Source organism: Anser brachyrhynchus, assembly GCF_964034855.1.
Source record: "Anser brachyrhynchus genome assembly, chromosome: 9".
In the NCBI taxonomy this organism is placed as follows: Eukaryota; Metazoa; Chordata; class Aves; order Anseriformes; family Anatidae; genus Anser; species Anser brachyrhynchus.
The window spans coordinates 22,070,045-22,357,652 of record NC_137703.1 but is presented as its reverse complement, the minus strand read 5'-3'; the positions used below and the strand labels follow the sequence as shown (position 1 = coordinate 22,357,652).

General features: G+C 44.1%; 4 protein-coding genes and 2 long non-coding RNA genes across 21 annotated transcripts; 5 read left to right on the top strand and 1 right to left on the bottom strand.

Annotated features, from left to right (window-relative positions):
* Positions 1-15,155: 15,155 nt before the first annotated feature.
* Positions 15,156-31,455, top strand: LOC308200031. Its single transcript, XR_013955180.1, has 6 exons — positions 15,156-15,515; positions 15,772-16,067; positions 17,369-18,270; positions 19,499-21,204; positions 24,857-29,372; positions 29,477-31,455. It is a non-coding gene; the product is annotated as an uncharacterized lncRNA (long non-coding RNA).
* Positions 31,456-50,440: 18,985 nt separating this feature from the next.
* Positions 50,441-74,248, top strand: SERPINE2 (serpin family E member 2). 7 transcript variants are annotated; one of them, XM_080605037.1, is made up of 11 exons: positions 50,441-50,596; positions 63,790-64,065; positions 64,782-64,802; positions 65,268-65,384; positions 66,565-66,792; positions 67,890-68,084; positions 70,563-70,761; positions 70,907-71,007; positions 71,981-72,067; positions 72,617-72,700; positions 73,566-74,248. In XM_080605037.1, exons 2-11 carry the CDS (start codon positions 63,810-63,812, stop codon positions 73,601-73,603), a joined length of 1,326 nt encoding a protein of 441 aa, XP_080461163.1. In that variant the 5' UTR covers positions 50,441-50,596; positions 63,790-63,809; the 3' UTR covers positions 73,604-74,248. The 7 variants fall into 7 exon arrangements, with proteins under 7 accessions (XP_080461163.1, XP_080461166.1, XP_080461165.1 ...); XM_080605036.1 differs by lacking the exon at positions 64,782-64,802 and adding an exon at positions 51,683-51,780 and having other exon boundaries at positions 50,531-50,596; XM_080605038.1 differs by lacking the exon at positions 50,441-50,596 and adding an exon at positions 50,892-51,069.
* A 7,289-nt stretch (positions 74,249-81,537) lies between these two features.
* Positions 81,538-107,614, top strand: WDFY1 (WD repeat and FYVE domain containing 1). Its single transcript, XM_080605042.1, has 12 exons — positions 81,538-81,737; positions 89,192-89,259; positions 90,267-90,340; positions 91,521-91,575; positions 92,951-93,101; positions 95,678-95,790; positions 97,947-98,073; positions 99,600-99,705; positions 102,059-102,160; positions 102,736-102,866; positions 103,874-103,982; positions 104,688-107,614. Exons 1-12 carry the CDS (start codon positions 81,601-81,603, stop codon positions 104,745-104,747), a joined length of 1,233 nt encoding a protein of 410 aa, XP_080461168.1. The 5' UTR covers positions 81,538-81,600; the 3' UTR covers positions 104,748-107,614.
* A 7,114-nt stretch (positions 107,615-114,728) lies between these two features.
* Positions 114,729-133,130, top strand: AP1S3 (adaptor related protein complex 1 subunit sigma 3). Of its 2 annotated transcripts, XM_080605043.1 has the most exons (6): positions 114,729-114,762; positions 114,869-115,080; positions 129,160-129,338; positions 130,476-130,584; positions 131,535-131,672; positions 132,644-133,130. In XM_080605043.1, exons 1-6 carry the CDS (start codon positions 114,744-114,746, stop codon positions 132,677-132,679), a joined length of 693 nt encoding a protein of 230 aa, XP_080461169.1. In that variant the 5' UTR covers positions 114,729-114,743; the 3' UTR covers positions 132,680-133,130. The 2 variants fall into 2 exon arrangements, with proteins under 2 accessions (XP_080461169.1, XP_080461170.1); XM_080605044.1 differs by lacking the exons at positions 114,729-114,762; positions 114,869-115,080 and adding an exon at positions 115,462-115,594.
* Positions 115,489-174,278, top strand: SCG2 (secretogranin II). Of its 4 annotated transcripts, none has more exons than XM_080605031.1 (3): positions 115,489-115,594; positions 158,004-158,123; positions 171,911-174,278. In XM_080605031.1, exons 1-3 carry the CDS (start codon positions 115,504-115,506, stop codon positions 173,806-173,808), a joined length of 2,109 nt encoding a protein of 702 aa, XP_080461157.1. In that variant the 5' UTR covers positions 115,489-115,503; the 3' UTR covers positions 173,809-174,278. The 4 variants fall into 4 exon arrangements, with proteins under 4 accessions (XP_080461157.1, XP_080461159.1, XP_080461158.1 ...); XM_080605033.1 differs by lacking the exon at positions 115,489-115,594 and adding an exon at positions 159,946-160,043 and having other exon boundaries at positions 158,032-158,123; XM_080605032.1 differs by lacking the exons at positions 115,489-115,594; positions 158,004-158,123 and adding an exon at positions 168,262-168,388.
* A 7,189-nt stretch (positions 174,279-181,467) lies between these two features.
* Positions 181,468-282,786, bottom strand: LOC308200030. 6 transcript variants are annotated; one of them, XR_013955177.1, is made up of 5 exons: positions 282,219-282,587; positions 234,074-234,218; positions 216,801-216,983; positions 195,359-195,514; positions 181,468-182,108 (listed from the first exon to the last, which is right to left on the bottom strand). It is a non-coding gene; the product is annotated as an uncharacterized lncRNA (long non-coding RNA). The 6 variants fall into 6 exon arrangements; XR_013955174.1 differs by lacking the exon at positions 181,468-182,108 and adding an exon at positions 255,335-255,709 and having other exon boundaries at positions 193,638-195,514; positions 282,219-282,786; XR_013955175.1 differs by lacking the exon at positions 181,468-182,108 and adding an exon at positions 234,308-234,411 and having other exon boundaries at positions 193,638-195,514; positions 282,219-282,613.
* Positions 282,787-287,608: the final 4,822 nt, after the last annotated feature.

The window sequence follows — 287,608 nt, the reverse complement described above, 5'->3', positions numbered from 1 at the left end:
TCTTCACCATGATTGTGTCTAGTGGTCAGTCAACTAATGATTGTTGATGCTGCCTTTCAGAAGTCGTAAAACCGCACGAGGCTCCCCTCTTTCTTCAGAGGCCCTGGCACTGAGGAAGTCCCACATCTCCCTGTGGGCACTGTCCTTGGTGTGCATGCGGGGTCCTGGGCTCCTGCCTGCCCCTGGGGGAAGACACGGTGGGGATCCAGCAGCGCTGGGTGTTGGGAGCACTGGGGCCCTCCCCACTTACTGCTGCCCTGTGGAGTTGTGTCACACTGCTGGTTCTGTGAGAAGCCTTGTTGTGACTGAATTTGTTTGTTGTTTGCAATAATTTTCTCTCGGGGTCATAGATTAGGCAGTTCTGGTTTGCTTTCTTTCGGTTTGGTTTTAATTACCAATTGACCGCCTCGCTGCTAGTTCTCTCTTGCACTTGCTGTATTGTAGTCATTTTGCTCTGGGCTGTATTCTGAGAAAAACTAGGACATGTTCGGTGCCTGTGGTAGATGTTATGCCTGGAAGATGGCCCAGTGCTGTAAGAAATGCTCCTGACTGAGTAGGAGTAGCCAAGAAATGAAAAGTTACGATAGTGTTCCAGTTAAAACATGGGAGTACCTCATGCAGTTTCAAAGTGGCTTAGCCTGTGTCATCGCAGCACCAAAGGAGAGGTGGGCCTAGAGTACTGCTGTTCCCGGGGGGGCTGAGGGTTGTACAAATAACCACTTGAATTAGGAGTTTTCAGTGATAGCCTGGATCCACAACTTCTGCCTGCCTAGCTGGTCCTAGAGAGGAGGGACAGCCCTGCTGCCAGCTCCACTAGCGAGAGGCACCACTGCAGACCCGGTGTGGGAAGTGCTCCACAATTTTATTGTCTAGTCCTGGACAGGCACAAACTTGTGATTTTTGTCGTCCCTGCTGAATTTGTTGTCCCTACTGTGTTATTCTTAGAGTGTTGTTGAATAAAAGATGAGCTTGTCAGCACAATTTCATTTTTATTGTATTTGTGTATTGAATCTAACCTACGGACAATGGTGAACTTCGTACAGTGTTGTGGAAATGCTCCTAATTCTTTGTCTCGTGCCTTTTTAAACAAAGCAATCTGTGTTTATCTAGAGGCATAAAAGCCCCTAAAAATCAATGCATAGTCCCAAGTTTATAAGACTAGGATATTAAACTGCTTCTTTTCCGTCTGAACAAAAGGTCTCAGGAACCCACGGACCCAGTCAGGATTCTCCTGATCTGATTTGCTACACTGTTTTGCTTAACTGCACAGATGCTTTCTGTGAGTTTGGCAAAAGAGGGATCAAAGCCTGTATCTGGCCCACTATTTCTGTCAAAAAATTCAATGTCTTTAATCCTTTTTGAACATAAATCTTCTGAGAGCTTCTTTTGATTTATTAACCTAAGTATTTGAATGCAGAGAGACAATGTGGAGCTCTGACTTTCATTCAGAAAAGTGCACGTCCAAGTATTTCTGTTCTGCATACTTCAAAGCTGAATGCAAAGCTTGTGAAGAACCCTGGTGTGCACAACACGGCTACTCAGGGATGCAGGTAAGCCTGAGCATCTCTTTGAAAGACCTGGTTGTGGTTGACTCTTGTGGTCTGCACAAGGGAGTGGGGCCTGCACCTGGTGGTAATGTGAACAAGGCCTGGTGGAGGGGTCTGGTTGCTTCTCTCCATGGCCGTGAAGACCCAGCCTGGCCGCCATCTTGTGGAGCTCTGCACTGGAGCCACGTTGGTGTCAGCTGAGTTCACCTGAAGATCACAAGAGGGCATTGTGCTGCATGTATGGACTGCTCATTGGCAGCGTTGCTTAATGAGAGAGAACAGCTGGGTTTCAGGGGAGGTTACTCCTTGTAGTTTCACTAAAAAGTCCTCTCCATCTCTCCCAAGACCTGGAGATCACCTCTGTGTGGTGACAAAGCATCAGTATAACCCCCATTCCCAACTTGTCTGGTGGGGGTATCCGAGTGCCCAAGTGTGTATGAACTGGGTGCTGTATGGATGTGAGACAGACGGACACCATCCCCCAGAGAAGTGTATTTCCTCCGTGGATGGCGGTGTTGCAGGATGAGTAATGCTGTTAGCATTTTCTACGGAGCTTACAGCCTGTGTGACGGGGCTGTAGTCTGGGCCACTATACCTCCCTTCCTATTACTCACAGATAAACTGACTAATTCACACATTTTTGGCCAACATTTTTAAAGCTTGGCTGCCTAAAAGAAGGCATCTCTGACAAGAGTGGCTGCCTTTCAGAAGGTGCTGAGGAGCCACCATTGCCAAGCAGGGTCAAATTTGCAAATGTCAACCCTACTTTTCTTTACAACTGCACACCCTGCAGGCATTATCGTTGTAACCGGGATTAAAAAATTACCTGTTTCCTGGGGATCCTGCCTTGAATGCATTGTGGCAGTGGCAGCAAGGTGCAGGATGGATGCATGGTGGGACGTTCCTGGCCCACCACGGGGCGGTGCGGCTGCCGTTGCCCGTGCAGTGGGTGCCTGGGAAGGTGTCTGTCTGCTGGGGGGGCAAGAGCTGCTTTTGCAAGCTGGGTGATGGAAAAGGAAACCGATGGAAACAATAACTAAAGCCAATAAACAGCCTTGTACGCAACAAACTTTTTAAGTTCTCTATTTCGTAAGAAATAGCAATTGTTCAGGGCCAATATCATAAACGCCCATCTCGGAGCGCTTCTCTTGACTCTGACGATGACCAGATGTTTAGTCAAATCCTGTTAACCTCGGTTTCACAAGTTCAGGCTTTTCCTGTGCTCGGGGCCAAACCCAAAGCTTTCTGGTGTGATGGAGGGCCTCTTTGGGACACAGGGGCTCTGGGTCAGGACTTGAGATGTTTGCAAACCTCTGAGATGGTTCTTATAAATATTGGAAAGCAGTTCTCAAACAGCTCTCACTGTGTTTTCAGTACTGTTCACTTCTGGGCTTTGAAAATGCGTCAGTGTAGACATCTGTGAAAATCAGATGCTGTGAATGACACTGAAGCGAAACCTGGGAATGGTGAAGGACAAGTTTCAAAAGGCTTGTGAAAAGCTAAGCTCACGCAACTTGCGTTATGTCTTGGATATGTTTTTCTCCCTCTCTTCTCCATAGAAATCTCAATGGGCATGGCAGAGGAGGCTGTATTACAGACATTAGCCAATGATTTTATGTGCTGCTTTAATATTAAATATTAGCCCTTCATGCTCTTTCTCAAAGCACATTCTGTAACTATATTTTTCAATCAATCTGAACACCTCCATTCAGCCAGATGACAGACCTACAGGGGGATTGGAGGTGTGTGGGAAGACAATATGATGCAAAAGAAGTCTGGATGTTTCAAAACATACTGTTTTTCATTCTACATGTATTGCACGAGCCAAGTAGCAGATATCCAGAAGGCAGGTAATGCGAGTGGCAGGGTCAGAGCTCTTGTATGCAGGGCAGTCTTGTCTCATTTTATTCACCTATCCTGATGTGACTTTGTTAACTCAAGAAATCCCTTTTTGTCATGAAGGCAGTCTCCCCCTTCGTGGGCCTGCAGGTGAAGTTCAGTGAGGCAGCGGGTCTTGTGGTCTTTCCTTCCCATTTCTGTTCGAGAAGAGTGGAGTCAGTGGGAGAGAGGCACAGGGATGATCGCTGTCTTTGGCTCCCAGTGACCATCAGTTATCACAGGGGTACAGTTATCACACAAGTAGGTGCTTCCAAAAATCCTTTTTTCCCCTCAGCAATGTTGGTTAGGTGTTGGATGGCTAATCTGCCTGGAAGAGGCTCTGAAGAAGGACCTGTACTGACACTGGGACTCATCTCTGTTACAGTCTGATCTTCCTAGCAGGCAGGACTGAGAAACCTTTAGCTGGATTGAGACTGAAAAGGGTTAGAACTGGGACAGACGTTGCATTTCATGCCTCAGTTGCCTCCTAGTCAGCATACAGCAGCACAGTGAAATTGGCTTGTAGCTCAGAGCCTGTCAGGGAAATTTTTCTTTTAATCCATAAATGTAGGGCATCTGTCAGGTTTATTCTGTTTTCACTTATCCCGTGGTGCTTACTGTGGCCTTTTTGAAGTGACAGCGTGGCTCGATGTCCCTTTGACAACTGTCCAGTGCATAGGTGCTTCATGGGCTTGCACAGTGAAAAACCAGGTTATTCAGTGCAAAAATTCAATGCATAAATTTCTCTTCTAATAAGTCCCCTAATTCGCATACTTCTCCATAAAATCCTTAAATATTTCCACTTTAGTCTACCTCCCCTCCTGCCCACCACTCTTGCATCTTCCTACTGTAACAACACTCAGAAAAATCAGTGGAAGGCTTTTCTGTAGCCTCTGCAAGGTCTGGGTCATCATCATCTGTCTAGGGGGTCCTTTAGCTCTTAAATATCATAAATACACATGAAATATCACCTTAGATTACTTCTTTTTCTATCAATCTCTGATAGAGACAATTTTGGGGATGGTATGCATGTGCTTTTTTGACCCTCTGTGTGTTTTCCAGAATTGACACCTTCATGGCTACATCTCATTTCTGGACCTGGAGAGCTGCAACCAGGAGCTCAAACTGTGAAGTGCTGAGCAAAACCCTCAACTATCCCATGTGTTTCTTCGTATAGATGAAGATTGACACAAAGCAGCTGGACGGTGTCTCTAGGTAAGCTAAGAAAAGGCTTAGCAGGTAGATAAATAGCTGTCTGTTAGAGTAACTTGGGGTGGAGATCTTCACCGTAGAGGATGAATCACAGTCTTGTGGACTACCCGATGTTCTTGTCTAAGAAAACAAACAATTTGTTGCCAACCTGGACAAAGAGCAGCTTTCTGAGCGGGCCTTGTTCCAAGCCAGTGATGACAGCATGTCTCATCCAAGTTTATTATAAGAAATCCTACATTCAATTCAACTCTCTTAATAGACTGCCTACTCATCCGTGAAGAACAGAAATTATAGTAAAGCTTTGTACCTTTTTTCCCCGGTATTTCATATAACAATACCAGCACTGATGGCTTGCACCAGTGCATCCTAAATCCACACCACAGAAGCAATGTGCTGTTGTTGACAGTGATGCCAGCAGGATTTAAAAAGCAGGCTGTTGCTTGCTTGGCAGGCTCTTTTGCTTCCCTTGGTCTTCCTGTACCACCCTGTCCCCAAAAGGCCACATGGTGCCTCTGGGACACGCTGGGCTGTACTCGGCAGTGGGGACCCAATGTCCCCAGAGCTGTGCCAGCTGCACGCCAGGCAGGGGAAAACCAGCCTTGGTAGCACCAAGGGCCACATGTGTTCACAGGTGGTGATTTGAGACAGACTGAACACCTGTACTGCACAATACCAGTGCTTGCAGGCAGCACGAGTGAAAAATAGTCTCAACGTAATGGGCCTGTTGGTTGATCAGTTTTCCTCAGGGCTGGATAAAGCTGTCTTGTAGGTCTGGCCTGACTTCTGAGGGAAATGGATCCATCGTATCTGTTTGGTTTCCACAGCAGGTCTGGGGAGTGCTTTCCCTCCTCAGGCCCACGTGTTGGATGTGCACGTGCTCCATCACCCCGTGGCAGGGCAACATATGGGCTGCTGCCACACACAGCTCTCCATTTTGATCTCTGTGTCTTCCCTAAAAAGAAGGATCTCTGTCTTTGGCACCAACTATAAAAGCGAGGTAACATTGGTGTTTTATAGCTCGGCATGGCATGGGAGCTGGGTCTCGACCGCTGCGCTGTGAGGGGACAGCATGTCCTCCCTTTTCGTTGTTTAAAACAGGTTGACTGGAATGCTACAGCAGATCATGGCACTGTGGGTGTTCGGAGTTTCAGGATGATTGATCACCTCTCGTAGAGAGGCAGATGGTACTGTGATGAGTTCCATATCCTCTCAGCTGAGCATCTCCAGGGACAGCTTTATGGACCAGGCCTGGGGGAGGGTGCTCTTAATTTAATTTAAAAAAAAACCCACAATGTAGGATTTCAAATTAAACCCTCTTGGCTCATAAACAGTAACACTAAAAATTGACTCTGCTTAAAATAAACTGCCTGAGACTCCTTCGGATGCAGGCCAGGCTGAAGGGCCCAGGTCACACATGGCTGAAGTCTTTGGGAAGACGCGGAGTGGGTCGGGATCTGTGGTGTGGTCTGAGCCAAGTGCTTCTGCCTGGACCCTGAAGGGAGCCCAGGTCTTCTCCTGGCCTTGCAGCCTCGGGTGGTGACCACCACCAGCTCCCAGGCTCTGTCAAAGGTGCTGCACTAATGGCCCTGGTTGGATTAGTCTGCTTACGGGCTTTTGATCCCGGGAGCGGGAGCTGGAGCTGGACGGTGCTTTCTGACCTACTCAGAATCTGCCTGCGGTTGTTCTGGACCCGTTATCCCAGTAACCACACATCAGCCCTGTTATCATTGCTCTTTGTCAGTGAAAAGCCATGAGCAAAGATCAGCAGCTTTGCGAACACATCCAACGTTAACGTCTGTTGTCCGGGCAGGGTGAGAACCGCTTAGAGCTGCTTAGAGAAAGTCATTTGCTGCCTTCTTGGCATGGTTTTAATGCTTCCCCGCGAGTTGGCAGTGCTGGTGCCAGCCTCCCCTCTGTCTCAGGCAGGTTCCTGGTGAGCACCGGCCGTGTCGGAGCAGAAGCATGTGTCTGTGCCTGGCGATGGGCCTGCTGCCTGCAGGGGAGGTGAGGGGATCGCTGCCCCTTCACTCGTGGGCTTCGATCCCTAATTCCCTAACTGCGTGTGCAGACGGAGCTGGTTGGCTTCCCAAAGGCAGTTTCTGGGCTTTACGGTGACGTAAAGGTTATCCCTAAGCCAGCTGGCACCGGCATCCCTGAAAGCCCGTGCTGTGTCACTCTTCCTTGCGAGCACTCCCTGCCTCTCCTAGCACCAGCACTGCTCCTTTCTCCGCTGTCCTGCCTGACTTCTGCAATTAGTTAAAGGTTACTGGAGGTTTAAAACGTTGCCTGCTTTGGCAGCGTCTGCAGTCCCTTAAGGCGAAGATGCCTGTTTATTGTTATACTACAGACTAAGCACAACAGAGAAAAGTCCCTGCAGAAAAGAGTATTTCAGTGAAGCATATTTTTTTTGTTTTGTTTTTTAAAAAAGAAGTGTTGGCTGGCCTCTAAAACTTAAATACCACTGGAAACTAATACTAAGCTGTGTGTTGTGTTTTTTTTTTTTTTTTTTTTTTTTTTTAATCCTCATAAATCATGTCTTGGAGTTTTTGTTATTCTGCTCTCATCCTGTGGTATCTTTCTAGTGCTGATAATGAGCACTCAGCCCTTGTCCTCTCTTCCCTGGAGGGCTGAGGGCTGCTGGCAGCTCTCCCGGCGGCTGGGCCAGCCCCGCTCCCTCCCCAGACCATGAGCTCTGTGCTGTGGGGATGGGGCTGGAGCCAGCTTGCGTCCCTGCAGCATCCCAGCCCCGGTGCCCTGCCTGGTGGTTGCTTCTCTGCTGGCAGGCCTGTGGCTTTCCACAGGGCAACCATGCTGCATCCTAACGTGAACCTCATCCCCAAAAGCTGTGGGGATGGAGGCAGCGCGTGGTTCCAGCGTGCACCCCCCCCGCTCACTGCAATGCGGGGAGGAAGCTCCCAGCGCTCTGTGGGTTGCTTGGTCCCATGGTGGTGTTTGTAGCTGCTGACGGCCACATCGCTGTGAGTGCCTTTGCTCTGCAACAGCCTTATCCTGGCCTTTGTTCCCATTAGCAAGCTGCAGGGCAGCCAGGATGAGCCACCGCATCCCATGGCTTCCGGAGCGGCTCCTCTGGCCACATACCCACCGTCAGACCAGCCAGCTCCGTACATAGCACATCCCATCATGGGATGGGCCTGTGTATTATTGAAATAAGTGCCCTAAAATCTATTTTGGGCTTATCTTCAGGGAAACTGGAGTAGCCACTTCAGCATGAAATCTCTGCATACCTCAGTGTGGAGCCAGGGATGGCTGGGAAGCAGAAGCCTGTCTGTTGGGCTGCTTCAGGGCCTTCAGTGCTCGTGCAGTTTGACATGTCAGAGCCCAACCAAGGGGACTGTTTGGGGCAGAGGTGGCTGGGGCTGAATCATCACACTGAGGACCCTTTCCTGCCTGCTCTGACCAGAGGTTCCACACCTGAGCCAAGAAACCTTCCTGACCGTGCTCTTGGCCCGGTGGACATGTTGTCCACCAGGGCTTTGGTTTGCATCTTCTGCCGTTTTCCTCCACAGGGGCAGGGGAAGAAAGCTAAATCTATAAAAAATGTATACGCTTATTCTCCAGCACCCATCTCTGAAGATTTCATCACACTTTATTTGGGCTGTGCAGAGGAGGAGACAGCCCAGTATGCCTTTGTTTCACACATGTTGGCGTGAGATGCTAGATTTCAGGAGAGTTCAGCCCTCTTCTTGCTTGCACCCATAATCCTGGATCACTGCAATAACGTGGGATAAATGCTGAAATCTTTTGAATTCTCCATCTTGCAGTGGAGAAGCTGCTGAGGCACTCTGGGGAGCCTGTCTGACCCTGTTGGCCACGCAAACCCCGGAGCGGTCACCATGCAGCACTGTCCGGGTGCCCTGACAGCCCCAGGTGTCTGCGGATTTCCCAGTGATCTGGCACAAAACCAACTGCAATGATCTCTGATGCCGCTCCTGACCCCTCTCCTCACACACGTGTAATCTAGCAGGAATAACGAGCCAGACTGCCCTGTCTGCTACGATACGACAGCTGATAAAATGGCCCGTCCTCTTTGCAGCCAGTGCTGCGTCATGCTGCGAGCAGTGCTTTGCATGTCTTGGTTTTTACTGAGAGCATTGAAACTTCTGATCAGATTTTTTTTCCCTCTTTTCTCCTCGCATTTGATGTGAATTTCATGCTAATGCACTGCAGCTCTCTTATGTTCCTGTCAATATTCCAGCTTTCACATCTTTGCCAGTGAGGAGCAAATCAATTAGGTTCCTAAAACTTCACAGGAGCGATGGTTTCAAAGCAATTGCTTGTAAACACATTACTCAAGGAAGATGATTAGAGGAATATTCATGGTGTAGGCTTGTCTTCCAGTAGCAAAAAATGCAGGTTTAAATACCTCTGCTTTATCTGCCATGCTTTCCCTTTTGGGATCTGTAGCTGCTATGTGAGATTTTAATGTTATATAAAATGAGTCTTTTTGAGGAAAGATTATATATGAAATACCTGCCTAAATATTGAATTGCACTCTTTTTTTATATTTTTTTCTGCTTTGATAAATAGCAACTGTGGTGACAATCTTTTATGACGTTTTAATAGCAGTGTGTATTATACTAATGTTTTCTAAAAGCACAAAGGGGCATTTACACTTAAATTATCATTTGATTAAAAGTGGGATGATGTGACCTTACTGTAACAATCTTTTGGAAGTCAGACAGGACAGTTTCTCTCAGGTAAGAAAGGTTTCTCTCATCTGTCTGAGGGTAAGCTGGGAGGACACCTCCTTGGACAAGCAGAATCACAGCTCCCATCATTTTGAGAGGAACTTGGGACATGCATTTGAAAATTCAGTGCCGATGCACGTCTGTAAAGCTACAGTGCATCTGTTGCTCTTCCTTGTGCTGGGCTGCCCAAATTCTTTTAGATCTCCCCCTGGGGCTGGGAGCAGGGGACTGTTCTGCTCTGCAAAGTGCCACCACTCCACCCTTTTCTCCCTGCCTTCTTGGGAACGCCCTGCATCTTTTTGCCCCTTCGGGCATTCAGTTCACCAGCACTGTGCTGCAACCTGGAGTCTGGGGTATGTTGATGTGTTGCTGCTGGGCTGGTGTGTGTAGAAACGCCGTGCTACTGGAAAGCTGGGGCTGCATTTGGGAACATCTGAGGTCTCTGGCTGGCACGATGTGAATCCACCTCCATCAGGAGCAGGCAGCATTTTCTGGGCAACAGGGGTGAAGCCCCTCGCCCCCCGTCATTCAGAGCCTGCTTGTTGTGCTCGGGATGTAGCTTGTTGCAAATGTAGAAACTCTGCTGCAGAAAGTTATGCAGATTATATCCTCTGAGAATTATGGCTGTGCTATGGGCTTTGTAGGAAATTAAACGTACTGTGCTACAAATATTGTTTTATGATGTTCGATGGGAGAACTGAACAGAATGTTTTCTGGGTCATCATGTCAGCGTTAAGCTGCTTTCCCATATTAATACCCCATAAATGCAAAAGCCCCCTATTCTTTGTTCAGAACCGTACCAGGAGTGTTGCACAACCTCCTGGCTTGCTGCAGACGAGCTTTGCGTTCAGCATTTTGGATGTGCTGTGGTTGGCACACGGACAGCCCGGCGTGGGGCTGTGCAGAGGGGAAGGAGGAAGCAGTGGGGCCAGGGCAGGATGGCAGTGGCTCTGCCCAGGGTCACCACTCTGTGCAGGAGCAGGTCTTGGTGTAACGGAGCTCCCTCATGCCTGCTGAGGCTGGTGGTGCACGGTGAGAAGTCCGGCATGGTGGCCCCGCTCCAGCCCTAAGCATAGCAGCTCTGCTGGCTGCCCAGTACATCAGTGTGCAGGAGGAAGGGCTTGGCTGCTGCCGTGTTCAGATGTACAAGAGGCATCTAGTCTTCACAGATCCCAAACCAGCAGCAGTCGGTGAAGGGCTGCAACATGGGATCACTGCCAGAAGACTTCAAGCTCTTGTGAGCCTCCTTGTCCTGACACTTCGGGACTGGTGACTCCCAGGCTTATACCAGGCTGTCCGCAGGATTAAATCATGTGCACAGAGCTGATTTTGCAGGCAGGCAGCAGACTGCTCATAGTAGAGCTCCTTTAAGCTCCTTATTCAAATAATTGCTCAGCATAAAAGCACTCTCAGAAGTCACACCAGTGCTCGGAGGTGACTCTGGGACATTGTTCAGACTGTGACCTTGGGTGCCACTGGAGTTTTCAGGTCATTCCTTGGGCTTTGGCAAACATCAGACTAGTTGAGGGGCAGGGACAAAGCACAGGAGGATGTCAAAATGAGCTACAGCTGCCTGCGGGGCTAAGCCTTACACAGGCAAGCTGTGCCCTGTGCTTGCAAGAGAGCACAGCCCCTGCAAAGGGCTGCTTGCCTGCAGGTTTTCAGCATCCTTCAGTAAAAGTGGAAAAGAACCTAACAGCTTGTCAGCAGCATGCTGCTGCTGGTGGGAACTGGTGAAGAGGAGCATTTGCAGGTCTCATGGCACTGTGGATGGAGGAAGCTCCTGGAAAAGGCGGCAACAGCAGCAGGAGCTCACAGTGTTTTTCCCATAGGCAGCAGGTCAGGAAGGATGGAGATGCGTGCTTCTCCCAGGAATGTCACAGGAATCTTTCTGCAGAGGTGTGCAACGTGCTTAGATTAATGCAGATACTCGTGGTATGCTGAGAGCATCCCTGCCACGGTGTCCAGGTGCTGCTCTGCATCCAGATAAGCGGCTGTGAGGTTTAACAGAAACAAGGCATTTCTTTTCCCTTCCCCTTTCTGGTAGCAATATTTCCAATAAAACTTCCTTGGAAAGTAGAGCCTCAGGCAGATACCTGGCTTGGAGAAAATAAATAAATAAATAAATCTCAACATGATTGACTGAAGTTGTGCAGTTTTATAAGCCCCTGCAAACAGATAATGTTATCAGGAACTAGATAAAAATAAAATCCTATTGAGATTTCCATTTCTAATTGTTGCTTTTGGGGACTGGGGGCAGAAACAAATCAGCATTTAGTGTATAGTGTATGGAGCATTTAGTGCCTTTTGAAAGATTTCTTTAATGTTGAGCCTGACTGGAAGTAGGTCAACTGAAAAAGGAGTAAATTACACTTGCAAAAATGCATTAGGAGCTTCAGTGTGCATAAATCTAACTGCCATTGAGCAGAAGTCCTAAAAATAAAATAAATCAGGCACTGGAGTTTTAGAAGGAAAAGTTTTGCCCAGTGCTGTCAATGAAGCATCCTCTTGGCTCCTCACCTGCTCTGGCATTGCTTTTCCAAGTGGCTCAGAGAGGTGTGTGAGGAGTGGGTGGCATTTGTGTTGTGTCTCATTGTCTTCTCTTTTAAGGTTGGGTCATTCCAAATGGACTTGCACATACTGCTGTTAATGAACTCTTTATGATTAACACTGCCATGACTGGCAAAGCCCTGTTTGGGGACAGCAAGTGCAAGGCATCCTTCTGGAAATTGAAACCTGTTGCTGACGATGCTAATGGCATTTGTAAAAGTCATTACCATGGTTTTAAGGTTAAAAACCTTCAAAATCTTTCTGGCTTGGGTCACTAAAAAGCCAAACTCACAAACTTGCAACTCTTGCTGTTTTTCTTAATAATAGGGGTATTAAAGGTCTTGGTGAAATACAGTTTCACCAATGAAAACTGAAGTTGCGTTTTGTATTGTTTTTTCTTTTTTAATTAAAGATTAAATGTGACTTTCCATCTCCTCAATGGCTGCAGACTAGCCCAACTTTGCTGGCTGTTGTGGACCTCTGATGTGACGCCTCTGTGTGCTGCTTTGCCAAGGATGAGGAGGGAGAGCGCCGGGTCCTCTGCCACAGGCTGGCTCTGCTCCCCGCTGCACAGGCTGCTCCTTGGGGGCTCTGCTGGGAATGCTCATTAGTTCCCCTTCAAACAGGGATCAGGGCACGACGGCTTGGTGCTGGTCACAGTTTGGGCAAGGACCGATCTCTGTTTTCTTCTGTGTTTTTTAACAGTCACCACTCAAAGTCCATTCGCAGTTTCAAAGACTGAACAGACACTCAAAACAGATGGAAATGGCTTTTCTCTGTGTTTAATTGCTTATTATTATTATAATATACTGTGTCACTTGGATTATATATAGCAGAAATAAGAGCCAAGCAAAATCAAAATGATAAACATTTTACCGCAAGCAAAATATACAGCATATTTCTTTGTGCTCTTCCAGTTAGCCATTTTGCACAAGGTATTTCAGCAGTGCAATTTATTCTCCGCGGTCACTTGGTATGACAGTGTTAGCAGAGGATGAAGTAATGATTGCCAGTGGTGGGTAAATTAATTTCCAAGCTGGTGAATCCCAGATGTTTGTGTTGCCTATTAGAATTTGTCAGCTGAGTGTTTCTGCACGCGGGACTAACGTGACCTGGCCGCTCAGGCCCAGGTGACCAACCAGCTTGTCTCTATTATCAGCAGAGGTTGCGCTCTATTTAAAACCTAACTTATTCCAAATGTCACTTCCAAACGATCCAAAGAAAAGTGCTTACAGATGCCTGAGCTGAGGAGAACGGCAAGGGAAAGGAGAAAGGGCATTAAACGAGTCCATCTCATCAAGAAGTCCTGTCACGTTGCCAAAACCCCAACACACGGACTTGCCAAACTCCGTTTCTCTCACCCTCTAAATCAGTTCAGCATGCGGTGCTGAGGAGCCGTCGGTGTCCTTGAGCAGCTAGCGGGGCTCGCTCGCTGCTAATAGAGACTAACGAACCAGATGTGTGGGCTCCCTGGGGAACTCGAAGCGCCTACCTACTGCTGTGGAGCCGGCCCTGCGGCCTGTCGGAGCAGTGCCACGGAGGGCTGAGGACACTTGCCTCTCCCCAGAGCTGTTTGTGCCCCGCCGTGCTGCCCCCAGCCCCGCAGCAGAGCTGGCTGTTTGCTCCCCGAAACCTCCCCTGCCCCGTCCGGCCTTGCCTCCTGGCCGAGGCGGTGAGTGCAAGGCCGAGGCGGTGACTCAGTGCCACGGGGCAGCTCTGCGGTGTCACCGTGTCCTGCTGCCCGACCTCCAACACGCCTGGATGTGCCTTGCAGTCTGCTTTACGCTTATTTGTCGTCAGAAAAAAAGCAGAAGGGGAAAAATAGCTGCTGTGGCAGGTTACCTGCCCTGTCCCCAGCAGCGCGGCCTGGCTGCAGCCCAGCTTGCTGGGGCAGCGCTCAGCAGTCCCCAGACTGGTGCTGGCAGCTGGGAGGCTTTTCGTTGGGGTGAAAGCCAGCCTTCTGCAGCAAGGAAGGGGTGTTTATGGGATGTGTTTGCGTGCTCAACCGCTCTCAGTCTGAGCATTGCAGAATGCAAAACACCCTGGAAAATCTGCTGGCCTTTGGTACTTAACTCTTTGGTGATCACGCCACAAGCAACTAATAACTCCAATCCCTTGTTTCTGTTTAAAAGGACATCTATTTCCTCTTTCCCTGCTGCTTAAGAGGGAAGGTAGATCTGACTTCCCAGTCTTGGTTAGAAAATTTTTGTAGACTTCTTTTCTTGTCTGTGTAAGAAACTTTGCTACTTACTTCTCTCTTTAAAAGTCTATTTCTGGTTTAATATCCTAGAATTTATTAACTTACTATCTGAGTCATTGGAAGTTTACCGATGTTCAGGTCCTCGCAAGCTGTTATAGCCAGACACTGTTTCACAGACATGCTTCCAGCGAGACTTGCTGAATGAACCTGTTGAATCAGGTGTTGTGTATCATTTATAGTGAGATTTATCTCAGCTGGTGGCATCTCCTGCCTGCAATGTGTAAGTCGACCACCTTGTGCACCCAAGGAAGAGTGGCTGAAAAGCTGAACAGTGGCCCTAACGTCTCTCCTGCTAACCTCTGGCAACAAACTAGGTGATGGCAATGGTGGTGGTGGGACATGGGATAGGGAGGTATGTGCAGTGCCAGCCCTTCCCTTCTATGTCAGAACTAAAGCACTCATGTGAATTTCAAGGCCTGAACTTAGCACATCGTTTTTATGCACATGTGCACACAATAGTAATTTATATTGTAAAAATCATTTATAAATCCCTATGTGCATACAAGACATACGTACCGTTAAAACCATAGCCCTAGTCCTCTGTGTGAAAATGCACAAGCTGCCTTGTGTACTTTAGCTGATCTCTGGTCCTCCCTCTAGTGATCAAATGTATTGTTTAACTCTTTTGGACAGTACCTACATCACTGACAGGCACTCCGTAAATACAGCTAAATCCATCCTGGCAGACTTCATATCTTATTTTACATGGTTTTCTGTGTCAGACAACAACGTTTTTCTCCTAACCTAACAAAATCATCCAGCATCATTCAGGTTTATTCTCTTAGTGGTCGTACACGTTGTGCATTCAAACTAACCGCCTCCGCTGTCTGCGGGCCTGTACAGAGCTCCTGGAGCAGCAGGTGAGGTGCTGTAATCTGAGGTTCCCGTTAGGGAGCTGCTGCAATCGGTCCGTCTGACATCTTCAGACCTATGCCTGCATTTTTCTCCCCTGACTACGGCTGACTCACTGACTGCAGCTTCCCCGAAGTGCGTTGGAGAAGCAGCCTGCTTACGGGTGACACTTGCTGCCCCCTCTTTCCCCTGGCAGGGTGACTGACGGGCAGATCTCTGAGCCTGGTGAGGGGCGGTGAGCTCCCCAGGGACCGCGCTGTGCCATGCTCAGCAATAAAGAGCTGCTGTGAGCACAGCGCTGGAGATGTTTTGCTGTTTCGGTCGGTCTCATGGTGGCCATGGAGCCAGCCCGTAGCTGTACTTTGCTTTCTGTGTGCTTTCTTTCACAAGCTCTGAAAGTAGAAACTTGCAGAAACAGCTGGAGCTGCTGGGTGAGAAGAAAGCCATATCAGGAACTGATTTGAATGGGAGTAACAGAAAGTTGCTGACCGGGAGGTCAGGGCTAAGGTACGTCATGTTTAACTAGTCTGTTTACCTTCTGTACTACTTTCAGAATGTTTCTTCGTATATATATTTTTTTAAGTGGAAAATCTGGGGGTGGTTCTTTCCTTTCTCCTTGTAATCTCTGGGTTTAGTTAAGCCCACAAAAATGCGGGGAGAAATTGCTTAATCCCACTGAAGTCTGTCATCATTTTCCAGCTCTAGCTCGATACAAATTTTTGTTTGATTTTTTGAGGAAACCGTCATTTGAAATGTTTTTTAGGCCACGAAAGAAGATGATAAGCTGTACATGCTGTGGAAGACTTTTTAATAAAAAACATATTGCAAAAGCAGCACTCTGTACCTCCACTTCTCAGGGAAGGTAGAGGCAGAGTGCCGGAGCGTGTGGCGGAGCGGGCTCAGTGCGCTGCCCTGGCTGCCCCAGTGCGGCTCTCACCGTATATAGCCAGCAGCTCGTGCTTTCTGCCATGCTACCCTTTGAGACTTCAAAGATCTCGCTCCTGATGTAAAGCTGAACTTCCAGTCTTCGTGGTGTTGCTGCAGCATGCTCCAAAGGAGGTACTTATTACGTTGTTTCATTTAACTTTATCTGAAATCACCTTTCTTTGAAAATACACATTGTGTTCTGGGTGACTGTCCATGCACTTGGTGGGGCAGGGCTGGTAGTGGAACAAAATAGATTGATAGGTGTCCACAGGCCCTGGCTTTCCTGAGAAGTTACTGGGGAGAACCCTTTTGTGGCCAAAATATCCAGGACTCAGCATCCATCCTTGATCTCTGGAAGCCGTCTACATAATTCTCAAATGCTGAGGTTTGTTTCCAGCTCACAAGTTTCCTAAACTGCTGTTGTTTAAGCAGCCTCTTAACCAGGTCTTTCTTACAAAGATGATAGTATATTAAAAGGGCCATCTGTACTACCTGAATAAGCACCATGCTTATTCTTCCATCCTTCCCTTTGCTTTCCATCCTTCTGAAAGATCTGCTTGCAAATGTGGTAGGTGTTTCTGCTTAAGTCACCACTTAACCTAGAGAAATGAGATCTTTTATAGCACTTTTGCTTTCATTTCAGGCTAATAGCTGACACTGAACTCTCTGTTTTGTAGCCTGAAAGCACCCAGTATCACGTGGCTGATCCGAATATACAGAAGTCAGTATTTTTTGCTAACAAATTCTAGCACAAATTCTGAAAATGTGTATGTTTCATGTCCCAGATGTGATCATGAACCTTCCTTGGTTACAGCAAAGTACCCATGTGCTTGTATAACATTTCCCTGCTTTTTCTCAGTTAAAGCTTGACTTTAGTCAAGCCTGAGCAGTAAGGCAACACGGTACAGTTTATCAGGCTGGGAAGGTTGGTATTTCTTGGTGGCAGAAACTGCACAGAAAAGTTGCTTAAGTAGAGCTTGTTGGGTGTTCACCCTCACTATTTCCTCAGACAAAGATGTGATTTCAGCAAAAAATAGTATTTCTTTAAAAAAAAAAAATCTTGACTTGGAGGAGAAAGGAAATTCAATTCTCCATCAAGGAAATCAGAACGAGGCGTTTCCTCTGGGAAATGTCGATGAAATGCTGATACTTGTCTGCTGTTACAACAGTGGCCTGGTGCCAGTGCTCTGGCTAAACCGCAGTAGCTCAGCGTTATCGTGTGATTACAGCCTGCTGCGGGGTAGGTACTGGGCTTAGGGGCTTGTCACACATGCAGTGAGAGGCAGGAGGCCGCCAAGCTTGGTTTCACAAGGGCCCATCTGAGCGGGTTCCTGTCAGTGATTCCCCAGGAGAAATATTTGAGCCAGGAATACTCTGAACTCTCATGCTTCAAGAAATGTTGTGATAACATGACCTTTTGTGTTCCGGTTTAGAACAAAGCCAGATGGAGCTTCGAATGGGAGAAAAGAGTGATTCCTGAACTGTCACCCGTGGCCCACCTTAAGGTCTGGTAAGGCCAGCTTGATCAAATAGATGCACGGGGACCCTAGAGACATTCAAAGGTTGAGCCAAAATATTCTGTGAGGACTGTGATAGAAATGGCTGGGGCAGATTGTTCCTCTGTCATCAGCTCTGCCTTAAAGAAAGCACTGCTGTTTTAAATGAAGAGTAAGTGCCTTTGAAGGATATAGCAGGTCAGTGCATTGGCTGAGGACCACAGCAACAGCTCCAGCTTCGCCCTGTGCAGTGTGTTTCCACCTTGCAGAGTACAACAGCAACAAGCTGTATTTAACCAGCACCTCCGTGCACCCCACGAAAACGGTCTCTGCTGGCTGCAGCCCCGAGGCTGGAAGCATCACCGTGGTGCTGCGTGGTCAGGAGAAAGGGGCACGTGGGACGTGAGAGGCAGGTGGAAAACCTCATGCTGGAAGTGTGGGATACGCAACTTTGCTGACTTGCTTGGAAGGCGTCCCACCTCGTTCTCCATGTCACAGGTCTGCTGCTGGGTGGTAGGTAAAGACTGAGCTTTTCTGTCCAATGCTGGGAGTGCAAGCTGACACGTCATCGCTTTCCTTTCCTTCTTCTTGGCTCTGTTTCTGCTGGCTGGGGGTGTTGCGAGGATTCTCTCGGCATGCAGTGCTGAGGTATTCCAAACTGACTGTGGAGGATGTTCCCCGTGGCTCAGCGGAGCTGTATAACAGGATAAAGTTGGATTATTTTGCCTTAGCAGGAATCACACACCTGGGTCATAACAGATAAAGCAGACTTGGTCCAGTGGGCACACAGAAGGCTCCAAGCATCGCCCCACTCCAGCCCCACTTGGAGGCTTGAATAGGTACCAAGTGCTGAGTTCAAATACCCATCGGTATGGCAAATAAAAGAAGTTTCTGTACAGAGGATTAACACAAAGCTGAAGCCCTACTGGTTTCTTTTGAAACTTCCTTAGGAGGAGTAGTCGCAGCCAGCTCTTAAAGCTCATTTTACTCAGAACATCTTATAAAATTATGTGGTAGATGAGGAACATATGTCCCTTTTGCCTGTTTCATTTTGCCCTACTTTAGCTCCTTTCTTTCACAAAGCCTGCCTTTTGCAGTAAGTCTTAGCCTGATGTAAGGGATCCTTCTCAAATCTACATTGTTTCCACCCTAGTTAAGTGTGGAGAAAATATTGCTCAACATGACCTTAAAAAGTGAGCATAAGAAAAGACTCATCTGGATCATTTGTGATAAATTGCCTTTTCCTTTTTTCTTTGTTAATTAACTGGGTTGAAGTAATCCCAACTTGTACAATCAGCTGTGAAAAAAAGCAGCCAGCATTAAATGTGATAGCTGGAAAATGCACACTATGAGGCTGCCGGTGGTGATGGCAAAAGCCGGGCAGATGCCCACACCGACTTAGTTTTGCTGTTTGTGGGGGGAGAGCACGAAGCTCGGCTGGGATGGGCTCTGTTATGGGAGGTATCACGTGAAGGTGGAGCAGCTCCGTGCTGCAGAGAGACAGCAGACAGGGCAGGGACATGCTTGGCAGAGTGAAACACGTGGCGTGTGGAAGCAGAAATACCAGGTTAGGGCTAGGATTCACTTGGGGGTTGGGGAAAAAGCAAAGGACAGGGAGAAGCTTGGGAGGTGAAGAGGCTGAGAGAGGTGGTGAGACCAGCCTCCTTCAGAGGCCATGGCAATTGGGCAGCACCCCTTCCCAGCCTGCATTAATTGTCAAACGCACAGCTGGCAGACGTGCATGCAGCTGGCCACGCACTTTCTGTTCCTTTCCCAGTGTCAAACGACGGCTCTGCCCTCTGCAGAAAGTGATGTGAGGATTTCCTGCTGGCTTCAGGCTGCTCCGCAGCCTTACCTGCCTGGGCTACAAGCAAGCCTGAGCTCTGGAAACTCTCAGGTGTGTTAAGCTGAGAAGCATGAAGCTCATCCCAGAGCCATGCTCACTGCGAGCCATACGAGCAAGCGCCGTCCCCAGCTCTGGCAGAGACACCACGGGGCACGAGGGCAAGCAAGGCACACGCTGTCTGGACATGAAGGACATCGTCCACCTGCCCCTGTTTCTTCCAGGTGCAGAAAGCTCGTGTTTGCAGAAAGCCCCCTCTACCAGGTCCATTACTGGCTTCCTCATCGGCGAGGGACCTTTGGCACAGCCACCTGGCATGCCAGGCGTGGGCTCGTTAACTTCATCTGCCACCCGGGGTAAGGCTGTTAATCGTGTTTCTTTGTGGTGATGCAGGGATTGCTTTTTGGCTTCTTGCTCTGCTGTAAGCATTAGCTCCCCCGCTCCTTCCCGGCTGCATTCATCCCCACCAGCAGGAAACCCCAGATGCTGTGCGGTGAAAGGTGCTTTTGGGGACCCTGGTGTCCGCAGCTGAGAAAAACCGCTTACAGAACGACTGCACTGAGTCAGCTGCCCCGGGAGCAGCCTGTGTCGGCTTCTGGAAATAGTTACAGCTCTTAATTTCCCAGGGCAATCCCTCCAAGCAGTTCATCTCCTAAGAGGAAGCATTTGCTGTACGTTTAGGCAGGAGATGAATTGCTCGTGTTTCTAATCGGGGGATGCAGCGGGCCGGGGGGTGCCCAGGCGGTGGCCCCAGGGCTGGCAGCGTGGTGGAGCTTGGGGTCTGGGTGCCGTAGCAGGGACAGAGACGAGCCTGCCGTTGCGGATGGGTGCTGCAGCATGGCGAGGTGCTCGGTACATCTGTCCCCGAGCATCTGTCCCCGTCCTCGAGGCGAGAGCAGCCGGTTCCCGAGGGGGCTCGCCCAGCGCTGCGCTCCTGCGGAGGGAGCACCAACAAGGCTTTGTGCGACACCGAGGGCTTCAGCAGGAAGGAAGCGAAGGGGAAAATAAGTCTTTCAGAGCAGATGAAAAGTCCTACTGAGGTGCAGCAGGCAGGGAAGGCCACGCTTACACGCTGAATAGGAGGAAGGAGGAATCATTTCCTCGGGCCTCCTTTTGTGCCTGTTAAATAATTGATGCCTTTCTAGATCTATAGGCTCGTTTAAGCCTGAGCACCTGGAAAGCTCTCGGCTGCATGTAGGCCAAAGAAAACACGTTTTTGCTGTTAAAATAACTCTTCTTTTATCCCATCAGCCTCTGCATTTCTTGCAGACCCTGCTAATGTTAGCAAAAGTAAATTTGGGCTCTTTTCTCTGTTCTCCTCACGTGCAACTGTTTAGCTGGCCGAAGGTTATAGAAAGCTTCTGGAGAACACCAGACCTCAGCAGAGAGACGTGTCCTGTCCTGGGGCTGGGAGGTAAAATCTCGCTCAGTCTCTTGTGGATCACGGCACCCTCTGGAGCGGGAGCACCCCGGGGGGGCCCCCACGCAGGGCTGGGGGGCTGCAGGTGGCACCGCCAGGGCTGGCTGCTGGCATCGCTCGGAGCTGCTGCTGGGACTCAGCAGCCAAGTCCCCGCGCTGGCAGGGAGCAGGAGAGCGAGCTGCAGAGGGAGCCGCTCTGTTACGAGGCGACAGGAACGAGGCCTCAAGCCACGGCCAGTAACGCGCAGGCAAAAATATACTTCTCATTATGAACCAAAATAAGGGTGGGACCGAGAGTGGCTCTTTCCTCCTTTTTCCAGTATTACTTCATAGAGCACTTGTAGAAGACATCCCCTTCCATGGAATTTGTGCTTGGCTGACGAATTTGTGACGTCTTCGCACAAGGGCTCATTGAAAGATGCCCCCGATCCAAGGTGCCACCAGTTCCTGGGAGAGCGTCCCGTCCGTGCTGCTCTCTGTGAAGCCACCCTCAGGACACCGCGGCATGAGGTGGGTGGGGACAGCTGGGTGCTGGAGGCTGCGCGGCTGCCAGCGCCCGGCCTCGAGACATCCCACACCCGTCATCCACGAGGCGCTGGTAACGGAGCTGGGCTCCACGGGCAGAGTCCGCACCCCAGCGAACGCGTTGGCCTCTTGTGCAAGATGAATCATTGCCCTTGCTTTTGGCATTATTATTATTATTTTTTTAATATCCCGTTTAGTGAACTGGTGAATCAGCAGTCAAATAAGGAAATAATAACATGGTGAATTAACCCTTTCAAACTCAGGCGCATGAAATTAGACATACAGAGCAGTGACTTGATTTCCACGTGCTTTGCAATAAATGTCAGCCCCGATTCTGGCCTTCCTGCATGCACCCAGCCCCTGGCACCCAGCTCCAGGCTGCCAGCAGAGATGGGGTGAGGCAGGCTGTGCTTTCCAGCCCTCAGCTCCTCGCCTGGATTAATGGCAGAGGAGAAGGGAGGTGTTAAGGAGGGATTCGGCCTCCAAAAGGACCTCTCCAGGTCCCGTACTCCCATGCCTCTGATGGGAATATTTGCCAGGCTTGTCAGGGGTACAGCAGTACTCTTGGTAGCTCATCCTTGCTACCCTAGCTGTTGGCATAGTGAGTTGTGTGGGGTTGCTCATTTTTCTTAGGCTCTGGAAAGCTGCATGGAAGGATCCCACTGCGAGGCTGAGCAGCTTTTCTTTCGTGATTGCTGTTTTCTCCTGCAATACATGAGCAGACCCGTCCCGCTGTCCTAAACAGAGAGGATCTGTGCTTTTCCTGCCTAGCTGCTGGAAAGCAAAATGTGCATGGCACAGCATCCCTGTGGGGCTGGGGACAGCTGTGGCAGTTGTCAGAGCCGTCACGAAGGGAAGCCTGGATTTCCCCACCTACTCCAAAACCAGCGTTAACTACAGGAAAGGGCAAGGTGTGGGCGGGAAGCGTGCTGCACTGCTGCGAGCATGGCTTTGTAGGAATGAGCCCGGTGCTGCCCTCAGCCCTGCTCCCCAGCTGAGCACTGACAGCTTCTGAGCAGCCACCTGGGGTAGCCTGGGCGAGACCCGACGGGGTCTCATCCTGCACGGCCCCGCTGGCACCTCCTGCCTGCAGCTGCAGGGGTGCAGAGCTACGTGGTGCTGGCCACGGCTCATGTTCCCCGACGTGCCTCATGCTGCCAAACAGCAACACAAAGATTCGGTTCCTTTCCCCATACAGGGAACCTTTATAATTATTATTTTTAAAGTGATTAATGGAGCTGTTCCTATGTTTACTGCTACAAGGTCAAACCATTTGTTTGCATGGGGTATGCTCATGTAATCTCTTCTTTCTCGGCTAGCCTCCTTAAAAAAATTCTTAGAGGTTTCTTTGGGAAAGTGTTGCAGACACACTTGTGCATGACATATTTATGCATAGTGACTGATCTGCATTCAGCCCTGCACTGTAGTAACAACTGATAGGTTGTAATGTTTATAAATGTTGCTCTGAGGTTTAAATTTATGAGACAAGCCTAGGAAATAGATCTTATTACAGCACACTGTAACCAAATATTTCCCAATAAAGAGAAATAAAGAGAACCAATTTTATATCTGGCTGTTAACGTTCTCCCAGATGTTGCGTACCATATGCCAGCATTTTTCAGCTCTAAAGCAAGCTGCATTTGTAACATCTACAAACCCACTGATTTCTTCCCCTCCTTTCCCACCGCCCGTGCTTTTGACAGATAATGGCAGACATGGCAGCAACTGCTGACAGTGCTCGTGGGGAGCATGGCACAGCCATGAGATGCCAGTAGAGATGCTGGAGGTATTGATCCCTACGTTACTGCTACATGCTTGCTACTTCAGCAGTACATTTAGATTCCCTAGAACTCAAGTTTTTACTGGGAAAAAAAAAAAAGTATTTACTGAAATATTGAAATGTCTTATCTGGTTTTGTTTTCAGTCTGAATCTCAGTGATTCACACAGAGATGAGATTTATTGGAGGCCTGGATGCCCAGTTCTATGTGCGTTATTTCCATTGGCTTGAGAGCAGATTGAAAACTGAAGAACTGGACATTTGCATAGTCCAAGAAATGAACTAGCATTGGATTATTTTTTTTTCCCCTCCGAGTTATGCTGACAGCAGCCATAACATTAAGGCTGAAAAGTTTATTTACTATGTAAAGACCATATTTTCCCTTCTTATCCCAGCTTTTCTTGGCTTGAATTGCTTGGCGGTATCCACTTAACCACTAACACCCAGAGGCGTGGTATTAAGCTGGGATGAAAAATGAACCTGCAGAAGAATATTGGAGATTTAAGTGGGTATGGTTCTAAGAAAACCAGTGGAAAATATGTTTACTCCAAGCATCTGTAGCACCTAATTGAAGCAATGATATTTTCTGTAGCACCTAATTGAAGCAGTGATATTTTCTGTAAGAACATAGGGAATGCTTTTCTGCTTTCTTTCTGGATTTGAGTTTTGCTTTGAATCGATATGACATAATCCATGGAATTGTTTTTTTACAGCTGCATTGGAAACTTTCTGCCAATAGTCAAGGATGTGTTAATCAGGGTGAAAAAGCTTACATTCATTCAAGCTTTGCTGATTTTTTGACTCTTTGTTAGGAACTGTTGCTTCCTCCTAATTTACTGAAATCTCGTATTCAGTAAACACTATTATTTTTGAGCTATTAATGTTGCTATAAATTTGAATGGCTAGAAGAAGGTGGCAGGATGTGATTAAAAGGGAGCTGATCTACATCTGTACGTGAAATCATTGCCGACACTAAATGTGACAGCGAACGAAACGCATATTTATGCGCCCATGAAGGATGATCCAGTGCTACTCGGTCTGCTGTATTGGCATCACCGAGGGGATTTCTGTGAAACTAACTTAGAAGAACGTACAGGATCCTGTATCGCCTCTAGGGCATCTGCAAGTGTTGCCGGTTGGTAGTTGGCTTGCTAGTATCACTTCTCTTGGGCATCTCTGATCTGAAGGCCGAGTTACCCCCGTTGTCCCCTTCAGAGCCCACGGCGTGAGCTGATGTGCACGTGCTGCGGTTTTAATTAAACGCTCCATCATCCCCAGGCATTTCAGCTGGCAGCTCCTTCGCTCCTCTCCCTCCCTGGCCAAGGAGGCAACAGCACTCGGGGTCACAGCCAAAACAGTGGGGCCTTTTGGGGTCTGTGCTCACCATACCGCTGCGGCTCTGCCGGCTCGTGCTGGTTTGTGCTGCCAGACCTCCTTGCCAAAGTTTGGGAAAATGCGTTTCCACACCTCAATGGGGAACCCGGCCCTCCATTTCCCTGCCTTTTGTCACATGTGCTTAGACAGGAGCTGCTTCAGAAGTGACCTTTTCGTTTTTCTCCAAAACACAGATTTACATTTCTCACAGACCTTTGAGGATGCAAATCGAACGAGATACATTTTAAAGATCATCTGCTCGGCATCACAGCCCTGGTCTGTGCCATCTGGAGGAGAGGAGCAGCCTGGAGCTGGGCGGGGTGGGGAGCAGCGCTGGGGCTACACGCACTGGTGGGGATGAGCTGCAGTGGAGGGGGACTTAAAGGGCACCGTGGTCACATCCATCACAACAGTCTGATAGTGCCACCAGGGTGACTGGGAAAAAAGCTGGATTTTATCATTTAATCAACCGTGTCGTTTTACAGATGGATTTTGGAGATGGACAGAAGTAGCTGCTGATGCAAGTGGCTGAGAGGAGCAGGCATTTTATTCTGCAGAGCAGTGACCAGAGCCCAGCTGAAAGCAGCGTGGCCATGTTCAGGCTGCACAAGCAGGGCAGCACTGGCTTTAACAAGAGGCAGCATCGTGAGCATGCTGAAACCAGCGCTGCCGGCACCGCTGCACCAAGCAGTGCCCGGCTTTCACAAGCCTCTGCAAAACAAGAGAAATGTAATACCCACCTCGTTACCAGCACCAGTTCCCAAACTTCTCAGTGAAGAGCTGAAAAACTCACATCCCCCCCTGGACAAAGCTTTGCTGCTCTTCTTCTGTCTGGCTGTGAGTTCGAGAGGTGCACCCCGCTCGGGGATAGCTCCCCATGCCCACAAGGAGGTGGCTTCACACCACACCTGAGGGACCTGCTGAGGCTGCCAGGCCCCCACCGGGCTGTTCTGGAACATGTGGTGACGGCAGTTGGTGGCCAGATGAGAGGGGGTCTGCAGATTGCCAGTGCCAACAGGTATTTCTAAAATTGGTCTGGAAAATGTGTTGTTACAAAAATGTATTCTTGCAAATACCTTCAACCTGCACTGCAGCCTCTGGGTGAGGCCACGAAAGAAGTCTGCAACGTGAGGTGTAAAATACAAAATATTTATTTAAAAAATTAAAGCATTACAATTCTGTCTCTTTTCCAGTAAGTGTAAATAAATAGCAGTTCAGAGCTGTGCTGAAATGCATGGAGCGAGGTGCTGGGAGAGCTATTTAAGAAAAACAAAAACAAAAAAACAACACTTTAATGGTTACCCATTTATTTGCTCTTTTAATGTGAAGAAGGCTTCAGCAGGCTCCAGAGAGCCCTTGCCTGCTCCCCACAACAGTGTCGGGGGCAAGCATCTGCGCAGGCAGAAATATCAGTTCTGCAGTGGAGGGCGGTCAGGCTTTGGGGCTTTTCTTCTGTGTGCTCAGTCAGGATGAGGCGTGCACACTCCTTCCAGATGAAATTAATGCGGGTCTGCTGGCATCACTTCTGCAAGTATGTGACAGGGCTTGCCATCAATTTGAGCAAGTCTTAATTTTGGTTGAAATTTGTTTCTGAAACATCCAACAAAGCCAGCAAAGACAAAAGCAGGTCAGTGAAGCAGAGTTGAAGGCACTTAAACCAAAAAAAAAAAAAAAAAAAAGCCCAGGGTTCTCTTTAATTTGTAGTTTATCTGCAATTTAAAAGAGTAATCACAGCCATGCCGAAGAGACATAAACACAGCTTGGAGAGCCATCAAAATCTGGGTCACGGCTTCAGCTCTGCCTGGGGATCTTGTTAGGTGAAGGAGGGAACGTCGGCGCTGCTCCTGGTGCCCGGCGCGGAGCGAAACCCGGCGGGCTCAGCACAGTGCTCAGCAGCTCCTTTGCGGACCCATAACCGGGCAACGTGAGCCAGCGCTGCGCTGAAATTGCTAAATAACGACTGAGTCGTGCTGTTCAGTAAACAGGAAAGAAATCTTGGTTTTTTTGCCTGGAAGCTTAGCACTGCAAGCAGGACCTGGAGGCTCTGCCGGCAGCAGCCTGCCTGCCTTTCAGGTGTGCGGCGGGGAGTGCTGAGCTGTCACAGTCCTTAGCTAACCCCACGTCTGTGGGGAGAGGCTAGCATTGATCCACGGCCATCTGATTTGGAATGAGAGCATGACTTCCACAGAGCGGGAATCTATTCTGTATTTAAGGCCCAGTCTGGCCTTCCAAGCAAAACACGTGAAAAGAGAAGATTTAAACAGGAAGGGTTTGATATTTCTCTCTCCCTCATAAATTTCTGTAGGTCTTGTTGCTGCTAATTACTGGAGATCCCAGCACAAGAGCTTTTCTCCCTAGCAAACCAGCTTCTCGTGTTCCCTGTACTTCAGTTAATCAACCCCAGTCTCCTGCTCTGTTTATTTAACTTTTAAAGCCCTAGCTGAGTGCTGGTGACACGTGTCACCCGAGGGCCGCACGGCAGGGCTCGGGCTGTCCCCGCAGAGCAGCTGGAGGGTGGGAAGAAGCAGCGGGCACTTTCTGCTGCGTCCCCTGGATGTGAGCTTTTGGATGCTGAGTGGCCACCAGTGTGGCTTGCTGTTTGCCTGAGGCAGTCAGCTCGGGGGACGTGTCCGTCTGCCCTTTGGAAGGGGCCCTTTGGGAAGAGGCCCTCTTTCTCACTGTGCAAACCTACTGCACCCGCTGCTTCTCACCAGATGCTCGGGCTTTACCAGATGCAAAACTGCATGCATGGGTGTGAGGGCCTCTCTGCAGCTCGTTTCTAAATTGCACAGCGGCTGTGTCTTTCAACCGGGTGCCAAAGAGGTCTCTGCCCCGAGCAGCCAGAGCAGAAAGCTCCAGCTTGTGCTCCCTGACGCTCCGTGCTGCAGCATCTCTGGTAAGGAGCCCGGCTCAGTGCTGACAGTGCGTTGGGCCTGCTGAGCGAGATTGGGAGATGGCTTTTCTCAAAATCTGCATTTAATTGATTGTAAGTGGGGTTTGTTTGTTTCTTTGTTTTGGCCATGTGTTTTGGGGTTTTTGATTTGTTCTGCCATGCAAGAAGAACTAAGTCACACTGATTTTTCTTTCTTTTTTTTTTCTTTTCTTTTTTTTTTTTTTTTCATTTTATTTCTGTTTTCTCCATTTAAAATAGGTCCCTAGATCACTTAAGACTTTGGCCATTGTATAGCTTTCTATGGTGCCACATGGCTACAGGCTCCAGGGCTATGGTCATTGAAAAAATCCTCCTGCCTAAGGGAATCTTCTGAAAGGATGAGGTTTGCTATAAGGTATCTTAGTCGTGCTCATGCAGGCATATTGTTACTACAGAAGAGATTTCTCGGCAACTGTGGGCTCCTGGGCTTATATTTCAGCATCAGTGGAAGAGGCTGTAAAGAGCAAGAGCTCTTCAGAAAGTCCCCCTTGGGTTCCTGATATGACAAAACTACCATTTGACCTCAAGCCAAGTATGTCTCAAGTATGAGACCCTCTCTGTTTCTAAAGTGATTTGAGACATGCACGTGTCTGTAGAAATGCAAACCGGGGCTGCTGTATGATGCCCTGTAGCTCAGTGGGTCTGGAGGAACTGGTTCGCTGCCCGTAGCCAAAAAAGCAGTTCTTCAAAGCAGCGCCTGTCACAGCTTCCTTTGCAGTGGGCTGTTTAGTTTTGTGGTTATGACCTGCAGTTTATTTCTGTGGCAACGACTGTGTTGTTGTAATAATCGTATAATCACTTCACTGCTATTAGAAGAGGTTTATCTGTGAGAATCATTTTAGAAACAACGGTCTGGGTCCAGATCTTCAAAGGCGCATCCACAGACACCAAGCTGCATTGATGTCAGCGAAGCAAAACGAATGCCCCTAGCTGAAATAGCAAGCAAACAAAATTAAAGCTGATGTGGGTTTCTTGGGCATTGAGTCAGAAGGCAGCGAGCTGAGCACGCGGCCGTTTCTCCTCTCGCCTCCCACAGCGGGACAGACCTACAGGGAGCCGAGGCCGTGGCCAGCACAAACGCTCTCATCGGTGCTTCACTTTTTCTCTGCCAGCGCCCTTCTCTGTTTTCCCTTCCTCGAGGACTTCCATTACTCACAGACTGTTTTCCTTCCCTCTGCTAAGTGATGTACGAACTGTTTGTACGCTCCAGGCTGGCTTCTGACGTCCGTCCCTTCTGTGTGCGCACGGAGCGAGGGCGCTCCCCGCAGCGCAGCGGGTCAGCGGGCTGCCAGGCCGCAGGCTGGGCCCAGGGGGAAGGCGAGGGCTTGCCACCAGCTCTCAGGGATCAGAATTTGTCCCAGCTCCTTCAATTACTCACTAGTTTTGAACATGTCGTATCTCTTCACTGACGAGTTCAGGACGTAACGTGGGCTCCACTGGGATGAATGCCGAGTGCAATCAGTGGGGGGCTAAGGAAGAAACATCTTCCCTTGGTTCAAACTCCTGAACGGCCATAGATCATGCTTCCTAATTCTATCTGCTGTGGGTTCTGTTTGCTTTAAGCCTTTTTAGAACATAGTCGAGGTTTTTTGTTTTCAGGTGTACACGCACATGCCTGTTGAATTAAATAAATGAGCAGCCTGCCTACGTGAGGCCATCCTACCGAGGATGTGTAGGACACCACACCCACCTAGTCTTTAATGCCATGCCTTGGTTTGAATGATAGTCTTTTGTAATGCGTTGATTGACTCTATTTTAAGGGAATGCCTAACAGAAGTCAGGCTACTGCTAGCATAAAATGAGCAAAGAAAAATACAGTGCATGTGCTTTCCTGAAAATTTAATTTTCTCCTGATAAATAGGAGTAAGAAAGCCAGCACTCAGAGAACACAGCAGGTTATCAGGGAGGTTGGTTTGGCTGGCATAGAAATCATTTTTCAGATTATATGATTTTCCATTAACTATTGACTGCATAATCAGTTGGAGAAGTTAGACTCTTTTGAGAAAGGTGAGAGTCATGCAAGCTGTTTGATCCAACACGAGCACTTCATCCTCGCCTGAAGCAGCTGGGTGAGTGAACATCACTTTTCTCTTGTGTGTGTGATGTGGGTTCTGAGTTAGCATTATAAAACAAGCCTCTTCACCTGCTGCTTTGCCTCATTACATTTCCATAGGCCAAATTGGATCAAGCACCAGCGGAAAAATCCCCACACCCAACAGTGCAAGCGTGGGCTCGCCTCGGCCCCGCGCTCCATAGCCAGTGGGTGCTGAGAGACCCCTTCCCGGCCCCTGGCTACTCCTAGCACCCAACCCACAGCTCAGAAGCCCTGGGTCTGCCCGCTCTGCCCTGCGCTCTTCACGCTGGTGGTGCTCGCCTGCGTAGGTACGTGGACTTGGCAAATAATATTTGTGGCTCTATAGAGACGTTCTGCAATCTGGTCATCCATGCATGGTCTTGATTAGAATGTAGTTACCAAGAGTTGGCTCTGGTGTTATTTTTGGCAAGGTTGGGTAGGCAGAATTTGATTTTTGTTTTTTTTCTAAATGTCCTGCTTTTCCTCTTTTGTGATGCTGCAGTCTTTTCACGGCTATTGGACTCACCACGCAACATGTGCTCCTTGTTGCCATGTGTGTTTATTTTTTGCCTCACATTCAGATTATTATCAATATTGATGCTCAAAATAATTCTTGTGCCATTTCTAGAAAGATGTGCAAACTGAGCCACTTTCCATTTAATATTAACTGAAATTCCCTGGAATGTTATCATCTGCATGGCAACCAGCAGCCCATCTGCACCTAATGGCTATGCTACAGAGTGAAGGAGCTTTGCTTGGTAAATATGCATTGTGAAAATCCTCATCAGATCTGATCTTGGGCATGGTGGGAAAAGCCACTCTTTCCCTAAAAGCAGCAGCAGGTCCCATCACATTTCAGCTGTGAATAATGGACAGCAGTGATTCACCCTGCAGTTAGTCTCATAAAAGTCCACTCCTTATTCTGTAAGACGAACAGGAGTGATAATTTTATAGACAAGCGCTGTTGTTGGTAAGCCCTTTCTGGGTCAGCTTATATCAACACGTGTAACCCCTCCTGGCGTGCTCCCAGCTTCACCCAGCCTGGCAGATCTACGAGGCAGCTCAAAGGTAGGCGCTGGAGCAGGGTGTTAAAGGGGACGTGCTGGACCAGACGCATCTTCAGAGTTGGGTACAAAACTGCACATAAACCATGTATCTAAACTTAGGAGTCCTGAGCCCTACTATTTAAGGGAAAAAGAAGAGTATCAAGTGCTTGCCAGGGAGGAAGAAACATCCAAGTGCTAGTCAGAGAAAGGATCTTCACATCTGCTGGTCTTCTGCCCAGGGGTGATACCAGTGCAGGTTCCCTATTTGGGGTTATGCCTTCCCTCAAGTTAATGGTACTCTTCTGCTTACAAAAAATCTGTACAGTATTTATTTTGCTGTATATTAACTATTCCTCTTTTGTTTTTTCTACATACATGGCTGCTTCAGCTGCTTTATGTGTTAATGCAGTACTTTCCATTAAGCGGTCCTATGAGTACATCAAAAATAAACACTCTTATAACAACATGCATAAGATTAAACTATTAAACTTGCTCAAAGTATACAGTTCATAAATTAAAAGTGTTTATGCTCATACTTTAGTATTGATTTCTGCGTTTATAAAAATAAAAGAACTTGCCCTTAGGAAACAAAAATCATGGTTCTTTAAGCTTTTCTTTGTCAGGATGCCAAAAAAGACAACTTAACATGGAAACATCACCATTTGTTCATGTCAAATGTAGTTTATCCAATTAGATGTTTTATAACTCCACTGAGTTAAACGAAGAAGGTTAATATTTTTTATTGTTTTATTTTTTCATGCTGTGTCTGTAATACACGCAAAGATAACTTAGCCTAGCAAAATATACAGTGTAATTTGGTAATGTGTTTATTGGATTCCACTAAAAGACTCTTGAGAAATTATTCAAGATTTTTGCTCTTCAACTAAAATTATTTCTTTTTCTTTCCTTTCTTCTCCTTTTTTTTTTCCCTGCATAATCTTTCAAGCTTTTTGTTTTCTGGAAATGTTTTAAAGAAGAGACTGTTAGAGTTTTTTTTTTTTTGTATTTTATTTTGTTGTTCTCTTCCCCTCCTCCTCCCACCCCCCTCCCTCCCCCAGTGTCAGGAAGGAAAGGCCTTCTGGAGGTGAATGTCTTTAGTTACTCGTGTTTTTGAAAATTTAATTGTGTCCATGGTTCTGAAACATATATGACATCTTGCAGTATGATAAATGCCTAAGCTTCCAGTAACTTGCATTTTAAAATTGTCTTATGGAGGCTTCAGATCAGTTACAGTTTTATGGGTGTGGTTTTGTGGTAGCTTAAACGAGCAAAAAAAAATATTCATTTTTCTTGTGGAATTCAGTTTTCTGCCAGGCTGGACTCCAGAGCTCCAAGCAGCCTAAGCAGCCTGGATAAATCTATGGACACATGAGTTTTACTGACCTGGGACAGTGGTGCCATGCCCTGTGCAGCGGCCTTGCCACAGACTTAATGATTAAGGAGAAGCAAGGCCATTCAGCCAGCTTTGGGCTGGGAACCACTTATGTGGTTCATGGCTACTTCCTAAAAGTTCCCGTAAGCTCTTCAGGAGTTGCTGTGCAAATCTACGGGAGGTGACGCTTCTCAAAGGGGCCGACATCCTCCCTGGCAAAATTGCAGAAGTTCTCCAAAGGTGAAAGTTGAAAACTGCCACCCCCTTCCTCTTGTGTAACTTATTAGCTCATCTTACTAGGCAGCAGAAGTTGCAGTCACCGGAGTTAGCCTTTTTTTCTGAAGACTCGTATTTTGTCTGCTATCATGTTTGAACTCACTGAGTACAGGAGATCACTTTTCACCTCTCCACGGCCAGATGCAGCTGCTGTGCTGTACAGGGACAGCCCCAATCCGATAGCCTTCCTTGCCTACTGCATGCCTGAGTGCATGGACGGAGCATTGGAAGGGTCCTTCATGGTAGGAGAAGCTCCGGGCCCCCCGGCTGGCTGGGAGCTAGTGGGGCTGACATGCAGAGAGCCCTCCATCCAGTCTATGGGCCATGCTGAGAGAGCAGAAGTGCTGGAGATTATCGTGTGTTGTGGTGCACAGTTTGTGGGGTGGCTTCTGGGAGGGACGTTGCAAGCCCTGATGACTAAGAGTGGCCTGGAAGCTAACCCCAGTGTAACCAAGGGTGTGGTTTCATGAAAGGCTTGATCTAAAAGCAAGCTGCTTCCAACACAAGTGGTCTCTCCACATCTCACCTACCTGTTTCTGCCCTTCTGTCGTCTCGGGGTCCCATTGAGCCAAACACTGAGTTGGATCAGTCTGATCCAGTACAAAGCAACATGTTCTGTGCATAGTAGGTTAGGTCTGTATCAGGCCTGTGTATCATAACTGTGTATGTGGCAATCTGCCCTAAGAGCGCCTGGCTGGTGGTGGGAAGGAAATGCTAATTCTTTTTTGGTAGCCTTCAGTTAGACCGGGTCAAGTAAAAGGAAACTGGACTACAGGGAAGACAAGGCTTTGAATAACGTTGAGGGCTGAACTGGTTTCAGCAGCTCAGGAGGCTGAAAAACAGAAAACTGTTGTAAAGTCCTCATAGCTACCTCAGACAGGAACCACAAAAAATTTGGGGCTTGTACCGAGCTCTGGTGAGCAGGACCGCAAGCAGAGGAGCCTTTCTTTGGAAACAGTACTTGGAGGAACTACAGCCAGGCAAAGGTGGTTTGATGGGGATAGCTGATACATTTATACAGGTCGATGATCTGGAGCCAAGGAAGGTGCTCTGGTGGTATCTCCTTCCAGTCTTGTCAAATGCTGTGGTTGCAGAGCTCTAACAAAGGGTGCTATAAGACTGCTGAGAGGAGTGGTGGCTCAGGGAGGTTTGGGGAGGAGCAGGTGGGAGATGAAAGTGAGGGATATGGAGGGAAGTGGAGAGGATGCTGTTCTTGGAGTGTGAAGAACATTTGGCAGCTGTGGGAAGGATGGAGAAGACTTTTAGGTTTTATCTGTAATGCAAAAAAGTCTCAGAGAAATCAGGACATAAAACTGAGGATAAAGGCAGGAAAAATATGGAAGATCTTTTCACAGCTCCTGTGTCTCTGTCCCATTCTTTCCATTCTCTCTGTGCCCAGTGTTGGTGTGTTACTGCTTTATACGCTCACCTGCAGCACCGCTGTGAATCCTGCCTGCCCTCCTCACGTGGATCACCTAGTGGGTGCTGGTGGGGCTGCTTTCTGACGTGCACAAGTGAAGGCTTTGCTGGGATGGGTGTCCACCGTGCAGTGGTCACGGAGCCCCTTGCAATTCCAGGAGGAGCATCCTGCCTAGCCTCCTGTGCTGTGCAGCCAGGTCAGCCTGCCCTGCCCCATCCCAGGGAGAGGCTGTAGCACCCAGCTGCCTCAGAGAGGGATGGTGAGAGGGCGAGCGATGGGTGCCCAACACGAGCCCTGGCAGATTTGCACAGGTACTGAGCACCTCTGGAGTCCAGACCCTGCCAACTCTGCAATCAAAGCCCTTATCACGTAAAGTAAATATGTGAAAGTAAATCATTTTAGGTGGCCTGCTTTACACAGCAACACTCTGCATGTACTGTTGCTGAAGTCTTTAATGAGTTCCTCCTACTGTAAATTCTGATCTTTTTCATTAGTATTTTTAATTCAGCACAGTGCTAGAAATGTCATTCTACTTCCCACTGTCATAAAAAATGCCCAAGGCCGTGATCGAATGATCTTATGAAAAGACACATACTCTCTTTGTTTTGTGTGTCTGCTAGTTTCTTCTAGCCTGCGTGCCCTTTCTATTTTCATCCAGCCTCCTCCTCTCCTCCCCCCCTTGCAGTACATGTCTGCAGTGCCATTCCCTGCTTCACAAGCAGTTAATGCTACAAAAACAGCGTTACCCTGTGCCTGGGCAGGTCAGCCTCAAGCACTCCTAAATCACAGCTTCCGCCAATGTTTATCGTGGCTAACAATGAGATTTTTTATGCTGAAGATAATGGTGTATTTTGCACCACGAGATAAGCCTTAGATGTAAAATCATTATTTATTTAATAGCACCATCAAAGAATATCGCTACAGAAGGGAACTTCAAAGTTTCCCAGAATAATCAGGTTTCTGGTATGTGTGCTCTTTTTTTTTTTTTTCTTCCTGACTCCATTATAATCAGTAATAAAAGTGTAGTTACTTAGAAATCATTGAAACCATTACTATATTAGGCTACAAAGAGGGGAATTAAGCATTTGCCCAGAAGCCAGACGTGCAGCCAGCCGCAGGACTGCGGGACTAACGAGAAAGGCCAGTTTGACTCGCAGCAGCCCGTGGTGCTTTGGAAACCTGCTGCTGACCTTGCCAAAGGTTTTATTTTGGGGAGGAGGAGGAAGGCTCATTGCCCCCTTCCCTATAGGATTTGCCTTACATACTCGGATCCCTGGACACGCGGGGGCCCAGCAGGGCAGTCCTGCAGCACTGCGGTGTGTTGTGCCGAGGGCAGCCCCCTGCCCAGCCCCTCGCACCCGGGGTGGTGCCGTGAGGAGGTGTCCTTCGTGGCTCTCCCCCCAGCCTCGCCTGAGCTCCTTTCCGAAGCCTCTGAGGACGGGCGGTGGAACAAGGCCCCAGTTGATTAGGCAGCCGAGTGGCTTGGCAGAAGAATGGAGCCCTTCAGTTTAAATTCAGGCTTGTTTCCGTTTTCTTAGCCCTTCCCATGGCTTGCGGAGAAATCCCTCACCGGTTTTTAACCCGTTGCTCTGCCGGGCCGTACCGTGAGGCGCGGGCTGTCTTGGCCGGCAGTGCCTCGCGGCCCAGCCCCAGGAGGCTGCAGGAGCTGGCCTGGCAGGGCCGCGTGTGGGCCAGGCTATGACGGGCGGACAGCAGAAGCTGGGGGAAAGCCCAGGGCTGGTAGCTGAATCACACGTCCTCCAGGAGGGCTCTGCTAACACCGAGGCCCAGGTGACAAGGCTGTGGGGTCCCTGTCATGCCCTGAGCCCACATGCAGCTTGCTGGCCCCATCTGTGTGATGGACACCAGGGTGGATTTTTCCCTGCTGTGTGCACCACGTTTGTGTTTGGCATTAATTTGCTGAGCTCTATTGCTCCAACCCAGGCGCAGTCCTGGCCACAGAATTGCCAGGATTTGACAATGGCTGTGAAGGTTTTTCAACCTGAAGGAGCAGTGCTGTTTCCTCCTGACACAGTAGGCGCGGTGCTAGCACGCGGGTGTGTTGGAAGGAAGAGCAGCGCTTCCAGCCGGGCAGGGCAACAATCAAGGTCTTGTTGGACCTGGCTCCTTGTCCCAGAGCTGCCACTGGTAATGCTCGATGGCCCCCAGCAAATCATTTTACCTCTTCGTGGCTCAGTTTAGCTTTGTGAAACAGAAATAAAGGTGGTGACCCTTGGCAGAGTTGATCCAGTGTCTGCCAAGAGCAGAGGGCAGGGGAGGATATGCCAGCGGTGGTTTTACGGCATGCACAAGCAGGGCAACAGGCAGAACTGGAACAAAACCAGACCCCCAGTGTAGAGGAAAAAGGATGAAGCTGAGACTAGAAAAGAATATTTTATAGCAGTGACAGGAGGCAGGAAGGATAGTTAGGTGAGAGCACGTCCTGTTGACTCTAAGTAACCAGTGCTGCTGCTCTCTATGAAGAGATACAGGTGAACTTGGTGTCCTTGACTGATGTCCCCACCCAGGTAAATTTCTTGACAATAATGTGTAGGACCTCCTGCACAGGATCCCCCTCCTTTGGAGAGGATCCAGCTCTCCAAATAACTGCTGTTTTAAAACCTGGCTCCTCTGGACTCCTCTAGTCAAGAGGCGTGGGTGGCACCTCCAGAGGTATCTCAGCTGGGTGTAAGGATCTGCAGCCAGGGGTCACCATACTGAGCAGGATGAGTTGGGATGGGCAAGGGTGACAGAGGCTGGACGTTTAGAGGTGTTGTACAGAGTTTGTTCTTCAGGATAGTTGTGTCTCATCTGACATGACAGGAGAGACAGAATTTGTCCTTATCTTCAGCTCACCCAGTGTTGGGCCCTGTGACACCACCAATGAAGGAAGGTGAGATGAATTGCTTTCTTGACTCAGTCAAGATGCACTTTTTTCCATTTTCCTCACCACAGCAAAACCAGAAATAAGTTGAAATGAAACCTGTCACTTAGCTACTTAGAAGTGGAGAAAAAGTGCTCAGAGCACAAGGTGGTTATTGCTGTTGCTCTCCTCGCCACTAGTGTAAAGGTTGCAATATTCGCCCACAGCATGGGGATGTGGCCCTAATTCCCTCCTCTGCCTCACACGGGTCTGCTGCTGGCAGTGCCATCACCCCACGGCTTTGCTTTGGTCCCCCCACACTAGCTGCTGAGTGAGGAGCCAGAGGGACAGGGAGAGTCCATCCCAAACGGTAGCCCAGGAAGGGGCAAACTGAACTCAAGAGAGTGAGGGATGGAGAAGATGATTTTGGCTGAGCAGCACTAGGAACTAGGGAGCCACTCAGAGAAGAGCTTGAAGAAATTATTTTTCATAGGACACAGAATTTTAATGCATGCAAAATAGTTACAGCTTTTATGGGTACAATACCTGGGAGAGAAGGCAAGGGACTGCTCATAGATTTTCATAACATATGGAGAGTTAAGAAAGAAGGTTTCCTGAATTACTAAAACAAACATGATACTCAGTGAGCTGTGTATGATTGATCTAAAAATAGTTCTGAAATTCACAAATAGTTCTGAACTTGCAGATTTTGACAAGTTGCACAAAGCATTTTCAGAAGGCAAAAGAATAAGACAGCATAACTGAATTGGAGGACTACTGGTGTCCCAAGGTACCCAATGTTCTCTATGTACTTGCAGATTGCATGAAAAGCTTAGTGGATAGAAAGAGAATATACCGCTTAGTAATAAACAAAACATAAGGTCCAATTTCAGAAATACTTTTAAGTACTATCATAATATTGAATATAATATCAAATACAAAGCTGTATTTTCCTTCTTAAATTCAACATTCTCTAAAAGTTTGTGATCTGGGTGGTGAAAAAGCATTGTCCAAAGAACATGACTGAAAGCTATTGGGGTGCAAGCACTGGTAGATAGGAGTGTCCCACCTCCATGCATTGACAGAACCTGCCACAGAGATTCCTGCCTGTGGGATGTGCAAAGCAGCAGGAATGCACAGTTGCAAAGAATATCCATCTGTGTATAGGAGGGACAAAGATACTGTCGGTTTAATCTCAAAACCAATACAGGCAATTGTCATAATTTTTAATTGAAGCAAGACTCTTGTGTACTTTAGCACTAGGGCTTGTTATGTAGCCAGCACAGAGAACAGAAGTGGGAAATTAATACAGCTCCAACCATGCTAAAGGATGGAAGAAGAGGGCCAGGGTTTCTCCATGTAGCTTTCCACCAGAAGGACAGAAGGCTTTTTACTGGTTCAGGAGCAGTTAAAAAAATAAAAAATTATCCTGAATGCAGGAAGGTATTTTGGGGGAAATAAAACTAACAATGAAAGCACATACAGCTCTCATTATAAGGGCAGATTTTTGTGGCCCAGCACTTGGGCCACAGAAAGCCCTGCAATAACATGGATGACGAATATAATAACTTCTTGTACCTAGAAAGCAGAGTAGAGCACAACAGTGAATGGCTGGAAAGTGTAGTATTCTGCATGAGATTTGTGGTATTTTGTGTGCGGAACTGACTAGCAAGCACATGATGTGTGTCCTGGAAGAGGGGGGGAAGTGCTGGGACAGAAACCTGAGCTTTCAGGGAAATCACGCTCACTGACATTAAAAGAACCTCAGCTCACAGATTTGTAGGAGAAGGACTCAAGTGCCAGATTTATAATTAAAATAGCCATGATCAAGCCACGAATAGCAAAGCAGCACAGCAAAGGCTTTTAAGAAATGGCAACATATTGAGGGAAATCTATATGGAATATGTTGGCTCCAACTGCAATATTGAGGCAGCTGTTGAATTGCAGCCTGAAAAAGCGTAAAATATTGAGAACTAGTAACACAAGCTCCAATTCTGATATACTTGTGTGACAAGCCCGAGTGAAACTCGTTAGGCAGCTGAAAATGTCACAGAACTAATTACTTCATTTTGCTAGGTACCTTCTGTTACATGCACATCAAAAATCCTCAGCAAGATGGGAAATAGTCAACTTTTAAGGAACAACTCTTTTAAGGCTCTGTTGCATCTGAGCACATCCCTACCCCAAACTTCTGCTGTCTGGTGCTGCAGTACAGAAATGCCAATATACCCATTTTACAGACAGAGAAGTAAAGGAAAACAAATTTGAGAGGTAGAGCAAAGCAAAAAAGTGATCTCCGAGAGGCTATTGGCAGGTCAGGGACTGAACCCAACTCCCCAAATAGCTAACTAAAACTTTAGCTATGGGATTTTTTTTCCTCTTGTTGAATTGTCATTGTTAATAAACCAGAAGATTTTTTTTTCATCTTTGACAGATTTAAGGACTGTAATACGCCACCTCCTTGTTCTCTCATGTGTTCATATGGAAAATGCGCTGCATATTTGGTTGAAAGCCAAATGTGCCTCACTTCTTCATCTGCTCATTTTATGTTGCAGCTTATCTTTCATCCCACCTCTGCATTGTCTTTTGCAAGGGTATCTCTAATCTTACGCAGCATTTAGCAAACTGAGATACCCGTGTCACAAGTGGTGACCGCAGTAGAAGTGCTCCTAATAGTCTGCACGAGTGCCTCTATGGAAAGCTCGAACAGCTCCAGGAGCGGAGCAGGAGGTGTTTGAGATTATTTTCAAGAACCTTTGCTAAGTATTCACCAGGAATAGGGAGACAGCTGTTAACACTCCAGAAATACCAAGTGAAGGTCTGAATGCCAATCCAGAAAAGGAGCTGAAAATATAGTAGATGATTTATCAAGAGCGTGTTGGAGAAGTGTGAATAGAGATGTTGCTGTCATGATGTATCTTACAGTGCCCAGTATTGGAATGACTACTTAAAGATTTAAGTTAGACTTAGCAAAATGTGTTAAAATGCCACATTAAATGGATACCAAATGGGCAAAGAGCCTGAGGACAATGGGATTTGTTTTGTTTTGTTGGGAAAGTTCTGATTGTGATTATTACAGAGCTAAGAGGATAATGGTGTTTTATCATGGTCGTCCCACTTGCCATCAGTGGCAGTTCTCCCTCTCCCCAGCTCCATCCCAGAAGCAGGGGCTGGGGAGAGGTGGAAGGAGTGCTGAGTGTTGTCCCGTAGCATAGTGCCAGGGGCTGAAGGACGAACATCTGATGCCTTTGTTTCCCCCACTTCACCAGGGCTGGTTGCAGGGGCAGCCAGGAGGTAGCCAGTCACACCAGGAGGTAACTTAACCCAGGAGTAGGCATTGGTAACGATGTGTGAAAGGATACTTGGCAAGAGAGCTGCATACAAGAAGGCTTTAACCTGAGGTATGATCACACTTGAGGTGCGTTAACCCGAGGTGTGGATTACCAAACACAGAGTGTTTAGGAAAGACGAATGCAAAATTGAAGGAGCTGCCATAACTGCTTGCGTGACATGTGAGCTCGGTTTTGTCTATGTTACTTGGAAGCGGCTTTTAGCCTCTGCTGCTCTATTATCTGCGCTGTTTTGACAACAACTTAATAAAAGTGGGAGCCAGCTGTTCTGAGAGATCAGTGTGCCAAACTGGGCAGCCAGTCCAAACCCAGTCTGGGGTCTCGCTGGCTATGGGCATGCACAGATGCCAGCTCGGTGCATGCAGTTGCAGTGTTAGTGCCAAGCAACATGGTGTGCACAATTTGTTCAGGCACATATGCAAAGAGATAACTTGAAAATCTAGTCCTGAAATGGTTATAGTTATTACCAGAGATGTAATTCACCTTGAATCTGTTTAATAGTAGCCTTTCAGAATGAGTCAGTCCTAGTGATCACAAAAAGAGCCCCGCATCCCGTTCGTTGTGAAGGCAGAGCATGAACACTAAACTCTGATTCTCTGCTTTGATCCTCAGGTAACTATTTATTCCTGTGAAAGCTGGGCTCTAACTGCTGCTGAAGTGGAATTCAGTCCTTCTGCATCATTGTGTTGGTGTGAGGGACTTCTGAAAGGTGGGGGAGTTCTGTTCTTGCTGGCGGCCTGACACTGATCCTCCACATGTGCTAGAGACCGAGGCCAGACTTGCAGTGCTTGAAAGACTCAGGCTTCGTATGTATTTGCTTTGACTCTGAAATGAAATCTTATTCAGTAGAAAGTTCTCTGCTCTTGATGACAGTGAACACGTAGTAAATGATGTAATATTAGATTGCTCAACACTTGACATGAAAAACGCTTATAAAAATTGGGTACGTGAAGATTTATTGTGATAAGCTGTGGCAAGCTACCAGGAGCTCGGCCTGGGAGAGAAATAACCATCCTCAGAAAGCAGAGCCCAAGACACCTCTGAGGGCTGTGCTGGCCAGCAGTGATTGTAAGAAATGGCTTCTCTGGAAGCTCGGGGAGTTGGAAATGCTCTTAGAAGAAACGGATGGACATGAGAGGCTGGTGCTTTGAGCTGTCTCAAAGCTACTTTGAGCCTAAATCCTGGCTTTTTCTTACAAGTTACTAAAAACAATGTTTTGATATATGCCATTTATTCAACACAAATGATTGCACAGTCTGGCCGAATACCAACCCCAGGGAGCAGGCGTTACGGCGCCGGGCGAGGTCACCACCTTTGGACTAGTGTATGAATCAAGTGGGAAGTTCTTAAGAGTAGCTGAAGTTGCTTTATGCAGCTCAATACTATCAGGATTGCCTTCCTGATAACAGGCAGACTGCCAAAAAAAAACTCCTCCTGATACTGTAGGGCATGAGACCTGATAACATAAAGCCAGTATGAATGCATAAGCCTCGTGTTGCTTCATGTGCCTTTTGCCCCTTCCATCACGGTGCATAATTAGAAGAATTCTCGGTGAGGGCACTTAACTGCAGTCTTTTTTAAGCTGGGTGGACATTTTACATGGTCTTCTGTGACTTCTGAGCTGCACAATGCACCAAATTAATTATATGGATTGACATGATGTCCTGGCATTGTGGCTAGAGGGAGATACATTCACATTTTGCTATAGAAATCCAGCTTTTATTGGCAACTGTCCAAGAACTTGTAGTTAGGAACCCTAATCCGTGTATTTATGACCTTGAGGCAGCTAACTCCAGAGATCTGCTGAAACCAGACAGTGTTTCTGTGGTGGTCCATTCTCCTTGAGCATGGACAGAATTCCTGAGTGCTGCAGGAAAGGCAGGCATGGGGCTGCAGCATCAAGTGTTTTTGAAGCCTTGTCCAGCCCATCAGGCAGAGCAAGCCAGGGCCAGGGTGCACTGCTGCTGGCATGCTGGATTTCTAACTTGAAAGCTTATCCATTGGGCTCACATGGCGTGGCTGGGGAGCAAACAGCCAAACCCTCACTGAGACAGACATGGGCAGAGGAATGCCAGGACTAGAACAAAACAAAAGCTGGAAATATAAAATGGACCATCTCAACCCAGTTAAAAACAAACAAACAAAACCTTTAATGTGGCATGGGGAAATTTGTGCAGCCCTGAGCACAGATCAGGCTTGGGAAGTGATGTCCCCTTTTGTAGGGGCTGATGTGACACTGGGAGGCAGAGCTGTCTGCCCAACACAAGAAAAGCAAAAGCCATATTTTTTGTTTTCCCTCTGGGATGAAGTGACATGAGACAGCCTCTGGTTCCCTGTGTCCTGTCTCGGTTAAGGGGTCACTTTTCTTTCTGGTCTGTTGGGCTATATGTGTTTAAGCCAAAAAGGTGCTGACCCAAGGAAGACCCTAAGACTTTGGTGCAGAGCTGAGGTTTTCTTAGGCTAGCCCATAAGCCTGCCAGCTTACATGTGGTTGCAAAATGCAGACAGTGGACACAGCCTGGAGATAGACAAATACCCAAAGCACTGTTATGATAGCTGTGGAAACGGCAGTCACTGTCTGCACAATGTGGACCGCTGCGGCAGCAGCCTCTGGTCCAGGAGGGGCAGGTGTGGTGCTCACGCCTGACGTAGGAAGTAAGCGTGCTCCTGTGGGCACTGTTGGGAGGTCTCATGATCTACCCTCCTAACGTCTGGCACTCGTGAAAGGTTCCTGGCTGGGGACAGCCTGAACATCATCCCTACTTCTCCTAATGGTGCTCAGGCTGGCAGACAGACCCATCTGACAAAGCCAGGCCTTGACCTTGCGCCATCGCTGAACAAGCCAGGGAAGGGAAGTTGTGGTGGGGGCTGACCACAGGGCAGCAGCACGGGCTGCGGCCGTCAGCAATGCCCTCGTCCCATGGGGACGGCCCTGCTGCTGGCTGGGAAGCTGTGGGCATCCTGTCTGTCCCCTCCCTGCGCTGTCCCTTGTGGGAGCCCACCTGCCCAGAGGCAGCACGCTTAAGCTTCAGTCAGCTGCTGCTGCCCGCTGCTGGGCCTCGTCCCGGCCCGAACAGCCAGTGAGTCCAGGCTGCAGCTGCCAGCTATCCCAGGTGTGCTTTGAGCCTTTGGAGCATCAATGCCATGGCATTTCTCTCCTGAATGCCTAACTTTCTGCTTTATTTGCTGTTGGCTGAGTGGGCCATTCTCTCTCAGAACGCATTAATGGCAGCCTGTTGCATCCGAGTGGGTGGGAATCAAACCCCTGAACCTTGTTTTTCTCTGCGGGCCTCTGAAAGAGAATAGTCATTTTAACTGATTTAATGTTCTGGGGCTGAATGTAAAATTTCTCTTTAGACCTTATCTTCAGAGTACTTGTTAGCCCCAAAGTTCACTTAAATGGGAGGAAGAAAAAGACAAAAAGATAAAAGTCTGGAATCTTAATTTGTAAATCTTGGGAGAATATTAGTTTTGTATTGTTTCCCTATCAGTAAAATCCAGGAAGTAGTCCAAGCTGCCCCGCCTCTACAACTTCCCATTATTTATCACAATAAAAATCCCTTCTGGGTGGCTTGGTTTACTACTGCACATACAAGGCAAAACCATCTCAGGATTCGGTATACTGAGCAGGACAGATGAATACTCTGTTCAACCCAATGCAAGGCACCTTCAAAGCAAAGTTAATTCAGACCATGAGCTAACTGCTGTCGGAGAAGGCAATGCACCGTATTGTGCTAAGAGCTGGGAGTATGAAAATATCCACCTAGTCTCAGAAAAATGGCTAATCAGAAAGTATTCATTAGAGCTGGCAGGAAAGCACATTTTGCAAATGCTTGTTTTACAGATATTCATTTTAAAAATTGATTTTTTTGAATTTTCAACCCCCCAAAAGAAGCCTTAAAACAGTGAATAGAAACTTCAGATTTGAAATTCTCGTGTGTGGGTTCTGTGGGTTTTTGTTGTTGTTCTTGTTTGGTTTTGATATTCCCTCCAACCTTTTTATTTATTTTCGGTTTGAAAGAACTGAAGAAATCAACGTCTAAAAAAACTGACTGAGGCAGAATGCAGAGCCAAGGCCAGGTTTCCAGGGGAATGCGTCAGTAAGAAAGAAACCTACAGCTAGTAACCAAAATGCCTCGAGCTGTTATCATTAAGTTATCTTGAGTAAACTCTGTATTGTGTATTTCCTGAAGAGCATGACCAAAAATTCATTGAGACCATAGATCTCTCAGTAGGTTATGGCTAAAAGCCCAGCTAATGTTTTATGCCTCTTTTTGGTTCATAGCCAAGATGACTTGTTTGCTTGTTTTTACTCATTCCTTACTCATGAAAAGAGAGAAAAAAAAAAAAAAGTGAACTTAATGGGTTTTGCAATTCATTTTTCATTTGTTAGAGAGCACTTCCTCCAAACCGTAGAGAGGTTGTTTCCCAGCATAGAAAAATCTGTACTGATGTGGCTGAAATGTACCATTTAGTGATACATTTCCTCTACTGGGGACATTCTGAATTTCTTTAGGGCAGTGAGTCATTCTGGTGGTGGCACCAGACTTGCCTTATTTATGTTGAATGGCAAAACAACAACAAAAACTTTCCCAAATTTGAAAATATCACTGAAGAGAATGAAAGCCTAATGGTCTTCGACTATTATGGCTGCTCTAATTTGAATCACATGGGAAAGCGCTTTGTTAATGGCTTTGTTCTCTTACTCCTCACTGGCAACAAAGCAAAACAAGACACCCCTTTCTTTGTTCTTTTTCCTTTATGTGTTGCTTTTCCATCTGGTTTGAGAAGAGACTGGCCCTGTGGGTTAGTAATTATGTCGAAATGCTTGAGATCTGGGGTAGTTTCCCCAGACTTCCTGAACAACCACGGACTGACCACTTTACCTCCGCTACTATTCTGTAAAATGGGAATAAATTGACTTTTCCTCCTAAGGCTACTGCTAGAAAATCTATTTATTGCTGCAAGGCACCCAGGTACCCATGGAATATTCAAGGCCTATGTATGTTGTATTTTTCATTACAAGCGTGTTCTGTGTAGAGTTTAAGCTAATAAGTCCCAATGATGACTCACAATGATGTGATGATTTCATAAGAGGAACAAATTTGAATAGATTTAAATATATACATGTAAAAGAAATATGTGCGGCCTCCCAGCACTCTTTGAAATCTAAATGTGAGAATTCCTTCAGGTGGAGCACTGGAAGCCCTGGAAGCCTTCACTTCAGCTCTCACTGGCAGGTGCTGAGCAGAAGGAGCACGCCAGAAGAACGAAGGATGTGGTTTCTACCAGCAGGTCCCAAAGGCTGCAGCCCCACATCGCGTTGCTGCAAGCAGCAAGGCGGGTGGTGGGACACACTCCATAAATGCCGGCTTCTGCTCTTAAGCCCAGGTAGAAGGCTTAGTGCCATGTGCTCTGGACCTGTGTTTCTTTTCTTTCTTTTTTTGTCTGCCTTTTTTACACCAACTTTTCTGAGATCAATTTTCATTTTATTCCCCTTCTTAGACTATTATTTACAACTGAACAGCAAAATGTTACAGGCTGAGCAGGCAGGGCACTATATATAGCAAGAGCACGGCAGTTCCCTGCTCTAATCATCTCCTGCTGCTTTTATGTAGATAGTAAATGATGGGCCACAGGGTGAGCTGCAATTCATCTCTAGGAAATACGTGTCACAAGCGTTTAAGCACTGCATCCTGCCCACACCAAGAGGAGGTAATTTGGACTTGACATGGCATACCGGGCCTTCACAGAGCTGAAGAGTTTCAGATGAGATCTTTCATCCCTTGGCTGAGTGCCGAGAGAGCCCGTATTTCAGAATAGGATATTTACAATAGCAAACTGTAGCATTCCCAGCTTCGAGTGACAGGCAGATTTCTGCCCCAAAAACAGCGGCGTTCATTCACAGCGTCCCCCCTCTGCCGACCCCACTATCGCGCTAAGCCTCTCCCAGCCTTGGGAAGCAGGCCATGCCTCGGCTGCGGACAGCCTCAAGGCTGCCATTTGCTTTGTTTGTACTTCGGGCTCCTTCCACTGACTCGCCTCCCCCGAGCCGCCTGGCTTGCCCCTGCATTTTTCCCTCTGCCAAGCCTGCTTCCCTGCCTGCTTTCAGGTCTGGAGCTGTTCTGCTGCCTGCTCTCTTTACAGCAGTCCAAGTGAGCAGAAACAGTTGGACCAACAATACAAGTTTGCCAGCTCCGGTCACTTGGGTCCTACAACTGAAACACAGCGTGCAAAAGCGTAAGCAGGAGCTTTGCTGATGAGGCTTAGCCCAATATCCACACAAATCCAAGGTAATCTGGAAGCAGCTCACTGCCCTTTCTTAGTAGCACGGTGTCAGAAGGCTGCAGCAGAGCTGGGGGCTGAAGGAGCTGGGAGCTGCGTGTGTGCCTTGTCAGAGAAAGTTTGCAGTCTGAAGATTTATAAGATGCCTGTTTCAAACAGCATGAAAGCTGAGTGCAGCGGTTCTGCTTTCACCAGCGCAGAGCCAAGGGACACGGGCTGAGGTGTATCTCCAAGAAGAGATGAGGTTGTGCAGTGCAAAGGAGCAGACAGGATTCTGAGGACCAGGCCCTTAGTTAATTTTTCTGCCCAGCTTAAGAATTGTTCATGCATTTTATCCACTGGCTGACTAATGTAAAATACAAAAGCAATCTGCCCTTGCGAGCGAGGAGTGGAACTCCACCCTCCCAAAGGAACGACTTAAATGTGAAGCTCCAGTGCCGTGCTCTTCCTTTCCTCTGTCTGATCAAATGCATTTTTAATTCTTTAATGCAAAGTAGGAAAGCATCAACATGAGAGCTTAGGAGCTCTCCCTTGTTCCAGAAAAGCCTCAGCTGCAGTGGCTGAAGAGCTCTGCTGGGAACACAGGCGCCTCTCTTGCCTTTGGGGGAGCTAAAATCAGGCTCCCCATGCTCTGAGTGACCTCCTAACACCGTGGTGCCTCCTCCCTGGCTGTGGTCAGTGCACAGCCCCAGGTAACGAGCTCTTCATCGTCCACCACTGGACTTTGGTACACTTCAGGAAGTCACCGTTCCATAGGAATTGTCTTACTGACAATTACCCCACTGACTACACGAATACAAATGAATCTAGTGGTCTGCCTGAGATAAAATAAAGGCTGGACATGCTGTTTATTCTTGATTACACAAAAAGCATTTCAGAGCTGTTCCTCCTGAGTTGCTAGGATCACCTGCTGGGGTATTTTCATGGTATGACCCAAGTTGCTGCTGCTTTCCAGTTAAGTTACTTCAGATGAACTCAACGAAATCCAATAAATAAAGGGAATTGTTGACTGGAAGTGTTTCCCTGTTGTTGCCACCAATAAAAGTAGCCAGCAATCTACTGTGTTTGCAGGGTGAAACAGAGTACAAACTTTTTAATCCTCAATCCAGAGCTCACCTAAAAGATTTAGGGCCAAATATTCCTTTTATTTACACCAGTGTAAATTTAGGGAAATTTCATCCATGTTAATGTACCACCAGGTGGTGAATTTTGCCTCAGATCTCATTATTTGTTGGGCTTTTATTTATATTCAGCCACTGTATGTATACATATATACAAAGCAGTAATTTTTGCCAGCAATGAGAAGAGAGTGGAGTTTGCTATATAAATCAGTATTCTCAGTCAATATGCTGCAACCCCTGAAGGGGTTATAAAAACCATCTGGGGGCTTGTAAAGCACTGAAAATTTTATAACAATCTAAAGCAAAGAAAATGTCATTTATTCCACTCTCCATATAGCAGCACCGTTCTGTTGGCAACCTGTCAAAGCTGCACATGAAACAATAAATTCTACAGGCTTATCACTTTTACCATAGTTTTTTACTCTTAGGTTTATAAAACATGTATGGGAACTGTGATTTTTTTTTAAAACTTTTAATTTAGGATTTCCAATCTGAACTGCTTGAGAAATGGCGCTCTAAAAGTTTTGGCCCCAAAAGAAGGCAGTTTTCATTAAGGGCCTCCGCCTTAGTCTTTTCCTAAACTGCTCGTTAAAACTACAGCCTATTTTGTCAAGCTTAGGCTTGTTTGTGTTGGAGTCAGTCTTTCTATTTCACCATGACTTTCTGTCTGTCAGCTTCCTCTCTAAGTTTAAATCATACAAGGCAACATTAACATTTCCCTCTGTGGGGAGAGATGTTTTGCTTCAAGTGGAAAAAATGGATGAGATTTCCTGTATCCTCATTAGCAACTTGGCGTATAGTTCGAAATCTGCCCTTCCTAAGGTGAGATACCATCAGAAGAACCTCTGTGCTTTCAACTATAGCCTCGCAGCGCATGCAACTTGTCAGTGAATTTGGCTTTCATGTATGCATCTTTAATCTCCGTGCATAGGTACTTATGTATGAAATGAATTCTAGTAGCAACCAACTGTATCCCACGTGCACACACACAAAGGAATCTGAGCCAGATCTTGCAGTGCCTCCTGCAGCTAAGTTCCTACAGCAGTTTAAGCCAGCCTCACTCCTGGCTGCTGTGGGCCTGGACACTTCCTAATTCCGGTGGCTCCAGCATTCATCAAGCCCCTCAGAAGGCTCCTTCAGAGGATGAAGTTAGAAAAAAAAGGTCAGTGTTGTGTTTTGTTTTGTTTTGTTTTGTTTTTTCCTGACAGAATAAGGTGGGTCACAGAAGTGTTTGGCAAGCAACGGAGCAAGAGCCCCAGGTGGTGCTCTGAGCCCCCCAGGAAGGAGAGGTCAGTCGTGCTCCCTTTTTAGCAGCTGTTAGATAGGGTGGACCAACCTCATGTGGCTTCACCCAAAACTCCTCTTGAATTCAGCTGTTTTTGCCTGATGTTTGAAATTGCACAACCAAGTCCTTTGCTGATGCTAAATAATGTGTGTGATGCCTCTGTTTTCCGGGCATGGCTTTGATCACTTAAAGCATCCGTTAATGAGGAGAAACAGTGATTTCTTGCTTGGGTGAGAGGTGGTTGCCCATGGCTACTTTGGTTTCCAGGTGTGGGCTACTGTGGCAACAAGAAAGGGGAGGGATAGCATTGCCTTCTGGCTGTAACTCTTTAGTTCCAGTTTCACTGGGTCAGAACCATGCTGTCCGAAGTGGGTGTAAGGAAACCTGAACCTATTTCATGGCAATTTGTGTGGAATGAAACTTCCCTTTACAATGTCCTGGTTCTACTGAAGACGGACTATAAACTTTGCATCTGGAAATTCGGGGTTCAGACCCAAGCTGAGGATATTTGGGGGCTTGAATGTTGGTTTAGGTCTCCAGCTTTTCAGATTATAGACAGGATTCTTGCCGCAAGATCTGGGTGCCGCTGGCTAGACATGGTTTGGCTCTTCTGTTTCCTTTCTATAAGCCAGATTGTACCAAAAGGCTCTTCAAGCCACTCAATAACATTTTTCCGTATGGTTTTCATGACGTTAAGCAGTTGGACAAGAGCTCTGACACAGTATGTAGCTTTCTCTGTTCATCCATGAGAGAAAATGGATACTCAAAGGTCATCCCTGCTAAGAATATAGTCATCACGCAAATGTTGTTGTTGTTTTTTAAATTCGTCACTACTCAGCTCAGAAATGGACCCACATTTGCAGAAATTAAGTATTTTGGAAAGAGAAAAAGAGGACATTTTAAAATGAAAATAGCAAAAATGAGCTAGTTTGTAAATGGCAGCGACTGTTGTACTAAGAGCCTAAGAAATGTCCGTCTCAGCTAGCACTGCCTGTGAAGAAAACGTTCCTAGACAGCCTCGCCTGCGGGTGCCAGGACGTTGTCTCAGTCAAGTTCCCCTCGCTGTGGCTGAGGCCAAGCTCCTCGCCACCTTCCTCATCTGCCCGCTGGCATTTTGCACAGGAGCCGAGGCTCTCCACAGCCGTCCTGACGGACACCAGGCCCCAGGAAACTCCACCTTAAACACCAACAACTGCACACCAGTGCTCAGGAGGCTGCTGCCGCCGCTGCTCCAGCTTATGCCAGGAAATGTTTTTTTCATCCTGAAGAGTCCAAACTCCTGAGGGAAGAAATGTGGTTTATTACATACTTGTCCTGTTTCTTCAAGGCTGGACTGTGCCGTGCATGAAAAATTTTTTGGAAAACAGGCTCAGAAAGGATGACTTAACAAGTAAGTGTTGTACTCTGCCAGACCAATGGATTGCCTGTTTCTTTGGGATTGACGGTAGCACAGTTTGGGTATTAGTAGTGGAAATTCCCTCTTATGCTGCGTCGGCTGAGGAGCCTGGGGCTGTCAGTCAGTGTTAAGATTCAAGTGTGTTTTTCCAGGACAAGACTTCTGTCTTGTCATGCTGTCATGCCTGTGCTGTTACGCTGCAAAAAGGCAGCACACTCTTCCTGTGAAGAACGAAACCCCAGTGATACGTGTGGGGCCAACATCCCAAGCCCTCAGCACACGTTTGCTTGCTGATGGGGGGCTTGGGCACAGTGAATGCGAACAGCAGCGTGTGAGGGAAGGGCAGGGGTCTAAAAACACCAAACCCCCTCAGCGTGGCTGCCAAGAAGGGGCACGGCGGTGCCACGGGACCACCTTTGGGAGCCCCTTCCCCTCGCTAACCCACGTACAGCGGCGCTGAGCACCACAACGGCCGCCTCCCCGGCCCCAGCCCCTTCCCCTTCTCCCCACGGCGGCCGGGGCTGAGGGGGGGGACCCCCGCCGCCGCCACAGGCGCTGCGGCCCGCGGGCAGGCCGCGCCGCTCCCCTCACAGCCCGGCGGGGCGGAGCGGGGCCGGGGGCCGGGCGGCGCCTCCCCGCGCTGGGCTCCGCGGGCGGCTCTGCCCCGCGGGCGGCCGAGGGGCGGGCGGCCGGGCGGGGCGGGCCGCGGGCCCTATAAACGCCGGGCGCCGCCGCCGCCGCTCCGGCCGAGCGGTGCTGTGAGGGGGCGGCCGCGGCGGGACCGGGCTGGGTGCTCCGAGGGGAGGTGAGCGGCGGGGGGAGGCCGGCGGGGGCCGGCAGCGCTGCCCCGGAGGGCGAGGAGGAGGAGGAGGAGGAGGAAGGAGGCGGCTGTGCAGGGGGAGAGCGGGGTTCCCCGCGCCAAGCCGGGCGTTGTGCGGGCTGCCCAGGGGCTGGGTGCTGTTTTTCCTGGTACCCGCTTCCATAAGTTTCCTAGCGCCAGCTGCGCGGTGGGGGGGAATTGTTATTATTTTAATTTCTCTGAGAGCGAAGAGTTTTTGTGCTTTTTTCCCGCTGGGCGTGCAAGAAGTGAGCTGAGCCCGGCTTGGGGCGCCGGGAGCCGCTCCGAGCTCCTCCGGCAGCGGCTGCATCCCTGCTCCATCCTCCTCCTCCTCCTCCCGGAGGGGGCTTGCTCTCCTCCGACCGAGGAACGGGAATCAGAGCGCCCGAAACCCGACAGAGGAACGCGGGACGAGGATTTGCGGCCGTTGCGGTTTGGGGGTGAGGAGGGGTGTAAGTCCTTTCGTTAAAGCAGGCTTTAGCCAGCGCTGGTGGCACCAGACGTGCGCCGAAGCAGGCGGGAGCTTAGCCGGGGCTGGCTCGGCTCTGCTCCGGGTGGCGAGGGAGCGCGCTGCGGGTCCTCGCTTCTGGGGGGACGCGGGAGCGGTCAGCACGCTGAGCAGGGAGACTTTTGTGTCTCGTTTAAAATGGTGTTCGGTGCCTTGGCTCGATGTCCTCCCGTAGAAATAAAACCTCTGGCGACACCAGTGCGCCAGCCGGTAATGTTAAAAGAAAGCGCCAGGTTTCTCTTTTAAAACTCGGGAGCACCTACCTGTGGAATAGGGGCCTCAGACAATGATTTCTTTTCCCCTTTCCCATGCCTGCATGTCGTTCTGAAACGTGGCTTGGTTTTCGTGGTTTTAATTGCATTCTTGGGCAACTTCCTGAAAGAGAAACCTGGTAGGCTGACTCTTTTACGCTGCACTGAAAAATGACTTCCTCCTCTGCCTTGACTTTCTCTTGTGCGAGCATTTAGTTACGTCTCACCCCCTGGTCTTCCCAGGAATTCATTAGGAACCAATTTTCACAGTGACTGTTCATAAACCGTATGTAGGTGTAGCAGCTGCACTGCTGTGTGGTTTGGAGCAGGGGAGAAGCTGCAGAGACGCTCGAGCGATGCGAAAAGCAGCCGCATGCCTGCCAAGCAATCGGGTGAGTCCCTAAAATGTGTGAGGTGAGCACCGATGCAAGTAAAGAGGCAGGATGAATAAGCAGAGGAGTTCAAATATGTGTAAGATGCGCTAGCTTGGAGTTCTGGCGTTTTGTGGCGTGTGACTAAACCTGTGAGAGCAGCAGCTGTCTGGCACAGGAGTAAACTTTGTGTAATGACTGCTGGTCCACTGGGCCTTTAAAACTGTGGGCACGCTGTATGTTGGGCGATCTGTCAGCACATTTTGCCTGAGCGGTTAAGATGCTGAAAAGCTGCTTCTCTGGAAGTTGCTCTTGCTTGTGCTACCTGTGTCTGGGTGTTACAAAAACTCTCCTTCAGAGGGTGGTGATGTGACCATCATTACAGAGCAGTCTGTGTGTAGCTCTAGGTACCTTGTGTAGGAGATGGTATAAACTCTTGTCAGTACCAAAAAACAGGAATCTGCGGTGGATTTCGTCTAAAGGTGCACACAGAAGTGCTGAAGCTTCTGTTTGGTGTTGTCAATGACAACAGGGAAACTAGCACGTCTTTGAGGCATGCAGAGACTTTCAGTGTGAGTCGCTCCGTTGTCAGTTCCAGTCCTAAAGCTCCTCAGCAAGTATGCTGTTAGGCAGAAAAAATGTCAAATAGCAAAGCCAGTATGTTGCACTAGGCACTTTTAGACTGTATTAGAGTGTATGCATATAGATGCATCAAAATACCTACCTCTCCTTATTGCCAGGAATTAAAATGGAGATGTATGTAAATTGCATACCTCTGCAGTAAGGGAACAGTCTGGAGGGAGCTGAAGCTGTGTTTCTGTTGCTTCAGAGGTGGTGCGTGCAGTGTCTGCTCAGCTTGTGCAGCCGGTCACGGCTTTTGATCCTTGCTAGGCAACTGCAGTGCTCGTGATTGAAGAAGCTGAGGCTTGCTGGAAGCTCTTCCCTGGAACCTCAGGTCAGGGTTGCCTGGACAGCTTGAATTGCTTAATCGCAAGCAGCATGCCTTTATACCATTAGTTAGGGGGAAATCCAGCCTAATCGACAAAGACTTCCAGTTAGCTGGCCTGTTAACCAGATTCTGTTACTCTTTAGTGCCAAAGATTTTATACATGGGAAGACAGGAAAAAGACGGATTAATCATCACTAATCTGTAAACTGTTGCTGGATACAGTCATCCTTGTGTGTCTCTGGGCATCCTCCCTGTCACCCGTGGCATTCTTACAAATCATGTTTTACAGCAAAGGTTTGCCAGCCTGGAAGTACAGTGTCATTCAGAGTACCTCTATTAACCATAAGCAGCTTGTGAATAAGTGGAGTGATTTAAGAATTGCCCTTTCTTTTTAGTTTTGGAGAGCAGGTAGCATAGAATAGCCTGTCTCCTTCAATGAACTTTAAGGTTAACACTCTAATTTAGAGAATTATGAAAATACAAAGTTACCTTAAAGTGAATGGCTGGTAGGCATGAAAACAGGAGAAAGCTGAATGTGTTCAACCAGGTATGTGTTCAGGTGAGTCCCCTCTGTGACGGCTAAAACGATGGGGTGGGAGGAGACAAAGATAAAAATAAAGGTGATCACATCCTACAGCTACACAGATGTTTAGGCTGGTGTGCTATGGAAAGAAGCTGTCCTGTGCCCCGTTCCTTCATGTTTTAGTACCAATGTGGTTCACAGCTCAACTGCATGGGTACTTGTGCCAGCACACAGGGGAGGTGCTGCTGAAGTAGGAGCCAGTGACCGTGGACAGGAAGAGGATGGGACAAATCTAGTGATAATTCTAGTTTGAACCACAGTTTCTTGAGTTACTATGGCCTTAAGATACTTAGATGCTATGTGAAATACTTTATCCTTTAGCACCTCTTTGTGAGCAGTGTCTGCAGAAACGCAAGTCTTGGTACCTGTTTTACTGTAATTGTCCATGGTCCAGTGTTCACCTTTAATAGCCAGAAAGATGCTTTTGCTTATAGTTTCAGAATGAAACTGGGAGGTAACTCATGCTGGTGTCTGGTAACTATGCCACATAGTGGTTTAAATACAAAAAGATACTCATCTTGTGAGGTGATTTCCTGAAGGTGGAGATCTCAGTCTTGCTGACCGTACTCCACAGTGTGATGTAAACCATGTGCTGCAGGCGGCTTCCTGTTCTCTTCTTCCTGGGCTTTAGAAACAGCAGCCTAAGGTTTAACTTTTTTACTATCTTGTGATCGTGAGAGCATCTATGGAGGCCATCAAGATTCATCATCTTGATCTTCATCACCAGCAAGTTCTGAACTGAAGACCCCAGCGCAAGGCTGTGCATGTGCAGTGGCCGCAGCGTGCAGGTACAAGCTGTCTGTCTGGGAGATACCTGTCAGTGGCAGACTGTCAGCTGGAGTTGTGAGTTATACAGGAGTCTCCAGAAGCATTACTGGGATTTGTTGGTACATCTTAACCTCTTAGGTAGACTGATGTGCAGATAATAAGAATTTATGTTCATCAGCTATGTAGCTTTGACCAAGCTTTTTCTTCTTAAATGCTTTTCTTATTTAACAGCTTGAACTTTTAACACCTATTCCTGCAGAATGGCACATTGTGCTATTTATTGATGGTTCTCACTGGTCCTGAGACAGCTGTGTCATCTGATATGAACTGCAAGCTTCAGCTGGCCAAAGGTTGTGTTTTTGTATTTTTTGTATTTTTATTTTTTTTAATAGGAGGGAGTTTTTTTTATTGGCTCTGACATGTTAAAGGTACAAAACCAAGAGTAGAACTAACTTTAGCTTTATATCTTCCATTCAGTTTTCTTAAGGATGCGAAGTAAGGAGCTATCTAAGACTTCATATGTACAAGTTGGTGGCTTTGTCTTTTAGCTACGTCTCAGTCTCGCAATAGACCTTCATGCTGGAGAAGTAGTTCGCATAGCTTTCTCAGCAGTGAAGCAAGCTCGAGGCCTCCAGCTGCTCTGGCAGCTCAGCTTAAGAGGCTGCTTGTCCTAGCTAATTGCCTACTTCCTCTGCTGAGGTTTGTCATCTGCGTTACAGAAATAGCGATGGGCTGCGTGGAGGCTTCTCAGCTAGCGCAGCTCACAGCCCAGCCTACGAACTCCAATCTGAACTGAATCAGATGGTTTAATATACTGGGTCATGATCTCTTCTTGCAAGACTCTTGTACATAGTTCATATTCAGTTCTTTTTTTTCCTATGGAAATTCAGGTCTTGCCTTTCCAGAAACCTGTGGTAAGCCAGTGGGATTAATCAGGAATGAGGTCAGATTAATGAAAAGAGCATGTTTTCTCAAACATAAGTCTTCTGAATAGCTTTTGATTCTCTTATTAACTGGTTAATGTCAGTCTTCTCGCAGATGACTGCGGAGGGCACAGCTGGGGCTCCCAGCACAATGGCTCATTCCTGCCTCCTTACTAGATGTGACTCCTGCAGCCCTACAGCACCAGTGGTTTCTGGCATTTGTAGTTGGCTGGTTCTGCTTCTAAAGCTGGGGGGGGGGGGGGGGATTGAAGGGGAAGATGAATATGAGTAAACCTATGTGCTGCAAAAAAAATGTAAATATCCCTAATGTAACTAAGACTATGATAACTTTAAGCTAGCTTTGAAATGTCTGAGAAATGGCAAATAGAAACTAGTATCTGATGTTTCCATGAGCTTAAGTCTGAGTCAGCGAAGCTGTCCTAGATTTAAGAAGTCGAGCTGGTTTTAATCTTGAATTTTAAGAGCTTTTATCCTTGGTTAAATTACATCTTTAGAATTGTACTTATCTAATATTTCAGTTTGGAACAGGGTATCTAAATTAACTTGCAAATAGGAAGTTCTTGATCATGAACATTGTACAATATGATTAATAAATAAACGGCTAGTCTCCTATCACTCCAGTGTTACAACAACAAGCACTGTAAATGGTTAGAACAGTGTTCCTGGTCTCTCAAAGTATTTTGTTGGAAGTCTCATGGCAGTATTCCCTAGACACAAATGCCTCATGTTTAAGGTCTTGGATATCGGCCTGTATAAGTACAAGATCTTTTAAAAGTTCTCATGATGAATAGTGAACACTGGAGTTGTTCCAATTTACTTTTATGGTGAAATAAGTCTATCAAATACAAATGTGTAAGTTCATAAAACTGCTAAGAGTTATTGCCTTTCTTCTACCTCTTGTAGGAGGAAAAAAATAGGTAGAAACTTTAATATTAATAAATGTGTTCTTTTTCTTTTAAAGATCATTTGGAAGATTGAAAGTCTGTCTTTTCACCATTTGGGCATCTCTATTGTGCACATGCTTCAGCTAGATGTCACGTGGCTGATAGATCCTGCCATATCTATTAATTTTTAATTTATTTTCTTAATAAGTTGTGTTATAAAGCTAGACTGAACTGTAGGTTGTAGAATGATAGGAACTGGGCTTGGTAGCATGCTTTTTTAATTGGAAAAATATTTCTTCTGTAAACTAAACCTAAAACATGTAGAATCTGAAGGCAACTTCTTGTTTATTCTGGTATATAACAACTCTCGAGCCATGTCAAAGCTCTAGTGAAATTTTAGTGCAGCAGAGCGCTTGTCACTGGCCAGCAGAAGAAAATTCTCCCTGGGGGAGAAGGAACAACTTTCCTTTTGCTCTGCAGGTGTGTGGAGGTGTGAGAGTCCTGATGTCAGAGGAGCCCTGTAGCAAGTGGAAAAGAGTAAGGGTACTTCTTTTCCTCCTCGAAGAGCATGAAAGGGAAACAAGGTCAAATACTCTAGCAGAGGCAGGCGTTAACATAAAGGTGGTGGTGGGGAAACAGGGTTGGTAAGACACCAGCCATTGTTAATCCCACACCTTGAGGAGTTATTTCACAAATCTGTACTTACATAGTCCATTATCAAAGAGTTAATATCCTGTGCCTTATTAATGGGAACTTACACTCCCGTAGGCTTGTCTTTGGTTCTTAATGAGCCTGTGCTCGCATAGCAAGCGTTATTAATGCACAGTGAAAGTAGGAGCTGTGGTTCCACAAAGCTTTTTCTTCTACAGAAACTCAAATGGGAACCTGGGTTTTGAACCCATTGCTAAGTTTTAGGCAAATACTTAATCAATGAGCCATCAGTCCCTCTACAGGGATAAATCCAGAGCAGTATGGTATAGTCTCACTGCCGTGTTGTGAAACAGTAGTGTGTTGCATCTTTTTTGGAAAACGGGTTCTGCAGCATTAGTCATGATGGGCTGGCTGTCCCATTCTGTTTCTTCATTATGGTAAAATAACCATGTTGCATAAAGAACTGAAGATCAACAAAATAACTTCTTTAATAAAGGGATGCCAGTAAATTAAAAACATAATTCTCCTTAATTCTACTGATACTGTAAGACTTGACGATGGACCTTAGAGGTCATGGAGATTCTTCTTTAAGCACAGGAGTAACACACAGAAACCCTTAAAAGGGTTGCTGAGTCTCCCATAATGAGAGTGCAGGTGAAGTCTGACACTGGTGGTAGCACTGCAAGTTCCCCAAATCACCTCTGTAAGCCGCCTGCCGGATGGCACAAGCGAAGTGTTTGCTTCGTGAAGCGGAGTGTAAGTTGGCTTTTTCAATTGTGCATGGGATGGAAGTAAAAGCAAATGCTACATAAATGCCTATTTATGTTCTCGAAGTCGTGCAGTGTAGCTGTAGGCTGGTTCCAGCTGAACGGTGAAATCTAAAGCTATCTCTGTTCAGTTGTACTGTGCCACGTGAAACGTGGGCTTTGTAAGCCTCTGTGATGTAAATGCTGTCAGAAAATGAGCCTGGCTTATGGACTGCTGGAGACATTAGCTGTGAGGCTGCGGAAAGCCTGAAGTAAAGCTTGACTGTCTGTCCTTCGTGCTGAACTGAAACTCCCAACAAGTGGTGGTCAGGGCTCTTCGTAAAGAGCCATTAAAATCTTTCCGTTCATGTGGGAACTCTGCTTGGCCAAAGAGATGGTTCCTATCTGGGGCCAGCCAGTTTTACAAGTTGGAGCTCCACTGGGAAATTCCCCCTTGGCAGGGGAGGCTGGTTGGATAAAGCTGGGAGGGAGCCATTCCAGATGGAGACAGTCCATCTTGAAACAAACACAAGCAGATGAATGGACTGGGAGAATTAGAAATTGCAGAGAAAGGATTAAGCTTGGAAGAAGAGAGCCTCAGATCCAGTACTGTATTCCATGCCTTTGTGCAAAGCTGACTGCGGTGCCGGAAGTCAGACCAGTATCTTAACGTGCAAAATGTCTGCTGAAATAGAAGTCCTTCCAGCTTATCTTGGTGTACAAAGCATGTTTATCATGGTTTTGGCATTAATTTACTCCTCTTCAGAGCAATGCAAGTACTGAACTGTTTAAAAATGTTTAAAACTTAATCATCCTTTCTGTATAGTGCTCTGTACGTATTAAACCTTTCGGGTATTGAGTAACAGAAATCTGTTTTGTTGTGTTACTCCTCCATGTGACCTGACATGCTGATACACTGTGTGTTTTCATATATTAGGTAGCACTGGAAAGAGTTCAGACAGAAGGAGAGAGCCAGCATTGAGGAATATCAGAAAACCTGGAGAAAGTCAACATTTCAGAGCTCTGGCTTGTCTTGTCTATTGTGCACTGTGGAAGACACACCACCGCTCCTGAACCTGGACTTGCCCACATTCAGGATGTGGGTCCTGTTGCTCTGAGTCCAAAAGCACGTTGAGAAGTAGCTGAAGGCTTTGGAATGTAAGAGGCTTAGGCAGAGGAGGAGTTGCAAACCTCTGTGAGGGGGAGAGGAAAAGCTCACCAGCAGGCTTGAGTTTCTTAACATGTTGCCAAGAGTGCATCTTCTGAAAAAACAAGATCCAGCATGTGACCTTCTCACTGCAACCAGAGAGGTCTCATTGCTTTAGAGAAACAATTGCTGTGTGCTCAGCCAGCTCTTTAAAAGGCTGTTAACAAGTTTGGTTAAGTATTTATTCAGTCCTGCTGTAGAGAGTTGGTTAAATGCCTCAAGTGAAGCACTTTCTTTGAGCTTACATGTCAGCTGAAATAAGACTTTTTAAATTAGTAGTACAGATGGCACTGACAAGGAGACAACATCTCAGACTGAGATGCCCCCAAATATTTGGCCCAGGCAGAATTTCTCTGGGCACCTAGGGGCTCGCTCTGAACTATTTGGGACTTAATAAGTGAGACCTGCAATGTTGCAAGACTCTGCTTTTTGGGTTTACTTTACCTTTAGCTGCACTTGCTGCTGAAGTCCAGTGTCTAAACTTCCTTATGCCTGATGAGTCTTTAAAGAAACTGCAGAATCCATCTTGCAGCTAGAAAAGGGATCCTTGTGGGTTGTACCTTATTGCTGCTGAAGAGATGGTTCAAAATAAATGCTTTGAGATGTCTCGCAGAATGCTAACATGCTGTTGTACTTAGTGCAGTAGGTATAGATATGTGGAAATCTAAGGAAGTTCATTATTTCTTACTTAATTCACTTAAAGTGTTCTTCAGGCTCTTTGGGGCAGGTCTTCTCCAGCTCAGGACTTGAGCTAAAAAATTCCAGATTCAAAACTTATTTTTTCCCCTCTAACCTTGAACCAAACTAACCTCTCCTGTTCTTATTGGGAAAGAGTGCAACAGCCCAGTCTAGCTCTGAAGGTGAAGTCCTTCATAACCTAATTTCTTTCCTGTGGGAGAATCTCTGTGCTCAGTAGCCTTTCACGCCTGGGGCTGACGACAGCTCCTCCCAGCTCCATCAGATGTTTTCCTGTACGCAGATCAAACAGTCAGTATTAATGTGCCTCTGCTTTTGTACCAAGCGTTCTGCAGGTGCAGGCTGGAAGCACGGTGTCCTCTTTGACGTAAATGCTTCCATAATAACTTCAGCCAAAAGCATAAGCTATATATTATGTGGGTGATCTAAATAGTTGAGCATAGTGAGAGCTGAGTGCGCTGCCTAGTATGTGTGAGGGTTAGTGTTTGTAACACCGGCTAGAGGCTGAGGTCATTCGGAGGTTGGTAGCCTGAAGACATTTCATCTGTCATGAAATAATATGAAACTACCAGTGCAGGTGAGACACGTCGTGGTGTTCCTCTTCCTTCCTGAGAGCTGTCTACCTGACTGGACCATTCAGCTAAAACTATGCAGCATCTTCAACCAGGCTTTGCAGTCAGATAGAGGCAGCAATTCCCAATTCAGCGTGGTGAGTAGGAATCAGGATGGTGCTGCTCGGTAAGGCAGAGGGCATGATGAAGTTCTTGGTGAGCTTGCCACAGATGAAGGATCTCCCATACAGCTCAGTGCATGCCATAGTCATCTGCTTTGTTTAGAAACCTGAGCATCAGGGTTAAGAACTGGGTCTGAATGAGGAATGAAATTTATTATTCTCCAGGATACATTTTGTTGGGTCAATGTCAATATTTCTGTGGTCTTCCATTTAGAAGTGTAACCAGTGGGATGCTTTCCTTCCTCGAAGTGCTCGATCTAAAAATTGGGTGGACTGCCTTGGAGAGGGATTTTTCTTGTAGTCCAGCATCTTTCAGAAGCTCACATTCATGTCAATGAATATGTCTGTATGCTTTACTCTTAGCCTGTTAGTTTTGTTTAAAAATGAAATATACATTTATAAGGGTCACAGACAAAGAAATGACTACCTTATATTTCTATTTGTCTTTCTGAAGCCTTAGGTTCAAATCTAACTATTGCTAAGTTTTTAGCTTCAGTTATGAAAGTTTGTTGAAAGCTTGTTGGTATTCTGTGTAGCAGGTCAACTGTTTTCCATCCTACACATCCTACATCCTTTTTAGATTATTTTTTTCCTCCTTGCACTGTGATTAAGCTGTTTCTTTCAGGATATGCAAATGCACTTCGTGTTACTGAACTGCATAAAAGTTGAGTATACTGAAATCCATGCTAGGAGCATTAATATATGAATGCTGCTTCTGCTCAAAGATGAAATTAGCTCCTCAGCTAGCTCTTTAGGTTACACAGTGGGCATGGCAGGGCCGAGCATTGACTGCTCAGTAACTATCTCTGAAAAGCGGTTTTAGTTTTTTCCTGTGCTCAGAATACTGCAGACCTTGTTTCCATTTATTTAGTAGGTATCTGCTAGAGATTGTGCTCTGAAATAGCGACCAGCCCTTCCTAATGGCATAGCAGGAGGGAGAGGTTGGGCAAGCGTGGTGGTTTCTGGGGAAACCAGGCGCAGGAGGCCATCATTTTTTCACTTGGAAAGATAAAAATAAAAATCTGCAGCAGTGGCCTTGAGAGCAGAGTCATGTTACTCTGACAAGGCTTCCCACGTGTCGTGGGGAAATGCACGGCTGCTGGGAGCTGTCACCAGAGAAATAAAAAAATAAATGTGGGACTCAATACATTGTGGTAGCTTAAAGGGAAAGGAAAAATATCTGGCTTCAATTAGGCTTGTGCAGATGCAGCACATAAGTGACAATAAATCATAGCTTTCTTAGTTTCATAGACGTGTCACCCTGGTCTTTGCCCTCGTAATACGCTCTGGGCAATGTCAGGTGTCACGGGTAGGTATGCTCCAAAGGGCCAGCTCCCTCCTGGTTTGCCAGCTGGATCAGGTGGGGCTGCCGCTATCAAAGGCAAGCTCAAAAGCTTGCAAGGGTCGTGTGCTCTGCGGCAATGCGGGGGCTCCATCACTGCATGGGACAGGCGGCATTGCACCAGCATTAACTGTTTGCTTGATCATGAGTACACCTACTAAGAAGCTCTAGTATTTTTGTCTCGTTTGCTTTTGCCAAGGTCCTACATAAAGGTAAAAGTCTGATTATACTGGAATCAAGAATTTTTTGTAATTATCAATTGGGCTTCCTGGTAGGTTTTGGTGGCTTGCTGGCCATCTCTTTTCTATCTTCTCTGAGTGGCAAGCTCAGAGATGATGCTTCCCGCGAGGCAGCTCTGTCTGTGCAGCTGCTGTCTGGGAGAGGGAGGCAGCCTTCTCTCTAAGAACGAAACTGGAGATTTCACGTGGTTTGTATATATTTGTATCCAAGAACTCTATGAAGAATGTCTTTTAACATTAAAAAGAAAAGTACAGAGTCATTTTCCTTGTCAAGTTGCCAGTGCTGCCCATGATGGGTTCCTACTGTAGCCAGCAGTGAGGCCCGGGACACACCTGGGAGGTGACCCATGCAAGTGGCTTTGGTGGGCTCGGGCTGCACCTGGGCTTTCTTCCTGCACGTCTGATCGGTCAAGTTCAGTTTAGTTGTTGGAATAGGGTCAAGTCCAGTTTAGTTTTCGGAGTAGGTTTGTGTGTTGCCAGGTGGTGCTGGTATGGGGCTCCTTTGGAAGGAACTGCTCTTCAGGGCCTCCAAAAGTGCTCGGGGGATAGAGGAGGATTAAGTCTGCTAGGGAAGGCTGTTTAATAGCAGGCAGGCTGTTAGCCTTTATAGGACAGCCTTTTCACTTCTGACATAACCTGGATCAGTTGACAGGTGCCTTGCTAACGATGATACATCCCATTTATCAGCAGCTGGGCTGGGGGAGAGATGTTGTGTCTCTGCTCCTTCGTGGTCAGCGTTTGGTTCTTCTGTGCTGCAACAGCAAGCTGGAGGAGGCTCGTTGCGCCTCCTGAAATGGCAAAGAAAATGGAAATGCTGCGTTTGCTTTCAAGTCTTAGCACAGTCAAAGTACATGCTATTAAAAGATGATTAAACGAATCTATAGAAACACCAGCTGGCTTTCTGGTAACCAAGTGCTCCAGCGTGGTCTGAACTTGCAGCGTAGGTAGGCTGTGTGATGGCAGAGCTCCTCGGTGCCTCGTGCCCTTTCTTGCGAGTGGGAGGCGGGCTGCTGAAACGGTGTCAGCTGAGATGCTCTCTGCTGAATAACGAGTCTACACTGGCCTCCAGCTCCGGGGTGGTTTAAGCCAGAAGAGTGAGTGCGTACTGATGATCAGAAGGCTCAGGTGGAGGAGAGGCCTATTTTTAGGTTTTACATGTGGTATGCAAATGGCTCTTTAATCAGCTGTATGCTTTCTGCAGCCTGTTTAGCCCTCTGTGAGCTGGGCTGCTTGTTGACTCATCGGTGTGTCTGGAAGACTAACACCAAAGTGCTCAGCTGAGGAACCGGCTCCCTTCTTGGTCTGAAAATGGAAGCCCATACTCTTGAACGGTGAAACTTTAAAGTCTTTGAAATGTAGCTGAACTTCTGAAGGATGAGTGAGAGGGCCTGATTTCATGGAAAAGGTTATTGCATGGCTATTTCTTTAAGTACTTGTTTGCCCTAACAAAAAGGGGATTGAATACACGTCCATGAGGAGGAAATAGAGCCTAGTAGGTAAATATTACACAGTGTTCAGGATTTGGGCTTGGTTCTCTAATCAGATGCTGAGAGGTCCTGAACAAATTGTTGCTGCTGCTTGTGCCCCAGTTTCTATGGTGTCGTGGGGGTAACAGTGCTGACTTCTGGAAAGCCTTGGGATCTGCAGGTGAAGAATGGCCCCACTTCGAATACAAACTTCCTTCTGCCCCCATGAGCTGCTTAATTTCCTTACGCAGATAAGTAAAGGCTAAAATCCAAACTGAACCTTGCGTTTTACAATCTGCATCTTCCTCCTGTTACCCATCATGAAAAATGCTAATTATGCAGCTAACTTTTGTTATTCTAGGCAGGTGTAAATTCCCACAACAGAAGGCCTGTTTGCATATGTACACGTGCTGCTTCTGTTAACTGCAGAAAATGATCTATGAAATATTCTAGTTTGTTGTATCTTGACGGGTGAGGACCATACCACACTTCTCAGCACTAACTTATCCTCCAGCTCAGTTTATCTGCAACATAAAACTGACAGAGCTTGGTAGGGGGGCGGCAGTGGGTGTCTCCCAACCTGGTGCCTGGTGGGTTTTGTCCTGCTGCCTAGTCACTGATAGCTAGCTGTTCGTGGTTGTCTCTGCTTCTGGAAGTCCCTAGACCTGAAGTACTGCTGGCAGTAAAACGCAGGTGTGAGTCCTGCTGTGAGAGGGCTGAGTGGTGCATGGAGCACATGCAGGGTAAATAAAAAGCTGAAATGATGAAAAATGATGTACTCATGAAAGATGACTTAACTTTTCCCCTCTTGTTTTCTTACAGGTTATTTCAAACCAGAAATCATGAACTGGCATTTCCCACTTCTCTTTCTTCTCGGGACTTTAACATCTGTGTGTTCCCAGTTCAGCTTTTATCCTCTGGAGGAACTTAGCTCCGATGTTGGAATCCAGGTCTTCAATCAGATAGTGAAAGCTAAGCCTCAGGACAATGTAGTAGTTTCTCCTCATGGGATTGCATCTGTTCTGGGGGTGTTGCAGCTGGGTGCTGATGGCAAGACAAAGAAGCAGCTGACAACTATGATGAGATACAGTGTAAATGGTCAGTGATTCCTAAGGTTCTTCGGGTGTGGTTTGTGTTGTGGTGTTTCTTGTGTGTGTCAGAATCATGCTGTTTTGAGATAATTTTAAAAGTCTGGGAGATTGCATCATAAACATATTAACTTGGTTACTGAAGCAAGAAATGGACATGCTTGAAGTTAATTGGCAACTCACGTATGGGCATCTACATATTCTTGAACTGGCTTATTAGCAGCTTTGTTCATGATTTCATGGCCCTGGCCAGACCTGCCCTCATCTTTGCAAAGTGGTCTCCCAGAACACTGTGAGTGGAGGTCCAGTGCCAGCCCTGTGCAGGAAGGCTGCACTACCCCTTTTAGGCTGTACTGAACAACCCTGAATGTATGACTTCTGAGACAACAGCGCAATAGATGACTTCTCATTGTCATGTTAAAACCAGTGCAAATTCTAACCATGCAATTGATACTTTGACTTTATTCTTCAGCTTTGTTCACTCATGTTTCTGCTGTCAGGATCCCTAAGTCTGTAGTTCTTGTACTGCCTTCTTGAAACAGATGTTTCTGCTTGCCTGTTCCTGACACTGCATGCATGCGTGTTTATATTCCTCTGCCAATCTCTGCCCCTCTAGGGGGTGTAGGCTGAAGGTTCTTGCTGCTTTACTTTGCATGCTGAGTATTTTTGTGAATATTTGCCAGCAAGACTTAACATCTTAGTGCCGGCATTCTGCCTTCCTTCCAGGCATAGGAAGTACTCCAAAAGGTAAGTGCATTTTTAAATCTTGAGCAGCATTGTTGTATAACATGTCTTGTCTTCATTTGCTTTGCTGTTTTGGTTTAAAGTACAGCAAATTGATTTGTCAGCTTAAGATCTAAATGTTTTAGAGTTCCAACCATGGGATAACCAACTTTAGGAACACTTGAATGCTCAAATCATGAGTACTTGCAAAAATTTTGAAGCATTATATCAACTGGTTTTATTTGGCTTGCACACCTCCTAATTCTCTCTGAGACAGAGGTTCTCAAACTTCTCCGAAGGTAGCCAGTACCTTGCTATAGAGACTTGTTGTGGGATGCTACCTGTCTCTTTGCACAGACTTCCTCTGCTCTTGTTCAAGATTGCCTTGCAGTCTTACAATCCTTTGGCAAATATGGCAACTGCTTTGGAAAGGTAATAGTTGGAAAGTATTTAATTTATCTTTAGCTGTCTTTTAATGCAATTTAGCAGCTGGAAGCAAGGAGGAGAGCCAGCATCATGAGACCAGCCAGCTCTCCCCGGACCACCACCAAGTGCTCCGTGGACCACCAGTGGTCCACAGAATACAGTTTGAGAACCTCTGTTATGGTATGTTCTCCAAAAGAATTTGCCCATAATATTGGAGAGTGAACATATACAACTTCATACAAACGGTACTGCTAAAGCATTCATGATATAAACAGCAAAGCCATCTGAGGCTTTTTCTTATATGCAGCTAAGAGAATAACCCGACTAATTCGTTCCCTTCATAGCTCTTCTCTTAAGTTTGTCTACATAGGGAAGTAGTCTGGAATTGTTCCTGCCTAAATTGTATTGGGAAACACAAGGAGCCCTTTAATAACTGCTATAAAAACAGCCACCCGAGCATCCTATCCAATATAAAGGTTGATCGTTATGTTTCTTGACTGGCAATAGCTTCCCTGTGTAGACAAGCGCTTACTCATAAGCTATAACATCAGGGAGAACTGGGTATGATGAACATGACAGTTCTTCCGTGCTGCCATATGCATCCTCTCACATGCAGTGATGGAGCTAGCAAGCACTCAGTATGAGCTGCTTTAAGATCCTAAAGGTCTTGGCTGTAAACACTGGAACCTACACTGCTTTTCTTTTTTCTTTAAAGGCAAGCTCATGTGTTGAGGGATTAACGCTTGTAGCAAATTTAGTTTCCTTAAAGACTATGTCCTGGCCTAAGGCTTGACTTAAGGCTTTACTTGAACCTTGTATAGAAATTGTCATCTTCCTTTATTCTCTAGTAAATGGAGGGGGTGAATGGTGAGAAAATAACTTATGCTTTTTGCTCTGAGGTTTAAGACTACCTGTATAATTCTGTAATCATGTTGGCTCTAAGTGATCAGGCTGAGTTGTCAACTTTTTCTGTCACTGTCACGTAGCTGACAGGTTATATGGGTTTATATACTGTGACTTACATTTTAGAATAGTCTCTTCTGTGGAAGAGTGGTTAGTAATTCCACGCTAGGACTTGAATCCCGATATTTATCCTCAGCATTGTCAATAGCGTTCTGTGCAGACCACTAGGTGAGGAGCAGACATCACAGTGAAAATAATGTATTTGCTGGAAAATGGTAGTCTCTTCCAGATAAGAGATCAGATATGGGTATCTTGGAAGCCCCCTCAGAATGTCTGCTTTGGTCTTTCTCTACACCAGCACTTAGTCTGAGCTTTCGTGTCATTAATAGTTGCATATAAGGTAACTGTTTTGTTTGTCATTTTATTCTAAATTAAACTTGCTGTTCTTTCCAACTAGGAGTTGGTAAAGCGTTAAAGAAGATAAACAGGCTCATAGTCTCAAAAAAGAATAAAGACATTGTTACAATTGCTAATGCAGTATTTGCAAAGAGTGGCTTTAAAATGGAAGTGCCTTTTGTTACAAGGAACAAAGAGGTGTTTCAGTGCAGTGTCAAGAGCGTGGACTTCGAGGACCCAAATGCAGCGTGTGATTCCATCAACCAGTGGGTGAAAAATGAAACAAGGGGTGAGTATTAGCGAGTGTTTTCTGTGCATGAGCATGGCGTCTGAGACCTCTCAGTTGTGGCTGGAAATACTGGAGAAAGATAAGGGAGGGAGAGAAAGCTCTGCCTTGCAGTTGAATACTGTCCTTAAGCTGTCGTGTGTAATGCTTTGAGCCTGTGGGCTGGTCATCTGCAGTCCCACTACTCTAGCAGATGTCTGCCTGGTGGCCTCGACAGGGGTGGGTGTCTGTGTGCATGTGTGTACGTGAGCCCATCTGTCTGTGCATTCAGGGAGCTTCTACTGCTCTCTGCCTTCATTCAACCTGCAAGAGATCCAAGCAGTGTTCTTCTGGAGCTAGGTGTTGTCAGACGTGCTTGCAAAGCAACTCAGAAGCAGGTGACTCAGTAAATCAGACTTCTAAAAGGCTTTAGAGCAGTTCAGCCTTTGCAGTTAGTACCCTAAATCTTTGCAAGATATGTGTCAGTGTTGTTTAGTAGAGTCATATTTAGTAGAAGGCTTTTAATTAACACTGCCTTGATAGAACTACGCATGGTTCAAGCTTGTTGCCATGTAGTTGTCAAACTTAGATATGCTTAGATGTCATATTTTGCAACATAGTCTAGAACTACAGAACTAGAACCATGTTTGGTATCTCGGAGTTAAATCCATTGCCTCCTGGATGTGAGGAGTGTTGCTAATGATGTTGGATGTGACATTTGTGGAGCAAGGCTGTCAAATTTTCTCTACCATGCCGTCAGCTTTGTGTAGCGGTGTTACAAGCAGTGTGTGAATGGGGGAAGTGCTTTAGCTGAAACTGTTACCAAGCTTACCTGCTTAGTTTAAATCTTAGATCTGATCACATGCTGAAAAGCATAATGCCCTGTTAGTTATAACATCAGTCTATCGACCAGCTACATATGTTTGCTTTCTAAATATCCCTTGCTTTTTGACGAAGAAAAGAATGCAGCCATTGGTTGCATGAATCTCAAATGTATTACGCAATGAATAGTTGGTGCGTTCACAGATCAAAAGGCTTAAAGGAATATGTGCTTCAGTTTCTTTGCGAACAACTGGCTAGTGTTAACACAGCGAGTACTCAGTCTTTCTTTATTTCTTTAGGTATGATCGATCAAGTTGTAGCTCCAGATGATGTTGATGGTTTAACCAGACTGGTTCTAGTAAATGCCGTGTATTTCAAGGGCTTATGGAAATCACGATTTCGACCTGAAAATACAAAGAAACGTCCATTTTATGGAGCTGATGGGAAGACCTACCAAGTTCCCATGCTGTCCCAATTATCTATCTTCCGCTGTGGTAAGCTCAGTAACCCTCACTACCACGAAATACCCAAGAAGGGTTGTAAAACTTTGCTTCTTTCCTTCAAACCAGAGTTTGCTGTATATGTGGTGTTTAATAGTATTGTTTGTTGTGGCTGATACTGGAGGCTTTGAGTTATGAAAGCATCTTGTACTGGTGAGGTATAGAGGGAAGTTGCTGTTAAAGATATTTAACAGTTGCTTAAGGTCAAACACTCTAACAGAGTACTTGTCTTATCCTCTTGTCTTCAAAAAGAAAAACGAGAAGTACTGAAGTTGAGAACTTTACATATTGTCTAAACCTTGCAGTAGGAAGAATTTTTTTTAAGGGATGAGAATGAAGGAGACATGCCAACAGAAACAGAAACTTGAGGTTTATCTGGTGATGAGCTGTATGTAAAAGATTAGGGTAGAATTAGTCTATATTTCACTGTGTAATAAAGAAATGGGGCTTGTACAGTCAACGGTTCTGGGGGAGCCAGCAGTGTACAGGATTAGTGTGTTGACTGTATTGCTGAAGGTGTGAAGCTGCTTTTCAAATTCAAATTGAGTCACAAGAGAGAAGTAGCCCAGCAGGTTTGGCCTGACTTCTGAGATGCTCAGAGCTGACATATGCAGCTTGATACAGCTAACAGTGTACTTCATAGTTTCAGCTTTCTAAATGTGTGGGGATTTTTGTTGGTCAGAAATTAAGGCTGTGATGAAAGAACATCTTCCATTGTGTCCTTCTCAGAAGAGGGCAGTGCTGTCTGGAACTTGCTTCCTTATGTGCTACTGATAGTATGAGGAATAGGCCTGGAAATGTAACTGCCGATAAATCCAAAAGAGCAGACAAAAAGGACCCACTGATATGCTTTTAAATACCTAATTTTACTGTCAGTAGTGTTCAGCTAATATTAGCTGATTTGTGTTAAAGTAAAGAGCTGTAACTTCATCTTAAAACAACGCATGTATTAGAGAATGTCTAACTTAAGATAGCTGCTTCAAGCGTGATTTGGGGGAAATGGGGAAGCCTACTGTGGTGTATGCTCTAACTGTGGACTTTGGAGGAAGTTCATAACTAAAGACAGGCTTTAGCAAGCCTATCTTCAAAGTTTTTCATTATTCTCTTGATGCTGGTTTAAAAAAAAAAAGCTTCATTACGTTGGTATCAATTCAGAGTAGAAATGTGACTAGGTTAGAAAAGAGCAGAAGTACTCCTTAGTTAAAACTTGTTTTAGGTTGGGCATCTCTGGATATCCTAACAAAGGGCTTCTATCCTTTTGATCTTTAAGAGTTTAAAGATCCATTTTCAAATTTCATAAACAACTTAAGCATCGTTAAATCCCATCACTTGGTTACAAAGATAAAATCTCCTGTTTCATATGTCTCAGTGGTAAGGATTGCAGTATACAGCAGACCAGGAAACTGGTATTTCACTGTTGGAGAGGTTACCATTTGTAACTTCCTTGTAGTGACTTCTGCAACCATTATTTTGATCTGGAGGTCACAGTCTGAGTACCATAATAAAAGGAAATAAACTACAAAACTTGACACAATTCTTGCCTAATAAGTGCAATGCTACTAGTTTTCTAGCAATACAAATTCAGCCAAAGCATGGTCCTGGCAACAAGATTCAATTTCTAATGAAGACTTCAATTTTCAGTTTGAGCTGACAAGTGCAGACTCACATGAAGAAAGGGGAAAGATAAAATCCTATTGCTATCCAAAAACTTTCCCAGAAACCCTGTCTGTAGTTCAAGTTTTCACTTGAAACTCCTGTGGAAAGCCACATGCCAAAAATCTCACAGCAACCAAAGGGAACTTGGAAAAGAGGATTGCTTAAACAGTCTTCCCAGCACTTGCTCTAACTCAGAGATGTTGCTATCTCATTCCTTCTCATCCACTTGGCCTTCTCTGTTACCCCAAAGTGGCTGTTCTCCACTACCTTGAAGGATCTCGTTATGAAGTAGTCTTGTTAAGCAAGTAAATCGAGTAAATGCAACTGACTATTTCAAACAGGAGCTATTTTAATCATTCTCGGAGGAAAAAGAGCTTGTCTACAAGATCTCATCAGTTTAGAAAGATAATGTGCTGCTTTTTTTGCTTTTTGCTTCTCAGTGCTCAGTCAAAACTGCTTGATCTCAGTTGCAGTAAATCTGAGCTGACTCATGGACCTGGTGACTTCTAGCATAGCTGGTTTTCCAGTCTGGGCTGATGAGGCTTGTCTGGGGAAAAAATATAAAGCCTGAATAGGTATCATATGCTTCACAGTATCATCCCAATTGTGCTTTTTGTCAAGCTAGCATCTGTAGAGATGCCATGCCACTTCCTTGAAGAGATGTCTAGCTCGGAGCTAGACAGTCTGTGACTCTAGAATCAGTTTTAAGGTGTGGAGAAAAGCTTTCCTAGCAGACTCTTATAGCAGTAGGTATCTGAAGATAAAATAGAGATTTAAGGCTGTAGGAATTGTCTCATTATCTGTGCTCTTTTTTAGGCACTACAAGTACTCCAAATGAGCTGTGGTATAATATAATTGAACTGCCATACCATGGAGAAATGATAAGCATGTTAATTGCTCTGCCTACGGAAAGCACAACACCACTCTCTGCTATCATTCCCCACATCAGCACGAAGACAATAGGAAGCTGGATGACAACCATGGTAGCAAAAAGAGTGCAAGTTATTTTACCCAAGTAAGTACTCGTATCACACATTTCTCCTTCAAGGAGTGTTTGGGAGGAAATATATGTATTACTCCTCCGATACAGGAGAAACATAGTACTTACGGTAACTTTCCTGCATAATTCTGATATATTCTTTTTTGATTATTCCAATTAGATTTACAGCAGTAGCAGAAACAGACTTAAAGGACCCTCTGAAAGCACTTGGTATTACAGATATGTTTGACGAGTCAAAGGCAAATTTTGCAAAAATAACAAGTAAGTTATTTTTCTGAATCCATTGTGGTCTTTATTCATAGTTTCTGGCACTGAATGAAGTGCTGTCTTACCAATGCAGTTGTCTGTTTTGTCTTGGGTAAGTGTTACCATGACACTGAAGCAAAGTTCTGTCTTGTACCCAGCCGAGCATGGCTTCTTGCTTCTATTGAATACTGCATGTCTTTTCTTTTGCCTTGCATCGCAGCAGTAAATCATGTTGGTGAGCTTTTCAAGTTAAGATTTGATCTTGCAAATCAGGTCTCTTAAGCATTGCCTAAAATCATGGAAAGACAACAATACTTTAGTCCATAATTGAAGATGCAACTGCATTAGTATTTAAGTTTCCCTGAAGTATGTATTTAATATTAATTTAAAACTTAATTTTTCATAAACTGTAGGAAAGGAATGGACTAAATGTCTAGCTTAAACAACTGGACCAAATGAGAGCTCCAAATACCAGTATCTGAAAACGGTGTGTAGACATTTTCAAGCTCATGGCTTTAAAATGTCATCTTATCTCTGTTTTCTGCTTCCATCAAACTTCTAAGCTTCTACAGAGATGTAACAAAAGTTTGCCTTGTGCTTGCTTACCTTAACTGGAAAAACACATTCCTGTTTTAACGAAAGCAAGCTGTCTTGCGAAGTCCTTTCTGCCTCTCAACACTGAGATAAGTGTGAATGTAACTTAAATTCAGATAAAGAAATGACTAGGGGGAAAAAAACACTTTCTAACAGACCATAAAACAATAAAGGCTAGTAAATGGGGAGGAGTGAGGAGTAAGATAGCTTATTCTCTATTATTTTGTAATTGTAGACTTAGTGACTGTATTCAGTAGTGTTCTTAACAGCATCAAGATTTCAGCAGGATTATAGCACCTCTTGTTATTAGCTATGCTAGCGTAGCTGCTAGCTACAAGATACTTCAGGATTTTACTGCTAGTTTTATTGGAAATACTGTTCTTGTTTTTTTCAGGAACAGAAGGTCTTCATGTATCTCATGTTCTGCAGAAAACAAAAATTGAAGTTAGTGAAGATGGAACCAAAGCTTCTGCAGCAACAAGTAAGCATCTCTACTGATATCTAGCAGACTGGAAAACTGCTTTAAAAGGCTATGCCACTAAGCAAAGAGAGCACTTCCTGCAATGGTCTCCAAGTAGACTTACTTAAATATCAACTGATTTGATTTTGTATTATGTAATTTCTTTGGAATATCAACTTGCTGATATTGATCAGAGCATTGGTGTCCTCTAGGAAGTATAAACAGGTTTACCTTTTTCTGGAAAACTTCTTTCTAATAGCTAACACTTTGGTCACTGGTATAAAGTTCCTGGCTATCCAGGTGGCAAAGAGTAAGCTGCTATATCCTTTGTGTATGATAACCCAAGACTTCCTTCCAGCCTTTTGTGGGCCTTGTGTGTGTTGTTTTTTTCTATGCTTCCTATAGGAATAAAATGTGACTTACGCTTCTTGTCTAAGCTGGTAGATTTTAGCTGTTTATCTCTGCCTGTATAAACTCCTAGTATACATCAGGAAACTGCACTTTAATCAAATATATGCTGTTTTATGTTACATGCTTTGTCTAACTTCAAATCTTATCTCTCTTTGCAAGCTGCAATTTTAATAGCCAGGTCATCTCCCCCTTGGTTCATAGTAGACAGGCCATTTGTATTCTTCATCCGGCACAATCCTACAGGTAAGCAGTACTTGTATGCATTTTTCCTTGGAAGTTAAATATGAGCTATGCAACAGACAAAAGAATTCCCAGCTGGGAAAAGTCTGGAGCTACTCAATAGCTGTTGCTTGGGGGTGTGGTTGTGGGGGTTGAGTGGTAATAAAAAAAGAACTATTGGAAGTATAACTACTACAAGTATATTCTTGCCTTTAACAATAGATTATCTTTAGAATACAGCTCAGCACAGGGAAAAGTATTGGCTACCAAGTGAACAAACTGACATGGCAAGTTCATGGGTACAAAAGAACACCATCTTTAACGGTCCTAGTGCCCTGGTGTGGAGAAAAAATAGCTCTATTACTGATAGTGAATTAGTGAATTGGCCCAGTTTTCTGATGGACTGTAAAATTAGCGCAAGGACCAAGGACAGAAACAGGGACTTCAGGGACCTGGGATGTTGGCCTGGCCTGCCATCAACAGATGTGAATGTCCAAATATAAATGGTCGTGGTGTTTTGCAGCGTGAGTTGACTCTTAGAGCAGAGCTGACCTGGTTACTTTCAGTAGCATGTGAACTTCTTGCAGTGCCATGTGGATGATAGATATGCTAGCTACTGGGCAACGAGATACAACTGCCAGCGCTGGCAGCAGTCCCCAGCCCAAGGCTCCGCAGAGCATCAGAAGAACCGTGTGTCTAGAAATGTGAGCCAGCCACCTATCCAAACATATGCTTCTCTGCTGTCTACTCAGAGCTAACAAACTTGGGGGAGGATAGACAAGACTGTGATGAGGCTCGACCATGTTCTGTGGACTGTTATGCTTTCATGGAAAAGTTTAACTATGTTTGCAGACTGTGGTAAATCCTAGTTTTTGTTTCATTCCCTCAGGTACAATCTTGTTTATGGGACAAATAAACAAACCTTGAATGTGGAAAAGACTTTCTTCGAGAAGTAAACAGACTCATATGACACACCCATGTTCTGTTAAATATTTTGTACACTACTCTTTGACTTCACTCAAGAACTAGTTTTAACCACTGACTAGGTTTTGAAACAGGAGTCGATGTAGTTCTGGCTTTGTGGGGAAAAATACAGATTGAAAACTACAGTATTTCTTCAAAATGTCTAAAAGATTCTCTAAACTACTGAATGGTTACCTATGCTAATAAACTTTTGAGCTTTTTCTGTATCTACTAAGAATTTTATGTATGGCTTTTGTGAGAGGATTTTAACAAAGAATGATAAGCGTTTCTATTAATGTTGGTTTCTTCTTGTGTGTGGAAAAGGTCTAATTTTGTAGATACCCCTATCAAGATTACTTTTGGTTGTTGACTATCTTGATACCTGGGTATTCTTGGTAGAAATAGATTAAAAGTTCTAGCAGTTTTTATTTTATATAGTGCATGTATCACTGAGAGTTTTAAAACTAATGTGGTGTTAGATACACATCGCATTGTCCTGTCTTATTGTAATGTAAACTTGTCATTGCTAGTATACACTTTCTATTGGATTTAAATTTTATATTTGTTTTTGTACAAAGGAAAAAAATAAAAATGCATTATGAACAGTCAGTGTTGTGGATTGTGGATGAACTGAAAGGCATTCGGGTCCAGATTCCTCTGAAGCGCTTATTTGAAACTTCCTTCTGAACTGAAAGAAATAACGTCTTTGGGTTTGTTTTTTTTTTGGTATCATTTTTTTATGGCCTGCTATTGATTACTCTTTCTGACTAAGTCATTGTTCTGTGGTTGAATTATCCATGGGTTCAGTGTCTGAAGAGCAAACTCCTTGTATTTACCAAGTCCAAGTTACTACTAAAACTGCCACATGAGGACACCTCACTGCTTTTTTGGGGCCTTTTCTCCTGCTTACTATGAGGTAGGTTTTATGTACACTTGCATGCCTTCAGTGCTGTGCAAGATTTGCACGAGTGCAAAACTCTTCAAAAGAAGCAGTAAATTACTGTGGCTTGTCACAGATGGTTCTTTGTTTGAAAGCATGTTGTACTGCTGCTGTGGCAACCTAGGGATTTGGATGGGAAGGCAAATTATTGATGATAGCAGTTTCTCTTAAGGGCTCTTTCATAGTAAAAAGAGGCTGGCTGATGGTGGTCTGTGGGGAGAAATTCCTGCAGTGTTTCACAGTCTCAGCACTGGTTTAAGTAGATGACTTCTATATTTTGCCACAAGCTGGATATCCAATGAGTTGATTGACCTTGACAGGTAAGGACATACAAGGTTAAATGAACAATCTTCTAGCAGAAGATACCTGACTATGTTCTGGTGGCCAGGGATAACCTGACACAAAAAGCAAGGATGAATTCTCATAATGTACTGCCATAGGAAAAGCATGGGTACCTACTTAAGAACAAGGGAGAAAGGAGTGAAAAAGCAGCTCTATAAGGAGAGTATCTGCTTCTAAACTTCTTTTACTTGATTATGGCAAATATAAAAAATCTTACTTGCTAGCTGTTTTTTTATGGGATGTATTAGGTGACTATCAGACAATCCCCATAAGATAGGAGAAAAGTGTTCCTGTTGCATGCTTTCTTGTGGTGGCAATGCATGCCCACAACTGTCTCCTGCATTCAGCTCCAAAGAGGTGAAAGGAAAAGCTAGTATGATCCAGTTGTCTTCCCATCTTGTTGAAGAGAAAGTGAACCATGCTGAAGATTGTGATGCTGAGTAGGAAAATTCTCCCAACTAGCTTGCTTTCAATTCCTTATAGTCCCATAGAGGTAAGGAGCAGAAGTAATAACAAAACTAGTACTGCATAATAGTGGCGTTCTCATTGGTTTGTTTTATGCCTAGCTCAGGTGTGGTTTCTCCTGCAAAAATTGAGAAAAATTGCCTTGAACTACATAGCTAAGACCTGGGATTCAAAACACATGATGTATGTCTTCCCAGAGTGAGAAAAGGCAACTGGTGTGCAATGCTCATTTTTAGCATTGTGGAGCAGTGGGATTGTACTTCAGAATAGCAGAACTGCTGTTCTGGTATTGAAGTAAAATTCTGAGAGAATTTTCCAGTCGCTTCTATTTGATATTTCTGGTAAGAATTCAACTACTAAGGGGTTGGCACTCAAACTGAACTCCCATAGTGCTTACACACATAAGCAGTGTGTGTGTGTTCCGTGCAGCAAGCAGGCTTGGGATATAGATTTGGGCAAGAAGAAAATACAATGACTTAAGTTTTCAGACTTGCCTTAACACAGGTTGCCTGTAAGCAACTTCTGGTCCCTTCTATTAGTCTAGAAATATCTTGTAAAATGAGATGATTGTTTACAACACTGAACAGAGAATAACTCACTATTTTCCTTTTTCTCACAATCAGGCCAAAACTGGACACTGAAGAATATGTCCGAGTGTGAGCAGGCTTACTCAGCTTGATGGGACCAGGACTGCCTGTCTCAGCTGAGCTCTAAACAAACTGTCCCATGCAGCAGCTACTCTGGAGCTTTCAGGTTCTGCAGTACATGAGTGAAGTACATCACAACTCAGAAAAAGGCTTTTTAGCTTTACTGTGACTGAAACTAGAGAATTTTATTATATATATATATTTTTTTTTCAGTGCTTGGAAAAAAGTGTATCAAAAGCAAGTTTGAACTAATACTCTGGCCTTTGCCTATAAACTGGGCAAAGGAGGTTAGGATGAGGGGAACTGGAAGAAGAGGCTGGGAAGGACAGTGTTAGGTTAGCTGCTAAAACCTTGCTTGTTAATGCTGTAAAAACTATCCATGCTCTTCGGTTCTGGGAGTTGATTCATATCAAATTTCTAGCTCTGCTTGACAGAGTAACTAGAGCCAAGCTTGATGTTTTAGTGTTGGGCATGTGCTGACTGTAGTTTTATTAACCCTTTCTGTAGCAATTAGCTTCTCCTGAAAGGTTTTTAGGAATATGCCTTCAGTCTTAAGTGGCTAACTTTTTTTTTCCTTTGTCTCCAGAAGTACTAAGCCTAATATGAATGATCATGCTGCTTGGGCCTACTTCTGCCTATTCCTGCATTGTTTCCAACTGTTTCACAGCTGAACTTTGGCTTCACTGAAAGCCTGGACTCTTATGTCCCTGAGCCCCAGCAGCCCTGCACTCTGAATAAGAACAGGATCTATCTGCGAAGCACAGGCAGAGGGATGGGGTCAGCACTGCCTCTGGCTCCATGATGGGCAGTGCTCAAGAGGAATCCTCAAGGAGAGGAGTGGAGATGATGAGACTGAATGTGTAAAGCTCTTAACTTAATGATGTGCCTTAGTTCAGGTAGGAATGTAACTTAATGGAAAGAACTTCGGTCTCATTCTGTATCTGTTACTGGCTGCTCTCTTTAGGTATGCTTCCACTTGTCCACCTTTAAAAGTAGAGATAATGCATCCTTTGGAAACTTCTCTGAGACAGAAAGCCCAGAGAGACTTAGCATCTGACTCTTCAGTAATATGAGAATGAAGCACTGTGCAGGGAATGGTGATAGAACATGGTTGTGGTTACAATTGTCTTAGCCTAGAGACCAAAAAGGGAGGAAGAGTTTACTAAAACTCAAACCACGTGTTTCCTAAGCCACATCTGTAATGAAGAAAGTGGTTATTTATAAAGTAATTAAGACCCCCCAAAACTCTGGCTAGTAATCTGCTAAACTGTTTTGACATTGTTTTCATAACTTCAGAGAGCTCTAAAAAGGCTAATTTTCTTTCGTACCTTCTAAACTTCATTTATACTTTGTAGCTCTCAAATCTTGTGTCCTCGGCAGAGTGGGGAGGGTGTTATAAAGGGATAACTGCTGCTCATCCTCTTGCATCACACTGAATTCCCTGCTGGAAGCACTTTTGTGACACCAGCCGCTCCTTCATAACCATGTCTGCCTTGCCTCCCAGCTGGAGAGCAGGTTAATAAAGATGAAAAAAAAAAAGAATCAAATACCTCTTTGTAAGTGAAGTTCTAAATACTCTCCCTTATGCTTCAAAGGAAAGGAATGCCCTTCAGCTTTAAGTCTAGTCCAATCAAGTTAAACTATGTATTTATTAGTAATGCTACCAGAAAGTACTACCTGTACTAGTTAAAAACCTGTCTGGCAATACTAATTTGTATTATTACTGGGGTGCCAGGAGGCTGTGATAGTCTTGTCTCTTCCTTAGTGTCATCCAGTATAAGCTGTACTGAAAGTAGTAAGGCAGTAAGTGTAGAGCCTCTTCAGGAGGCTGATACTAAAGATGACAGATCTCTTTGCTTTGTTTGCTAGGCCTACTGCTGCAGCTAAATGGACACTAGTCGCTTAAGCCCACAAAAAATTGTCATCTGTTGTGACTAATGGTGCTTTTTGTGTGCTGCAGGGATGTGGAGTCAGATTATAGTGGATGCTGTTAGCAGTGCTACCATGAGCTAGCTCAGTGCTACCCTGCTTTCAATCCTCTGTGCCCTTCAGATCGTGCTGAAGCTTCTGTGGATGCTATTTTTACTTTCAAGGCCACGGTGGGGGTAATTGTGACAGACTGTAAAATTGGACCCAGTCTGGGATGTATGTAATGTGCACAGATATTAACATGCTAACATGTCCATTCCTGTGTACCTTCAATACATGATTAGCCCTGAGCCAGGGATTACCTTCCCCGGGCTTTTCCTGGCTACTAAGATTATGGTATCTCTTGAATATTTAATCTGGGCTCCTCATGCACTAAGATCTCTATAATTAAGTGCACCAGCTCTTGGAAAGTGCCTGTGCAATAGGGTGGGTGAGTCAGACGGCCTGCCTTTGGGGTACTGTGAGCATCAGTTAATTATAATGGCTGTGAGCCACTTTGCCCTAGACCAAAGGGCTGGGTATGTCCCCATGGCTCACGGCGTGCACTTGTTTCGCTGCCAGAATAACTTGGGCTGGCTGGTTTTGGCTATGGGCAGGTGCTGGAGAGTGGGGAAAGGCAGCGCTGCCCTGCAAGCTGAGGAGGAGGGAGGCTGCTGGAGCCCAGCAGTGCCCTCTTGTCCCTGCCGGGTGCCTCAGTGCCAGGCCATGCAGCCTGGGCAGGCCATGGTGCAACCCCGGGCAGCGTGGTCGCAGTACCCTCTCGCGGCCAGACTCAAGCACAATTGCATTTATCGCCTTTAATAAAAGGCTTTGTACCTCACAACATGTATCAGACCATGTGGGGCGCTGGGAAATGTGTACCTGCCCGAGGGCATGCGGCTGGTGCCCAGCAGGGCTGTGGTGCCTTGGGGCATCCCTTTGCCTCCCTGCCCCCATCCCACTGACAGCTGACCATTAGATAATTGTGTCTGACTTAACTTGGAAAGCTGTGGTGTGGTGGTAACCAAGATGGTGGTCCTTTGCCTCCTAAATGGGCAGGGAAGTAAGGTCTTTTCCCCACAACACAGGCCTGTATGGAGAGTTTGTTGGTGAAGAATGGCGTTGGGTAAGTTGTGAGCCTGCTCAAGGCAAAGGAGATGAAACGTGTTGTATTGCACTCCTCTGGGGAGAGAGAAGCATGAGGAGGAGCAAGGGGCAACGCAGGTAAGGAGCAGTGCAAACATGTTCTGCTCAGGGAATGTTTTTTATTGACAAAAAAAAGAGAAAACAGCTTTTGCTTGATTTCTGTTGTGGGAGAAGAGCTGATGTATGATCTAGCCTAAGAAACAGATCTTCACACCACCTTTCAAAGTGTTGTGAACACACAGATGGGAACTGTTGCTCCAGCGCAAGGTGCTGTGTGACTTGTGGCACGGTTTACCTGGAACAATATGCCTTAACTAGACTCGCTATCATGGCGCGTTAGGGCATGAGAGATTTGTGGAGCACAGCAGGGTGGAGAGGGAGGGGAGAAAATGGCAGTGCTGTGTCTTGTGCCTATGTCGGAAGCAGCAGGAGGACGCAAACTGGAGGAAGGAAGGAGAAGAAATGGTTCAGCCAGAAGAGCCACTGGGGTGTGATTCTGGAGATGAACAGTGTAAGGCACTTTCATACTCCTGTTCTCATAAAGGAGTTCAGAAGGAGATGGAAGGTCTGGTAGAAGGAAAATCTGGCAGCAATCTGATCAGTCTTTATTAAAAGGGGTGAGGAGGGAAATAGTAGCTACGTAGGCCAGAGGGGATCTCTTTTCTGATAAGTAAGGAAGATTAAAAAAAGGAAGATAAAGCTCCTAACCACTAGTCATCATAAGAAGTCTTAGGATAGTTGTTTTTGGAAACGTGGCCCTGGGGATGTGCCATACTGCACAGCTGCAAGTTCATACAGGTCCTTACTATGGAAGCCTGTATGAGGAAGGTGCAGCTTCCCATCTCTTCTCTGGGGAAAGAACCAACATTCCTTTTTCTGACATTTGGCACGTGCTGAAGAGATCAGGCTTAAAAAGCAAGCTAAGGAGGTCGGATTTAAAGAGAAGAGTAACAGGTATGTATGAGTCTGGGGCAAAAAGAGCATTGGGCACCAAGGTGCCTTCTGGTGGTTGCTTGGATAGTGAGAATTATTGTTTCTGATTTATATATGTTCACTGGGCTGAACACTGTACCACTGCTTGCAAGCACAGGGAGACCATGCACAGTAAAGATGTTCAAGGCCTGAAATATTGTGAAGGGTTGAATCAAGTAAATGACTGCAGCTGTTCTTGCACAAAATGCCCTTGTGGGCATCCAGCATCCCCAAGGGCAGCTCTAGTGTCTGATGGATCTTAGCTTCTGGGACAGGTGTCAAGTGGTAAAGCACAGTGAGAAAACCCAAAGTTCCCTGGAGGTGCAGCAAGCATCAGGTCTCTGGACATGGAGGCTGGGATCCTCAAAAGAAGTGGATGTTTTAACTCCCCACGGTTCAAAGGGGATTCAGGCACCCACGTCCCTTTGAGGCTCTGGGCTGGGCTCTCTGGGTTGCTTTGCTCCAAGGGTCACCTCTTCCTAAAAAAAAAATCTCCTTCTTCCACATGTCCTCCTGTGACCTCTCCTTCTGAAGCCTCATAAAAGACTGAGCATTGCCAGCCCCTTGTTAAAGGACCTTATCTCACCACTGTCTCTTGTAGCTCAGCCTCTCCAGAGCCTTGTTGTGGCAGACAAGAGGTAGTGCAGGACCCAGCCACAGCCAGGCTGCCTTGCTGCTTGGTTTGATTGCAGAACAGGTGGAGAGAGAGGCACAAACAGGGAGATGGAAAAATATAATGAGGAACCTGCCTCCCTGTCTGCAGGCAGCTGGTGGGAGCTGGAGGGCCTTGAGCTCGCCTTGTCTTACAGCTCATTGCTTTGGGCAGTTAGTTCTGTTGGGGAATTCCTGAGCTGAAATAGGTTAGCTGAAATAGGAAGGATTTTCATGTAATCTTGGAGTTTGTGCTGGTTTTATCTGGACACTGTTGTACACGTATTTAGTTTCTGGGCCTGGCATCAGGCCCCACATCTCTGTCTTGGGGTAAGTATGGGTGGGCAGCCCTGGCCAGTCCCCAGGAGGAAGAGCTTTGGTTCCTGACGGGGCTTAAGGCTTTGAGCACCAGTGGGTAGACTGTCACAGTAATTAGCGTAATAAAAAAAAACAAACAAAAAAAAAAACGAGGAGAGGAGGATTACTGCTGCTGCTTAACCAAATATGTGGAGAATGCCTTCATGGCTAGTGCACCTGGTAAAACCAGCACCCTTTGGCTGCTTAAGAATGTGAAGGATAAGGGTTTATAGCTGGGCATGGGTTATAGGGCTAGCTAAACCCCTTCCCCTGCCTACACCTCCTTCCCCCGGCCCCGTGGCCCCGTCAGCACAGCCTCCTGCTGCAGCCTTGCCAGGGCAGCGGGGCTGAGGGGCGCCCTCACGGCAGCCGCCGCCGCTCCCGCTCTTCGGCGAAATACGGCCCCCGCGCGGCCGCTGCGGGACGCGCCGGGGCTGCCCGCGGCCGCTCTCCTCCGGAGAATACGGCCGGGCGGGGCGGCGCCGCGCCGCTCCTCGCAGCGCTACGGCGGCGGCGGGCCGGGCCGCGGCAAGATGGCGGCCGAGATCCACTCGCGGCCGCAGAGCAGCCGGCCCGTGCTGCTCAGCAAGGTGGAGGGGCACCAGGACGCCGTGAGCGCCGCGCTCCTCATCCCCAAGGAGGACGGGGTCATCACGGCCAGCGAGGACAGGTCTGGGGCCGGGGCCGGGGTTGGGGCCGGGGCCGGGCCGCTCATCCCCGCCCGAGGCCCGCAGCCGCCCGGGAGGTGGCGGGAAGAGGGACGGCTCCTGCCCCTGACAGGGACACCCGCCGCCGGTATCTGCTGCCGGGTTGTGCGGCCCCTGCGGAGCGCCTGGGGAATTAAACTCCTCAGCGTGGAAGGGTTAGGTGTCCGGAGGGGGGGGTGTGGTGGTTGTGAACAGAACCAAAAACTCAGGCGTGTTTTTTCCTCTGCCTTCAGCTGAGCTGGCTGAGTCTCTTCTAGATCAGTTATTGATGTCCCTGTCCTTCAGGAGCAGCTCCCCGAGCTGCTTCAGTCACAACAACCCCCCTCCGACGGCCGGAGCGGAAGGTCTGTAGCCTGCTTCCTTCTGGCTGCAATAATTCAGGGAGTGAGTTGGCAGATCTGAGGGGCAGAGAAGATGATGAACTGTGAGGACCATGCTTCCTGGCTGCGTGGAAAAACCATCTTGAGAGCATAATTCCGGTCCTCAGCACCGGCTCGCTTAGCTGTTGTGGTGTTCCGTGTGCTGGTAATGTCGTTAAGTGGTTATTCAGGACAAATGAAAGTGGAAATGAGGAAGCAGGTAGCAGTGAGGACTGTGGCACAGGAGAAGGGTGAGTGGTTTGCACGGGAGTGGTGACAGCTGGAATTTCCCACATGCCGTGTGGGAAGTGACTTGTAACTGTGAAGAGGGGTAGGAGAAGCTGCTTGAGAGCTCCTGTCCAAAAACTGTAGCAATGCTTGAAAGGAGCATGTGAAAGCATGAACGTGCGTTCTTTGACAAGTAACTTAGCGGTTGGATCCTTTTACTATTTTAACATCTGAATTTGCATTATTTTTGCATGAAGTCTCATTTGAAAAGCCTGACCCTATGAGAAGCAGTGGCGTTTGAGGGCTGAAGTTCAGCAGAGTTGTGGTTGCACCTGAACTGATAAAATATAGCATTTGTCGTTAGGTCAAAAAGAGCAAACAGGCCAGCTAGCAGCAGCACATGCTGACTTTATAACCTTGCTGTTAGCCAGGGCATCCGGGCTTTGTGTGGGAGTGGGGCAGGCGAAGTGCACGCTTGCCCTGGTATAAATGAAGCTCACCAGATATTGTTAGTCTATCAGTAGCTGGTATTAAAGCAACCAAGTCTGTATAGGGTATGGTATGATGTTCCTATATGGATAAGGTAGAAACAATCAAATTTATGATGCTTCTCAGTGACCTGGCAATATATATCTGCTATTAAAAATATGAAGGTATAGCTGTGTTGTTCAAACTGATTATCAGCACTGCTGAGAAATCAGGAAGTTCTGGTCTATCTCCTCTTCAGTGGAGAGGTGGTGAGAACTTATTTTTCACTGGCATGCTAGGAATTACTTGCTTTTAAGTGCCAGTTGAACTTTCTAGAAAACAAGCAGTAGAAGTAGTTGAATTTGGCAGAAGGAAGGCTTAAGTAGTTTCTGCTTTTGGTTCCTATTTAGTGTGTGTGTGGTAAATAAAATGTAAACACAGTTCTCAAAGTGGCTAATTGGATTTCTTCTCTGGCCTTTTTTTTTTTTCTGGAAGATTAGCGTGCTTAATTCTTAAATGAGTTATCAGTTATTGGGAGTAAAGTTCGTCACTGAATTCCGAAAGCCTCGAGTACAAATGTTGTAAGTTTGGGATATATCAAGCCAAAGATGTCCTTATGTTGTTTAAAGGCTATTTGAAAATATTTTTCTGAAGTACTTGGAGTCAGACTTCTCTTCCTGAGGATTATTTTCTGCAGATTGGGTGCCTGTTGTAATGGGCACTTTCAAAGAAGTGTTCTTAAGTGGTAACTCTAGGACCTGAGCAAATATTAATTGGTTATACCACCAGCCTCTGGTACGTGGGAGGTATCTTGGTTGTCTTTCCCAAGTTTCTAGGGTGCTGGAAGCATTTGGCACAGCATTAACAGGGTCTGAGTATTAAAGGCATACGTGCTTATCAGACCGTACAATTGAGTGTTGAGGTATTAAATATTGTCATGGCCTTAACTGCAGCGCATCCCCCTGTGTGATGTGCATACAAAAGGTGGGTATTTAAGGGAAACTTTCTGAATTTCGTGATTCCAGAGACCACAGGGAGCAGCACCTGCCTCCTCAGTTTGATTCTGCAACTTAGTAGGACTTCTTAGGGTTCAAAATGCACTGCCTTGTAAAGAGGTAAACAGCTTTCTGCACTGCACTAATCCCTGTGTAAAATCAGCAGGATTTAAATCCTGACCCTTTGAACCGACAGTACACACGGCTCCTTGTTAGGCCGTGCAGTAGTTGCACCTAGCTCACAGCAAGCAGTGACGCCCGCATGCGTTAGGCGGGTTCTTGCTTTGGCTGTAAGACAGTCTTGGTCTCTTCCCTCTTGGTTGAAGTAACTTTCTGTAGCATGTGTTGGATGGCAGGTTTGGGCTGAGGCTGAGCAACGCTTTCATTATTCATCCTGTAGGTGCAGTTGTCCTGTTACCTTGTACCGCGCAGGGTGAAGTTGGCTTTTTGGGTGGCAGTATGCGTTGAGTCTTCGCGTGGTTGTGTGGAGTTTTTGATGTGCTTCCTGAGGGAGAAATAGCAATTGCTAAAGAGTTCATATCTGAATTGAACCTGAACAGAAATCCGTGGTGCAGGCTTGCAGAGCCCTGTAGCAGACAATGCCAGTATTTAACCTTCAAGGTCTAACGTTGAAAGTTAGCAGTCTGCATGCTTAGGTTGTGTTGATGGGAGCTGAGAATACAGCTGCATCTTTATCTGGGCACGTTTTGGTGTCAGAGCCAGAGCTGTGCGAGGGGAGTGGGGGCTGTTGTCTGTCTTTGGTGTGTGTTAATTTCCAAGAGTAGCTTTGGACTCTGGAGGCTAAATGCTTGCAGCGTGCCTTAGTATGGGAGTTTACTGGGATTTTCAGGTTTCCAGACATTGTTGCAATGTATTGCCTCTAATCTGAGGTACTCCCACAGTACATCAAAGCCTACTCGCTCACATATCCTTCACCTACAGTTGAACATATTTTCAAACTTTCTGCTCTCTTGTGTGTTCCATAAAAATGGGGCGTAGGTGTTAATACTGCATAACAGATTATGCTGCTAGCAGCAAGCAAATACGGAGTTCAGGAAGCAAAAGAGTTGCTATGTACAACCCCTTTGAGCAGTATGCTAAAAGAGTGGGGCCAAAGTATGTTTGATTAAATCTTAATAAGCTAAGGCTGGCAAGTATTTCATAATAACCAGTGAGAAGAATGTGTTTACAAGTTAGTAGTGAGGAAAACATTGGTGTGCAAACATCCTCTGGGAATGTTGTGGATTATCATGTTGGTAGAAAAGTTGGAGTTTTTTCTACTTTAAGTGATATTTTCTACAGTAAGAAGTAATGATTCTATTATTTATTTGAGGATCCAAAAGATACTATAGCAGATCTGTGAATACTAATAAAAATCTGGCTTTTTAAAAAGGATTTGAAGCTGAAAAGGAGGCAGGAGTATCTACTTTTTCAGTAGGAAACTTGCTGTTTATGAACTTTTCTCAGAAGATACCTGGTGAGGGTAGTGATCTCTGTGCCCGTGCAGGCATTGTGTCCTCCCCAGCTCCTGGGCAGTGCTTGGAGCAGCTTGTGGGGCATCCCTTGGCCTGGGTGGCCAGCTCCGGGCTGGGGCTGGCTGCCCACACACCTGAGGAAGGCTGCCTTGGGCTGCACAGGTCCATGGCACAGTCGAGTCTCTGGGCTTAGCCTTAAGAGCCTTGTTCTCAGCAAATAGCTAAGGCAAGGTGCGTGCTTCCTGGCCATAGCTGGGGATGCAGAAGGGTGATACACTGGTGTACAAGACTAAGTGTGGCGAGGTGAAGGTAGGGTATTTGCAGCAGCCTGACAGGTTCTCCGGAGTCGCTAGCATAGCTGCATGTGGGTGCTCTGTGACTGTCAGCAGCTGCTGTTGCATTGAACCTCTGCTTAAATTGCAGCAGTGTTTTTTCTGGTTAAGGAAGTTAAATGTTGGTCAAAACTAATGCTTTAGTGGGCGGAAACGGACAGAAAACATGATTTGCAAGCAGTGTCCTTGAATTTGCATTGCACTGTGGTTAAATCAGATTCCTAATGCTGTTTTGGGAACGGAGTCAATAGCAGTCTACACACTTCTACTTTATTTTGACTGCCAGGAAAATGCAGTCTTCTGTTCCTCCTGGGAAAACAACTGGGAGCGATGGATTTCAGGTAGGAAAGCAGCTGAGCGGTGTGAAGGTGTTGGGAAGATAGGGCTAGCGTAGCTCCATAGTACTTGTGTATCTGTACTGGGACAAGTTTAGATTTGCCTGCTAATCTTTCATCACTTCTCCCTCCCTGACATGTGCATTTGGCTTTCAGAGGGCAGCTTATGCTGCCTGAACCTCAGATACTGTTGGTTTGCTGAAGGGTTTTCTCCCCTCTCAGCCCCACAATTTTTTCTCTGTTACTGTCAGGTGATTATTTGTTCTGCCTATGAAACACCAGTTGGGAAACAATGAAAATCATTAGAAGTTGGTAAGGCCACGTTCAGTGTTGCTTCAAGATGTTTTTGTGTGTGTTTTATATTACCTTAAAACAAACAAACAGTCTGAATTACTCCTCTATGAACGTGCATGCTCTCCAGCTGCCACCAACTTCTGCTTCAATGATCAATGTTAGGGGAGTTTGCAGGCCTTTTTTTTTTTTTGTACTTCCTGCCACTCTCAAACGTCTGAGTCTTTTGTAATTTAAAGGGTATGTTTCTATCTCTAATCCTTAATGGCTTTTGACGCTTTCACATCCATGTCGAGACTGCTTTCAAACAAACCTGTTTCTTTTTAGGCCCTTCATAGGGAATGTGTAAGGAAAGGTGAGAGGTAGCCAGTTCTTTTCTGGTATAGAGCACAGAGCCCATTCATCAAATAAAAAACAAGTTCTGAGAAGCGCTAAAGATTTGTTTTGATTTTGAGTTGGTGGTTCTCATAATAAAATACCTTCATTGTAGAAGGAGTCTGTGGAAGTAGCATTACTGGAGGACTTCTCGTTCTTTAAGCTGGAACCGCTATTTCACAAATTAATTTTCCAAGCAAAAGGAGATGCACCACAGCTACAGAGCTGCAGGAGAAAAAATTGAGGAGGAGAAGTGGGGTCTTGACACAGGCCAATAGTCAACTGCTACGAAGCAATCTCTTCAAAGTTTGCTCAGAGCTTTATATAATCAGATATAAAGCTGTCTAACGGCTTATCTTTGCGAACATGAGGTTAGGAAAGTGTAAATCTTATTTAAACCAAAATAAGAAGCTTTCAGAAGTTAATTTTGCAAGCTTTTGCAGCTCTTTGCTTAGACCGTCAATTCTAGTGACTATTGTTAATGGTCACTGCACAAATCATACTTCCCAGAAATGATTTGTTTAGAAAAGCACATTGTTTCCTTCATATTAATTCCTAGCCCAGTGTAATCAACCAAAATGCTGGGAGGAAAGAAGGCTTACTTTGGGAAAATCAGCAATGCATTATGTCGCTTGCTATGGCAACTCTTAGTCTGTTTACAGCAAAAATAATTACATGATTTTGGCTAGAAGTGAAAGGGTTGAATTAGTAGGGGTGGAAGCTACTGCCTGAAATGTTCAGGACAGCCTGAGTGTAATGAAACTGCTTTAAAAACAGACTAAAAAGCAGTTAAAAATCAACAGGTGCTAACCCCTACTACCACTGGCATTTGTATCGTGAGGATGACTTGGAAGCATCATCCTTACCTTTTCTCTTCTTAGTAAGAAAGGGCAGCTGAAGTGTTGGCTTTTTGACCATGAGGCAGGGTATGGATTATACAGTAAGGAGGAAGTGATGGTTTTTAAGAGGCGGCCTTGATGCAAAATATTTAATGGGCTGGAGTAATATATGTTTGCCACTGATCTGATGGAAAAGTGACTTGATTCAACAGCTGAAAATCTTAATTATTTTGGGCAGTGTGTACACAGCTGCATTGATCTCAACTTTTAGAAGAGGAAAGTAGTACATTAAAGGTGGGTATTGTCTGCTTTATTTTTTTAATGGTATTTTAAAGAAAAGGTGAATTACAAAATCAGAGTGTAACCTTTGTATCTTCAGCCTGTTCTGAAAAGTTCTGGTCCTGATAGAAGACACGTGTTGTCTTCTGTGCTCTTTTTGTTAAGCACTTAATAGTGATCTGGTGTGGTTTAGCAAATCCGTCCCTGAGTTTGATGTTGTTGTTGAACTTTAAATTCTAGCCTTTTTAGTAGTTTAAAAGTGAATAGAACAACTCACCTCCACGAAGTCTCTTGAAAGCGTTTCCAGGTACACGTGTTTACAGATCACTTAGTTTTCCATTTAGGAATGAGGAAGTTGAATTTAAACAGTAATAAAGAAAGCAAACAATGGTTTGGAGAGGAAGTTTCAGGTTGACTTGACCTTAACACTGTCTACATGTGTGTTCTTAATTTCTTGATGTAGATTCCCTTCAAACCTGTCTGTTGTAGGAACGTGTTTAATTGATGATACTTTTCTGCAAGAGGCTCTTGTATCCTTCCTCTCAGTCTGACAGTGGTATAATACTAAATGTTCTCACAATAGTTTTTCCTGTATCTGTGGCCTGATGTGGGCAGGATGCAAACTAAAAACAGTTTATAGGGAGCCTTCGCATGCTGTTCAAGTCTGCAATAAGAGTTCTTTCAATTCCCACTTGACTGGCTAATCAAGCCTGCTCATACTTAGGCTAGAGGAACAGTGCAACGGAACAGTGCTAATAAGGGTGCTTGTCCTTAGCATTTGTACATGAGGAAGTAGAGGCAAGGCTTAGAAGAAATGATATGAAACCAGATCTGCTCTTCTCTTTACGTCACTATTTAGAAATGAAGATGACAGTCAAGTGCTGGAGTAACGTACTGGCCTAGAGGATGAGGTGCTTCTGTTACTAATATTTGGTATTTGGCTTGCTGAAGGAGGAGCTGCAAAGAGAAGCTATAAAAATTCGGAAGTTCAGATGTCTGTAATGGACTGAGATTTATTTTAGAAAGATATCAAATACGTACCAACTGTAAAGCAAGCTGTGGTTTGCTCTGCCAAAGCATGAAAGTGTCTGCAACTTGAGTTCAACTTAAATCAGCAAGAACTTCAAAGGAATTAAAAGGGTGCAATGCATAGCAATTTCTGAGGTGAACTGAAATTGTATTTCTATTTCATACTTGGTGAAAGTCAAGGTGTAAATAGTTCTGAAGGAAGCTCTTCAGAATCTGAGGATGGCTATTCTTTGTGCTGTTCATCTGGTTGTGCCAGAGTACTGTTACTCCTGTTATGTTGCTACTGTAGCTATTTTGTTGGAGTAGCACAAAAGTAAAGAGGAGTGAAGCTGATATTTAAGCGATAAACTGGTTCAGATGCAAGGAGGGATGTACTTACAACTGTCTTCTCCCCACTCTTCTCACAACGCAGAACAATCCGGGTATGGCTGAAGAGAGACAGTGGACAATACTGGCCCAGCATCTATCACACCATGTCATGTAAGTAAAATGCTGGAGATGGTAAGAGATGGCCAAGCGTAGCATGGGTCTTGTACCCATGCTGTGTGGGAATACCTCATTCCCGTTTCCTCAACCACTGCATTCACCTGGTGACCTTTAATTTTGGGAACTTTGTAGCAGCACTAGCTCAGACTTTAGTTTGAAACTAGGTGTGTAGTGGATGAGATCTAAGGCAGCATTCTGTTAAGAGCCAGATCCTTCGCCGGGTAAACAGCTGTGTGGATCTGCTGCTGAAGATGTCTCCAATGCTGGTATATAACTCATCAACTGAATAGGTAAACTCTTCAAACCATTAGCTGAAAGTCCAGACGTAAGAATATTCTCTGCTCCCTGAGGTATGTATGTATTATTATTATTTTTTAAACATCTAGATTATTGAGAAAGCAGTATTGAGTAGCAGCTTCAGTTCTGCATGGGTCTTGTGTCGGTATTAAGCATCACCTAGCATGGGTGCTTTGCTATAATTTGTTTTATGTAGAGTTGCTGCCTTGAGACATACCATCTATATAAAAAGAGGGCATACAATGGCAAAGTAAAGCAGCAGCAAAACAAAGGATGGTCTTTGAAATGGCAGTTTCTGAAGTAATTTGTCTTTTCAACTTCAGACTGATCTGAGTAGCCTAGGATCTAGATTAAAAATGCTAACTGTATTCTTTTTTTTTTGTATCCTAATAGTTGGTCTGAATTGCAGCAGTTTTTCCGTTTGTCAGTTTTCAAAACAAACTATCCAGATTGTGCTCTAAAAAGGCTTTTACAAAATAAAGTATGCCTGTAGTAGTTCAAAGGGATGGGCTTGTCCTTACGCAGCATGATCACTGTAATATCTAGACTGTCCTTCCTGTGGCTTTAAATCTCTAAAAACACTTAAGGCCACATTTTCTGAGGGTGTTGGAAAGGAAGGTATTGGTTTAAAACATCACATTATTTTAATCCTTGTAATTTGCAAGTTAAGCAACTTCAATGGGCTTGTTTATTTTTTTCGACAGCTCCGTGTTCAGCCATGGCTTACCATCATGACAGCAGGCGAATCTTTGTAGGCCAGGATAATGGAGCTATCATGGTAAGGTGCTGTGACTTTTCTTCAGAATGCAGATTAGAATTGCTTAGATTGCCCACAACCACCAAGTGTTGCTGGCAGCTGTTAACTTGCTCTCTTTCCCTTCTTTTTGGAATGCAGTTGCTACTAAGTAGCTGAACTCCTTGGCAATTCACATGAGATGCATATTGGAGGACTGCAAAGAAGGATTCTTCTGGCCAGATGTGAGCCAGCTAACCTCAAGAAATCTTTTAGGCAATAGTGTAGCAGTGGGCCCAAATTATGACACTTCATAGGGAATTATATTGATGAGTACACTAAGCTGAGTGGAGTGCTGCGCTGCTGCACTAACAGGGTTTGTGAACTGCAGCTAGCTTGCATCTGGCCAGAAGTATGGATCTGCCTGTATCTAGCCATGCATGTCTCTGGATTTTTTTGCTGCAGACCTTTTTATGATGTGGAAATTTCAACACTAGCTCTAAAATTGCAAGAGGCAAGGTTGGTTTTTAGACATTACCTCTGCATGCGTAGAGAAATGTATTCCCATCTCATCTTTCAGGGAAGTTTTCTTTCTGTTTTGCTATACTCTTGCTGTAGTTTCTCTTCCTCTCCTGGGAAGCGGATACATACGGTGGAACAGAAAGCGTGTTTGTATTCTTCCCATCTCCTTGGCAAAGGAGAGGAACCCTGTGACTATCAGATGTTTTAATTGATTCATTTCTCTATGAAAATAAGGTCAAAATAACTTTCCTATAAGGAGCCGAGATACTAAATGAACATCAGGAATACAAGTAGTTAGCTATCAGTAAACTGAGACTTTAAGATTTGCATCAAATAGAGAATACTCTCACTTAAATCTGTCTCTTCATTATGAAGTCTCAGATCCTTATATCCAAAATGCTGCAAGATGGAGTTCTGTTTGTTCCTGCTGGGGACAAATAAGGTCTCATCTCTTATAATATCTATTCAGAAAACTTGGTTCTGGCAGCATACTCCACATAGAAAATGCAGTTCCTTATAATAACCGTAATTTGCAGTTGTAATATCAGTGTGCTGTGCCTCCAGCCTGACAAACTGTTAGATTTTACTAAGCATATATTGCTGCTATGTAAACTCTGTTCTGTGAGGTTATTGCTCTTTTTTGTGTGTCACTCTTGCTTATGTCACTGCAATATTGTTTCTAACAGTTCCACTTTGGTTTTAGGAGTTTCATATTTCAGAGGACTTCAATAAGATGAACTTTGTGAAGACCTACCCAGGTGAACTGTTAACCGGTGTCTGCACTAATATATGTGTGAAGGGGAGGGTTCTGAAATGCTTGGGGAACTGGGCAGTGTCAGAGATTAACCAAGTCCAAATGTGCTTGAAATCTGACTAACCTTCCAGTTGTCACTTAGTGGGGAATTACTGCCAAAAGATAAATATTCTGTTATTGAGTAATCATCAGTCAGCTGAGTCTGAGTTGCAGTCATTATCATTACTCGTGCGGGCTAATGATGCGTTGAATTTAATGAGCCAGAACTAGTGAGTTCAGATTTTGCTCTTCAAATAGCATAGCTATACTGCGTCAATGTGTAGGGAAAGAGCTTTCTAAAGGTGTGTCTTGATAGGTGCAAGTTCCATTCATACTTTCTGTAATCCGTGGGCTAGATTACTTCTAGCTAAAGATGAGTCCCTGCCTTCTCTGTCATTTGGGAGAGCAGTAGGGATGAAAAAGACCATATTTCTCTGGTACACGGGGAACAGGGATTATTCTAATACTTATGGAGATGTTATTTTCAGCATTTGTGCATCCTTAAAAGAAATATAAAGCAAGATTGCTGGTTAAAAATGGAATAATAATGTGGAAGGCCTGAAGGAGACTCTTAAGGGCTACAGATTATGTAGCAGAACAAAGTGCAGTTTGTCCTAGGACTCCCTAACACTGATAGAAGCAATGTTCTTGCTTGTAAGAAAAAAGCCTTGTTCTTAAAAACAAGTCTCCCTTTATCCTAAGGTAGATGACAGCTCATTCAAGAGAAATAATTGCATCTTGTGGGGCAGGGGAAAGTTCTTTCTAAAGCTCTTCTAACTTCTTGCTTAGTGGCAGCTTTCTAGAAAAATCTGGTGGGATTTGGTGGTTGTCATGGGTACGGGTTTGAATGTTATGGACTAGGTAGGCTTTCAGGTGCTTAAAAGAGTGAATCTCAGTATAGCTCCCCTGGGATCAGGAAAGAGGCACTTAAAGCAATTAAGCTTTTTAGATTTGTTACATTCCCCCAAAGTCCTGACTTCCTAACTAGAGGAAGCTGGGAGATTACATGCTTCTTTACCAGAGTATCTTTGGTATCGGGGCTGAACTCAACTTCTCTCTCTGTGGGAGAAAGGCTTAAGTCAGCTGACTGATGTGTTTGGTTCGCTTAAGCTATTCAGCAGGCATATACCGAACAGAACAATGTTAGCCTTTTAATTTAGAGAACAATGATAGCCTTTTAATTTACTTGCCTAGAGGCAAGTACAATATGATGGTAATAACATCTTCCTGGAGCATTGCTTAGATAGCATCTTCAACCTATGTCTCTCTGAACTAGAACACAAGAACACATCGCGTCAATTTCTAGGAAAAACTACCCAGAATCTTTTTTCTTCCCACAGCTCATCAGAATCGAGTATCTGCTATTATTTTCTGCCTGACATCAGAGTGGGTTATCAGCACTGGTCATGACAAGTGTGTCAGCTGGATGTGTACCAGGAGTGGGAGTATGCTGGGGAGACATTATTTCACCTCTTGGGCTTCATGTCTACAGTATCCTTTTGAAAACGATTGCTGCCTAGAAACTGGAAAAGTTTTGTTCATTTAGCTCAACTTGTTCCTTCCTTTTAATCTAAAAAGCTAGAGTTAAAATCTCTTGCAAGCCTGCAAACTTTAATTTTGATGAGATGTTAAATACTGCTTCTGTTAGCTTTTGTTAGATTGTAGAGGGGAAATTGTGACCTTGAGTTAGAGGTCTTAAGGTGTTGCTAGTTCCTAATTTTGAGATGTGAGTCTGCATCTTGTCAAATCACTTCATTCAACAGATGCCAGTGTACAATGGAGTCCTACCTTTAAGCTACAGGGTACATCAAAACTTAATTCGTTACTAGCACTAATTTGTCTGTGTGCTTTGCTTTCCTGCAAATTGCTTTTAACTGCAGCATTTGTGGCTTAAGAACTCCTGTTGTCTCTTCAGCTGTGTTTCAGGGCATTCTTTACCCTGTGTAAAAGACGAACCCAGTAGCTAAAACTGTAGTTCATATGTCAAAGCTTCCGAACATGACTTAAAACCCTTAAATCCTAATACTGTTTTTTTATCAGTTGCTAAGTAGCAGTTTAGATGTGACCCTACGGTGATTGGAGGTGCTGGCTCGGTGTACGAGGATTAATGGCGATAACGTTGTAGAACTGGTGTGGTTCAAAATCTGAAAGATCAGCTACATCTCTTTAAGAAGGAAAGACCTCTCTAGAATTACTATATGCCTGTGGAGTGCTGAGGAACTAGGAGGAAAGCTAACTGCTTGGTTGCCAGCAGCCTCTCCAGCATTCTGAGGTCTCATCTGTGCAGACCATGCCTTCTTGACTGAAGAGGTGACAGGGTTGTGTTGCGGTACTGTTGCCCATTGCTGCTGTCCTTGTTCTAGGGTTAAGGGGTTTTGTGTCCTGCAAACGTTACACACACAGCTCACCGTGCTGAGTGTAGCACAGAACCGGGTTAATACTGGCTCGTGTGTTACGAGACTAGCTCACAGAACAGTCAGAGAGAACTCAGACTCTCAGAACTTCTGAGAGTCACTGAATGCCATGGGTATTCTAGTATTTACAATAGTGTTAGCTAGAACAGTTTACTATGAAAATGGAGAAAAGAATCAAGATCAAAGTAAATTTCCACTGAAGACCATGGCATTTGAAAATACGTTGTAATTGGTCGTGCCTTCGAGTTGTGTTTGGAAGAACTAGCTTTCTGGTGTGTGAGTACTAGATGCTTGGTGTCTCTTATCAGGAGGTTCCTTAGGACTTATTTGTTAACGATCCTGTGATTCTGGGTGGAAGCTTCTGAAAAACACAGTAGAGTGCGTCGTCTTTACTGGATTAGCAGGCATAATTCTAGCATGAACTTTCAAGATGAAGAAAGGATCACGTGTTCAGAGACTTAATGGATTTGTTGAAAGTGAATTGTTTATCTCAAGATTCTGAATGCTTAACAGATTTCAGAATGTCATCAGATGGCAAAACGTCTGCTTTTTCACTTATGGTGGGATTTTTGGCACACTGACTTTTTAAAATTAGTCTTTCCTGTTGTGGAGAATAGGCTACATTGCTAGCAGCTGCTTGTGGTTTTTGTGTGGCTCCAGAAAGACAGGTGAGTTAATACTCAACTCTTGGGATATGTGGTGTCAGTTATGTGGTTTTTTTCTTAGTTCTTGCTTACTTCCTGAATAACATAAGTCATCTAGAAGTAGCAGATGATCTGGTTTCATCCAGCTTGCTATCCTTTAGTTTTTGGAGGCAGTAGTCACATAGTAACAAGAACGGAATATCAGAAAACCATTGTGGTGTATATTGCTTTTGTGAAAGGTGACATCTTAATAGATCCTGTGTTAGGATGCATTGTGGCTTTTATGACAGTGTTCCATGGAAGAACTCTTTCTGAAATACGTGATATCTCCAAATACTTTGACAGTCTTTGATAGTATGCTCAAGGACCTCCATCAGGAAACTTGAAAGTGGAGAGGAGAGAAGATTAATGAAAAGGAGAGAGAATTTCATTTGCTAGAACAGTGGGAGTATACTTCTACTTGTAAGGTAAACTAGCCATGGAGGGTTGACACCCTTGAGTTTAGTTTTCCTGTCCTGGGGGTACCAACCATTATAACACGCTAGAAAACAGAGTTTATAGGAGCAGGTATTTGGTCTAAGTCTGAACAGCACCCAATGTCCAGTGCGGTGTTACTGATGGTAGGTCTGCATTGCAAGTAGCCTAAGGAGTTCTGGCATCTCTTGTAGATGATCTTGTGTTCTGTAAATATCTGCCAGAAATTATCTAAATCTACTTAGCCTGCCTTAAACTAGGGAGTGGATTGTCTCATGGCTTCTCCAGTGGCTTTTGTCTCTTGTTTTCCATACTGTCTTAATTCCACATGTAGGCAAGGGTGAGGAGAAGAGACGAATGAAAAGGACTGAACTATTACAGTGTCCAACCGGGTTAGACATAGTTATATAAATACTTGGCGTACTAACATGTTCTTTTCTGATTTATTTCCGCTTTGCAGCTGACATCTATACTCTGTTTCAATCCCTTAAAACATTTTTAAGAACAAATGAATGTTCTCTTGACTGATGATCAGATATGACTATGAAACTCGTTATGCGTTTGTTGGTGATTATTCTGGACAGATCACTCTCCTGAAGCTTGAGCAGAACACGTGCTCGATTATCACAACACTCAAAGGCCACGAAGGTAAAGTAACTCTCTTAATTCCACTTGACCCGGGTTATAATACCTCCATGTATATCAGAATGGGACATCCACATCTTAAGGCTAGATACTGAATAAGCGACTAGTGCGACATAGTAGTTACAAAAGCTTTTCAAAGCTACAAATACTGACTATTTCTTAAAGAACAGATGCATCCCTCCTGTATGGAAATCTCAGTCCTATATACACTGACAAGTATTTTTATTGTAGATGAGAAATAAAGGTAGACACAGGCATTCAGTTAAGCACAAGTCATCCACTAGATGGCCACCTTTAAAAACTTTAGTTTCCTTAACACTGAAAAGAAAGGACGAGAATGTGTTGCTTTCTCTTCCCTTCCTCCCTCCCCACTCCCCCAGAGATCTTCTAGTATTAAAATAGCTTGAGCAAGCCCAAATCTAGATTCTAAAAAGCCACTTAATTCTTCCCAGCGAGGACTGTCCTGTTTTGATCAGTCTATTACGAGACCCTAGTTCATGTTTTCCTGTGTTTAGCAGAAGCTAAGCTACACGCAAGAAATCTAGAGAGCCTTCTAGAATCAAATGTCTATTTGAAAACAAATGTCTCATGCTGCGTATCATAGCTGAAGCCCTTATATCAGATGAAGAACCAAGCAGTCTGTAATGTGTTAGAGCTACTGTCTTCAGTAACGTGTAAGGAAGAATGCAAATTATAGAAGAATGTATAATTTAATAATGTGCTGAGAGAAATAAGACTTAACTCTTCTCGTGCAGTACTAGCAACTTTAAATTCAGCTGACTAGTTTGCATCTGGGTAGGGCTGAGTTACTGGGTCATGAGACTCTGGTCCATTGGAAAAGGCTGCCTTTTCTAACAGCTGTAAGCATAGAGTAGACTTTGTAAGCTGGGTAGGCTCCTGCTTTGCAGATGACTGTAAAATGACAAAGCTCGCTTTGAATAGGAAAGGCAAATCGAAATTTTCCGATGATAAATGCATCATCTGCTTTCAAGCAGAATTCCAGATTGCTTCAGTTAAGTGCAAAGTAATTACCCTGGCCCTGCTTTACCTCTACGTTTTGCAACAGTCTGTATTTAAATGCAAAGCCTTGATAGATGGTATTGGTAGTCTGAAAGCAGCGTTTCTGGACATGGCATTACATACAGTACGTATTTTACCTGCTGAGTTGCAGCGAGCTTCCAAGCGCCTACTTCAGCAGCACTGTCTGCATAGCAGACAGCTTTGGCTTTTTTTCCTTGAAGCAAAACAGATTGTGTAGCCTTTTTCCCTCCCAAGTATCTGCATGATATTCCCAAGGCCTGGTAACTCTAAACCTAGGCAGTAGCTAGTTCTGAGTGTGGCTGTGTGTGTTAGACTAAAAACCTAACTTCAGCTTGTTTTCCTTTCTAGTTCTAGCCTTAACTGTGGCTTCATAAGCAAGCACTGTTTACTCTGCAGTTTAAATGGCTTTAGAGCTTGTCGCTCAACAGTCATCTTCTAGAATTCTCCACACTTAATAGCCTGCTCTGTGTAATGCTGGAATAATATTTAAACTGCTTTTTATGGAGCAGATGGCCACTGTTCTCTGAGACAACTGTTCCCAAATGGGTCAGTCTGAAAACAATATAGTCCTAAAGGAGGCAAGTCGACTCTCTTGCTGGAGAGAGCTGGAAGGGACTGATTTGGGCTGTAATTACCACTCATCTTGCTTTCAGAATAACAAGGCTCTTGATGACAATTGAGCAGTGGAAGGATTTTTTAGAGGGAAGGATATCTGTAAGGGGAAAAAATGTTCCTGCAACCACAAAACTATAGGTGGCATGAGTGACTAAGTTACTTCTTCTGTCTCCCGTATATGTTACCATGCATATGGGATTTGGTTTAAGACTCCTACTGTAGGATGGCTAAATTCTTTGACTATTGAGTGGCACAGCCAGGTCGGGCCTTCTGAAATCTCATCTCGTAATTTAGTATGTAGTATCCAAATTTGCTAACAGACTCCCAGTGAAAGTCACTTTGCTTCTTTTTCCAACTATTTTAATGTTAAAAATAGTTGTGTAAGGGGCTTGGTTTACCTGGGAATACTGTGCTCTGTCCAGTAACCACTGACCGAGCAACTTACTGTATTGTGTATGCTAGTCTTTGCTTGGCAAGCCTAACTGTAGAATGTTTTTTCCTAGGAAGCATTACTTCCCTGTGGTGGGATCCTGTTCAACGACTGCTCTTCTCGGGTGCCTCTGATCACAGCATTATCATGTGGGATATTGGTGGAAGGAAGGGGCGAACATTGCTGCTCCAGGGCCATCAGTATGTAGTGGTGTCTTGTCTTTCCTGCATATTCTGTAATGAACACAGTCCTAGGAAGATCAAATAGCATGGCGAGATATTTGAATCTTAGTGAATAATGAAGAAGAAAACTTTTTTCAGAACTGAAGACTTCTGAGGGGGAAGAAGGGTAATTAGTAATTGGAAAGCATTACTGATAAAGCTTTTTTGGTTGTGTTTGTTGGATAATGAGAACATAACATAAAGGTAGATTATAGAAAGAGATGGGTAAAAGATCTAAATCATCTTACTTGAACTTTTATGTAAAAGTTGCATGCTTCTGTATTGTGTAAACACTTCACTGAGTTGCTTGTGAGGACCTGTGAGGTGATAAACTAATTGGCTAAATTACTGAGGTGGGTCAGTGGACTTCAGAAAAGCATGTCACATCTCTGCTGTTCTGTGGATTATATAGTTAGTTGTCTGTATTTAATCAATTTTATATTTTTAGAGAGACAACACTACCTAGCTGCCTGTAATAAATCTAGGGCCTTAATTCAGTCTGACAGGCAGTTCACCACTGAAGCTATATTCTCCTTAGAAATGCAGTGGTGGTAGAGATCTTGTTTATGTTCAAAGATGTATTTGTATAGTACATTCTCCTCTTGTCTAATTCGTAGATGCCTCCATCCACCTTTGATCAAGACTCATAGCCATAGTTCTAGAACTCTTGTTAAATCTTGAGGATTTAGTTTTATGGCTAAAGAACTAAAAATAGAATATCGGTTACAAAAGAGTAACTGACGTCAGCAACTGGAGGACTTTATACTGCTGTTACTGCTGTATCATGTGTCCTGCTGAAGACTTAAAACACTGTTAGTTTCTCTTCAAACATCACACTTAGCATCAAACTTCATACTGAATGGGAAAGTAAGTTCTTCTGAGAAGCAGAATGGCTTTTCTAATTCAACTTAGATGTTGCAAAGCAGTTTAACGTTGTTGAGATCCTTTGTTTAGTTTCTTAGAGTTGACTTTCACTTTGCCATGACTCTTTGTTTAGAATTAAACTTACTGGTGAAAGCATGCTTTCATTTGCAGCTACAGACTCTGTGATTTATTAGCAAAAGTGGAAACTCCATCTGCTTTCTATATGTATCTTGAGATAAATATTTCTTTTTATTTTTCCAGTTGTCTCTGTTCTGATAAGTGGCTCTCCTTGCCAACAGAGAAGAGTATTTGCATTCACACTCTGAGCCAGATTACACTCAGCTCACTGCCAGTGCTTTTCACCAGCAAATGTTAACATGGAGCTGTACCTCTGGTATTCTGGTCAAGCCTTAGAATTTGACAAGTTCTAGTCAACATTCTGGTGCAAGGGTAGGGCTTACGTGGCAGCATCTCTTCACTTGTCTTCGTAGCTTTATGTAGACTTAACAAAATGTTTGGAAATCAGTTTCAGAAATCAGTTTTAGCATTCTAGGTAGCTTTACAAGGATAAATCAGGGTTTTCTGGGAAACTATGCTTTGTTTAAATGACTGTGGGTAAATAGCATATGCTTTGTTTGCAGTGACAAGGTGCAGGCTATCTGCTACATCCAGCTGACACGGCAGCTAGTATCTTGTTCAGCTGATGGAGGAATTGCTGTTTGGAACATGGATATCAGCAGGGAAGAGGTAAGATCATGTTCTAGGTCAGAGACAGATTTTTATTTTTCCTCTTTGGAGGCTGACATAGCTTTACTTGGTCTGTTCCAAGGCTGTTTTTCCTCATGTTGCCTGAAACGTTAAGGCAGAATGATACCTCTAAAATCTGCTCTGTTCTGTTGGCTGTCCATACTGCATTGTAGTAGGTAGATCTTGGGGACATGAGAGGTGCAGGACAGGCTCGGCACTACTTAGCTGCTTATCTCAGTGAGACGACATGTTCAGTCTGGAATGGCTGCAGCCCTTGCTGCTGTAACACTCTGATGTAGGCAAGCCTTTGCAGTAAAGAAATGAATGGACAGTGCTTCAAAAGTCTTGAAATAAGTTCTCAACTTATGTCAAAGCATATAAAGAAGTGATGCTGTTTTCAAGATGCATTTCAAAATGTAGAGATTCGGTCCTCAGACAGCTTTTTTTTTTTTTTAAAGACCCCAAAACACACCAACTGAGCCTGCCGTGCATGTTCTCTCTGCATCAATTCCTATCCACCACAGGAGCTAAAAAGATGTGTTAGCACTATGTTTGGTTAAACCATAATTATAAGAGTTAATGTTGATTGCTCCCATAAAGCTGTATTTAAAATTCAACCTTCCCTTAAATGCTTTGCCTTCAGTACACATATTTAGATGAAGAACTGTTATGACCTATATTGAAGTGTCACCTTGAACACGCTGAATGCTGTATGTGATGCTCCTGTTGTTCTTAGCATGAAGATCTATCTCTCTTTAAAACTTCCAGAATTAGTGACTTCAGGAATCTTCGTGTCTGCAAGCCACTGGCTTATAGTACAATTGGGAAAACGAGATGTGTCCATTTCTCTCTCTTCTGGATCTGCATGCAAGAATTAGTAGATGGTTTTAATGCAATTAAACTAATGCAGTTAACTTAGTGCAGCTGTGGTGTCTCAGAACTTGCAAAAACATAACTGAACATGCTGCCTTTGAAGGACTATCTGACGAGTCGTGTTAGGGGTATCTTCAAATATGCACTAAGGCATGTAAGATTATAAAATAGATTTTTTGATTAGAAGGAACAATAACTCCACTGACAGATGTACTATTGATCTTGGACAACTCTAGCTGTATGTTAGTAATAGTGCTGGTAATGTTGTGGTGGGTTTTATTTCCTGTTTAATGCCTGAAAAAAAAAAAAAAAGAAAGAAGAATAGGAAGAGAGCCTCCTGCCCTTCTGTTAGGGAGAGCCAGCAAGTCAAATCGCTGTCTTCTCAAAAATGCTATTAAGTGGAAACAGCTATTGTAAGTAACAGAAAGAAGCAATATGGAACATCTCACTGGCTGGAGAGTCAATTTATTTCCTTTGTTCTCCTCCATCATCCCTACCTCCCATGCTGGACTTTGCTATCACCCTTTACAATTTATTCCACTAGCTTGGGGGAAGGAAGGGTGTGGAATCAAGGCTGAAGGTCTATGAACTGGTCATCTGGCACTAATAAGTGTTCTGGTGAGATGGTACAACTGACAATACTACTGTTTTAGTACTGTCAACAATGGATGTAAGTGAAATGAGGAGAAACACTCCTTTGTTGTTCCAGCTTTCTTGTGTCAGGTTTTAGGGAGAGTCCCCCATCAGATGCATAGTTGCACAAAATACACATTCTAATTCAAGCCTACATACTAAAAAATTATTGACTCTTTCTGTCCCTTAAAAGGATGCTCACTTAAAGTATCCAAGGGTGTTGAAATGTGTGAAAGCTTTAACTATTTTCATTTGGCATAGTCCATTTATGGCAAGAAAAATATGTGGCTGGGAGAAGGGATGCTTAATGAAGCTGTGGACAGGATGGAAAATGTGGATGATTTCTTAATTATTTAAATTGTAATCTTAGGGAAACAGAAAAGATCATTACTTCCAGAATTTACTTCTGGACTCCTCCTTAGAGGGGCATGACTGCCTTGTAGCTTCTACACCTTGTATTACATTAGCCCTTAGAAATCATCTAGGAAGCCAGAGCTGCAATCTTTGAACGCTTGCAGCAAGTTTAGTACCTTAGATGTTTTAATTAGTTTTCTTATGAAGGCAGTAACATCACATACTGCCGTAGGCTTTAAAAGGATAGGAGGTTTGTAGTTCTTGGTAACAAGTCACTGTAGTTTTGGTGGTGTTGTGGTTTTTTTGTTTGTTTTTGTATTAAACTTCCTACGTACTGTACCCTAGGCAATCTATCCCTTTTTTAATATCCAGAGCTGAGACAGGGCCCTTTTCCAAGTAAAACTCTGCTCTGGGTTCTTGAAACAAACTTTCTTGGCTGGCTTATGAGGGGGGGGAAAAAATCTAATTACTTGCATCTCTTGCTGTTTTGTAGGCTCCTCAGTGGCTAGAAAGTGATTCCTGTCAGAAGTGTGAACAGCCTTTCTTCTGGAATATAAAGCAAATGTGGGACACAAAGACATTAGGCTTGAGACAGGTGAGCTTCCTGGTTTGAGTGCATAGCTGTATTTCATCACTTAAGCAAAAAGCAAACAGAAAACTGCTAATGTTGTTAGATCTTCTATACTGTTGGTATTTTTGCTGCTTTGAAGCAAGAGTTTATAGAGAGGTCACAGCTTCTAGGCAGCGCTAAGAAGTTTCACAATGCCCTGTACCTGAGCAAACTGCAGTTCAGTGAACCAGTGGTGTCCCTTCTCTTACTGGGTTACAGCGTGAAAGCTTTCCAAATAGATTTCTATTTAGATGGACTAGACAGGCATGAAGGCTGTGTTTTTGGCTCTCTTGGACTCCTTCTCTTGGTTGGTTGTCCAACCGTTTTTTCTCCTGCTCCGAGAAGGAGCTTGTGAAAGGAGAAGGGAATGAGCAGGAAGGATACAGAAGCAAACCCATCAGTGGCAAGACTGTTCAGAACTCCAGAATCCTTGATCTTCGCTTGAAGCAACAGGAGACTTCCTTACGTGTTGCTGTTGTTCAACAAACACTTGGTAAAATAGTCAAGTGGTACAATGTAGTGATTTTTGTGGCTTATTGATTTTTTTCTCTTCTCTGAAGCATCACTGCAGAAAATGTGGGCAAGCAGTGTGTGGCAAGTGCAGTACCAAACGGTCAAGTTACCCAATCATGGGATTTGAGTTCCAGGTCCGTGTCTGTGATTCCTGTTTTGAGTCAATCAAGGATGAAGAGTGAGTATTGAGGAGTAATAAGTAAAGTAATGCTGCTGGGATGCAGAAACACCTGTGCTTACTCCACATCTATACTTAATGCTGTGCAAATGTGCCAAGCTGACTCTATTAATAGGCCACCTCTGCTTTGGGCACACAAAGCAGTATAATGATAGAAATACCTCAGCTGGCTCTGCAAGTGAATTTGGATCAGATGCAGGTTTACAACTCTTTTATCTAGTTTTTCTTCTTCTCCATGAGCCCAGATCTAGGGCTGTAATAAATTCATCTCAAGATTTTTGTTTAGGTAAAGGCTATTGATTGCACTTAAAACAGGTGGCTGGCAATGCATCACAGCTACCAGGCTGTATATATGTTAATTTCTGTATCCTTATTGTGAATTGTTCCTATAACAGTGTTTATCAACAGCCCAACGTTATTTTTTTCCCATGCAAGCAAATTGGGTTAGACTTAATTTGCTGTCTTATTAAACTCTCCTTGGCTATGAAGGAGCACCCTTTTTATCTTTATACCAACAGCACTTCACTGCTCAGTGTTTTGTCACCTTGGAAATGTGGAGTGCTAAAGGACCAGAGTAATCAGATACATGGGGTGTTTTTTTTGTTTTGTGGTTTTTTTTGTGGCTTTGTTGTTGTTTGCTTTTGTTTTTGAAAGGAAAGTGCTGTGCCCACTTGACTCACTATAGCCAGCAGATAAAAATGTAGCTGAACTTCACTTTGTAACAAGAAATACAATTATTTACTTATACTATGTCCCACTTCTGTTGTAACATTTTTAACATGCAGGGGAGGACCAGGAATTGTCACACCTGTATAACTACACAAGCAATGCCTTAGCATGATTTGCTGGTTTAATTCTGTTCCCTTTATTGTGGCACTGCAGTTCTCAGGACTGATTTATTAGTATTTGAGCAGCTTAATTTTCATGCAAGTTCATTCTACGCTGCTATAATGGTGCCATCAAGCTTCATCTGATGGCTGGCCTTCATTTGACCTGTTCTCTTGCAGCCGTACTTCCTTGGCAACCTTTCATGAAGGAAAACACAACATTTCACACATGTCCATGGACATCTCCAGAGGGCTAATGGTCACCTGTGGAAGCGATCGGATTGTGAAGGTATTCACGTACCTCTTTTCTCCATTTATTAGAGATATTTAATACAGAACTGGTGTTTGTATATACTTTTTTTTCTGACAACTGTTGCTATAAATCTGACTGTTGTGGGCAGCAAGAATCATATTTGTTGCAGATTGTACTTTCCTGCAGCTGAGTGAGGAAATGACCTGTAAGTCCACAGCATGGAGTCTAGCTGTCAGAAATGGTTACTGTTGGTGTCTTCAGGACAAACAAAGCAGGCATCAGTACTGGCAGATTCTGCTAGTGGCCTTAAAGATGTGGACATGATGAAATGTGCAGTGTCTGAGCTTCTTGGAGCATTTGCCACTAAAAGTCCTGGTTATGAGGCAATGACGTGGAAATCAGTCTTACTTCCAATCTTGCTGAGTTTAAGCCATACATCCTCCATGCGTGCCAGAACTGAGACTGTTCTGGGCTGTTCCTGTTGTTCTCTAAGCATGTTTATAACAAACTGCATAGTGCTCTGTAGACCAGCCCTGTGAGAACTGCTGAGAACTCCTGAGCCCTAGGTTTGGCTGTTGGTTTGTAAGGCTGGTATACCTATTTGTTGTAATCAAGTCTAGTTTAAAAAGGTTTTGTTACTTAATGTACAGGGAGATTTTTGTTTACTTCTATGCCTCTTACAGAAATACCTCTTAGATCTTATATTGTTACTATATAATTCTCCACAATACTTTCTTCCAGATCTGGGACATGACGCCAGTAGTTGGTTGCAGCCTTGCAACTGGCTTCTCTTCACGTTGATCTAATACCTGACAGGTTTATGCACCTTATGTACAGCAATATGCACCGAATGAATGGAATCCTTCTTAAGAATATTACCGCAAACACTGGTTGCTTGATTCTTCTCCTGATGCTGTTCCAGGATGGACAGTCACCTTTGTAGAGCAAACCTTTTCTGTTGGGCTCACCAGGAATTTCCTTGGTGTGGAAGTGCAGCCTCTCGGACTAACGTAAAATGGCTTACCTGCAATATGACGCCTTGATGAAAGGACCTGTTGTTTCTCGGTTTACATGTAGTGTTAACAATGTGCTATCTCTGCTGATATATCTTGTACAGATACTGTGTAGCGTAAACATTATCAGAGTAAAATGAGCATAGTACATTCGATTTGTGCAAGTAGTAAAGTAACTTATTCTCTCTTCCAAAAAGCAGTTCTGTAGAAATACTTTTGAGCAGTCACCGTCTAAACTGCCTCCAAAAGGTATGTTGGTTATTCCTATGGAAGGAGGAAATACTTCAAAGTGGCAGGTAGCTTCTTTCAGATGAGATAGTAAGAGAACCTTTAATCATACAAGATTTCCTTTATTGGCTTTCTTGTAGTGTTTGTCTTCAAATTCAGTCACTAGTGAAGTCACTTTGGTGGGACAACTGTTCAGGTAGTTGGTGAGTCTTCAAACACTTCAAGGCTCCTAAGTAGAGTTTTAGCATAGCTAACAAACTTCTGTAGGTCTTACTAAAATATGCAGCCCCGCTACTCTACTTTAAAGACAGGCCGTAGGTGTGAGCCATATGCTTTGACAACTTTGTAATGCTGTTAGAATGGGAAGCTAAGCAAATCTGCCTTGTTAAATGGTATGGCTAAGAAAAAATGGCCAGCTAAAACTTAGAGACTTTTTTCCTGTGGAAAGGCTGATGTTTGTTTAATGGTAGGGAGCCTGTCTCTGCTAAAATGCAGCATAAATTTAAATACTGTCTTGTTGCTTAAAAACTGATAAATACTGAGAGCTTCTGAAGCAATAATTACCAAGGTACAGAACAGCTGCTGTTTTTTTTTTTCCCCTGCAGCACCTAGGTCTGTTAATCTTGAGACTTATATTGATCCTTCCCTATTTCAAAGCTGAGAAGTATGAAGAAGAGCTGGGAGGCTTTTACAACTGCAGTTGGCACATACTGGAAATAATTAATGAGACTGGCAATAAATTGGTCTATCGTTCATATGAGTATCCTGCATTTGAATCCTGTAAAGAGAGCTTTGAAAGCTAAGGTAGTATGTCAGAGCTTAAGCTTGGAGCTATTTAGATTCCTCTGAAAATAGGTGCATATGTGTGAGGACAAAAACTGTGGGTAGGTCAGCTGGGCCAGAGTTAGGTGCTGTTTTGCAACTGTCAAAGGTAATAGGTTCTTTCTGGCAGAGGACTAAAGGGTTAGACTGTCTTTAATGCAGCAATGATCAAGTGGTGCTATGAGTGTTAGTGAATTCAAGTCCTAGTTGTCTAACTTGACACGAATAATCTGCATTGGACCATGCTGTAGGCTAAAATATATGAAGATCGTGGTATATTTAATAAACCATTATTCACTTCTGTTTTAAGCCAAAAAGCTGATAGTCTCCAAAAGGGCATTAGAATCCAGAATATGTTAGTTACTGTTATTTTGGAGCTGACATTGTCTGCTTTTCCGTGGCCCTTCTCCAGAAGTTTTGCTAGGAGTCTTTTGACCTGCTAGCCATGTTGGGCCAGTGAAAAATAATCAAATCCCTCTTTTGTGGGAATCCCAAAACTTGTCTTGCCTTCAGTTCAGGATTTAGCACTTGTCAGACTGATTTAATTCATCCTTTGATACATGCTGTATAGCTACTTTTTTTGTGTGTGAAGGTTTATTTGTAAGTTATTGAGAGAAAATCAGCTTGTACTGGAAAAAATTCACAGCTTTCTGCTCTGAAGGCTTACAGCCTTGTAAATGAAGAAAGAAACTGAGTGTTTGAAGGGGGTAAACAAGCCCTGATAATGCTCTGCATTTGCCTTCAGACTTCTTCCTATGTTGTTTTGGAAGAGAACAGAAGTCTTCCTCCTCACAGCACATAAGGCAGAACCGGAGTTCCATAGCTAGAGCCATTTAAGATACTGCTGTGCTGTAAGGAGGGTCTAGGGTTGTGTCTTAAGCTGTGAGATTAATGTCGATGTGGGATGAACAGCATTTTTTTCCAAACCAGGCATTCTGAAACTCTTACACCAATGATACTGAGGTGTAATTCGTTTGCAGCTGATACTCCTGAACTTCAGCTTTTTTAGTTCTGATTAGTCCATGTGTCCCTGATCAGCATGCAGCTCCCCCCCTCCTTGTGAATACTTCCTCTGCTTCTTGAGAACCACTTATTTCACATTAAGGTTTTGACACTAGAAAATATATTCTCTACTGCATATTGTTAAACCTAAGGAATCTATTTTCTATAATTGATATACTTATAGATAGCGTCAGTTCAGATTATAGCAAGACAATTATGGCTGCTAAGTCATTAGTCATGTAAGTATACTCCTGGTGTTGAATGAGTAATGCTTACAAACCACTAAAGAGATAGTTTTTGTTTATGAGCAACTATCTCAAAGGCACATACTCTCATGAAACTGAACATATTTCAGCAATGTCAGCTTAAGTGTGCAATTACTGAGAAGGCTTGATTTGAAGCATTACTAATCTTGCTTGTATAACCTCTTTCATTGGGGCAGGGAAGGGGAGCAAAGGGTACTAGTATGTGCTACGTCTTTACTAGTTGTATTTCTGTACCCCGCATAATTAAGCGACGCTAGATAAATCTGTCCCTTGCTCCTTCTTGTCTGTTTTTTAAAACTTTGATTACATGTACAATAAAATATTTCTTGATACTCAATTAGTCTATTCGGATGATCCATCTTTTCTTAAATTCTATGAATGAACAACTCCCGTTCTGTGCTCTGGCTCCTTCTTTAGACAGCCCATGTCCAAATCCTCGGTTGGAGGGATGGCTTGTCAGATGCGTTGTGTTGGAGCTGAATGAGCCACAGCACTGGGCTTAAAGGCCTGTGATGAAACATGAGCTGAGACAAACAACTGCTGCATGGTCCTAACTAGGGATGTACAGCTGTGCCCCCTATCCTGTGTCCTGCTTGCCAGCTCATACAGACCTCTCCTCTGGTTCATCTAGTTCTTCTTCAGAGGTATGCCAAGCTTCTTGCAACATAGAGTATCAGAGGATCAACCCCCCTTCCCTGAGATGCCTTGGGTCTGTCTGAGGTATTATGGAAATTCCAGTCTCTGTTGGATGGGATGAGTGGAGTCTCCAATAAGATATACACAGAGGAGACAAACTGCAGCCACAGGAGGTGGTTGCACTTGTTTTGTGATACTTCCTCATGGAGGAAGGATGAGGACAAGCAGGGAATATGTACTTCACAGTTGCTCACAGCCTTGGCAGGCTGGGATGCAGCACTGGTGGCATTGTAACACTTGGAATACCTGAATGCTGGCCTGTTAAAATGTATCATAGCTCAACGCTCCCTAGGGTATTTAGAAACTATAGAAGGAATCTGAAAGGGTTTCACAAACTCTTTCCACTGCTGAAAGGTAGTTGAGTAGCTTATGCAGTATAATACCGTATTTTTTTTTTGAGACATCTCATTTTGATCAGCTTCAACTTCTCACATTTCCCAAAGCAGGATGCCCTGTTCTCTAGCTGCAACAAAAACTTGACCGGAAACAATCAAGCTCTTCATGATCTGTAGTCGGGAAAGCTTGTTCAGAGATCTCTGCAGACCGTCATACAGTGTGTTGTAAATAAACTATCTGAACTCTGGATTGAGCATGAAAATGTTTGAGAACTGCAAAAGGGGTCCTTGTGGTGAAAATGCTGAAATAAATGCATTGTTTTTATAAATGAGAATGTGTAGCTGACCACTTTGCATGTAGCTCATGCAGTTTACAACAACACAAGCTTCAGATAAGCTGTGTGGCAAGTCCTTAGCAATGAGGTTTGTGGTGTGGTGTTGACTTTATGCAATGGGCAGATTTAGAACAAGCTGGATTCAGGAAAGACTTTTTTTTTTTTAAATGGTTATCAGATTTACTACTGCATACTTTAGAAGGAAAGCTCTCTAAGGTGTTTTTGTCTGAGTAGACTTAAGTCCTTAGTTCTGAATGACTTGGCTAACTGAAGCACCACGATCAAGCTCTTGAGGAAATAATGAACTTCTGCCAGCTTAGCTTTTTTTTTTATTGTCATCAACTAAATATCTTTCAGTGGGTTGAAACTTGACCTTTTGAAGCTTTATCTGCTCCTTGTGGGTTTAAGGGGAAAGGCAGTTGTATGATGTATCCAGAACAGCAAGCCTTCTCAATGAACTCTTAAGCAGCTGCAACCAAATGATCCTGCAGTTTTTGCCCCTTTGGAGAAAGTAAGGGTATGGTCTCTGTGCAGGCTACTAAACTATAAATATGCAAAAGCTAATAGTTGAACAGATTTCAAGATAGTGTTACTGTTTTTATTGTTTATGCAACAGAAGAAAGTTTTAAAATGATATCAGTAATAAACTAAGTCTATACAAATTATTTTTCCTAATTTAAATATAAAATATTTTATTAAATAATGAACTGAAACATGAGGTCATTAGAAACTTTGCTTTCTGCTTCGATATCATGAGCCTTTTTCGCCCCAGTATATGGGCAGCTCAGAGTTGCCATAACTGATTGATCTCTAATGTGCTTGTGTACCCAGGGTCTCTTACTGATTTTTCTACATAATCTGCCCCTGCATAGAGGAGACAAACCAGATTCTTTGATATATTCTTAATGTGACTATACCAATGTGAGTGGATTGGCTGGCGTGGCTGCAGAATATTTGGAATATTCATTCTTGAGTTGCTTTTTGTCACATGGATTGTGTGGGTTACCTTACATCTAGCTGTTATAACTGAATTATTAAGTACGTCCTGTTAATTTTGTCTAGAAAGCCACTGGTATGCTAAGAATCATGCTTTCTGTGAGATGCCAAGAGGCTTAGGTATCTCTTAGCATTTTTCCAAATGCCAAAGTCCAAAACTAAGATGAATTAATATAGAAATACAGGTTTACTGTAGGATTTTCCATCTGTGTTTTTATATGAGGTGTTTCCATTCTTCCTCTGAAATGCTTTATATTACACTGTTTCTTAGGAAACTGAACAAATGTTTTGGAGGGGCATGCTTTTCTCCACTTTACTTGCTTCTGAGGGAAGACAGACCAGGGTTAAACTTGCTCTTAACGTTGCTACTCTATGGCTGTCTTTCAAGTAAAGAAGACTCCATGAGCCTCACGCATCTATCCTGATCTTTTGTTTCCTGAAGCCTCTTTTCTGTATGGTTTTAGCTACTCCTACGATCTATATGCATGTGTCTGTCAAAACTCTTATAAATGTTCACGAACTGAAGTGCATCCTCTGTGTTGCTGATCAGGAGCGGGTGCTGCTTGCCCACGTTCCTTGACGTAGCTGCTGCTAAGCCATAGCTCTCTTTCTGTTCTAGTCACTGTCCTTTGCCTGTTTTCTGTTCTCATTACATTTCTCCTTCTTTTTCTCTTAGTTTGTGGCTCCTTCTCCAGGTTTCCTCTGCAGCAGCATGTCTGTGTTGGAGTTTGGCTCCTTGAGACGGGCGATAAGAGCTCTTGAAGCACGACCAAACTGCTTGCCTGAGCCTTCTGGTCTGTAAGAGTGAGCTGGCCTTGCAGTGGCTGTTAAGGAAGACTGAGGCAGCAGACGTGGAAGGTGAGTCTTTAGGAACCGACCTGTTATCTCATCCTCAGCTACAAGGCTCCATCCCATTCAGTAACCACAGCAATGTTGCCATCCTTGCTCTTCTGTTTGCTACAGCCCTTGCAGTTTGGACAAGCATACTGTAAAAAACATTACCTCTCGCAACCCTGACTGTGCGGGGTCCCGCCAAAGTGGTGGACACCAGACCTTTTAATCCTGGTGATCGATAGGGAAGATCTGGGACCCATAGTATGGTCAGTAGTACTTACTGGGCTTGGAGAAGGTCAGGGTGTTTTCTGTAGGGATAGAGAAATGTTGCAAATGTCTGAATGGTATTTGTGGGGTGTTCAATTTAAAACTTGATCTCTTAGGCATAATCTAATAAGGGGAAAAAGGCTGTAAATTGTGTTCATTGTGGCCCATTTATAAATATAATAAGTGCTGGGAACATAAGCATGCTTATAGGCAGTGAGGGATGTTTTAACCCTCCTCCTCCTCCTACAAAACAGTAATTCTCTTGTTTTGCTGTGGAGCATACCAACTGAGCACTCTGCTGTTGCAGAGCATGGCCTGAGTATACCTGAATTGTACGTTTGGGGGTGGGAAGAGGAAAAACGTGAAAGAAACTGAAGGGAGGTGTAGAGGGCAAAGAACTTGAATGGCAGTGTGGTTAAAGCATGTAAAGGTTCTCTGGCTCTTGAGTTAAGGGGCGTAAGGTAGGAGACTGGATCCAACAGCTGATGATGCAGCTGAACACAAGAGGGCTACAATAACACATTTTCTCTTGACAGGAGATTTCTGGATGGAGCTTTTTTAATGCCTATTTACCTTGTGGCCTGCTCTTAGCGTTATACAGCTGGGAAAAGGAATAAAATGCTGCTTAACACCCTTTAAGTCCTTGAGTACACCTATCGCTTCAGTGCAGGCTGTAACAATTTGAGACTGCTATTTTTAAAACTTTTCTAGTACCTTAAACTGCTTAAATGTTGGGACTATTTACTGAACGTGCTGTTGCTGCTGGTAAGGTACCAAAATCTCTGGCACAGATAAATCATTCAGTATGTTCTCTAAGGATATGAATACTTTTTCTGTGCTTAAACTGCGGAGAATCCAGATCTTACGAGCAAAAGAGTACATATGAAAAGCAGGGGGAAAATTGTCTGGAAAAGTACAAACCCCTGCCTAGTAACACAAGGAAGTGTTAGATTGCTGCTTTATTGATCCAAAGTGCAATTAAAAGCTACCTCCTGCAGCTGAATTTAGATTGGGCTTTCAATTTTTTTTTCCTTTAACCTATGGAACTCCTATCAAGTGGTAAAAACCTTCACAGCAGGTCTCCCATTAAGTCACCAAGTTCAGCAGCCTGAACTCCTTGTTTCACAAAGGGCTGCTCACCTGGAATAGTCTGTGGCTCTGTGTGCCTAAGAGAAGCTCAGTTTAAGTGCTGAAAAATGAGACCGAGGAGTATGCTGGCTAGAGTCAGGGTAAATGGTGAGTGTTCTGCTTCGTTTGTTGTGGTGCTTGACGTCAGTAAAGACGCTTCTCTCTGCAATAAAAGGGCGTGTGGTTTTGTTTTTTTCAGAAGGAAATTTGGCAGTTGTTTAGAAATGAGAACTTTGTTTTCTTCCGTATATAAAGTATGTTGCAGGCTTAGGACTTCATCAGTCCAGAGCATCTGACTTTTTTAGCAATGACTTCTTTTCAAATAAATAATGGCGAAACTCACCAAAGCTTATACCTAGGATCTAGAGAAGGCTTTATCAGCAGCTCAATGCACACAAGACTCACTGAAGCCACTGTAACACTTGATCTGAAAATTGTCTGCTTCTGAACGTGATAAGCTGCTGGAAGAGTGGAATATAAACTAAGAGAATGCAGCATCCAGCAGCAGTAAAAAAAATAAAAATAAAAAATCTCGCCTTCATTTAAAGCCGTGTCAAAGGGCCCTCAGGAAAGGAATTTTCCTCCGGGCAGTGACGGAAGCAAAAAGAGAAGGGCCACAAAGTCTTCTTGCAGCCTGTTTTGAGTTAGAGAAATAACTCCGTTGCTTTGCGAGCTTTTGTGCTCAGGTGAATTAACTGGACCTAAGGAAAGAACCCAAAGGAGTCCATGGTATGGCATTTTTCTGGCTTAAGGACACCCCCACCAGTGCAGCTGGCATAACCCTGTGCCACAGCCGCCTCCCCCACTCCCATTGCCGTGCAACACTGATAACCATCAGCAGTTGCTACTTGGGAAGTCTGAGCTATCTTCATCACAAAGTTACCCAGGCACACTGTGCCTGGTGGTGGGGAAGCAAGGGAGGGGAGAATTCCAACTCTATCACTTCTAGTTAGTCAGTCATTAAGTACAGCCTGGCTTTCTGCTCTGGAAAGCATCTAATTTAGGCGTGATCCTATATCTGCAGTCCTGTTTCTGTAGGGCAGCAAAATTCGTCCCTCTGCTAAGCTGCAAGATTGGCCATAATGTGTTCAAGTTGGCCGCTGCCTTTAACGTGCACTGTAAGCATGGTGTGTTTGCTGCTGCTGCTTGTTTACTGATGTATTTGCGAAAACACAAAAGCAGCAGACTGGTTCTCTTGAGTTCATGGGTCTACTTAGGTTAGGTCTTTGCATGGAAAAGTAAGATTATTGGGAAAGGATTAGGCAGGGAAAAAAAAAAAGTATTGTCCATTACTGGAGTAAGTTACATAGCTGAGAAGGATGTAGGTTGCTGAAGGGAGTTGCTTTCCTGAAACTTTTTTTCTGGGACATGGGGAGTGAGTTGGGATGATGTGTTCAGCCTTTACTTTCTAATTAATTTTGGAGGTGAAAATGTTGATACCTGCAACTCCAGTACAACTGCACTGTGGTGTCCACATTCTTGCATGTTAGGCAAATCCAGTCCAACTGCACATACCTGGCATACCAGCTGGCTTTCAGAGATGGAGCTTTCCGAGTTCCACAGTGGTGCCTGAGGACATTCCCCATTCGGCAGTAGTGAGGAACATCTGGGTTTTGACCGCAGAGCCAGCTCTGTTGTTCTGCATAGGCCACAGCAGGTGGGGCTGGGGGTTGAATGGGACAGCAGCATGACTGCGCACTTGGGAAACCAAATGCGGACCTCCTGGGGAAGGCAGTATGCCTGTCGTTCAGCGTGGCAGCTTCTGTAGCCTATTTACTCATTCCAGCTACCTTTCAGAGAATCTAGGAACAGGTTTTGGTCTGCTTTGTCAGATGCTGATAGCAGTGTGTGTGTATTTGGCAGACTTAGTGATGGTGTCCTGGCAAAATCAGCGTGGCCAGCATGGCACAGTGTGTGCTGCACCACAGCAGTGCTGTAAAAGGCATTTTCATGCAGTCTGTAGATAGTGCTGCTCTATAGGCCCAGGGCGTGTTCTCAGGAAGTGACAGAGGCCACAGGCAAACAAGCAAATGAAGCATCAGCGGGGTCTGCAGGGAGCTGGGACTTGTGCTTCTCGTGTTGTGCAATCCAGAAATGAAACCAGAGGGGTCATCAGCCAGCAGCAGTACGGCACAGCGCTCGTCGTGCTGTGGGGTTAGAAAACAGAAACGAGAACTGAGCGAACGGAAGTGGAGGTTTCTGTGAATGTGTGTAGACCAAATCATAGTTTATGGAGGGCAGAGGTCATGCATGCTGAGGGAACTGTGCAAAATGCCTCCACACCTTTAAATGAGCATAAGGATCATATCCCTGCATGTACATCCGTACTGACATGTATTCTTTACAGTGAAGAGGATGCAGCTGCATGGGTGATCCAGGCATAGGTACGCATGTAGGCGTAGGCCTAGAATGCCTCAGTGGTGATGTTTTCTTTCTTGTAGAATCGGGTTGTGTTTGTTTTTTTCCGACATCCCTCAATTTCTGCTGGCTGTAAAGCTTAGTTCTTCTCTCCTTTTCCTCTAGAAAGCATGAATTCTTCAGTTTTTGCAGGGAGGAAACTAGGAAAAATTCTGGCCCTTCAGTGGAGTAGGATGCCATCCCTTGTCTCTGTTCTTGCCAGCGTTTCTAACTGTGAGTGGATTTCACCGCGGTGGCTGTCTCTGATGTGTGCATGCTATTGCTTTTGTCCAAGGGATATCCCTTCTTTGCTGAAGCCAGAGGCTTGGAAAGAGATTCCCCCCAGTGACAGCCACTGATGCTGCAGTTGTCCCCTGGAGTGCCTGAGCTCCTTCACGTTTCCCTTCCTTGCCGATGACTCAGATGCATCCAGTGCTGTGTGCAGGAGCCGGGCATATCCTGACTCCAGACCCACCACATGTGGCGGGATGCATATGGTGCACTGGGGGAGCAACTCTCCTTGGGACTACCCCTGTGGGAGCTGAACATCCTAACTCTTCCCATTTTATGTTTCTAACTCTTCCCATTTTGTTTTTTTGGTAGTTTGCATCTGGATCAGGTTTGTGGTAAGAGCTCGCAAAGCCTCAGGCCTGGATTTAGAGCGTCTGATTCAGATGCTGAGTCTGGAAGCTGCGTGTTCTTTTGGCACCAGCTGCTTCCCAGCAAATCCCTGCCAGAGGTTACGGGGATTCGCTGGTCGGCTGGCAGAGCTACTCACAGCTCGCTCCCTCATCCAGCTCAGCCAAAAAGAACAGGTTAGCAAAGCCCGGCCGTTTACGGTATTTAAGCTATCCGAGTCTCGCTTTGGTGGGGATGGCCGCAGAGCGGCGATGCCAGTAGCTCTGCCGGTGCGCCGCAAGGCGTGAGGGCTGGCTGCTGGGGCCGTGCAGCCGGGGCGGGGGGCGCGCCGTTCCCAAACCCCGCTCGGGCTGCGCCGAGAGGCTCCCGCGGCGCCTGGGGTCAGCCCCGGGCGGGCCGGGCCTCCGGCTTCCCAGGCGTGGGGCCGCCTGCGGGCAGCGGCACAGCCACCCCGGGCGGGACGCGGGGAGCGGCGCGGCCCGTCCCGGCCCGGCCCTGCCCTGGCGGCCCTCGGGGCTCGGGCTCCCTCCGCGGGGCGGCGGCAGGTGCGGGGAGGAGGCGCCGGGGAGTTTCCGTTCGGGGCATTGTGGGAAGGCGCGATGCGGCCGGGGCCTCACCTGGCGGGCGGGAGGCAGCCGGCAGCCAGCCGGGCCGGGCCGGCTCCCAGCCTGCGGCCGCCGCCACACCATGGTAAGTGGGCCCCGCGCTGCCCCGAGACGGCGGCGGTGCCCCGGGGGGGGGGGGGAGCGCCCCTCGACGGGAGGGCTCCCGGGGCGGCCCCCCCCGGGCACCCGGCTCCGGGTTGACCTGGCCGCCGGGCCCCCGGAGCAAACGGTGAGCTCGGGGGGAGGTCGGCGGGGGTGTGGTGCGGTGAGGTGAGGGGGACGGGGCAGAGAGCAAAAGGCAGCGCGACCCTCTCCTGCGTTCTCGGGCACGGAGAAAAGAAACTTTTCTTCCCTGAGAAATCCCTCTGCTGGAATGAATGGCCCGAGCTGCGTTTCAGCAGAGGTGAAATGCTCGGAGGGCTGTCCCAGCTGTTCCAACAGGTGGGAGCCCTGTTCCCAAGGGAGCTCGGGCAAGGTCTGCGCCTTTTCGGAGGAAATGAACGTTGGATTCTTTTTATTTCCTCCTATCTGACCCTTGGGGTGAACTTCAGTCATGCTGACAGACTTTGGTAGCCAACCAGGAAAACAAGGCTGCTCTGGAGAGAGTTGATTAAGGCTTCCTGTAACCCGAGGAGCTCAGGTTCAAGTCAGCGCCGTGCCTGGAGGAGTATCGAGTTTGCTTGCACATGGGTCCTTGTCTTCTGGCTGGCCGGTGTCTGAGCATTGCAGCTTCGGGCAGTAGGTTTTCTTGTGTCAGGAGCACGGGGAAGAGCCCTTTCCCCACGCGTGTTCCCCAGAGGGCTCGTGCGGAGCCTTGCCTTCAGCCCAGGGGCCTCTGCTCGGCTGCCTCGTCTCCCAAGAGCTGTAGGAGCTTAGTCAGTAATAGTTCTGCCTTTCTGCCAAGGCTGGCTGAAGTTGTTTCATCAGGTTCAGAAAGAAAGTGACGGATGCTCATGTGTGCGGTTTGGTAGAGTCTAAGCTAAAAAAACTAACCACTCAAGTAGGGTGCAGTTCATGGCAAAATGATGAGTGGGCGATAGGAGTAACATATGTGTGTGATAGGGACTGTATGGGTCTGGGTCTGTTCCTACGGTGCGTGTTGGCAGCTGGTCTACCTGCGCAACCTGGACCCTTGGCTGGGTAGAGGTGGCAGCAGCTGCTTGTTTGAGCTTTTACCAGCGCTGCATAGGGGCAGCAGCCCTCCAGGTTAAAGGGATCCTGCGAGGGAAGCCCTTCAGTTCTTCATCTGTGTGCTTGCAGAGTCTGGTGGTTGTTTGCTGGGATCAGAAAAGGTTGCCGTGGTTATTCTCTTTTGTTAAATGCGATGACTGACATCCCTGGAATAATGGCTAGATTTTCCCCAAGGAGGACTGTGGGCTCTCGAGCAGTAAGATGGTCAGTGATGTCTTGTAATTGAGAAAGCATCTCGCTGTTTGATAATTCAGGCTTAGGGCAGGGTCTGCAAGCATGCCCCAAGCTCCTGTCTTGCCCAGTTTGCCTATTGTGTGCATCTGTAATATCAGTTACCAGCAGTGCAACTGCACAGGAGTCTCTGCTTTCATTGGAGGTTGAATTTTGATGTTTGGCTGTGTCCTCAAAGGTGGAGCTGAGCTGTTTATTTTCAGTGGTTTGGTCAGAACACACCTCATATTTGTTGTCTCGTGTATTTAGAAAAATGTACCCTGTCATTACATTAGCATATAGAATATGTGCAGTAACGAATTTACAGATGGCAATGCAGTTTCCACACCTTAAGTCCTCATACATATATTCAACCTTTCTGGTTACACCCTGAGACAGCCCCACATATTAATTTCCCTCGTGTAAAGCTTATGTAAATAACTGGAGTTCCTATTTTGCCCTTGAAGGTCAGTAAATATGGGAGGTGATTTCGGGGAAGCTGTGCTCAGCACTCTGCCCTGGTGCATGCACTTCACAAATGCCAGTTCCTAAAGCACTCACGGTGGTCCCAAGGGAGCAGTGCTTACAGTAGCACTGCTTATTAGCAGTATTGTCTGCTGTATCAATTATAATTTTTTAAAACGTGTGTGTTCTTTGTTTTTCCTTTTCTGAGGCATTGCTGTAATAATGCTTGCTGGCATTATAACATCAACTAGTGCTGTCAGCCTTACCCTGTTCTCCTATTGTAGAACCAGTGCTGATGAAAGGGTGCTTTTGTCAGGGTACTCTTTCACTTAAAATTCCTCTGTCTGTCATCCGGGCTTTGTGAAGGGTTGTTGCACTGGGTTTACCGGTCAAGAACTAAGGGTTATTGGGTTACAAACCAAGAATAAGCCTTATTCAGGCTCACAACTGAAGAACTTCCAGCAGGTCATTTAAACTCGTTAGATCGGTTCCTCCTGTTTGGTATGAGGTAGTTGTGCTAGCCACCACTATCACATGGTCTGAGATTTGAATGGAAGGTAATGGTACCACCTCTCAGCAGGAGGGTGGTTTCAATTGTTTGCTCTGTTGCAAATCTCCCTGCAAGTTTCAGCAAAGTATCTGTTTAGCAAAGTTTATTTCGCATCCTGCTGAGAATGACCTGTTTACTGCTCAGCTGCTACCTTGTGACAGGTCAAACAAACACTTTTTAGAAAAAAAAGACTAAATTCTCCTCCCTGATGTGTGTTGTTGCAGTGAAGAAACGTTTCCTGAAGGACTGCGTTCTCAATGGATAAGAAAGTGAAAGAGCAGGGACTGAACAGAGAGGAGAAAAATATTTTTTTTCCCCAAGGACACATGTTGCTGTAGCCTTTCGTGTCCATAAGTGTTGCAACACCTTGATCCTACTGCCACCTCACCGTTATCAGTATAATCTCGATGAGAGTACATGGTTCTGCTTGCATAGCTTTGAGTGCAGAGTTGTTGCCTACATAGTAAAAGGCCCTGCCTCCCTCCTGCCTGCGCTGTTCATCAGTACAGTGAGAAAAATCAGTTCTTGTAGACGTGATCTGAAGCCCTGGAGAAAGATCAAAAGAATCCCCCTGAGGACAGGGGGCTCTACAAACATACTTGGCCTGAATAGAAAAGGAGCTGGCAAGCAGTGTTTCCATTTAGCCAGCCATTTGATACCCATCGCTGATCGAGAAGCTTGGGTGGAAATGTTAGCTGAGGTGACTGCAGGTGCTGACACCTGCCTGATGTTTGTAAATGAACTCTCAGCTCTTCCGATTATTGACTTTCCCAACAGTCTCAGTGCCCTTAATTGCTAAAATAAACACAGATCTGTAAAAGATGTTTTCAGTGTTTTGCAGAACTTACTATCTACGGTTTGAAGAAGAACGTGCTCTAAACCTTGCCTGCCTTTTTCCACTTTGATACAGCAGCGTATTGGCCTAGCGGAGATGAACTTTGCCTTTAGGAATTTAACTAGGAAAGACAGGAAGGGCAGCAGATGAGAACAGATGAGAGAAGGAGAGAAAATCACAGGTAAATGAATCCAGTTGGTTGAGGCAGCGTTATACGTGGTAGGGGAGGTGAGGGGGGAGTACGTGTGATATTTCATTGTTTGTCATGTAGTGAGCTGTTTGTTTGGGATCTGATAGTAATGGAATGGCATTGCTTTGAGAAGATCCTGAGATGTTTCAGCTTGGAAAGATGACTACAGGGGAAATTACGCACATGCATGACATTATGAATACTGTAAGAATGCTTCCTAACAAGAAGTGTCAGAGTACAACCTCTGACGTTTTTAGGCACTAAATGTAAGGAAAACTAAAGAGAATATTTTTTCATACAGTATAGGTGAAAGATTTTTAATCCACTGCCAAGGGTGCCGTGGGTGTCTTGTTAGTCAGGCAGTTCACAGAAGATGAGTCCACAGGTGTGTTGTCTGGATCCGGTTTCTGTCCCTAAATCCTTAACTCTGTGATTCCTGGCGACTGAGGAGTACCAGCAGAATGATTTTATGCATGCCATGCTTCTTACGGTCTGCCCTCCTGGAAACTGCTCAGATCAGAGTAGTGCTCGGGGGAATACATCCTTTGCTGTTCAGTTACCACCCTATCATTCAGCTGGACTTGTGAATACCATTTTGTGGGATTTGCTAGGAAAAATGTTTTTTAGGGTTCTTTTCAGCAAGTCTGCAGTCTCTGGCTGCTGATGTGATCCTCCTCCAGCTTTGGATGTTCTCTCTTGAATATTCACTATCGTTACTAGAGGCTGCCTGGACTTCTTGGCTGAGCAGTGATTGTGATTCACACTTCACAGTCTCTGGGTAATATGCTCAGCGTGTGGAGCATGTCAAAATGTTTGCCCCTTTGCAGCTTTTCTGTATCTTTTGATACAAAATCCTATGCTTTATAAACCGTCGTGTAGACCTTCTGAAGTCATCAGTCGTATGCAAAAGCAGCAAAGGGACAGAATGATGGAGGCACTGAGGAAACCAGTGGGCCAAGGAGGGCAGGTAGAGCTGCTTCTGCTGCAGTACCGACAGGATTTATGCTTTGGCATTTGGCATATGCAGCAGGCATTTATGTGAGCCAGTTGTAGTCTTTCCAGTGATGCCTAAATTAAACCAATACTGCTGCTGTAAAAATAATCCTTTTTGTTACCTATGCACAGCTACTAATTGCCATTCCTTCCCATCCATTTCCCTGCTGTCCTATTCCTCCGGGCTGTCATCTGCATTCGCTTGGCTGCTCTGGGTATGTGCTTTCTTGAGCAGCCAGCCCTGGCCCTTGGCATTTTTGCAGACGCCGTAGTTTAGAGAGGTATAAGATCCCATCGTATACAAATGGTTTTTCATTTGTGAGTAGGAACGTAGCATGCAGTGGAGGAGGAACAGAAACTAACACTAACATTTGTGTTTGAAGGCAAGCATGATGTGCCTTTCTGGCCAGACATGTCTTTCTGGCCTAATATATCCTGGATTCATGGTTCTCAATATCACAGACGTAACCCCAGGTGCTCTGTGCACCAGTCTCTTTTCTCTAACTTGCTGAATTTGTGTAAGATGTCTGTCTGCTATCTTCTTTTCAGGCCTGAGAAGAAAAGATAGCGTTAAAAGCCCTCTTCAGCAGCCAGTAAATGTCTGTGGTTGCCTTACTGCTTGCAGGTAGTTTTGCTCAGAGGCTTGCAGCTCCAGATGGCTAGTCAGCCAGTGCAGGGATTCCCGCATGATCATCACCCTCTGCTTAGTCCCCTGAGGTGAGTGATAGACATAAAGCACAAGGAAATAAGAAATGGAATAATTTTTATTTGATGAAAATGCAGACGTTTACCATGTTGTGCCTTTGTCTCACAGCCCATGAAGTGTTCAGAGAGTGTCTGGTTGTCTGCTCGCAGGTCTAGAAAAGTCGTGGGAATGTCTGAATGACCTACAACAAAACGAAGCGCTCAGACCTCACAACCACCAGGCTCAGAAACATAAGTCAGGTTCCTCAAAGAAGTCATGTTCTACTTGATACCTTTCTCCATTTGGCATTTCCCAAGAACTAAGCCACTTACCAGATACCAGCTCCTGCTACGCCAGGAGGGAGTATAAAGGCCAGTATAGCAAATGACCTGAACAGAGGAAAGCTAGTCCTGTAGCGGGGTCTGAGCCTGGAGACTCAGGTTCAATCCCTTGCTTTCCAACGTGCTTCTGAGGTTTGTGTATCCTGCCTGCCTTAGCCCCTGTTCAGGTAACAGAGGAGAGCAGGCTACAGATGGACAGTGAACATGAGGGGATGTGACTGTTGAAACGCAACCTGTTATTTTTGAATCTTAACTTGTTAATTGCCTGCATCTGCGTGTATTTCAGCTGTGAAATAAGGCTTTCGCAGATCGGTCTCTTCAGAGCTGTCCTGTCATTGCTTCGGATGTTGTGAATAGTGAGCGCATGAGCTGAGGGCAGTGGTGGGACGGGACCTCAGGCATGTCCTTTCCTCCAAGTCTCCGAACAAGACCTGGATGAATAGCAGAATTAATTTTTCATCCAGAAACTTGCACTCGAACAATTTTTTTCATTTTGGAGGCAAAACTTGGGACCAACATAAAGCATTTGGTGAGATCCTGTGCTCTGGCTCTTCCTTCCATAAACAGTAGTTGTTTCTTTCATTTTTCATGTTTAGGTTACTAAATCCATGTCTTTTTTTTAACCCCAATAAAAAGTGCCATTTTTAAAATGGAAAATTGAGAATGTCTCCATTGAAAATGCCTAAATGAAGTGCTTCAGTGTTTCCTGAAAATGACTTGGATGCTTTTTCAAGTCACTCAGAAAATGATCCAAACTCATGTCTGTCTTCAGTCCCTCCAGAGCTCGTTTTCCCAGTGAGTGGCTCTGTTGATGTGATGTACAGCAACTGGTGGAGTCGGTGTGAGGCTGCTGCAAGACCTGTGGTGTTCTCACCCTCTGGGGCACTGGTGTCCCCAGCCTGCAGCGAGGTCCCTCCACTGGCTGAGGAGCCAGGGGAATGCTGTCTGCCTTGTTGTGTCCCCTGCCCCAGGGCAAAGCCTTTTACCTTTGCTCCTGAGAGGTCAGAGGCAAGGGAAGGACGCTGCAGTACCACACACAGCAGGGTTCTGCAAATAACTGATAAGGCAAAGTGGAAACGAGAGTAAAAGTGACTGCACCTTTTGCCAGAGTCCATTGGACTAGCTTTTAGCTCTGTTTCTTCACAGACCCTTCTGGGACCAGACTGGGAAAATGGCTTGTGACTGTAAAATAGTCTGAGGCTAAGGTGAATCACAGGCAGTTTAGCTTCTTGTAATAAAAGGATTTTAACATACACACAAAAACCTCAGACAGCCTTGGCACTTCCCCTGCTTTCTGGTGAGTCAGTTCATTAGGGGCAGTGCTCTCGGCGGTTTGTTCAGCCTCCTGCCTCATCTCCTCCTCCTCAGAGCTGCCTGACCGGGATTTGCTAACCCCAGCAATGTATAAACAAATGAAGATAGGTCTGAGACCCTGGCAGAAGAGATGTGATTACACAGTTAATAATTGTTCTAAATGTTCTCAAATGGTGCTGCTCTCTGCGGGGTCAGCCAGCCAACATCCCTGCAGGTGCCAAGGCTGGAGGTGCGAGCACCAGCTCCAGTGGTGGTGGTGTGGCCACCGTTCTGAGCTCTCAAACTGCAGAGTTTGAGGCAGGTTTTATGCACGCTTCTTGCATTGATTTGTTCTTGCTTATTGCCTGGAAAAGAGTAATTCCTCTTGCAGGAATAAAAACAAAAAAAAGTTACAAGTTAAGAAAAATGAGAATAATTATCTTCTGCATCTACATCCTGGAGGTTTTTAGGTCTTGTGCTGCCTCTCCTCTCTGGAGTGGTGCTAGGAACCCAGCCTTGCTGCTGGTGGGACACGAGCAGCTGCACGGAGGAGGCAGGAGGCTGCCCGTGTTGCGGGGAGGAGGTTATGGAAGGAATGCTGCTGGCTTGTGAGAAAGGAGCCAAGGTCAGGAGGACTGCACATGCAGCCATAAGCAGGAGTGGGAGGGAGCCTGCTGTGGGGGCGAGAGCAGGCAGCGATGTGTCAGCTCCTGCGGCAGGACGGGGGATGCACAGCTGCTCTGAGTGCTGTTTTCCCAGCCTTAGGTAGGGTCAGAAGTGTTTTTGGCTCGGAAGTTCAGCTCGGCTATACCATTTCAATTATGGGCTTGCTTAACTCAAGTAAGGCTATCAGGAAAGTTGTTGGCTGGATCAATACTGCATGGAGTACGGATCCTTCAAATGCTAGTGTGCCGGTCAATTTAAACTCTTACTTCAGTAATAAAATAAGGATGAGTTCTGCATCACGAAGAGAATAAAATCAATGTGTAACTATAGTCACATGTGCCTGTAATGATCTGGCACAGGTTTTATTGCATGGACTTTGGATGCATTGTTTAGGGGAAATTGTTCAGAAACGTTCCTAATGGAGATTAAGCTGGAAGGAGCTCTGTGCCAGTTGGACAACAATACGCTACTTTGGCATTCTTATGTTGCTGGTTTTTCGCTTATTTTTTTTTCCTTACTTGCTTACATCAGAGAGACTGTGTTTTAAATCTTAAAGCTAGGATTCTGCAGCAGTCAATAAACCTGTCAGCTTCTGTGGTGCTGTGAATAAAACTTTCAGTAACAGTAAACAAATGAGGAAATTTAACATTTTTAATAAGGTAGCCCGTTCCCAGGGTTTTACATCGTTGCTCTAAAAATCCCGTAGCCCCCAGTAGGTATGTATTGAAGGTCAATAGCCAGATGGTGACTTCGTGCAGCTGAAGAATACCAACATGCTTATACTTGAGTGTGTTACTCTTCTGCCTCTCCCTGGTGTGTCTAGGATGTTAATGCATTAGGTGAGTAGTTGTCCATGCAGTATGTCTTTCTCGCTTTACCCTAATAGCCTGGCTTTCCAAACCACGTATGTGCTCACAGTAGCTGTGTGTTTTTCACGGTTATTCATCCTTTTCTTTTTTAAAAAGAAACATTTTAATGGCAGGTTTTGTTCATTTTCAGGTGTGTTGTAAAAATAAGTAGATGTAAAAATTCTGGACAGCCATCTATGTTGAGGAAGACGTTTTTTCATATCAGAGGTAGGAATGGCAAATCATAAAAGACAAGCAGAATATGAACTCAGCTAGACTAAAGCAATACGAGAGGATCAAGCAGACTTCAAGGGAGTCAGAATAAGGTAAAAGAGAACTTTATGATGAAAAGCTGCTTTCTCTCAGCCAGGTAGAGCCAGTCAGTCTGGCTTTCCCAAGGCTTCTGTCAGCAGTGCTTGTCATGTCAGCAGCCAAAGGTGGGGCTTTTTTCATCCCATTACCCTTTTTATGTGGTCCATGACTTTTTCTTGATTAGCATGTCATATTGCCTCAGCTGGCAACAGCAGGCTTAAACTTAGAATTTTTAAATAGAACTCAAGAGTTTCTGAGTTCTGCCAAGCTGTGTATTTTAGGATAGTCATTCCTAATTCGCAATTATTAGTTACTTGTTCAGGAGCCTTTCTGTTTGATAGAGGTGACTTTGATTTGGGAGAGCTCTTAACTGAATTTGGAAAGGTGACAGCTGAAGCACAATCTAAAAGCCTCGCTGTTTGAGAGGCAGAGCTGCCTCCCTGAGCAAATCCTTGCCAAAACCAAGCACCCATGAAAAAGAAGCCTGGCTTCATTTCGTAGCCTTCCAACAGCCCTCTCCTCTCAGCTCTCTCCTCTCCTTTCCTGCCTTCCCTCCCCAGAGGTGACTTGCAGTTCTCCCAAGTGCTCCAGGTGCTACAGAACAGCTTTGAAAACAGTTGGAAAATGCTCTATAGGTGGACTTAGGGAGGCAGAGAGCATAGCTAGCGTGGTTTCTTCTCGCAGTGGGGTGAATTAGATCCTCTCAGCATTGACCCTTTGAGTTCACCTTGCAGGAAGAAACATGGCAACTTTTAAATGCTTATATTGTTGGACAGCAACGTGGAAAAATGATGCTGGGAGTCAGGAAAACCTGCTTTGTCTTCCCGTGCAGTCTTCTTCATTTGATATCCTTACTGATGGTTTGTTCTGTATGTAATGCAGCGTAGTCTGGAGCCCTGTAGACAGCCTCACTAAACACTGCAGTGCACGTTAAAACCTCTGTAAAAGCTACCAGGGATCCAAGTTTGCAACCAGTGAGCTGGGTGTGAAGTGTTTAGCTGGCTTAGGATGTAAGCCTTCTGTGTTTGGCATTTTTGATGTCTCTTCTATTTACTGTGAAATTATTCTGTGTCAGAAGCCTACCATTTGATTTTCCAGTAGCCCTGGAACTAAGGGTACAGTTTGTCATCCTGGCTAGTTCTGTAGGTCTCGATAAAGCAGAAAGCCTGTAATTTTCTGGCTTGTCATATAAAGTAGCTACAGCTAGTTCAGAGAAGGGGACAGAGTTCAGGTTTAGAAAAGTGGTTTGAATTCTTGATTTCCAAGAAATCTGTTTCTTCAACTAGAAAATAACGGCCCATAAATACAAAATGCAGTCTTTCGGCTACTTACAGGCATTTATGGAGATGATTTGGCACCATGCAGTAGGTGGCTGGGTCTGATTCAGTAAAACAAGCTAATAAAATTACACTCAACTCTCAGACTGAAGCCTGTCTTCTACAGACTCCACATGCGAGGACAGCTGATGCTGTGATAGGAACTGCACTTCTCATCCCGACCCAGTCTAGCTTGGACCTAAAAATCCTCTCCAGCGTCACTTGTGGGTCTGGTGGTTGTTAGTCATAGCCAGCACACCCTGGAGATGTCCAGAAGGAAACCAAGCACTCTGCTTCAGAGGTGTTTGATTCAAAGCAAGTCGTTTGTCTTCGCTTTACTCTGGAATTAGAACTTTTAAAAATCAGAAGAATTGCAGGATAATCTACCTCTATTTCTAGCCTGGCTGCTGAAAGCCAGCCCTAAATTCCTTAATCAACATCTTGTTAGTGGCACTGTAGAAAAGGAAGTATGTTTCTACAGTCAAGGAGCAAGGAACAGATGAGCTGTTAGATTGGTGTTTATGCAGTATTTCAACATTTCCAGGTTTGTTGATGCATCAAAATCTTTCCAGTGAGCTGTAATCAGCAGAGCTATGAGAGTGAAAAATGTGTTGTATCACGTCAAGGTGGCTGGGCAGAGCAAAGCTGAACTGAATGAAATGGCAATAGCAACATAGCAATTTGGTGTTTACACTTAGAGGAATTAAGCCATTTAGCCTCATGAGAATGTAATTTTGTTTATCTCCTAGAGAGTTCTCCAGTTTGAATGGAGTTTAGAAGGTAAAAAAAAAAGGGGGGGGGGGGAGCAGAAGAGTCAAAAGAGGGAGAAAAAATATTTTTTTCCCCTAAGTATCTGCAACTCGAGAGCATACTGGTTTGCTGCCGACTGTAAAACGAGACGGACTACAGCAGAGGCCCTTACCTGTTTTCCAGCTGTAAGTATTTCCATAATAGTAAAATCGATTTAAGGGGTATGCAGCTCTATTTTGCATACGAAATAGAGTATGTATGGAAGACCCACAAGATAGGATTTTTGAAGCTAGTATACAAATCCTGATGCATTTAAGAGTGTCCATAGATACCTTCTAATTGCAAAGTATGTTAACTTCACTCGTGAAAGTGTTGGTAAAACATCAGCTGCATCTTTACAAAAAATAGTGTACTTTTCAAAGCAATTCTAAATGGAGAGCAGCTCACTTTCCTATGGGTGAAACATGGCATGCTGAAGTATGCTAATCAGTAGAAAATGGCAATAATATTCACAGAATTCCCTAGTTTATTGATACATAGCCTTTTAAAGCCATAGGGTTGCTCTCCTAGAGATATATTTATTGCTTACAGATACTCAGGTGTAAGGTCCATAAGGTCCAACAGCTGAACCTAAACTTGAGTACCTTTTCTTTATATTTGCCTATCAAAGCACTGCAAGCCAAGATGTCTTCCTGAGGGTGGAAGAAACTTGTCTCAAACAGCATGATCTTGTTATGCTGACATGCTCTCGGCTTTTGCTAGGGATTCATTGACTAATTCCCTGCATATTCAATCAAATCTGATCATCCTCTCCTATCTGATTCAATATATTTTTAGAAATTTGTTTATCAAATAGCTGCTAGCTGTGTCTGATTGCTTTTAAATGGACACCTGTGGACCTGCTGCTTTTATCTTCAGAACCTCTGCTCTGCTTTTCAAATGCACTCCTCTTCACAAAGGCTCTGGAGTTAATGGTGCTGTGCAGCAAGCAAAAGAGTCTTTTGTTCATCCAGCTTGTCTCAGCGGACAAAGTGTATGGACTGTCCCTTCATCTACCTCGAGGGGGTAACCCTGACAGCTGGAATATTACCATGTCAAAAACCAGCTGGTAATATGGACAAAGAAAGGCAAGAACATGGTGCTTTGATCTCCACTGTAATTAGGCCATGTGTACTGCCAGCAGCATAATTATTTTTATTTAGCAAACTCATCTGGAGAGTATTACAGTGCTCAACACAAGGCAGCTACAAAATCCTTGTAGTTCTATCAAACACATTAGCCTAATGATAGTGAGAGCCATATTTGCAGCAGCTGATTCTGCCACAGGCAGATATGAATAAAACAATCCACCCTTCCTTAAAATGATCCCCTATTTGAAGTCTTTCCCAATATAGTCAGAACTCTTATCTCCAGGTTACTCAATAACTCTGTGACCTAATAACTAAAGAATGCTTCTGAATTATGAATATTAACATTTTCTGCAAAATCCAGTTGTTGTTTTTTTCTTTTTTAAAGTAGAAACCTCTCAAGTGCACTTCTCTGCTGGGACTTGATAGTAATCGTGAACCTTAACTTCAGTCTTTGCTGGGGAGATGGAGTGATGGAGGAATTATAGGCATAACAACTAGCTGGAATAGAAAACAAGAGAAGGGATGAGGGTGTAGATTGAGAAGTTATAGGGAAGAGTTTGGTCAGCTAATGGAAATGTGGTCGTGGCGAGGGACCTGCCAGCCCCGGTCTCTCTTCTGCTGGGAGCTTGCAAGGATCACAAGTAAGTGAGGACAAGGAGGCTCCTGTGCTGCTCCCTAGTCCTGCCAGCACCAGGGGAAGCCTTGTCTCTGCACGGTCATGCAGGTGGCTGCGGCTGCAGATGGAAATCCTTCCCGGGAGAACATGGCCTCCGAGCCGTGGTGCTGTTGAGAGAAGCCATGGGGATGCCTGTCAAAAAGCAGAGCAGGTCGCGATGTCTTCAGCCATTGAAAGCGTCTCTTGCCCCTTCAGGTTTTTTCATGTAGCAGAGGACATCTCATTGAGATGAATGTCATCCGCAAATAGATCTCCTGCATTCTTAAAGCCATTTCTGTGCTGCGGGTAGATGACTTACTAGACCGCTTAAAGGCTTGGTATAGTCAGTTACTTTCATCTGCTTATAAAAGTACTTGTATAAATGGGCATTGACACTTCTCGCCCAAAGGCCCGCTGGCATTTAAAAGCTAGCGCTTCTGTATTTCAATAACACTGCTAATTCTAAGCATGAAAAAAATCATGGGGCAAACCGTGTAAAATTATGACTGGTTTTGAAATTGAAATTTTGGAACAGTACATCTAGTGCTTCTTTAATGTAACGTCCTAGGTGACTGAGGTCTGTCCTTTGTTGTCACGCTCGTCTGCGTTTCATAAATTCTTTACTAAAAGTAGTTGAGCTCCCTTTCCAAAGTAGTTGGCTTCTTTCTTCTGCTCCGTATAGCCTCTGCTAGGGACATACTGCTTAGCGTGTAACTGCAAAGAGTGCAGTGCCAGAGCTGTTGGTGATGATGATCACTAGCTTGGTACTCATTTTCCCATCTTGTTCCCCACACTGTGCATCTGTGACTTCCCCAGCCCCTCTGTATTGTGTACCTTTAGTCCCTTTGCTAACATCTCCAGTCTTGCTGGAGGAGGGACTGGGGCCCTCTTCTCGCCACCGCAAAGGGGTGATGCTCTTCCAGTTCCCCAGGGAAGCAGCAGAATAGAAAGCAAAGCCACCGGTTGCCCGAGGTAAGGAAGTGCGGGTGGGAGAGGATGTGAAGGGGACATGCAGGGAGGGGACATCTGCTAGGGAAGGCAGCAGGAGGGGAAGCATCCCAGCTTCCATGCTCAGCCTCCCCCAGACCTCCCGTCGGGGTCAGAGGTACCTTTGCTGAGGTCCGAGCTGTCCGGTGGCAGGCACAGAAGTGCCTTCCTGCCACTGCCCGGGGCAGAGCTGGCTGTGCCCAGTGCTAACCTTGTTGCTTTGTTTACTCTAGATACACTTTATACTGCTGTTCAGTCGACAGGGGAAATTAAGACTTCAGAAATGGTATACGACACTACCTGACAAAGAGAAGAAAAAGATCGTTCGAGAAATTGTTCAGATTATTTTGGCTCGCCATCAAAAAACAAGTAGTTTTGTTGACTGGAAAGACCTCAAGCTTGTTTACAAAAGGTGTGAGTAATTTTATGAGAACATGTAATTACTAATCATATAAATAACATGCTAGAAGTGGAAAAATAAAGGCTCACTTTAGCACTTGGGTTTGTTTTTACAGTAAGATATTGGGAACCTGCCATCATGAAGCTAACAGCACAATGACCCTGGATAAATTGGCAGGGTAAATTATGGAGTAAAAAAGTATTTGTACAATCTATCAAATGAAAAAAAAATGGAGTAATGTAGTAACTATTTGTGGTTGAAATTCTGTTAGAAGGCTTAGGCTCCTGATTCTTCAGGATGGTCTACTGAGAAGTGTGGGCTTCATCAGACTCTGAGAAAGGCTGCAAGAAGGGTTCTGAGGCACTTTCAACATTTTAACAATTTTTGTCTTTGAAATACTTGTTGCTCTGGAAAGCGTTAAATCCTGTTTCCTTTTCCAAACAAGTAATTTGCACAAGGCTTAGCAATAACTGACTTCTAATTCTTGTGAAGTGACTTGTAGTAAACAGAAGTAGGTTTAAGATATAGCACATTATACACATAAGTGACGTCTTCCATTAAGCAAAAATTGCCTTCCTTGCTGTGAAGTGATGTATGTAAACATCTGATCACATGCTGAGAAAAGCTGGGGCTCTGGCCATGGCACCAGAGAGCTGAGGTAGATTGTTACTTCCATCTTGGAACAATTTAAACAAAGTTTTGGTGCAAGTAAGTTGTGAAGATTGACTGGGAGAAGTAGTTTCATGTTTTCTGGCCCATGCAAAACACTATCAGTCATTTGGTAGCCAGCAGTCTTACTGAGATGTAACACTTTCCACCTTTATTTTTTCCTTTATTTTTATTTTGTTAAGAAAGAGCAGTAACTGCAGCAGGCGAGGGAAATGTTTAAAGTACTGCTGTCTTACTGTTTGTTTTGTTGAGACTAGTGTTGGAGCCGCTTTGCCAAGGGCTAGAGTTTGCTTTTCTAACTAAATTAATAATTTGTTTAAATTACCGGATCTTATTCAGTGCTTTCTAGGACACCATGAGAATGAAAGAAGATTATTTTAGAGACAAGACAGACATTAAATATCACTTGTGTAACTTCTAAGAGCCTTTGCTCTTAGTGTCCAGCTGTTCACTCTCCTGTTTTTGCCTTTATTTTCCTAGGTATGCTAGTTTGTATTTCTGTTGTGCAATAGAAGACCAGGATAATGAGCTCCTGACACTAGAGGTCGTTCATCGATACGTAGAACTTCTGGACAGATACTTTGGAAACGTAGGTTTCACTCTCTACCACGAACTGCATTGCTGGTTGGCTGATAAACAGATACCTGTTGCTGTTTTGCTTTGTGTTTCCATCTACACTAATTGGCCCTTAGTCTCTGTCAGTCCAAAGGAAAATTCATTATTAGAATATTTTATAAAATAATTCTGAAAATATCATAAGATCAAGTTTATATTCTTACTTCTAAATAAAATTAATATTGATGTTTTCTCTGGGAATAGGATTTAAGGGAAAAGCTTGAGAAATATTTTTTAAAAATGACAACACTGGGTAACAGTATTTTAAGTCTCCCTCTTGACATCTTCAGCTATAAAAACAGCAAATAGATCTTCATAATATTGTATAACAATTGAGAGCACATAAAGATGAGAAAAAGTGTTGTTTTTTTTCTTTTCCAAAGAAAAGACCTGAGAAAGGTTCAAATTAGTCTGATCTAGTGGGTGGCACATGATTTTTTTTTTTCTTTTAAATTGTTCTCACTACTTTAATTCATCTCGTGTCTAAATCACTGTGCCATGACTCACGTTTGTACTGTCTCAAAACAAAAAAGCAGTTAGTGACTGTAAGGTCACTAGGACAGGGAATTTGTCTTGTTTTCTGAAACTGTGTGTGAATATATGTAACCCGTATTACATAGGTTGTATAAGACCTACTATAACGTTAGTAGGCTAGGAAGTCAGCTTCGTTGTCTGAAACCCAGAACACGGGTAGTGTATTTTATAAAATATAGTAAGTAGAATATCTTTGCTATAAATCTAGGCTATAAACATGAAGAGAATATGTGCAGAAGCTGCAGTATTGCCTAAAATGCAGTATTCTTCTTCACCTGGCTACCTGCCATGAGAGTGCGTATACATTTGATCATTTGAAAAAACTTCTAGCCCAATACCGTTCATAATGCTGTAAAGTGATTTAAAGTGGGATTTTTTTTTTCCTGCCAGGTGTGTGAGCTGGATATTATCTTTAATTTTGAAAAAGCTTATTTTATTCTTGATGAGTTTATAATTGGTGGAGAAGTACAAGACACTTCAAAGAGGTCTGCAGTGAAAGCCATAGAAGACTCTGACATGTTGCAGGAGGTAAGGCCGAGGAAGACTAAAGGCAAACATCTCATCTTCCTGCATCTTCCTTGTTTGACAGGAGCTTAAAATATAGCTTAGTACTTCCGGTACTTAACTATCCAAGTGTGGTTTAAGTTCAGTTTTAGTAAGTGCAACAACACAATTAAAGGAGCAGTTACATAAGCTTTCAATTCAATCCTCTTGCATCTTGCAAAATCATCTGCAAGCTCTTTATATACTGCCTTTGCTTTCTTGCAGTTTAAATGCTATAGCTTCTTGGATGCTATATTAAGAAACAGGTTAAGATATATGTAAGATATTAAATATATGTACATAATCTAAGATTACATTTTTACATTTTATGTATACATAAATATAGAAAAATCTGTTGTTTCATTAATACATTGGAAACAATGACCTACAATGAACATTTTAAATTGGAAAGAGTATGTGCTAGAAAACTCCCATTTTTATTCTTAAACACCTGTGCGGTTTTTCTACGAGGCACAGATATGTAACCTTTGTTCAAAACCCCTCAGGGAATTTCTTCTGTAACTCATAGCGTTAAGCCAGCAGTGGCAAAAGCAGTTGAATGTAATAGATTGACTTCAATTTCCTGGGTACTGAAGGATCCATCCTAATATTGAAGGAAACGGCATGATGGTAGATCTAGTTAGGGACACGCTATGGAGTTGCCCAGTTTTTTCAAACTGGGCTGGTGTTAGCATATGAAACCAGGCCAGCTTTGTACAAAGGTCAGCTAGACGTGGTGAATTTAGCTACAGCTGTGGTATGTTGTTATATGAAGATCAGATTCTAAAAGGCTGTTAAGGTTTTTAAAGTAGAATTATTTCTACATTAATCTGATCTAATTCCATGCAAAAGTACAACTATATATATATATATAATAAGACAAGAGGGTTTGGTTCAAAGATTCTATATTACTCTGCTGCTTCATAATGTATCAATTGTTTTTCTTTTTTCTCCAGACAGTGGAAGAGTACATGAACAAGCCTGCATTTTAATGTTAAAACTACCTGGAAAGAGAACTGCTATATACACCTGTAAAATGCACTTGCTGAAATTGCTTCCCAATGTGCCAGATCCTCAAAGAAATACCAAAAAACTAAAACTAAAGGGTTTTGTTTGTATAATGATCAAGATGAAGGTCAGCTGATGTAGCACAGGGTTTAACAATTCTGTGTTTGGATTACTCTGCATGTGAGTTTCTGAGAATTGTTTTTACCCTTGATCTAGTTTCTCTTCTCCTTGCTGGACTGAACAGTTGTTTTGTATCATGTCTTTTAGCTATGGGTTTTGTTATCATAAAATGTTAATCTGGCAGTACATGGAAGAGGTATATTTACTGGTTTTGGTCCACCGCTGACCATATGACTCTACTTTTGTACAAATGTCCATTATTTTGAATGTAATGATTTTTCTGCTCTAATAATAATTTTTTTTCTAAAAGCCAAATTGTTGTGGGCCCTGATTTAATAAGCTTGTTTTGAGAAGATTAACCACTCTCCTGAAGAAGAAATGTACTTTTCCTTGGCCCAGCCACTTCCAGTTGTAGTGTCTTCTTTCTCTTTTCTGCTCTACTCTGCTAGTAAGACAGTTCTCCAACTGCTATTAGAGCACAGGCTACACTTCCATTTCACCTGGAAGACTGTTCTGACTTGAGGCAGACTTCTCCCAGGTTTCACAAATCCTTTTTGCTTCTGCATGTGGATGGCCTGTCGCTGTCTTCCTAGATCTCCTGGACCTGGAGAAAAGCTATACAGCCTTTGGAAACATACAGCTCAAGAGCAGGAGATATCCTGAAGAGGAGGAAATAGTCTTTGGGATTTTAGGGTGAAGATCTTGTGTATCTTTTGACTCTGTATTCTCCGATGACCATCTTTCTTAGGAGGATTTTCCATTCCCCAATTCACATATCTATTAGGATGAGGTAGGCTAGCTTTCTAATAGTTGAAATGGTCCATTTTTCTGAAGGCTGGACAATTTAATTAACTTTTTATAACTTCACAAGCTCCACAAATGGAAAAAGGGTAAAATAGAGAGGGGAAGAATTGGTTGGGCTGTACATCCTATTACATGTTACAAGACATTGGAGTTATAAAACATTGTACTTGTATGTGTGGGGAATCAGGTGTGTTAGCTCGCCCATCTTTCTGTTAGTGTAATTTGAACTCAATAAGCTGATTGAACTGGCTTCCTCAGATAGATTACTTTCTTTAACAGACTTCAAAGCTGAGAGAAATTCTCTTTATCCCGTTACTTGTAGCTAGATATTGTCTCTGTCAAGTCATGAAATTACCTTATACAAAACTTAGGTAAGTTATCAGACAAATATGCCAGAATGATCCGAGGACTGATTTGCATTTCCCTTCAACATTTATTTTCTTTGATTTCTGGGATGTACAAGGAGTATTTTCCTTCAGGGATTTTTCTAATCTTTAAATGTCCTGCATGATTATTCTAATTTTTCATTGCTCCTTCCTTCCCAGTCTGTCTGTATGTTCCTGAGGGAGGTTTTTTCTCTTTTTGGTGGGTGGAAGCACTTTGACACAACACGATAACTTTGGTAATTGTCAACCCACTTTTCTGCCTGTGTTATCTACTCTGTTAGTAAAACTGTGGCAAGCTGGTTTGTAGCGTCATGCTGCTCTTTTTATAATTACTTTATCCATCTGTTTTCTCTGTATTGATGTCAAAGGCATACTTTCAGCATTGAAAAAATAGGGAAATTGCTGAAGGGCTTTTAATAGCTCTGAAGACATTCAATTTAGTAGTAGATTAATGAAATTGTAGGAGTTGTATGTTATTTTCTCCTGGTTTGAAATGAAGTTATTTAGAGTGTTTAATTGATTAAGAAGCCACTTCAAAATGTGCAAAGAGGCTCTTTCCAAGTCTACCTCTTTACTTTCATAAGTGACTTCTTTTCAAGAAAATCACTGATAGTCATTTATTTTTACTCTTTTTTTTTGAGCCATGCTGTGATTCTTACTGTTGTAACTTACGTTTCTCGAGTTGTGGAGTATATCAAAATAGGAGTTCCAAAAAGAAGATTTCTTGGTATGAATATCTTAAGCCTGTGTTTTTGGTCATTTTAAGAAGAGCTGTAGGATTTCATCTCTCATTTCACATGATGAAAAATACCTTATGGGGAAAAATAGATTATGGGTACTTATGACAGCCATATCAATATGGTATCTGAAATAAATAGCATTGCCAAGCTGATGTACCCTGAGTCAGCTTGAGAACTGTGAAGGAGAAAGTATGGTTTCCTTACCTTAGTGGAAATGGCCATTGCTTGCTATGCCAATTGCCTTTGTTGGCTGCAAAGTTGGGTAGAGGGTATGTGTTAATCGATCTAAGAAACATCTTCAGATTTCTGTTTCTTTTGCCTGTAGATGGGTTACATAAAGTAAGCAGATGAGATTACTTGATGTGACTTTTTGAAAGTGTCTGTCTATATAATGTACTTAAGAGCAGATTGGTCTAGAAACATAAAAGTTGTATTCATGTTTTCTACAACCTTCAGTGAGAAAAGGGAACACTTAGGTAAGTGGTGTTACAATGGTATTCAGCTCGACCCAGCTCTAACTTAGTATGTTGCTTCTTCAAAGAGAAAAAGCTCAGATGAAGCCCAGTTATTGTCAGGTTGCCTGTAGGTCACTGTGTCAAAACATCTGTGTTTCCATCTTCGTGGAAGTCCATTGCCATCAACAAGACTGTACGCAGACGAGTGCACTCTGGAGTATCATTCATCAGAAGATTTATGTCTCTCTCGATATCTTAGTTCTTTGATTTTTCTTAAAGCAGACCATTAATGTATACACTCACAAATCTCTTTGAAGCATTGCCCATTTCATCTGGGTTCCTTAACAGTTTTCCCAGGTTCACTAACGTTTTTGCAGCTGTCTAAACTCTCACCTCGCTGACAAGCTTCAAGCACATATGTCCTAGTTTGCAAATTGCATTTACTAAAATTACTATTAATCATGGTCATGTTGCTAGCCTAGATTCCCCTCCTTGCTTTTGCCAACTGCATTCCACAAAAAGCTTTTTGATTTCCTTATTAAGATCCCTGCCTGGAGGATTCTTACTGTGATCTTACTGCTTACCAGTTGTGACAGGACTGGTTCTCTGTTGTACAACTAATTGCAACTCATGAGTTGTGACATCTTTGAACATATCCTGGCAATTAAAGACAGAGACACACACACACATTAGACTGGGATAAAAATAAGTGTAATAATGTCAAAAGAATATTTAAAAGTGTGATAAATCATCATGAGAGAGAAGCAAGAGTGGCAGGATCTCACAGGATTCGGGAACTCCTACCATTTCTGTTTCTTTTTTCATTATGCATTTCTAATTGCTGTGGCTGACTGAAAGGCATTAACTAGTGCAAATAACTCGAGGGCGACTGGCATTTAGGTTACCTCTGATTAGCCTTTGTTTAACAAAAAGCCATTGAAAGTGAATCTTCAATAATCTTCCCCTTGCATCTCCTACAAAAAGAAAAGCTATGTTTTCGGAAAGCCGTGTGGGAAACTTCCTGTAAAGTTTGGATAGAGTTCTGTGTCTGCATTTATGTTGGCAGAATAATGCTGTACTTACGAAAGGATGATTTACTATTTTTTTTGTTTGCTTTACATTCTTTCCAATAGATAACATGTTTGTTTGTTGTTTTTATCCTCTGCTTAGCGCTGTGCCTGCATTTGAGTAATACGGCATGCAGTAATGGTACATCAGGGGTCAGGAGGGATTGGTTTATAAGGAAAGATTAGAGGAGTTTAACAGTGTGAGCGAGGCTTTCAAAGATATCCAGAGACATTAAATCAACAGTCCCCTCAAAATAACAAGACTCAATGCAGGTCATAAAGAGAGAAAACTCCTACCTGTGCTTGTTAACAATGTTCTACTCCACTGAAAATGTGGTAGAAATACTTTTGTTAGCACAGCTTCTGTGTGAGGGGGATGTTGCTCTCACCCTGAATAAAATGTCTATAACCAGAGGTCTCAGTTGTGCAGTTAATCCCTACGGTGGGATTATTGCTCGTTAGCGTTATGAGCATGGACTCTGCATCATTATCTTACATAAAATGTTTTTGTTTTAAATAGCTGCCAAGAACTTGTGAGCTCAGACCAGGTAAAAGCATCCTTCGGGAGGATTTGACGACATTCTTACAGAATTCAGTAGAGGGCATGTTCCTTTGCAAGGTCATAGTGGAAATAAAATACAGTTGTTGATTAAAATATCTATTAGGTTTCTTCAAGAAGTTTTTTTTCATGAAGATAGCAGGTGTAGGTTGAAGCGGAGTAGTGAAAGCTTAGCATTTATAGCAGGAACAAAGGGCTGTGCTGCAGGAGACTTAATATTTGCTGTCATGGAAACCTGTTGCCTTGGAACATGACTAATGAGACCCAGGTTAAGGGAAAGGAAGAAGTTATTCTTGAAATTGTTCTTCAGCAAACCCTAAAGAAGACGAGCAGTATACATTACCATAACTTACAGTTATTTCAAGTTCCATTGGGTGATCCACTTAACCTTGTCTTTTTATTTATTTAAAAGTTCTTGTAACCAAATGTTCTAATACAAAGAGTGGTATAAAATAGTTTGAAGCTAACCTCTAGACCACCTAGAAATAAATATCATCTTATTTGCATGCTTCTTTCCCAGTATGCTACAGTATATGTCCAGCCTTTGTGGAAAGGACATGATGAGAACAAACCTGTGACCGGTCTGGAATGCTCCAGTCTGCCAGGCAGTACCCAGCAGTTCAGACTAGCTGAGGGTATTTGCCTTTGGTCGTAGTTGTTCATTTTAAAGGACAGTCCAGGTACGTGAGGGAGGGAACGCTTCTGTGGACATATCCCCCATGGAGAAATCTGTAGGGTGGGAAACGTACAAAAGGTACCTTGAAGTTTACTTTGCCCTTCTGTCATCTCCTTTTGAAATTCTGTTTAGAATTCTCTCTTCCAGAGCTTCTTGCTCCAAAACCAGTGCGTGTCGTTAGCCAGCATACTAATGGAGAGCAGAAGCATGCTAAGGTCTTCTGGGTGCTGACATTTTTCTTCCTGCAACGGTGAATTTTGTGTCTGATTGTGAGACCTAGTTGTGAAAAACAATGCAGGATTTGGAATCCCTAGGCACATAGAGTGACAAATCCATTATGTCTTGCTGCGGATTTCAGCTGCTCTCTGGACCAGAATCTCGTGTGGATAAATGTCAGCAGCCTTGTAAGCCTCGCTGCATTGTGGAGATCACGCTTCAGGGTCCTTCTGGAAGCTGACAGTGAGAAGCCAGCCTTAGCTGAGTGGAGCCGATAATAACAAATCAGAGAGGAACATCTTTAAAGAAGTTTCAGGTGAAATAGTTTGTTCTTTTTATTTCTCAGTGGGCTCGGGATGTGCTCCTAGGTGAGCATTATGCTGGATAGCCGTACTGTGAGAACAATCTGACAAAGTGGCAAGAAAGGAATATTCTGGGGAAAAGAACAAAGAAGGGACTGGCTGGGCTGTAAGATGACAGCTGCATTTGGAGTGAAAGGATTTTTTCTGGCGTCTGTTGTCAGTGACAAGGTGGTCCTTGTTCTTAGAGAAAAACTGACTTGGGTAATCAGTTCTTGTTTGGCAAGAATTAACACAAAGTGTTATCTTGGGCATGACAAGAATGTTTTGTTGGCAAAAAAAAAAAAAAAGGTATTGCAGAGGGCAATGAAATATTAGGAACTATTTTTAAATGCAATAATGAAATGTTGATTGATTCTGACATCCTGATTGGGAAAGCCCCAACATTTAATGTGACAGTTTTGTCTGAAACACTCGTGAAAACAGTGTGTCAAAAATGTTATGTAGGAATGTGTACTCTAACATTCATGTTTAAATCTGGCATAAAAGTGGCAAGACTAGGACCTCAAGAGATCATCTTGTTCATCCTTCAGTCTCAGGCAGGATCAGCTGGACTTAAATTGTATCTGAGAGGTATTTCTTTAACTTCCCAACCTGCCTGTGGTGGACATCCCAAAATGTTCTTGGACAGTCCGCCTGGACACTGAATACTCTGTCAGTGGGAACTGTCTTCCCAACGCCTGCTCCAGCTTCCCTTCCTGCGACACGAGCCCAATGCTCCTTGTCGTATCGTGTACAGACAGAGGAATCCCTGTATTGCATTTCTCCATGCAGTAGGCTTTTAAAGGATTCTCGGTTTTGCTGTCTGCAGCTTCCAGGTAACATTGAGGGAGCAATGACGTATGTGGGTAGTTCTGCCTTCGGGATGGGGTGCAGGTGTTTTTATCCTCAATTCCAATGTGTGAACTGCATTCAGTTGTGGCTTATTGGTAGCTGGTCAGAAAATTCAAATGGAAACCACATTCATGAAAACCAGAAATAGCAATGCCATCCTTTTTCTCTTATTTTTCACATTCTGTAACTGTTCGTGACAATTATGAATGAGGCCTGGATCCAACAAAGCACTTTGGTGTCTCCTGTGTTAACTGGCACGTAGGACAGCTCGCCCTGCCTTACTGGGACTACCTGCATTTCTGAAGTGTAAATGAATCCACCTGTGCTGCTGGCTCAGCACTGTGGAAGCAGAAATTTCTTGGAGGACGTAGAAAAGGAGAATTCCCTTCAATCAACTCTGGGGTCGTGCTTTAAAATAAAATAAAAATACAGTTTGCATTCTAGCAGGTGATGGCTGCAGGCAGGAGGTTTCTGCGCGTTGTTTCCTGGCTGGAAAGCAGCAGACCAGCTCACTTCTTACAGGCAGGGCTTCTGCAGGGAGAGGAAGGTTAAAGTATGAAACTGGATATGTTTGGAAACCAAGACAAACAGCGAAGTGAGGTGTGGTGAGCAAAGCATGGACAGTCTTCCCTGGTTTTGCTCAAGCGAGTGTTGTGTTAGTGACGGGCCTGGCAGTTTTTAAAAGTCAGGGTGTATTCAGGTACTGCTAAAGCTGGTTTTGTGCACAGCTGGCAGGGGAACAAAAGCTTTGTGGAGCTGCAACTTAAGCACCTATTGCCGTACCTGCATATTGCCCAATTCATTACCAAAGGGGCGATGCACTGCCACGCCTGGCTCCTCGGCCAGGTTGGTGGGCTCAGAGGCAAGGCCAGGGTGTTGGTGATGGGCTCCAGCCCTGTCACAGCGGGGCTGGCCCTGACGGGACGTTAGTCCAACGTGCTGTGGCCTTTGCAGCATCAGGGAGGGCTGGGCATGCAGCTCAGGTGTGAGGTTTAATATGATGTGTCCATGGTCTGCGTAGGACTCAGCCTCAAAAAAATGTGTTGACTTAAACCACGTTTACTCTAAATTGTTAGTGTTTCACTGCGTGGGAAGGGCTCTTCGTGCTATTTCTGCACAGGATGCTCCCCACACGCTTTCATTACCAATTCTTTACAAACCTGTTTTCTCCAACCTCTTCTTTCTTCCCTTTTCCTGCCATCTGATTTTCCCAGCTCCCTGTCATCTCCCATTTTCTCCTTTCTCAACACATTTCTGGGTTAACTTTAGAAAGAGGGAATGAAAGGGATGAAGCAGAACAGCGGGGCCCAGAAGCCAGGTGCTGCTCAGTTCTACCTGCACCTTTTCAATATTTTCCTCTCTCCCCACTTCTGGGTTCGTTTCTGTTCTGAATGAAATTATATTAGAAAGTTGTGTTTGAGGGGATACCCACATTTCTGTACAGACTTCCCCATTTCTCATTCCTGAGTAATTGCACCACTTGGCCTGGCTCTTTCCTGAACTGAAATGTGCACGGGGGAGCCTGAGCACGGAGCCAGGTAAGGAGCACGGTGGGAGCGCCGTTGCGCCAGAGCAGCATTTCCCAGCCCTGGCACCACGTCAGCCTTGTGTGCGCTTTACCTCCTAACCGAGTACCTTTTGGGAGGAGATGGAGCGAGCACCAGTGTTTCTGCTCCTGGCAGCAGGCCGGTGCTGGCTGTGAGCGATGCTGCCCTGCAGGCAGCCAGGAGCAGAGCTAAAGATACCGGCTGCATCGCCTCGCACCGCCCCGCAGTCCCTGTCTGAGATGTGCTGCCTCGGGGCCTGGGCTCATCTTCGGGGCGCAGGGCTGGCAGAGGGAATAAAATATCACAGATGTTCACAGTTAATCCCCCAGAAGAGCTATCGCTCAAATGACTGTGCTTGCTCCCCTCTCCATCGCTTTGCAGATTTTCAGAGTAAAAGGCCGTTGTCATTGCGACGGAGGGACTTGCTGTCTGGAGTCAAAATCTGAATTGTAACTGCAGAGAAACAGCCCCGTTCCAAATTACTGACTTGGCTTCTTTCATGGCACTAGGCCCAGGTTTCTTCACAAAGACAGGGAACAATGCCTACATTCATGTACAGGTTTTTTTGTGTGCATATTTCGGTGCAACCTTACCGAAAGCACAGGTAAGTAAATTTTGCAGCGCTTGTTGATGTTTCCCAGCACATCTGTTTGGGCACCCTTATCAGGTACTGCTGGGAAGTGTTACCTGGGCAGCTTCCAGAAGCGCTGAACGGGAACGTCGCGTCATGTAGGCACCTCGGGAAGGTACGGAGGGGCCCTGCAGGAAGGTGGGGAGAGCCGGGATGCGGTGTGCACCTCCCTGCTGGGAACAACATAACCAGGTCTTACCAAAAGGCCTAACGCTGTTGTGTTCTGTTTGGAGTCGGTACCTAACGAACCAGCCTGCAGGAGGAAGTATGCTTTATGAGCAGGCTGTATTTAACAGGAAAGTTTACCGCTGGCAGGAGCAGTCTGTGTAAGCACAGTGTATCTCTTCAGGCAAGGCAGCTGAGCTGACCCCTGGCCAGTGTGTGTTTGGGAGGAAGTTCAGGCTGTTATGTTGATACCTTTTTTTATCTTTTTAATGAAACCTCCTTCCTGCCATTTCAGAGGAGTGGAGGGTTTGACGTCATGTGCTGATGAGTCACTGCTTTTAACAGGCCAGCAAGCAGGGATTGAGAGTGCTGTCTGGAGCAGCTGCTCTGTTAATCATTCACAAAAAGCCCAGAGAAAGCTCAGGGGGAATGCTTGTGAATAATTAAATTTCTGTTTTCATTATGAAGCTCAGTTGACTTACCTGGGTCTGCCAGAATCCAGGTAGCGGGGAGTGAGGGAGGAGGACAGCGATCTCATTGATTTATTGGTACCCCTGTAAATAGCACTTGGATAGTTATTGGTGTCAGTCAAGCGTATACATGATTTAACAGTTTCATGCAAAGCTTGGGTAATAGAGCTCTAATCACCAACTACGTCTCGCTTGCTGCAACCTCTTTGACCATATCTGTGTTTTCTAGAGGAGAGTTCTTGTGGAAGCAAATGCCCTTGACAGGCAAGACATGTATTTTACCGAAAGGCTGAAGATCTGCTGTATCTCATAGCCAAACACCATCCTCCATGCATTCCCAAAGGAAGCAGAGCTGTCCAGGTTTGTTCGGCAATGCTTCTCCTGCTCAGAAACAGCTTTCTTCTGGGGGTGGTTCAGGAGGTGGCACTCCACCATTTTGAGTTAACGCTGATCCAGCACCCAGGTTAGTTGTGTCGCACACATCATTGTTGTGATGAGCTTTAAACTCCAGTTGCCAAAACGCAATCATAGCATCACAGAATCATTAAGGTTGGAAAAGACCTCCAAGAAATGATCAGAGAGTTCCTTGGATTCTGCTTTGGAAGAGCAGGACTGTTATTTCAGCCAAGGTCCAGGCTGGATAAATTCCTACACAGTGAACTATTCACTCTTCAGCTCTTCTTAGTTGTTAAAGTGTCCTAGGCAAGAGCTGCTGCCTTTTACCCACAGGCAGAATTAGATGGGCAATTTTATTCCCAAAGCAATCCCATCACCTAAGCGCAGCTGAAGCTGTCCTAAAACCAGAAACATGCCACTTGTCTTTGGCAGAGCGTTAGATTAATTCACTTACACAGCTGGACTGATGGGGCATTTACGGGAGCGGGGCTGCTTGCACATGTTTACTTCAATCACCCGTAAGGATGTGAGTAGAAATTTGTTGCTCTGGCTGACATAGGAAGAATGGGGGAAAAAAATAAAACCAACACACTATAAAACAATTTTGAGTCTGAAAAACCTTTCTGCCTTCAGGCATTGTTTTCATGGATTTATGATATTGATGTGTAGGCAGAGGCTTGTTAGCTACAGCCAATGGAACAACAAAATTTTAAATACTTTTTAAAATACTAAAAAAGAAATATTTTTCTTTTTTTCAACACTAGCCAATTCATCGTGCATCTACTTTCTTGAATTGATTAGTAGAAAAGTACAACTGGTCATATCTACTTCTCCATACCCACGTCAGCTCCAAACCGGAAAGCTTCTTACCACAGTGAAATGCACTTATTCAAGGGGCCGCACTGTTGATAGAAGAAAAAGAAATGTTGCTAGATGAAACCAGATAGTATCACTGCGCGAGAGAATTGTCCTCGAAATGCAACAGCTGGGGCTGTGCCAGCTCTGTAACGAGCTGGTGTCCGGAGCCCACGTCTCGTTCCGCAGACACGCCGACCGGCCCCGGCCCTCTCAGGAGAGCAGGCCCAGCTCCCCAGCAGGCATGTGCTTCCCCATGGCAGGAGGGGAGGGCAGCTTCTGCGACAGGTATTTAGGGGCACAGTGACGGCCCAGCAGAATTATGTGAACTCTTACAGGGCATAGTGAGAGGTTTCCTTGGCATCGGTTGAAAGCTGGGTAAATAGGAAGCTCAGCTTTAACTCTTCTGAAAGGCAGTAGAAGAGAGAAATGATGGAGGAGCAGTGGCAAGGCTCGTCTGCAAACCTGGTTGAGAATAAACATCCCAAGGAAGCTGCGGAGCCCTGATGTAGGGATCTGCGTTGGTGGAGAGAGCAGGAGGGCCCTGCTGAGGCGTTCAGAGGGCTGCACTGGGTCTTTAGCAAGAGGAACAGCAGTGAGCCTGACAAATAGGAGGTGCTGGTACCAGGGTAGCTGTTGTGTCCACGTGATGAGCTTGGGATTGTTAAGGCTTGTGTGCTGTCTGTAAGTCCATCAGAGGCGGTGGGTGTCTCTGGATCGTCACACAACACAGGAGACGAGCTATTGGAGAGGCTGTCGCATATGGGCAGAAATGGACCAAAGTGGGAGAGCAGGATGGTGCCTTTCAGAAGGGTGACCTGGTGTCTGCCAGGCAGATGGGAGGGAGGACTTGGGGCTTCACAGCAGAGCAGGCACTGAAGAAATTGAAAGTGAGTGGGCTGTACCTAGCTTTTCGGATCATGACCGTGCTGTAGTGCATAGAGCTTTCTGTGCAAACCTCTGGAAGGTGTGATCAGAAGGGAGTGGGGTTTGCATTTATTTTGGCAGCAGTAGAGCTCGATTGACAGATATTGGGAGCAAGAGGTTCTGTATACCCCTGTCCCAAGCAATCAGAGATCTTGAACCAAGTCTCTCTGTCCCATAGAACCATAGCCTGAGACAAAGGATGCCCAGGGATGGCTCATTTTTATATTTGGCCCTGTGGCACATCCCTGCTGGAGTTCTTCTTGCTTGACTTCTGCCTTATGAGCCTCTGAAATTCCTATTTTCAAGTTTCTACTCATTCTAAGTTCTGAAAAAACTTAAATAGTGAAGGCTGTGATTCAAATAATTTAATGTCATTATATCTAGCTTTATGAATAACTGAAGATATCGTGAGATGTGAATTCTTAGCATCACAAGGCAGTGAGCCTGGGACATGGGATAGAGCCCAACTTGAGTATCGTGGCTTAGGGTGCTTATTTACGCTTGCAGGGGAAAACGTATCAGCAAATCAAATCTTGTTGCTTGCCGGTTGAACATGTTTTGTACAGCATACGATAATAATGAGAGTCATCTTTCAGAGCAAAGTTGGCATTGAAATGCCGGGGAATACTGAAAATAGAAGAAATCAAACAGGAACTCATGAAGCATGTGAATAAAACAGAATGAAAAGGAAAAATAAATCAGTTGAAATCTAAAAAGAACACTTTCTGAGGCCTCAAGTCAAATGTCATGAGGCAGTTGATTGTACAAAACATGCTTTTGATTTGCTCATAAAAAAGGGTCCTACTGAAGAGTTATTGTTCCCTGAGAAATCAGATGCGCTGTGTAGTCAAATAGCAAGAAGAAATAAGAACTCTTAAGAAATAAGAGTAGCTTGGTAAAGATATAGAAGCAAGAAAGCAATAAAGTCTGAAGAGGTTATTAAATGCCACCCAGAGAAATTGCCCGTGTGAGGTATATTACAAGCTGAGCAGCCGTTAGCAGCAAGAAATCTTCCGAGGCACCAAAGCCTAAGGATGTTTGCAACACCGAGCTCCTGGGAGCCTCTGATCTTCTCCTGGAGGCCTCTCCATGCGGGGACAGCACCTGAAGGCCTTTGCTCTGGCATTTCTGAGGCTGCAGCCTTCTCCACAGGAAGAACGGGCAGGTTTGAAACCAAGCTTGAAAATTTTCCATATTCTGCAGCCCCATTTTTCTCTCCTACTTGCAAAGTGAGTATGGTTTCTTTTAAAAACAAGCGATTCAGCCAGCCGTTTAATCCCTTGCTCTCTGTACCCAGGAAAAAAAAAAAAAAAAGGTTTGAGTTTGTCTAGAAGAATAATAACTGGAGAAAGATTAACAGGAGAGACCAAAGCCATCTATGATTAAGCGATGGGCTCTCACCAGTCTAGGTCAGCAGCAACCACAAATTGCTCAGGGTATAAGCAGACGTGTGAGGCTGACGGCACCGCCGCCACCTGTGCGTGGTCCTGCCGGTAACGCCGAGGGCGGTGCTGGCTCCTCGCTGCCCTGGTGCTGTTTCTGCTCCATCATCGCAGCGTGAGCCCGCCTGCTGTGCTCCTCCTTGCCGATCAAAGCGTGGTGCAGCAGGAAAAAGCACAACCAGTCAAATAATCAGATTTCTTCCCTCGCTTTTGGCCTCTTGATTTTTGCTCAGGGGGGTTTGTCGAGACTCCTTGAACCTCCTGGCTCTCCGAGGCTGCAGTCAATGCCTTACGAAGCGAGCCAACAGGGAGTTCTTGTAATGCTGTAGCCTATGATGTTATATTTGTCATTATTAATTATTGATGGAGTACTCAAAGATCAGTGTGACATTTCTATTCTTTCTTTCATAAGAAAAGAGTAGTTTCTAAAGTTAAATTAAACAAGTTTAAATCTTAGAAGAGAAGCTTGTTCTCCCATGCCTGAGGATAGGCGTGCTTTCTCCTAAGGTCAGGGATGAGTTTATCCTCCAGCTCCCATCCCCAGTCTGACACCACAAGATCTGCAGGAGCTGTATGCCACGTGTCAGCCAGGACATTAGGCCGCTCCGACACATCAGCCATAAACTGGCCTCACAGGCAAGGTATCAAAGGCAAAATTTTGAGCAGTTCTGACTTTGGTGCAGTCACCACCGCATCTCTGTTTCCCAAAAGGGGCTACAGGCCATCCTCAGAACCCGTGGTGGCTCGAGTCCCATCTCTGTGCTCGTGAAGGTGGGGACGCCCTGTTGCAGAGCACGGGCTGGGGTGCCAGGGGCTCGTGTACGCGGTGCTGGCAGAGGCAGGGCTGGTGTCTGCGGCCAGGGGAGGCTGTGCCGGGGGGTGGTGGTGTGGGCCCGGGTCCTGCTCTGAGCAGCAGACCAGGAATCTCTCTCTTGAATATAGAGCATGCCTCGAGCATTTATCTAACAAGACTAAAATTAGCTTTTCTCAAGCACGCACTGCTTTGGCAGCCTGATCTTTGTATGCCTCAAGCCCCATTTCTCCGTGCTTTATTACAGGATCTCTGCGTGTGCCCATGAAGCTGTTCTGCATTTTGAGAGTATGGCACTATGTCTCCAAGGAGAGGCAAGGACGTGTCTCTCCTTTAGATCCGAACCGCCTGGAAAACAAGGTCAACTTGACTGTTTTTAGAACAGATGGCTTTCTTCCATGTAGTGGCATTTCCCTGGCTAAATGGAGTCTGACTCTGGCTATACATAAATATCAAACGCAGCTATATGTGGATTTATAAGCATACTAGCAAATTACAAGGTTAGGAGAATTTAGGGCTGCAGAAAAAAAATGACTTTTTTTTTTTTTAAATCCAGTCAGCACTTTAAGTTACTAGTTTTCTTTATCTTCAGTAGGCATCTTTTAAATTAAGTTAATGTGGCAGGTGACAGGTTATCCCAATCTGTCCTGGGAGAGGGCTTCAGTGGGAGATGGCTGGAAGCAACTGCGCAAGAAGATCTTGATATATTCTGAGCCATCTTCCCCAGCGGAGACAGGCTTTGTTGGAGTCTACGGCAATGTGAGCTAAAGCAGATCTAATCTGGATACCACAACAAGAGAATGATTGTGGAGCATGGATAATGAGGCTAGAAAGAATACAGGTGGATTAACTGGACACAAAGATTAGCTTACTGTTCCTGAGTAACTGTGTGCTCTTGTCAGTTTTGCCTTTATATTTTTTCCAAAAAAAATTATAGCCTTGGCTTATGATGTCTTTAATGGCTGTAAGAGGAAATGATGGTGCCCCGAATTCTTATCTCTCTGTATTACAACATGCCTGGGGAGAAGTAGGGAGTGACCTACATCCCTTAAGCAGTAGAAGGTTATATGAGATTTCCTGTGTTTCTCAGGATGTCTGCATACTTTTCCAGGTCCCAAAGAAATAATTCAGATTGCATTAATTAATGATTTCGAATAGTATTGTGTAGGAGAGAGGAGGACAATTTGACCATCAGAGACCCATTCCAGGTCTATTTCTTTCATTTTTCAGAAAGAAAGTGGGTTGCATGATCTGGGAATATGACTGATACAGGGTATTTACCCTTCTGATAATGGAGAGAAACTGTAGCCTTGGCACGCCGCAGGGAGCCCTGCCTCTCCAAGGATGGAGTTCAGAGCTCTCCCCTCCAGCTTATTTCATTAGCTCCTTTCAGGGAATGCAGCAGAAGTATAATCCAATCACTTGGGCGTTGGGAGGAACTGGCTCGGAGTAGGACACTCCGGCTCAGTAATGAGAGATGCTGCTCCGTGAGTCATTTCCTGCAGCCCGTCACTGAGTCATTGTCCGTGTTTGTTGCTCACAACTGCGTGAAAAAGTCTGAGTGGATTCCTGGGTACGAGGTGTTTTATCTAACTTTAGGTGTGGAAGGACTTACTTAACCTTTTTCAGTATTAAAGTCATCCCCTTGTAAGAAATTTAGATTTTTCTCTCTTGAGATGAAAAGTAATTTGACAGAGTAAATCCCACTATTCTGACCAAAATGGCTCACTTGGTTAAAGCCCTTCGGCCAGGGAGCAGATACCAGAATAAGCATTGCCAGACCAAAGTGAAGCTAGAGGCGTCATTCATTTTTCAATAACTTTAGGATAGCCAACCCCCCAAAGTTGTATATTTTCATTTGTTTTCCTGTGATTTGGTTGTCTAATGCCATCCTTATGTGGCGATGTAATATTCCTTCACTCAACCCTCGTATTATGCCAGTCGTTCCCCAGCAGAGCTCCCAGTTTGCTTAGAGCAACCGCATGAAGGCAAACATTATAGACAGACCTGCTTTTATGCAGGCATCCTTCCTGCTTCCAAGTGAAAGTGGTCCTAGTCATGAGAGTTGTTGGAGCACCCCATGTCCTTGGTGGCATTCACCATCCCAACCGCTAGGCTTTCTTTTCAAAGTTTCTTTTGACTTTGTTGAGATCCAGTGAATGTTCGGAGTGACCAGAGATCACCACTCCAGGTTAGTGTGGCTAGTTCTGTTATCCAAGCGGACAAAACTAAAAAAAGGAATAAAAAGAAATTGTGAGGAAAGAGACGAAGCCATGAGGACTTGCAATAAACGACTGACCCAGAGGCTGCTTTGAGCCCACTCATCCCACAGCTCTTGCATGGTGAATTCAGTCAATGCTCCAAGTGGGGTCAGTTTGACCCCAGGGGACACATTTCCTGGGCTAAAACTTGGGCTACTCAGGATCTAGTCCTGCATTGCAGTGACTGGTGTCATGGCAGAAAGCAGCCTTGCCCTTTCTGGACTCCTTAGCAAGGAGAAGGACCCAATGTAGAGCTGGTGGCTTCACAGTCCTGTGCTGCTGGTGCTCATGTCTGACCTCCTGCACAGCTGTGGCTAACAGAAACAGCAGCCAGGAGCTCGGTAAGTTGACACATCCCCCCATAATAGACATACAGACCAGAGTATTTAATACTGTAAGTAGGCCCATTATGTGAGACGGCTAAGAAATTAGGGGAAAACGAGCAAAACCTGGCTCCATAAAATCTGATTAGTAGTTTTAGCTGGAAAATGCTGGCAACACAACGATTTTGTTTTTGTTGTTTCATGGAGGTTGGCTGACACTAAGTGACTGACGCTGAGCAAGGACTGACGTGTATGCCTGATTTACATGTGTTCTGTCCGAAACGATCTTGGTTTTCCTGCGCGAGTTTAAAGGTTTCCAAGTCTTTGCAGAGGCAAGTCTCTGAAACTTAACTTTCAAAGGAACTGTTTGGAGATGAATTTCCCCAGAGCTCACGTTGTTTGGATTTGCTCATTATAGGATTGGACCCTTCTCTCCCAGTTCAGACGTTTATGAAATATGTACCGTCAGATAGTCCAAAATAGCTGAGATTGGTTCGTGTGCTGCCAGCCACCGGTGCTGGTGGCTGACGCAGCCCTGGTGTAGGTGGGCTGGCTTTCCAGTGCTGCTGCCTGGAGCTGTCTGCGCCCCGTTAAGGCTCCACTTCCCCTCGGGGAATGAGAAGGGACCAGCCCAGAAGTCTGAACCTGGCTTCTGAATTTCTGCGCTCTTCTAAGTTTGTTTTTATTGGCTGTATTTGAGACACCTTACTGAAGTGACTTAGTAGTGGGACACTGAATGTTGCTGAATACTGGGGCTTCTTCCTGTTTTTTTTTTTTTTTTTTTTTTTTTTTGAGCTACGCTTCAGTTAGTCCTCTTTTTCATCATGTAACTCCTATTACAATACATTAATACAATGCATGCTTGGGAACAGGAAGTTAGAAGTATCAAAGCAATTTGAAAACTAAAGGCTTTGAGGAGCTAAACCTCGGCTTGTGAGCAGCCTGGAGCCTGCTGTTGCTGCAGACAAGTTTTCAGACAACTCTCTGGGTAAGATGCAGAGAGGTTGCATCATTGGCACAGCTCTGGCTGGCAAAACATGCCGTAAGAGCAGAATCCAGTTGCTTAGCGACTTGTGTGAGAGATTAACCCTTTCCTGGGCTGCACAATATTTGTACAGAAGCCCTCTTGAGGCATCTTTGTGGACAATAATTGAATATGAAGAAACTACTCTGATATCTTTACCTACTAGCTGTTATTGATTTATTCATCATTAATGTTAAATGAAGGACTGTCTTTAAGTTGCCATTAGTTACTGAAAGAGATCACTTAATGAAAAGTCATCCACCTGTAATATGACGTGCAATTATTGCAAAGGTAGGATCATATAGTTACAGTAAAGGTGAAGCAAAAAGTTATTAAAATAATTTGAGTTGATGGTGTTAAACAGTACTGTCAATATTTTTCATATGATCTCAAATATTTCTAAAACTTGTGGTTGATGGAAAGACTGATAACGTGTATTGACATTGCTCCTGCACAGGGAGCCTCGAAGCAGAGATTGGTAGCAACGGTAGTTAGGGAAGTTCCTCACCTCTCATTTCCTTCCAGTGCAATAGGGAGATTCTGAAGGCTATTTCAATTTGAAAACACTCCTTTTAACTAAAAATGGAACTACTCACTGAGGCTGATGGGCTGGAAAATTTCAATTTTCTTCTTTGAAGGGTGCCTGGAATCCAGCAAGAATTGATAAGCAGGGATGTGTGGGTGTGGTGGTTGCGTTTCGCTCTACCTGATGCCACCTTTCTGCAGACACTACAGTGCAGTAATTTTCTATCTATCTGGTGTTGTTAATTTGTTCCAGCACTTAAGTAGATATCTTTTTCAAATATAATCACGTGATGCAGTATTCATCTCATTCACCTTGAGCTGTGTTAAAAATGAGGTGTGGAGTCTAGACAACGACAGTCGGAGCGAGAGGAGCAGTCCTGGTGGGTGATTCATTGAGCCTCTTTTAAACACATCTCTGGGTGGGCTGCACTGCCCTTGCTTGCCCCCCCTTGAAAGCATTCTACAAAGACCAGCACTGTGGCCCGCGGTGAGTGTTGGGTGAGAGGAATCCAAGCCTCTGATTTTAGCAGTGACTTGTATTGCATTATTTGTATTGCACTGTTTCCACTAAGATGAATTTCTGGTGTTCAGTATGCTGCTTAATAACGGTGAAAGAAAAACAGGGTTTTCAACTGCAGCTGTGGAAAAAACTCACATGGGAACAGAGGTTAAGGCATAGATGGAGGATTTTAAATTGAAAGGGCCTCTCTTTGTGAAATTAGTTAGTAATAAAGTTGAGAATTGCCCTGAAGCGAGAAACACTGAGTTTCACCTCTCTCCCCCTTGTAGTTTTGCAGCAGTAGCAATTAATTTCTGTAAATATTGGCCCCCAGTTATGGTGGCTCCAGAGCAGGTTGGGACTGTTGGCTGCTGCGAACAGCTGCCGCATACACATTGCACATACACGTGACCAATGGACTTTGCACATCATCATCCCAAGTACCTTTGTGTATTTGCTGCCATTAATAGAGAAAATTATCTTAGCTAGAAATAATGTGTATTTGGTAGTATTCACCTTGCACGTTTCTCTTGTTGGCTGGCGGGTTAACTGTGACCTTCACAGAGAGGTAGGATCAATCCAGATGACAAATTGCTGTGAATGCAACCTTTCCTGTTGCATATCTGAATGCAGTCCCCGTGTTCCTTAATCTGTCCTTGTTCAGCATGATTATGTACGGTCCTATCAGACAAATACAGAAACTGCTGGAGATCTTGTTTCACAGATGTGTTTGCCTGATGCATTTAAGACTTTCAGCTCCAGAGAGCAGCCAGTGCGGTAAACAAGCTGACTGCAGGCCACGTGGTGTTTTGCACTACTGCTTTTCCTATGAATCTCCATGCCATCGCAGGATCCCGAGGGAGATTAGCACCGTAACAGAGGCACAAACTAATGCAGATAGCTCTGAGTTGTTAGGCAGATTGTTTACTGCTGTTTTGAACGTGGTTTCTTAACTCACCAACAGCAAAAAGAAACTTTTGCCTCTGATCTCTGAGCTGTTTTCTTTTAGCTGTTGTTAGGAGATGTAGCTTGCAAATTGGGATGTTTTGGCATTTCACTAGAATGGATGGATTCAGCTTGTCTGAAATACAATTTCTATCGGAGCCTGTCAAGAGGAAATACCCATTTATCTTCCCTTTGTGCTGGCTGCTGTGTCACGCACTGAGGACAGCATGTTTTATTAGCCCAGCCTTGTACCATTCCTCGCATGAGTCAATCACGTGAGTTGTGGTGGCTTGGTTCTGAGCAAGCAATCCTCTGCTTGTGCGCGCAGTTTCATTTCTGCCCAGAGAACAACCTGGGAAAATGTAAAATAAATGTCCATGTGCAAAAAAGTCCAGCAATGCACTTTGTGTTGCGAAGGAGAGACAAGAAGTAAGATACGGTTCCTGGGGATCAGGGAGGGAAAGGCTGATGCCCCAGGCTCTCTGGCGAGCCATAGTGAGGGAGGACAGCACCTGCCCCTCCGCTGCTTTCTCTCTGCCTGCTCACTGGGGCTGGAAGTTGGTCAGTGGCACCGCTCCATGCTGAGGGGCACGCTGGGAGGCAGCAGGTGCTCAGACCACAAGCTCTTCCTCGGCTAGAGTCTCAGCTTGCGTGTCCTCTGACGTGTCGTTGTAGGGGGAATTTTCATAAAGTTGAGACCCTGGGACTTAATAATATGCTTTGAAGGGAAACAGACCTCAGAGAGGATTTTTGTGGTCACTAGGGCCATGGCAAAGTAATATGTATGGATGAGTCTTGTTGCCACTGGGGAAATAGCTAGGATTTTTTTATAGCTTTCTGATTCAGATTTTGTGGGTAGCTGAAGGCCTCCATTTCCAAGGAGCTGTGTAGGTTTTGTCTCTGTGGGACAGTCTGCGCTTCTGAGAGGTTGCAAAGTCCTTTGATGCCGAAACGTTGCAGCGAAAGGTGCGCCCTGGGAGGCAGGTAGGGTTCGAGATGAAGGGGCTGGGATGCGGCTGTGGGGCCTGTGGGCCTGGGGCCTGTGCGGAGCCACAGCTGTTTGTCGCCTGCTGTCCTCTCCTCTCCCACACTGTGCAGCAGGGCTGTGGGGGAGAGAAAGCTCATGTACCCCACTGATGTGTGAGGGAATATAAGTGCCTGAGATGCCCGACCCATCCCTGTAGGCCCCAGGACCTGAGTCAGCTCCGGTCCAGCATCCACAGAGCTGTGTTAGCCCCATGCTGGATCTGCTCCTTGGCAAACACATGGCTGCACCTGCCTTCAGCCAAATTAATTGTCAATAAAAACCCAGCACGCCAAATTCTAGTCATGAGAACGGTGAACTAAAAGGCAACCACTCAAGAAATGCTAGATTTATTATTATTTTTTACTTGTTGTTGGTTAGTATTTAGCTATCCCTTGCTGGGCTTGAGCACGCTGACAAACACAAAATGTGAGGCAGGCAGAAAGGAGAGGCTGATCTCATTTTAACCTCCTTTAATTAGTGCAGAAGGTAGCCTGTCGACCACGTCTGGAGTGGAAGGGCTGCCCACCGAAGCGTTCGCGGGGATGCACTAACATGTGAGCGCAGGTGGAGCTGTTCCTTTCAGTGCTGTCAACAGCGAGCCCTGGGGAGTTTGCTCTTTCAAACCGGATGACAGCCAGTGACAGATTTCTTAATATTTGTTACAGTTTTGATGCTTTTTAACTGTAGGGCGCATCAGGAGAAAAAGATTCACTGTTCTGAATAGCTGAACCTGGCCTTTTTGTTCCCAACATTTTAGCTTAAAGGGATAGCTTTTAAATGTAAAACCTGTGATATGAGATTATTTAATTAAAATCGAAACAGCTGTATTTTGAATTTGTCATGTTTCAGAGCTAGAATCAACCTTAATGCCATGATGCAGCAGAACACAGCAATTTTTGCAGATAAATTCTGTACAAAACCACAGAAAACTTAACTGTCTTCAGGCACAGTATGGAGGGGCTATTCTGCCACATTTCTCAATTTTTTATGCTTTATTTTCAGCAGTCTTCCACCCTGTGAGCTGTTTTCCCTCCCACCCCCTCAGAACCTAATGAAAATTTTATGCCATTTTTTGATAGTAAACAGACCTCCCCGTTTTCAATGCTTAACCCTGTGATGGGCAGAGAAACTTAACTCTTGTGCAGAGAAGGGAACCTGGCACGGGGCAGCCTAGTGACCCACAGAAGTCCCTGCAGGAAATACACGGCAGACTGGGAAAGACGTGTTCTTGGTTGCTGATCCGCGTGGCAGCCCTGCTCTCCCGCTTGCTGCTTGGACTCGAGTGTTCGTTGTCCCTCATGCTGAACGCAGGGCTCTTGCTGGGAATGAGCCCTACACCCAAACAAAAGACAACAAACGCTAGAAAGAGAAAACCCACGACGTAGGACAGGTGTGCCTCCAGGTACAGTGCCACAGTGGCAGGGTGCTGTCTTTTCCACCGGGCTAGAGATGTCCCTGGGTGCCCAGGCAGGGCCTGCAGCCAGCAGGGCGACCTCCTGACAGGCCGCTGCTGCGCGCTCCCAGCCTTGACCCTCGCCATCGCTTCACTTCAGAAATAGAAAAATGGTTGTTGCGTCTGGAAATCTTCTTCAGCTGTTTTATTTTCAGTGACTGGGTAAACATATTGCTGTATTTTGTGTTATGCAGGAGAACCTGCTTTCTGTCTAGGGTCTTCCTGTTGTGGACTGTCAAGTGTTAGCAGAGACCAAAGAAAAGCAACTCCTAACACAAGGATGATGAGATGAAAAACAGTTTGCAGTCAATTTTAAATAGATGCATAACAAAACAAAACTAAATTACACATACTGGAGGCCTGCCAGGACGGCCCCTTTTTCTTTTTCCTTTGACTTCCGTTTCTTCAAGCTCACTGCCAGCATCTGAATGTGGGATGGAAATAACATGAAAAGGATGGTCGTAGGTATTCAAGACTGTCTGTTGGACCTTAAATTCACAGATGTAGTATACAGGCAAAAAGGTTGTAATCACTACTTAGTTTGTTCAAAGTTTGAGACCCTTGGCCAGGAGATGAGTGAGTGTTGATAGAGAAGAACTTTTTTTTTTTTTTTTGGTCTTAATTGACTAAAGAGCAATTGCTATTTGTTCTAGCTAGTATTTCAAGGTGTTCGTGTCCTGGGATCCTGGCTATAGGTCACAGCCTGGAGCACCGACAGCTCCCAGTCAGGAGGCAGTGCCACATCAGACACAACCGGCTGGGTTATTTGTAGCAAACAACTGATTTAGTTTCTTTCCCTCAGTCCCTGAATGATCTACTGTGAGGTTTTGACTGCTGGAGATCTGCGTGTGTGAAATGACAATGACTGTTTTATGCAAATGGGTTTCATGCTCTGGATTGCCTATAAGCAATTGAGGGAAATTATTTCTCATTATTTGCTATTTCAGCTGAATGACAGGCCTTGCAAGCCACAGGGCGTTGAGTCTGATCCCTGACTGAATAGCTCCCAAATGCACGTGGAGCATCCAGTGCTCCGTGCACACGTTGCCCACACAAACCCTCATGAAAACACATTTCCCATGCTCTCCTCTTTGTACTTTGTTCTCGTCGGTGTTTGTTTATCGCTGGCAAGGAACAGGAGTGCTGCCCAACCCGTAGAGCAGCACGCTGTTTGTCTTCAACGCGCTGTGAGTACTTTCCGGCAGCATCTCCTTGATGGCAAACACGGACCCGTCGGCGCGGTAAGGTGGGGCCAGCCTTGGCATGGTGCTTGGTGAGGGACGTGGCACAGGCACTGGTGGGCTCCAGGAGGTGTCCCTGGTCCTGCTGGCAGCAGTGGTATGGCCACGCGAAGTGAGGCTCTGCCTATGCCCAGGAAGCAATCAGCTTTCATTGTGTTGTTTATGTGTGTCTTCAGCAACGCGTTGTGCAAGGGAAGGCGGCATCATTTGTGACAGTTGTAGCTCTAAATAGGAAATGATTAATATTTCATGATTATTTTTCTGTAAGGCATGATTCTGTGGAGAATGCATCAGTCTGACTCGCTGTAGAGAATGATCCTGCCTTGCTTAGCTTTCTAAATGTAGTCAGGCACTGCATGCTAATATACTTATATTAAATGAGACCTCTCTGGCTGTCTGACTAATGCTCTGCTGCCAATACGTCAGTACAAAAGTGAGCACTTAAGTTTTGGAAACTTCTGTTTCATTCTCCAGTCTCCCAAGTTAGCTGTTTCTCACTCTCCCTCTGTGTTGTGCACCTTTGATCTAGGTTTTACAAAAGGAATAATGCAGGGCAGTTCTATGAGGTCATGAATGTTAACCGATTCCATCAATTGCAACATCTTTGATTCTGCTGAAAGTTGTTCCTTTTTTTTTCCTTTTTCTTATTTATTTTTCCTTTTCCTGAGTCATGAGCAAACCTCCTTAAAATATTCCAGACAGTTTTAAAGAAAGGCTTAGCCATAATGTAGCAGGGTGCTGTTAAGTGCCGTAAATCAGGATGAAAGAAACTGAGGGACAGATTCCTACTTAGGTGTATGGGTTCCATTCATTAATCTGAATTCAGTCAGACCAGAAGAAAATGAGACTAAAAGATGATGTATGTTCCCTCAGACTATTATAATGGCTTAATCCTTGTGCAAACAGCAATAGTGGAATATAAATAATTCACAGCAGATTCTTCTGGTCCCAATCAGGGTTCCATTCTGTTAGACACCGTAGAGAATACTACAAAAACATGATGAAGGAGAGTTAAGACTGCAGAGAAAACAGATGTTAGGAAGTGTCATCATTAAGGTGGTCTGTGAAATGTTAATTTTACTCTCCCTTCTACTCCCATGCATGTACTACACGTTCTTGATCACATTCATGTCTACCAGCTCAATCTATACAATGGAGTGGACATACTTATACCAAGCAAAACAAAGACTTCTGATTCTTTCTAGGGTGCTATTGAAAAGTTGGAATTTGTTTTATAACCCAGCTGTTCCAGGTCTATAAGGGCTGTCTATAGACTCTACGTAAGGCAGAAAGGAGTGTGTAGGAATACAAGATGGTTCTGCATTCATACAATGCTTGGAAGTAAGTTTTGAAGAGGAATAGTTTGCCACACTTGAAATTCTTTGCGACCTCGTTGTGACAGTGTCATCCCAGAACTTTTATTTTCAGTATCTGAGGATTCAGGGATTTAGAAAATTACATAGCTGAATTTGCTTTTATTTTCTGTCTAAAAAAACCCAACAAACTGATAAAATAACCCCTTTGAGGTGTGTGTGTTTTTCTGTAGATGTGGGCATACACTGTGTTTATTCAATGTTCAATCTTTTCAGGCTAGTGCAGCTGATATGTCAGGCAAGATTTGCTCAGCATTATTAAAATTCGTATTGCTTTATGAATTTAAGATTTACATCAGCACAATGCAAACTATGAATGCAACAGATACTCGGTAGGTCACAGCGGTCTTCAGATAATAGGCAATATTGCCACGGGAAGATACTGTATTTATCAGTGGATTGTAGGTACCGTCATAGATGATGATCTTTGTGTCAATCAAATTTGCATGCTTGCTTTACAAATTGAGTGCCTGAAAGTCATTGTCTGGTTTGTTTGTTTTTCTTTAGGATTTTTTCCCTTAAAGAGTCATTCTTATTAAGAGCAGTGATTGAACTTGGTTTTAATAATTATAAAAGGGTTTTGTTTTGTTTTGTCTGATAGCACTGGCACAGAAAAGCCTCTGCAGTTCTTTTCGGTTTCCAAGTTAACGCTGTCTCAATGCTGCTGACTATCAATGCAGTCTTTTAGCCATGGCTGTCTAAGCAGCTGTGAAAAATAACAACATAAACTTAGAATTAAGAATTTTCAATAGTAATTTAAAATTACGGCTAAAGGTTCTCGTTCACCAAACACTGACTGCTTCTCAAAACTCTTAGGCATGTATTTAATTTTGTGCATGTTCCGAATGAGTTTGATCTTAATATAACCGAAGCATGTACTTTCAATTCTCTTGTTTTACTGCTTTTTTAAAGCAAATAAATAGCTATGATTCAGATATGTGCTTGATGGATAAAAACCAGGGAACACAACTGCAGTTGTGTGCCCGAATTTAATCTTAGGAGCAGGTTCTGTACTTCTGCTTCCCTACAGGTTAGTTGTGCTGGGATTTGCTCTGTTATGCTTCTCACCTTGACTGATTTTTCCTAGGATTTCTATTCTATTGTAAGCCTCATTTCATACATTTAATATCACTGTTCATCAGCCTAATTACCCCTTGGTCCCACCTCTTTGGCACAGACCCTGGAAGTGAGACTCCCGATTCCTGCCTCAGCCGCCGGCCCATCTGCTTTTTCCAGTTCAGAGGCTCTGGACGTGGTCTCCAGAGGAGCATCTGTCTTCTCAGCTGCCCGGGCTCAGGTACTGCAGCTGCATTGCTGAGAACTGAAACGTTTTGTTCTCTTCCTGGTTTCTACTCCGTCTCCTCATGTTACAGTTCTTCCTTCCCATTTCTTCCTGTCTTGTAAAAAAAAAAATACCTCTGTTCTACTACGGCCACTACTACTGCTATTACTACTACTAACAATAATAACAATATAGCAGGATTTGATGCCCTTCACAATGCTTAGCAGTGAGAAAGGAAATCCTTCCAAAATTGCTCATGGAGAACTGCCGCTGCACAGGGCTGAATCTGTACCCACCAACTGCTGCTGCCTCCTCCAGAGCAGAGTCTGGGGGAATGAGAAAAGCACTTTCATGTGCCTGGGTAAAAACACCCAGTGGAGGCTTATACAAAGAGTCGGTGAGCTGGGACAGCTTCTGCAGCCCTGGTCTGAGAGAAGAGCCTAGCAGTAGTGTAATGCTGCACGGAGCATGATGTACTTCCACTGCAACATGAAACAGCCCATCAGGAGAAGCTGAAGGAGACACTACTTCCACAGACATCTGTGGCGATGACTTCCTGATTACAAGCAAGTGACACCAACCCAGAAGGGTTGTCATTTTTTTTGGTTGTTGTTGTTGAATGTAAAATATCCTGAAACAGTTATGTAAAATTGAGTATCTCATCAATATTACATCTGCAACAGATGATGAAAACCTCCCTGCATGGACAATAATCCATTTAGTTCATCCCGCAAGATCTCCAGTGCCAGATGCAGTATCTGGCCTTTTGATTCAGCTTTGAGATTCACTAGTGGAAAACCACAGGCAGCCAAACAAATCCCTGTTGACTACATATCTACGCAGGAGCATACGCAAGCCACGCTCTAGGTAAGGCTGACAGTAATTCATTGTGGTGCTTTGCGACCTGATTTTAAACAGCTGCAATGAATTGCTTTTGCCTTGAATTACAAACAATTTATTTGGGGCAAACCAGGCCACTTCCATGGGATCCAGCATCACACCGAATGTGGTTGGTAGATGACAGGATGCCTGCCATGTTTTGGAAGATGACCACCGGGGGGGCAGCTCACATTTGTGAGCGGCTCCTGCTGGTGGGAGGACCCCAGGTGATGGCACTGCAGCAGCAGGACTGCGGCACAATCACGTTAAGAGCTACAGGTCTGGTGGAAAACATATCATGTGCTGACCCAGACCCTTCCGCACCACATTGCATTGCACAGAAGAGAAGATCACTGAAAACTGGGTTGGTTTTAGGAATGGGCAAACTAGGCAATTTCCTAGGGTGGTGAAATAGAAGAGGTAGAGGAATTGCAGCATTAACTGCAGAAAGGGAGAGGGCCTGACTCTTGTGAGCAGCTCTGGCTCTGTCCCTGCACAGTGTCCCCACGTCTGGGAAGTTTGCTTGGTTTGAAAGCTGTGAGATGTGGAACGAGGATAGTGCTGGGGAAGCTATTGCCACCATCAATGCTGCTAGCAGCAGGCAAAGGCAAAATAACATTACCTTAGTTATCACTATGCTCATCTGATGCATGTGGCAGCAGAAGTCAGTTTGCCCCACTCAGTTGAAAAGCCCTGTGTGAATGTGGGGGATTTTTCAGTGTAAAGCAGTCTCAGCTGGAGCTCGTGCAAATGGGAGCCAAAAAATCATTCCCACCATGCTGGAAAAGTGCGTTTCCTGCAGCCAGAGCCATGCCGGCAGATTCTGGCTGAAGAAACAGGAGTAAACAGCATCTATGGAGCTTATGGTTGGCTTTTAAATATATCTGGCAGCAAATTTCCGGAGTAAGGATGCTGCAGATTTGGGGTGAGATGCAATAACGTGTCTGTTTAATTTCAGATATGAACCCTACTGGATCTAAATTATTAGCCCAGCACTGAAACAGCTATTTTCATGACAAGCCTTCTGTCGCCTGCAGGGATCCCTGGATACAAACGGTTTGTTTTGAGTACATTTCATTCAATTGGAAAAATAGCTTATGTTTAATATTTCATAAAATAGGCTGTGTGTTTTATCTCTGCTAGTACAGGATCTATGCTGTCCATCTTCCATGTGTACCCATCCTTTTATGCAACTCGTCTGTTCTGAGGCAAGAAAAATACCTTACATCACACAGGGCTATCTTATGCTTAAACTAGGAGCGCCCAGCAAGTCGCTCATAGTCAAAAGCCATTTGCGCTGATCTGCAGACAAGACAGTGGACAGGCTGCTTTCTCAGGGGGCGTTTGTCCCTTCCTGAACTGATTTGCTGTGGTATCCTTTTCCTACCTGAATTATAACAAGCTCTGAGACACCAATGTTGGGGAAGCACGGCAGTCCCTCCACCCACTGCCCCTCTTTAAGGCCTTGCAAGGAAAACCTGCCTCGTCTTCCTGCCCTCCCTGGGGCTCCCCATGGGACTCTTGCCCAGGCCAGAGCAGCTTTCCCGTCCTGTGATGTTATCTCAGCGGCAGCCTGGTGCTGGGAAAGGCACGCTGCTTCTCTGCCACTTACCAGCCTTGTGTAGCACACAGAGAGTATTTGCTTAGTGGAAAATTGTGGCATTTCCTCCTAATTATATGGGTTTTACTTGCCAGTCAAGGCTCTGATAGCTGAGAGAGAAGCAAGGCTGCTATCTAAAACCACGCGGAGGTCCAAGACAAACGCTCTTTGCAGCTTGCAGAGGTGTTGCTAGGTGTCATTTAGTTTTCAGCCTCTTTGGGGGAATGAGGGCACTGCTTACTTTTTTGTATTTGCTGGAGAAGGGAGCAACCCGCCTAGCACTTTTTCCCTGCCCCACGAGAGCCGTTCAGGACCAAGCGGTCATAAAAGCACTTTCCAGATGTTCATATGGGGAGAAGGAGTCTCAGAGAAAAATGTTTCTGGTTTACTTCCAGAGATGGATGCTGTATGTTCCTGGTTGTGCTATATATATATATATATATATATATATATATATATATATATATATATATAGTTTTAAGTAGTTGTTTCTGAGGCACTGTGGGATGCCTTGTGCCCAGCTCTATGCACCCTCTGGCTCCCACCCGTTCCATGCTGGGGGAGCACAGGAGCCCACATGCACGTACAGGAGGTGACAGCGGTGCTTTGTTTCTGTGCCTCTTGCCGTTCACAACATGCTTCCTGCACACCTGGGCGGTGGCATTAAATCCTCATGGGTCAGGGAACCACAAGGTGACAAATTTGCCATGCTGAAGTTTCACCCCTAGCCTGGTCAGGCATGACTGTTGCAAGGCTGGGGGAAATGCTTAACCCCGTACCTCTTCTGCTTTTTGCACTGAAGTTCAGGCCTTGCTTGATCCTCCTGTCACTGTCCTAGGGAAGCTGCCGTGAGGCCGGCCAGCTCTCCCAGGCTGTATAGCCTGAAAGGCAAAGCAAGCCCTCAACTTTAATGCTGATGTGGCAAATGTTACTAGCTATAACCACATGGGACAATATGAATTTGTGCTCTCCTTCTGATGATTCAGGCTTATTTTGAATTAACCTTTAAACTGTAAATAAATGGACACAACGTGAGACATTTCCGCCTTGTCCACAGGAGCTAATTTGGTGGTTCCAGATCTGTTTGCCCTCTTCTTGGTAAAAGTTTTATCTGGGGAGAAATTCTACACCGCTGGCTCTGTGCTGTGTTTTGCAGTCAGTCTCATTTTTTTCTATTTTTATCACATTCGTGACCAAATGCTAAATTTGGTTTTGACCCAGCTCTATATAAATTACTGTAGCAATAGAGCTGGAACCTATGAAGTTACATACTAGGCAATGAAGGGCAAGCCTATGACCACAAAAAATGCTGTAATGGCACCGGTGAAGGTAATGATGCTAGCAAAGACAATGCAAGAGGAAATGGTGATAACTTTTTATGACAAGGAAGCAGAGCGTGGCTTATTGCCCCTGTAGCCTTGGCAGATAGATCCTCGCATGCTGTGTAGCTAAAGCACCCATTGTCTTAATGGCTTGGGAAGAGCATTTGCCCCTATTAAATGTGCAGGCATGTGATTTCGTGCTTTGAGAATGGCTGGAGCCTCAACAAATGAATAAGAAAAGGAGTGTTAATTAATAGGTGGCAATTTTGCTACTCTAACCCCTATCCTGCATTGTCAGGCAAGTGAGCAGGTAACAAAGCAGAGGTTTTGCTGCCAAAGAGAGGGGGATCCAAAATCACTGAACTTTTCTGTGTTTGTGAGTAATAAATATGAAAATTAATGAGGCTTTGATGTAATTTTGGACTTGGTGCTTAGGGACATGGTTTAGTAGGTGATATTGGTGGTAAGGAGATGGTTGGACCAGATGATCTTGATGGGCTTTTCCAACCCTAATGATTCTATGATTCTAATTAAGGGATAGAAATGGTTTAGCCCCAAAATCATGAAGATTCTGCAGAGCAGAATCACAGGAATAATTTAGCAAACGAGTAAATAATGTAACTAATCCTATGTCCAACAGTGAAATCACTTCTACCCATTTATTTAAAATGAAGCATCACATAAACGTGTGAACATACCGCTCTTGCGGTAGCATCATTCACTCCCACATAAAACCTTTGTGCTCTCGTGAAAGCGTCGCTGCAGGTCACTTCTGGAGGACACGTACTGCAGAAACACCACGTTCTCCTCACAGAAACCCCCCATGAGCTGGGACTGGTTTGTCCCCTGGGCCCCGGGGTGCCCCTGGCAGTGAGGTGCTGCAGCCTCGGGGCCTGCAGGCTGCTGTTTGTTCCTTCTCCCACCTAAATATGCCGGCCTCGGCCTGCTCTCTGCTCCCATCCTCTTTTGCCAGGCTAGCTTTGCCTGTGAGGGTTATGCCTCATCTAGAAAAGCATGAATTAAATCCACAGCTTATCTATAAACCAAGAGCTCTGACCAGCTTTTCCTGTCTCGCCCACACCCCTACTGATGGGGCAAAACAGAAGCACAGCTCCTTCTTTCCATCTACTTTTCCTTTTGGAGTGAGAGCCAGTGCCCGGTGCTCCTGCAGTTGCCAGGCCCTGCTTGGGGATGGGGAAAGGGAGCGAGACCTGCACAGAGCCCTGGCTCTCATCCAGGGCTGGTGTCTGACGGAGTGACTACAGCAGAGGGAAGGGCTTAGGAGGGAGACTATTATGGGAAAATGATGCAAAGAGAAAGACAAAGTAGTACGTAGCACAGGAAAGAGAAAATGAAAGAAAGAGAGTCAAGTGCTCTGTGCCCTTCCCCGCCGAGCCAGCAGCAGGGAGCGGTGCAGTTCCTTGAAAAGAGGCGACCTGGCTATAAGTGGTCACCCTTGTTTTTTTCTGAGTCAGTTTTGGCGAAGGGCACGTGGCTGGGATGGAGCACGGCCGCGTTGTGCTGCCGGGAGGCCGGGCTGTGCAGGGCCCCTTGGGCGATGCCTCACCAGGGCGCCACTTCCCTGCGCCCCGCTGCGTCTGCTCTGCGAGCGGCAAGGGACAGGGAGCCTGGCCACACTAATTAAAACTCCTTTCTCAGTGCTCCTTGGCAAGGTGCAAAGAAATCCTCTTTTCGTCCTTAATGACTAAAAATAAATCCTATTTTGTGTTTAAGAAGGAGCCGCATGACTGAAATGAGCCGTTCAGTTTCATTCATGTTTGCTGTCTATTAATCTGTTCTCTTCACCCTCAGCAGGGTATGACTCAGAGCTTCTCATTGTCTTCCTCCCTAAACTATATGTGTTTTGACTTTAAATTCTGCCGTCTGACGCACAGCAGTGCTGAAATCATGACAGTTTGATCCAGCCAGCTCCCCGGAGACTCTTGATCTTTACTGCCTGGTAAACGTAACACCCCTCACAGCTATGCAAAGCAGATATTGATATTTTTACACCAAATGTTGGTAAGCAGATGTCACAGGCTGGTGAAGATCTTTGAAACTCCACGGGAGGAAATACGCGTGTATGTACGTGGGGGAGGCCTGCAGATAAAAATACTTTGGTGGTTATGGGAGAAGACATATATTCCTTAATCTGTTGGTGTTTTGCTATTCTTGTTCGTGGTGATCAAAGTGGAGGCTGCACTGGAACAAGTACAGCAGTAAATTCGTTCTCTGTTGATTCATCTGCTGCTTTTACACCTTCCTGCCAGCCATGGCTTCTTGCCTCCTCTCCTGTCAGAGGCAATGGCTGACCCCAGCTCCCCCATCTTTGTGGACTGCTTTTTGGGACCTGGGGCCAGTTCTGGCAGGACATCGGAGGCTGGGTCATGGTGGCGGGCTCCAGACTGCCCAGGAGCAGGGGAGGACCCAGCACCGTGCCGAACGAGGCCCAGCAGGAGACATGGGGCACTGGCTGTGCCTGGAGCCATGCCGCGGATGTGCCTTGGGCACAGATTTCCACGGGCCAAGCTGTGCCTGCAGAGCAGAGCTGTGGGACCAGCGCTGCCTCCGTGCTCCTCTTTTTGGTCATTTATTTTTTTTTTAAGTGCAGGCAGTATGAAATCCTGAACACGTTAATTTTTGGGTGAAAGTCAAAGTTTATTTTCTTGTTGTCCTTAGCAAAATCTGTTCTTGAAGCATCCCTATGGAGCGTGCAGTACCACTTCAGGGAACCGTGTTGGTCAGGCTCGCTGTGGGCCTACAAAACCTTACTGCAGTGTAGAGTTAACACCCAGCGGCCTGCAGCCACCACGGACCCCTGCCTTGGCATCCATGCTGTTAAAGAACTGTGTGTGCAAACCACAAAGTCCCTGATTTCCTTACAATGTTATGTTTTCCCTGTCCCTTACAGCTTTGGTAATGGAATTTGAACCAATTATTGTGTACTAAATTTAGGGAGGCCAAAAATATTTGCATACAAATGTATTTGAGTTCACAAGAATGTGAAATGAACAAAAAATAACAAATATAATGTTGGGATAAAGCAGAGGTTAAGTATTTTAAAATCAAAATCATTTAAATTAATCTATATCTGTGGTGACAGGTGAACTTTTTTCTGACGAAAGCAAACCTCCCCCTTCTCATTACATACAGAATAAATGCAGATACTCAAGTCAGATGAGGAATGAATTCTAAATGTGACAATGACACTTACTCTGTAGGAAATGCCATGTCTGTAATGAATTGTAAATTATTTTTAGTTGCCCCTGGAAACGGAGGAAGGGGGAAGAACCATCAATATTGACACAACCCCGCTTTATTTTTAAGCAGCACTGATCTTTTGGTGACACCAATTAGATGAGGAGAGAGAGAGAGCTGAAGTGAAGGGTACAGCCTGCAGACTATTTTGGGTTTTAGACTACAGAGGCACAGGAGCCAAACAAATGTGCTGCCTGCTGCTGCGCGTTACTTCTGTGTGGCTGTAACCATCGAGATGGTTGCTTTGTCCTGTGTGAGCTGGGGCAGGAGGCAGGTCTCACTGGGACCCCATGGTCCATGGGTGGTGGTGGTGGCAGCTGGAGGTCCTTGCCACCATCACCCCCACAGTGCTGGCGCTGTGCTGGGGCTGGCCACGGGCACGACACCAAGCCCCATCTCAAAAAAAGCTACCTCCCGGGCATGCTCCTGATGCTGCTCTTCCAAGTGGTCTGGCTTTTCTTTCTCCGCTGACTTAAGCGATGATGAACTCGATGGGTGTGACAAACCACGATGGGCTCAGTCCTCTTGCCTCTGTTTGCTGCAGTGAAGTTCCCTCACCTCCCGGAAGCTTTGCTTACTCTTAAGTTAACATGCAAGATGCAGGTTTGATTCACTTCCAGCCTCTCACGATGCATAACTGTGTAAGGCAGAGCATGAGACAGGGCAAACCATTCAGAGAAAATATCACATTTATTGCTGTTCTGTTCCCAGCATACACAAGAGGATGCAATATGGTCAAAATGCATTCAGAAAAACAAGATTACCATCCTCCTATGGTTAAGCAGTTGATATTGAGCTAGTTCTAATGCAATTACCTAAATTTCAGAGATGCTGTGTTGTGATCCTACTCTTGTATAAAATGCCATGGAACTTCTAATGACAGCACAGATCAAATTTTCTGTTTCATGACTCATTCCAAAGAAAAGAGTGCAACACACACACACACACAGAGCACGTTAATTAAGGGCCTCCTTACAGGACCATGTGAATACAATCATTAGCACAAAGCCCATGCAAAACAAACATTTTGATGTGGAGTAAAATTGACAGCTCAGTTGTGGCTAGCCTTCTGTAAATTTTATCCACTGACCCTAAAATAGCCACAGCAGAGCACTAAGCCAAGTGCCTGACTTCACACGCTGTGAATCTCAAGTGAGAGGCTAAGGAACAGAGGAAAGCATCGTGCTGATGTGCCAATTAATCTGAGTTGTCTGAAATACGCACTGATGCTGAGGATCAGGGATGGGTGGATGGGGGCAGTAGGATGACTTCATGTGAAAGAATTTGCTAGACAAATGTTGGGTGTTTGGTCATGGACTGCACAAGAGTCTGTTGGAAGTACATGCAGAGGTACAATAAAATTCTTGAAAATCGGAACATTTTTCTTCTATTTTTTTGTTTGTTTTGATCACGATGACTATTTTTGCAATGGACTAAGATATTATAGCTGTAGTTAATTCTAACCACACATTTTGTGGGCATTTGGAGCCCTGCTTACGGGACATATGCTGCTCAGCGCGACCCTTCCCAGGTGGTCAGGGTAGTGCACGGCTCACGTGAACCCTGGTCTCTGCCTCCTGTGGCCGATGCCCCTCTGTCTCCATCTTCAAGGATGCCACCATGGATCCTAGCAGAACTTCTGGTTTAACTCATTTCTTTCTGGGTCCAGCCATCAAAGCAGGCATTTCAGGTTGTGCCTGGGTCCTGAACAAAACTGCTGCTGCTGAGTTTCAGCACCGACAAAGATGGGTCCTGTAGTTTACTAATAACTCCATATGAGGTGAAATGAGAGGCTTCCTGATCTCCATTTCAGCCCCCAAAAATGCAGCATGGCCAGTCCTTTTGTCTGTGCTCACGGCTGCAATTATTTCTACCTTGTTGTTCTTATGACAATTTAATTCTGTAACATTTATTGCCTTGGAAGGTATATTCATCCTATTCATCCTTTTTTCTTTTTTTTAATCTTGTGCTGTAAAAGGTCAAAATTGTCAGGAAAGATTTATTTTGGGGGAAAAGGAGTCCTTATTTAAAAGCCAAAGTAAAAGAACCTTTCTGGAAGAGAGGGGAAGCAGAAGGAGCGAGCTAAAACCCAGAGCAGCATCTGAAGCAGTGTGTTACATTCCATGTTTCCTGACTGATGGCAGAGTGGTACTTACCCACCCTACTCGTCTACGCGACCAAGTACTGGCTTTTTGGCACTGTGGGTGCTGAGAATACACTTACACCCAAGAGGTGCTGCTGGCACGGCTGGGCCGCGGTGCGGTGCCTGGGTACTCCTCCTGTGCCCGTGCCTGCCCCAGGGAGGAGCAAAGGTGTCCCCACGCACCAGCAGTGGGGTTCCTTGTGCCTTGTCCCTCCCTGACATGCTTCAGTCGCTCCGTCTGAAGGCTGCTATTCCTCCACTACACCCAGCCCTTGTCTGGTCTGGAGCTCGTGGGCCTGTGGTGCTGGATGGGGAGGGCATGGACACCCCGAATTGTCCTTGCACTGTGGCAGAGCTGTCGCTGTGTGACAAGGGCTCACGCAATGGTCACCCAACAGTTCACCCAAGGTCTTACCCAACAACATCTCACCCAACAGTCACCCAACGACTCACTCAACAGCCACCCAAGGTCTCGCCCAACAGCTCACCCAGCTGCCATTAAGCGACTCCCCCGGCACGCAGCCATTAAAAGGCCTCCCTGTGCCATGCGAAGGCCAGGCGCCAGGTGCGGGCACGGGGCTGCCCCACACGCTCTGACCCCACAGACCCCTGGCAGCCCCTTTCACCCCGGGGGGGGCCTCAGCAGCGGGTTGTGCCCAACGTGCCCCACTGCCGCATCCTCCCCTGCTTCCTGGAGCCGAGAAGCAAACGGCGCTGCCTGCCCCCAAGATACAGTTCCCTTTTTTCCTCCTGTTTTTTTATCCCCCCTTTTCCTTTTTCCTTTTTTCATATTTTTTTTTGACTTTTTGACTTTTCTCTTCCTTTTTTTCCTCCTTCTTTTATCTTCCCCTATGTGTTCCTTCTTTCCCCTCCCCCCCTTTATGCCAGCACCCCCCTGTTTTTACCCCCCCCCCGGTCCCACCGTGGGGTTGGGGGGGGGGGGTGGGGGGGTCCCTGCCCGGCGGCGGGCGGGGCCCCGCGGGGGGCGCGTCCCGGCGCGGTGACGTCAGCGGCGGGGCGCTATAAGCGGGCGCTGTCCGGGTGCTGAAGGCGGCGGCGGCGGCGGCGGCGCGGCCAGGTGGGGGCTGCGGCGGGGGGCGCCGGGGGGCGGCCGGGGCTGGCAGCGCCCCGGCCTCGCTCCTCGGGCACCGCTGGGGCGGGAGCCGGGGAAAAACGAGAGGAAACGGGGACCGGAGGGACGGCGGGGAGCCGGCGGGGCGGTGGCCGGTGCGCGCGCGGTTGGCGACGCGCGTGGTTCGGGGGACGCGGAGCCGCCCGCCGGTCTGCTGGGCGTTGCGGGGCCGTTCCTGGCCGCGTTAGTCGGGCTGCTGGGGGTTGTCGAAGCCTTGCGGGCTGCATTCGTTGGCTTGGCAGGGGTTGCGCTGCCGGCCGGTGCCGCGGAGCGTGCTGCCGCTGCTTGTGGGCGCCTTGAGTCGCGCGGCTCGGCGTGGGCTCGGGCAGTGCCGAAGCGCAGGACGCCGGGTTACCTCGGAGGCGAACGCCGTCCGACGAGCCCCGTGTGCCCACAGATACGAACTGCCCTTCTGGTCCTTCGGAACTGCTGGCGGTTTGTTTGCTCTTCCCCTCCTCCTCCTCACCCCGTTCTGATTTTGCTCGTGTTTCCAGTCCCTTGCGCAGCGTAAAGGGTTAGAGAGGCTTTTATAACAGCAACTTTGCTGCAGTCGCGCTATTTATTGCAAAAGTAAATGGGACGAAGAGTGCATGATGTATTTCCTTATTTTCATGGAAAACTGCTGTTGGATCCCCTCTCAGACTCTTAAGGACTTGTCTATAGGAAAGCTTATGAGTTTTCATAGCAAATTTTCACCGAAAACGTTACATCCGCATCAAAAAAGACTGCTGGGAGAGAGAGAGAAAGAGAGAGGGAGAAAATTACTGCTACCATGGAAACATCCCAGCACGGAGATTTATTGTTTTGTCTCTTTTCCGGGGAACTTCTGTCAGTCTGCATTGCCTTTGTGCATGTTAAATTGTGAAGTCAATCCCCTCATTTTATAAACAGAAACTTGTATATTTGTTGGCCAAAAAATGATCTTACTGTCTGTTAGGTTCTTGTAGAGGAGAAAAAAAAAATGCACTCCCCTTCCAGGCTAGCTTCACGATTATACACATGTAGATTAAAAACAACCATTTTAGCATATTGTCCTTTGAGAGGCACAAAAGAGAATATTTTACTGTAGATCCTGAAGATAGGTAGTCTAAAACATCCTCTGTTTTCTCAAAAAATTGTGAATTTATGTCTGAGAGACTGGGGAGAGCACTCCCCTCACCCTGAATAAAGCAGTATATTTAATGACAAGATTTTGTGACCTGGACTCAAACTTTTGAAATAAATCATTTCCAGCTCCATTTGACAAAGGCTTTTGAGAATCATCTACTAATAAATTAGAGTTGAAAATTGATCTAGAGACAAATGTACTCCAAATGTATAGAGAGGAACCACTAAGCTGTTATTCCAGCAAAGGAAATATTCCATTGAGCAACATCCTTATGGAACACTAAACAAAACTTTGCGGGGCTACACGCATTTTGATATTAATCGAGTGATACTGACTCTTACAAAGGATACAGCAGTACATAATTGTGTGCTGTGGAGGAGGCTGAGTTCCTGGTCTCTGTTAGTGGGATGTGCCTGGCAGATAATTATGGAACAACTCTCCCTTCCCCCTTTCTCAAAAACAACAGAGTTTCTCCTCTTATCAAACTAACTCTATTAATAACCAGTTTCTCTGCTAGAAAAATCTTAATTCCATTTATTTGCTGCAATAGGTAGCAAAGTTTTCTTTTTCTTTTTTTTTAATTTATTTTTTCTGCCTCGAGATATATACATTTATATATAGGACTAGTGCCTTTTCTGTGATAGAAAATGAAGGGATGCGTTGGCTTTGTTTTAGGGCAAACACAGACCTAGAGGGTGGGACCTTCTAATCAGCTGTTCTGAAGTAATGCTTTCTGAAATCAATTCCCAAATGTATGCAGACTTGAATATGCAAAAATGTCTGGGGAAATTGTTTTCTGCTATGGCTGTTAGCTTGCTCAGGCATACTGAGGTAAAAAAGCGGCTCTCAACTAATACTCTTTTAATTATTAAGTCGCATTATGTTAGGAACAAAAACAGCGGAAAAATGTACAATTGAGCTGAAATGAGCATACTGATGCTCACTTTCTGTGTACAGCAGTGGGCAAACAGCAGTATACGTAACTCTTTCAGCCTGTCATGAATCACCAACTTCTCGACAGGATGGTTTTACCAAGCCAAAAACAAAGGAGCCAAACCAGGTCAATTAAGCAAAGTGGTTTCTATCTTTACCGTTTCTTTCTCGTTATTGTACTTTATTCATTAATGTAAATGGATCAGAAAAGAGACTAATCTGTCACACAGCCTCAGGATATGAGCTCCCAAGCATCTCCTAGGAAATAAGTGACTGCAATTTTTCACTTCACAGAGTGGAGGGTGCTCGGCTCGCTGCAGGACTGGGCTTGTGCAGCTGTAGCCTCATATGCAGCAGTGCTGTCATTTTGTTAATTCAGTCTAATGCTTATTTTTCCCACTTATGTTCCTTTAAACAGAGTTTATTATTGGCTGGCTTAAACTGGACACACTGATTAGACATGGGTTTCTTTTGATTTTAACTGAATTTATCTCATTTATACCAATAGTCAAGCTTCTGCGTGTCCTGGGACCTGATTCAATTTCTGCTGAAGTGAAAGAACGAATGAAATCACCACTCAGAATCTATTTACTTGAGCCTATTTCCAAAACTGTCTTGGAAAATATCAGTAAAATAATTGTATTGTACCTGTATGATAAATTATAATTTGTCCTTCATATAGGGTATTACTGCCCATGGGGAAATGCATCACTCATAGACCTCCTTAACTAAAATTCAGCTGCAATACAAATAATGTTTTTTTTTTTTTCTTTTATGAAATAGCAAAAAAGGAAGTAATAACACTAACAGTAATGACCGAAATAAACCTGCAAGTCATTTTATATGCCATGTTCTCCACTTCATTACATTAATTTTACTGCAGTCTAGCACCGTTCAGAGGTATTACCCTGACAGTAAATGAGAGGCCCTATGGAACAATCTCACAAAATAATACTGTATGCAGTTTTAATATTAATATGTTGAGCTGCATTTAAATATATGGACATACTGTCTTTACCATTTGAAGCCTTCATTTTAATAATCAAAATGACATCTGGAATCCTCTATTGGCATTTCTTTAGCTATATAGGATTTTTATTTTTTACTTTGGCACTGCCATTGGAAAACTGATGTTCATAAAGTAAATTGAGCGTAAAGATAAGACATTTCTAGCTTTGCAAACCAATCATTTACACTAAACTGAGGAGACAGAGGAAATGTTCAGAAAATCTCAAAATAAATTTCCATTAAAAAAATCTTCCATATATGAGCTCTATTAATATTTCATGAGGAATAAAAACACGTAGTACTAATATTCTTCACAATGAGTTCCTGTTTAAAATAACAATCTCTTTTTTAACCTCTCAGTTTGCTAAGTTTGTCTCCATATATTAACTATCTCTTTTTTTCTTCTTCTTTATTTCAAGGAAATATACTAAATATGGCAGAAACTAAAACCTTCCAGCTTGGAGCAGCCTGCGCTGTCACCTTTTTCTTTGCCCTAATCTGTTGGGTTGATGCAGCTTCCTTCCAGCAATATCAGCTGCTTCAGAAGGACCCAGACTATGTAATGAAAAACTTACAAAGGTTCCCAAATCCTGACATGATCAAAGCTTTGGAATACATAGAAGATCTTCGCAAGCAAACTAACAAGGGAGAAAGCAGCCCTGATTACAACTCCTACCAAAGTGTCCCATACCTCCTGCAACAGAAAGAAAGCAAAGATCAGGTTCACCTCCCAGAAAATTTGAGGGATTCTTTGACTGAAGATGAGTCTCAGTGGGTTAAGGTTATGTTGGAAGCCTTGCGACAAGCTGAGAAGGAGTCAAAAGTTGCCCCAAAGGAGAATAAACCTTATGGTCTGAGTTCCGATAATAGTTTTCCAGCTGGAGTAACAGATGATTACGAGGCTTACAAGTGGCCTGAGAGGTGGCAAAAATATCTCAAAATGCCTATTGGCCTCTATGAAGACAGTTCAAGAGACAGTCCTTTCAAGCGTACTAATGAAATAGTGGAAGAGCAATACACACCCCAAAGTCTTGCTACACTGGAGTCAGTGTTTCAGGAGTTGGGGAAGATGGCAGGACCTAGTAATCACAAGAAAGAGAGGCTGGATGAGGACCAGAAATTGTATGCAGACGATGAAGATGATGTGTATAAAGTGAATAACATTGCCTACGAAGATGTGGTTGGAGGAGAAGATTGGAATCCCATAGAGGAAAAAGTGGAAAGCCAAACCCAGGAAGAGATAAAAGACAGCAAAGAAGAAATTGATAAACATGAAGAGGAGATTGATGATGAAATGAAGAGATCAGGGAAACTCAGCTTCCCTGAGGATGAAATGAGAAGAGAGAATAAAGATCAAATGTCAGAGGATGTTTCAAAGCTAATGAATTATTACCTGAAGAGGCTGGTGGGCAGTGCTGGAAATAGGAAATTAAGGACTGGAGGAGAACTTGAGGAGAAAAGAGCAACCACATTTTTGGATAAGCAACTTGATCCTCAGTCTATAGCTCAGTTAATAGAAATCTCAAGGAATTTACAAGTTCCTCCTGAGGATTTGATAGACATGTTGAAAGCTGGGGAAAAAAAGCAGCTTCAGAGTGAAAGGTTGGAAGCTGAGCAGGAAGCAGAGTTCCCAGAAGACCTTGATGAGATCGCTGAAGCTACTCTAGGACAGAGTGACATATTTAAAAGTAATGTAAACTCTAAAAATGGGTACATGAAGCAGCCTCTTAATGCAATTCCCGAAAATTTACCTGAAGACCTCAATATTGAAGACATAGTCAGTCTTCTGGGAACTGACAATTTAGGTAACCAGAATCCCTCCTACTTACTAAATCATCTTAATCAAGAAAACGATTTGCCAAGACTGCCTTACATTCCCAGAAGATTGAAAGGACGCCCATTTCCTAAAGCTGCGTGGATTAACGACTTGGAAAGGCGACAAATGGAGTATGAGAAACTGAATGAGAAGGATGAAGAGCTGGCTGATTACTTGGCAAAGATGCTGGCAAAATATCCTGAAGTTATCAATACGAACCAGATGAAGCGACTTCCCGTTCCAGCTTCTGAAAGCGACCTGCAGGAAGACGACCGGCTGGAGCAGGCCATCAGAGAGCACCTAGGCCAGGTGGGACCACAGGAGGCCGCGAAGCTGGCATCACTCAGCAAAAGGCTCTCCATGACAGGGGACACCGATGACACGCAAAACAGGCAGTATCTGGATGAGGATATGCTAGCAAAGGTACTAGAGTATCTAAAACAGGAGAAATCAGATCTTGAAAGAGATCACATTACTAAACGGGCAATGGAAAACATGTAATTGTTCCCCAAATATGATTTCTCTCCCTGATGTGTTGACTTCAATCCCGATTCAGTTGTGATTTACTCCCACTCTCCCACTAAACAACTTATGGTAGACTACTTACCATTGAACAGTCTGCATATCTTTCTCAGAGCTGTTATCTTGTTTATTGATATACTTATGTATGTTATAAATGATGGGGCAAATAACAAATTGCTTCAAGTGTTTTAAGAAACAATTTAATGAAATCAAGTAAAACTATAATATGTAAACAACTGACCTTTGCATTGTTAATAAAACATGATAAATGAAAAGTGACAATTATCATTTGAAATTTTTAAGATTAATTGGATTATTTTGTTACTGTCTGTAGTGTTTTTTGTGGAGTATTGAATAAAAAAATAAAGCATTATATATATAGTTTTATTTACAAGGCTTTTTTCTATTCAGTGTTTTATTGTTGATGAATAAATTATTTCTGGACAATAGCCTGTGTTTCTTTCTGGCACTTGATAAAGTCATAATAATTAGAAATCAAAACATATTTTTACTTCTACGGACAATTTTTTGAGGTCTATTATTTTACTGTGAATTAATTTGGTTGAATAATTATGTTTTTCTATGCTGTAATACCACCGACTGGCATTATCATCAAGGGTATTGAATACCTGAAGAGCTTGCTGAGGTCAACCAGGGCGGTAACTGCATTAGATTTTTTGAAAATTGGTCCCCAAATTATTAATGATCTTGTATCTCTTGGGGGGGGGGGGGGCGGGGTAAATGATCTGTCTAACTAAGACAGACTCTATTGTGAAGCCCTAAAAATATAAAATTGAACCTTCATATCTGAGCAGGAGACGGGAGGTTCTGCAGATACATTCCTTGCCACCTTTAATGATGGCTACCATGCAGAAAGAAACAAGCCCCAAGGGAAGCAGAGAACTAAGACTGTTGCTAACATCACTTTCTTGTCTAACAAAATGGTTGCTAAATATACTCAGAAGCATACACAGAACCTTTATTATTCACGACATTACGTGATATTCTGGACACATGAAAGGTCTCTTGAGCGCCTGTTAAGACCTGTAGTGGATGTTCTGGAAAAGCTACAGCTCTTTTCCAGAACTAAATGTGCTTGTGTAACTCTGTGAGTCATACATGTTTTTCACTGGGGTATCTCAGCCATAAGCATTTGCAGGATTATAGTTTAAAAGTGGTTCTCCCTGCGGTGTTCTTCAGCATCTCATCTCTGCTAAGTGGGGTGGGGATGACTTCTGGCGAGGTAATGTCTAATGAAGCAAAGTACAAAGGCTGCAGAAATAACACTTCATTTCCAGTGTCACCATTACCCGGAGCAATTGTAGATGATAGGAGTTCAGCCAGAGCTCTTGCTTTGGGCCACATTAAAATTCTTCTCTTACTTGAATGAGTCAAAACATTAAGTATAGAGTTGAAAACATGCAAGAGTTAATTTTGCATCCGTACTCTAAGGAGGGACAAACCTGTTGCTATTCCAGCAGTACTTGCATGTGACACTGGCAATGTGGAATCACTGTATTTTACTCAAAACAAAAATGTGCTTTAAAAATATACATGTATCACTTTTATCACTTTGCTTCCTAATGTTGTCGTTCTGCTTGATCCTAATACTGCTCCAGGCAGGGCTGGGCAAACCCCTCGGTGGGGACGGATGCCTTGCTGAAGCTGGGGCTGTGCTGGGGCAGGACCACGCAGCAGGAGGCAGAGCTGCAGGAGCCTGTGCATGGATTCGGCACTCGTAGCCTCAGTTGGAGGCATAGAGGTGTTACAGATGTGCTGTTCAACGCAAGTGACAAGCACCACTGGGACACCAGGCTAAACAATTACAAATGTCTTTAGCAGGGCTTGGTCAGAGTTCAGCAAGGATAACAGTAATCTTGGCTATGGTTCTTGCGTAGGTCCTCATGGCTAAACTAGATAAAAGTTCATCCTTTTTTTTTTTTTTCCACAGTTTGAAAATGAAAACTACTTTTTTCCTTTTTTTTTTTTTTCTTTTGCTGCCTTAATTTCTTTCAATGGGGATATACAAAGATGGTTTTAAAAAAAAGCATCTCCACCTGCACCAGTGGCAGCTGAAGTGAGCCCCGAGGAGCAGCACCCAGAGCTGTACAAGTTGCTATGGCAGCCCAGCAGCGCTCAGGCTGAGCATCACACCAAGGACACGGTCATAAAAACTGCTTTGCAGTCTCAACCTTTGTTTCTGCTTTGTGCTAAGATGGCACTCAGACGGCCTCCGCCACAGCCCTGCTGGCCCCCACCATGGGTGTCAGCACAGTAGTGCACAGGCTCGGAGCGCCGCTTTCCCTGGTGCCCCTGCCTGCAGCACTGCAGCACTGCAGGGCCCCTAATGCCAAGGAAGCTCCCAAGAGCTCAGCATCTTCCTGAGGGACTTGGCTCAGAGTGCTTGATGTTTTCTTCAAGTAGAGAACAAAGCCTGTAGGTTGTAGGCTGTAGGGTTCATGGCTTATGTTTATGTTTGTTTGTTTTGTTTTTAAAGTCAATGTTTGAGTTTGTGTCAAAACTATGATGTTTGGCACCAAATGTTAACTTAGCGTTATTCCTACTGCTTAGCTAACTCCCTGTCTTGGAAAGACTTATTGCAGAGAAGAGATGAGGCTCACGGGTCCCGTCCCAGCCGTTACTACTTGGCCATACCAGGCAATGATGTACAAGGCGTGCGGAGGGCCCAGACGAGATGCCACACAAAGGAAACATGGTCGAGCCTGACCGATGGTAGTTCTGAGCCCAACAGTCTCATTTCCCTTCCATCACAGCTCATAGCACTCCCTTCCCCTGGGCTCCCCAAAGCCCCAGCAGTTGTTTGGCACAAGTGCTGCCTCCTGGCTCCTATTCAAGGAGAGCGCAGTGAAAAATGTGGATACAAGAATGATTTGGGGTCTAAAGAACTGAAGCACCTTTAAGTCTCATACAAATATGTGCATTATGGGGCAGATTCATACAGAGACTGTGCAGAAGAATAAAACAAAGTTGTACCTCAAAGCAGAAGGGATGTGACCCCCAATTCCTCACCTTGCCATAATCTGCCTTCTTCATTGCATGGGGACGTGGGAGTCCTGTAGCCCCTTTGCAAAGGGAGCTATGGGAGATTTCCTACAATCTTCTCCTTCTTCAGGTTTTTCCCTTGTTCTTACTTTCTGAGCACCGAGGCAGCCGTATGAGCTGCTTGTTGTCCAGAGGACCCCCTCTGCAGCGATGCTCCTGGCCTCTCGCACAGCTGGGCCAGCAGCAGTCTGGCATGCAAGGATGAGAAAGGGCAGGCCATTCACTTCAGCTCTTTGTTGAAGTACCAAGCTTCAGAAAAGCCAAGCTTTGGCATAAGTAACTGCACCAGTTTATAAGAACATCTCATGTACAAAGTGTGCAAGCCATTAGGGGCTTTGTTGTTTGTGGTTTGTCTTCATAAAAAGGGAAGAGTTGTTGAACTTGAAATAAGTCACGTTATGCAACAGAACTACATGGAGGTTTCAAGCTGATTTTAAGTTGAGAAGCAACATTAGTATCCTTTCCTCTTCTGGATGTAGAAAATAGCTAATCTCCTTGTGAAGTACTTTACTTCTAAAAAAAAATGAATCTCCAATTCCTTTTTCAAATGAAATGAGCAAATATCATATAGGCAGCACCCTCTTGGTAGCTGTAGCTGTCTCTCAGTACCTAACCAAAGCTCCTGCAGACGAGCAGCTAGTTACACCCGACTTCGCAAGGCATCACAATCCAAACACACACCGTCGGATGAGAGCTGCTCCGTTAAGCCAGCGCAGAGCCACCCCCTGCAGAGCCACACTGCGGGGGCCCAACTGCTCCAGTGCCCACAGCCGCTGGGCTTTGATTTGCTGCGCTTGTTTTCCTTACGAGTGTAGTGGGACAAAGCCATGCTGTTAGTAATGCACATGGACTGCATAAGCCACAGCAGACACACCGCCAAGTTATAGACTTACTGTTACAATTATGTACAAAATAAAGCGACCACCCTGCAAGCTTTACTCAGCCAAAGTAAGGAGTAGAGTTTTAATTCCCCTTTTGTGCTACAATTTCACAGCATCCTGGATGCAGCTGGTTTGCACGCTCTGTTTATCAGTGGCTTTTGTCTAGAAGATAAAAACCTTTCTGCTCAGATCTTATTCTTAAAGGCTGCAGTAACTTTCATAGTGTTCTCACGGTTCAACTCCTCTCCAACAAGAAGATTGAACAGAAATTCTGTATTTGGTCTGAATCTAACAAGCTGCTCAACACATTTCTGAAGACCGGAGGGAATTCTCCTTTGTACACACACCAGAATTCACTGTATTAGTATCCATGAGAGTTAATACCATTTTTTTTCCCCACTAATTCACATGTTACTTCAAGTGTTTTGTTTATATCTGCTTCTTGATGGCTCCATTATTTTGTCAGCTGGGGGCGATGAAATGACAACATTTGTTGATTCAAAAATTAATGTAACCACATTACCTCATTTGAAGAAATTAGACTGTTGCAATTATTTTTTAAAGGGTATTTCTACATTGCAGTGAAAGGGGATTGACTCACATACACTATGGCAGTTGTTATTGTTTCTCAATGCACTTTACAGCATCCCTTGTTTTGCTCCCAAAGCGACATGAGGCAGCCATGACTTTCTTCACACACTGGTGGGTGAAGCAAGGCTGGGACACAGGCATCCTGAGCAGTGCTTTAATTCCTGGCTTTACTTTGGTATTTTAGCTATTGCTATCTGATGAGAAGCCCAATGTTTCAAACCCTGCTTCTCCAGGTAAACCCTACCCAGAACAGCCTTCCACCACTGCAGTGCAAACGTCGCACCGTGGGCATGGAGCACTGCTGTGGGCAGCAGACACAATGAGCACCACACGGGGACGGCATTCCCTGGAGCACCCTCACCTCCGCCCAGGACACACACCACTGATCCGTGCCTATTTGCTAAATCATGTATAAATCCAGGCAGGCACAGCCGGGTGCCAGCTGTACTTTGCATTTGTTCAGCTTCCCCGGTGCCTCCGCAGAGGTCTCTCCGAGCCGCAAGGACTCCGGCTAGCAGCAGCAGCCAGGTGCAGGGTCTCTAGCGCATAAAGTGGGAAGGAGAAGCCCTGAATCAGAGCTGATTATCTGAACAGCCACACTATTCCTGACTTTTGGATCATTTGAAAACATTTGAGATCATTAATAATTCATTTGCAGATGTTGCAGAGCTCTAAATGTGACTGATTAAATGCACTTGACGTTTCTCTTGAGAGAGGCTGTTATTCCAGGAAACCACTCACTCTCTGCAAATGTCTTGGAATTAGCGTACTCAAAATTATGGGCTCACTTACAATGTTTTCCCCTTGCAAAGGAAGAAAAGCGACCTCTGCTTTGAAATGTAAGGTACTCTGGTGAATGCCTGTATTGCAGGGGTTTGAAATTCACACCAGCCATTCAGCAGAACTACTGAGCAATGATCAGTGGTCGGGTGCAGAGAGCTCTGCCTTCCTCTGCTGAGATGTGCTGCAGACACTGAGCTCTGCAAGCCCACCTTGACAGAGGAGACGAGCTGGAAAATTGTTGTTTGGCAACTCCCCAGCTCCTACAACTGCAGCCCTGTGATGTGCTTCCCAAAACCTTCCTGGTGTCTGCCTAAACGCAGAGCCCCTGGCTGCACCCTGGCAGAAGAGGCAGCCTGGGTGGGGTGCCGCACAGCTGAGGCTGGTGGGTCAGATGAGCAGGAGCTAGGAGAAGTAATGAGCTTCGTGCCACCTTTGTGGCTCCCTGACTATGTCACCAAAGTTGGCCCAGCAGATTTGTTTTGCTTTGTGCTTAAATTGGATTAAATCTCACTGGGTGTAGCTGTGGGGTGTTCCATTTAAGTGGGAACAGAGCTTTTATGCCAATCTGGCCGTGTGTATTTAAAGAGGGTGGCCCCAGCAGGCAGTCTGGTGGGTCACGTGTAGCGGTGGCTGCAGAGCAGTAGGCATCCCACCCACGGGAGGCAGTGGGACTGATCCCTGCCAGAGCCTCGGCTGGGATCACCTGGGTGAAGCCTCTGTGGGTTGTTTTCCTCCTGCCCCAAGCACACGCTGGCACCAAGCTGGGCACGGCAGCACACAGCAGGGCAGGCACACTGCGCCTGCTGGGTCCGTCCTCCAGGTGCAGCACATTGCAGCTACTCCCTCCATGCTCGTTTCTCATTGTCTATTAAAACCCTTTCCAGAATCGTGATTCCCTTATGTGCGTCTGTTTCCAGCTCAAAAGAAAGATTCCATTTAGGTTGACATTGTAAATCCATCACCCCTAAATTCAAAAGGAAGCCTCCCGTGCATGCTTTCCTCTCTCTCTCCTCTTTGACCCAAGGGAAAGCATCGTGCTCTTTGGAGGCACAATGCCTCACTTCTGCAAGGAACCTGTTTTCTGCTGCAGCTGTGTGTTTTGCCACCTGCTAGTAAATGTCAGAGCAGAGAAACAAAGCACTTACATGCTACCAGTACTTATGCTCCCACACGGGGGATGTAAGAGCCAGGCCAGGAACACCATGTACAGACACTGCAAAGATGAAAATAAAGATAAATCATTAAAGGGCATAAAACCAACGTGCCTCACTTGTCATTTACGTGACGTAACAAGGGGAGATGTGTTGAAACCCTGTAAGTGGGTTTTGGGATGCAAACACAGTCTGACAGGAAAACTGTTTTCCACAAATTTATATTCACTCAGAGCCAACATACACTCAATTGATTTTCTTCCTACAAAAGAAGTGCAAAAAAGCAGGAGCTTCACACCAGTGACCAGTGACTAGCACATACAAGGTGAAAAAGAAAAAACAAAAAAAAAATCTGAAAATTTTATTCTGTATGTAAGCCTGCAAATACCGTTATAGTCCACCAGTTAATTTAGACAACAGAAATGTTGGTACTATATGAACTCTTAAGTCCTTTAATCTTATACATGCCACTGGACCTTCCTCTAGAAGCAGTGGTCAGGTTGAAGTTTGCTTACACATATTTTTTGGTTCTCTAATTTCTATCTGAAAGCTGTCAGCCCCCACTCTCTCCTCGCTGGGTGCTGGGATGCACAGGCTGCAGCTAGCGCCACCGCAGCCACACAGACCCTTAGGGATGGACGATGTGTGGGGGCCACTGTGGTGTCACAGGGCTCTGCCTGGGGCACGCCTGGGCCTTCCCCTGCAACAGAGGGGTCATTTTGTTCTGTGGCCTTCTTTAGCTACTGGGAAGAAGGCTGGGGGCAGGACTCAGGGCACAGCCTCCGCCTCAGGCAGTCACCCCACGTGGGGAGCCACCAAGCCAGGCTGGGTTTCCTCAGCGTTGCTTTGGCCGTGAAGTCCTTGGAGACTAACCTTGTGTGCTCTGCAGAGCCGATCCCTGTCTGACACACGGACGGCCACGTCAGACCCCAGATCTCTCGGCTCCACACCAAGATGCTGTTTGTAGCACCCCCTCAGCCCTCCCGGTCTCCTTTCCAACCAGGCTGCAGTAGTAACCCCCCAAACACAAAACTGTTCAAGTACAGGAACATATCCAACAGCACAACTAAATGCTATTATTGGTGTGTGCGTGGATATCATCCTAAGGCAAGAACGGAGGGATGTAAGTAGTTTGAACATAAAAAATACGCTAAGACAAATTGTGGCAGGTGGATCAAGTCCCTGAGGAACAGTATTTTGACAGCAGTCTTCCAATAAAATTCTGAAGTGCAATCAATGTAATCAATACTCTTCTCAGACACCTTTGCCCATCCATCCAATCTGCATCGACTGCTGGAAAATCAGATTAGCTTTATTTCATTAACCCAGCTCAAGGCAACATTTACATTTTTAACCTAATGCAGTGTGCTCACTGAAATGCTCTCCTAAGACAGGTGATGAACGATGCTGTGGAGGCCTCCCATCCCTGTCACCTGGCTACCGCCACCTGCCATGGAGAAAATAAGTGGTAATTGGCAGCCTGGCCATGTGGCAGATTGATGGAGTTGTTTGGGGAGACTGGACAAGTGACTCCCTGCAGATCAGCAAGAGCAAAATGTCCACTGCCAGGCCTGCGGACTCCTGTGCAGCATTAGGCACTGGGAAGCCTTGTGTCTTTGAGCTGACACCTCAGTGGTTTCTTTCTTGGCTAACTTGTTTGCTAATAAGGTTGCACAATTTCCTTTTCTGCCATTTTCCTTCCTTCTGGCTCAGCTCAGTGCATGATTCAGTAAGCTGGATTAATCATCTTCATAACAAATTCTGAGTCTGCTTCACTGCTGAAAAACTTCTTGCTGACCAGCTCCTGCAGCTAAAGCATCCAGAATAGGGAAAAATGAAATGAAATAAATAAAATAAAAAAATAACATGAGTCTTTAGATTGTAGGTATTTTTTAGAATTAATTCCCATGCTACAGCACCTTTCCGAAGAAGCAGCCAAAAGCAGCAGAGGACTGTTTTATAAACATATAAAAGATGTGGCCTTCTAGAAAGACATCCTTCACATATCATGCTGCAGAAATAGAGCAGAATTTAGCTGTTATACACCAAGATTGTTGGCGCATTTGCCTTACTCCTAAGGAAACGACATTGCCTTGTAGCTCACCTTTTACAGTGCACGCTTTTCTGCCTGTGCAATTCATTATTCAGTAGTCGATATCCTAAACAGTCTAAGGCTGATGTTCCTAGGAAATGAGTTTTTTAATATTCTTCTTGATGAACATGTGTTTTGTGGCACCTGAAAATAGATGTACTATTTTTCTAGGCCCATTGCATATTTTACCTATTGAGCCATACATTTTAGTGGCTGCATTTTGCTATGTGTTAAGTTGGAAAACCAATTTAAGCAGTCATTTGACTGACAAGATGATTATTTGTCCTCCTACATACCCTCCAAGTACAAAGTCGGATTTATAGCTTGCTACTTTACATCGTTCAAAAGCCAAGGAACAGGGAACACATTGCCTTATCAGTTCTTGGTAGGTGAGCACAAGAATGGCAGTGTACCTCATAACGAAGGCTGTGGGGATCTACAGAACAGCGGGTCCTACAGGTGGCTGTTGGTGGGTTAAACCTGTTTGACCTTCATGGATTAAGACTGAGCCGTGCAGGGACCCGTTCTGCCACCACATCTGATGTGGGCAGCGGGACCAGCAGTGGGGCTCCAGCTTGGCAGTCTCACGAGGAAGGCTTCAGCCCTGGCCACTCAGTGCTGTCATTGCTAACGCAGGCTTCTGGTGAAAGAAGCTGCAGAGAAGGCCAAGGGATGCCAGTGTCCTAAAAATATTTGGAACTGCTAAAATATTTGGCTGCCTAAAACGAGGCATCTACATGAAGCTAACTCATCTTTCAAAGTTAATGAAAATGTTGAAAACCCTGGGCTTTGCACTGCCTTTTCCGTAGAAATAGAATAACTTTCATTCCTTAGAACTTTCCAAGGCTTTCCTTACAAGTAGGGAAAACTGAAGGCAGTAGCTGGGGCCACACAAGAACAGATTTTCTTATCACTGACCCATAGTACATTTATCGTTACATTCATGTGTTATATGAATCAAAAAATAAAATGTTTTTTCAATTGGAAAAAGAAAACAACCCTCAACACATTTTTTTCATACGTATTTTGAAGTTGTTTTTAAAGGTCTTACATAAAAATGAAGTACAAGCTGAAGGTAAGCACCATCTCTAGATGAAATAAACTGTAATAACTTTTGAAAATTTCCTTTCTGTTTAGCTTCTGGAGTTTTTTGTTTGTTTGTTTGTTTGTTTTTCTCCCTTTTCAGGAATCTGTAGTCTGCTTTATTCAAAAGATTTTCATTTTTGAGGAAAATAATATCGTTTTAAGAAAAGAGATCACCCATTTCTTTTAGCCCAGAAAGCAGAAAACAATCTCATTTCTAGGTGTTTCTGTAGCTGACAGCACCTGTAACAGGGTTTCTGCCTTTCTTCGTGCAAGAGAATTACTGAAGAATTAAATATAATACAAACGTACTGAGACAGCACTACAGTTCGATGCAAACTATTCTACATTAAAAATCAAGCATTCTCATCACTAGAAAAGCACAATGAATCCTATCAAGTCTGGCAGGGATCACAAGCATGTTGCAGCATGCAGCAGCCGCAGGCTGGTCCCCAGAATGACCCACTTGGCTTCCTCCACCTGTGATTTGAAATTTGGAATGATTTTCAATTTAGTAATGCTGGCAGAGCAGTTCAGCTGACTTTCAAAGTTCATTTCCAGAATACAGGCCAATTTAGCAAGTAATTTGCCGAGAGCGTTCCCCTGATTGCAGTCTGTTTTTCTGTCCATTTCTGAGAGCATGAAGAAAGCAGCAAGGCGGAGAGCAGTACCAGCCACCCCAGGCAATACCCTCTGAGCATTAGATGTGACTCTAAGTGGACGTATTAAAGCATTGAGATGCCAATTATCTACTTCACTTTAATGAAAATTATTCTTTTCATTTGCAGGGTGATTCTTCCCCAGACCTGCAATTGCCGTCGCTCTGATGCTAGCACCAAGTCATGAGACGTGAATCACAGTGCCGGAGAACTGCTCCCACAAAGACTTCCATGCTTTCGAGTCCCACCTGATGCTACAGTGCTCATAGGAGACCGATGACTGCACATATCTGTCAGATGGAGCAATGCATAAGGGACTTCTTGGTGAAACATCTGCACGTCTCCTCTGGAGCCCAACCCATGTGGCCAGCTGCTTGCAGCACCAGGCAAGGTTCCCCAAGGTCCACCTCTCCCCGGGGAGCACTGGCTCCTCTCCCCTGCTATTGAGCACCTCACAAGTCATTTTCTGAGTGGGGTTCAGAGCGTTAGCTGTTACAGGGAAAATATTTTATTACATTCTGGTCTCACTCTTTGCAGAGCTGTAGCAAAGTTTGTTATCACTTGCCTAACCATGCTCTGCTAATAAATGCATAGAAACAAATTTATGGTGAAAATCTGATTGCACTGAGCTCGATAGGAGTCCACCACAACCACCAGCATCTCCCAGACTTTGTTCTAATCTTCAGAGCCCATGTCTGTGAAATAGGGCCTGTCCTTAAAGAAAGGTCTGCAAGTTCCCTCCTGTTTCTAATGCGTCTTTTTAATCTTGTGTTAAAATCTGCCTTAACTGGGCACTAAGCTCCTAAGCCTTTCCACAGTTCCTAGAAAATATTTCAGTATGTTCCTATGCTTAAAATAGGAAAATTACTCAAGATTTTGGTGAAAACAACATAGCTGTAACAGGATGCTTATAGCTACCATGTGGGAGTTTGGTGACACAGCCCCAGGACCAGCTCTGTGCCTGGAGGCAGGGAGGTGCGTCTAAAGGGGGGTTATTAGAAAAGAACAGAACCCAAAGCACCCAGCATAAGTGAGAGCTGCAGTCACATCCAGAGACCTAAGGCAGCTGCTTCGACCTCCTGATGCTCTCCAGGGCATGCACAGGCACAGACCGGTGCCCCACCAGCCCTGAGAGGACGCCGGCTCCCGTTGGCAGCAGCAGCAGCCTCTGCACCATTGCTTATTCACATGGGCACATGCAGAACGAGCAAGCGACTTAGGAGAGATGGCAGTGTAAACTGTTATTCAATTTCCATTCCTGTTACCATCATTCATCTGTTTTGCTGCCCGTCTGCTGCCTCCCAGGCCTGGTCTCCAGAGAGATTTTCTGCTGGGGTGATTTCTTTCTGCAGGACTATCTGCCTTTCTCGGGTTGACTGTGCAAGTGGAAATGAAATTCTGCTGAAACAGATTCATTAAAAGAAGATTAGTGAGATTAGCTGAGCTGTAACTGTGTTGTGCCTTCCCTGTGTGCCTGAATGCAAAGAATCACTCTACAAATGACAGAACAAGGGGCTCGTGGATTTCCGGGAGCTCGGCCTGCTGGGGCCCTGTCAGACAGCTATTTACCAGCAAATAGATGTGGTGCCATCTTCTACTGTTGCCATACACTCACTTGCACACAGAAAAAGGGATTTTTGTGGCAGGTAAGAGGCCTCCAACACGCACAGCACCGAGCTGCGTGCACTCCCCCACCCCAGGGCACTGCTTTGCCCAGGGAAGGAGGGCTCGGGCCTGCTGCTGCCCCTGCGGGCCCGAGGCAGCGAGGGGTGAGCTCTGCTTCGCAGCTTTGCACACCGGTGGACAAGAAGCAAAATCCATGCTCCTGGTCACACGTGCTGTGTTTCTTCTCTACCTAGGTGGTGCTGTTGCTGCCTGAACCGTTCCCTGCAGGTAGTCTCTGGTGCGAGTTGACGCTGTGCTTCACGCTCCCCGAGCTCTCCAAAGCACCCCAGGTTTCTGGGGCTGCCTCAGCGGCTCGCAGCCATCAGGTGATGGGTTTCCCACCTCGGGCTCCACACAGACTGTGGTACTCAGCTGCGTGTGTTCACTGCCACCTGCAACACTGTGCCTGGCCACCACGGCACTGTCCGCCGTGTCCCTTGCACCCAGGCGGAGGAAGAATGGCAGCGAAAAGTGAGCAGCAGGGAAGAGGCAGACCGGGAGCTGCTTCCCTTCCTGTCTCAAAGCACACGTGCAATCCATGACATTCAAAAGCAGCAAACACAAAGCTAATGTAAGGAAGGCTCACCAGTGCTTCTGGCTGCCACCAGCACCTGAGGGCACCCATGTGTGGGGTGCCTGACCCCGGGGCACCCTGCGTGCTCCTGAGCCAGAGACTGTGCCTGCACGGACATGAGCCGGCCACCAAAGGGCCTTGCAGGAGACATTTGTGTCCCTTGCTCTAATCCAGATGTGTTCAGCCTCAGCCAGCTCTCTAGGAGACTGCAAACAGGGAATCACAAGAGCTCTGCTGTTTTGGCTGCATTTCTGGAGAAAGTGAGCCTGTGCGGGGCTTGTTAAGGAGGAAAGTTATCAGGCATTTAGGAACGAGAAAGGATCAGGGATGTTAAAACACTTAGGAGAGTATTTAGGAAATATGTTTCATTACAGTATATGCAAACTCCATTTGCAGCTTGAGCACACAAGAGTCTTTACGAGGGGAATTTACTGCTGGAGATAATGAGCCCGTTTTCACCAACATGTAAATCTGCCTGCTGCTTGCTGGGGCTGGTGAACAATCAGAACTCAGATCATCGCTACTGAGTGCTTTGCTAGCAGTGTAAACAGCAATGGCATTTGGAGTTTTGTTTAACAGAGGGTGGAGATTTAAGTCACTTTTACAATATCATCTAACGCGGAGTAAGCCTCTGCAGACCATACATCACTACTCTGGCAACAGTCTGTAATGTCTTTAAGCTACATCTTTAAATTATGAATAATACCTATTAAAAAATCATAACTCTTATTTGTGGTAAGCATCTCTGAGCAAAGACACTGTCAGAATAATCAGAGCCTATTTCACAAATGCAGTATCTTTCCACATCCCGTGGTACAGTTTGTAGCATCGGCACACCCATTACAACAGTTTATTGTACCTCTTAAAACCAACAGGCTGAAAAGTGCTTCCCAGCAATGATCTTCCTGCTTAGGAAGCAAGTTAAGTTCCTTCCAAGCCTACAACTGAGCATCTGAGAGCATGAGAAGCGAGGGGGATGAAAATTTTAACAAAGTCCTCTGTAAATTTGAGAAAATGATTTTATCTAGGCAAAGATTGGCTTATCTTGGCTCAGGTAGCTTACTTTCAGATAACGTGAGATGAGTGTGACGTCTCCTTTCTGTCCCCATAGTCACAAGGAAGCTCTACAGAATCACAGAATCGTCTAGGTTGGAAGAGACCTCCAAGATCACCCAGTCCAACCTCTGACCTAACCCTAACAAGTCCTCCACTAAACTATATCACTAAGCTCAACATCTAAACGTCTCTTAAAGACCTCCAGGGATGGTGACTCAACCACTTCCCTGGGCAGCCTATTCCAATGCCTAACAACCCTTTCAGTAAAGAAGTTCCTCCTAATATCCAACCTAAACCTCCCCTGGTGCAACTTTAGCCCATTCCCCCTTGTTCTGTCACCAGGCACATGGGAGAACAGACCAACCCCCACCTCTCTACAGCCTCCTTTAAGGTAACTGTAGAGAGCGATGAGGTCTCCCCTGAGCCTCCTCTTCTCCAGGCTGAACAACCCCAGCTCCCTCAGCCGCTCCTCGTAAGACTTGTTCTCCAGACCCCTCACCAGCTTCGTTGCCCTTCTCTGGACTCTCTCGAGCACCTCGATGTCCTTCTTGTAGCAAGGGGCCCAAAACTGAACACAGTACTCAAGGTGCGGCCTCACCAGAGCCGAGTACAGGGGGACAATCACCTCCTTAGACCTGCTGGCCACACTGCTTCTTATGCAAGCCAGGATGCTGTTGGCCTTCTTGGCCACCTGAGCACACTGCTGGCTCATATTCAGCTGCCTATCTACCAGTACTCCCAGGTCCTTCTCTGCCAGGCAGCTTTCCAACCACTCATCTCCCAGCCTGTAGCGCTGCTTGGGGTTGTTGTGCCCCAGATGCAGGACCTGGCACTTGGCCTTGTTGAACTTCATACAGTTGGCCTCAGCCCATCGGTCCAGCCTATCCAGATCTTCCTGCAGAGCCTTCCTACCCTTGAGCAGATCGACACATGCACCTAACTTGGTGTCGTCTGCAAACTTACTGAGGGTGCACTCGATCCCCTCATCCAGATCATCGATAAAGGTATTAAAGAGGACTGGCCCCAGTACTGAGCCCTGGGGGACTCCACTAGTGACCGGCCTCCAACTGGATTTGACACCATTCACCACAACTCTTTGAGCCCGGCTATCCAGCCAGTTTTTAACCCAATGAAGCGTGAGGTTCTAGGTGAGGTCTGAGCTGCATCCACCGTACGGTGAGACCCTTTTGGGTGACATCCTGGAGGACATCAAGCTTCTAAACCCAAAAGTGCAATCCAGAAACCCACCCTCTGGAAACACAGAAGTCTAGCCATGGGCCTCAGCTTGCTTCACGCACACAGGCTGGTAAGCTTTGAACCAAATTTCCACCATCACCGCCCGCGTGAGAAGCCCCCCTTGGTGGGTGAGCTTCCTCAGCCAGTGCCACCAGTCCCTGGGCGCTCTGGGGCAGGGACACCCAGCATAGCGAGGCAGGACCATGGCACGGCCATTGCGGTACCTCTCACAGAGGGCTCCTGGAGTCCTGCTCCCCCCCGTCTGCCTCCAACTGCTGGCCCCAGGGGGCTGGAGGGCAGGCACGGCCACGACCCCAGTGTTTCTCTGATCGCACCAACTGAAGGCAGCAGCCGGCCTTAATGCAGGCTTTTACTCTAACCACTTTTCTTCTAATCAGCTGCATAAAGGCCAACCACGACCTGTGCACCACAGAGCGAGATGGAAAAGCTGAGCAGAAGTGCCAAGTTGCAACCAGCCACTTATTTTACCTCAGGAGTTTCGTTTTCTGACTGCCTCAGAAAGAGTGGATATATATAAATAAAGGAGCAAAGTGAAGACCATTAGCAGAAACAGACTTTATGAGATTTCACACACCTTTATCAGGAATCTGTGCTGCACTCGATGTGGGTGCTGCAGTTGGCAGTCCGATTTGTACGGGCCTGGCTCCTGCCTGGAAGGGCTGTCCAGCTGCGAGAAAGCTGGCTTTGAAAGCTGCATCCAGACCTGCCCATTTTCCATGTGCACCAATGTCCGATAGCGTAACAACAGACTGAGGGGTTCAGCATACTGATGCCAGTGAGGCACACCACATTTTCCAAGGCTGTAGCACTGGAGGCTCCCTCCTGTTCTGAGCCTGCTCCCCAGGCAGCCATTTCATATAATCCCATCCACAATGCAGCCGACCACCAGGTAGTCCTTGCAATGAGCTGTGAGGACAGGAGACCAGCCTCTGATGGGCCACAGGGCTCCTCCGGAGCAGGACTGAACCCCAGGAAAATGTCCTGCTCACCACCCGGAGAGCCAAGTGTCCTTTTGTTCTCTGCTATCTGGTCCCAGGAACCCGCCACTGCTTTCTCATGAGCAGGAGCTCTGTCCCTCCCAGAACACATTAATCTGGAACAAGGTTAAAACGCTTTCTTGAGAAGAAGTACGAGGTGTTCAGTCCTGTGAAGGTGTGGGAGATGCAGGGCCTGGTTAGCGGCCTCCTGCAGGAGGCACTAGGCTGGCATGCCCAAAGGCACTGCTGCTGGTACCACTGGTACCTCAGAGCACTAGGACAAGACATAAGTGCTTCTGGGTTTCTGCAGCACACAGAAAATAGACCAGTTACACTGTGGGACCACTCTAGGCTGCTGAAGGAGGTGCTCCTTGGGTATCAGTCTTAGGTATTGGTAGGTCTTGGTAAAGCAATAATTTTTGGATCTCATATGTATTGATGGCCAGTCTCCCTTTCTGGCAGCTCATTTTTCCCCTGAAGAAGCCAGCTGTCAACATCAGGCTCATCTGTTTGGAACATTAACTCTCTGTAATTCTCACTTTCTTGGTGGGCCTTTGCCATAGAAACCTGCCGTAGCAACAGGGAGGCAGAGCAGCAGCGGCTCAAGCCAGAGGCGTTAATGAGGCAGCCCCAGCCACTCTGCCCGCAGCATCAGCTCGTGCCCTGCCTCCCTGCTTTCCTTTTTTTTCCCAGCAGGGCATCACTAATAGATGAGCATTTCTAGCAGAATCAGGCTGTGGGGCAGCTGCGCTGGAAAACTGTTGGGCACCACTTTGAAACGGCCCTTCAATGTAAGTGCAGGTGGCCTGGCTTACCTACACAGCACACCCAAGGGAAATTCTTGCAGCTGTAATGCCCTGGCATGCCCAGGGTGATTTCTGGTGTTTGTTACCATGGGCACAACATGGGCACTGGAGGAGCCAAGAGGAAAGGATGGGACCTGAAGCATCTCAGCATGGGCTCCAGAGTTGCTCTGCACAAGCAAGAGAGAAACAAGAAGATTGACTCAAGACCCTGAAAACAACCCCATGAGCTCTGTGGGGAAAGAACACCCTGACCAAACCATGTCTGAGCAGGCTGAGTCCAGAGCCAAGCCAAAACCATGCTTCCCTTGCAGAGCCTGCTCATGTCCTACCAGCTTGGAGTTCAGGTCTCCTGACAAGACATCTCCACAGCTGCATCCCCTCTGGAGAGCCAGCAGGACGACCTGCACATCCCGGCACTGGGATGGGCACATGCTGCCATCGCCGGCCTGAGCATCCTGTATCTTTCCACTCTGACTCATCCCATCACAAGCACACCTTGCACGCTGCTTCCAGCCTCACACCATGACTCACACGTGAACCTACACCTCCCTCATTTTAAATCCTTCCCTGCCAGGTCTTTCATTATCTGCTCTGCTGCCCCTGGGATAATCATCCAGAGGAAGAGCCCCGTTGGCCTGCATCTCCAAATGCCTCTCCTCTGCTCACCTATCAGCATCAGGGCATCATTAACTGCTAGCATCTGACCCGAATTTACAAACCTGGCTTGTAGGGAATAGGGAACAACCACCTCACCCAGCCTGTCCAGAATCTGCAGAATTTTTATTATATATAAAAACACAATTGGGCAAGAAAATACTTCCCTGGTTTTGTTTATTTGCTAGTTTGCTATTTTAGTTTTACATTTTAATGTTTTCTAACTTTTGCCCAGTGACGAACATTTCTGCTCCAAGATGAGCAAGCATTTGTTTTAACGCTCTGACTGAAACTCGGCCCTGAGAGGGTTTGAATTAAAGCACATTCATTCAACACCCAATCGAAGAACCACAGGCTTGACTAAATGATTCATTCCTTATGTTTGATCTTGAAGACATTTGGAAACTTGGTTTTATAAAAGGCTGCAATTTATGAAGTCTGTTTTCTCCTAATATAAAGACATGAATCTGCATTTTAGGTGAATACTTACTGAATTAAATAAAGGAATCGGCTTTTACTACACACAGAATATTCTCACACAGATCTATGAGTAACTGCACATATCAAAGTTCACGGAAGAATCAAACATACTAAAGGTTAACCTGTAGTGTATCTTTCACCATCAAAGAGAGAAAATTTCAACATTTAGCACATCCTGGACATGAAGTTGAAAGTGACTATTTGTGCCTAAGAAACAGGCAATAAGGATGTGAGAAACAAAGATGGTCCTGCCTGAAGAAAATTATTGAGATTTTTCTCACAAGGATAAGATGCACAAGCCTGCAACAGGATGTGGCCATGAGCCTCTGTATTTTAATCAGTTGCTAATCAGTTACTTCAACTGAGCAGTTTGCTTTGGAAATTTAAAACAAAACCCCCCAATTCCCCCCAAATGAAGCTGATCTATTAAGTGCACTGGGGAGAACCTACTTTTTATTTATATATGTATTTCCCCCAGAAGCTCTAATAAAGACAGGAAAAACTTCAAAAGTCACCCAACTCCAAACTGTTCCTAAAGAGCTGAGATTTCAGCGTGGCTCTTCTGCAGCCTCCCCCGAGCACCGAGGAAGCGAAGATGCCCTCAGCACCTACCCACTGGCCTTCAACAAGGCTACAGATGGGAAATCTTTCTGGCTAGCCGGGAGGCTTGCTGGAAGGTGAAGGTAAAACCTGATGAGCACTTCAAAGTTGAGTATGACTTCAAAGAGCCCTGCTGGGGGACCTGCACCTGCAGCTTTTCAGGCTTTGGCGCTGTTTGACTGTTTATCATTAAACCATTCACTCAGTCAGCCCTGTACAGTAAGTCCTTTAATGGATCTTAGGCTGAAAAAGATTCAGCCTGCAGACATCAAAAGTAAAAATGTAATTTGCCTTTCTTAAAGGAAACTTTGATATACCTTAAAATGCCATATTTTCGGAGGTGGTTTATTATCCAGCCTTTTATCCTCCCTGGGGGCTTTTCAAGACTTAATAAATCCATGAGTTCCATTGACCAAGCACGGCTGGTGCACATCTCGGAGCATCTCACTGGTGCATAGTGTGGCTCTGGCAATCTACGGCTGCAGCACCGCGCCCAGGGTCTCACTGGAAAGCCTTCTCATGTGGCTGTAAGGCTAAGCAGCTCACATCATAGAAACGTCTGCAAAATTTTCAACCAGCCTGGTTCTCAATGATTCAGTGAAACTGGTTATACCCACCAAGGACTTGGCTCAGTGTCGTTAGATTTCAAAAACTAAATTGAAATATATAAAAAGCTTTCTTGGTTTTCTGCCCATCCTTGTTATATAGCCTCCATTACCACAGTATTGAAGTGCTTCGTGATTTTTAACATACTTATGCTCACAGTACCTCACTGGCATGGAGAAGTGATGTTTTCTTTCTTTTACAGGTTGGAATCCAAAAGGACCAGGCTCCAAAAATAAGACTCTCAAACTCATGCGTTTAAGTGCTCCTGAAAACCCACCGAGTCCTTAGTCAAAAGTTTAATTGTCTCAATGCTTGGTGCTACCATCTTTCTTTCTGGGTACTTTCTGGATACTAGACTGCAGGAAAACTCAGCCACCAGAAGATCAGTGCTTAGGATAAGAAAGAAATCAGATGCTCTGAAGTTATGAAAGCAAGTCAAATCACACAATCCTGTTTAGGGCAATCTGGCACATCCGCACTATTTCTCCTAACAAATAGGCCTCTTTGGACCATGTGGTAATCTGTTGATTTTTTCCCTGGGCATGATCAACACCCAGGCCAGCATGTGTCCATTGGAATATTTTAATCCTGCCTTACTTTCTCAGACACTTAGTGGGCAAAAGTAGCAGAAAGTTATAGATGAAAGGGATATTATGTGGTTGTGTGACTGTCACATAATGGAACACTCTCTCTGAGTAATTGCGTAAAGAGCAATTTTGTGGGTTTTATTGAATAACTCAAGATAATTTAAGCCTTCATAAAAGGATAATGAAAATAAAAAATAACTCTCTTACAGGAAGCTGTCTCCTCATATACAGAATGCTAGAGGCTCAACATTTATGAATGTATTTTAATTTTAACATTTTTCAGAAAACTTTGCAACATTTTAAATGGAGGAAATTTTGTTCAACCTACCCAATTATTCATACCACAGCCCCAAGTTCTGAATGCTGTGCATATACAATGCACAGCTGAATTCAGTATACACATGATATACATGCATAAAGGAAAGGAAAATCCCTGTTCCAAAAAATATTTCCAACCACTTAAGAGAAGGGCATCAGAGAAACTTCTTTGTTCACCAGGTTTGTCTCCTTACTACCTTACCTACACCTGCATCGCCTTCCTGCACTCATATACTTAGCAATTTAAAAATCTGATTCTTGCCCCATACGCTCCTAGTAGAGGGCTGTTGCAGAACCACTCCAGGATCTCATCAATATCATCTAAAGACTCAAAATGCAGAAGTTACATACAGTTCCTTCTCCTTTTTGGAAGGGGACAAATAGCATCAAGAGATCCAGCCATTTACCCTGATCTACCCAGAATCTCTGGCAGAGCTGGAGAGTTGGTGTTGGGTCTTCTGCCTCCCAGTCCTCACTTAGCCAAGCAACAACAAGAGTTGTTAAACATGCCACTGAAGATGAAAGCACTGAAAACACAGCCACAGCGTTCAGATTTAGGGACTGGTCCTCCGGTTTGTTTTAGTTCTGTTGGGCTTCCGTAAGAAAACACTGACACCACATCTTTCTCAAGGTGAGGGTTTGGTCAGCAGTACTATTGTTACTCTTGCTCGGGAAAAACAAAAAGCAAACAATGACAAGCATAATTCCGTCCAGTTCTTGCAAATGCCATGCTCGGTGGCAGGGAGCCAGCCTCTGATCTCATGTACACCAGGACAAAGCCATGGCAACAGCACTGCTGAAGCACGAGAGCATCTCCCGCTGCAGGGAGCGCGGCAGTCGCGCATCCTCCCTTGGCAGCAGCTTGAAGCAAGACACAGCCATGCTCAGTAAGAGCGAATGATCTAGATTGCTGTTTGGGACCACCAGCAAGGTGCAGAATCCTGCACGATTCGGCTTGGGCAGCGGCTGGTGCCCGCTGGGAGGTGTGTGGTGTGTGTGGCAGTGCTGAGTCAGGCCAAGGGGAGTGACGCAGCCAGCAGCGTCAGCACAGGATGAAGTTTCTTCTCTCCATGCAGCCCTTGTGCTTGTTTTTCATCCTGCAGAGCAGGGCCCCTTTGCACCTTTTCAGACAGCAGCTGAACTGTCTGTAACAGCAGAGTTTCGAAACGCTGTTCTTTCCTGATCTTTCTCTTGTTGCAGATGCTCTGTTCAGTGCCAATGACGCAAGACGCTGTGTGCTGTTGGCAGCAGCATGAAGTGCAGCAGGGCCATAAAGAAGGCTAAGTGTGATGCGGCAGCAGGTTTAGGAGGGCAGGACAGCCTGGCTGCCACCTTTGTGCAGCAAATGGCCGCACACTGGTCTCCCACGCCACCCCGAGCCAAACGGTGACCTGCTGTTTTCTCTCAGTCTGAGGTGGGAGGACAGGGCCGGCCAAAAAATATAGGTAACCATTACACAGGCATGTCTAACAGATCAAGTCATCACTTTTCATGCTTCATACTTTCAAGAAATCAAGCCTGTGTATCACTGCAATAATAGAGAGCATGAACACTTCCGAGAGACACAGATACTGCCATTAACTTGTCCCTCCCTGCCCCTTGCTGTGCCCTGTGGCCCGCCAGCAGTCACTGAACGATGGGATTACCTTTCTGACCCAGTTCTTTGCTTCTGACACCTTGCTCATCCCCGTGGTTTAAAACATGGAGCTCATAGTCATCCTGTCCATCTGCTCAATTCCAATAGTCTTCCAGGCTTGTGACGGTGATAACTTCGAGTAGTCTCATTGCACATGTGTTTCCACCTACACAAATAAGGGATACCATATTTGCAAATACAGTAAGAACAGGGCAGTTTTATAAGAAACAAGAAAATCAGGAACCGAAGAGGATATTTGTCTCACAAACAGGACTGTAAATCATGGGCTACCAAAATAGTTGAAACATCTTACAGTCCCATGTTAAATTACCTATCTAGCGTTATTTCATGACTCATTTCACTTGTCAGGTCTGGACAAAAAATCTTTAATTCTTAACAGTAAAGCTTAGGTCAGAGACTGAAGAGCAGAGAACTACAAGAAAATAGTCTCAGATTCAAGCCCTAACAGCATTTAGGTTACAGATACCAAATCTCTGGCCTTACCTGAGACACTCAAGATTTATAGGCGCATCCCACAATTCTGATGGTACTGGCATGGTATTTTGCACCAGATTTTAGAGGCGATGCAAGGAATCAGAAATTTGTCCAGAACAAAGGAAAGAGGAAAACCAGTCTCTCCATTCAAGCCATGGCCCTATCCTGTACTCGTTCCCTCTGCCACCACAGAGACCTCCACTCATTCCCTTTGCCACCACAGAGACCTCACCATCACAGCACACTGCAGGGCTTCCAGGGAATGTTCTCTTGGTTCCTGTGCTGCCCCTGTGCAGGCTACGCGACCTGACGCAGGGAGCATACTCATGCCTGGTCAATCAAAGGAGGGAAGAGAGAGTGTGCTGGGCACGTTGCATCCTCTTTTCTTTAGTTAACATCTGCTCTCCTTAATTTAGGTAGATTTGCAAGCATGTTTTCAGTGGGGGTCACAGCTGCCCACCAGCATGTTGTTGGGATCCAAAGAGATACTGGTGAGTTTGCATAGATTATAGCATTTCTCATAGAAGAGACACAAATACTTGACATTTTGATCGTATAATTAGCACTCATTAAAATATCTTCATTCTAAAGGCAATTGTAAGAAAGAGAAATACAGACTGGGAGCTTATAAAATTTTATCCGTTTTCTCATCTCTTTTGAGAAAAATATGCCTCAATTCATTATGCAATGGTATAGTAAATGTTGGAAAAAAACCGTGTGGGTTGATTACCAGAACAGCTTTACTCCAGCCTCATTAGAAATCTAAACAACTTTCAGTTGCTCTTCCGAACAGTAAGGCTGAAGTGCAACACCAGAGTTAAAAAGTCTTTGGCTAATTAATGAATTAGCTGATTGCATTGGTTGCCATAAGCAAGCATTTCAGCACAAAGCAGCAGCATTCAGTTATAAATAGAGCCGAGCAGGGTATGGCATGTGCACATTTGCATAAAGGATCTGAAAGGTTGATGAGTAGTAACTGGCACTGGAATTTGCTCGGGTTCATTAAGAGCAAACTTTTGTGCAAATTTAGGGTAGAATATTGAAAAAAACACCATGTGGACTCATTAATTTGAGGGCTTAGTTAACCACAAAGAGCACAACTGAGAGTCAAAACGCAAATCCAAATTCACTTCCCACCAAAGCAGCATTGTTTCATTGCACTAGATTTTCAAGATACGAAAGGAGTCAAAACTATTTTCACAGAACTTCATCCATATCAAAGGAAAGAGCTGCCAATGGTTGGTTCCATGCCGCATGGTGTACAGACAGCATGGGCACCACCATGTCATCCATCACACATCGATCTTTACTCAGACTAGAGAAGAGCAGCCTGCCCGACAGCCACACCGTGCCACCCTTGCTCCAAGCATGAGGCAGGGCTGTCACCTACCAAACACAACAAGAAGCCACCTGATTAAATGACAGGTTAGTTCCTCTGCCTGTATGAATGGGAGCTTCGTGCATGGACAGCACCGCAACAGCATCAAGCTCGAATGTGTTTTAGGCTGGAGGTGGGAAACAGGGCCCAGCACAGGAATGGAACTGGCAGTATTTTTTGGACCCATGAGAACTATTATGTTGGCCTGACAAGGGATGATTTCTGTGTTGCTAAAGGCCTTAATCTGAGACCTGCTGCAGTTAAAGAAATGTGTCTCTCTGGTTTCAGTAGATGCTGCAACAAACATCAAGTAAGGATTTAATTATCATTATTAATAATCGAAAAAAATTGCATTAAGAACACCCTTCTGTTGAGTAGACTTCATCTCTGTGCAATTCAGCATTTCAGTGAGCAGCCTTTGGAGGGCAGAGGATGTATGTCGTAACAAAAGAAGTCCATCAGAGGGACTGGGACACCTCACCATTTCTCTGCCAGGTTATGCTGGGGCAATGCTCCAAGGGCTGTTGTCACAGTAGGAAAAGCACCTAGAGAGGCTCTCAGCACCCACCTCAGAAGCAGAAGGACTACTATGGACACATCACAGACATGCTTTGCTAGCTCCTGTTCTTGTCCAGGATAATTTCAGAATTATTGCCAGTCAGTAAATCTCACATGAAGAACCAAGTAACCTTGACATGGCTCCAGCACCCGCCCATTCAATGCAGACCGGTAGTACAACAGAAAGAATGTAGCCAGAGAGATCCACGCTCATGGCATAGATTATTTAGTTGGCATTTTTTCCCCCATATAGTAGAGCTATGCTTCCTTTTCCCTTCTAGTATCAGTGTAGGCACACAAAGTTCAACATCAAACATCTTATTTCCTCTGCAGTTGTAAGTTGCTTACATGCATTTCCTAATGGCTTCTGGAGACAGTTACCTGCACAGCATCCCCACGCCTTCAGTTCACCAATGCAATATCTTACACACAGCCTGCACAGGTCAGTCAGGCCTGCCAACTTTTCTAGGTAGCCTAAAAGTTAGGTACTCCACGTTCAGTATTGCAACGTACACATTCCCTTAGGCCCATAATCTTAATCATCCTTCTAATATTGGGCTGCTGATGTGGGATTTAGGTTTCTTTGTTTATCCCTTTTGTTCTTATTTCTGCTCTTTGGAGTGGGTAAGTGCTTTTGGATTGATCCAACTCACTCTGCTTTTTCTTTGCAGCCTGACGCCCGTCTTTATTCTTTGCATCTCTCTCAATAGAGGAATAGATCATAGACTTGCCTGTTTTTGGCACAGCAGTGAGGTAAACACAGAAAATAGAAATGAGCTATTCACCCGAAATGGCATATTTCTCCCTTCTCCCCTCTCCCCATCATAAACATGCATTTTCCCCATGACAGCATGTTTCTAACTTACAGGTCACCCTTTGGTCCAGACCTATGAGCTCCTGAGGACTAACGCATTTGCTTCTCGTCCCAGGTACAGACCCATGTAGCAAGCAAAGCACAGGTCCACACTACTTGCCATTTGCATCTGTAAGTTAAGCTACATAGATAACCGTGAGGAAAACAAAACAAAACAAAAGAACAAAGCAAAACAAGACCAACCCAAACACCAGAATGGCAGAACGGTAAGTAAATGAATTAATAAATCACTCTGTGGTGGCACTGAATCCACAGGAAGGGAAGGAAACTCTTGGGAAACCATTTTGATAGTTAGGAAATAGTCTTTGATCCTACTGGGAAGCCTAAAAGATCAGCTGCAGATTATAGTTAAGGATGTCATAATGGAGATGAGCCAATATACAGCAAGTTGTGAGGGTATTATGCTAAAGCAGTAGATAGTTCTTTCAGTAGTGTATAAAGGACATTTGCGGGAAGGGTTATGAGGAGATATTTCTTAATCATCTTAGATTAGAACGTACAGTTCAAGGCATTTAGAAAAAAACAATAAAGAAATAACAATGGTTATTTTTAACTATTTGCTGTGTTTACAAACTTTTAAGTGCTTTATAGAGACCACTTTAAAAAAGTGCTTTGGCTGCTGGACTGGAAAAGATCACCTTAACTATTACCTCTTTGCCAACTAAAGCTTAGCCTTCAAGAGGATAGTGCCCAACCTATTCTACCTCGCCAAATCACCCAAAGTGGGTGATCAGCTCAGGCTATCATGAATTATTGCCAAGATTTCCCAGGCTGAAGGACTTGCTTGGCAAGAGGAAACACATCTTGAATTTCCTTTCCTATGGGATGGGAGACAGCCCTACAAAAGACTTTGACAGCATTCCCTAAGAAGGGGCTCTTAGAAATTATACTGAGTTGAACATAGCATCTTCATGGAGGACTGATGGCACACAGCATGCCTACTGTGATATCCTTCCTTAGATAGCAAAACCATAGCCTTGCTCTGGAATGAAGGCAGCCAGAAAATAAAAATTTCATTGCTACCAGAAGATGTACATTACGTTATTATTAACATTTCTCTGAAAATACCTGGTCATCTATCATATCTTAAACAATTCTGTGATTTGAAAGAAGTCCACAAGTAGTTTAGGCAGTTAATTACCCACTTGAAGTGAAAGAGCAGAGTGTTCCTGTGTACTTTCCCATAGCTCTGAGGTGCTCAGTAACAAACTGTAATGGGAACTCATTGGCAGCTTTCTAAAAAACCCCCAACTCTTGAAAGAGCAAAGAGAAACTGTGAGCAAAAAAGAAACACACGGGAAAAAAGAAGAGTACTCTGCTAAAATTCAAATATCGCACATAGTATTTGAATGTGTTTGGAGATGGTCGTGTTTAGATGCACAGCTCATCAAACACAATTGTCTGACAATGTGTGGTTCTGCCATTGAAGGTCCCATTGCAGATCCCAAACAATGGCCCTTTTTCCATCATTTCATCTTGAGAAACAAAACCAAAAATCGTTGTGTGCTTTAGGGAGCTATTTTGTTAACCATACTTTGAAGCAAACCAAAAAATGCTGACTTGCTCTGATTTAATTTAGAGAACTGGCAATAACTGTTTCTGCAAATATGTAGTGGAAAAATACAGTGCACCTTTTTGATTCACAAGAAAACAAGGAAAGGTTGTCCCAAACCTGAATGTTCTTGGCCAGCTCCAGAAGTGAATATAACTAGAATTCAAACATTTTTAAAGTGCGATTCTTGCTTAAACTCACTGGAAAAATAAGTGCAAGGCAAGAAGGTTCAGAGAAAGGCAAACTTCTTAGAATTCTCTAGACATGCAGGGTATCTAAGTCAACATCTTAACTTATTCAGCAGGGCAAAGATGTCATGCAACAAATAGGAACCGTATATAACACACTCCCATTTTTCTACAACACAGATATTCTCCATAACCCTTTAAGTACCTGAGAAGTCAAAATGGCAGATAAGTTTTGCTCTTAGGTACCAAATCCAAAGCAGGAGTGTTAAATACCACAGCAACACAGCTGTGGTCCATTGTTAAAGCTCTTAATATAAGGAAACAATATAAATTGTGTCAGGATTTTAGGCTTTCCACAGATCCATAAGTATGGATCCCTGACATTCATCACAATAGAAATGGTATAACTTTTTTTTTTTTTTTTATTGTTGCTTGGTTGGGTTTTCTTCGCACTGTTACAACATAGCAGTGTTGATATTTGCCCAGGTCTTAAGCTTCAAGGCAAGCTATCTTCATAGAAGCAAGATAATATTCCAGGAAAAATAGTGATTTAGAATTTGAAATCCTGTTTTTCTTTCTCTGCCATTCATTTTCTTTCCAATAAAGCATTTGTCAGAAAAAAATGCACTTTCCAAAGCATCAAATTAATATTAGGCCAACTGGCAAACATCAGTTAATTTCAATACGTGCATAGAAATCTAGACCAGCTGGGAAACCAGTTCAATAATATGATTCTCTCCAACTTAGATGGATTAATGTACAATTTGACCTTAAAATATATATATTCCTTCATATTACTGGAAATCTTGTGGCTCTGTACGAAAGAGAGTAAACAGCACAGGATTATTAAATTTATACCTTAAGGTGCAACTGTGAAGAATGGGTACTTAGCAACAAGAAACAGAGGAGCACAAGATGTTCCATCCTAGTGGCACATTTTGCAAGGAAATAGAAAAGCTCACACCAATCTGTAACGTCTAGGCCAACGAACTGATCTCTACGAACAGCCCCAAACTTGTAATCAATAGGGAAATGACCAGACTTAAAAGCCTGTGTCTGACGAATATAACTTAGCTGCCCAAATTCCTAGACATTTGTCTCCTTACCATCACCATCTTTTCCAATTGGATTTAAATGAGTAATCTCAGTTTTAAAAGGTTGGTTCGATATTTCTGTTGGTTATTAAGGTCGGAGGAGTCAAGAGATGAAAACGCTAATTTCTGCCAGCAGATTGCCTGACATTTGAATAAGATTGAAAATTCCATCAATACGGCACATTTTTCTCAGCAAAAAAAAGTTCACGTAACTTCTCAGACATCAACCAGCAACCCTGAAAGAAGAAGAAAAAATGACAGCCACCTGGATGCTCTATACTGTGTCATCCGTTCCATGTTCACACAAATGGGAGTTACGGATTATACATCAGGAGAACAATCTAGGGTCCCCTCCAAAGCAAACTTCAGATCTGATTGGGGAAACTGTGGGAATCTGGAGGGGATGAACTCAGGGATGCAGCTAAAGGGCCAGTCAGGGAAATAAATCAGACATATAAATGAGAATAATCGCAAGATGAAGCTGATTACGCATTTTAGAAACTTAAGTGGAAAAAAGTGAAAAAAAGAAAACTTTTGAAATTACTCCAGAGTTACATAGATATATGAAAAGTTGAGGACTACTGCGCTTTTTGCTTCAAGACTATTTTTTCTTTCCAAGATACCCTAAGGAATGTAGATGATATTGAAAAAATATCCAGCTAACACCTGCATCACCAGCACATTAAACAGAGAAAAGAAAAAAAATAGAAAAGAAGAAAAATTTTAAACTGATGATTAATTACCAGATATTATTCCCTTCAGCATACCAACTGCACAGTTTCTGCTGTTCAGAAAGATTTGTGAATTCTTTCTCCAATTGATTAAGGTGTGATTAAATTTTTGCATATAACTTATGAAAAGTATGTTAGCATGTAGGTCTTTGAGGAATGAAACATGGGACACACGCTGCACTGTCCTGCTTCTGACGTTCAGCACTATCACATGCCCCTGAGGACGGTGTATCATCTCCCCATGGGCAACTCAAAAAGACAAAGACCTGCTGGCTTGCCCAAAAAAACCCTCTGTAATGTCCATCAGTTAGCGGCTGGTTTTGCTGAAAAGTGCCATCCTCTCACGTGCTCTCCAAACAGTTGTTTTGCAATGTGCTATTAAAGACAGAAATTCTGGGTCCCCTTTGTTTTTTTGAACTTCCTCTGGAACTTCATACAAATTTAAAGGAATTGAAGTAGAGCCACAAAAGCCTGCACCACTCTTCTAAAGACCACTGGTCAGCTCTGACCATATATACATATATATATATATTCATTTTATACATACATAAAGTTAAATTCTAGGGAAAGGAAGCCCTCATTTTATATGCATATTCAAACTCAGTCAATGCTGTGGAATAATATTGTCTGTAGCTGAGGTTTCTGTACTGATAGTGCTGAACATCTATACATTCAATATATACAACATATATACAACAATCTAACATTCTATAAGAAGGGCCGGAGGGCAGACCCGGGGAACTATAGGCCTGTCAGTTTGACCTCAGTGCCGGGGAAGCTCATGGAGCAGATTATCTTGAGGGTCATCACGCGGCACTTGCAGGGCAAGCAGGCGATCAGGCCCAGTCAGCATGGGTTTATGAAAGGCAGGTCCTGCTTGACGAACCTGATCTCCTTCTATGACCAAGTGACGCGCTTGGTGGATGAGGGAAAGGCTGTGGACGTGGTCTACCTTGACCTCAGTAAGGCTTTTGACACCGTTCCCCACAACATTCTCCTCGAGAAACTGGCTGCTCGGGGCTTGGACTGGCGTACGCTTCGCTGGGTTAGAAACTGGCTGGATGGCCGGGCCCAGAGAGTTGTGGTGAATGGAGTCAAATCTGGTTGGAGGCCGGTCACTAGTGGAGTCCCCCAGGGCTCGGTACTGGGGCCGGTCCTCTTTAATATCTTTATTGATGATCTGGATGAGGGCGTCCAGTGCACCCTCAGTAAGTTTGCAGACGACACCAAGCTAAGTGCGTGTGTCGATCTGCTCGAGGGCAGGAAGGCTCTGCAGGAGGATCTGGATAGGCTGGAGCGATGGGCTGAGGTCAACTGCATGAAGTTCAACAAGGCCAAGTGCCGGGTCCTGCACCTGGGCTGCAACAACCCCAAGCAGAGCTACAGGCTGGGAGATGAGTGGCTGGAAAGCTGCCTGGCAGAGAAGGACCTGGGAGTATTGGTTGATAGTCGGCTGAATATGAGCCAGCAGTGTGCTCAGGTGGCCAAGAAGGCCAACGGCATCCTGGCCTGTATAAGAAGCAGTGTGGCCAGCAGGTCGAGGGAAGTGATTGTGCCCCTGTACTCGGCTCTGGTGAGGCCGCACCTCGAGTACTGCGTTCAGTTTTGGGCCCCTCGCTACAGGAAGGACATGGACGTGCTCGAGCGAGTCCAGAGAAGGGCGACCAAGCTGGTGAGGGGTCTGGAGAACAAGTCTTACGAGGAGCGGCTGAGGGAGCTGGGCTTGTTCAGCCTGGAGAAGAGGAGGCTCAGGGGCGACCTCATCGCTCTCTACAGTTACCTGAAAGGAGGCTGTAGAGAGGTGGGGGTTGGTCTATTCTCCCACGTGCCTAGTGACAGGACGAGGGGGAATGGGCTAAAGTTGCGACAGGGGAGTTTTAGGTTGGATGTTAGGAAGTACTTCTTTACCGAAAGGGTTATTAAGCATTGGAACGGGCTGCCCAGGGAGGTGGTGGAGTCACCATCCCTGGAGGTCTTTAAAAGACGTTTAGATGTAGAGCTTAGGGATATGGTTTAGTGGAGTACTTAGTGTTAGGTCGGAGGTTGGACTCGATGATCTTGAGGTCTCTTCCAACCTAGAGAAATCTGTGAATCTGTGAATCTGTGAACATGAGAAGCAGGAGTTTATCTATCTATCTATATATATAATTAAACTAAGAGAAGAATTTGATTAAGTTTCAACCAAAATACAACAAACAGAATAATCTCAAACAAGACCTAAATGGTGTTGCATCAACTTGTCTGCTAAATATACTAACACCTTCAAGAAAGCTTCTAAAAAACCTTCAGAAAGTGTAAAAAAGTTTATTTGAATTAAATAACAACCAGCTGTTTTCTAATAATTGAATTTAAAATCTCTACATTGGTCCATTTCCATATGTCCTTGTTGCAGTCATGGGATTTATGAGCTCCCTCTCGTGGCTATGTTAACAAATAGGGACTGTTTTTTTTCCAGCCCAGCAGTCGCTGTAGATTAATGGGTGACACCAAAGGGCAGTTTGTCATTTTCTGAAGCAGGAATTGATTTTAATCTCCTCAGCAGCTAGATGAGTCACCAGAGCTCCTGCTGAATCACCTGTCACCACCTCTGGTAGATGTTTCTTTGCTGCCTCAGGACGTGTAGGAAGACTGGCAGTATCCATACACAGTGCCAGAAGGAGGCAGGGTGAGTTGGTGCTGGTGGGATCCTGCACCTCCAGCTATATCTCAAGGCTGGTCCTGTGAAGTTGTGCAGCATGCCACCAGCCTAGGGCAGAGGTGATGCTCCTACACACCATGGAGCACAACTCAGGCAGGAACTTCTGGGTCCCAGCAGCCCCAGGGGAGCAATTCTCCCTCTGTGGGTCCTGCCACTGCTTCGTTTCCAGAAGGGAATCCAGGCTGGTTTGCTCCCACCGGTGCCTGTCCTCCCGCAGGAGCCAACACCTCTGCCAGTGTCAGTCCAGGGGTCAATTAATGAGCAGGAGAAGAAGCATCAAGAAGAAACATCCACACCCTCATGTAGGATGAGCTACGGGGAGAGCACAGACTGAGAGAACAGCAGAGAGCTTTGCAAAGCAAATTAAACGTTTCTGAAACCAGGGATTTCAGAGTTTGGAGGCTGAGTTGAAAACTGCATTTTCAAAAATAAAAGGTCATATTGTGCAAGCGTATCATATGAGTTTTGGCAATAGCTGTTTTTTACGCTGACAGAAGACAATTTACAAACTTATGGTACCAATTTGAAGACAGCCATTAAAGGCATGACTAAGATTTCCCATCTATTTTTAACACAAGCAAAATGGAAAGAGCAAAAATGCTGTTTCTTTCATCCTAGATTCATCTTTCCCTTAAACCAAACGCACTGTCTCCAGAGACCGTTTGTCATCTTGCCATTAAAAGTTGGTCTGGAGGCTTAGCAAGTTAACCCTAGACAAATTTGGTTTTGTGCACATGGCAACAAATGAGCAAATCCTGCATATCTGCTAATTTTGGAAACATACTTACTGAAATGTATTGGAGGCTCCATACCATAAGAATAACCATACAGCCCTGCAGCCTTCAGAGTAACAGATCCCCTATTACTCATTTTAAACCCAGGAAGTTTGATGAAGAAAAGTTCACTTATTAAAAATAATTAGTTAAAATTCATCAGTAGCACTTTTTTCTTGCAGAACAATAGTACCCACTAACAAGACTATCAATATTGTGTGAAGTTTCCAACCAGAGGTCCCAGAAAGAAGCATTTAGTTTGTGCAAAAATTAATTTCAAACCATTTGTATATGCTCATTTGCTACAATGACATATGCAAAGATGATGCTTAAAATGCACAAATGGCTAAAAGTCTCTTGTTGCACCAGTTGCTACCTGGCTGCAGTGCAGGTCTGCCTTCTCTAAGCACGCTCACCTGATTGTGCAAATACTCATTGTAATGATTAGACCTCAGGCTTCTTATTTTTAAATACAGTACACCTCCCCGCCCCCTCCTTCCTCAGGACTTTTAAGGCCTTCTCTCATTGCAGTCATCAGAGTTTGGATCCAAACTCTAAGACACAAATCCTTAGTCACAAGACATGTTGTCAGCCAGGGAAGTTAAATACTTCAGCTGTAAAGAGCAAGCGACAACAAAGCTGCCTCGAAAGGCCCCTCAACCCATCAAGCTGCTGTACAAACTGCAGCACAAGCTCAGTTCTTCCTGCAAGCAATTATTTCACATTAAGCAGCATTTTCCTTTTTCAGAGTCTCAAAGGAAAACAAAGCAACCCAAACTGACAGCCCAGAAGAAAGCCAAGGGCTCCAAAAGGCAGACTTCAGATGGAAGGAGAACAACATTATGTCAAGTGCTCCATGGCCACGAGGAGCTGCTGCCTGCAAGAATGACCACAGCACCAGTCTGATCTGTGGGTGACCTCATATTGCCTGTTTTCTGGTGTTTATGGTGGCATTTCACTGCTGTGCTGTTGCGCTCAGCTCCCCATGGCTGGGGACTGCAGAACGTTTTCCATGGCTGTGTTGTTTCTGCCTGGGGCACACCTGGTGATGCAAATAGAAATTAAAGGTTTCTCCCTTCGCTTCCCACCCTCACCCTCCTGTAGATTAGGGGCTGGGAGGGAAAATGAACTTCAGAGATCACTCCCACCTTCAGATCCTAACACAGGTAATTCTGCAAATAGTTTAATTTTGAGCTGAAAACACAAGCAGCAGAGAAGAGTTTAATTTTGAGAAAATTTTAAGTGAAAAGCCGATCCAAAATGACATCTCAAAAGTACGCATTTCACCAGACTGCTTGTCTAACCCAGTCCTGTGCTGGGAACACTGCAGAACAGGCTCGGAGCAACGTGATCGCAGTGATAGCTAGCACTGCACTGTGAATTATGAACTGCAGATGCAGAGTTTGGATAAGACTTTCAAATGCTGAAAGGCTACACTTGGAATCTGATTTTCCAGAAATCTAACTGTTTTGGCACATTTTAACTCCGCATATGTAGATTAATTTTTTTTTTCTTCTTCACATCAAGGCAGAAAGAACTAGGCAGACTAACAATACACACATTGTAGAGATAATGCCTTTGGGGAAAAACAATACTTTGTAGCTAATTTACTTAGGAAGGTAAGTGATATTCGTATCCTTGATTAGCTAGCATGATATTTAAAGATGCTGCAAATCCTAATTACATTACATGCTATGAAGCAGATATAAGACAAAAACCTGTTTAATAGTTAAGCCTGTTGCTATAACAACCACATTTCAAGGACATGGATATACAACACACACACAACAACATCCGCATTAACAAAATGTCTCATTACATTTGAACTTTACCTGGCAAAAGAACCAATTAAATTTGTTCAAAAAAGGGGGGGGGGGGGGGGGGGGGGGGCGGGGAGCAGGGGGGTTCTTTTGTTACTGTCAAGAGAGTCTGGTCTTTAAACTCCAACAGTCTCTCCAAGAGAAATTTGCTATTTAATTTTGAATGTCTCTAAATGTTTCCCCTCCAAAGAAAGGAATACAACCTCAGTATTCCCACCTCAGTCAAGCAGACATTTAGGCATCTGGCTGTTTCCACTTAAGTGGGTGGGAACGTTGCTTTTGATGCACATTGTGCCATGCTCAAAAGACATGCGTTCTTCCAACCTTTGTCCACAAAATTGAGAAGGAAGAACAGAAACGAATGCTTAACAAAATGTAGCAAGTCGGGCAAGGAATTGGTAGATTATTTATATATTTATTAACAAATCAAATAGTCATTTGGCACACCTTTTTCCATCTTAGATATTTTTTAGCTGCCCACAATAGAAGGATAGAAGGTATAGAATAATACAATTAAAAAGGGGGAGAGAGAGAAGAAAAACTCCTATAAGTCAAGCTGAGACCAGCAGAGCTGAGTTTTCAGGGGAGTTCAAGAATGGCAGATGGCTTGTGATGCTCTCAATGAATATGAAGAATTTTTACAGACTAAGGAAGTTGCTCTACTTGAAAGCAAGAACGCACAAAGGACTGCTACACAGTAAAAGCCACTGATTGGGGTGCTAAGATTGTTACCTCAAAACGGAGAGTAAGGAGAATAAAAACTTTTGCATAATACTTTCAGCCATTTGCCTGCTCTAAACAGAGACACTACAAAGGACAGTGTTTATTTTCCACTACACAGTGATTATTTCCATCACATGAAGAGACTTCAGTTCAGCCTTCAAATATCCCACAGCTAGAAATACCAAAAGCTATTTGGACCTAGTTTAGGAAATAATGATTTTTGGCATAAGTATTCACAAAGAAATTTCCAAACACATAACAATATTGCTTAGGGGGGTCGATAATCATATTAATTCGTATAAAGGGATGAATATATAGCTTCCTCCTAGTTAAATCTGTTCTTCACATTGCCAGTCACGAAAAACACCAGTGGAGAGATGAGTGCATGTACACCTCTGATTTACAAATGGCTTGACATTTCTGTACGCTATTTCTCTGATCAGCGCACCTCAAACAATACGGCTCCAACAATAAACACAAATGACTTTGACTCACTCCATTCCCTCCTCCTCCTCAGTTTCTTGGTTTTCAATATTTACATATTCTAGGAAGACAGCCTTCAGAAGCAAGATTAAATTCAGAACAAGTTTCACAAAGCTTTCCAGAACAGCGACTTTGTTAATAATAAGCAGAAAATACAGGTTTCTCTACAGCTGTCTTTTACTTTCCTCTTGAAAATAGCTGCTGTGGCACTGAATTTATGTTATTGTTTTCATTTGACTGCACATCCTCTAAAGAAACAAGAGCACTGGAAACAGAAGTTGGTAACTGTTTTACGTTGTTCAAGGTTTCTGGTTTGAACACATACCATATAAGTAGTAAGGCAGTCTGCCAAAGACAGACCACAGAAAGAAGTTTAACAATAAAAATTACTTTTTTTTTTTTTTTGAGTGTAAACACAAACTCTGATGTCTGTTAGACTAAAATTGTTTACAGCAGAAGGCAGTAAGAATATTATGCCATCAATGATGAAAAAATGCAAGTTGCAGGCCTCCTGCTTAAACATAACCAGCCCCATCCCTATGACGTGCTTTTTGGCTGGATGAATTTGCAATCAGCCTCTAATACCGGTTTTTAACTTCAGAGGCTTTCGGGGCCTTTAAGCAATCTGCTTATCAATTACCAGACATACTCGACTCTTCCAATTTGGAGGACTAACAGGAGGAGTGGGGAAGGTTAACTGTATGACAAAATGTGTTACTGCAGCGGTCAGAGTCAGGCTGAACTCCTAACCAGCCCATGTGAAAAGGGGGTTTGCCCCCTGATTTCAAAGGAGATGAGATTCCACCCACTGACCTGATGTGTTAATTCACAGGCATAATGTGGAAGTAAAATAAGCTGGTAATGTGTAGAAGAAGTGAAGCTAATGACAGTAAACAGAAGCCCTAAGCTCTCAGCTGTTTACTCAAAAATATGTTAAAGAAGTGAGATGAAGATCAGGAAATCTAAATCTATGGTCTTGATTTACAGGATCCTATACAAACAAGTTAAAATTTGTGCACTCTGCTTGATTCCTATCATCTAAAGCTCACAGAAACCTAAACTAAACATATAAATCAGGTTACTCATTAGCTTCTGTCTAATTACAGGAAAAGACTGACAAAAAGGGAAGAAATTGCCTCATCATTTCACTGACATTAACAGGCAACACACTCACACCTGTATCCAGGATACAGCCATCATCTTCTATACCGCACTCTTTTCTTCTTAACAAGACAGGTGTATGAGAAAAAGTAATCTTTTATTTAAACCAGGTGATATATCTGAAAAAAAAAAAAAAAGGCTATCAGGAATATCATCTCTAGTTCAGTTATTTTGTAGCCTCACGCGTCTTGAGGCCAGTGAAGAGCTTCAGAAGAGCAATCATGCTTGCACCGCAGTTTCTCTACAAGAAAAGCTTGGACACATCCGAGACACGCACCAGAGCGCAGAAGCCTTCAGGTCCCTGCCAGACCCTGCATGAGCAGGGTCCCAGGTGGAGGGCAGGTGGTGAAGCTTCCTCAGTATTATCGTGATGTGTGCTAGACACGTTATTCCATTTGCTTCCCTTTTGGAGTGCTGTATTGATTACCCTGGTGTTCATTTTCCTATCGCTAGTCTCCTTTAGTCCCCAGTGCAATTTTAAAATTACAGGCAACTGTGAGAACAGTGTGCACAAAGTACCTGATGTTAAATATGTCATCTATCTCCACTAAAACCTTTTGGTTATTCAGTATAAAAACTGGCAAGAAGACAGATAGCATCCTTGAGATATTTCAGCAAATTTTATCTATTATCAATTATTTATGCCCAATTTTGGTTACAGGTGTGAGACTGTTGTTGTTGTTTTGATTTTTTTTTCCAACAGTTTCCAATCCAAGGCTTTCCATGCTGGATTCAATTACAGCTAAGTTATGAGATAAAGTTGGGATAAATGTTGCCTTCCTCAGACAGGCTCTAGTGAGGCTGACCATCTACCTGGAAGGCATAAGGACCGGGCTGAGCTCCAGCTCAGCAATGCGACGCCAAGGGCTGCCTCAGGGCCTCCACTATACAGGATCACAATGATCCTTTCAGTTTGCCTGTACCATCAGCAACACCACTAAGTGGCTCTTGCTTCTCAATGAAAAGGGGAAATAAAGAGTTATTTCACAGAATCTTCTGAAAAGTCCAGAAATCTTTCCTATCCCAACCAAAATGTCAATGCCTTGACCGGAAGAGAAGTACATACCCGAAGTACACAACCCACAGATCTTTAAATCCCTGTTTCTAATACAATGGCTCACGAAAGCCTAGCTCAGGCATGCCCTGCTCCCATTCTGCCCCGTGAAGATGGTTTCCTGAGCAGTCTTGTTCAAGGTGCTCGTGGAGGTAGAAGACTGCGTATCAAGAATGTGAAACGACCAAGCACATCGTAGGAGATCACAAAAGCTATCTCATGAAGGGCATGGACGTGAAGTCATGAATTATGGCCTTCATAGTATTGCAGCTCTGTGCTAGGGCAGCACCTTTCATATGGAAAACACATCCTTTCTGGAAGAAAGGCCCACAGGAAAACAGGTCAAGCGCAGAATGTTAATTTACATCCAGGGATCAGCATACAGAAGGTAATGCATATATCCATGGCAGGTTAGCCGGGCTGAGGGCGCTCCAAGAGCTCAGCACAGCCATTCATGCTTCGCCCACCTGAAGGTCTGGCCCTCTCTTCCCTACAGCCACTAGAGGTCAACCCAAGCACGCACTTCACAGCACCCCAGCTCCAGCTGGTGCAGGAGCCCCACGCCCGGCACTTGTGGCCATGGGTTGATGAGCTGGGTTAGGGGCACTGCTGGCCCCCGGGAGAGGGTCCTGCACCCCTCGTGGAAAGCTGGAGCATTGCCAGGGGCTGCGCAGCCCCAGCCCGGAGCAGCCCCACAGCCACCCCGGAGCCAAGTAGGCCTCATCCGGCCTGCAGAAAATGAGGGGACGCAGGCACCTGGAGAGCGAGCAGGATGACACACAGAGCTCGTTATGGGCGAGGAGTCATGATGCTCTTCTCAACTGTGGCCGATGGTCTGCTCAGACTGAAATACAACCTCAGGAAACCCCTATCTGCTTTTATGCAGAACGCTTCCAAACACGCTTCATGTGTTATTCAGATTCTCCATGAATTCCAGAGACGGTAACCAGTTCTTATTTCAGTGCAGGCATGCTTTTTTTTTTAATATTATTATTATTTTTTTAATCTGCCCTTGGACCCTGTGTAACAATCCAGCAGTTCTGATTCCAAGAAATTAGTGGGTAGACAGGCTGGTTCAGTGGAAAACAGCTCTCCAAACATTCAATAACCCCCAAGAAACAGATATTTTATGGCAAGTCTAACACAACTGAACACTGTTATGAACTGATGTCTGTCATATCCACTGTTTTACTGCTGCAACTTGATAATTTCCTCCCAATCTGAATGTTTTTCAGTGTGCTGCTGAAGTTACCCATTTCACCAGTCTTTTTCCAACACAAATGCACAATAACATCTGCCTAACCTTCTAGCACTATCAACAACCATTTCCAACACCCCAATTAATTTTGTCACCTTCCTGTATAGCCCTTGAGCAATGCAGGAGGTGGAAGGTGCTGGTTCAGCCTCCACTGCTAGAAAAGAACAATTCCTCAACAGGTTTTTCTCAATAAATAGAGATTTAAAGTTAAGGTAACAGCAGATTCAAGTTGTTGTTGTCTTATGAAAACCTCTATACTAAATGAAAATATTATTATAAGCCTTAGTTTTCTCCTTACTGACGTGCCAGCATTATAAATGAACTATCAGAATTGTGACTTACTGTAGAACACAAACTGTGACATATGGTGATGGTAATAGCGTTTCAATTTCTTTTTACGACAGTAATCCCATTTTCTGCAAGTAATTATATGTATTTATTACACACTGCAAACTGCTTCATAGCTTTAATAACTTGCTATCTCACACTGTTTCCAGAAACCAGAATCCATATTCAATTTTCACGTCTGGAAATTTAGGACAGTAATTGCACTTAATTATTAGAAATTTTATAAGGTCCTTGGTATTCTGTGCCTATTTAGAAGAGATTGCAAATTTAAAATTATTCTCTTCATCAGTAAAACATACCCTCATCTTTTGAGTTTTTCTTGTACTATTCTGCAGTTTTTGTTGTTGGGGGAAAAAAAAAAAAGAACAAACTAGGAATATGGTTCTTAAGAGACCACAGCAGAAGTACACATTGTTTTCTCGAAAATAACCTCCTACAGCTAAAGAAATGCTCAAGAAATAGGTATTAGTTTAGAAAGTCTTTAAAAGACTTCAGACTTTCTGAACTCTTTCCCAAATGCTAAGAGCAGACCCAACAGACACCCCCACAACGTGCTTTTGGCGAGCGAATGTTGCCCGCCCTTCCTGCTGAAGCTTGCCTGCTGTGCACCAACAATGCAGAGGCTCCTGGGGCAGTGAGGTGGCCAAATATTTATTGCTGGCCTCAGCAGCAACAAGGGAGTTCTGAGCTCCATCACTGCCCTCCTTCCTCAGCCCTCCCTAGAGGACAGGATCTAGAAGGGGATCCTGGGCTGCGAACATGGACAGGACTTCTTCTCCCTGGTGGGATCTTCCTGCCCACCCAGTCTCCTGCTGCTGTCCCTCACTGGTACCCACAGTAGTTCCCCAGGTGATGCACTATGTCACTCACAGTCCCCAGATGCTTTCCTATCGTTTCTCCCTGTTGAGAGACTCCCCATTTCCAGTGCTGGGAAAGATGGTGAAAATAACAAATGCAACTTCAGCAAGAAGAGGCACAGGGCATGAAACGAGGAAGGTTGCTTCCTACATCAGGCCAGGGTTCTCATGTATTTCAGACATGACTTTAGCCACTCCAAAGTTTAAAAAAAAAAAAAGAAAAAAAAAGAGTTGGAAAAGCCTTCTCAGACCTCATGAATCATTCCCAACTAATGAGAGTAAGATGTGGTTCAGCTATCAAATAAACACGCGTTATCTGCACAGCCTTGGCGGACGTGACTGCATGGCTGCAGCTCATCAGCAGTGCCTCAAGCTTCCAGCGATTTGAATAAACAGGTAAAGATTAAGTTTCACTTTGCTTTTTTACAGTTGCATGTACTGATTTATTTGGTAACTGAAAATCCTCAAGGAAGACAGTGCTAAATGCACTGGTGAGTTCCTATAAGGTTAAATTCATTCTTCTACCTGTAAGATTTTAGTAATTTACAGAAAGAAAACAGTGGCTTCACAAATTTCTCCAGGCCTCTTCCTACCCTAGGTTTTCAGCCATTAGGTTCTGAAGGTAGGATGAACTAGAATAACCAATTATAGCACATCTGGGGAAAAAGGAAAAACAAGAAAACAAACAATGCTTTAAGTTTTTTGTCTGTTTGTTTTAAATTCTGCTGGCTCTTCACTTCTGTCTGCAGACAGATACCGAATGCTTGGAGAAACGCATTTTAAAACGTTGTGGCTCTGAAAGACAGCAGTCATAGTCGTGTGTATGGATGGGAAGGTATATCAGAACGCTCACACAGTCCTGGCAAGCTGTATCATTGAAAAATGGGTCAAAGAGCTTCCACAAAGATACTCTAAAGCAGGCAAAATTCCCCCTGACGCCACCAAGACTGCTGCTTAGATAAAGGCTGATGTCTCAGATCATAGGAAGGGAAAGCACATTGGTGAGCAAATTTCATCACAACAGAGACAGTTCAAGCAGTCCACACCAGGAACATAACCATAGTGATAATAATTAAAAATATTAATTGGATGTGTGACTTTTGTTTGTTTATAATTTCAGCAAAACTCCATATTTCACAGCTCCATATAAAATAAGAGCTTTATGCATTTACACATCTAACTTAGGAGCAGAGTTGGCACTTTCCTAAATCAATATATTTTTTTCCAACACACCTGTATTTAGAGAATATTAAAAAATAAATTAAAAAAAAGTGCATCACCTAAATGCAACTCACTCGGGTCTGTCGTTGTGGGTGGACCAAATCAGCCAGTCCAGTGACAGGCCTGTGACAACCAAACAAATGATGGTCATGGCCATTGTAATACATCAAATATTACAGAGGGAAATTTTTCCCATCTTCTGAAATGTAAATACAACTTCTGTTCTAGAGATGTGTGGAGATGTAACCAAGCAACACTTGATAGCTCATAAGCAAATCCTAAAAACATCTTGAGGAGACTACTTTCCATTTTTAATCTGTCTGTGTAGAAATAAGGGTTCTCAGACAACTGGGGTTGATTTGTGATGGCGTGCAGCACGTTATCTTTGTGAAGAGCAGGATTGGATGTCTAGCATTCCACCATCACCAAACCATCCAGGAACCAAGGCTCTATCCTGGATCCCCCCCTGCTCAGACCATTCCTGTGGTTTCACTGGCACCAGCGTTTGGTCACAGCCAAGACAAAAGACCCTCCCTCTTCTCGTGCGTTTCTTTTTCTTCCTGTTCCTGCCCCTAGCTGGGCAGCCCGACCCCTTCCTGTCTGCCAGGCACCAGCCTCAGCAGCTGGTTGGATTTAGCTGGCCAGGAAAATTGTGAAGCTTTTTGTTCTGTTAGTTAAATTGCTTCCTACGTGTCCAAGCGAGCACCAAATGAACCAACCAGAGGCAAAACAGTAGGGGAGACATGGCTGGAGTGGGGAAGGTGGAGATGGAAGAGGTGGAGAAACACCTTCCCCACTGGACCTCCAACATTTTTCTGCCATGCTGAGCCACCAGGCAGTGCCCTACCTACCCTACTGGGAAATAGCGTGGACTGAGAAATACATTTCCCAGGGGTGGGAGGGCTGGGGGGGACATGGGACTGGAAACTGATGCATCCAAGAGCAACCTACAGCTTTATTATAACTATTCATCTAATAGTTTAGGCACAAATTTTTGGTAGTCTGGGGAGGCACAAAGGCAGTAAATACTGGCATAGTATTTCAGCCAATAAATATTTGCCAGTGTCCCCACCACCTGATTTTGTTGTGCAATAGGCTAACAGACTTTCATTTAAAGTAAAATTAAAATTTCCCCCAGCCTCTCTTCTTACAAGCTGCACAGAATGACTTGGGAGCTGCTCTGCTCTGAGTAATGCTTCATACACCAGTTGCAGCTCTCTCACTCTTACCTTGTGCTCAGCTCATCATAGCCACCTGCTGTTTTCTACATCGTATTGAGACTGCGTATGAAGCAACAGTCCTCTTCTATATACTTGCTCATATGCCTGTCTCTCAGGCTGGGCTCCAGCTGGCTCATCAGTATGATTGAAAAAAAAAAAAAAGGATAACAGAACGACTATCCTGAGGAAAGAGTCCAGCTACTTGTCCTCAGAATACAGCCTGTTGTAAAAAAACCAAAACCAACAATGACAACAACAAAAATGAACACAGTGAGGAAGGGTTCCTTTCCACGTGTTGTTTTTGGGGGTAGCAAGGATGTAACCAGCAGCAGGTTTAAAGACAGTCTCCCCCAGCAGTTTGATGTTTCTTCCTTACACTGACAGCCTGCCTCGCAGCTGTGTTTCAAATTAAACATGACAGACAAGTGATGCTACCGCAGAGGTTTGCTTGTGTGATAGATAGGAATATTGTTGCAATGACCTCAAGGAAACATTCGCAGCAAAAGACTCCTTGCTGTTTGGTAGTGCTCTGTAGTACAGTGAGATCTTGCAGCAGCTACAGCCTCCCTGAGATCTGTCAGGAAGGTTTACATTCATCAAGCACGTAACCGATGCAGTGCACAGGACAGCTTGCAGGCCACTTGTTTGCAACAACAATATCAAGATCTCACAATACTATATCTATACCTCTGGAGAGGCAGATAGAGATAACACGATCTTGAGAGACAGGACTTTTCGCTCTCTGTCAACCGAACGTTCAAGTAAAAACACTAGTGTAGGATGTTTAATGCTTCATCTGTGTCCAGCAGGGTGACATATATCATTTTAGCAAGAACATCCCTGGATGATGAAATAAACTGAAATGTTCACATTAAAAAATAATGAAGGGAAGCTATTCTTGGAGCCATTTGGGCCACCAGATTCTTCCTAAATGGTGCAGAAATATCAGCTTTGAATTATTAATACCTGAAGCAGGCAATTCTCACTCAGGAAAAGGAAGCAGCATAGGTTGGTCCTCCAGTAGTCCTTCCTTCCAGCAGCAGGAGTTACCTTTGGTAGTGCCTTTCACAGGAGATTGCAGAGCAGCAATGACAGGTCACAGCCGTGCTCAGCTCTGGGAGGGAGAGGGTCAAGGTCTATCAAGAGGGCCTGTTGGAAAGAAGAGGGTTCATCATGTAGCACAGTCCTCCCAACCTCAGAACCTCAACAGCCATAACAGTGCAAGTGCTCCCTTCTTTTTCAAATCTGACCAAAAGTCACACACCTGCACATACAGACCTCAGGGATCACCTCCAGGTGCTGTTTCTTACAAATGCTGGTCTGCATTTGCACATCCATTTGCTAACAGAGTCGAAGACCCACTTCAATATGAGAATTTATGATGCTGACCAAGCACTGAAATACCAAGCAATTAAAACAGGCCTCTGCCTTGGAAGTCAGGGTGAGAACTAGAATACAACCCCAAGTTCAAAGCCTGCATCTCCATTTAAGACCCTCTTCCTCACAGAACTTGAGTAGAGACTGCAAAAGTTGAGAGGCAGTTTTCAGCTGAGCTTGAAACTAGAAAGACATTATAGCACTGCACAAAGCTCTGAACACAAACGTGCCAGTGAGATACCTGCAGGGAAAGCGAGCTCCATGACAGCACCTCAGCATTGTGCAACTACACGGCAAAATTTTAGGTTTTGAAACAGCGGATTTCTAAAATCACTCACACAATACAAAGGCACATGAGATGGCAAAAATACCTGCATGCTTTTTTTTTTTTTTAACATGCTCCCGTTTTTTGTACCATGTAAATGAGGTTTACAGTCCAATAAATGCAAAGTGGGGGTCAGCTCAATGGATGCTCTCACGTGAAAGAAGACTATCTTAAGGCTTCTCCAAGGTACCTCATAAGAACTAGCAGCTTTTCTCAGCAAAGAAAGTCTGCGTGAGCCCTGTCCCAGCCTGCTGCCCTGCCTGGTTCAGCATTTACAGACTTGACACAGTCTGCTTCCACAGAATTTTGGAGAGCTGTCGATGTGCGGTATATGGGGTTTTCAGTAGCGGAGAGCCCTCATAAGCTGGGAAATACTGAGACCATACTTTATTTTCTGTCACATTAGAATGAAAAGGCAAAACCTAGTTAGGTCGAGGAATAAAGCCTATCAGTTCAGAGATCCCATGTATTCCTCGTCTCTTCCAGGAGACTAAAGCTGCTCAAATCCTCAAGGCTTTGTTTTTTAAAATCCAATCTCATGTGATGCTGGGTGCAGGTCAGGACATGAACTCCAACAGAGTTAAGTCTATTCAACTGAGGGGATAGTTTAAATAGCAGGACACATATCCTGGAAAGGACAGTGCTGGAACCAGGAAAATAACTACACCAATGACTAAATCTTGAGCCTTCAGGCAAAACAAATGACCTTTCTCCTTTGGAACCCAAACAAAAAATAAATCTTGCTCCACATTAGTGACATATAACAAATAAACTAAATAATAATAATGACCCTCTGTATTATTTTTTTTAAACAGATTATTATTTCCGGCATAACTCCGTACAAAAGAAACTAGCGGTTGGCAAACAGAATGGCTGATCTGAAAATGAAATGCTCTGCTCCCCTGCTCCTTCTAGTATGGATTTAGGTCTTTCCTCAGGAGTGTCGAGACTCAGGAGTACAGCTGTGACTAAGAGCAAGTGTAAGAAATGAGTCATATCAAGATTCCCTTTGCTGATGTACTCTGTATAGCCCACTTACTACCAGCCTAACACGCTATTATTTCCAGCAGGGCTGACAGGGACAAGTGCTGGACTCTGTTTGGATTTGCCATGTTTATGCTGATAAAACCCCTCCAGCTAAGTCTAAGTCTTGGAACATCTTGGTTCTTTTCAGTAGCTCTGTCAGCCCACGCATGCCTGGCCATGGGCTTAGAAAGCAGCCATAAACAGTATCCTGGAGCGATCTGGAGAGTCAGAAGTCAGCCAAGGAACAGGGGTCTGTTTGGTCTAAATATGCCGCGTCAGGATGACAGACTGTACTGGGGAGAAAAGACCTAAGTCCTGAGCCCTAGGGAAAATACAAGAGCTGTAGCAAACTCATTTGAAATAAGGTGTGCTACCAGAGCAAAGTGATCAGAGATATTACATTGTGTTACACCTTACATTAGCCAGAACACACCAAAAAATATGCTTACTATACAACACAGTGCCACGCCCATTGCCGAGCCTTTACTACGTCGAGGCAACATGACAAATTTGCCCTTTTAGGCATTTCTTTGAAATGCTGTGCCATAGAGAAAACGGTGAAAGAATGGTCAAGTCATACAAGACAGATGCACTTGCCCATTACGCAGCCAATTACACTAGAGCACGCTACTGCACAGTGATGGTACCTGACAAGAAGCAAAAGAAATTTTCAGGCAGTTCCAACAGAAATTCAGTTAATTATTAACAGGGACTTGTTATAGCTGACATTGACTGTATTAGAGGAAACCCCCAGTGCTTTAGTGTGGAGGTGAGATTCGCTTCTGGTTAAATGAGCCAACCTGGCCTATAAACTTTGGCAGCTTTTCTTAGTTGGCCATAAGCAGGGAGAAAATTGAAAGTCAGAGGTCAGGAGAGAAAACAGTCTTTTTCAACTACTGACCCCATGGCAAAGTCTAGACTTTTATTGACTCCAACATTTAAAGTTTATTAAGCCAATGAAAGTATCCAATGACTAAAAAGAAAAATGGACAAGTCTTTGCCTATGTCTGAAAGAGTTTTAAGTGAGAACATCGTTTCTTTTCTTCTCTTTTTGCATTTTGAAAGAGGGAGGTTGGCTTGCAGTCTGGAATGGATACTCTTCTCCATTGCCATGGACCTGTTTAGAAACTTGCTGAAGATAAGAACCTCCTATTTCCAAACAAGACCATTGAATTTGGTAGACAAATTTCTGGCACGGTAACAATTGCCAGTCACAAATACTCGTCTCATTTTTACAGAAATCTCTACAGTTCAAATGTTTTCATGCCTTTGAAGCTGGGGAAGTACTCTATATAGAACTTCAGCAACTCCCATGAGAATTGGGAACAATATCACAGGGAATAATGAGGGAGGACTGCAGGTGATTAACCATCACTTATCAATGAAAGCAGGAATATAAAGCCACAAGGCTTTTGGCAGCAATACGTAGAAATATATCCAGAGAACAAGGGGCTCAGATCATGAAAAGTATGCTAAATTGAAAAAGGAGCAAAAGAAACAGAGTTCATAACTAATGTCCAGGCTCTGTTTTCTAGAGTCTGTCTCACATTCAGAATCACACTCACTAATATATCTGGAGAGAAAATATTTTCATTTTAGGATGAGGCCTTCCTTTATGGGGCGAACTGTGAGGACGGAGCTAGGAGTGGCTTCTCGTGGCTTTAAACGTGAGGCAAATGTTCTCCATCAGCTGCTGTGGTGAATGCTTACCCCTCTGAAGGAATGAACTTCTGACCAATAGGTGAAAAGCAGACTCAAATCCCATCCCTTTTTTATTTATATTTAAATGCCATGTTCAGATATTCCAACCAAACTTTAAGACTTTAATGTTACCTGTGATTTGCCGTACAGCCTATGCCTGCATGCACGACACCTGCAGCCTTGGCATGCTCGTGCTTACTTTCATACTGTCTTTTCCAGCTGCCATCCCTAAGCCTTTCCACAAAGCTCCCTACCAGAGCAGCTAGGATAACTCCACACGTGCAGTGCGGGAATAACAACCACCTTTGTGGTTCGATTTGTGACTCCTAAGGATTTATTTTATTATAACTCTAAACCCTAAGGATTTTACCTGCATGTAGTTCAACTTCCCAGAAGGTGGGGGAAGGAGCCTCCAGAACCACATTTTGTTGCTGTTGGAGGCAGCTGGAAGTGCCTTTCTGAAATAAACATTTTTTTCCTCACATACCAGAGTGATTTCTGAACACCACAAATATTGGCACACTGCCTACTGCTTCCAATAAGCTTCTAATTACACAGTAATGTATGGAATATAATGCAAGAGGCATATCTGTCCATTAATATGAATGCGATGAGACCACACAGAGTGTGTCTGTATGGATTGCTAGACTGACTTGAGAGTGATTGATTGTCTTCATTTCAGTTTTATTCCCAGTGTTCAGTGTTGCTTGGTGTAGGGTTTGGAATTTAATAGGATTTGCATCTAGAATATTAGAGCTGAAAGCTTTCATCTCATCTGAACTTCCCAGAATTAGTTTAAATATTTTAAATAAAAGATGAAGCAGGGGAGAATGGCAAGGAAGACCCCAAACACAGTGGTAGAGCTACCCTATTTCGAAGGATTCTGAGAAAAAGGTGTAAAAGTTGAGACTGCAGACAGATACAGTGTCTGCCTTAAAAACAAACGAGCCCATGAACTTCCTAATAATGAGGCTGTGTGAACAAGATGAAAAAGTTAATTGCACATTTTTAAACTGAAAGAAAACTTCTGGTGCAATGAAACAAGAGTAACCCCACGGTGCCATTAAATGAGTTCCCTATGGGAACTAAGGAAAGGGAACGGACTCACAGGGGATGAGTCTCCCTGTCTTAACCAGTTACCACATTGATCTGGGCCAGCACATGATGGGTGCTCAGACCTGGTCCAAGGGCACTGCATGCCCAGGGAGCAGACCCCAAGTCACAAAAGATGGGAGCCTGGGAGAAAGCAAGTAGAGGCACTCTGGGGTGACTGACATCATCCTGCCATGTCCCCTCCACATCTGCTTTTGTCCCTGCAGGAGAGCAAGTGACTCTGCAGTGTGACCAGCACGGCTGTTATATCATCTCATCACTCAGCCGGTGTGTTCCTCAGGATAAATGAGCAGGTATTTTGCCCTGAAGTGAGTTTCTTCTATCGAGCGTTTTGTTCATGTAGGTCTGCCTACAGCCAGCCCATCTATACAAGAATAAGACCTATAAGGGAGCCTACAAAATCCTCACGTGGCAACAGCTATTTTCTGGCAGAGTAAAATGCAGAGAAAGCTGCAGGGTGCAATCACCTAATCAGGCTGCATTAAACCAAAACCCACCAGCCCTCTGTGATCTCCAAAAGCTTACTGCTTACAGCAGTCACTGATTTGTCAGACTCACCACATATGGATCAACTTTCCATGCCATCTACGCTTCACACCAGAACCCTATGTGACTATTTCTGCCTGGCAGTGCATAGGTAAGATGAACGTTTCTAGATACAAAGGGAACGTGTCCTATAATCTATTTTTTATGAAGCTTCTTAGGAGAACAAACACCTAGTGCTTTATATCCCTGCTTCAAAGAGAACTAAGCTTTCAGAAAGCCAAAACGTTAACGTTTCCCTAACTATGATGGAGTGAACTTTCTCTTTAGAGAGACCAGTAAATACAGGTTTTCTTTTTTTTTGTTTGTTTTTTTTTTTGTTTTGATTGCTTGTTTTTAAATAACTGTGTTGTGATGTTAGAAAACCATATCTGATACCTCAGCGCATCAGCTATTACTGTAAGACTAATAGAAAAGATGGGTGGAAAAGAAGGATGTCCTATGGGAGAAGCATCAGCTGGAAGGTAGAGGAAAGGTGGGGATAGATTAGCTGGCAAGAGAACAAGTTAAAAAGATCAAGTGAAAGAGACAGAGGAAGGAAGAACAAGGAAACTTGAAGCTTGATTTGCGACAGATATGGCCCTGTCAGCAGAGAGAAGATCCTGGGGACAAAGCAGAGGGAGGCCAGGCAGCTGAGGTGGACAAAGCGTTGGTGCAAAATGACACAGAGATGCCTGGCTTATAATCCAAAAGCAAGCAGGCCTGAGATTAGAAAAAGGAACACAGGCAGCAAATAAGGGTCAGAAACACTGTTGTTATGGGAATTGCCAGCAGTGATGGTGAAACAAGGAGGCAGTAGCTGGCAGGGGTGGCTGCGGGGGCTTTCTGAAAACCACCTAGAAAGGTGGGCATCTTCTGGTGCAACTTGGTCTGAAAGCCAATATTACAAACACCTTCAGTGCCTTGAATTGCAAAAAGACAGACTATAGATGCCACTGGCTGCAGAGAGCAGGAGAGGCATGGAAGAGAACTGAGTCCTGACTCTGATCTTGTGCAATGAGCATTTCAGAGCTGATGCTCAAGGCCAAGAGGACCTATTGATAACCATTAGGAAGTTGTCATCTGACTGGTATGGGGCTTTAGACATACGTTATCTTAGAAATATCCTACCCTTTACTTTAAGTAGTCCCCCCACACTTAAGTCTTGTAAACAGTCCACATACACTTCAGTCTTGCAATGAGCTCAGGATCTTTTTTCCTCAAATCTTGATTTTTGATACAGTTCAACAGATTTTGTACTTACTTACTCTCATATACCATTTCATGTGCTCTCTGGAGCAAAGAATAATCCATCACTGTTAGTAATAGAAGAAGAAATAATACAATATTGCTTAATATGTTACATTTGCGATGTACTGTTCCAAGGCTGCGCTTGGAAGATACAAAATATATGTGCAAGGATAGCATGGGAGAATGCACCGATTCATGACGAGGAGTAAGGAGGATTAAAAGAATGCTCAATTTGCAAGACATCTAGGTAACTGGGGCTTCTTGGACCCTGGGAACTGGATCAAACCAACCTTGCGGTTTGGACTGAGACCGAGGGCTCAGAGAGCATGCGTGAGAAGGAAAGTTTAAAAAGTTCAACTCTGATGAAGACATCTTACTTCATCCCGACGACCACCCGGACGACCACCAGAGAGTAGTACACAAGCGCAGAAGGACTGATAAGATAATTAGCATACAAAGCGAGGCTAGGCGGAGCTAGGAAATGAATATGCATAGACGAGTTGTGAAACCTAATGCATATGTAGTATCTTAGGAGATAAAAAAGAACTAAGAGAACAAATCAGACGAAGTTCGATTTGGACAGGCATGCCCCTAACTTCCGGCACCTAATAAAGCACCTTCATATAATCACTTTGTGGATTATGTGTCTTCATGAACGCTAACATCACCACACTTTCACCTACAGTCCTTGGTATTTATCCAGTCACTAACTGCTGCACCTCCCTTGCTTTTAAAAACATTTTTTCCCATCTTGCATGAGAAGCTTACAGCTTCTCACAACTGAGCACCATGTAAATATTTATGTTTCAGACCAGAAAGTAAGCTTCAATAGGACACATTTTCCTTCCCCACCAGCATAGACGCGGGGAGGGGCAAAAGCTGAGCTGCAAAGAGCAGGAAGGACATAACTAAGCTCGTCCCGAAACGTTCTGCAGCTGTGTTCTCCTTCCAGTTCGCCAATACGGTGGCCTACTCACGTGCCGCCGCTGGGATCCTCAGTACCACAGCATTTCCACACAGCCAAGGGCCGTGGGTGAGGCAGGCAGCAGCGGGCTGCCAGCCTGGCTGCGGCCTTGCTCCCACCTGCCCACCTGGCATAGGCCAGGAAATCGTTCCTTACAGGGATGGGATGTTTTGGGTTTCACTTCAGGCTCATTTGTCCTCCTCTCCCATGGGCCTGTGGGACATGACCGGCTGGCATGCTGAGGCGGGAGGCAAGAACTGTACAAGAAAGAAGGCCACGCAGCGCTGGCGCAGGCCCTCGCTGGGGCTGCCGGACCTGTCTGAGCTCCTTCCTGCGTGCTCTGCCCCGAGCCGAGGAGCAGGTCAGGAAAGGAAAACTGGCTGTCTGCTGCCGGGAACACCTTCTGCAAGTAAATGAAGAAAATAGCTCTTAAATAGTGTTTTCCACCAGAAAATCTCCTGCAGATGGCAAAGGTGAAGCAAGGGAAGAAGTGACTTTACAGAAGTCACTGAACACACTGGTAACAGAGCCTAGAAATGAGTCTATGTTTTCAAACCCTCTATCTATAGACACAGCAATCAAGTATTTAGGAGATTATGAATGGTTGGTGTCAGGGTGACATTTTTCTTTCAGAAGGAAAAACGTACTTTTCCCTCACCCATGCTGACCTTCATAACGTTTTGCTAAGGCTAATTCACTGAATATTTTTCCTACCGTTTTCTTTAAAAAAAAATAAACATTCAAACGCAGAGATATTTTCCCCCTTCACCTAATACTATTTAGTCTCTTGGAAAAAAGCAAAGCATTGTCAATATACTCAGGCTTCAGAAAATAACTTCTATTTATCTTTGAGTATTATCACCTTTATCTTAGTGTTGAGGTGGGCAGTTATTTACCCACCTGTGGTCTGCAGATACCTATTTTTATGTAGTCTAACTTCTATATTGATCGCAGCAGTGTGTATGGATTTCTCTCCCTACTTTTTTCTCTGCTCCCAAACAAAGCAAACGCTCCCAGGACAGCACCCTGCACAACCTGTATTCCTGCAGCATCAGGGATTTTTCTTTTCGCCGCTACAGACCCATGCTGTGCTATTCATTATGGCTATTACGTACCCAGCCGCAAGTCATACTGGGACTAGTCAGCTCACGCCCTTGCAGGTCATTTATCCTCCAGCACTAATCTTTTCTGTAAGCCCTTTTCCTTTGACCACCCACAGGATACTCGTGCAGACGATTGAGGTGACCTTCCCATTGCGTGCTTCTGCTACCTGGCCTTATCGCCAGCACCATTAGTCCGGATACACCCTGAGGCTGAATGGGCTGTGCCAGGGGTGACTCAGTCCCTCCCAAGGAATGCTCCCAAGCATCCAGGCGCTCAGAAGAAGAGGGTGGCACTCTGCAAGGGCTGGGCACCTGTGGAGTGAAGGACGCGAGACACACAGGTCCCTTGGCAGCCTCTGTCAGTGTCTGCGCAGCCCAGCTTACACAGCTGGGCCCCGTTTACAATTCTGAAAGGACTTTTTCTTTTTTCTTGTTTGCTCGGCTGGCTGTTTTACTTTCAGATCGCTTAACAAACAGGAAATAAAGAGGACATCAAACAAATGACAAACAGAGCTCCACATACTGCCCCACTCAGCTGGGAAGCTCAGCGTGAGTCTTTGAGGGATGGGGGTTCCAGCGTCTGTGCGTCCCTGGACGTGACCCACTTCTTCCCAGCCCTTCCCTTTTATCCTACGACTATGAAAGAACTTTTTATTTAACCAGCATGGGGAACCCTTCAGTTCAGTTGCCTGAAAGCCAGACCACTGCTTAACTGAAAACATACATGGAAAGAAAAGAGAGTAAGAGAGAGTTAAAGAGAAGAATAGAGTCTTCCATGCCTCTGTGGACCACGATGGCATATGGGGGAGGCAGCTTCCAGCATATTGACAAAAAAAATCCAATGTACTGTACAGCTGCCAAATCAAGCTAAAATGAAATATTTTTGATAGAGCAAATGATACTTGCTTAAGCCCTGTGCAAAGCCCCAAACTCCCACCAATTTAGTGATTTCAGCCTTCGCTCTCATACTGCACAGCTGTCTTGAATGAGCAGGCACCAACCATTCCAGCCCATTTCAACTAAAATAGTGTGGCAAAATTACTCCAATTTTATTTAGAGTTACTTTGATCATAAGGGTATTCTGCTGAAGACACTGCCTAGGCAGATGGAGCTTTTCCAGCCTTCTGATTTCAGAGGCCTCTACAAAATCAGAAGGCTGAAAAAGCTCCATCTGCTGATTTTCTAGTGGCTTCCAGAATCCATAGACTTCTCCTGGTTCATCACCCTTTTCATGGAATGGTGCCAGAAGCAGGATGAAACCTTTACCTCATTACAGACTGTTAGAGCATTTTTTCCCCTTCTATAGGGGAAATTCCTTGAATGCAATCTCACCACTGATGTGCTATGGAGGAAGTTATTAAAAAGCTTAGTTAGTAAATTCTGCAGCCACATTTTCCCTGTGGAGTGGACGTTCCTCTGCTTATTTACCCAGAATAGTATTTCATTCAGTTTTGGGCCTCACACTACAAGAAAAATTGAGTTGCTGGAATGCATTCAGAGTAGAGCAACAAAGCTGGTAAAGGAACTAGAAAACAAGACATAAGAGGAACAGCTGAGGAAACTGGGGCTCTAAGTCTAGAGAATAGACTAAGGGTAGACCTCAACACACACTATAACTACCTGAAAGGAGGTTGTAACAAGGAGGACATTGGTCTCTTAAGTTAGGCAGCAAGCAATATCACACAAGGCAACAGCCTTGAGTCACAGCACAAGCACATGTGCTAATGCAGGGAAGAGCAGAGTGCATGGAAATGTATTCTGTGTTCTTCAGACTCCGGTTGCCACATCGTTCAAACTAGATTTAAACTCCATATGAAGGTTAATGATAGCAATAAAATAAATCAGCCCTATTATAAGTGCTCCATCTTAGTCTATTAAGTTAGTAAATCTATACTAAACATATATTATGCAGTCATAAATATCTCTCTATATTTATATTTTAAACACATAAAACATAATTCACCACGGCAGGAATTACTTTGCATTCAGTAGAGCTAAAGGCAGAGCAGGGTCTGATGCCAGGCTCTTGCCATCCCTTTCCACCTGAACCCACACCAGTATTTAGAATTTGTGAGAAGCTTTCCCAAACGTTTTCCAAGCTGTAAATACATTAACAGCATCTAATCGGAGAGCTCCTAGAACACGGTTCTGAGGGTTGCCTTCAGAAGGGTTCCTACACCCCAGGCTGCAAAGCTGGAGCTTCCTTGGGCGTGCTCGGTTCTCGCTTCTCTAAACTCACACAGACTTCACAATCCAGCTTCTTCTGAAGGTGAGCAAAAGCCACCTGGGTATGAGCAAAGACAGATTTTGCCTTGCTGTGTAAAATGCATATAACCTTTATAAGACAAGAATATGACAGGTTTCTGAAAAGGCTGGGGTATGCTGCTTCATCCTCATGGCAACTGGAGGAGCAACTGGAGCTGTACCTGGGCAGTCTTTTTTCATAATCCATTATGTGTTGTAGGCAGGTTATTTGTATTGTTGCATTTGCAACATCTTTGAGTGATTCTGCAGCATTCAGACTGGTAATGAAGGCAGAGGAATCAGAATCAGAGTAATAATTAATCTGAGAAAGAGATTCCTAGTTAGCATTAGCTCCGCAGTAAGTTGTATGTAACAATTAATTGACTACATTTCTATAACCTAAGCCCACAGATCCTAAAGAACAGAGGTTTCTGTTCTTAAACCTTCTTACAAGCTTTTGACTAAGCACCCTGACCTGTCATCAGCACATATGATGGACAAGTCACATTATACCACAGTATTTCTTGCATGTATGTACAGGGAGGGTATTTGCTTTAAATGTAGCCAAACCTGAGCCCTAAGCTCTTTTCTTGCTATGTTAGCCCACTTTCAGGTTTGAACCTGGTGAAGATATCTCTTTGTTAGGGATACCCTTGAAATCAGTGGAGTTACTCGCAGGTAGAAAAATCACTACAGAAGGATGCTTAATTTGCTGAAACGCTGTTGATGGCAGGACCGTGGCGCACACACTCTGCATGTCCCCATCTCTAACATTTTTATTCACAGGTTCAATGACATATGGGACATTTGCAAGAATCTAAAGGAAAATAAGGCTAACTGTCCAGCATCAGCCCTTGCTGGTATAGTTAAACTGATTACATACAACTGACATTACCCTGGCAGCCAAAGCCCTAGAGCACAGAGTTTCAAACTTCTTTTGCTGGTCTGGCTTATTTCGCTCAACAAATCTGGTAAACTGCATTAGCAAAGGCACTTTTTCATCTGTAAAAGAACAGTCTACACAAGGCCCGTTTTGTTAGTACAGCTATGCTGGCAAATCCCTTAAGCAGAGGCAGATCCCAGCAGAGCTGTAGATGAGGGCCAGAGTTCAGATTCATAAATCAGAAACCACCGGGGACCAGCGGAGACCTCGTAGCTGCCTGCGAACCTACTTTCACTTGCAGCAAAAGCACCTCGACACAATAGTTTTAATGTCTTTTACCAAAGCTTAAAATGGCCTGTATTTCCTATGAACTAAGAACATACCCACAGAACATGTACTGGAGTTTTCTTTATGCAATTTGTTAAACCACAGTAAAGGGACCCGAGCACCTGTGGAACAGCCAGGGGGGGCAATACTGATCCTCCTCCTCCTCACACCTGCCCCAGGAAACAAAAGCTGGCTCTGACTGCCGGACACGTTCCATTTTCTATCCTTCAAGTTCTATTAGATCTTCAGATCAAAGTGTAGCGGGGCTTGTCATCTTTTATTCTGTTGCTTTGCAAAGCTCCAGCTTTTGCAGGCTACATTTCAGTCTGCTGTGTTCTGCTAAAGCAGCTTACAGCTCGCCAGGGACAGAGACCAGCTCTCCCCCACGTTTATATCCTACCAAGCACAGTGTAGGTAATCAATAAATCAGAGATTGTCTCAATAAAACCTTGTATACGTTTCATTAAATCATTTAAGCATGTGTGTAAGTAACTGCACGAAAAACATCCAAGTGGAGCACTGCAGAACTCCATAATGCCAAAGACATTAGGGAAAGGGAAGACGGCCTTTGAAAAATGGATAGCTAGAGAGGTCGTGGCTTCCAGCCACACTAGAGCCCTTTGCTTCCAGTGTAAAGCACACCAATCATTCCCCCTGATGGGCGAATTAAAAAGACAAGAGACTATTTAAGCGGTGGACGATTCTCTCCTCCATACTGATACCATATTTCAGTAACTTTTAAACACATAACTGCTTCATGTTTGGCTCTTCACCTGACATAACTCACAAAGAAATGCTGGGCAGGGCTGTGGCTGGCTGCTGGAAGAAGCAATAATTAGGATAGCCAGCAATGATGAGCAGAGAAAACACAGTGCCACAAGAGAGAACACAAGCGAGTACTTGCCCCAGCTGTTACAAGCACAAAAACGTGATCCTGCAAGACTGAATCTTACCAAGGTCTCAGATAGGGAGCAATAGGGAATGAAGAAGAACAGAAACCCATGGGGCGACACCTGAGCACCAGATCTGCTGCCCATCCCATTGTCCTCGCAGCAGCTGCACCCCCCCGGTGCATGCAGTCCTTCCCCAGCAGCAGCCAGCAGGGCTTCCAGACAGTTTCAGATAATGAATGCAGACACTGGGGACACAGCTCTTTTGCTACCCCTGCGACACTACTAGCATTACGGACCGTTCCCCTTGCCTAAGGTAAAAGCCTACTTCTGGCTGCTCTGCAGCCCTGCTCCTGACTCTGGGCAGGCTGAGCAGCATCTTAGGACATGGACTTGGGATCCTATTCACAATCCCTCCAATATGCAGCAAGAACAAAGCTGGTTCCATTTGCTGTCATCCGTCGACAGCAATGCACAGAAACCACCAAGAACCTAAGGGCAATGGCTGCTAACCTACCAAGTAGCCTGCAACTCAGAGCCACAGTTTCAAGTGGCTACAAGTTCAGAGCCACATCTCCTTAACATGAGTGGAAAAAAAGAAAAATCCCCGCAACCCTGTCCCAGCTCTTGTCAACTCCACAGGGCACCCATAGGGTGAGCACCTCTGCTCTTTTTGGTGCAGGTATCACTGCACAGATGCGTACAAGCAACAGATGGGTCCAGATGTGGAGAGCAGTGGAGAGGACGTGGATCCAGACTGAACTGGGACCCAGGAGCTGAAGCTGCTGGCCCTCATAGGGACGGTGAGGAAGAAGGATGAGCTGTGCATGTGCCAGGAGGTCCCAACACCAGCACTGCCACACGCAGGGTGCTCAGAGCACTGAGGTGCTGCTGCTGTGGGCTCTGGGGTGACAAAACCCAAAGCATTCACAGCACGGCTGCCTGGGAGGGACGGAGTCAGCACATCAGGCAATCCACCAGGAAAACATTCAGAGCTGGTTAAAAATGCTCCAAACACTTTAATGAGTGCTTATTATTTTTAATATCTGCATGTCAGATCTTCTTGTTATTACTATTCCTTCTCTTTTAATAAGTATAAAAGGACAGAGAAGAAGAGCTAAGATATTTCCTGATGTATTCTGTTTCCCTTTAGATAAATAAACCTGTAAACATTTCAAAAGATGCTCAAGTTTTTGTTTTCAATACACACCACCCATGTCATTTCCTCTCAAAAATACACTTGTGGGAATGCTCCACAGTTCTCATATTTATATTCAAAACAGACAGCCTCCGATTTCAAACCAAAGCAGTCTGTAACCAGCACCTCTGCACATGACCAGGTCTCACTGATGTGTAAGATATACCTTCTTCACTGATATAGATTCATACATTTTTTCTTCTGCATGTTGTAATACTTTTCCTAGACTGCTGATGTCTGATGCTTCCAGATATTTACTGGGTGTTTTGCTACAGACACAAAGCTATGTCAGTTAAAAGAAAAAAAAGTACAGATTAAGTCATACTGGCATTTTTTTTTTTGATAGTTCATTTTTATCTCAGAACAGAAATGATTCAGTCCCAAGCACTCGTTTGTGCTACTACTGATTTCATCTGTGCTAACGGGGTGCCTTAAGTATAACCACAGCAGCAAACCCAAGTAGCTCTTTTGCCACCTGTCACGTGGATGCACAGATTTAACTTCAGGATGTGCTGTTTAGCAGTTGTATCCAAGTGGCTTGGGTAAGATCCACGAAAGCATCAGCCAGTGACTAGCTTATGCAATTCTCAGCCCATCAGCAGAGCTCACCTTACAGGGGCCAACAGACCAGAGGTGGTGGAACTGAAGGCAGCAGCACGGTCTTGCCGCTGAAAGGCTTGTCCCTCCCTTCACCTTGCTCTCTGCTGATGGCAACGGAGCACTTACTGCCATAAAAATGAGTGCCAGAAAAAAGAGACAGCACGCTGGATTCGAAGAGCACAGCCTGCAGGTTGAAAGGCTATTGTTAGGTTTGTAGATTGAGTTTAATGTCAGTTGGTTATTCTGTGGTATGTCCAAGGAGGGAACATGACATCCTTGATCCATAATTCCCTTTTTTTTTTTTAAGCTATTGACAGATCTCTGACTAATAAACAAGATTCACTGCGTAATACTACCTTGTTTTTATTCAGTCTGGCACCAGATTTATTATCTATTTCCATCAGCTTTTTTGTTTGTTTTAAATACCTACAAGAGGTGGATTCCTTAGGGAAAGAAAGAAAGAATAAAAGTTAACTCATTTCAACTCTGGAGTTCCTGAGAGTTTTTTAAAAGCCTTTTATAAAACAAACAGATGAGAAGAAAGGTCTCTGGTGCTCATAGGACGTGAAAGTAACCTTCAAAATGTGAGTCAGATATAACCTATGCAGTAACATCTACCTGAGTTGGCAATGAGCTCGAAGCAATAACGCATGAACTACTGTCCAGTTCTGCTTCTGTAATAAGTATCCACACCAACTATTCCAGTGCTCAAAGACCTAAAAAGGGAACAGGGCTATTACTGCAGTGATCTGTAAAATACCACGTTGTCAATCTCTAATATTAAAAAATGTCCCACATCAATTCCAGTTCCCCAAAAATACAAGAGACCAAGGTAAAAAAAATACGAAATTAAATATTTGTAGGCATTGTGCTATGCCTTCATATTTTAAATTCTCTCATGGATACTGAGGTCAAAATTTTAGGCTTCATCCACACTCAGAAATGTAAGGAAAACATTAAAAGCGTCTCGTAGCCACTTGGCTTTCAAGGGGTGTAAAACATCGCTCTAAAGCTCACAGTCAGCTTCTGAGAGAGCTGACAAGGTCAGCAACCAAATGTGACTGGCATCTCTTTTCTGGTGCCCGGAACAGGTGATTCTGGGGCTGTGGATAGAGCTGACAGGTCACCATCACTTCAGCACACGCTAAACTGGGCCTGACAGGGTAAATTGTACAGAAGCGAGCTGCATGGCGTTTGGCTGCAAGGGTGTTCCATGAAATCATCGCATTTACTCATTTGCTCTGGGTAAAGGCTCACCCCCCAGCCCAGGCTGATACAGAAAAAAATCACCACTGTAAAAGTCATCCCCTCATCATTAACATCAAGGGAAATCATCCTTCTTCCCATATTTGTTACTGAAAACCAGTAACAAGTGTGTGCTGTGCAAATAAAGCCAAAGTGACAGTTCAGATAACCACCAAAGGAATTGCCACAACACAGGAGAGACTCCCTCATGTGTCTGTGCCCATAAGGGTATGCCTAAAAAGCAAGTCTATTTCCAAGATTACTTCAATGGGAAGAAAAACGTAGGCTCTTAAAACATTGTCTCTCTCAGCCATCCAGGTGAAAATGCCAGAGTGGAATAACAAAAGCAGAAGTGTCAGTGACAAGAGCTGTGTAATACAGCTGTGATAGCCTCGCATTTATGGGCAAGCTTTGATCCCGTGCTGGTAGGGTGAGATAAGAGAGCAGGGTGGTGCTCCTGTTTTAGAGGCAGGACATGCTGTAAGCTTCCTTTATCCTGATCAAGCTCTGGATTTGCATCCAGCACAGCCCAATGCCATGCTCAAGGCAAGGAACCACTGCACAAGTCTCCCACCGCGCTCCCCCAACCTGCTCTTGTCCTCAGAGATCCTCTTGGATCTGTAAACCTAAGCAAAGACGAGACAGTCCTTCTGTCTCCTGTGCAAGATTTGCCTCAAGTCAGATCCTGCTTCCATTTCTTCAATAACATGAAAACGATAATTAACATTTCTGCCCCTAGTGACTACGAAGTGCAGAGAAGGGAGAGGCAGAAGAGCAAGCCTTCACACACGCCGTGCTCTCAGCAGCATCCCTCATTGCACTGACACACGCCGCCCTTCCACGGCACCAGCCATTCATTAAGTCAGAAGGCTTGGCTTTGCACTCTAGGTGGTTAATAAAGCGTGCTGTGTAGAGCTGTGGAGCCCTGCTCCAGGCACAACCCCTACGACAGGCTCTTCCTTATTGAAATCTGCTCTGCTGTAGCTCAATTTTGTTTGTACAAGGACTTCCAGAACCTCAGAGTATAAAACTTGTGCAGTGTTAACAACTCTTTGTGGATCTCCTTTTGATCTCCAGTTATCCAAGGTCAAGCTGGACAGGCTTGAGAGATTATTTATCTGGTTGCAGACCACTGAATGTGCTCCATTGGTACAGCTCCCAGTGTGCTCAGTAGAAATTTTAACTGTGATTCAACTGACAGCTGAAATTTTGCCTTGCCTTTATGGCCAAAAAGATGAAGAAACTGAGCTCTATTCTTCCACAAAGGCTCCTTACCACTGGGATTATTCTTGTCATTACAACAGTAAGGGCTGTGCAGTACAGAACCTCGAGGCTTACAAGAAGTCAGTGCAGACAAACCATCTCTGAACCAGAGGGAAGAGGTCTGGTGCAGAAAGCCCAACACAGTTCCTGTTCCTGTCCCTACTTCCCTACCTCGAAAAGAAAAATAAGCAGAGAACAAATAGCCACCTAGTCATTGTCCTCTGGAGCTCGTCCTGTCCGCCTCCATGCCAATCTTGGGGCAGTGTGGGGGCTGTTGGCTCCCCGCCGGGACCCTCGCACCAGCACTGTGCTCACAGCAAGAGCTGACTTCTGTCTTGAGCACCAGCTCTACCTAGAAAGGAAAAGAAAGAGCATGTTGCCCTGCCGTTTCACAGGGAACCAAAGCTAGCACAACATATCATCTGAAGACTAAATGTTTACTGCCATTGGATCCATCCATCTTCTTTGGGAGGAGCCCTTTTTGCCAGTCTCACTTGGGTTGGTGAAGGGGCAGCAAAGAGTCTTTTATCTGAAAGCACGTTTCCCTGGAGATCAAAAGTATATTCTTTAGTTTTCAAATCTTCCCTCTTTATCCTCACAGTTCCCATATACGGGAAAAAAATGGCAAAGTGTTAGTGGGGTACGTATAAATCACACCAACCACTGATCCTCTTATCCAGTAACCATAACACATCAGATGCTGAGAGTCTTTCTCCAAGCGAATAAAATAAATTACATTTTGCTGGCCAGCATACCAAACCTTATGTTGGTTATTGTAAATTACTGAAAGCACAAAGGTATAGTCTTTGTGTGCTCTTCTTGGAGCGTGGAACACGAACATCAAAGAAGGCAGTTATCGTAACTGCCCTTTCTCTGTCTCTGCCTTTGACAATAGACTGATCTCCCCCGATTCACTACGGAGTTAAAACAAACAGAATTAGACAAACAATTTGAAAAAAAAAAAAAGAAAAAAGAAAAACACTTGCTACCAAAGACAATAAATTATCTTTGTTATAAGTATCATAACTAAATATTTTGGCACTAAAATAACTAATTATGGGATAAAATCTTAAACAGAGCTTAAAAAGAGTTGAAGAAAATGATACGTGCCGTATGAAAGTTTTTAAATTTCTCAAAAACTTGAATATTATATCACCTCTGCAGTTGATCAAAAACAGAGAGAATGTCATCAAAATTTCATTTATAAACAATAAAAGATTATTATCGTGCATGTGAAAATATTAGTCAGTGTGAAATCATCCAACTTCAAGACAATTTTTTTGGCCCAGCTGTCAGAAGTGAGCTTGCCTCTCTCTAGGACAACTCTCACTGAGCCACTGAGCTGCAGTCTGGATTCTTCTAGAACAAACCTGCACTTTTTGCATTCTTACCCACAAAACCGTGAGAATCCAACTCTTCCTCACCATGAAAATTGTGTCACAGACGTCACTGCCAGGTGTTTGTCCCATTCAAACTCATAAACCTGTTTTAATTTCCAGAGTACCACAAAGCCACCCATGGCTGTACCCTGCTCCAGCCCGAGGACAATCTCAGAAATGAGAATGCTTGCTTGTGCAAATTAGGCTGAAGTGAGAATGTAAAGCAACCTGAAAATATTCATGACATAACTTGTATGGTCTATTTCTCATCACGACAGAACAGAGGATGGCTGCAGTTTGTGCTTTAAAATAGTTTTTCCCTGAGCAGCTGAATTTGTGCTTTCAGGTCTCTGCGTCCTTTCCCAACAGATCGATGAGATTCAATGCTTGCTGAGACTCCCCATCACGTTAAAACTTTACCTTCTTTCAAGCAACATGCACGACTCATTAGATCAGTAGTCACGACAAATAAACCAAATTTCCCATCTGTGCCACTGCAAGTAAAGGCCACTTAAAACCAGCACCTACAGATGCTGCTTCGACACAGCGCAGCAATTCCAGGGACGAGGAGCTGCCCGCCACCCTGACCTCCCAGCACAGGGCTGGAGCAGCTCCCTGCTCTCTCCTGTGCTCAGCTGAGAGGCGAACAAAGTGAAAGTCACTCCAGTGAGAAAAGAGCGGCTCATCTCCCTGTCAAGACGGGTGTTTTAAGTATGTTTCTTGGTTTAAAGAGGCACCAAGATGACTTTGTTTTTATAAGTGCTCTGGAGCCTGAGGCACTCGTTTGTATTACGGTTGGGTGCTTTTATTGTATATTGTGTTTTTAATTGTTCCTTGGAAGAGCGAGCAGTTTTCCAATGAGTAAATACGTTATTATTATTTCTGATTCCATGATTATTTGGATCACTGTGGTGCATGTCAGCCACATGACTTGTGTGTATCTTTCTTTCTCCTCCTCTCTCAAAGGATTCTGTTGTTTGGATTATGCAATCATTTTGCTAATACCAGGACAGATGGCCACAATGAAAACACACAGAGTGCTCCCTCTGATAGATACTTGCCAACATCAACAGGAAAGAACAGAATTAAATTCATGAACTTTAGAGAGAAAGCACAAGTTTGTTCTTGAGCAGGGAACAGTGTAATGCTTTTATGTGCACAGCAAAAGCCAGCGACAACCTACAGCTATGAAAGCTGCAAGACTAGAACAATCCAAAACAGGGCCCGAAATAACCTTTAGCGTCCATATAACAGAGTGTTGCAAATCTGTTTGCCAAAGAAGGGACAGGTTGGACTTGGATAGGATGCAGCATGTTGGAAACATCTTAGGAAGTATCTCTTGCCTTTTGCATTTAGCAGGACAGCCTCGCCCCATCCTGTATGATAAGGGCAAATAACTGATCACACACCTTGATGCAGGACAGCATCTCCCAAGTCTCATTGAGTTTCTGTAAGGAATTTTGGTTTGGGAAAAACAAAGGCTGATGTACCACCTCTTGAAGGCTGCCAAGTCCTCACTTTGCTCATACTTTTGCTCAAAAGCTGAATGAGCTATGCCTAAACCACTGTTGCTTAAAAATCTTCCCTGGCAGAGCCATCACAGCTCCCCCAGTCTATTTGCTTTGCTAGACCCAGCCGCTGGAAAGGTTTCTTAACATCAAACCTAAGTCACCCCCCCACACATCATCTAAGCCCGTCATCCCTCACTCTGCTCACAGTCCATTCCCTTCCCTTTTCTGCAGCCTTCTGCAGCTCGGAAGGCTGTTCCTACATCTCCTTGCTGCCACCTCCAGAGCAGGCCACAACCTGGGGATGCAGGGTGGAGCAGCACACACCGTAACAGCTCGTCGATAGCTTCTGCATCAAACCCCTCGCTTGTGTGGGGTGCAGGTAAGCGTGCATGCCATGTAATGCAGCATGGATGGGGGAAACGGTTCCCTATCCAGTACTGAGATAATCTGGATTTCAGCTTGAAGGCTTGCAGATCTGGCCGCTAAATTCACCAGACTCCATTTCCCTAACGGAAGTCTAACACACTCGGAAAGTTTCCATCCTCCCAATCCAGCCGGTTTCCCAGGGCGTCACTGTTTGTTCTCGACCAAGAAAGAGGCTCCTAGATGTCACTTAGCAACATCAGCAAATCCATTTCCTTCTCCATGGAAAGAACTTGTGGTGCAGGAGGCCACTCAAGAACAGGAAGATTAAGTCAGAGAATCCCCACCACCAATTACAGATATCTTTTTTAAAGACTGGAAAAGAAAAACTGGAGAAGTTAGATTTCAATCTGATGCTCCTGATACTACCAAAATTATGATGCTCAATTGAGCGCAGCAGATAGGAGAAGGCACCTTGAACATAAAAAAGCAATATCTGCTTTGTTAAATGGGTGGTCTCTGACACTGTCCACACCTGGTTAGATTTTGGCACAGAATTTAAATCCCAAAGTCTCAAAGTAATTAACCCAAGCAAGGTGTAAGAAAAAGAATCAGGCATCATTGCCAGAGTAAAGCTCTGCAGTTCTTTAAAGCAAGTGACAAAGACCAGATCCTGCTTAGGCCAATACTCCTCGTCTTTACAATCAAATTGCAGATGCATACACTAACCAGACACTCTGCCAAAGCTTTCACCTACATATTCTGTGGATCTAAACCTCAAGATGAAACATAAAAATTCTAATACCATGAAAATGTCAATATAGATTTCTCTGGTATAAAGCCCAGTGTTCACATGCCCTCACAAGCACACCGTGGAACAATGTTTACTGATACAATTATATTGTTTTCTAGTAGAAATTGGTAATACAGATTTGGATCAAACAGCAGTAAAACATCATCATCGTATAAGTTCCTGCTACGAATCACTCAGGGAACTGTCTGCACTGAAATTCAGATCTTAAAGCTTTTTCTTTTGGTCTCTACCAGATAAATGCAAGAGGCATTGATGTTGAGGAGACTTTCCCTCAATTTCTGCATGAATTGGATCAGAACAGTTTTTACAGTTCTGCAACTGCATTTCAAGCAAAATCCCTGCTGTAAATAGCAGAAGGCAAGAGGCTGTGCCTGTGAAATGTGTGATTCAAAACAAGAACTCTGCTGTGAACTCTATGGCTCTGCCCTTGCACAAATTCCACAGCTACAATCGTTTGAAACAACCAACACTTTTTAAAAAAGACAACTGACTGTGTTTGTGCTTGTTCAAGTGGCTCATACTAACTAACGTCAGCTTTTTGTGAAACTGAACTTCTACTGGAGAAATATAACCACTGGCTTTTGCTATCCAGTAGCAGGGCAGATTTTGGAGAACAAGTATTTGCCAAGGCCAGAGACCAGCCTACAGTAAAATGCACGCAAAGGCCAAGGTTGATCAAAAACTTTCATAAAAAAAAATAAAGGGAAAATTTTAATGTTTGCTGCCAAGACCCACAGAGAATAAACAGAATTGCAAATAAATTCTCTCTTTCAGGATACTTATAAACACAATATACATATCCATTAGTCCATCCCACCAGGCCACCTGCTCTGGGCTCCAGCCGTGGCAAGGAGCCACCAAGCCCTGGGACAGTCCCTGTGGGAAGGGACGCACCTTGGCGCAGCTCTTCCCTCCAGAGCAGCTCACTCCCTGTGTTTATGAGCATGGTAACGGACACCAAGAGCAGGTCCATCACCAGTGAGGATGGACCAGCCCCAGAACCAGCAAGCAGCAAAGATACTCCCCCAGAAACCAAGATAGCCTGAGGAGCTACACTGCAAAAAAACAGAGACTAGAATCAACACCCCAGCTCTGGAGCAGCAGCGTGGCCTCTGTTCATCTCAGCAGACACCTTTCTGTGCAGGACTGTGGCAGACACTACAGCAAATGAGTAGACAGAAAGGCAGAGTCCTGAATTTATACGGCCTGTTCTGAGAAGAGCTCAGGCAACTTCCCATAGGGTCTATAGTGCTTGTGGGGTGGTGATTTATTGCTGACCAGGAATATTTTTCCCCACCATAACATTTTATAACAGATGTTTTATTATATTCATTCCCATGCCAACCCAAATAAAGTGTCACAAACTAAGATTTAGCAAACTAGAATCCTGAGAAAAACTGATTCTGGTTCTTCATTTCAATCTTTATATTCCTTCTCTCACTTATTCTAGCTATCATTCCTTTGTTTTTATCATTTTTCATAGAATTTTTTTTTTTAATGAATACATATTTTGTAATGAAAAAAATTTAGAAAAGAACTCAGCTGCGTTCTTATTCATTACTAGTTCTACAGAATATCAAGTAAAATAGAAAGGTGACATGTCAGCTAAGTTTATTTTCTCCATTTGACTTTTCCTAACAGGTGCTTTTCTGATTTGAAAATTTTGTTTTAGAGTTCTTTAATGGGAGCACATGAAGAATTAAGACAATTAAGATGACTGTTAGTGATACCTTCCCCTAAACTTACCACTTCATCACAGACGCTGGAGGCTGACAGAATCCCACTCATTTCTTTTGCATCAGCAACTCCAAAGATTTCAATCATATATATGAATACAGCAGCAAGAATTTACCTCATGGCTATGACACCACTGTTGGCAGTGGAGGTGTATTTAATCTCCTACAGATCACACTAAAGTGTTTTCCCCCCTAATCCATCAAGTGAAGCTTCCCATAAAGGTACTTGTTAGCAACGGGACTCATCTCCCTCTAGCAATTATAAGCATGGCAAAATGAAGATGCATTTCCCACGTAAATTAAAATTGTTGGTATGATTGCAATAGTTGTATCCCCAAGAGAAGCAGCATGTTGGAGGTAGGGAGATAAACAAATATTCTAATCACATTCTTTTGAAAGCTGAAATTTCATTTCAACATCAGTAACTTTTTAATTCCTTTTTAGTTCAGTGGGAACTATAAAAAACAACAAAAAACATGTCCTTGTAGTTGACTGCTTCTCAATCTGTGATGATATATTTGCATGTTTATTTTCCTTCCTATAATGATTGGTTTAATATATTTTTCTTTTTTGTTACTGTTTTCATAGTGCATTTCAGGGGCCAGCGTTCACTTGATTTGAGGCTGATGAGTGATTAACCCAGGGGGGAGTCGATCTGCAAATCCTACAAACTAACTGAATTGTATTCATTGATGTTTCTAGTCTCACTGGCAGTATTTTTACCACACTTCAAGTCCCCACTGTGGACAGCGTAACAGTTGTGCAGACACTTTGCTTTCTTAACACATTTGAAAGCCCCAATTATTTAAAAACATTTGGCATCTTTCACTACTGTTTTATTGTCCTTTTTTTTTTTTTAAGGGGCTGCAGTGAGGAATTTCATTTTTCAGAAGAATTATCTACTCACCACTATTCCAGAGGTCACCTAATAATTCTATTACAACACAACATATTTAGCATATCGCCATAATTTGGTGGCTCTTTCCGTACCACTTAAGGAGCTGCTTTCTCTGGTTACTGAAGATATGTCTCATACTCAACTGTCACATGAGCAACTGAAGAAAGATGCACAGAACCAAGGGAGCAGAACTTTCAGACTGGCCCAGTACCGACTGTCGTAAGGAACACACCCAAAATGCAAACTCTTATCAACTGCTTACTAACTCCATCTCCACTTGAGATGTTTCAAAAACACAATCTGTTTCAAAAGCACTAAAAGTGAAGAAATACAGTACGTTCATATTTACCCAAGGAGAACATAAGGATATATGATGTTATTTTCTCCTCATATGGGAACTCTGGAAATGAATGTTACCGCCCATCAAAACACTTTCGGCTAAACCTTTTTCGTTCAATAGAATGTTATCAAAATTGCAAGTCTTAGTGAAGATATCTTGCATTTAGGTAGGGTAGGTTTCTGAGGTCTCAGCTGAAGTCACAGAGAAAAATCCTAAATAAAGAAAGACCAGACCTTGGGAACACGAAAATGGATGTCTCAACAGCTCTGCTTCACAGACACTGGAAGGTTTGATCTTGTTCCAATGGGGAATTTCAAAACCTTAAAGGCTGTCGCAAGACTGAGTTCATTGTTCCTCAGCCAGCTCTTGTTAGCATAGTCATAATAATCATAACCAGAGATTTATGTACTGTCTTTTATCCCCACAGAACTTAAAGCAATTTGCAAGTGATTGCTGCCACAAAAAACATGTATGAAAAAGAAAATTCTCACTCACACTCCTCACTAAGCAAAAGAGACCAGTCTGCACTGAAGCATGACAGCTGTTGAAGAAATCACAGCGTTGCGCTTTAAGAATAAGCATTAGGAAAATATAGCAACTAATTGAACAGCAGAAGAGTTTTAAATAGGCAAGTTATAATTATTATAACTGGATTTGGCTAGAAGACGAAAGCAAACAAGCAAGCAGTCTTGACTGAGAGGATCTGTGTAAAAATCAGCGCGTTATCTGCAATCTTGAGAAAGAATTCCAGTTGCACTTGCCTCTACAACCCCAGCTTTAATCAATGGGAACAGTAGTAGCTGCATGCAGATCATTGGAATGACTGGTTAAGTTACCACTTCACCATAAGCATCTTCTCAAAGACCACCAAAAGCAGAAGTGAAATGTCACAGCAGCAGTGCAGTTTGCACATCAGCTACTACTGCTATCATAGACATGAAACTGGATTTTTAAATTATTATAATTTTTATTTTACTGTTAAATACCAAACTATTCAGCTCTTTAAAGAATTTTTGAAGCAGAGTTTTCATATCTATAAAGTCAAGCTGCAAAGAAGATGAAGACAGTTGACATGACGTCTAATGAAAAGACCTTTATCATTCACACAACTTCGGAGGATCCAAATGCCAATCTCGCATCATCTGGGGTTTAAATTCATGGAAAACTCCTGTGAGAGCTCCCATGGCTGCAGCTGGATTCCCAGTTCTTGATGTTTGCCAAGCACTTGAAGGAGATGCTGCAGTGCTTTCACATTGAAAACACTTTAAAAACTATTGTGTCAGAGAGCAAAGCAGAGAACACTCTGACAAGGAAGGAATTTCCAAGAATTTACTGAGTCAGGATTCAGCTTAACTCACAGCTTCTGAAGTGGAGCTTTTGCTTGGAGAAAAACCAACTGCTTTGTAGCAGAAACAAAGACGAGCTACTTGTGAAGCAATACGTAGGAGAAATACAGCACCGTATACAGTGTATACTGTCTACAGCACTGTATACACAATACTCTTGCATCAGGTTTAGCTGCGTTTATGAAGTCATGTGTAAAACAACATGTAAAAGATTAGTCAAATCATCCTCTGAGACAGAGAGAGGGTTCAGAGGTGGCCTAAATAACATTCCTCCTGACAAAGAAAAAGCTAACTTTGTATGCAGACAGCTTACTAATAGACAAGCTGGACATCAATAGTTTGCTACTAATAGCAGAGCCAAAGACAAAACCAAATCACCAGGCACAAATTTAGGGAGAACAAGTTTTCAGATGAGAGATGTTACCAGAATATTTGATCAAGATGATCAAGACAAAGCAAAATAATTTTAATATAGTTTTAAAATATTAATAAGAACGTTGCCATTGATAAGAAAGATGTCATTTGAAATCTTTATCCATAGTAAATACAATAGCTTAGTCAGATGAGATTCTCAATAAAATCAAGGAAATTTATATATAAAATATACATTTTTACGTATTTGTACACTTACTAGAAGACATAGGTTAAATCTACCCCATAAACAACAAAACAGTATTTTGCCATGATGAAAACCTCATTTGACTGACAAAAATACAAAGCTTGCGGGTTATCATAAGAATGTACCTCTCATCGGAGGGAATGGTACCTTTCGTAACACAATAATTACCTATCAGTGAAGGGTAAAATAGCTTTACCCAGCCTACACACATTTACATTCTATAAGTAATGTAATTCAAGTGTTTATTTACTCACATGTAAGTAATTTACCTGTGTAAGCCTACACATATTTACATTCTATCCTCTTTTTGTTGCTCTTCCTTTTGTACCAGAATGATGGTGACAAACTCTAGATTTGTCCATCTCCTCAGTATCCTCAGTCAAAGGGGAATTTTAGAGGAGATTTAAAAGTTTCTGTGATAATGGAATGAGACAGTCACTACAAAAAGCCATTTCTGCTCCCTGACTGATACTGTTCGGTATATCTTGGCAGGAACTGATGCCTGAGTTTGAAATAGTTCGGATATGTCTTCTGTGTCTCTTGCCACGTAAAGTCTAGATAAAATGGTTTGTCTGTGTCATGTTTTTATTATTGCCTGTTTCATTCAAACCAGTAAAGTATATCGGGACTCGCTCTGAACCCAATGCTAAAAGTCACGCAGCTGAAGTGGTGCAACAAAAACGGAGAAAACAAAAACAAAAACACCACAGTTGAAAAAAAAAAAAAAACAACAACCAGAATAATGCCAGCACTGATAATCTCTCAACACGGGCAGGTTCACGACCACAATTAAGGACAGGGAAAGGTTTAGAAATGGTGAAGCAGCTTCAGACAAAACCACATCTTCTCAGGGAAATAGTTTCATATCTTCAATGATCTGCTGAGTGATTTCCAGCAGAGGAAACAGCAAACAGGGCCTTAAAAGTTTTTAATGCAACTCAAAGAAAAGAGGGAAATGGAAAGCAGACTCCAAGTGCAATTAAAAATGCTGCTTCCTTTTTTAACAAAAAGAGCACAAACATGCCCCTGCTCTGAAAACGGCACTGTTCTCACAGGAGGCTGGGAAGTTCCCAACAGCACGGTGAAGGCTGCCTAATGTTTCTCATTAGAGGCTCATATGAATTCTTGGCTAGTGAAATCCCCAAGGAGAAATTAGTAAGGCTGGGTCTGGGTAGAAAGAGAAATTGAATTCTGAATGGATACTTCAGCAGTGTGTTACCAGATCTCCTTAACTACATTTGAAGTCTGTTCATCACACACTCTGACCCCTACCAAACACATTCCATATACCCTAAAGATTCACTAGCAAAAGGTGGCTTTGTATCACTAAGTTGCTGAAGACTGATGGACTCTTCAGCAGACTATTTGGTGATGGAGCTGAACTCAAAGCTGCTTAATCAGTTTCTCTTGTTTTTCCTTCTAAAGGATGGTGTCTGTCCGGTTACCCCTGGGAAGGGGGAGAGTCTCTTCTCTGTGTCCTTTATATAATTCCTGGGGCATTGTGCTTTCCTGCACACTTGCCTACAAAAAGAGTGAGATTTCTCTCTCAAACAAGAAAATCATGCTCCTCCAGCAAACCACAGGCCAGCTCAAACCCCTCTTCCACTGACCTTCTACCAACACTTACTCGTATTGGTAAGTGCACAGGGTTCAACAGCACATAGACTTGAGGCTTCACGGTTTGCAAGGCTGGGCTCTTGAACCTGACAAAGCCAGGAAAGCACTTAAAAGGACTGACCTCTGGAGAGTTTATTTGTTGCAAAAAAGTGGTAGGATGAATTAGAGAATGAATTGGTTTCTGGTATGTATTTTGCCCACAGAAATTAATCCTGTCACTGCTAAAGCTCCCTCCCAAGAGCTTCTAAAGATCTTTGTTGTCCGTTTTCAACTAATGGGTTTTATACAAAGTTATACAGTGTTTTGAGAACTGAAGAAACTTGCCCCATCTCTCCAAAAATGAGTATCTAAAAACCAAAAACAACAACAAAAAACACCCCTTTTTTTTAATCTGTAGACAACTTGCACCTAATTTCAAAAAGAAGCCACTATTAAAGCAAGTCCTGTTATGCAAATCCTCAGCATGAACCATACGACAGATGGCCCAGTTCCCTTTCTAGATGTGCACATGAACATGGCTAACTGTGCAATGTGATTTTATTTCAAGTTGTCTTTACTTACACAAAAAATGTGTAGAATTTCATTTCTTTCTCCATACTGACTATTCCATTTTTGGCTGCCACAGAAGAGATTAGCTGTTTGTTCCTACCGGCAGAGTTACACAGAGGCGGCACATGGCCATTAGCCAGTGTCATGAGCCAACAGCTACAATGAGGTACTTATCCCAGTTGTCCATTCTGTAGGAACAGAGACAGGGAAGCAAAGCCTTTTATTCATGCAAATAAACAATTTTACTATAGACTGTTAAATCTCTCATGCCAACATTCAGCCAAGTCTAAGACAACACTATATTTTAATCAGCAGTAATTGATCTGGTTGCTGATGGGAGAAACGCATGCTCAATGTGCACATGACACATCACTAAATCAAAGCTCTGGAGGTCAAGAATGATCAGAATCAACTGTTTCCATTCACCAGATCAAATAACTTGTTCTAGTTCCAGCTCAACAGAAGAGTGACTTAGTATTTTATCTGGCTCTGGCGAGGACAGCCTTCAGTCAAGTGATTTCATTACTTAATTACTGAAAATACCACAGCAGCCCAGCTATAACCACGACCATACTGCACAATTCCTGCAGTTTAGTGACTTTAGAGGGGCCAAGACCAAACTCTCATTTTAATAAGAGGAAAGAGAAAATTGATACAAAACTGAAGACAACCCTAAAAACGTTTGGAAGAGATGAGTCCTCAAATGACACGGAGGAATTAAAGGGCAGAAGCGGAGGAAACAAAATGAACATACAAGAAACATGAAAAAAATGTATCAAAGTATGTTATCAAAGTACAGCAGCAGCTTAGATGGTAGAAAAATTTTAGAAGATGGCATCAACTCCAAATTTTTTGGTAAACAGCAAAAATAAGAGAGACATGGAAAATTACATATAGTTAAGCAGCAAGTGAAGGTGTGAGATAAGGTACCTAAACTACAGGTTGTGTGCTCCCTGCGTTACTCTCACCAGCCAACAGCTAGTCCTGCTAAGAAATGCCCAGCATCCAAGGGATGCCTCAAAATTCAGGCGACTTTTAACATGGCAGCAAGAACTTGGTAACCACCACTACTTGCTCCTTAAAGGATAAAAAGGGTCTAGGTTCCCCCTGTTTTTTAGCTCGCTGCTGAAACAGATACAAATTTCTGGAGTTGATGAAAAGTTCCACATATTCAGGAATACAGACCTTTGTATTTAGCACCTGCAGTCCGACGAGCATCCTTAGGTCACTGAGGGATGGCTCCAGAGCTCTACCTCCCTTACATTGCACAGACCCTACTCCTGAACCCCAAATCTCTCAAATAGGATCCATTCTGGGATAGACAACCCAAAGGCAATTGGCCATGGAGACAAAACTGGGACAGGAAGAACTTCAGCTGCAATTCACAGGCTGCCACAATGACATTTCGGCCTTTAAACTTGTTTTCAGATTTTTTTTCCCAGTTTTTCTGCTTAACTTGGGTGACAACAGCTGTGGGTTTGGGTTTTATTTCACTTGAGACTTTGTAGATGTGATCTTCCAAAGAAACCAGGCTTTTCTACCCCAAAAAAGTTTAAAATAGTCAAAACCAGGCCAATTTTCATTTTAAGGCTGCCTTCTGACTTTGTGCATGGGTTGGGTGATGCAACATCAAATTTTGTTTGGACAAGATTTCTATCCTTGCAGTAACGAAGAGCAGAAGACAGTAAGTGGTCTTCATTGTGGAAATGTTAGCACCTGGGCAGTTTCAGCCTGACCATTCGATTTTCTTTCTGCTTTTCAGTGTTTCAGCACATTGTGAAAAGCACATAGGAATCTGCCTTCTTGCCAGTAGCTGAATGAATCACAATCACCCTCAACAAGTAAAGCAGGCTAAATATAGACACAAACAAAAAACATTATAGACTTGCCATGAATTAATTTACTTGCATGTTACACAAGATTAAACAACAAACAGAAGGGAATTCATGGAAGTGACAATGATTCTTTAAAATCTTAAAAAGGGTTGAGTTCCGCATTGCAGTTGAATGAAAGCAACACTGGTTCTCATGTGAACAACGTATTTTGCAAATATGTACTTGAATATGAAATGATAAAATTTTTACTTGATATAAGATGAAAACTTCTTGTTATGACCCTTTTGGAAGCTAGAAACAATTAAGTGACAACTTTTACAATGCTGTGGAAGAATCATATGACTTATTTTTTTTTAATCTGCAATTCTCCTTGGCTGGTTGAATAGTTTTCCATCTGTGCAGATTCCGCCCCCCCCCCGAAAGATCTCTCCCCAGTTGAAACAGGCCAAAATATAATGAATCTCATGCAAGGCTACATATTCCAAGATTTTCAAAAAGTTGCTTATTTTATATTAAAAAAAAAAAAAGCAGCTCAGAGTTAAGAACTCATTATCAGACATACAGAAGGTAGAAATATAATTTATTATTAGCAGCTGCTGAGAGGCAGCTGTGTAAACTTTCTCCTGAATACTGAAGGTGGGTTGAGCAAGAGTTTGATTTACAACACCAAAACCTCCTTAGTTGTTCACTCTGCCATATATACGTCAGAGAATACCACGGAAAAATTCTGGCATGCCTTCAGTTTAAACCATTAGTATAATACTTTGACTCATGCATCTCTCACACTATAAATGTTTTGCTAATATGATACAGTGTTCGAGATGAGGATGAATCGTCGTTGTAAGCAGAATTTGCATTCTACTTACAGAACCACCCTTTGTGTACCCAGATAGCTTTTCTTGGGTCGTAGGTCAATACTCTTAGTGAAAACTAACTTTATAAATGCAAATCTATTATTAAAACCAGGCAAAATGTATTAAAAGGACGTTCACCTTCGCCTTAGTTTTTTCCATTGCATCAGGGACAGAACAGAGAATTAAGGCTATGATTATTTTTTGCTGCTCTGTGGACCAGCTCATTTCACACACAGCGACACTGTGACTTTGAACAGCCTCATGGAAGAGCAATCACCAATGGTTTTGATCATCAGCAATTTAAGCATAAAACCGAAGCAGTCGCAAACAGCTGAGAAGTTCTAGCTACTATTCAAAGCTCATTCTTTACCCGTTCTGATCTGAAGCAAAAAAAGACAGCTGATTTTGGGCCAAATTCAGAATAGTTTGGCCTGGAATAGTGCTGGATGCAGGAGCTTGTTCATAAGGCTTGTTTTTCCACAGAAAAAGAATAAATTGTAGAAAAATTTCCAAACCTTCTGCGTGCATTGCTAGAATAGCTGGATTACTTTAAGCCTTTTCTATTATTAATAAACTGCTTAATTAGCTTCAGAAACCAAGACACTTTCTAAAAAATAGTTATTTAATGTTTGTATGTATAAAAGACACACACCTATACATGTATTCATATATAAGTATGTATGTATGAAAGAAGGAAAAAACAACACTCTCCCCTACTTAGATATCTACTATCCAAATATAAACTTAATTCCCCACCACCACCACCAAGTATAATTTTTCTGGAATATAGGAAGACTTTGGTGGCTGGTTACAAGTTGTGATCCTGATAACAGCAGATGTCAGCATTAAATCATCTGAGAGCAACTCAACTGACTCAGGTTCAATGCATTCATTGAAGCTTTATACAAAAACAGCTGCATTCAAAACATGAGCCAAAGTTTAATTGAAACTGGATAAAACCAAAACGTAAATTTACTGAAAGTTATTGCAGAAAAGCAATTTGACCAATTGCGTGAATAGGGTGAATGTGGCTCCTTTCAGGTGCCAGGAAACGATACTAACCTAAAGGAGGGCTACCTGCAGTTTTCACAGTCTGCAGAAAATCAAAAGAACCTGACTTGGATTCTTTAGGCAGCTTAATTTTAGGAATGTCTATATTCATGCAGAATTAAGCTGACTGACTACATCCATTTATTACAAAGTATTCACTTTAAGAAGTCTGCCACGTTTTTAAGCTCTACAGAAGAGGTTAGTGGTGTGCTTCCAGCTGTGTTATGCCTCATGCCACTATAGGATACTAAAACATGTCCTACAAATTACACAGCCCCTAGCGGATATGCTAAATCTATTTTCCAAGCCAAAGTCTTCATCGGAAAGCTTCATTCCTGTAACACACTGGCCTTCCCTGCATCAGAGGGTTTTGTAAGACCCTTGCATCACACAGACCAGCTCAAGATGTTCTTAAAGAGACTGAAAAGGAACCTTTTCTTCAAGTAGCAGAAAAATAAACTCGGTCCTGTCCCTGGAAAATTTCAAGTAATATTGGGTTTCTTCTGCTCCCAAAGAAAAAAAGAAGTCAAAAATACTTGATGTGTTTTTAAAGAGTGTTGAGTACAGCACACTGGAACAGCTCCTTTCAACAGTTGCACTTTCAGACATCAGATATCCACAGATCTAGCTGAAGAGAAAGCCCAGGTTTTTATGACCCTACGTTCTTCTCTTACTCCCTTGGCTTCACATTCACAGCCTTTTCCTGTACCTTTAGTACATTGCTTACTAGTAGATTTTATTGACTGCATGGCTAAAGAAATCTAAAGACGACACCTAAGGGTCACGTATTCCACTTTCAGATGACTTTCAGGCTCAGGACTAAACAGAGCTGAGTCTGCTTCTTTGATGAACTCCACACTACAAGTCAGTTTCAGCTCTCCCAGCATATAATTTTCTAAGTAATGTCCTTCCAGTTAAAGAAATATATGAATCTTCGTTCTGAATCTAAGCATGCTTGGACTTTGGGTAGCTCTGATCAGAAATGAATGCCTCAGATTTACTTCCAATTAAAGTAAGACTAATTAAATTTCACAGTTCCCTGTGGCTGTTTTTTCCAGAGCTATGTGCAGCATAACAAACAGCTTCTTCAAACAATTTCAAGTAGCTGTGGTATGTTTGTAATTGTCTACCACAGCTCAGAACCATAAAAGGCATAATGCAATATTTTTTTCCATCCCCCCTTTTGGGGCATATTAAATAAAGGGATTTTATCTTGCTGTTGCTACTGCTCATTTTGGACACGTTGCTGATCCCACTACAATTAACTTGAGTTTTCCCCTTCTGTCTCCACATCAGCATAAATGACAGGGCAGGCCCAGCAGGAGGGATATGCAGGGATAAAACAGCATTTAGCCACTAGCTATTCTAAGCGTGCGAAGGGATAAAGTCTTACATGCCACAAACATCTCGTCTCAAGGGACTGCTGGCTGGAGGGGGAATGAAGTCTTCTCATACCTCTGGAAGATGCACTCAGCAGTCTTGCAGCAACTTCAGCTGCTTAAGAAAGTGCAAAAGCATTCTGCGTTCACATTGGTGCAACTCTGCTGGGTGACCCTTAACTCGCTGCCTCACCCTAAGGCAACACGATTAGCTGCGGTTTAACTGAATTCTAGGTAGGCAGCTGGCACGGACTGGAAAAGAACCTGTGTAAACGTGGTATAAGAAGAGGTTTTCAAAAGCATTAAGTGGGTAATCCAATAAAGAGAAAGGGACTACACCAATTGCACAAGTGATCAAACTTGAAATAGCTCATTTTAAGAGAACGAGCAACTTGTGAAAGGAAGGATGTGAATTTCCATGACAAGCACCTAGCTGCCATCCCACAATTACAAGCCCCAAATGATGTCTGGCTTCACATCTACTGTGTTCTCAGAGGTGCAAGAGAGAAGGGCTGCATTTATCACTCTGAGCATTGCTCACATACACACTGATTTATAGTTATATTTCTTCCAACAGCCTTAGCTGTGTTTTGGTCCAGGATAGATGGCCAGAAGAAACAAGAAGTCAAAATCAAACAGAGCTGAATATAAACACATGTTCACAAACGTCTGATTAAATTTATTATTTCCATTCAGATGTGCTATGTCTGTTTTACAAGGGCATTACAAAACAAATACTGAATTATTTAATCTAATTTTATGTTCCATGACGTCTGCTGTTGCCCCACTGTTAAATAAGGTCTGAAAATTCACCATTTCACCACACAGGAGCCTGGAAGAATTCTACCTGCTTTCCAGGTGCTGTATTTACATATCCATACCCTGCATAATCTTTCCAGAGGCAAAAATAGGCATTTGTAATGAGGACGTCTATAGCAATAATATTTGCATTTGTTTCTTTTTGTTACTATACAAAGAAAGCAGGAAAGAGTAAAGTTACTTATAGGTACAGCTGCACAATAAATCCTGTTCTGGAGGGATTTTGCAGTATGTTGAAATTTGGTTTCTTTCTGACTGGAAATTCTCCAAAGGAATGTTTTTCCATAGGAAAATGCTGATTCATCAAAACCAAAGCATTTAGCAATTGTAAAAAGCCAATTACCGTGGAAGCCTATCTTGTACTGGGAATGAGCCCAGGCTCCTGCCAGCTTGCCTATGTCTCTGTGCTGCACAGATGGGAAACCAAATCATTGTGAAACTAAAGATAAAAGGCTTGACACGTAGATAAAAACATGGACAGCCCATTAGCTCCTGCTTCCAACGTCCAACGTCCCCTAAGCTTTTTAATCCAACACAACCAACCTGGAGAAGTGCTAGGCTAGCAGAGCAACTGCTCGGGGTGTTCGGAGTGTGGATGGACACTGTTCATATTGGGACACTCAGACCCATCCCCTTCACCATTAATCCTCCAGAGAGAGCTCTTTTTCCCTTGCCAGAGAGTTTGGTATTATTCCGTTTTGGGGAAAATTCTGTTGAATATTAAACTTAATAAAGCTAATTGAAAGGATCATTCAAATATGCCAGTGGATAAGGACAGATCAAACAACCACAAAACTCACATCAGGGAGCTGCAGGTCAGAAATGGACCAGCTCTCAGACTTGCAATGTGCAGTTCTGGAAATCTCATGACTCTGCTTATCCCCCTTATCACCCTGTGAACGCCAGTGCACTCACTCACACCCACAGAAGCCAGAATGAGACAGGGCTCAAAATTACTGCTTGGGGCTCGCAGCCTGGGTGACAATAACTTGCAAAATAAAATTTACAGGGAAGGTCACAAAACATCTCTCAAAATCTAGCTAATTATTATTCTAGATACCAACACTATGGCAAAGAGCTTGCACTAAAGGATGATCTTGTCCCAGTAATAAGCACAGAACCAGCGTCTGTGTTATTGTGAACAGATCTGCCAGCCAGTACTCAGGTGAGAGCTCATGGCTCAGCACATCGTTATAAGCAAATTCCCTTTTTCCTTACTAGCTCTTCGGATGCATTGGCGCTTTCCAGGGCCATCACTGACTGCTCCTCAGTCGTTGTTCCCCCCTCCTTTAACAGCGCAGGGAAGGGCTGAACAAACTGCATGCTGAGAAATCCAGCTCTGTCTTCCCACTTTATTTAATTTGGATGATGCTATTCAGAGCTAGAGCCAGTAGCACCAGGGGACCACAGGAGCGCAAAGCGGCAGACACTCAACCTAAGCTCACCAGAGACAACATCAGCTCCTTCAGGAAAAGGATTGTTATTATGGGCAAAAGTGTTTTCAGATTGGTGGTGATTTTAGATATATCTGTAAGACAGTAATTCAGTGCAGTTTTTGGAAAGCAGAGCTCACTACTCACTAAGCAAGCCGTCTTGCAGGGAGCATATGAATGTGGTGCCCCAGAATTCAAAACAACTGTCAGATAGCCTTAATGGGACAGGGGGAGTTTAATCTTCCAAATCAAAAACAAAAACAGCAAAATTCATGTACCCAGGACAGCATACTATTGACTTAAATGACTTGGAAGTTGCAGTTTCTGTTTTGTTTGGCAATTAGATCACGTTTTATCATTTAGATGCACTAAAAGATGTAATCATGAGAATTACTGTAATGGAATTAAGTATAGTTACTATCCACTAGCCTGTACCTGGGAAAACATCTCACAAATGCTCAGTTCTCAGCATGCAACTGAGAGGCTACGAAGTACAATTACGTCCATTATAATTCTGAATATTGACACATGCAGCCTCAAGGAACTTACTGAGTTTCTCACTAGTGTTAGAACCTGTACCTTCTAATGTGGCATCCAAATTATGTAATTGACAATTCATCCTATTTCTTTTTATCTTGTACTTGAAGTAGATTTTCGTGCTTGTCCTTTTCCAGTGTTCTGGATCCTTGCCTCTCCTGAGAGACCCCCAAAACGTTCCCTTATGGCTCTGAGATATCCATAAAGGAGAGGCTGGAGCAAAAATATTTTGGGGCTCTTAAGACATTGTGAAATGTCAGATCCACAGGATGACTATTACATAAAGAACCACAACCTGACTGTAACAAAGAAGAGCATTTCTACAATGATCTGAATCCCTTCAAATAAATATTCATCTCCCTCTACATCCAAAAGAGAGACAAGGCACCTTTTCTAGAGGAATCCATCTCAACCATGCAGCTTCCTTCTCAAGAAGCTTCTCTTTCCCCGTACTGACTAGAGAACCCTTCTGTTCACTCAGCTGTAGTTATCCTTTGTGAAACTGCTCTTTGGAAGCTGAAACAATAATGGAGATTACAGAGATAAGGAACACTTCAAAGATTCGGGGAATCTTGTCAGAATTTTGTGCAGCCAGGACCCTACAATGAAATCTATAGATTTAGTTTTCAGAAAACCTCAAAGCTCTCCAAGAGTGACATGCCAGTGGTCTCTACAAGGAACATGATTGAGTGCAACAGGCAGGGAGATAAAAGGGACAACAAAAACCTAGTAAGATTATAATGTAGGATTTCCACTGCTTGCTTCTAAACTCGTCTTATGTCAGAAAGTTTGACCTTTAGAGAATCGTTTCTTGGAACAACTCGTTCTGGAGCACACAGGGGAGAGGATGTTCTGACCCCTGTCCTGAAAATACATGAGCTTGGCTTGGTGTAGCTCAAGAAGCAATTCTAGTGGAGCTGCTAATGAACAGTTACCGTCATATATAATTGAATGCAATAATCCTTGAGGGAAAAATCACCAGGAAGGGGGGAGAAAATAATAATCAAAGGAACATTCAATCTAGCAGACTGACACTGGACTCCAATAAAGGGATATTTTTCAAAGCTTTATTTTGTTAAAGACACCCTGAAGCATAAATATAAAAATTGATGTGCTTTGCTAATACATTGTTCTTGTTCTGCTTGAACCAAAAATGCATCCATTAGAAAAGAGAAATTCAACCCCAGCTGAGCAGTAACCATAAATAAAATAGAAACCAGGATTAAATTCACTGATATTTGAGGCCAAAGTCTTCCACATGACTCTCAGGCATTGATCCAGAAGTACATAATTATGAGAAAGGAAATTCCTCCTAATCCTGTCAAGTCCTGACTCCTAATATCTCCATTGATTTTTAATCTTAGTTGTCCTGGGTATGATAGAGTGGAGCTCAGTTTTATCAGTTATTTACCGACATAGCCAAGAATAGCCTAGTGGTATGCATTACAGCATACACGAATGTGAAAAGGACGTAAAAACAAGACAATTATCAATGAGTTTATGAACCTGAATTCCATGCATGCAATTTGAAATACATAGCCTAAAGTATAAAAAGAGTTCTGTCTTTTTAACAGTAATGTAAATTTTGTGCAAAGAAGTAACAGACAAGAAAGGAACTTGCTCAATAAATAAAGCCATATTAAAGCCATGTACTAGAGAATTTATTGTGTCTTCCTCTGAAGACACTGACATGGTCCCTACCATTTGAGACAAGGAGCTAATTAAGTGTGATCACACGTCTCTGTGTGTAGACATGAAGAGGTACCTTTAGCACAAATACTTACAAGGACAGCAGGAGGCCCAAAGGCCACCCCATCTTGAAAATTTATGGAAGAAGTTACAGGAATAAAGTTACAGATTTCTCAAGGCTGCAGAGTATCCCTTTCTGTTGGTTACAAGGCATGCAGATGCCTTGAGATATAGCATAGCTATAGTCAACTGCCTCTGAAAATGAAGTGGCAGTAAAGATGTTTACTACCCTCTCATTTTAAGAGAGGTGATGTAATAGGATTTTAAAAGAACAGTAGGGAGCAAGGGCCTGCCCCAGTTAACCCTCTCAGGTGCACTACCTCGAGCAGACCGGCTGGTTGCCACAGGCAATGCTGGCTGAGATTTCTTCCTGTGGCTGCTCTTGGTTAAAACACAAACAAACAAGAACGACAGAACAGTTCACGGTCTCATGCCCTGTTTTCTGACTAACACAGATCCCCCTGACAGCCATGGACCGGCTCCTGAGCACCAGAGCTGACAGGGTGTGCAGAAATAGTCCCCTGGGGCTGGAACCTCGCTGCAGAGGTGGCTGCTCGCTTGTTGCACTGCCACCCCTGGTCCCCTGCGGTGTGAACAGCATCTGTGTCGCAGCTCATGCAAACGGCCCGACGTTAAATACCTGCTGGATCAATATTTTAAAGGATCTGCTCCGAGTTTCGATGCGGTGGTTGCCTCATCTTGGGAAAGCGGGAGAGAGCAGGACTGATGTTGTGATGGAAAGTTCTTTGGCTGACTTTGTGGGGGGTGGTTTCCATCCCTTTGTGGAGCTGTGGTTTATTTTGTTTCTTGTTCTGTTTCTTGATAGCTTGCCAGCGTCCTCTGGGATAGATTCTTCCTCAGCATTTTCTGAATCTTTGTCAGTACAGTCCAATTCCTTCTCCTCCCAGCTCTCATGCAGGCAATGACTCAGCCCTGGCTCTCACTTTCCCTTTGTTGAACTCTGTGACAATTTTTTCAGCTGCATTGCTATGCGGCCAAAAGAAGTATGTATGCACTGTGCCAAAAAGGAATTTCAAACAACAGAAAGAAAAAGCAAGAAAGATGTTTGTTCACTTCGTATTAGAAGATCTGTGTTTTATGTCTCAAAACAGTATGCACAGAACCTCTGGCATTTGTCTGCCCGGGACTGGTGTGACCCACGGGATGTTCAACTGTTGCTAAATCTGCAGACAGTTTTAGCTGAGAAAAGTTTTGAATAGTCCTCACAATTCATAGGCTTCATATCGCATTATCAGAGGACACTAACAAGCTATGCTGAGACTTGAAAAAGGCCAATGGTGAAGTGAGCCGCAGACGTGGAGTCATGGATATACAAGATGGGTTAAGGCACAAGTCTCTTCGAATTATTAGTCTGGAACTGCTTGCAAGCAAAATAACCTATTATTGTTATTAGAAGCAAGGATGACAGAATTAATGAGTAGAATTTCATTAAGAAAGGAGCAAGGAGCAAGTGATGCTGGTAGTCAGAAGGAGGATAGGGTACCTGGATAAATCTAATGTAAATTTTCCTTCAATAGATAAAAGCAGATAATAAAATCCTTGTTCAGTTAACTGTGTTCCTTTTTCACAATTCATTTCAAACTGAAAACACCCAAGGAAGGGCAAATCTTAACCAACATGGAACAAAGTGCGCTATCTTGATGGGCAGGGGAGGCAATGCAGGCACTGCGATGAGAGATTCTGAATACCATACCCCCAAATCAATGCAAACTCTCAACTAAAATAAGTATCTGTACAGAACCACATCGTTGCCTAGTTATTAAGAGCTTGATGCACCCATGTTTCCTAAGTTATGGAATAATTTGTCTCTCTGAAAGGGGCCTGAGACAATCAAATTCCAAACTGAAGTCTTAACTCAGGCATATGAGAATAGCCTGAATATTTTCCAAGTTTCAAATTTTAGGGGAAAACTTATAAATTCAGCAGAAGAATTTGATAAGCTGTGCATGTTTTTTTTTTCTCCTCCTCCTCTTCCTCAGACTAATTTTGTCACTGAGTTGCAAACTGCTACAATATTTTACTCTGAATGCCAGATATCAACATATCTATCTCATGGGCAAAGCTCTGGTTTACTGATTTTGTAAGAACTCAAACTCAGAGATCAAGGCTTGCCTTGGCTTAGAAGCTGTAGATTTGTTTGTTTTCCTCAGAATTATTAGGACCAGGTGCTGCTGACCTGTGGATACACAAGACCCAATACCTTTGCTGTACTCCTGTAAGCTTTGTACTCTTGTAGAACTTTACCCATATTCAGATCCCTAAATCAAGGAAGACACGCCATAAACAGCTCCTCCTATCAGCATCTTTTCTAGGTCACAGTCAGTCTTTCACAGACATCTTCCCTGAGATGGGGATGTTGTTGCCACAGCCTTTCCTTCGGATATCACTTATATAACAGCGCGATCTGGGCAGTGACGCAAGCCTCGCGCATTCCCGGCCACAGCAGGACAGTGTGTGAAACGTGCACCCGCGAGCAAACAGTGATTCAAGTTACAATAATGCTCCACTTGGGATCTCAATCTGGAGAGGGGCCTGAGCTAAAACAGCAGACAGATGCATGTATTCTCTGAAGAGCACGATTATTTGTTTGTACACAAAGCATCGCCAGGATACTACAAGGCTTTTCTTCCACCTCCAAAACAATCTGCTGCCAGCTTGTCTGAATCCATTTCTGTGCCATGGCTGAGCCTGCTCAGCCTCGAAAACAAGAACGTCTTTATTATAAAACTTACCTATCTTTTTGCTTGTCTGTAGGGAAGGGCTGGAACTGCGGAGACAGAAATGTCTCTGGTCCATTATTTCACTGTCTAATTGTTTAAGAACCAATAAATATTGATTCTGTTCCTGCCTTCCAGCATTCCAAACAAGCTAAATTATTAAAGTGGACAAGGAGGAGGAAAACAGAGGCAAGTCCTTCCCATTCTAGGAACTGGCAAGCTCAGACAAGCTCATCTTATACTTACTGTGGACTAAATGGTACAGCTTCCGTCTCCTTGGTATAAACGTCAATAGTCTCCAGTGGATCAGAAGAGAGTGTTCAAGAAAGTATGATGTTTACACCAAAATGCCTTGCTCTTGGTGAAAAGTTGATTTTGATAAACAAACAGAGTAGTTCCAATGAACTACGACATTATATAGAGGTATGCATTAATATACTGAAGACTATGATAAGGACAACCAGACGGCTGCAGTACTAAAATTGCTGATACTCTCAAAGTCCAAGCAAGGATCTGTGCAAGGGAGGGTGTGGGAAGAGATGATATCTTCTACTATCCAAGTGTTGATAAGTTAAAGGAAAACCTGTAAGTACAGGAGATGAAGTAAAGATGCCTGAGATTTTATACATTTTTCCAGCTACTGAGGTTTTCATTTTCAGATTTTTTTTTTAAATATGATTTATAGCACACTACACAGTCACATTATAACAATGTATGTTATGGTTTAAGAGAGACCAAAATTAAGGAAGATAAACCAAAAAAGTGTATTTGTGGATGTCAAGCTATGGAAGGGCTCACCCACACCAGGCAGGATTCTTTAAACCTTTTCCAGTTTTAGGAATTTAATAATATTTGGCTGGCAGACCTCTAAATCCCTGGGCAACCTATGCATAAGCCAAGTAGGTCAGCTGTTGGCAAACACGAGACCACAGGAGTCAAATGAGCTGGTAAACTCTGCTCTGCCTCACTGCCAATCCTGAGCTAATGGATGGGAAAAAAATGGTGAATAAAGGAATGTGTTCATAATACAGACTGCACAAAATAGATGTTTGCAGTGCAACGTCAGAGACACAGAAATGACACTTAACACTCAGTGTGGGAACTTTCCATCTTTGCATGAAAGATGAACTCGCATGAAGGAGTAATTCTGGCTCTGAGTTTACTCATCAGGAGCATTTAGGGATATAATTAGCTGCATTTTTTTTTTGGTGGGGGAGGGGCAGAGGGGTTGCTTTTTTTAAAAAAATTTCTTTTGTTTGTTTTGAGGGGGCTTGTTTAATTACAATTAGATAACATGAAAGGAAAGAGCAAGAAAAAGGAACTAAAGAGATGTACGACTAAGAGCACAAAAGGGTGCCATGGCAGGGAAAATGACTTATCTTCATCTGATGGAATAAGTTATTCCCATCTAGCTTGAAGCTAATTTTCCTCCCAGCTCTGCATAAAAAAAGCCAAACTATTTTTGGCGACTATATTAGGGAAGACTGAGATGGCTTTTAGGCTCAACAGAAGAAAGACAATTCTGTTATTTGGTCATGAAAAAGTTAGAAAAGGAAATCCAATTATAAATTTAAGCTTCAGCATTTAAGATGAATAAGCCATCAAGTAAAGTAACACGAAGTCAGACCTATTTTCCTTCCAGGTTAAACTGGTGGGAGCTTCCACCACTTTACTGAGGAAAGGGGAAGATTCTGCAACCACCTTGCACAGCAGGCCATTTCTATTTACTCTACTAATTTCTTTAAGAAAACTTTGCAAGAAATCCGTGAGACTGCAACAGGTTTTCTCCGATGCAATGAGGAGCAGAATCTGGCCCCAGTGTCAATCTCTCATCTAAACTTTAACTGGAGGTATTTCTGTAGGAGTTATAACTGACTAGCTGAGACTTTTTTGGTACAGAATCGTGGCTTATCTCAGCTTATTTGAGAGCACGCGCCAACTGATTCCATGAGACCGTATCTTAATGCAGATCTCTTTTTTATTTAAATTGCAAGTTGCAAAGGTCATCACCCACAATCCTGACGATTCTTATTCGACACGACCAGGGCTATAAAACTGCTTATAAACAGTAAAAGCATGTCCACTGTTTGAGTTGGTTCCCTGCTGACATTTCATGCACTTTAACAGAACAACGAGATGAAGACATCAGTCTTTTAATGGCAAAGTAACCCCACGTTGGGAAGGAAAGGTATTGAATCATTTTCCAAGTACGGTGCACGCCTCTGAGGTGCTGAGCAGTGGGCAGCCAGCCCACAGCCCCGCATTCAGGATCTGACCACGTCCCCACTAGGAACCAGCACCTGGCTCCTCTGCCAACAGGGGGGCACAGCAGGCAGGAGGAGCCTAGGAGGCCTCTGAGCAATATGGCTTTGCTGCTCCTCACATCACAACCACATAAGAACCCAAAATACTTCAGAGAGGAAACAAAGGGAGGGGACATATCACCACCTTTGACTGAAAAAAAAAATAAAAATTAAGGCTCTAGTTTTGAGGCTGGACCAGTTAATGAGATGGCCTCCAGAAATTCCTCCCACTCTAACTTACTCTGGTTCTATGACATTTGAAATTGTCCCACGTGTGATATCATCAGCTAAGGCAATTCTGAACCCTTGCCTCCCGCTGCTAACGAGACCAAAGTGCTATACAGTCGTGGTGCCCCAGAGGCAGGGAGCTCAGCCTCACAGCAAGGCCCGTAGGAGCTATGTAACTTGCCAGAGGTGCCCTTTGGGCTCTGGCCCACAGCCACAGACCAGCTCACGAGCCATCAGATCAGCCACTGCAGCACATGCCTAACAGTCGCACCACTGCCCCAGCAAGCAGACTGTCCAGGAATCTTTGTTTCAGGAGGTTTCAGGTACATATAGTCAAAATAACATTGATTTAAGTAGCTGCCCTATTTTTGCTACTCCGCTTACTAGCTCTGTACTCATTTTATTCCAGGAGCAACAAACAGCGCTAGAGAATTTCACATCAGCAATGCATCAGTACCTCATTCCATTTTGTAACGGGGCAGCTCAAGTCTGAATCTTCCCTGCCTACACATAGACAAACTTTTGAACATTATTCTTACCACATACAAGCAAGAAGACCCTCTTCAGTTTGCAAGCTACAGAATTTCGGAACGTTTGAAAATCCAAACTGCAGTGTTTCTCTTCTGCTTCTGAAAGTCAGTTTTTAAAAACAACAACAAACAAACAAAAGGCAGCATGGAGAGCCCACAAGGGGCTGGACTTGCCAGTCCTGGCCAGTTCACAAGAGGGAACACAATCTATCAAAGGAAGCCTTCCCTGGTATGCCCACAGAGGTATGGTCACTCCAGGCGACCCACAGAGGCACCTTCCCATCTAATGTCTATTACAATTAACGAGAAGGATTGCAAGGCCACAGAGGTATCCAAAGATATTTCCTATTTATATTTCCTATTTACATGCAAAGTCTCCCTCAACAGAGGGCTTCCTCTGGTCTTAAGTTTCTCCCTCACCATCACCTTCTCTGCAGTAAGATTAGAGCTGCCCCCGAGGTGTTCACATAAAGCTTTGTTCTGAGGGCTCCAGCCCACCATAAATTGCTTATGTTAAATGACTTTCACTGACATAGGCAGGATATATGAAGTAAATCACTACAATGACTTCTCACCCTCATTTAGTACCAAAGAAACACATTTTACTTTGTTGGGTAGATAAAGTCAGAATGGACAACTGAGTTGCAGTGGCCCCCAAAACTCACTCTAGGTACACCGTGCCCCACTGTGATGGGCACGGTCAATAGCAAAGGCTGTGGAAACCACAGTGAGAAACTCTTCTGAAAAGTTCAAGTTACAGCAAATATGGGAGCCCAGGGAACTCTTACTACATTGCTAAAGCTGTAATTTAATGTTCAGACCAAATTCATTGCACTGTGCATTAGGGAGACAATGTGGTCTGGAGGTTACAGAAGAGGGCTGGGAACCACAAGTATCCTCTTGGGATCCTAGCTGAAATGAGCTGCCCACTGCACGGCTTGAAGGAAGTCACTTAATCTGATCTCTGCATCTCTTAGTCAATTTAGATATAAAACCGGACAGAAAGCAGAACATGGCTAAAATTTCCTGGTGCTGCAGTCAGGCCTTATCTGTGCAGAAGTCTTTTTGATAATTTATTATAGGAGGGAATATCAGAGAAGTGGATCCAAAAAAAGCCTAGTTTCTTCGCAATTAAAACAAAGCACTAAGATCAGCATCTTTTTTAGTGTTAAAGAAATGTATATAAATTGTACAAGAAACACTATGTTGCTAACAGTGCCTGGGCAGAGAGAAAGGAAAATGTCTCAGTCTTATTGCCATTATACCACCCATTCATTAAAGAGATATCTGAGCAACCAGGCTGGCTTTGGATGCTGATTTGGGAGTGCACATTTGGAGTCATTTTGTCAACGGTTTGCAGTATCCATTCATGAGAGAGAACCAGGCATCACAGCAAGCAGATGTGCTGCTCCACTGACAGTCTGTGGAATGGGCAGAAGAGTCCTACCAGGTCAAATGCCTTCACAGCTCCAAAGCCACTCCACAGCTAAGTGCACTGGTATTATTTTACACCACTGCCAGTTTGAATGCTCAAGATTTTCTTGCTATAGTTGGAATCAGATTATCAAAAGGTCTGTTTTTATCATGCTCAGGGTTTCCTGGAATCCACTAATCTTTTTCAGCTCTGAAGTTAGCAGATCATGAAAGAAAAGTGACCTCCTCTCAGAGTGCAGAGTGAGCTAGGTAACTATGATTTCGAAACAAACAAACAAAAACACACACAAACCAGCCACGTACCGAAACTTCAAACTGGATCCATGCCTCAGTTTTTTGTGAGCTTCAAGGATTTTGGACTGGAAAACTGCTGACAGGAGAAACCTGTGAAGCCATCACTACAGCTGCAAATTCAAGAAGTTGAATCAAGCAGATGAATTTGGTTCAGGTCCCTACTTTATAGGAGGATGCACCCTGAACACATCAAAGTATACAGACAGCTCATCGTAGATGGACATTTTAGCCCCTGAAATTTCATTTGCTCTGTATTCTAGCCCCGTTTACTTTCTCCTGATTACAGGCTCCTCAGCAGAGTACCACGTGCCCACCTGGTAATGAGAACATTGCAGTAAAGCTGCGATGGCTGGTAGGCAGGTGTTCAGCTTGGAAATTGTGCAGGAGCCCAGACATCCTCCAAGGAAATTTTACTTAAGAACCCTGCACATGGTTTGAAAAACATATCAAATCATTCAGAGCATGTTAGGCTAGGTGAATTGAGAGCTGCACCAGGATCCAGCCAAAATTTACCAAATATCCACTGAGCCAAGGAAGGGAAAGTCTTAGCTACAGCAGCAACATTTTCCCCTCAGTTTCACATGTAACATAGTGCCACCTAAAAAAAAATAGTTTCTAATATCTTAATTGCATTTTTATTATTTGTATGTTATTTTAAGTTCTTTAAAGCATATTTTTAATATTTTCTTTAAACATTGTATCAAATGAATACGATGGGAAAACATTCCACAATAAGCATGCATTCCCCCTCTGCTCACAAATGGCTTATAAAATTCAACAGTAACATTTTGGCAATCAGAATTATTTACATAGGAGATGGATGACTAGGCATGGGAAAGCAGCCTTTGTTCACATCAAAGGACTACATACAAATTCTCACATGGTACAGATACTCATTTTTATTTACAGACAAGAATGATTGAGTAACTCGATACAAACATGAAGAGTAAGAAGTACAGTAGGCTGAAAGGGGAAAAATGCTGCATAACTTGCCCAGTGTAAGAAAAGTTATCCTATTGCATCATACAGGAAAGTGTTGCCTCAGAGTTCAAGCATGGGCCATGAAAGCTCAGATCCTGCACTCTCTCTTTAGATGTCCGGCAGCACCAAGGAAGCTGCTAAGTGACTCTTCTCACTTCAGCTACCTCACAAATAGGTCTTGTATACTATTAAGGACTTCAGGACAAGAAACAACAAACCTCCGAGCCAAAGACCAGTTTACTGTCTGCAAAAAATGTGGAGGAGAGCACTCCAAGACTTAAACAATTATCCAGCTTTAGCTGTAGCTAGTCTCCTGTTCAGGCTCCCTCCTATCAATCACCTTTCACATTACAAAAAAACCAGTTCATTCAAGGCACAAAATTGGGCCTAGAAATCCACTTTTAGAGGTATGGGCTTGGAAAGATCTCAACAGGGTATTTTGTGTTTGAGAATTAAACTCTGGAGTAGCACCAAGCACTAGCTAGCACCTCCAAACTTGGTAGTTCACACCTCAAAGGTGATCACAGCTTGACTGCAGAATTTTTAGGAGCCTGGCTTTAAACAGAAGCTGTAGCACACTAGCGATACTAGCAAACAACAACCAAAAAAGGTCCAATAGTACACAAACCAATAATTCAAACACTATAGGTGTTACTCAACATTACAACTGGATTGTAGGGGTTTTGTGTTGTTTTGTTCCCCCATCACAAGACTCACTCCCTCCTGTTTCGACCACTTTTCCCATTACTTCTTTTCTAACAAATACGTAGATACACATTATGTTTGTATTTAATGAGGACAAAAACAACCAAGACACTTCACATCACTGATTTCTCCCTTTGGGAAGACGATAATAGACACTATCATGCAGCAGCTGGTAGTCACGTTATTAACGTACTACTGGAAGACGCTCAGGTAATCCTACATGCAGTAGGATAAGCCATGAAAGGAAGCGTGAATGCCATATGAAATGAAAGAGACAGACACTTAATTCCTGCAAGACCTTTCATTCTTTTCCTCCCTGGATCTGGCGCAGATGCTCCACATGCTCCCTTCCACTGATAAAACCATCACCCATCAGACAGGTACACGGTTTGTTTGATGACAACAAATCTGTTCGCTGATTTCCTGATTCATGATCATCCACCCAATGGATGCAAACTACAAAACCACAGCTTATTTCCTAATTCTTTGGGACAGTTATTTTTTACTTCTTATCTTGCCAACTAGATTTTTTTTTTTTTAATCAAAATCACAGTCAAAATAATCTGCAGGTTTAAATCCCACATAGCTAATAAGTCAACAACTTGACCATCTCTGATCAAGGATGAGTGACATGTGGATGGCAGGAGCATTTCTAAAGCCAAACATGCATTTAAAGTAATCCATACGAATTGTTTACCAACGGAAGAGATGTGTTTACTGTACAGACAATGCTACTTGATCTACTTAGAGGAAACCAGTTTAGAGGAAAGAAGATTAAATGACTCATTAAAATTGCAATATGCATATTTTTTATTCCCATGGAATTATATTTTTATTTTATAACCACTACTCAAAGTTCTGGATAAGCATACTTTTCTTTGTTGCTGATTTTTATTTTTAAATGCAGACCACCAACCTGGGAAATTAACTTGCTATCTTTACTGCATACAGATAAGGTGATGATCTAGAAACAGAGCATCCCAATTGCTGATTAAAAAAATAAACTTAAAAAGCAGAGACTTTTTTTCCAAGCTATTAGCTGCAGTAGCAAGGTACCGCAGGTGCTATAAAACCTATTCTATCAGGTAGAAGACGCTGTTTTAGGTGCAGGTTTCTTATTTGCTGAACAGTTTTGACTGGAAAAATATTTGGAGGTGTAGTAATAAACTTGCTTTCCTCACACTGGTGATGGCTGGAAGTTTGAGAATTAGCTAGACCATTCTGTCAGCTTACAAGGGACCCAAGTCTAACTTTTTCGGACGCCCTCAGCCAGCTGAACTTCCAAAAAAAGGAAAAGACATTATAGAATATTCTACACTTCCTTCGGCCATTTCTGTAGGAGCTATATTGTTTTCTGGAAAATACTTTAAAAAAATAATCAAAGAGCATAATGCTCGCTCTTGGTGGTCAAGGAACTGTGATGTACTATTTGAAATTAGTACCTTCAGAGGAGCTAGTGAGTGGGTTGGACGAAAAGGGGAATAGCAGCTCCTTTTAGGATTTCCACAGCCATCATGGGAAGACAATTATCTAAATTTAGTCCTAATTTCAGAAATGTCTTTGAGATCTTTGATTCAACATGAAAAAATTACTTCTGCATATAAAGCCATGATACTACAAATCTAATTTGATCTGTATAAGATTTTTTTCCAGTTGTCAAACTTCAGTGATTGCTCACCCAAACTTTGCGCCATCTGCACCCTGCTCCCACTGAAATCAAAAGGGATACAAAACGTCCTTTACCCATTTGAGGCTGTGCTGCTACTGGAGTAGTCCAGATAAGTCAAAATGACATTTTTTTCTTAGACCACAGCAGTTGTTCAACACATGTAAATTAGCCTTTCCCTCAGCTTTGTGCAAAAGCAAAATTTGTTCCCTGATCTCTTTCCTTGACCTGTGTGGTTAATACTTCTGTCCTCTAATAGCAGGATATGAACATTCTGGGCTGTTGCAAATCTGGGTAAATTCATAACAGTAAATGGAGTTAACCTTATTTAGAAGTCTGATCCTCCCTCAGCATTAATAATTTGAACTGAGTTTAAGTGACAAAGGTTGAGAAATATCAAATTTAGAACAACATCCAATGCAACTTGAAATTGAGGAGTTATGACTTGGTGAATTACCCCTGCCCCCCCCCCCTCCCCCCCCCCCCCCCCCCCCCCCCCCAAAGAAAAGAACAAAAAAAGATTTGGAGGTGAAAACAAATTTGGTGTGGGAGTAAAATGAGAGCCAAGATTCTTGTTTTCGCCAAAATTTCAAAACCCTCAGCTTTTGACATGACTCTCCTGGATACTGCAGTGCTTCAACCTGCTTGCCATATGTAACTCCATCAACTTCCATACAGGTGAGGTACTCTTTTACTGGAGAAATCTTTTTCCTGGCTGAGAAAAGAAAGAAACTTACGACAAAGCAATAACCTGTTGTTAAGAAATTGCATTAACTAACTACAGTGTAAACATCTTCCTGAACCAAGGGAAAGATTTCATTATTTTGACATTGAAAAATGTCACAATTTCTCTTGCTTATTGAAAATATTTGAGACAAGGACCAAACAAGATCTTACGATCCGAGAAGCTAAAAAAAAAAAAAAAACAACAAACAGCCAGGAAATCAAATGTCACATCATGCTGACAGTTTAGTCCACTTTTCATATTTTCACTGAAAACAAAGACACTAGCCGCTAATTTAATTCTACTTAAAACATATTAGTGTGCTGAATAAAAGTGCAGCCTAAGATAAATAAGATATAAATAGAATTTTGAGGATAGCCCAACTTTTTTTTTTGCATAATTTAAATTTAGTATTTTTATTGATTTGTTTTCCCTGCCTTCTATTTAGTTCTGTTGCTTTAGTTCAGACAAACAATTCTTTCTTAGCTATATGTAGACATGGATCTGAAATGTTTGCTGCCAGCCATATACCACTAGATCTTAAGGGTAAATCTTTACTCTCTTCTGCCTTAAAAATAAACCTGAAAATGTGCATACATTCAGTCAAGGAACATGAAGTCAAACTTGTTACTGATCCAGAGCTGGATGCTAAATATGTTGGTGTTCTTGCCCAAACTGTATTTTATACTATTTTTCCCTAAGCATGAAATCACGGGTAATGTGAATAAACAACAATTACTCTCTCCATAGCACTACCCCGTGCAATAATTCCCCTTAATTTTTTTCACAAACTCAAAGCATTCACTCTGTTGCCAAAGAAAACATTCAGAAATCGACTGGAGTCATTTCTCAATAAAAGCAAATTTTCTGCAACTGGTTGAGCAGTGAAGTTCTTCTACCTTCTCCTTAATTTGTAAGTATCCTGTGTCTAGTTGATAGAGAAAAATGTGTCCAGACTTGCGCTATCATCCTAGTTAGATCCTGAGTACACAGTAAGCCAATTAAGTCAAATTAAATATTAAGACAGAATACTTTAGTTTCTCTAGTGCAATACCCTAAAGCAAATTAAAAAATAATAATAATAATAAAGAAATCAAGAAATCTTTTTCTCCTCTGCTTATCAAACACTTTTCCCTTGTGCAATGTAGATATACCTTTTCATTAAGATTACAAACCAAAGAGATTAAGCAAATACTTTCATTGTGGGGCCATTTTTTTAAAGGAAGTTTTATTACTAATTAAGTTAAGAGGCCAGTCATAGACCATGGCTCCAGATGGGTTAGCTACCACAGACTACAAAAAGTAAGCCTACTCCACAAACATCAACAAAGGAGGCAACCACAAGTCAGAAAATAGAAGAGAAGGCACACACAAAACTAGCTTCCAAGTCTACAGACTATATTGATTTACCACCATCCAGAATTTTGATGACCACTCTAATTCACAACAATATCGAAATATTCCTTCTCGTCTTCCTCCCATTTCTGGGTGCACATAAGGTGCTTGCCTCGCGTCCACAGCCTCACTGGGCTGCGTTGCAGACCTGCGGAGCCGTCCCACAGGCCAGGTCCCAATCTCACAGGCAGGCTGACCTCCATGGAACGCCCAGCAGAGTTTCAGAGCAATACCTGCAAATGCACTGACTACTTTCTGTTCTTCTGGATGACAAAGTGTCAGTCTTGGGGTAACCCAGTGGTGCCCAGCACCAGGACAAGAGGAAGTCGGCACAAACTGGAACACAAGAGGTTGTCAGCATCAGGAAGCACTTCTTCACTGCGGGGGTGACCGAGCACTGGCAGAGGTTGCCCAGAGATGACATGCAGTCTCCTTTCTTACAGATCTTCAAAAGCCATCTGGACAAGGTGCAAGCAGCCAGCTGCAGGTGTCCCTGCTTGAGCAGGGGGGTTGGACCAGGTGAACTCCACAGGCCCCTTCCAACCTCAGCCATTCCGTGAACAAAGGCTGCGTGATGCTTTCTCAACACATAGAAGGTGCTGATCTTGTTCCCCGTTCCAGCATCACCTTAAGCACATGTATGCAGTCTCCACAACTCCCCTCTGCTCTGGAATTTTAGGACTCTGGCTTGGATCTAGCCATATTGCTGTGGGGGTCACAGTTCTGGAAATAAATCTCAGGGTTTTCCTCCACAGATTAAACAAAAGGAAACTATTCTTCACATGAAGAATGGTTAAGCAGAGAAACTCCATTATGGGATGTTGTGGATGTTAGAAGTTTACAAGTGTTTAAGGAAAAACTGCACACGTTCATGAAAGAGATTTATTGAAAGTTAGTAAATACACAGAAGCTCTGTCTTGCCCAGCAAGTCTCTGAGCTGCAAATGGTGGGAGCCTGGGGGAGTACTTGCAGGGAAACTGTACGTGTTTGTTTGCTCTCTCACTCTTCACTACACATTCATCCCTTTTCAGTCGCTGTCACTGACAGGATAAGGGTCGGGTAGGTCTCTGGATTTAAATAAGGGCCCCTATATTCCTGCTTCTGGTAGGCTGGGATTTCTTCACCTGCTGTGTTCTTAATCTGTTGTTTATTGCCATTAGACACTGTTTCAAAAACTATGCTCCTCTCATTTAACTGTTGGATATATGATGGCCATTGGGTATGCAATCACCACAGTATATTATCAAACTATTTTGCAGACCTATATGCAAGTCCCAATCAGAAAATCACAAAAGCGGTATCTGAAGATGTTATTCCTGGAGCCTGCTTCAGAGAGTATACATAATACAAAATTATGTACCCTTCCAAGTTTGCAGAAGATTGAAGAATAAGGAACTGTTCAGCTACACAATCTCTACCATAAAAGCCAGGCATTTTTCGTGTTTTGCACAGTATGTTAGTTCATTATGCAACTCACATTACTATTGCTGTAATTCTGCCCGAGAAGTGTCAAAGTTCAGTCTAGTTATCCCTGGCAAAGGACACTGGTCAATTCATTTCACACCAGTTGTTTACTTCTCCTTCTTCCTAATAACATCAGCTGCTTTCAGCTCTGCTGAATGATGTAAATTAGTTATTCTACACTAGAAAGTCAGTGAGCAAATTGGCCTTTGTTTGCAGCAGCCTCTCCAGTAGGAGCCATTTGCCAGAGATCACAAGACAAGCAGCTAATTGTGGCTTTCTAAAGTGCCTTTCATTTCCTGCACGGAAGATATTCCATTTCTGCTTTAACTGATAAATACTAGCAGAACTGTCCCAATGGAGATGGGGTTAGCTTCAACCTATTGATCTGAGCTTTGAGAAACTTCAGGCATTTTCCAATACGAGAGTTTTAATTATTATTTTTTGCCTTTGCAGATATGAAAGTCAGCTCCAATACATCAAAGATGATCTGCAATATCAATTGTATTTAAAGCAGGGCATTATATTCCAGAAGCATTTTGGGGGATAATACTAAGTCACATGTTTTCTAAGGATAACAACAAATCTTCCTAGGGGAGGAGGTTGCAATAGATTTTAAACAGTTACAGAAATAAGAAAAATTGATGCTTCCATCCATGCCACAGGGTATTTCTAGTTAGAAAAATGTATTTCTACATAGACTTTGCTTACAGCATCCAACTGAAGTGTAGATCAAACCCAGCCAGGATGGCAAAAGTGACTACAGAATGGTAATGAGGATTAGAGAGGCTGCAAAGACTGGCAAGGACGGGAAACTTCAGCTACCCCTATATTGGCTGGATAAAACTCATTAGTGGCATGACTTTTTTTTTTTTTTGCCCTGAAATAGGCTTTAAATAAATGTAGAAACTACCTCTTAAATAACCTTAGAAAACTCATTAAAAGTGATTCATAAATCAGCACAAGCTTAATCACAGAAAAACTGATATTTGATGACAAGAATATAATCAATTCTAAGCTCTCATTATGAGACAGAGCACCTCAAAATCACACCACGGGAATGTTAAAGTTTATAAAGGAAGTTACAGAATAACAGAAATAGTCAAAATTCAAAAGAACAGCTCTAAGAGTATGGTGATGGCATGCAGCAGAGGTTATTCAAAAATACCACATAAAGGCTCTCAGCTCACAGCCACATGACAAAAAAAGACTCCAAAAGTAACAATAAGATGACAGACAGCATGGTTAAACATCTGAGTAAGGACTGCTATTAGAAGGTTTAAAAAAAAGATATTCCAAGATGTGGAAGACACAGCCATATGGAGAAAACAGAAAAAGGAATGAGTTCTGCCAAGTTAAAAGTAAAAACGTATTAAAATCTTTTCCTCGTTGGCATAAAGTACAACTTGCCATAGGTATAAAGAGGTCTAATAAAAACTTTTTCAAACATACTCAAAGCCAGGAGCCTGCCAGAGTTTCTGAGTCCAACAAATCACAAAGATATAAACAGTTCAGAAGATAAGTCGTTTCAGAAAAGCTAACAAATTCTTTCCATTAGTGCTCAGTACGGAGGGGTCAGGCAGGTTCGCTCTCTAAGCCAGCCTTCCCCAGCAGCGAGTCTGAGCCACTGTCTCAAACTGAGGTGTTAAAGAGGCAGCCTTTTCCCATCACTGGAAAGGGAACAGCAATAAATTGCCAAGACCGGAGTATCCACCCAAGGAAACTCTAACGTGAGGTTTTGCTGAGCTACTATGGTGAGGAACTCGTCACGTAAATCTCCTGCGCTTGTAGAGGAGTGCGGGCAGCAAATAGATCACAAATCTTTGTAAAAGCATTCAGTAAAAGGCCAGTAAGATATACAAAAAATAACAGAATCGATAGATACTTGGACAAATATAATTTAATGAGGAAGAGTCAACAAGCTTTCCCAACCCAAAGCGATGCCTAAAAAATCCAGAAAGGCCTTCCTCCTTTTATTCATACAAGCTTGGTATTTATCAAATTCTTATGTTAAGGGTGAATGGGCAAAGTGAGATACAAGTTTTGGTATAGTGCCTTTCTCTGATTCAACGTACTTGCAATAAAATAAATGCCTCATCTTCTATGAGATTAATAGATTCCACTTGCACTGCATTTAAGTAGGTACCTGTTTCTCTTTGGAGAATTAAATATGAATTCACAGATTCTATCAAAAAAAATAAAAATAAAGCAGGAGATTAATTCTCTAAGCAGAAATTAAGTTTGCACAGGTTCTCTTTTCAGCATTCAAAAGCACAGCTTATGACCAGGGCAGCCAGCCAGTCCCCCACAGCCTGGTGAGAACACCTCTTCCCATCCCTCTGTGGTGGCTGCACTCTGGCTTTCACTGGGCTCACAGATTTTTTTGCAGGAGGGGTAGGTGTGTATGCATGCCTTTATATAGATACGAACCTTTTCCAAGAGGTCCTCAGCAGTAGCAAAACCAGCATATTTCAAAGGTTACCGTCTTGTATACACAAACAGTAACTCATACGGCACGGAGCCAGAAGCTGTTTTTGCCATCGCTTTGGTGGAGTCCAAACAAACAAAGTTCTGGAGTGTTTTGGTGTAAACAAACAGAGCAGTACAAGATACCAGCCAAAAAATCTTGGAAATCACACAAGTGCGGTCCACAAAAGCTCTAGATCCCTGAACTAGCTCAGCACTTCTAATTCATGAGCATCTTTGGTCAATGAACAAAGAATGAAATCTTAACTAGGAGAAAGAGAACACAACCCTAATTTTGGAAAAAACACTGCAGTACAGCAGATAGCCTGTGCTTTCCTCAGATAACTTGGCAGCAGGCTTTCTAACTGTCCACAAGCAGCTAACCCTGAGCCACATCCCATCACAGCCCCACCAAATCCCACTTGAGAAGTGCCAATCCACACATTTCTTCCAAGCCCCAAGACAGCTGCTTGACCACCAGGCCACACTGGAGAAAACAAAATAATAATAATTAGGATTATTATGGCCCTCAAGGACAATTACAGCTTCGTTCCCACCCTGTGAGCTTTCTCACGCTAAAGCCAGAAGCACTCAGAAATTTGAGCAAAGCCCCAAGCGTTTGGGGCCAACTCCTTTGTTCTCCCAAGCGTCTCAGAAAACCCGCAGCCCAGCTGGGCCCGAGCTGCAGGGTGGGTGCAGTGCCTCTCCGAGTGACTGCCCCTATTCAGGTGAAGTTCCCTAAAGCACCACTTTTCCCTGTCACAAATAGGGTCATAATACGCAGGATTTTCTCAAGTGAGTCCTATTGCCAGAAATACACGGTAAGGAGACTACATTTTGATTTAAACTATGAATACTATAGCAGAGATACAGTGCACAACTTAGCTCCCTACCCTTGTCAGAAAACAAAACAAAAAAAAAACCACACAGAGCAAGAGTTGGCAAACATAGCTCTTAATAAAATACACCTCAAACTCATGGATGGTCGACATAAAGTCAGAAAATATTTGAAACACGAACTTGGATTGCAGCATCTCAACAAGAACCTGATAAGACAGTATGTGCAATGGCTGGGGATCAAGGAATACGCAATGAGAGGCCTTTTGCTGGGAAACTTGTTCACCTTTCATGCAGTCCCTAGGTCGGAGAACTGAAAATAGCCTTTTGACAGCTCTCTTGTAGCCCTGTATTTACCTGCAGGTGAAGCACAATTAAAAGTCAGTCACCATTTCCAGCCTTTGGAGAGGCGCTTGCTCACCCTTTCATGCAGTCAGATACAAGAGGAAGAGCCACAAAGCACAGCAGCAATAAATCAAGGGCTGCAGCTCTTGATTTTAGGACAGACATACAACTGGACAAAAGCAAAGGAGACCAAAATCTTTCCTTTACTCTCCAGCATGCAGCTAGGAAGACAGGGCTGCCCATTTTCCCCCAAGGCACACTTGAATGCAGACAGTGTTTCAGGATACAGCAGAAGTTTCACACCTTAAACGCACCCTCCCAGAGAAAAAGCAACCTGCAATTCAGATATCCTCTAAAATAAGCATCATCCTTTACAAAACCCTGCCAAATAATCAGTGAGAAGTGCTGTATAAACAAAAACTAGAAAGTAAAAACTTTCAAAGCTTGGCTTGCTTCAGAAAGAAGAGCCTGCTCAATTCATTTCCCTGTAAGTCCCAAAATATAATTTCGCTTGGAAGCTGGTAAAGCAGAGCCTTTCATTGCTAAACCAGCTGATTTCTGCAGTGGATGGTACCGTCAGGCTTCTTGGTTAACACCTGCCTGAAATCCCCAGCATCTCCTAGCCACGAGGAGATTTAAAACCCCATTAAAACTCCTGCTCATTGTTTTCACTGCATTCCTATCAGCATCATGCTGAGTGTTCAAATGTACAGAAAATTTAAGCCACCTATTGCATTCTATTCCCAAAGATAACAAGTCCAATTACTCATCTGTTTTTGATTTTCACAGCTGTTCATTGAGTTTCTGACCAGAGCACGGACGAGTTTTAAGCTACCAACTTAAACGTTTTCCATACGGCATCCAACTGTGCAACTTGGATTCATTTACTTTGAAGCTGGAATATTTTAACATTATTAGGGCTTTTCAGGAAATTAACTTTTACTCATGTGGTATTCCTCAAGTCAGGGACAAAAAGCTGTCAGTCTAATTAGTCACCTACCTAAATTAAGCTGCATGACTAGTTACCAATAGTGTGCATGGAAGTATTAGAAGTCACAGACTCTCAGAAGTCTCCACTTCGCTACACAGTGCTATTGTAGATAAAAAACTCATTACATGAAGACTGCAAAATCCCCGTGTGCACCCATGCTTAACTTTGCTCAAACAACGCTTTTTGCTGGAATATTCTATTTTTGGTTACTGGAGCAGAACTTTTTCTGGGAAGTCTGAGAAAGCTCTCTTCGTCTGTTTCTGAAACACATGAGAATTAACTTCCCCGATTAAAAAAAACAACTAACCGCCCACCAAAATACCCCTCTCCAATTATACTGGATATGACAGCAGCACCATAAACAACTGAAATATCTTGCTTAGCAGTTTATTATTAAGACATAAGTTTTTGGCACATTTGGTGTGCAAGTCTTTTTGGCAAGGTGAGCCTAACTCCTGGATGATACATCTCAGAAAGCCCGTAGTTTGGGGATAAACAAACTGAAAATCAGCTGGCCGCACTCTCACTTAGCAAGGTAAGTTACTGCAGGAAGCAAGCAGACTGCAGGAGCAAACTGAGACACGAACAGGCTAGCGGCTAGCTGTGCAGGTACTGGACTAAAGGAAATTCCACCAGTCTTCTTCTATTTTATCACATTGTAATAAGGAAACTAGAGGCGAGATGTGCCGCTCTTTTTTTTTTTTTTTTGTCCTGATGCACGAAGAGACTGGGTAGAGGACAGTCTTGTAAGAGCGAGCACAAATGGCTTTACTCACCCATCTCTACGTATACCCACATGAGTCAGACTTTCACAGGGCTAACATCTGGAGGAGGATGGAGGCTTCCCTGGAATATACCAGGGAGCTTCCCCAGTGACGTGCACATCCAGGGCCAGGTCAAAGACCCATTTAATCTACTGATTCCCCTCCCAGCAGCTGGGATGCCTAGAGAAAGTATACAAGCAGCACGAGTACACAAAGATATTTCCCTAGTGTATCCTCCCAGCTCTGAACTTCCTCAGCCAGAGACTGTATCTACGAATTTGCGCTCAGGAGTCCTTCATGGCTTTCTCCTCCATTGATTTGTTTAATCATGGTTTGAATCGTTCAGTTTTCAAAACATCCTGTGGCAAGGCATGCCACCATTTAATTATGTTTCTATGGAAAAAGTAAGTTTTTTGTTTGTTTTAACCTTGACAACCGATTATTTTGTTATGTACTTATAGTTCTCATGTCATGAGAAATATTGACTATGCCTTCACTAGTCACCTTTTCCATACCTCCTCTGGTTTTATGAACTGCTACGATCTGCCTTTCCCACCCTCTAATTCATATCATAGCTTTTCTGAGTTAAAGAATTGCATGGCATCGCTTCCTACAACTTTATGTAAGCTTCTGAACACTATATATAGAATGAGTGAACCAAAACCACACGGACCAAGCAAGACATCAACAAGCCACAAAGTTATTGGCATGATGATGCTTTCACTTTTATCCTACTAGTATTGTTCCTAAGTTTTTTTTGCCCTCTTTTTTTATGATTACTGTCACAGTGAAAAATTAGAGTTTTACTGTCATCTCCACCTCAGTGAGGAATTATTAGGGGGGGTGGGGAGGGAGAGAAGGTTGGTTGTTTTTGGTTTGCTTTGTTATAGAAATTGCAGTACTCCAATCTAATACAGACAGACTTACCCACTTAATTACTAGTACCTTACAAAAACGTGACAGATGGGAGGCATAGTTTCTTTGTGTTGTGCTGTGTGAACTTCTCAGTGAATCCATATGACTACTAATTCTATTTTTTAATCAAAACTGCTACCAGTTCTCCCCGTAAAAAGTCATCCTTATCCATCTAGAGCTTCCCAGATCCATTTAAGAACTGGCATCCATTTGCTACCTGCTATTCCTTTGGCACCAAGGCTGATTAAAGTCATATTATGAAAATACTGAGCTGGTGCAGATTTGAATTCCTTCAGAACACCAGCATTACACTATTTGGCCTTGACCAAAAAGAAAAAAAAAAGTTTTTAAATCAATTTGTTCCAAAAGCTTCTGTTGCCATCTCCATTTGAGTGTTGCAAAACCTCTGTGAGAAATAGCTCAGGCCAGACCAGCACCCTGCGCGCACCCGAGAAAGCACAGAGTGTCCCGCAGAAAAGGATTCATGCAGAGGGCTTGGAGCCATCCTGAGGTATCACGTAATTAGAGGGCTGCGTTAACCTTACAAGTGTAAAAGCCAAATTTGGAAGGAGTCAAGATCTTTCCTGTCACACACGAATATTAATGCTGACACCGTTTATAACTCACCAGAAGTTTCCAAGCTGGCTAAAAAAACTTTTTGCTGGTCCTACGTGCTGTAAAAGTTTGAAGACTAAACATTGCATTTAACTATAAGCAAGACCTGGTACTGTCACATTACTTGTGACTAGGGAGATCAAAGCAGCACAAAACCTCAGGATTGTACCGAACACCTTTCCAAAGGAAAACAAGCTACGAACTGCTTTGTCCTTGGGGTTTTTTGTTTGTTTTTAAAAGGCTGCTAAGCTTAAGTGGTATGTTACCTAAAACAACACAGCAAAGCCAAAGACCACACATTTTCCTGTCTAAATAAGTTTATGTTGCAATATAAATGTTACAATATGAAAGCAAGGTTTTTTAAGGTTTTATAACAAGGGTTATTTCAGACAAAAAACAACATTGAGCTGTTCCCACAGGAATCTTTCTTTTCCTGATGCCACGTTCTTTCCACCTCCATCTCTTTTTCATTTAAATTCTTTCTTCTTACAATCACATCTCAAGATTGCTTCTTTGCTTAGTAGATGTATTTTGGATAGAAAGAGCTAGCACAACCAGAGCAACAGCTGTGCTTTCTTGCAGAATTTTAATTAGAGGGAACAGCTCCTACTATAGCCCCCGTTTTCCCAACCAGTAACCAAAGAAACTCATTCTCCAGTTTAACATCATGTTTTATCATTGTTTCTGACATTTAGCTGATGTTCTAGTTGTATCCCTTACTCTGATAGCCATCACGTGCCTCCTGGACAGACATGGCTCTTAGCTCTGCCTTTACATGAAAGAAAGAAAACAAAGCTAACGAGGACAACCCATCTAACATAATAGGTAAGCATCTAGAAGCAAAGAGATTGGGTTTTTACCTTAAGCTACACATTTGTTCTCTGAATGTCTTAGTACCCTTGCAAAAAGCAAAACCACTTTTGAGCACCCCTGCTCTGCCCAGTGCTGCGGCCAGGGACACCAAGTCTTCTCGGAAGGTGACTGCCAGGAAGGGCAGGAGAGAATTAGTTCACAACACCAAATAATCCTGTCTTAATAAATCACATCGTAAGGATCCCAAGCAGATCCATGCAAGAAAAAAATAAATCCGAAAACCCATCTCCAGATGTAGAAAACTTTGTGCAATTTTGCTAAATCTAAAGTCTCAATCCTTAGCAAAATAACTTTCCACTAAGCTGAAGTGACATTTGTTTCCCCACAGAGAAAGCTAGGGAAAGGGAGGATTTCACATCCTCTGACTTATTTTGTCAGGTTGAATTTGATCTTACCCACGTCACCAATTCAGATACAGAACACAGAGAGCTCCAGGGGAAAGGCAGCCGGGCAGTTCATTACAGGAAAAAGAATTTTTTTTAATGTGAATATCACTGAGTTGGAGGCTAGTATTTCCCACCCTACCAGGCATGTACATATGCTTAGAAGCAGCTGCCTCATGGTAAATACCTTAAATCTTCTCTGCTTAGAGAGCACCTTATCTCCTCCACAAGTTCATACACACATCTTCTGCCGTGGTGGGTTTCTAAAAACCTGAAGTCCCAAAATAGCTGCTTCATACAATGGTTCACAAAACCCAGAGCTACATCTACAGTGGCTCAACACTGGCATCCCACCCCAAAGAGGCATCCCACCTCCTCTACCAGAAGAGCTGTAAAAGACAACAACCAGAGAACAGAGAGCCACACGCCAACCAAACTCTACTCCTTGTTGCACTTGCATGCCAGGCCTCGAGAGCAGACGGCTCACGTTCAAAGCTCCAGGCACTCCAACAACCTGAACCGCTGCCACCCTGCAGCTCTTCTGGGACTGCTTTGCCGTGAACTGCTCGCTCTCTCAGCACCGTGTGCTCCCCTTGCTTGCACAACGCATTTCTCTACTGCTCCCACGGGAAATCGGCAGTCAGGCCAGGAACAGAGTGAGCCAGGGAAAACGCAGAATGTCTTTCTATTCCAACCTGGAGATATAAAAAGCATCAGCCGGCTCCTTTCACTAGCACTAACATTCAGACCTTCAAATTGTTAGTGTGCTTAATTCCTGTTGAACTAAGGCATATAAACACCTACAAATCCAGTCTTGACCGACTTGAATGGTCTTTAGTTTCTCTTTGGACATTTAATCAAGTCCCTAAGTCATCATATAATCAAAGAAAAAAAAAAACCAACAACCAGCAGAGACAATTTTAAAGAGGCAGCAGGAACTAGGAATCCTAAAAGCAGCATTCATACCAAGGAAAGAAGGCAGCAGCATCTCTGCATCTATTAACACACTCTCCTTGTCCACACTGGAAGATAAAGCTACTGGTTGGGCTTTTTTTGTGTTATTATTTTTGCTCAGACTTTCTGCTCAATCAAGAAAAAGTCAGGTAGACATTAAGTTACAAGAATCTTTTAAAATATAGCTATGAAATACAACAGAAGTGCAGCTTTGTCTCAGGATACACAAATCACGCAACGCAGGTTAGTGGGACAAAGTCTGTACATACATAGAAAAGTTGTCTATGATGTGACTGCATAATCAGGCCATGTGGGTCATTATCAAGAATTAAATAAACCAAAGGATTTCACAAAGAGCGCAGAAATGATAGAAGTGTAAGGAGCTTGAACAGACTGGAATTCAGACTTACGATGCTTTGGGATTGAAACAGAATTTTAATTTCAGAACTACATCTTATGACCTGGTAGGTCTAAGCTATGTTCAATACTTAGTAGCTGAAGAAAGCAGATGTTAGTGCTCCCTAACACTGGAGAAGGTGAATAGCTGGGAAACTGAAAGAAAATCACTCTCAACATCATCCTTGTATCTCAAGGATCTGGACTCAGTCCCACTTACTGATAGAGAATATGAGAGACATAAAAGCGTGTGGGGTCCTTGCATCCATAGTCATGTATCCAACAGGTCAGAAAGGTCCCTTTCATGGTGCACAGCCAGCCTGATTGCTCTCCACAAGCACCAGACATCTAAAAAGCCTACTTTGCTACTTGTGTGCAGTGATCCCATCCCACAAGAAGGAGGAAATGTGGTCTTTGTCAGACCCACATAACAACCAGCACTGCTCTCAACAGGCCCAGCAAATTGGATTCTTCAGGATTGCTGCGCGTGAGCAGAGCAAATTCATAAGCTTTAGGACAACTTAGGAGTACTAAACCAGTACACCAGGGACCTATGGCATAAACCTGAGGCTACCATTAGTGAATAGCACTTTGAGCAGCCCTTCCCAGATCCTTCTTTGTGGTTACACAGGGCAGTCAACTGTCCTGCCTGCATTGCACCTTTTATATCCACAGAACAATAAACTGCTGGGGGTTCCGAAGCCTGGAGAGGCCACAGCTCTCTGAATTCAACCCCTCTGCTCACCTGAGAGCTTTCCTAGAGGACCCCAGTGTTGCACAGCTGGCAGTGGTGCTGGGACACACCAAGCAGCTAGCATATCAACTCAAAAATTTCAGCCACCAAGTTCTGCTCAGCTTAGAGGTATAGCAGGAAGATAAATGTTCCCTTCCACTTTTGCTGAATAGAAGGATCAGAGAGTAATTCCTTTAAAATGCAAGTCTAATACCATAATGTGATTATCCAAGAAATTTTAGCCACTTACATCAGTAATACAATATCTTGATCCACTATTTTAAGTATTTTAAATAAGCTTTTTCTGTGTAAGTAGTTTTTTTCCCCACAGATAAGCTATGTCTGCAGAGCTTAAGAAGATAAGAACGGTTATTATTTGATTTGACCAAAAAAGCTGTGTAGCACAGTATCTCCAAGAATACCCTACAATGGATGCGCAAGGAATAGAATAAAAGCAGGGGAAGCACAGAGTAACGCTTGCCCAGAGTAGTCCCTCAGCATCCTGACATTCCTTGTTCAGCATCTTTCTCAGCAAGAGACCACAGTGTGATCAGAGGTCAGTTTAACAACTTCAAACCTTAACAAAAATCTGATTACAAGAATAAAAACAGAGAACACGCCCCTAGCAAAGCGGGCTTTCATTTGCGATTATTGTTCCCCAAAAACATGCAGTGCCTGAAAACAAGGGGAAAAGTTGCAAATACAAGCCAGTAGGAGCACAGTTAACCAGACTGCAATGTGCTGGTGGCAGCGCCTGCTTCAGACAGGGACAAAATACCACCAGGGCTGTTGTGCTGTTACACAACAAAAGGGGCAAGGAAAGGAGAGACTGCAACAGTGCCAGCCAGTGCCACCAAATTGTCTCTGGCACACCTTGATGCCAGCTTACACCTGCACAAAGCCATGGCTCTCCTGCGTGCAAGACCTGGAGGGAACGTGGTGGCACCATGCGTGCTCCCATCAGCAATAGCAATATATCTTTTTCCTTTTACCTCCACATACTGCTCCAGTGTTATGGCAACACAAACAACAAATAGAAAGCAAGACAATGTGAACTTTGAACATAATTGCCATCGTCATGACTTAAATGAAAAATAGATATGGGAAATTTTTAGTGCGTTTCCACATTTCCTTGAGCATCTTTTGCCAGTAATTCAATAGATCCTAAGACTTGGTCTCTGCCTACACATTGCTTTTCACAGGCAGATCCCCAGGTATTAATTATGCTCTGGCAGTGGTTTTCAGGGAACTCTTCATACATCTCCAGCAATATTAGAAAAACCAGTGCCCAAAGGCCAATCCACTGATGGTGACTGCAATTTCTCCCTCCAGTCTGCTGCTGAGATAGCAAGCAACACAAATGCCTGGGAAGTAAAGCAATGGAAAGGGCCCATTAATATACTGTGGCTTTCAACGAATGGGTCATTGAAAATAAACCTACGCATTCTTTCCACCTTCAGTTTGCTATGTCTTGGTGTCTCAGTTGTCTGTATTCCAGAAGACTTACTTTCAACACCTCCAAAGGCAATATATACCAGAGACCCCAAAAATTTGTACTCTGCCACATTCTATCATTCTCACAGAGGTATTTATGTTCCACATGAAATATCAGAACAAAGCAGCACACCTCACTTAACCACCTTTGTTCTCAAATCACCCTTCAGGTTTTTGGTACAATCTTTCCTGCTAAAAACAGAGGTTTTGTTCCTGAACTGTATGACCATACATAGATGTAGAAGAGTGTACAAACACGCATAAGCCAAGTTTATGGAAGAACGTGAAAGATTTTAACATCTTTCACTACATTTTCTTCTTAGAACTTGTAATGTACATTTAGATTATTGAAATACTTATATGCAAAACATCTCTCTAGGTTAAGTGATGATAGCAGGGGTTATTAGCTAAAGAGACTTACAATCAGTAAGCTTGCACATCTTTCTTGCTTTCCAGAAAATAAAAGAAAAAAAAAGAAAAAAGAAAAAAGTTTATCCTAGATTTCTTGAAACTGGACTCAGGGTAGAGCCAGTTGTGGCAGCAGGGTTTATTGAGCCTGTTGTGGCATCTGCAAGTCTGCCTCCTGCTCCCCCTTGCCCTGCACTTCACTACTCATCTGAAGCAAACCTCAGAGCTCTAAGTCCACCATCATGGGACATTTTGGCTCAACCAAGGACTGAAACACTGAAACACTGACCTCCAAAGCACAAAAGTATGAGTTCTTCCTGCTAAAACACCAGGCTCTCAAGCAAATGCATCCCATATGCACACATCCTCTGTGAACCGGGCACAGCTGGGGATACACACCACATAACACACCCACACAAGGATCCATAGGTCACCCAGCAAAAACGTGGGATGAACGGCTGAATACAGTGTTTGAACATGACTCATAGCACAGCTTTTCTGCAGCACAAATTACCTTGCTATACAAAACACTAGAAACTTCTCAGCCACCCCAGAGAAGTCAGGAGCAAAATTCAAGTTTCGCAATCTTTTTGGGCTCCCTGGCTTGATCCTCTCTAAGCAGCTCACAAGATGGAAGGCACATTTTCCTGATGCATCACAAACATCTACAGACAATTATCCCTAAAACTCAGCAGTCCTGGGGATCTGCAAAGTTCTTGTTAAACAGAGGTGCATTTTTACCTTCTAAGATACTGTAATACACCTCACAACACTAACAAATTCCTCGAGCGGAAGAGCCTGACTGCTTTCTTAGCGCAACGGGATATTCCAGTCCACAAAGAGGCAAAAAGCTTTGCAAACAAAAGACATGAGAAAGAACCAAAAACATACCTTCCAGCTACAGAAGCCACACTGAAAATGCCTCCCTCCCTTACCATCTTCTGAGAACAAGGAGGAAAATTGTGGGAGAAGGCCTCAGGGCCTTAACTGGCCCTGACCAGGCACACCTGGGGCCTCACCCACACCTGTGTCCAAGGCCCAGGAGCTTCATCGCAGCCTGGGTGGGGGCCATCAGTCCCTAAGCACACCACAGGGACATGGTCCTCGCAGCTGGTTCTGGCTGTGCAAAGCCCAGAACAGAGCACAGGGAGCTCAGCCCGCAGCTGCACAGGGACCGGCGGCCCCAGCCTGGACAGGAGGTAGCCCCTGAGCCATGGGCAGGGGTGGAGGAGGCCCCAGGAGAGGCAGGCTGGGGAGATTAAAGGTGATTATTGCCCTGGAGGCCCTGAAGGGAGAAAAGCACTTGTGGCCTCCGGGAAGTAAAAAGATCTCATTAGCTAGTACTGTCTCTGAGCTTTATGTCTCAACGCTTCTGTTGAGACAGATTCCCCTTAAAATTGTCCTTTGACTAGCGATGCAGATGTCGATGACTTGTGTGTACTTGTACAATGACTGTGTGTACTTTTAGGCAGGCAGGAACATCAGCTGTGCAGCAGGTAAATGCATTTAGTGAACTTCCACACTTCTGTAGTGCCACAGGATCAGGGCCTGTCAGTGGCCTGGCAGCTCATGCAACAAATCCTGTGGTTTTGCTCACTAAATTTATGAAAACGTCTCCCATGCAAGCTGCTGTTTTTCTCTTGCCTATGTTTGTTTACAGAGAAATCCAGGAACTGCGGATTATCCTGGCTCTCACAACCTCTGTCAACTAGCAACTACAGCAAGTCACACATTCATTTACAGATGCAAAGCCAGTACATTACATGTTTCCCTTCAAATATCAACACCTCCTAACATACTCAGGGATAGTTCAATGGCTGGGCATCAACTTCAAACAGATCTGAGGTAGCAAATAGTAAACATCAATTGCTAGGTGAAATTCAGGCAGACAACCATGTGCGTACAGAATGGCTAGGCACCGGCTACTTCCACTAAGGTAAAAACTGTGTAATAGTTCCCTTTAAGATGTTCATATGCAAAATACCCAAACTGATGAGCTCTGGGCCATCTTAGTAGCTTAATGAACTGTTTCACTTTTTTTTTTTATGTCTGGTACAGATGTGTCACACTGTATGCAGTGGGGATAAAATGATTTTACTCCTGACACATACAGACAACCTCTGTCTGTTCTTAACTGTGAAGGAGAGAGCAGGAGGCTGTTTGTTTAAACTGGAGGCGGTCTGTTGGCTCTGATTCAGCTTCCCAGTTTCTCTAGTGATCGTATTTGACTTGATGAAAGACTGAGATATTTCTAAGCCTCACCCCAAGATGTCCAAACCAAGAAGGCCCATGTCCAAACCAAGAAGGCCCCTGTCCTGATCACTTCAGGTTCCACAAGCTAGAAGGGGTCAGCACTTGTGTAGGAGACCTCAAAACAAAGCAGCATGTTATAAAATGAGAGCTTTCCTAACTATTTCTCTCATATTTCTCCCCGCTTCTGAAATTCAAGCCTTCTTATACGTTATGTCCTGTATTTTCATCCTTCCTGACTTTCCTGAGAGAATTTTTATTTTTCCCATTAAAAGTAGACCTGTAAGAGAATTGAGCGAAATTGCTGAGGCCAATCTCTCTTTCCCAAACTGGCCCAAAAGCCTAAGTTTAATAGTTGATGTTTCATAGGATTTTTCTCTGACATTCTGTCCACTGCACCTTACTCAGTACCAGCAGCTACTAAGAAAAAGACAAAACGTGTTCTCATCAAAACTTTTAGGTCTGTTTCCAGTTAAGGGTGCAGTAAAATAACATGTCATTTATAAATTGGATGGAAAAACCCAAAGAACGATTTAAAGAGAGGCTGGTTTCTTCTTGGAAAAATAAATGTCAGACTAGCTCCACCTTTTCTTCTATACACAGGACAGACCAAGAGGAGCAGGAGAGGTCACATGGCTCTTTCTGTCAATGAGATGAATATTTCCCTTATGCTTGCACTAGAAAAGCTTGTATCTAGCAGCACCTTTAACAAGCACATTAAAGCAATGAGTGAGATCCAATTATTGTCTTCAAATTGTTTTTAAATATTGACAGAGTTGCCACATGATTAAGACCTACCTACAGTCCATGGCCAACGTGACCCTTGTCACCCAAACCACATAACGAGATCATGCTGTCCCATCTCTCTGTTTACCACATCTCCTCTCCTAGACTGCAAGTTCTGTGAGATGAGAGCAGCTTTTTTTATCCCTTCCTTTAGGAGCTAGAAAATGAAGCCCCATCTTCACAGATTCATGACAGTAACTGCTTTTAGTTAAAAAGATGATTTACAAAGTTTAAATAAGTTGGTGTTTCCTCAAAAGTAAGCAAAACCAAAATGGCTTTGACTTGAAACACAGCTGCTTCAGTAAAGCATTTGCTTCTCGTAAACAGCGAAAGAAGAGAAAGGATAGGATATGTGACTTCCTGATTACATCCAAGAAGCAATAGATGCAGGCTGATTTCTATCAAGTCCTGAAGGTATCTACATCTCATATCAGATGAGATAAAAAAAAAAAAAGATGAGTATCTTGATGTTAGTGTGCAACTTTATACAAGTTACAGTCATTGGAGCAGGAATTAAAATCCAAAATATTGTTGCCTATATGTATTTGCTAACCACTGGGCTAGAGAGTATTTGTCATATTTTGTTCTCTGGCTCGGGAAAAACATAGTCTATACTGTAAGGACATAGGTCCAATGGGAGAAATTGCGAGTGTACTGCCCTTTCTTCCTAAAACACTCAAAAGCACTGTTAATTCAGTGGAATTGGATTATCCAGCTCCACCCAACAACAGATTGGAATTGACTCAGGGATTCCCAGTTTCTGGCCAAATGCATTGTCCCCTGAGCTAAGTAAAAGGGAACAATGACTGTCAAGACAAAAATAAATCCCCCAGGAGTAACTGGTTAGAGAATTTGACCTGAATTCATAAATAGTTCCAGGATGACCTAAATACCATTTTCCCAAACTTCTTATTAGACAGTTTTTTTTTTTTCCTTGCTTTGCAGGCCATTTGGCTCATATGGAGTACCTCTCTGTATGCATTTAATCATCAGCACACATAAGAATATAAAGTTTTATTTTTATACAGCTTAGATAGAAAGGAACTCACTTTGGGATTCATTAGTCCACACTTATAAAGCTGTCATTTGGTTTTCTAGAGTGACCATCATTGCAAACTTATCACTGCAAGTAACACAGCAGACAAAATGACCACAGTCATCCTCAAGAACAACATTCTCCCAAATTAAAGGTCACAAAATGCCTGACAGAATTGCCCTTTTCATAAGTCACTGGAAATATTAAAACTCCTGAGAATAGAGGATGACATGGTATCATCCTCAGACACAAAGCAAAATGAAAGGGCACCTAATTAGAGGTTCACAAATATCAACAAGGCAAAGTTGAAGGAGACTTCAGCCTGTGGGAAAGAACAGCTTTCAATTGCCACGTGCTTGAGGTCATAGCTATGATCTCTACCACAAACCATCCATGTCTCTTCTCCACCTCCATGGACATGGCCAACAGGCAGTACAACATGGAGAAGAGGGAGAAGTGTTGGCTAAGCATCTCCACATTGTTTTTTATCCTACAAAAATAAGCTTTGTAAAGTACAAGTAGACATCAGAGCTATTTGCATTAAAGACACAGCAATGATAAAACATCCATTGGATGCACTCAGTGCAACTTTCACCAGGCTTTTCAGAGCTGTAAGGCAAATATTATCAGTTAAATAGGGCTTGACAAGCCTAGCAACTGGAGACTACTCAGACGGGGGATACATAACTAAGCAATAAAGTGTACCATGCCACGGTTGCTGGGGAGTAATAACATGCCTCGGGGGGCATTAAAAAGCGTAAAGCTGCGAGAAGTGGCACCCGAGAGGTGCAATTATGAAGAAAATCACAAGCGTATTGCTTTTGTGAGCCTGGTAGTTATGGGCCTGCCTGGCACCCACCAGGCCATCCTGGCCCGGCCCAGCAGGACCTTCCCCTCAGCCGCCTGCAGAGGCAGCCACTGCCACAACCAACCTGCCACCATACATAGGCCCCCCCAGTGCAAAAGACCTTAGGTGGAGGCATTGGGATGTCCTGGGCCCAAAATCCCACTGGAACAGGCCCCCAGTGGAAACCTCCCTCGTAGGCCCCATAAGCACTGTGAGGCCTGTGCAGCACTCGCAGCCCTGCACCAATCTGCACCTTGCCCAGAGGCAGTAATTCTCATTTCATGTTTTTTTGTTTGTTTGTTTTTAAACACCTTACAGTTTCCTCTGGAAGTTCGGTGGCACAATTAAGAGAACGCTTTCCAATAATTTCCAGTTGCTCCATGCCTATAAGGAAAATGGCTGGAAGGCCACATGGAAACACCATGTGAGAGCAACCAGAAGGCCAGGACATGTCTGCCCTATTTCTGCAATAGCTAAGTTTTAATTCCCAACAGGTTAACCCCTGTTGGGGTCAGAAGGGGTGCTGGGGTGCCCCAAGAGCCCCCTGCCTGCCCTGCATGGGGAAGGGCCATGGTGTTGGTGTGGCACGACTGAGCCAGGGCAAAGCAGGAAGAAAATTGAAGGGGAAAAAAAGTGTCTGTGAAAGGCACACTAAAACAAGCTATGGCATTAACCACCCTTTGGGGAAGTCTGTGACTGAAGGCAGGGAAAAGCATGTGTGAGAGAGGAAACATGAGTGACTAAGGATCGTACCACGTTGCAGAGCACCCTAACAGCTGGCAAAACACTCGTCAGTTCGTAGGAGATACCCTCCAGCAAGACAAGCCAAGAACAAACCCCACATTTATCAAGTTGACAAGTATACAAAGCTAACAAATTAGGATTTGTTTTACTACTTTAATTTTATTTCTGCTATTCTATACAAGAAGAGACCTATGAAACGCAGGTAGTTCTGGGGAGGGCAGGGGACTCCATGGAAACCAGAGTACGGGGCTGGAAGACGCTAGACGGAAGGAATAGGGGCAAACGGTTACGTGTGCAAGGATGAGCTGTCCTAACAAGTCTTCAGAGCTTCTATTTTAAACCTTTAACCAAAGAAACCGCTTCCTAAACATGTTAGCCATGACTTTACAACTCAGCATGCGTTCTCCAACTCATCCCATTGTGCTTTAACATGCACGTCCAGTGACTGCATGGGGAAATAGTGAATTTCAGGCACTCTTCAAAATTAGGGGAGCAGCAACAGCAACTGTGCACTTGCAAAATAAGCCAGATCCTGCATACTTAATCTCATAACACTTCGGGTATATATGAAGTCATTATTTACACACACACACACAAATAATGTCACCAATAACGTGG

Excerpts from the sequence above, each read along its gene's own strand:
- WDFY1 (XM_080605042.1), top strand. The coding sequence starts at position 81,601 with ATGGCGGCCGAGATCCACTCGCGGCCGCAGAGCAGCCGGCCCGTGCTG. Across the intron at positions 95,791-97,946 it reads AACACTCAAAGGCCACGAAG|GAAGCATTACTTCCCTGTGG; the intron begins GTAAAGTAACTC and ends GTTTTTTCCTAG. Across the intron at positions 102,867-103,873 it reads GAGTCAATCAAGGATGAAGA|CCGTACTTCCTTGGCAACCT; the intron begins GTGAGTATTGAG and ends GTTCTCTTGCAG.
- SCG2 (XM_080605031.1), top strand. The coding sequence starts at position 115,504 with ATGCGGCCGGGGCCTCACCTGGCGGGCGGGAGGCAGCCGGCAGCCAGC. Across the intron at positions 115,595-158,003 it reads GCGGCCGCCGCCACACCATG|ACCCTGGAAGTGAGACTCCC; the intron begins GTAAGTGGGCCC and ends TCTTTGGCACAG. Across the intron at positions 158,124-171,910 it reads TCTCAGCTGCCCGGGCTCAG|GAAATATACTAAATATGGCA; the intron begins GTACTGCAGCTG and ends CTTTATTTCAAG.
- SERPINE2 (XM_080605035.1), top strand. Across the intron at positions 66,793-67,889 it reads GGTGAAAAATGAAACAAGGG|GTATGATCGATCAAGTTGTA; the intron begins GTGAGTATTAGC and ends TTATTTCTTTAG. Across the intron at positions 70,762-70,906 it reads GTGCAAGTTATTTTACCCAA|ATTTACAGCAGTAGCAGAAA; the intron begins GTAAGTACTCGT and ends TATTCCAATTAG.
- AP1S3 (XM_080605043.1), top strand. Across the intron at positions 129,339-130,475 it reads CTCAAGCTTGTTTACAAAAG|GTATGCTAGTTTGTATTTCT; the intron begins GTGTGAGTAATT and ends TTATTTTCCTAG. Across the intron at positions 131,673-132,643 it reads ACTCTGACATGTTGCAGGAG|ACAGTGGAAGAGTACATGAA; the intron begins GTAAGGCCGAGG and ends TTTTTTCTCCAG.